The 231,779-nt window shown below is 39.6% G+C and overlaps 1 protein-coding gene and 1 long non-coding RNA gene across 6 annotated transcripts; both read left to right on the top strand.

Annotated features, from left to right (window-relative positions):
• Positions 1–70,565: 70,565 nt before the first annotated feature.
• Positions 70,566–74,745, top strand: LOC309500350. Its single transcript, XR_014206560.1, has 3 exons — positions 70,566–71,182; positions 72,740–72,829; positions 72,958–74,745. It is a non-coding gene; the product is annotated as an uncharacterized lncRNA (long non-coding RNA).
• An 11,359-nt stretch (positions 74,746–86,104) lies between these two features.
• On the top strand, positions 86,105–230,881 carry dpydb (dihydropyrimidine dehydrogenase b). Of its 5 annotated transcripts, XM_082172759.1 has the most exons (23): positions 86,121–86,435; positions 100,669–100,779; positions 110,749–110,831; positions 127,899–127,986; positions 128,203–128,364; positions 132,902–133,098; positions 134,599–134,680; positions 136,821–136,908; positions 153,388–153,495; positions 153,806–153,975; positions 161,997–162,207; positions 171,029–171,213; positions 172,395–172,610; positions 184,671–184,835; positions 188,549–188,617; positions 195,221–195,304; positions 204,167–204,287; positions 207,803–207,922; positions 215,254–215,396; positions 219,699–219,878; positions 227,433–227,582; positions 229,527–229,667; positions 230,077–230,881. In XM_082172759.1, the coding sequence occupies exons 1-23, from the start codon at positions 86,397–86,399 to the stop codon at positions 230,239–230,241; spliced, it is 3,078 nt and encodes a 1,025-aa protein (XP_082028885.1). In that variant the 5' UTR covers positions 86,121–86,396; the 3' UTR covers positions 230,242–230,881. The 5 variants fall into 5 exon arrangements, with proteins under 5 accessions (XP_082028887.1, XP_082028888.1, XP_082028889.1 ...); XM_082172760.1 differs by lacking the exons at positions 86,121–86,435; positions 100,669–100,779; positions 110,749–110,831 and adding an exon at positions 110,868–110,950; XM_082172762.1 differs by lacking the exons at positions 153,806–153,975; positions 161,997–162,207; positions 171,029–171,213; ... (9 more) ...; positions 229,527–229,667; positions 230,077–230,881 and adding an exon at positions 149,686–149,804 and having other exon boundaries at positions 86,112–86,435; positions 153,388–153,492.
• Positions 230,882–231,779: the final 898 nt, after the last annotated feature.

Below are 231,779 nucleotides of genomic sequence, written 5' to 3'. Positions count from 1 at the left end.
AGGACCCCCAAACTCCAGCATCCTTATGTTTGGACCAGCAGCTGATACGTGACCTGAGAACTGATGTCATACGGTGGCCGAGAGAGCTCAACGCGCTGCAACTGAAGAAAACACATGCAAATAGAAAAAACACCTGCAAATTAAGAAAACATCTTCATCAGTTTTACAACACATGTGTGCTCCAAATACTCACAACCCAACCAAATACAGAGACGCGCTGCAAAAGTTCACAACACAAACAAATACAGAAACGCGCTGCAAATAGGACAGAACACAACGGAAATGTTTCCGGGGAACCCAATAAGTGACGGACGTCGGACGGACGGCTGCATAGACATGCTATGGACGGCTGGACGTGCTTATTGCTCGTGAGTAGAGTTCTGCACTCCCGCGGGACCCGACGCAAAACAGAGCGGCGCGGGACAAATTTTGAAAGGTAATTGCGGGAGCGGGCGGGATGATGAAGGTGCACTTGCGGGTGCGGGCGGGGGGGATGATATGCTGCACTCCCGCAAATTAAATATGAGTGTAAAGTAAAATATATAAATGATTAAAGTAGCGTACATAATAATTTGTAGTTGTGAGGGAGATTCTGTTTGGCAGCAATAAAAACGTTTTAAGCAGCCTAAACTTGGATGTTGTCGTTTGGGGTAGGGCGGGGCCTAATCTCACGCACACTTGTTTAGAGACAATTCCTTCCCGCTGCTCCGTGTTCGAATTCGAAAGCTTCAAGTTCAAAATAGACAGCATGGACGAGGAAAAGAGCACCTAAGCGCTTCATATGTAAGCACTTCTCTAAAGAAAGGCACATTTACTACAAAAAAAAATATCACGAAACCTCAAATCAGACATTTGGCAGTCTTTTTCGGTTGTGCATGATGCGCCTGCTGCGATAAATGCCAAAAGGTGTTAACATACAACGGACACAAATCGCATTTTTTCCCAAGACCTTTCATGAGACAGAAAGTGAACATACATCTTGCCTGCCGTCTTGCGGCGGTTTATTACCGGGCGGGAGCGGGACATAATATCACAGATGCGGGCGGGAGCGGGACTAAAAATGACAAATCTTTGCGGGAGCGGGACTGAAAATTGTGTCCCGCGCAGGTCTCTACTCGTGAGATTTACGATGCCCTACTCTCTTAAAAGGGCAGACGGCAGAGCCCTTGAATTTGGCACTTTGGAGGGAGCGGGGCACTTGTGTGCCATTATGTTGATGAAGGGAGCAACGAAAGACAACGTAATATTTTCCTCATTATTTTCACCTGGGATGTTCCCATGACAACGCAGCTCGTGTCCATCAGCTGAATAGCTGTTCTTACCAGAAATATAGTATTATTGCTGTTAACATAATTGTTGCAAATAAATATACATTTTATACAACAAAGTTTTTAAAATATGCGTTATATCTGTGTGTGAGTGTCTCAACTTTAAAACTTGCTGTCTCATATTTGGACCCTAGCTGCATTCTAACATTTCTTATGAAACTTATTTAAACATAACATGACAAAATGTGTACAATGTAACTGATGAATAGATGAATGTCTTTCCCTCATGTTCTTTTTCTCTCTTTTTTTATTTATTTATTTTAGTCTTCAGCTCATTGTTCTTTTTAGTATTCTTATGACATTGAACATATTGTAAATACATTTTGTATATTGTATACAAAGTTGTATGTCATAAACGTGTCATCTCTGTATGTTTTGTATGTTTTGTATGACTCTGTATATCTGTATGTTTTGCAAAAAATTTAAATAATAATAAAAGTAGACAGCTGTAAGCACCATAGATATCATATAAAGGCTAGATGTCTCGTCCGCGCTGCTGGCCAATGGAGCTCGACATCCGCACACGGCGGCCATCTTAAAGGGGGTCGCACACCGGACGCGCAGCTCGGCGGCGCGCCACGTCTTTTAAATTCGAACACATTATTCTCTATGAGAGTACACACACCGGCGGCGCCTTTCGGCGTCTGTCCGCGGCGGCTCAGGACCGTGTTCAAAATCCTGCCGCGCCACAGAGCGTCATTTACATAGTTTTATATTAAATTTACATGTATGTGTCTCAAATCGTAGTTAATGTACGGACTTCACCCTGTGCTGCAATATACATTTAGTTTTATATTTATTTACAGAAATCAGAAAATTGCTGATGTTATCGGATTTTCAGGTGACAGTTGTCCTAGACGTGGCGCGGCGCTGAGCTGCGCGTCCGGTGTGCGGCTGCCTTTAAGACAGGGTGCTCGCTCACTCATAACATGGTGCATGTACTTTTAAATAACCATAACTTGCTCAATTTTCTACCGATTTTCAAACGGTTTGGTTTGTTATAAACGTCAGAGATGTAGCTATTATACTGCATACATATGAATAATTATGTTCAAAATGTTTAAGCATTCAGAATTATAGCCACGTTAATAACGTTTGTAAGAAACCAAACCGTTTGTAAATCCGTCCAGATTTCAGCGAGATAAGAGGATTTGTGTGCGTGCTGCTCACTCACCTTAATTCACAGAGCCCTGTCCTAAGATGGCCGCCGGTGATGCCGGAAGTGACTCCGCCTTAAGACATCTAGGCCGTTTCTCAATATGCGTTCTTGTCTGTACTTGTGTTCTTGTGAACTTGTGAAACGTCATCATTCGCTGCCCAAGTACTGTCCCAATACACAAGTTTGCATTTTGGCAAGAACGGTTAAAAATCCCGGAAGTGTTCTTGACACGCCCATTTTACAGAGGATGCATCGGTTGGTAACTTGTGTGAACTTGACGGCAGAAATATCCCAGCATTCATTTCGGCGTTCGAGGAAGGAGTTATGTTTGGGTTATTTAAACCCGTTATTTAACCCGTTTAAACCGTTATTTAAATCGCGTTATGTTTGGGTACTGCAGACGGCGTCTGTGCGAGGGTATTATTGCGCAATACCAGCAAGAACACATCGTCTCAAACTGTCAGCAGCGTTCTGTGTGCTCGTCACCTTGTGAGTTCATTCTTCCAAGAACAACTAGCAAGAGCGTTCTCCCCAAGAACACAAGTCCGTTCTTTGCATTCTTGGTTTTGAGAAACAGCCCTAGCCTTTATATGATATCTATGGTAAGCACGTCCCAGCCGGGTCCGTCACTTATTGGTTTCCCCGGAAACATTTCCGTTGTGTTCTGTTCTATTTGCAGCTCGTTTCTGTATTTGTTTGTGTTGTGAACTTTTGCAGCGCGTTTCTGTATTTGGTTGTGTTGTGAGTATTTGGAGCACACATGTGTTGTGAAACTGATGAAGATGTTTTCTTAATTTGCAGGTGTTTTTCTATTTGCATGTGTTTTCTTCAGTTGCAGCGCGTTGAGCTCTCTCGGCCACCGTAGATATAACCAGAAAAACACAGCACACATTTTCCTACATCTCTATTCATATGTGATGTGAATGATTGTGTGTTCGTTTGAGTTCAACCCATGACCTTGGTTGAGCTACAGAAATGCATCCTTTTTAAAAGTTTAGTAGAATTAAATGTGGAAACTTTGTAACTTGGGTATGTTTTTGGCAACTTTGAATTTTGAGTAAAAGTTTGACACTAGTTAAACTTTAACTTACTTTGTGAGCCCCTGTCATGGAGAACAATTTTTAAACTCGGGCCAAAACCAATTTACAGTACTTTTTACACATTTAATAATGTGGCTGGGAGAATATATGAGGGAAGATCTTTCTTGGCGATGACAGTATCATGACCCAGCATGACCTGCCGTATATTCAGCAGTGTCACTTTCACATTTCATATGACTTTATTGCTAGGATTCATTGCCAGAACATCCTCTATGGTGTTGAGCTGATCTCAGATCAGTTGTGTAGAAGTAGAATGAGTATGTTATGATTTCATCATGAGTAACTCACACCCTGACCTTGTGTCAGTTGGCTGCTCTTTCATCCTCGACTGTTCTCCATTCGTTCGCAGATCACATAGCAGAGAACAACACAGGCATACGTCTCTCATATCCTGTGTGTGAAGTTCACATCTGTGAGTAATGCAGAAGTTCAGTCCCTGTGACCATGGGCTGGGTTTTAAACTCTCAGAGGTGTAAAATATTTGAGTATGAGTATTATAATTAAGAGATATTTGAGGGAATCAGTATTACTTGAGCAGTACCAGTACTTTACGGATACTGTTTCATGTAGACTTAAAAGTACAAAGTAGGCCTATATCTAAAAAAATTGTTTCATCCTATTAAAAAACGGTAGTGAGTAAATTATGACAGAATGATAATTTTTGAGTGAACTATCCCTTTCAGACACAGACTCTGAGCTATTGTGTTATTTATGATAACCATCGTTGCAGATGGATGAGCTTGAGTTCATGGGTGAACACGGTTCATGATTAGTTTAAATTATTCATCACTATATTCTAATGTCGAAACACTGTAAAAATCATCCGTTGCTAATTTTAGGTTTCAGGAAACTGGTTTACCTTAACATCTTCTGTATTGTTCTGCAACATAGTAAGAACAATGAGAGAACAGTGATTTTTAACAGGTTTAAAAAAAAAGAGAACATCTCTACCGCCTCTATTTTATTTAAATCTAAAATTTTTATTTATTAAAAAGTGTTTAATTTTTTAACTTTTCAATTCTTAAGTACAAATAATTTTGGATACTTTTTGGGTAATTACTTAGACTTTTAATTGAGTCAAATGTTTGACATGGTAGAGTACTTTAACTTTAAACTTAAATACAATCTCTCAGTACTTTTTACAGCCATGTAAACACTTAACCCATCTAGGCCCACTGCTATCGATTCAGTGACAATCAAGTATGCTGCCATTACAGTATATCCATAATGTGATCATAACGGTAAAGACCTAGTTTTTATCATGTTGAGTTATGGGCTTAAATGTGATTTTTTTATTTTTATAATTGTAATATTTTTTCCAGTTATTTTTTTGTTTATTCTACCAATATTGAAGTCACTGTAAGTCACAGGTCTGGCCTTCGGGGCTTCAACAGCATGTTTATCATTTCCCTGTTATTTTAGTGGTAAAGGTCAGGATTAGGGTAAGGATATTGATCCAGAAACATGTCCTTCCTGGTTAAATCACAATGCATGGCACAATCATAACACGCTGCAGAGTGAGGTGAATAACAAACACACATCTGCCAATGACAGCTGTGCAAGGTCTCACAGCACCAGTGCTTCAGCAGCCATGTGGATGTACGCTTTCATTGGGGCGCAATAATTGGATGCTTTCCTTTGCTAAGACACAAACTCTGCATTGCATGAAGCTGCACTTGATTTGACATAAATCAAGACTCATTGCAATGCTTTATCTGACTGGGGACCTGAAAATGACCAAAAAATAATAAATTTAGAGCTGGTTCCTCTTGCGTTGTGTCTATTTCTTAAATCAGAGTCAGTGTAACAACTGTAGAGTATAGGTTAGAGTAAAATGGTAAAACAAAAGTGTTAAAAGAGACACATTATCTTCATCGTCATCACATTATCTTAAAAATTATTTTCTTTTAAAATGATATGCAGAAGTTTTATGGGGGCAAATGCCTTATGGGATTTATTACAGTGAATGTTTTAAATCGTTAAAAAAGTTTTGTTTTAATATTTTAAAGTTATTCTGAATGCTCTGATGGATAATTTCTTAAAGGGGTGGTTGATTATGATTTCACTTTTTTAACTTTAGTTAGTGTGTAATGTTGCTGTTTGAGCATAAACAACATCTGTAAAGTTACAACGCTCAAAGTTCAAAGCAAAGGGAGATATTTGCTTTTCCTCCCGGGTTAGTGACATTACCAACCCTAGAATTAGATAAACCCTGCCCCCTGAACACGATTTATATATTATCATGACAGAATATGCTAATAAATGACTAGCAGATAACCACATAAGCTACATAAATTCATCAACTAACCATTCAGAAATGTCCTGTTCTACATGTTGTAACTTCTTCTTGAGTCTCTCCATGATTGTCTGAATCCGGTTTGAACATAAAAGGCTAAAAGTTTGTGAAATTTTCAGTGCATGTCTGTGTGAGTGCAAGCTGTTGAAGCTCCGCCCTCTGTGCCATGGGCAGCAGCTTATTTGCATTTAAAGGAACAGACACAAAACGGGCTGTCTATGAAGTAAATGTTTTTAACGAAATATAGTAACACCTTTAAAGCTGTGGTGCAGGAGCTGTGCATCCCCTTTTCACAGACGTCAGTGGAAAGTTTAGTTCAGTCGGAGGTCAATGGCAAAGAAAGTAAAACGAGGCATGTAGCTTATTAACGTTAACTGACGAGAGAGAGAGAGAGAGAGAGACTTCTGTTGAATGCTCTTGATTGCTGATAGTTCACACAGCACGCGTTATTTGGATTAAAACTAAATTGTATATGTTATGGCGCTTTTCCACTGCATGGTACGGCTCGGCTCGGTACGGTTTGACTCGGCACGGAACGGTTCGGCTCGCTTCGCTTTTCCACTGCGTGGTACGACTCGGCTCGGTACGGCACGGTTCGGTTCGCTTTAGCTCGGTTGCTTTTCCACTGCAGTTAGTACCGCTTCAAAGTGGGTGTGACTGATCGTTATAGTTGCCGTCTCTATTGCCATGACATCATCAAATCATTAAATCATTAAATGCGAATTTTTCATTCCGGGTTTCCCCATCCGCTCCTCGGCAACCAACGAGAGGAACGTCTGCACCTCGTCCTCGTGCATTTCTTTTTTTTAAGTTTATACAATTTTTTTGAAGCAAATACTTTTAAAACAGGCGCTACAGCGTTGGCTGTTGTCTACTGGCTATTTAAATCTAGCGGGTTTAGTGTCTTGTGTTGTAAATACAATGACGCTGGTAGTGATGATTCTGTCTGACCAATCAGTGATCTGCAGTGTTTCCACGTCACATTTAGTATCGGTACGGTACGCTTGGAACCTCAACAGAGGTGGTACCATTTATTGCGAGCCGAAGCGAACCGTACCGTACCGTACCATGCAGTGGAAATGCGTCATAAGTGAGCCGTACTGAACCGAGCCGTACCGTACCATGCAGTGGAAAAGCGCCATAAGTAAAACATGAACTGTACCTGATTGATGTATAATGGGTGGTTGGTTCCCTACATTATTACAGGACGTGTCCACACATGTGCAGGTCAAGAAGTTCCATGAACGAAACATTTGAAGCGACTGCTCCGAAAACCAACGCCTTGATACATTTACATTTACATTTATGCATTTGGCAGACGCTTTTATCCAAAGCGACTTACATTGCATTTCAAGGTACACATTTAGCCTACATTCTTTTCAGTTCTCGATAGACAGCTCTCAAATACTGAATTGAATTGTCTTTCGCGTCTTGCGCTTGTAGCCTACGGACGAATTCACACACGTTTATGTAAAAACACCGATCTTGGCGAGTATCCCAGGAAACAAAGTCGGTTATATCCATAGACAGTAAAATAAATGGACACAAATCCCCATTGGATTCAACGGAGAAAAGTGAAGCCAATTAGAAGCATTCACTTCCTGATGGCTGAGCGTACTGCGCAGACTCAAACTGAGCTTGACGACGTAGATGTGACGTGAGCAACTGTGCCAAGAGAAATCTGAATCATTCCCTTCCGAAACTTGCAGAGACGGAGAGTGTGAGTAGGAGCTGTCCATGAGCTAGGAGCAGGAGCAACTTTTGCTAAGTATTCTGATTAATTATTTTGTCATTTTGCCTCCACTTCCCCCCGATTGCCTGCGAGCTTCTCCTCCTTTCCATACGGTAATTTCTCTACTGTGCGACAGAGAATCGCGTGGTTATGACGCAATCGTTAGCCTATTTTTACAAAAACTGCTTCTACGGGGCCATAACGTAAGATAGAAGGTAATGGAGCCTTTTATACATTTTCGTGTTTCTTTAGAAATAAATAATGGACAAATGGAGTCTTTAAACGCCTCAGATGTAAAGTTATTCGCTGTCAAAGTGACGCCAAAATGAATGGTAGTCAATGGAATGCTAACAGCAGGTGATGGTCTGCTAATCAATGGCGGCTCCCGGGGAAGCTTCAGTTTTTTCCGAAACATTGGCCCCCTGGTTATATCTCAAGTGAACGTAGACAGTGTATTAAAATGGGGTCCGTGCATTCGGTCTTAAAGGGGCAGCAGTTTAATAAACCTGCTGCTGTGTTTTAATGTTAATCAAACAATGGACAAATAAATTACTCCCTGCTCTTGACTAAATAGGCTACCCTTTTTAAGTTTACAAAAATATCCATCTATATTTAGTTTATACAGTAAAGAATATGCAATGTTTTTTTTCCACATTTGATTTCTTTATTCAAATTTCCGTACCTGTTAGATCTACCCAAAAAACAGTAAAAAGTGTTTATTTCATTTGTTGCCTTTCTTTGTTCTATTGTATTTCTTTGTGCTATATGTGTAATTTGATTATTTGTTCTTATTTTATTAGTACTTACTTGTCTTTAATAATGTTTTAAATTCACATTAATTAGGCTGGTAGTTTTTGTAGAATTTAAAATTGGAATAAAGAATTGATATGTCACTGGTGTCTAAACATTTGTACCACTCACCCAACCCTCAGCACCGAGCCCTGCTGGAGCTGCTCTAAATATGTGATGTGCTGTTAAATGAAAGATAAAATAAAGAGAGCAATAGAATGAACAGTGAAAGTGTTATGAAGTGTGGAGGAGATGAACCCATATGCAGACCGTATGCAATTGAACAACATTTATTGAAGACAAAAAGAGAAAACAAAACCCACAAGGGGGAAAAACATAGACAGGACAAAGACTGACTAAACTAGACTATGACTTGACAGATAACTAGACGATAAAAAAAAAACAGCAAATACAGAATCAGAACTTTCTCTAGGCAATACTCTTGACAGGATACTCAAAGGGATGATTACAAACACAAGGTTTCACAATGTATGATAATGAACCGGCACAGGACAGCAAACACAAGGGGATTAAATAGGGAGAAACTGATAATGACAGCAGGTGACAGATGAAACAATAATGACTAACGAGGAGAACAAGGGGGCGGGGTTAAGTAACGAGACAACACAAGCACATGGCCCAAACAAAAGGCCATGTGCTTGCACACAAAACATGGGTCTGTCATGATCCTGCCTCAAGACTAGAGAAAATCAAGGACAAGAAGGCAGAATCATGACAGAAAGTAACAGAAGCTCATACAATGCATTTTAGCAGGCTTAAGCATGAACATAACTGAAGGAAATATATATTTGATGAACAAATTAAGCTAACTAATATGATTTATATTCTTTTGGTTTATCTTCTAATACATTTAAAAGTTAGAAATGCAGTACCAAAAATGGGAGTATCGGTATCAGACTCATTCTGGAAAAAGTGGTATCGGTGCATCCCTAAATATCAATCATCAATCAACTTTTATTTATATCCTCCTGAGACCCAGAAAAAAAAAGTTTTTTGAATGTAGTTTTTTTCCATGTCATCACACTGTTTAGAGCACAATAAACAAATGGTAAAAAAACATTTTTGAAAAATAATATTTTATTCATACGTTATGTTATGTCCTCTGTAGTGGACGCCAGGACTAAGTTGTTTAAAAAATAAAATGACAAGAAATCATATGTATAGGCAAAAACAATGGGATTTTTTTTTCAATCACCAATACATTTTGGGGTTTCAGGATTTTTTCAACCAAAATTTGTATAAAGATTATTCTCAACTATGTTATGAAAGAAATAACGGAATGAATTGATACACCATTTTACTTTATGCAATATGTGGCTAAAATGGCCGTAAATTAATATTCCCATTCAATGCAATGTATCTATACACTGTATCTAATTTGCACATTAAAGTGTTCTTGGAGCAACATTTAATGAAAAAAGAAGTGTAATAATTGGAGTAATAATTGGCAACATTTAAATAATAATATCTAATATTTCATAGGAATATTGATGTATAATTTATTTCCATATTCACTTGTTGTGTCTCCTAAAATGCCTGATAAAGACGATTTAAGTCCTGGTGTCCTCTACAGTGGACACGTTTGAAATCAATGCCCTGTTCTGTAACAGAAAGTATTTTTTTTATTTGAAACACCTTAACATTTTCCTGAGATGTTGTTTTATGAAATACAATTTGAAAAGTAGTCCAATTTAAATGATAATTACAATATATTATCATATTTCCATAAGAATGCTACATTTGATCACTAAATTAATGTCAGACATTTTTAAAGACCAAGGAGAAGTTGTTTTCATGGTGAAACCTCCAAACATTTGGTATCTCTGAAAAGTCCTGAATGTGCTCTTTACAGGACACACAGGTTGTGTCATGTGACATGTATGATGTCAGAGAAATTCACTAAAATATAATGTCCACTACAGTGGACAAAAGTCTATTCTTGGGTCCCAGGAGGATATAGCACAATAAAAGCAACAGTAGTTGGCCATTGTGCTGTACAACAGGATAAATATCTTAAAAACAAAAACCGACCGCAAAACAAATGATAAAGGGAGTTTACATCGGAACCACCAATTTGACAATTCAACATTAAAATCAAGGACAATTGTAAGCCTGTGAAAACAGGTAGGTTTTTAACTTAGATTTAAAAACAGACTCTGTGGATATTAGTCTTAAAGATACAGGAAGACTATTCCACAGTTTTGGACCAACAACAGAAAATGCACGATCACCTCCCCAGCTGGCATTTTAACGTAGAGTCAGCGTTGAATCAACGTCAGGTGTCAGTGTTGGATAACCGTTGGATTTTGTCATGGTTGTAAAAATAATGTTGATTTGACGTACAACTCAAATTTTATTTATATTTCTATGTTGAATCCATAGTGAGTTAACAACACCATTTCAACCATTTGGTGTTCAACTTTGTTTTGACGTTGAATTAATGTTTTTTCATAAACTGACATTATTTCAACCACATTTAAACGTTTAAGGTCAGTCGAATGCCAGCTGGGTCTCGTCTTCAGTCTTGATCTTGGAACCATCAACAGTCTTTGTTGAGATGACCTCAATGATCTAGCACAGTCATTTAATTTCAATAGATCAGAGAGATAGTTTGGAGCTAATTCGTTCATGGCTTTAAAAACAAAAAGCAGAATTTTAAAATCAACTCTATAACAAACTGGCAGCCAGTGCAACGAACGCAGTATTGGGGAAACATGATCAAACTTCCTTGTGCCAGTCAAAAGTCTGGCTGCTGCATTCTGAACCATCTGAAGACGACTAATATTGGATTGACTCATTCCAATATAAAGAGAATTACAATAGTCAAGTCTAGATGAAATGAACGAATGAATCACTCTCTCAAACTCTGCAAAAGTTAAAAAACTCTTGCCTTAGATAATAGTCTTAATTGGAAGAAACTAGATTTAACTACAGCACTTATCTGTTTGTCAAATTTAAGAGCAGAATCAAAAATAACACCCAAGTTTGTCACAGAGTGTTTTACATAGGGGGCCAAATCTCCCAGGTCGCCATTAGGAGTAACAGAAACACCTGAGGTACCAAAAACGATAACATCAGTTTTGCTCTCGTTTAGATGCAGAAAATTTAAGGAAAACCAGGACTTAACATCAGACAAACACGCTGATAATAAGCTTAGGCCCTTTTCGTCATTTTTCTTTAGAGGCAGATAAATCTGGGTGTCATCAGCATAAAAATGGAATGACACCCCATGTTTAGAGAAAATAGTCCCCAAAGGAAGCAAATACAACGAGAACAGAGCTGGTGACAGAATGGAGCCCAGAGGGACTCCATAATCCAAAACAGAAACATAAATATATAATATAATATAATATAATATAATATAATATAATATAATATAATATAATATAATAATTACAAGTTGAATTCTAAACTAATTGAGACTACTAGATAACAAACTCAAATACATTTTTAGACCAAAAAGAAAGTTGCTGCAGGCAGGCTAGAACATACTAGAGTTGGTGTTTGCTTGAAGCATTTTATTATTTATTATCATTAATAATTAAGTCCAGATATTAGAGGCTGTGTCTGAAGGACTAAAATAAACATGATTTGTCTATCAGTTTCAGCATCAGCTAACCAAGTAGGCCTACACATAGCGCGTTTCTGCAAGACATGCCATGTACTTTATTTATGTGTCTAACATTTATTTGTGTATTGTCGAATCCTGAAGAACTTATACTACTGTAATTATTTGAAGGAAATATGATGTAAGCAGGGTGTAACTGACATTCTGTTGATTTGATATTGTTATGTTCCGATGTTTTGTTTTGTTTTCTCTTTTCTATTCCTGACTCTTCTCCACTCTAATGCTGCGTTCACGCCATGTCGTAATAATTACTGTAGTCTCAAGATGACAACAAGTGACATTCTATTCGGAGCTGTTCACATCCTTGGACTGGGAATTATGCGTTTATATGGGAACACTATCAACGCTTGAATGAATTTGCAGCGGTCACGTGGTACAAGTAACGGTTAGGAGCTCTCAGAAAATTTCCATGAATGAAATGCTTTTTACAAATGGTTACAAATGCTTTTTTACGTTCCTGTGTATTCCCTATGTGTTTAGTTATTGAATGTAATCGGCCTTGTTGTGTAGTACTTTACTCATTGCTCATTCGTCTCACCTCTCATTGCTGTGTTTTGTCGTAGGGGCGAAAAAAGGGGGGAGCTCCAACCTCTGCACTTTTCATTGTGGCAAGGAAGAGATTAGGGCGCCTGGCTGAGACACTTTAGATTTTTCTTCCTTCATTTTCTTTTGTTAGATATAGTGTAGAGGGAAACTTGCAAGTTAGCTTGGTTTTGGTTTTTATTATTTATTTGATTTGGAAGCCACCCACGTCCCTTCTCCAATACTCTCCCCCCATACAGTAATGTATACTTCTGTTGTTTACTTCTATCCCTACGGTGTAAATACATTGTGTGTTTGCAAAATATTAGTACTTGTTGTGTTTGCCTTGCCACCTCAGTTTGGTATGGTATGCATATGCGTTTTTTTTCTCCCAACTTTAATGTTATTCCCCTCAACCCCTTTATTCAATGCCACTAGGGGTCTAAACAGATGTCTTTTATTGAGAGCTATTTTACCTGTGATATGGTTCATTTGGGATAGTGAAGTGTCTTGCTTAGATTTGATGAATCTATGTCTCCAGTTTGCATTTAAAATGCTTAGCTTGTTCTGTTGCAATGTTTTCAGCTTGAGTTATACCCTACCTGTACTGTGATTCTGGTATGTTGTTAATATCTGTCTGGAATAATCATGCTGTATTGGTGTATGATGGTGATACAGTACTGTAGCTTGGCCACTGATTGTTTTTCAATATTTTGTGTTATTCAGCACTATTCCAATCCTGTTAAATTCACACCCATGTTTAGACACTTTTAAAGAGCCACAAGGACAGATAGTAGAGTTGTACAGAAGTCAAAGGTCTGATATGTAAAATGATATATTTAAAGTCCTCTGTGGTGAACATCAAGCTTTTAATGTTGTTTATATGTCTATGTGGTGATTTTAATATGCTTTAAGACAAACCATGAGCAGATTCATAAGTCAACACCATTGCTGAGTATTTTCTCTTTAAAACTGCAGGGAACCAAAGACAGTCTCAAAAATGCGGTTTGAAATCGTTGGTGTTTCTGACATCACAAACTACCTTGTAACCAATCAAATCAACATGTGATCATCAACCAGTGGATTTCTGAGCTGGTGTGAGTGAGTGGAGGCGGGTCTCATTTGCATATTCATAGAACCGCTTTTACTAAATGAGGCAAGGGTGTAGAGTTATATTCAAGCTATTGAAGAAGAAAAAACTTTTAAGGAAAAAACTTTTAAATATTTTGGTGATCAAAGATGAGTTTTAAAGGTACAATATGTACAATATGATCAGTATGTTATTCTAATGTTAATCTAGCTTACTGCTAGTCTCATATACCAAACAAACTAACACATAGAATAACATTATGACTTTCAACACACTCAAATACTGTTTAGTTTGATAGTGTAACATTAGACTAAATGAAACAGTGCTGCGTCACCTCACAAGTTTAATTCGCCGAAATTCGCCGAACCCCTAGTGACGAATTTTTTTTTAACATATTGTAGCTTTAAGGGATAAAATTATTTGTTATTGGTTATTTGTTTGTTTTAAACAGCAGACTTAATATTTATCAATTTTTGGTCATAATTTGGAGTCAATGAGCATATGAACTATTGTGCCGTGCTGCTGATATTTATCACGCAGTAAAAATGCCACTCCCTGTGCCCAAATCAAGACGTCTGTGGATAAGAATCTGAAAGAACAAGGAATGGTGGGACGTTGTCCTACTCCACTTCACAGACGCTGAGTGAAAGGATAGTTTTAGAATGATGGGACACATGACACTTTATTTAACAGGAAGCTTTCAGGCTTTCAGTCCAATTGAGCCGTCAATCAGATTACTAACAGATTATTTGGTTGCATGTAAACGTAGCCAATGTGAGGTCATAGCGAGCTAAAAGTGTAACCCCACAGTGCACTCACTGTGTGCTCATACTATGGTTACATTGGTCAGTGCACTCACTGTGTGCTCATACTGTGAGCTCACCATGTGAGACCACTGTGATATCATTGTGTTAAACTCTCATTCTGTTAGTTTAGTGTGAGTTCACTGTGATCTAAATTTCACTAATATTGGTCAGTTATATCACAAACATCATGTGGAAGTTCATATTTTATTTCCACCAACAAAGTATTTCAAAAAATCAGTTTCCTTGTTTATTTTGTATTCTTTTCAGCCTGGTGTTAGCATTTGACACAAATATGTCTATTTGACGGATGCATTCAGATTCTGGTGTTGTTTTGGTGACTCCTTTTTACTTCTGAACCTCCATTTCTTTTACCCATTGAAAAGACTTGACACATCCTGAAATACAGAGAGCAATATGTCAATGAAATTAGTTTGACTACTGGTGTGATTACTAAAGCTAGGTGATTCTACACCTGAGCCTGTAAGATGGCTGGTTCACATGTACCTGGCCATGTGCCAGTACTCTGCTAACACAGGGCCGGGCCACAATGCATATTGCCATTATAATATCTTATGAGCGTCTGTGAATAGAAATTAAAGAGACCACTTGCCATTTCTCCAGTGTAACAATTCCACACTGAGTCCAGAACTCAACTGTACAGCACAAACGGTTTGCTAACCGCTTCCTGAAGTATCCACGTTTTTCCAGTGTTGAGAAACAGAAACTATAATGTTCCCCCGGTGACCGACATGCAAACTGTTTTCTCAACCTGCTCAACATTTTTAATTCACAATGAGCTCACATATTACTTACACTGTGAGTATCACAGTATGAGAATCGTGTGATGTCACTGCTCAACATTTTGAATTCACAATGAGCTCACTTCACACTGTCACAGTATGAGAATCGTTTGAATTCACAATGAGCTCACTTATACTCACAATGTGAATTTTACAGTATGATAATCGTTTGAATTCACAATGAGTTCACGTATTACACTGTGAGTATCACAGAATGATAATCGTGTGATGTCACTGTGATCATCGCATGATCTCACGTGTTGACTGGGTAAATTTTATCCCTCAGTAAGCAGGCTGAGTGTGTCTCTTTAGCCTATATGCCACAGAGCTAGGGGATTTCAGAGTTTCAAAAGAGAGAGAGCGAGAGAGAGAGAAGAATGGTCATATGATGGGCTCCCTGCCTCTCTGTCTCATTGAATCAGGCGAATATCTCAGTGCCCCAAATGCATCCTCTCTTACAATGAAAGTTTTCACTGCAGAGATAAAACAGAAAGCTGAAAGAGCAGAGAGCTCCCGGGGCTTACACTTACTTGCATTACTTTCTCTATACACACTGGCCACTTGCACAGAGACATAATGGCATGCAATTTTTTTTTATCAACATCAGCTCATCTAGATTGTTTGGGGCAAGTTTAGTACAAAGGATATAATTTGTCCCATGGGTAAAAAATAAAAACACTTAAAAAACGAGAATTAGAAAAATCTAATTTAAATAATTAAATCTAACAAAACTCTTAATATCTTAATTTATTTAAGTTTAAGGATTTTTAAACAAAATTTAAATCAAAGAAATGCTATGGAATATATTACGGAATTGTTTACTACATTCCTGGTCACTAAATCAAGTAAATTAGCTGATCATGTACAGATGGTCAGATGTTCTTCCATTGAATCTCAAGATGCTCAAGGATTATATCAGTTCATGCTGGAGAACATAATCAACACAAACTTGTGGAGTTCATGCAGCTCAAGTTTTGTTGTCATTAAAACAAAAGTGAGACAAACCAAATATTAAGCAATTCAGAAGTTAATTTTACTTTTCACAAATCAACTTTTCACTCAAATGGTTATGATTATATTAAGTTATACTAAATTGTATTGAGATCTTGGGAATTTGGAGGCCAAGGCAACACTTTCACTTGAACTCTTCATAATGTTCCTCAAACCATTCCGGAACAATGTGTACATTGTAACAGGGTGCATTATCCCTCTGAAAGAGGCCACTTCCACCAGGTAAAACTGTTGTCATGAAGAGCTGTTCCTGGTCTGCAACAATGCACAGGTGTAGGTGGCAAGTAGTGGAAACAAGTAGGCTAGGTGGCATGTGTGGCAAATTTACGTCCACATGAATGGCAGGACCCAGGGTTTCCCAGCAGAACATTACCCAGAGCATCACACTGCCTCCACTGGCTTGTCGTCGTCCTACAGTGCATCCTAGCGCCATCACTTACCCAGCTAAACAGTGCACATGTGCACGGCCGTCCATGTGATGTAAAGGAAAAAGGGACTCGTCAGACCAGGCGAACTTCTTCCAGTTGCAGTTCCGATGCTCGCATTCGATGGTGGATGGGTCATCGTAAGCACTCTGATTGGTCTGTGACTATGAAGCCTCATACACAGCAGAGTGCGATGCACTGTATGTTGTGACGCATTCTTTCCATAACCATCATTAAAATTTTGTGTGACTTGTGCCACAATAGACCTTCTGTTGGCTCGGACCAGATGGGATGGCCTCCGTTGCCCAACACCCTGTCCCTGGTTTTGTGGTTTGTCCCTCCACGGACCACTGTTGGTAAGTTCTCACCGCTGTTGACCGGGAGCAACCCACAAGCCTTACCGTTTCAGAGGTACTCTGACCCAGTCACCTTGCCATAACTATTTGGCCGTTTTCATTTTTAAAGGATCTTTATTCCTGCCCATTTCTCCTGCATCCAACACAATGATTACAATAACTGTTTGTTTGCTTATCATCTAATCTACCCAGACCTTAATATATACATGGCTATACTATATATATATTTATACTACAGGGCCGTTGAATGCTTGAATCTGATTGGTTGACGAACGTTCTAAGGTGTGCATTATTTTCAGGGAAACGCACGGCTAAAGTAGTTCCAGGCAGGTCTTGACCGCATTACAGTTCCATATCACTTCGCGTAGTCAACTGTAATAACGGAAAATAGGATACAATTCATAACAAGAAAAAGCATTTCGCCCCATGCGCTTGATCTGCAATTTTCAATGTCTAGCTTCACAATCAATAGAAACATGCAGTTTAATTTGAATAAATAAACTATAAAGTCCTATCTATAATCAATAGAAAATTAAACTGAATATAGGCTAAATAAATGGATAGTCCTGCAGCACGGATTTTTATTGCAGATAATTTAACAAATAAATAATTATTGATAGGCCTACTTGTTAAAAGGGCTTTGGGTTTCATTTATTTGGCTAGTCTACTGTCATCTGTCAATAATAGAAAGAAAAAAAAGAATTAACGAATTAATTAAAACGAATTGAATTAATTAATAAATTATAATATTGACGCACATGCTTTTCTGTCTCATTATTGCAACATCTCTCTCTAATAACTGCATTAATAACTGCATAAAGCCGGGAACACACTTTAAGGCCGGTTATGAATGTAATTTGATACTTATGACTGATCATGCCCAAACGCGCGTGTTAAGCGCGTTCAGTCTGTGTTCAAAGTCGGTGTTTAAAATCTGCTGCAGTCGATGAAAACAGTCAGAGAATGTGTCAGCTGGTCGTGTGTCCCCAGCATAGTCTGCTATCAGCGGCTCAAACCTCCGTTGCTAACTCTGAAATGACGTTTTGGAATTAGCAACGGAGGCATGGGATTAGATGCGTAAGAAATTAGTCCTACATACAAGAGCGTTTTAATGACAAAAACTTTACAAACGTATTGAAATACATAATCTGAACAATGTTTCGAGGTGTGGTAACTGTAGTATAAGCGGAATAATTGACTTCAGGCCGTTGAATTATTAGAAAAATAATGCACACCCGAGGTGTAACAGCCACTCCGCTTCGCGTCGTGACCGCATTACCACCTCGGGTGTGCATTATTTTTCTAATAATTCAACGGCCTGTCGTCAATTATTCCTTACATATATAATACTTTGAAATGCACAGTTAGTAAGCTGTGATTGTCAAAAGACGAAATATGTTTGAAATATGTTTGCGGATAAGTGCAAACAGAACAGCTGGATATTTTTCCCTTCAAGTTTTGCACAGAGTACTCTCAATACCTTAAAATGATAATAAAATAATATAATTCTCAATTATCAGTAGTGTTTATTAGCTTAAAAAAAAAGAGCTTTATATTTAAAGTGAATGGTTTAGTCATGAACATTTTTTAAAATCTCATTCATACCATCTATATAAACCCAGGGATGTTCTCCATGAATAGTTGCATTAGTCTTATCCTGGCCTTAAAGCCTGCTTTGATTTGTTTAAGCTTTTGACAGACACATGGTTGACCGTTGCTCATGTTGTTCATTTGCATAACTTTTCTATTGAATCTGTCTGACCAGCATAGTTCCTCTGATGATGGTTGATCATGGAGGTCTCTAGTGGCTTCACCAGCATCCAGGTCTTAAGGAAATGCCTTGTGTAGAAAGCACAAGTGGCTCCCCTTGACTCGTTTCTCTTTGTTACTGTGAGGCGATGAGACGCTATTGGAGGTGCCACTCAGTCCTGTGTCCCTCTTTCTACATCACAGCTCCTGCTGATGTACTCTGACAGGCTGAGCAACATGCTGATATCACACCTGCCTTTGCTCTCTTATCAGCGAGGGAACTGAGAGTCAGCTGAGTGGATGGACGAGTGGGCAAAGCTATTGTTCTGACGATCTGAATGGCACAGACAAGCACAAAACTCTGATTAAGAACATGTTTCACAGTCTGTCACGGTTCTCTTTAATCAGATGTGCTCCGTATTTGTAAACATAGCTAATGAGTCATGGGCTTAAGAGTGTATTGCCTCACACACAAATTTTGATAAGGAATGAATACATGACTAGTGACAAATAAACAGGGTAACGATGAAGCCAAAGGGGTCAAGGTTTGGCTGTTAGCATGGTCCCTGCTGGTAGAGGCTGTACACTGAAGAAAACGATAAGTAAAATTTACTTAATTTTTATTTGGCAAGTTTTTGCACGAATATGTTTTAAGTAAATTCCACACGCATATTTTAAAGTAACTTTCACATATGGGATTAAGTAAACTCTACTTAACTAAGTTAAGTGAAGTAACAAAGAAAATAAGTAATTTTAACTTGGCTAGTAAAAGGTTGAGTAATATCTATTTAGTTGAAGTTTCCTTTGCCATACATTTCACTTAAACAATATAATATTGAATAAAACCACACTTTTAAAGTTTATGCTTTACTTAGAAATATCCAAGTAATTAATACAATAGCTATTGTGTGAGACACCATATCTACATATCATAAGTTATGCATTATGTGAACGCAGAGACCTCAATACTTGGTAGACAATACATAATGACAGTAACATTTGATGGATCGTTTTTGTGTTTGAATGTGTCATTTTGAGTAAAAAATGTCCAAATGTCTCAAAAATGGCAAGTTACTAATCCTAACAACAAAAGCAATGATAAAACAGTGTCAATACAGCTGGAAAACAGTGAAAAATCAACCTAATTAATTAATTAATCAAGGCCCAGTGCATGATGGGAACACCCATCAAGTTTTTCCTTGCTATTTGCTTTAAAAGTGTTTTTCTTTTGTTCAGCAAAGTTTTAAGATTTTCTTGGTTTTCTTGAGCATTTATACTTCTGCGAATGTCTGTGTTGCTCTGCAGTTACACCGCCGAAACGCTAGTTGGCGCGGGTGGGTTTTAATGTTCCACTGTGTTTACATTCCTCGCGGCTGTTTTGAGTTTAGGTTTCTACGAGCAATGGCGACTGAAGGAGTCATACAGATGGCTGTATTTCCGCACTTCTTCAAGCAATCTCTCGGTCACTTGGTCTATTTCCATGGCTCTTCACTGATCTTCGGAATTTAAAAATGGCGGGCGGGCGGTGCAGAGCATAGACATGTATAGAAAGGCTAGATGGCTCAAGGCGGAGTCAGCTGTGTCGTCACTTGGCGGCCATCTTAGGTCAGGAGACTGCGCTGCTGCTCCCTGCTGCTGTGGACGGAAGGTGAGTGACATACGCCAACTAAAATGCTCGTAACTTGCTGAATTCTTGACGGATTTACAAACGGTTTGGTTTATTACAAACCTTATTAACGTGGCTATGATTTGTGCTGATGCCGTTTGTGGCTATAATTTTTCACAAGTATGCAGTTAAATAGCCGCATCCCTGACGTTTATGACACACCAAGCCGTTTGAAAATCGGTTGAAAATTGAGCAAAATATAGTTATTTCAGCACTACATGCACAATAGACTTTAATGTTATAACTGGACGAGCGGTCCTGTCCTAAGATGGCCGCCGTGTGACGTCGTCGGGTCCCATTGGCTCTCAGCGCCGGTAAGCTATCTAGCCTTTCTATACATGTCTATGGTGCAGAGTGCAGAAGATCATTCCGGAAATGCGTAGGAGGAAACGCGATGCTATCCAGCCGACCAATCACAGATCTTGCGTCGCCGCGACGCGTAGTTACATTTTTGAGGAGGTGCGCGTCAGGGTACGGCGAAGGGTATGTAAATGTAAATGTAAATGTACACGTCAATGCGTATGCTACGCCGTACCTTCTACGCGCACCCGACGCAGAAGTATAAATTGGCCTTCAATTGTACTAATCTGTGTTTCAGACAGCAAATTTTAAGCCATGATTAACTATTCTAGATTAAGACCTACAACTGTTTTAAACTTTTAATTTAAACATTAAACCGCCCATTAGTGTTTAAGGCCAAGTCTGGTTGTTTCTGTTGAAATAAAGAAAAATACTTCACACTTCAAAAATACTTCACACACAACGACTTATAATCGTTGAATTTCTTCATGGAATCATTGAATTTCCTCCTTCTTTTTTTTAGAATATGCTTCTGAATCTAATATATGTTGGTGTCCTTCATATTGCAGTTTAACAGCAAGACTTCAAGAATGTTCTATTCTTGAAGACTTCAAGAATTATCTATGTACTTTAAAGGACATATTTGAGCAGTTCACTGATGGACTAATCATTCTGTGTGATAACAGTAATTCCCCTCTTTTTAATTTTCACTTCACCGGTCATCACAGATATAGTAATGTCGACATTTCAATGCCAACGGACCTCTGGCTTATAAAGGTTTTTTGATTTAATTTCTTCAGCAGCAAAAGGAATTCTTCTGTGTTTAAGGGTGATGTTCAAAGCTACAGTGTTTTAGTATCTTTACTGCCGGGAAGAAAAACACGTTTTTCTGATGTGAGCTGACTCTGTCTGAGCTTGCACGCACAATTGCACAAGTGCAGACCTTTGGACATGACACCTCACATGTGATTATTATAACCAACTTGATGCTGAGGCCTCTCCACTTTTAGATACTTAAAAGCAGTCTCAATCCAGCTGGTAGGAGAGTTTTCTTCATTATCAGCAGGTCAGACCAAACATGCTTTTGTATGACTGATAATGTTCAAGTTATAACCATAATCACTCTTATGAAAAGCTTCTATATTGAACATCAAATGGTTCTATCAAGTGTTTCATAAATAGAACCTTTATGGGCAGTGGATCTATGAAATCACCTCCTACCCTCATTCACTATTTCCAACATTATTCCACTAATATAGCCAGAAGGGCTGCGGACGAGATGCAGGAATTCATTCAGTGTGTCACTCACAATGCATAGGAATTCTGCAGTGGCTAGCTGTTCAGTTTACATTGGTTGTACATTTATCATTGAGGTGCACTTGTATTGAATGAGTGCTCTCGATAATGTCCACTATGGCTTCTGACACCAATACACACGGCTGTCCCCTTAAATAGTGCACTACATAAGGGTAAGGGGGCAAACGTGAAAATGTCGATGTCCCTACAATAACAGACCAGCGTGTAAAATTCTTGAATGTATTAAAAAAAATCTATATTGTGAACTTCACATTGAAAATCCAGTGTTCAGCGATCATGATATGGCTCATTGTCTCAGTTGTAAACACATTGGCTTTCTTCTTCCATGAGGGAGTTTGACATAACAAGTCACAAACGTGACACACACATCTCCCGGAAATCCTGTAGAATTCTACCAATCAGATGACGACTTTGAAAATCCTGAAGTGTTTTCAATTTTGTGTGCCAAATGAATCAGACGTACAGCCAACATGAGCATGACGTCTGGAGCTGAGACTAAATGTGTTGAAACTCACAGTTATAGTAAAGGGCTTGACATTTCTGAAACGCGCTCGAAGCGGTTGAACCATAACAACACACACTGGTCCAGCCGGCCAATCAGAGCACATTGCGCATTTCGGAAAGATGGACTTCATAAACAGAGTGTTGCAGACAGACAGGGAAAACTGCAACCAAAATATGTAAAAAAAAAAAATGTAAAAAAAAAAAATATTCTAGGAGGCCCCAAAAACAAAATTAAGACTTTGTTAAAAAGGCATAATATGGCATCTTTAAGTTTAGTTTACTAAAAGCAAAAAAGATTTTTACTTCTTGTTTATTGAACAGTTTTATAAAAGAAACCTATTTCTCGCAATTCCAGCAAAATGATGCTGTTTTATACATTCAAGCAAGATATTTTTCATCCATAGTTAGCATAATGAAGTTTCTTTGTTTGAGCACTATGATCCATCAGAGCATCTGTTTGATGTGTGCCTGCATCCAGGCCCTGCCTTAACACTGTCTTAGTATGGTGGCACTCGCCTGTGGTCTGGGCAGCCTCTGTAAAAGAGGACACAAAGAACTGATAGCTCCAACAGAAAGGTCTCTTCCAGATGACAGTCCCAGCACAATGGATTCTGCCTTCATCTAACCTTTAATAATCTATACATCTGAGATGGTCTGCTGTGTTGAAGGGGTAGAATTTTTTAGTACCATATGTGACTATTGTAACACTAATGTGCAAACCGAGTAAAGCATTATATTAAAAATGCAAAATAAACAATGTTATAAAGGAATTAACATTTAACAAAGTCTAGATTATCTCAGGGCAGTAAAGACTTCTAATACTTCATTACAGTTAACTGGAATGGAAGTTCTTTATTTTTGGCAGTGTTCATGTTGCCATGGTATCACCATAGCAATAACATTAGATGCATATGAAGTAAACTGATAAAAAATATAATCCACAGTGCTGTGAATAATAATTAATCATCTGAAGCCTTTCAGGCCAATGTGACAAAATGAGCAAAGATTAAAATGTGTCAAGCCATAAAAAGAGCAGAAGGTGAGACGTAATAATGAAATTAAAATGATAATATTTCATAATTAAGGTCCTGATAAGAATAATATGCCCGGGACCCTGAAATTCTGCATGGATATGAATATTTGTATTTACAAACCACATATGGCTCCTGGTGTACCCTTAAATGACTCTTTTACTAGATACTTTCCCAAAGCACTGAAGGATAAAACATGGCTTACAAAAGTCGGATTCATCAGGTAATTCGGAAACGCTTTATTTTAATGTGTCCTTGTTACACATGTTACATTACTATAGTAATAACTATAAATTAGGCATAATTACATGCAACTAACCCTAAACCAAACCCTAATCCTATAGTTAGTACATGTAGTTAATTAATATTACTCAGTACTTAAATGTATAGTTACACTGTAACAGTGTAATCGGTCATTCACTCATCTTTCTTATCAAATTTTCTACAGGTAACACATATATGTATATACCATGAAAATAATTCACCCTTCCTTATCCCCTTTTAATTGGATATTTCAACTGGATGGTTTCAAATAATAAAATGAAATGTCATATTAGACAAGAAAAATCTGAGAAGACCCAAAGCATTTTGCTATCGTTATTTAATTTATTTAAAAACATATTCATCACCCATATTTTCCAGTACATTCCGCATCTGGCTCATATTTGCGATCTCAAACATTCTCAAAACTATCATTTTCAACATCTTCAAAATCAATATTTTGATCGCTGACAGCTTCTTTGCCAGATCCACCATCAAGTGACAGTGACACTAATATTTGATTGCGTTCAGTACTTGCTCTGCAGTAAATCGCTGAGCCATTTCAAGTTCTGCTGATGATACTTCTTAATCTTTTGTTTTCGGCCTGCGGTAACTATGAGTGAAACTCACTTCACCGTTGTGTATCGGACATTGCCACCATGTGGAATAAAGGTGAATTGCACCTATTCAGTCATCAAAGATTCAATTATTAATGTGCAGAAAAATATATATTTACACTGTTACACATCTCGGGTCGTTAGCGACCCTATTCAATTTTTTTACAAAAAAATAAATGGGAAAACAGGCTTTCTTTTATATATTTTTTATAATTATTTTCTTGTTGTATTGTTAGTAATGAATTGATTGTGGAATACTAAGGTTGATGTCTTTAAGCTAAAAAAAAAATAAATAAAAAATGAATGAATGGGAAGGAGGGTAGTGAATGACGTCCCAGGTCTAAAGACCCGATGTATCCATTTAAGGGTTAAGTTAAATGGACGGATGTGAATATAAGTCTATCCCAACTGAAATACTTCAGTTTGGCAGCAAGTTAAGTTACTGTTTATGTTGGACCTTTTGAGTTTAAGTTTATTTCCCTGGAGATCTGTGTATCTGTTGTTAAGATACTCACCTGTTATCCCAGATCCAGTCTGCCAGATACTTATCCGTGTTACTCTCCTGTTGTCAACCTGTATCCAGCCTACTCTGCTCCTGTGTTATCAACTGTATACTCGTCTGCATATTTACCTGTCTGGTACCACTGCAGTTAATAAACTATCCTTTTATGCTATCCACCCTTTTAGTGTGTGTCTTACAGGCAGCCTTTACTGCAACCAGTCCTATTCAGTTTGAATTACTGTTCAAATGTTAGAATTTTTTTAATGTTTTTAAAATAAATTAATACTTTCATTTAAGGACACAATCAATTGATCAAAAGTGACAGTAACGCCATTTAATATTACAATTTAACATTGCTAAAAGTTTCTTGAGCACCAAAATTAGCATATTACAATGATTTCTGAAGGATTATGTGACACTGAAGACTGGAGTAATGATACTGAAAATTCAGCTTTTCCATCACAGGATTTAAAATATATTAAAATGAAAAACAGTTCTACGCACATTAAAGGATATTAGACGTTTTTCGGTTTGTAAAGGGTTACAAAGTAATTTCTAAAGTTCTTGAACCCCATTGAAACATTGTGAGATATTATCTCCAGATATAGTCTACATTCGAAATCGCATAGTTCCATATAGTACGTGAAAAACAGTATGTGACAAAAGAAGAATGTCTGAATTCACAGTAAAAACATAAAAATAGACAAAAAGTATCCGGATGACCTACTACTTACGGCAAGATTCTGAAGTGTGCATACAATGGAACGTGCATACAACTGAAATGTGCAACTGAAACATGGCAAATGTAGTACGTCCAGATTACACTCATACTACAGACATTCATACAGAGAGTTCTTATTCAAAATAAGTACCCACTCAAAAGAGTATGCGATTTCGGACGCAGCCAAATGATATATCCCTAAGAGAATCTCTGGACCAATCAAGCAAAGTCAACCACTTGAGTATGACTCATTTAGCACTGAACATACTCTAAAAGATAGAGCAGAGGATAGAAGGTTCTCGCTCTCTCGCTCTCTCATAGAAGGGTCTCGCTCTCTTTCTCTCTCTCTCTCACAAACATGTACACTGTGCAGTTACTCTGTGCAAGACCCCAGAATCAGAGCTAATTACCACACATTAGCAGTAATTCACACAGCTGTCGGTGAGGCTGCCGGGACATACATATTGAACTGTTAATACTCCTCCAGAATCCAGACAAGGGCAGTTATGCTAAATTTGGTTCCACTGTTGGTTTTATATGGAATGTGAGCTCAGAACACCACAGAACGCATAGCAAAGAAAATATATGACGGCTTTATAGGACTGAATGTCAGCTTATAAGAGAAAACCCATGAATGCATTTGGATGCGATTTGTCATGTGTTGAAGACCACACATAGGTTATGCAATATTTCTATAATTTATGAACCACCCTTAATCCATAAATGTGTATGTCAAATTTACATTTTCAAAAATAAGTATGTAGAATCAAAATCATGTTTTTGCTGTTGAGAAGTTTATAAAAAAGACAATACTTTTACTAAATCATTTCAGTAAAGCTGTGTTTTGGATCTCAGCCCATCTCTCCACAAGTCAATTAGCTGTTGATGAAAGAGCTTTGTAGAGAAGTTGTTTCTTTTTGGGGAGAGTGGGATATCTAAAGTGCTCTGAGATGCAGCTCCAGGAAGCACCATTTTTGTTGTCAGGCTCTGTGTAATAAAGAGCTCTTGTGTTGTTTTTCCAAGTCTTCACATCAGATTCTCTTCAGTGGTTTGGGATGCATATGTACCTCTACACTGGCAAAAAAAGATGGAGAGAATACTTGAAAGAAACACAACCGTGCTTTTGAATTCCAAACCTGACTGAAACCCTAAATATATTTCTTGTGCTGGTATATATTCAATGACTCAAGGGGCTTTTTTACTGCTTGATTTAACCACTTGATTAGCTTCAGTTCACAGGGCTCTTTTCCATAAGTGTTTTTATGTGTCTTTTCAATTTAATAAAGACAAACACCCAAAACTAACTTGACTCTTCTTTAATAAACTTGTGGGCCACTACACACATTTCACATGTGATTGCTCTCTGGTGTGTCCCTTTTCGGTCCCCACTCCAACAACATATACAACAATAGTTCCTATTGTTACATCCTTTCCTTTTCTTTTTTTTTTCTTCTTCTTTTTTTTTTTTTTAGGAATAAGAACTAACGTTCCAAACAAAACTCCTAATCAATTTCTGGCACAGTTAAGAACAATATACCATTTCCTTATAACATATTTCACATTTCCATCACAACAGTTTTACATTTCTTTCTATTCTTTTCTTTTTTTTCATGTGACAGTCTTGTAAGTGTCGAGGTTTCTTTACTAAACGTCCTGCTTTTGTGACAACAGGTTCTGGGATGTCTGGCTGGACAGTGCCAACAGTCTTTTTTTGGTTGGACTCTATAGGGCTCACTGAATGATCCGCTCGGAGATGTCTCCTATTTCTCCTTATAACACCTCCCGAATCCAGCTGGACACTGTATGATCTCAAGTTGATGGGCTTCACCACTGTGTCCTTTCTCCAGATCTTATGGGGCTCAAATGGTTGTATTCTCACTGATTCCCCCTGTTTAAGTGTGTCTAAGTCTTTGGCTGATCTGTTAAAGTATGTTTGTTGCCATTGTTGGTTTGCTGTCCATTCCCTAAAGAAAGTTTGAATCTTTGGTTGCAGGAGGCTGGTTTTTGTGGTTAGTAGTGTCTTAGTGTGATGGTTAAGCAGGCTCTGTGCTGGGCTGGTAGATACTCCATGTGTTGGTGTGTTTCTGTGGTCCAGTATTGCTAAATATGGATCCTGTCTGGATATTTGTGCTTTGAGCATCAGTCCCTTGGCAGTTTTGACTGCTGATTCCGCCTTGCCATTGCTCTGAGGATAGCCAGGTGATGAAGTCTTGTGTAGAAATTCTCGGTGATGTCCAGAATACCGTCACCGGTTTGGTGTCTGTTAGATAATCTATTTCCCAGAAGTTGGAATGGTAGTCTACTGTGATTAGATAGTCCTTGTTGTCAAAAGTAAACAGGTCCGTGCCTACCTCGGCCCAAGGTTTGTTCGGCATGTCATGTGGTCGCAGTGTCTCCTTTTGCTGGTTCCAGTCCAGTGAGCAGCAGGTGTCACATTGCTGTACATACGCTCTGATCTGCTCGTTCATTCCTTGCCAATACACACACTCTCTGGCCCTCCTCAGGTATCCTTCCACATCTAAATGAGAGGAGTGTATACGCTGAGTTATTTCCCTCCAGAGTTTCCAAGGGATAACAGCTCGTTCACCTCTAAAAACAATTCCATCCTGGTAACTCAGCTCCCCTTGAAACAGGTCATAATGTCCTATTTCTTGTGGTGTCTCTGCTTTGTTCTTTGGCCAACCCTGTTGTATGGTTTTAATCAGTGTTTGTAAAGTTTTGTCCTCTTTTGTTAGAACGGATTAGACTAAGTCTGTCCTCTGAGATTGGTAAGTGTTGCGCCATGTTGATTGTCTCTAGCTCTGCTTCCGCAGAACCAGTGGGTGCACCCTATGGTAGATATGCTCTGCTTAGAGAGTCTGCTAGCCACATCTCTGGCCCTGGAACATACACAACATCTACATCATATTTTTGAAGTCTCAGCATCATTCTTTGAAATCTTTTAGGCGCACTCAGCAGTGGCTTACGCTGGATGTTTTCAGTGGGTTTGTGATCACTTTGTGCTGTTACTTTCTGTCCGTATGTAATGGTGAAACTTTTCCATCCCGAAAAGTAGAGCTAATAACTCTTTCTCTATTTGTGCATAGCCATGTTCTGTTTGTGTCAGTGCTCTGCTTGTGAATGCTCCTGGCTTACCTCCTTGCATTAGTGCAGCACCGAGACCTCCGTCAGAGGCATCACCTTGAGTGGTAAGTTCTACATCAGGGTTGTAATACTTCAACACTGGAGCATTTGCAATTGTTTCTTATATTTAACAGAATGCCTCTTCATGCTGTATGGTCCATCTCCATTCGCAGTCCTTGTGCGTCAGCTGTCTCAGGGTCTCGCACTGATCTGAAAGATGTGCACAAAAGAGAGATTACCTTTGAGAGGTAATTTACCATCCCTAGCAGTCTCTGAACTCCTTTTACATCTGTTGATTTCGGCAAGTGCGTTATTGCACAAACTTTGTCTGGGTCGATTTTCAATCCATCAGACGTCAGGAGGTGTCCGATGTAAGAGACTTCTCTTTATCTCAATTTGAGCTTGTCAGCATTTAGCTTGATACCTTTCTCTCTGCATCGTGCAAGAAACGCTTTCAGCTTTTCATCATGGTCTCTCTCAGCTGCTTCTTGAGTCTCTCCTTGTCCTGTAATAAGCACATCATCAGCTATAATGTATATTCCTGGCAGGCCCTCTAATGCAAGTGTGAGCTTCCTCTGAAAGATCTCAGGGGCCGGACTTATGCCTAGGCATCCGCAGCCAACGATACCTTCCGAACAGGGAAGAGAATGTGGTGAGAAAGCTGGACTCTTCCTCCAGCTTGACATGCCAAAACCTACTTTTCACATCGCACACTGTAAACACTTTGGCTTTGGATAGGTCAGGGAGAATGCCATCGATAGTAGGTAGTGGGAAATGACTGCGCTTTAAAGCTTTGTTTAAAGGTTTCAGATCTATACAAACTCTGAGTCTGCCGCTGGGCTTCTGCACGACCACCACACTACTGATCCAATTCATATTCCTCTCTACTGGTGCAATGATTCCTTTTTTCTGAAGATCTTGCAGCTCTTCCTTCAAAGGTTTCATCATGGCTACTGGAACCCTTCTTTTTGGGAGTTGTACAGGTTTTACAGTGTCGTCAATCTCAATTCTGTTTTATCCCTCTAGGCAGCCATCACCCTCGAACACATGAGCATAATCTGCCATTATCTGTTGTAGTGACCACTGGCTGGTTGAAGGTTTTTCTGTGGTGACTATGCTGTCACGTATGTTCTCTTAATGCACTTTGATTAGTTTCATAGCTTCACTTGCTCCTTTACCTATTCACGAGTTCACACTTACAAATAAGTCAGATAGAATAACTGCGTATTTGGCGTGCTGTCTGAGGAGAGGGCTCCGGACTCGGAATTCGGCCCGAACCCAGAGTACTCCTCCCGTATTCCTGGCTGTGAAAGAACAAGCCAAGAGTGAGGAGTCGGGGTAGTGGAGGGATGCTGGAAATTGTCAAGGAATGTTAGGTGAGTTGACAGAGTGAATAATATATGCTTCCTCTCATGCTGATAAGGTAGACATGGTAATTGTTTGTTGATTGGATTGATTATTTGAACGTGCTCCTCCCGCACTTTGTTTATGAAACATCATTTAAAGGGACAGTACATTTGTTATCCACCACCTGAAACTCCAGCCTGTACAGTTTGTGGTTTCTTGGGTTTCTTACTTTCAGTTTGCACTTTCCTAGCGATGTCACTTTGCTTTGGTTGTACATTACTAGCACAGTCTTTGTATCCTCCAGTTTTATATCTGGGCTCAGTAGATTAACGGGAATTACATTACAGCTTGCCCCACAGTCAATCTAAAATTTCAAAAGGTCCTTTCCCCAAAACATTCCTGCGTACAACTGTGTTTTCTTTTCGTTGTCATTTTCTATTTTGTTTACAACTCACTCTGAGTTTGTTACACCAACAGTAAGAATATCCTCATACTCATCGCTGTCCTGTTCAGTCACCTTGTGTACTGATTTATGTTTTGTTTGTCTCATCTGGGCTCTACATTTAACTGCGAAGTGATTTGTAATTTTTTTCCAAAAGCTGGGCATTTCTATTTATTCAATTCATGCTCATTACCACAGAATTTGCATGTGATAATCCTGTCACGTTGATGTCGATCTTGATGCGCTCTTTGTCTGACAGCATGCTCTTCTCCTCTTCTACCGCTGCTCCCGCAATGGCTCTGCTGTGACAGCTCCGCTGCTCTGCATACATGTATGCACGTCTGCAGTGTTAAATCTTTCTGGCGAAACAGCCTCTCTCTCACTCCAGCTTGTTAATTCCGCAAACTATCTGAGTCTTTGATTTCTCCGAAGTTGCATGTTTTAGCAAACATTCTTGCTTTCTATAACTCCGTGACATAATTATCGATCGACTGGTCCGCTCCCTGGCTTTTTGTGAAGAATCTATAACGCTCTACCGTCTCGTTTATACTGGGATTACAGTGTTCATCAAACGTTGCAAAAATGTTTGTTACCGTTCTTGCATCCGTGACTCATCAGAGTTTTTTCAATTTAATAAAGACAAACACCCAAAACTAACTTGATTCTTCTTTAATAAACTTGTGGGCCACTACACACATTTCACATGTGATTGCTCTCTGGTGTGTCCCTTTTCGGTCCCCACTCCAACAACGTATACAACAATAGTTCCTATTGTTACAATAAGGATATCACGGGTGTGAGACCATTCACAATGTGGAAATGTATTATAGTGTATCAATTACTACAGGCCATTTCATCCATTTATATACAGAGATAATACCGTGCTGTGTTGATTGGATTTACTCATGCCACAAAATGTGATAAAGAGAGGCCAGGGCAAGGTGTCACACTGTAAGTCAATGAATATGTCTCAGAGTACATTTATTTTTGAAAGTCAGTTTGTGTATAGACACACCTTAAAGTTGGCATGAAACGGAAGTTGCGATAGTCTTTTCTTCCCTTTTGTAATGTATATCCGAGTGAAACAACTTTCATCAAGAAAAACTGTAGGGTGGGACTTGATTTTGTCCATTGTGAAATGATTGGATGGTTGTGGTTTGCTATTGGTTGATCAAATGTGAGTGACAGGTTGTCCCATCCTCACGCTAGTAAACGTCACCAGAGAAGAGATGAGATATCGCTGCAAGAGGGGGAGTTATTTTATTACATTATTAAAAAATAATGCAGTGCATGGATAAATCATTTATAATAAATACTGCAATATTACATAAAACAAATAAGAAAATTCCATTTGATTGCATGGTGACTTAAAAGTTTAATTAACTTTTAAAAAAAAAATTATTGAAGCTATATTTTAATAAAAAAATAAATAGTACTAAAAATAAATAGTTAATAATAACATTTATATAATTTGAATATTAAATTGTGTATATATATATATATCATGTGAAAACCAGCCCCTGACCTGACATTTATGAAAAATACCATAGTAGTGAGAACATAGTAGGATCTTTTGGTTTAAATCTATTTTCACTATAGTTGCTTATGGTTAAGTCTAATGCATGTACGTGTGAGTAAGAATACTAAACTGTGTTGAGTATGACTGCTGTGGTCTGTTGACTCCTCAGGCTGAAGTTCTTCACTCCACTGAGCACAGCTGAGATGATGACATCAGCGAGGCCCCAGGAGGGGATAGCAGGACCTTGCAGCTGATTTGCTGGGTTTCAGGTCTGTAATGTTGTCTGTTGTTGCCCATTGGCTAGTGTTTTGGGCAAGGGGGCAAGATCTTATGGTTGACTGGCTAGGCATGCTGATTGATTAGACACTGTTATGCTTTCCTTTCCAATCGAGACTTTGGTCAACTCATCATCCACAGTCAGTGAGTCTGCTGTCAGAAGCACAGCTTAACAGTGACACCTCCCTAAATGCATAATTACATGCATTTAGAACAGCTGAATTTTGATAAGAATGAGTAAATTCAAGCAATTATGCGGACTTAATTGCCCTGCTGTGCTCATGAAAAAAAAAAAAAAATGAAAAAAGTTTTATTTGGAACCTTTGCGGAAATCAATATGGGCAACTCTGAAATTAAATTTCAGCACAAAGAGAAGGAAATTAAGAGAAGGGAAATATAATGCTGTAAAGTTACCATTTAGAATTATAATTGTGTTTATATAAGACAGTGCATACATTTTCATTGTTACATAATCAGATTTAATGCCTAAATGATCTAACACTTTAGAAGAGATATCTGTGGAACCTCTTTATTTTTACTTGCTCTGTGCATTTGCCTCCATCTGTTGGATAGAAAATGTATTACAGTATTAAATGAAGAAAAAAAATCCTTTCTATCACAATAACTTTCCTTTGAAGTAAAAAATATATGTGCATATCAACAGAAGCAAAAATCATAAAAACGTAGAAACCTGAAATTTGCACAACAAGAACAATAAAAATAGGCGACAGATCTGATTCAGTAAATTATTCTACTCAGTTTATTATTAAACTAACAGTAAACATGTTTATCCCTTTAAATTATAACAGTTCACGCCTAAAATAGCACTTTGACGAAAAAAAAAAAAATCTTGCGAACTAAACATTATTAATGTTACAGGGTAAAACAGCTTTGGTTACAACAACTTTCTGTCAGTTGATGTTATATGTCACAACACAAAGGCTAGCTCTTGTGTGTGTGTGTGTGTGTGTGTGTGTGTGTGTGTGTGTGTGTGTGTGTGTGTGTGTGTGTGTGTGTGTGTGTGTGTGTGTGTGTGTGTGTGTGTGTGTGTGTGTGTGTGTGTGTGTGTGTGATATTGAAAAAAAAATGTGATATTGATATGTGTGTGTGTGTGTGTGTGTGTGAGTTGTGTGTAGTTCAGTTATTCCCTACCTTATGAGCAGAGGTGGACATTAACAAAGTACATTTACTGTACTTAAGTACGCTTTTTGAGTATCAGTACTTTACTTGAGTACTATTTTTTCTGGAAACTTTTTACTTTAACAGGGGATGATTTTGGTTGCAGGGGTAGCATTTTGGTTGGAAATTGACGTCAGAACCCGACGTCGGACAGACTGGATTTTGGTTGGAAATGAAAGTCGGATTGACGTAAGAACCCGACGTCGAACAGACTGGATTTTGTTTGGAAATGAAAGTCGGGTTAATGTCAGAACCCGACTGATGTTGGTTTCTGATGTCAATCTGATTTTCATTTTCAACCACAATACAACGTCTGTCCAATGTTGGAGATTAATGTCAATCTGACGTTGGATTATGACATCAACCTGATTTTCATTTTCAATGTTGGGTTTGGTCTTAAATGCGAATTTTGTCATTTTTATTTGGAGCACACTAGCTTATAGATTAGTCTAACATATTCATAATAAAAGCCTTTTTTTTAGGTAAAAATAGGGCACTATTTGAGGGAACGGCCATTTGTCTGAAACCATTGTGGACGTTTTTGAGTGCACTTATTCAATCTCACATTCAATCCCACTTCTGGAACTGTGTTCTGGAAAAAAATGTGATATTGATATGAGGGCAGGTAGGCAGGCACGAAGGCCTACCGTCAGTGTTGCCAAGTCCGAGGTTTTCCCGCGGAATTTCGATACTTTTAAGTTGTTACGTGGGTAAAAAAAATCCAGTTGATTTGAGCGGGTTGATTTCCACCCCCATAAGTACGATTTCTGTGCTCCAACACCCCCAAAACATCCCTCAGACTCACTAATCCAGTGGAGAATTCGCCCGCCCGATGGAGAAAAGCCGATGGGATTTTTGGGCTACTTTTGTTGCACAGTCATATAGCCCTGCCTACCGTCCTTCTTTCCCCGGGCTGTGAAGGATAACGAGGAACAGCAACAGCCAAGAGAAAATGAGACCTCGGGTGCTTCTCAATATCCCTCCTCGTCTCCTCACTCCTCCGTCCTCCATCCTATGACCCGGAAACCGATCGAGCTCAGCCATCTTGAAGGACATCTCATTTCTCTAATTGCTCCGCGAGGAGGCGAGGATCGAGGAGTGAGGAGGCTTCCTGAGGAGTTATGATCGAGGATACAGGTGTATCCTATGCGGAAGAGTTTTATTGACTAAACGTGACACACTTATAAATTCTCCTCCCCCTTCACATCGGTCACAATCATTTTAATTTATACTTTACCTTCGCAGTTTATATAAACCACACATCTCACATATTTCAACAGGGTATGCTTTATTATTATTTATTATGAATTTCTTAAATAACCAAACTAATACAACATAAGGGCAGATCCTGTGATGCTGTGAAGTGACGCTCGAGTGATCAAGTATTCCAATGTATAAAAAAGCTTTCATTCGATTCCTCTGTCCTCATTTTCTTTCCTTGCAGCCTTCCCTTGCATCCTACACGAGGTGGAGCTGAGACGCGAGGAAAGGAAGCGAGGAAAGGAAACGAGGATGCACAAATAAGAATTGAGAAGCACCCCGAGAGGATGAGCTGATCGAGATAATTAGGGAGGACATGAAGTTTCAAAGAGACAGAGGAGAGGAGATCACAGAGAATGGACAGATTTTTCTCTTCTTGACAGATTGGTAGAGAAATAAACTTTTGGTTATGTGAATTAAAATGCGTAAATGAAACAATCGTATAGGCTACGCTACATTATTTTTATGTATAATTTGTAAATGAAACAAAAAATTACTTCTGTGCATTGTTTATTTTTCTAATGCAAGTTATAACTTGTAAATGTAATGAATAAATTAATCTGTGCATTTATTTTTGTCATGTCAATTAATTTGTAAATGATACAAAATAAATTGTTCTATAATTTTTTTTCTTACAGTAGCCTACTTTTTTACAACTAAGATTTACAAAATAAAGGTTTAATTTAACAGTATACATAAAACAGATTGTAAGAAAAAAGAATTCTGTAGACTTTTATTGAGCTGAGTAGGAGATCCTGGACAGGGATGGGGTGCACAATATAGAGACCCTGCTAAGGGATGAATGCATATTTCCAATGTCCACCAACAGGTTTGTAGGGCTGATTCAGGCATGGGCTGCCAGTCACTGAGATGTTCTCTGAAAGAGGGAAGAATAAATGAAATGAACTTGCATACTAAATAAAAACCATAAAATATTTTACCATGCAAAACTGTCCTATGAGCTAACTCTGCAAGACAGCGGCCCTCCAGGACCAACGTTGCCTATCCCTGATCTAGAAGACATATTTTTAGTGTTTCTATTATATAATGTTCATTTTTTTTTTAAACAATATCTAATATCAAAATCTAATATCCATGTGTAAAAAGAGTTGAATAACAATCTAAAGAACTTCAAATGTATACTTAATTACAGAGTAAATGTATTTCGTTACATTCCACCACTGTTTTTGTTTTTGGAAAATTAAATTAACAAAATGTATTGTCACATTATAAGTTGTTGTAACATTTGTACTGGACGAAGTTAAATATAGTTATAACTGCCTAAAAACAAAACGAGGTTGAAATGTTCTAAGGATGTCTAAAAATGTACACCATGGTTAATTTAAGTGCATATACGTCTAAAGAGTATAAACTAGGCTAACCTATATCAAATCACATACTGGTAACATATAACTCAATATTTGAACCTTTATTGTATTTTTATCATTTTTATCATTACTTGATTAAATTGAAACCCAATACTTACATTTAAAAGTGTAATCTGGCAATTCCGTCTCCGGCGCGCAATGATTTATGGGGTAGGCAAGGCTGCAAAGGATCCTTCTGATGTATCCTGCATTCACGGGAAAAGAAGGACGCATTTGCAGGCCACATTTTGAAGGAGCCTTCGAAGGACCTCCGAATTGGGACAGCCTTCGTCACGCCGCGGTGACACAATCGGCTATACTTTCCCCTTTAAACAAGTCTCTGTGCATCCTCCGAAGGCCGCAGCCTTCAAAGGATGCAGCCCCTGAATTGGGACACAGCTATAAAGAAGGTGTCTCGGCTAGTAGGCTATATTGCGTGTGAGGATGTTGGAGATGGAGAAATAGCCTTTTCTCACAGCTTGATATAATTAAACTTATCAATTTAATGGCAGATCCAGAAAGGTTCAAACGACAATCACCAGTGACAATATAGCCTATCGACCTATAGCAAACCACAACCATCCAACAATCCAATCAAATTCAGATGGACAAAATCAAGTCCCGGTTTCAATCATTTATATACATCACAATAGGGAAGAAAAGACTATCGCAACTTCCATTTCATGCTAAATTTAAAGTGACTTTACCTGAGATTAAGTGCTTTGTTCTAGGCCAAAATAACAGAGTAGGGAGGGGAGGGAACTCAAACCTGTAACCTTTCAGTTATTAGTCCTCTTACCAAACTATTAGCTGCCAACTAAGACACAAAGTCAAGCCAGGGAAATGTCCTTATCTGGCCTATACGCAACCTCAAATACAGCCTAATGCATTATAGATGTTACACCATTTCCCATGAGTCAATATTATGACTTGTGACAGTAGACTCATCAGTGAGGAAAAAAATGGCAAATTGCTACTGAATGTGAACTACTAAATGAACTATGAACAGTGCAGAATATTGCAATTCTCATCCGTTACACTATTATACCAGAAGACGAATGCTAATTTTTGGAAAAACTTGTTTCATGCTTCAAGTTCAAGCTGAATTCAGTTTAGTTGACTTGATAATTATTTAAATCTGAAATTGAAAATGAGGTATAGGACACAATAAGAACCCAAGAGGGGGCAAGAGTTCCCAAATTTCTTGGAAAGGGAGCAATTTTTTTAAATATATTTTTTAAAACCAATTTTACCAATGACTGACTGTAATGAGATTGAAAATTGAAAGGCATTTGTGAGATGGCTGCTTTTTGAAAGTTCTGTCTATCTGTAACTCTCTTTGATCCAAAAGCAGCTCTTTTAAATAGACTCAAATGTGCTTGTTTTTTATGACTGCACTTCTAATTAGGTAGTAATAGGAGGAAAATTTGCTCAGTAATGTAGACTCGATGTGCTTCCCAAAATTCACACTGTAAAGAAATTATTTAAATGACATTCATCAATATCTCATCAATACCATAAATATAATTACTGAGACAGTTCTCAAAAAGTGACTTCTACTTAAAGTACAGTTTGAGCACATTATATATAGTGATGCAAAATATGATATATTTCAATCTGAATTAAACAAAAGTGGGTTAAATATGATACAGGCACACATATATGAATTCATGTTTCTCCACTCAAAAAAGTGCTCATGTCATGGGCATTCATTTGATGACCATAAATCGCTCATTTTAGATCAATTCAAATATTATACATTTATAAGCATATGTATTTTTGTTTTTTTTTGAAGAAATGTAAATTACCTTGGTTGTACATGTAATGAGAGTGAATTTACTTCTGAAATTTAAGTTTGTGGCCTGACCCCGCCTACTGCGCATGTCACTGAGAGCTGCGTGGACTGTGTCTGTTCGAGAACTTCGAGGAACTTTTTCTGCGGCCATGCGAGAACTTTCGATGGATCCTGCAAAAGTTGGGTGAGTAACATTATTCAAGACATTTCTAACAATAACGATGTAATTTCGTACCAAGTCACAGTTAAAATAAGTATTTTCCCCCTCTTTATGTACACTTTTGTTAGGCGAAGCTGTATTCTATGGTGAAAAAAACGTTTCCGTTGACATTTAAATCATTAGTTTTACCATTGTAAATACATTTACTATTAGCTTTAAGTTTGTAATATGTTACAATTGTCTGTAATTTTGAGGTGTTTTGTTTTGTGTATTGTTTAAAATAAGAGCCTCATTTTCTGGTGATACATAAGGAAGTTCTCCGCACTTTGCAACTGTCGTGATATGACGTCACATTCTGCGGCAACTTTTTTAAAAGCATAAATTCAGTGATGGGTCGTTCATTTTGAACGAATCTTTTAATGAGTCACCAGAGTGATTCGAGGTGCGTTCCAATCGACTGTAGTGGACGTAACAGAGGACATTCCGCCATCTTAAAGGGGTGGTTGAATATGATTTAAAATGTCTAACTTTAGTTAGTGTGTAATGTTGCTGTTTGAGCATAAACAACATCTGCAAAGTTACAACGCTCAAAGTTCAAAGCAAGGGGAGATATTTTCTTTTAAAGAAATTGCTTTTTAAGGACTACAACAAACGGCTGGTATGGACTACACGACATTCCTCCCGGGTTAGTGACATCACGAACCCTAACATTTACATAAACCCGCCCCCTGGGAACACCTTTTATAGATTATCATGACAGAATATGCTAATCAATGACTAGAAGATAACTACACATAAGCTACATAAATTCATCAACTAGGCCTACCATTCAGAAATGTTGTCTGCATGTCACTTCTTTTGAGTCTCTCCATCTTTCTGACTTCGGTTTGAACATAAAAGGCTTAAAGTTTTTGAAATTTTCAGTGCATGTCTGTGTGAGGTAAAAGGACACAAGCTGTTGAAGCTCTGCCCTCTGTCCCGGGAGCGGTGCGTTTTTGCTCACCCTCAAAAAGTGACAACTTTAACATGCTGTATAAAAATATCTGTGGGGTATTTTGAGCTAAAACTTAACATACACACTCTGGAGACATCAAAGACTTTTTTTTACATCTTGTGAAAAGGGCATGATACCACCCCTTTAAGTGAGATTGGAATCCGAAGGGAGCGAACATGTTCAGTTCGAAGGGCACTGCGAACCATACTGCGGCTGAGGCATAGACCAATTTCGAGCCGAGGTCACAGTTACGTCACGGTGTTAGCTGGTGGCAAAACAAAGGGAAAACTGGAGGCTGCCAATACAAACCAGCACATATTCGGCTACATAATAAGGAGCTTAAATTATTATTATTGTTATTAAATGTCATCTTGTTGTGTTGTTGGGTGCAAGAATCGACGGAGTACAGGCTCCAATTTGAAATTTTACCGCATAATGTTTTCTAAATGATTGTGATTATTTGTGAATCATCTATGATTTTATACATTGGTTTGATTGATTGTGACTATACTTTTTATACTTTTTGAAGAACCTGATAAGAAAGGGTAATCAAATACATAGTTACGAATTTTTATTTCTAGAAAATATTCACATCGTTAAAATTGCACCGTAATGTCACCCTTTACATTGTCGTCTTCTGTCTGGCCTTGGCGCTGGCTAGGCAGAACTGCGGATCGTAGGCTACCACACAAGTCTTGTACGTAACGTGACCATTTAGTACAGTTATAGGCATCTAAATATGTATATGCCCTCAGTTTCTCTTCACGCTCAGTTTCTCTATCAGGTAGGCGTAGAAGTCAGGCCACTCAACCGGAGGTAGCGTTAACGTTAATCCTGTCAGATCGTCCATTCATTGTCTGAGCGTGTACGGGTCAGCCAATCTGGGATGTCCGTTAAAATTAACTTTTGCAAATAACAATCGCGGTCCTGGACAGTGGTCTATAGGGAATAATGGAACATCGATAGAGAGGTAAACGTAGAGGGAAGATCACCCAACTGCCATTGCGCACCGAGTCACCATCAGTGGTGGACCTCTTTCATATTCATTCAGATGAGCTCAAGAGTGCAGAGTTATAATGAACAGTGAGACAACTCTCCTTCACTGACACTGACAATGAACAGTGAGACAGCTCTCCTCCACTGACACAGCTGTGGCCAGCTGTGCACACCTCTACCAGATGTAGCCGTCGGCCATGTTGTTGTTAAGGAAATGCTAGTATCTAAGCATTAAATAGCAAGGTCTTGCTATTTAACATTAGGTCAATGTAATTGTAATAATGTTTGTTACAAGTACATGTGTTTGTAATTGTAATAATTCAGATAGAAATAGTTTGATTACATCCGACAGACATGATTACAAACAGCTTTATTAATGTAATAATTTTATGTGGAAATTTGCCACATGATTAATATACATTTAACTGTATTTTTTTGAGTGTATTATGAATGTATGGAACATGAGTGTCACACCAGCAGGTGTCACTGTTGCCTGCTACATTGTACAGTAATCATGTGAGGAAATTTAAATAGAATCACAAAAACTTACATCCTGTTAGAGCATCTACATGAATCTCTGCTAAGTATTAATAGTGTGTCATAGATACAGATGGAGGGAGGGAGGGAGGGAGGGAGGGATAGATAGATTTTCTTCAAAGATTTTGCATATATACAAGTGAATAAAACAAAAAAAGTGGAATAAAACAGCAGTTTTAAAACACTTTTATTCTACATGGAGTGGGCAGCCATGTGATCTCAGTTGTAAGCAGTACAAATCGGACACCTCTGCTGGCAAGTTATAATAATAAAAAATAATCACATTTGTAATGATTGCTTGACAAACAAAAATGTCTGAGTGAGAAGAATGTCATCCTGATTAGTTTTTTTTGCCTAAATAGCAGTACGACTCCTATATCACTTTATATCACAAATAATTTCTGTACTTTGAATAACCTTTTGTTGATCTGTAATTGGACACAGGGAAAGATCCACACAGAAGGTCATTCCTTTGTTTAGACATTGCAGACCGCCTGCTCCTGATTTTCTTATTGATGGCCTGAGATTCCTCTGTTCTACTGTTACAAAGCGATCCAGTGAGTAACCTTCTGTTTCATATGCATTTATAAAGGGTAATCCTAGTGAACGTCCTGAAAGGTCACATCTTAAACTGACTAGATTACAGTTCTGTATGAAAAAGAGCACTAGAAAGGTCATCACAAGCCAGCCATAACTCTTAACACACTTTCAATAGATTTTCGCTTTGATTAATTTAACCATTATCTGTTTGCTACCGACAGCCGGTATGCATAAATATGCATTAACCCTGATGAATGCGCGGACGCAAGCACGAATGAAAGCCGTGACATAAATAAATTCACGTTTCTGTCATGACCTCTCATCACATTGATCCAAAACGTTATCTCGACGTAAATTGTTGGTGCGGAGGAAAGAAGTCAAACCCTGAGGGGGCTTAATGCGTTTACAATGGATGGAAGTCGTCTTGCTGGACGATTCAGGGACAAGATGTTACAAATGCTCAGGAGAGAAAATATTAAGATGAATGTTTCCTGGGACGCCACCTAGCAGATGCCAATAGCGAGAAGGAGAACCATGCATCCTGATCCCAATTGAGCCTGGTGGCACTGTCCCGTCCCTGGAGTGAGTCAGGGCTCCGTACTCGGCCCTGCTTCATCACTGCCAGTCTCTAATCAGATCAACACTAACCTCCCCCTCAACAACAGCCTCCATACATCAGTTCCTTTCACATGGCATTTCCGTCCATTTGCTTCATTAGTGTGGCCAGTGCAGACAGTCTCTGTTCGGAGCATTTCTGGCTGAACCACACTGAGGTGAATGGGTGCATTATGCCCTATTAGGTCCTGTGGTCTAGAAATCACCAACAGGCTTTTGCTGACTTGATTTTTGATGGAGTGCTATTGCTCATGTGTAGGCCTTGGCTGTACAAAGATGCTATGAGCAAACACTTCGAGGCAGTTTCAATAAACAGTATTTCAGCACAAATAAAAAAAAAGAAACCTACATTTATTCACTAGTCACCCGCAATCCGGTTTAAGCAGCAGCTAAATGTGCTGAAATAGTGAGTATCTACTGAATAATGAGTGTTCACGAAAAAGAAAAGGTTCTAGAACTAAAAATCTAGTTTAAAACACATTTTAACCTGCAAATTTTATAGTTTAAGGCAGGTGCACAGACCCAAAATAATAATAATAAAAAGTATTTTGTTTAGTCAGTTTCTCAACTACCCTCAAAGGGTATTAACATTTATGCATTTGGCAGATGCTTTTATTCAAAGAAATGTACACTGCGAAAATGTTAACATTTTCTTCGGTTCATGCATTGAACTGATTTTTGCTGCGAATTGAACCCATGGTCTTGGCATTGCTAGTGCGTGGTCTAGAGTTTGAGCTTCAGGAAAGCACACGAACTAAACAATAAAAAAGTATTAATGAGAACAGAAGTATTAATATCCAGTTAATTTTTGTGAATGTACATTTTTTTTCATAGTGATTATTTATTATTGAATTGTATTGAACCCAGTTATGTGTATTACCCAGAATTTGTACACATAGTTTTAATACATATAATATTTAACATAAAAAGGTTTTCTTTAAAGAATGCAATCTTATCTTTTAATGGGTATTTTTATTATGGTATAAAAATGTATAATCTATAACTCAGAAATTAAAAATATGCTCATGATAGAAAAGGCATATTCAAGTCATTGTATTAATGAACTGCATTTTAAAACACAAATAGGCTACCTGACACATAAATCCATGGATAAATCTGTTAATTTTAAGATGGCTGCTGGTGAAATCGACAGAGGCTACACATGTCATGAGCTCCAGAGATCAATGCTAAAGATAAGGCACAAAAGATGAAAAGATGATTGTCACTATGAATTGGGGTGGGGGTGGGGGGGGTGGGGGGTATTCTCTCCCAGAATCCTTTTCTTCTCATCTCCGTCCTCCCACCTCCCTCCACCAGCCATCTCTGTCTCTTTTCTCTCTCGCACAGATCTCTCAGTTCATTTCCTGTGAACACATTCTCCTAATCCTCTGTGCGCGCGGCTCCTGCATGCTATCAGACAGTTCACGGGAGTCACATTCGCTCCAACACACACCGGCCAGGCCTCCTCTCCTCTGCCTGCCGTTACTATAGCAACCTGGCCAGAGCTGCGTTACAGTGGCTCCACTGCCGCTGCCAGTGCACTAAATGACTCCAATGTAGGCTACAATTTGAAATTGATCGAGTTCCCTGGCACTTTGATTTGCCAGGTCTAAATTACAGGCCGTCTTTGGCGGTAGAACCACACAGGTTAAAGAGCCCAGGCCTTAGATTGTGCACGGCCACTCGCCATTTATATCAGCCATGTGCACGCATGCTGGCGGATCCAATCTAGATCGACAGATAGGCTATGCAGTGAGCGCTTACATCTATCAAGGGCATTTTAAGTAGGAGAATAGCTGATTTTGAGTTTTTAATATTCATTTACAAGTCCCTCAGGATGTCGGCCTATAGTATCTAAAGCAGTCTTCCATTAATAGCTCACACAGAGATTTTTCTAAACCAACTAATGCCTCAAGTAATTACTGGATGTGTTTTTCCCTGAGTTGTTGGAAATTCTTTTCAGTGCTAATTATGCTCTTTTAGTTGGCCGGTTAATTAAGGGATACATTGAATAGTGGTCAATTCTCATATAGAGGTGTCATCGCAATAATGAGTTATTATCCCCGTATAGATTTACCTTGCAAATAAATTAGTTCCAGTTGAAGAGAGTGGGCGTTTTACATACCAATAATACTCGCATCAAATTGGCTCTGACAGCAGAACAAAAAAAAGTTCTGATATTCTCCTGGCAGAACAATGAAAACAGCTTAGCCTCTTTTGAAAGGTGCCCAGGATTAATTAATTGGTGTAACGAGAGCGTGTGGCATGATGTTTTCAGATCCTAAAAATGTCTTGATCAGGTCAGTTTTGTAATGTGATATGCTGTGAAATTAAACTGCATAAACACATCTGTAATGTAAGTTTTACTAAGAAAGTTTAAGTTAATGTGTTATTCCAATAAACCACGAGCACAAGCAAAAGTAAAGCAAGAAATCCATCAAGCAATATGTTGCACACAGTGTCAACATACAATCCAACACTCTTAAAGTTGCTGCAAGCTATTTTTTTTTTTTTTTGGAAACAACACGCAAAAAGTCCCTACTTCCTTACAGATATAACTGAAATAGGTGTCCTGATAAATCACACCTGTCTCTATGGCAGCCCTGGGCTCAAAGAGAGAGAAAAAAGATTTTTTTTTGTTTTGTCGGAAACATTGTCTGCCTGTCAATCCTTGTATAAGTTTGTCTTTGCTGCCATGAGATTGGCTGACACTTTGTAGTTTTTTTTTTGCATTTTTTAGGAGGGTTTTATGTGATTGAAGGGATAGCAGTGTCATTCTTATTATGGGAAAATACCAAGCTCTGTGGCTCAACCATTGGAGAAAAAGCATAACGGTCAACTTGAATCACATGTGCCTACCAATCACATTATAGCCATGCTATCATTGAATCCTACATTTCGCAAAATGATCTGTGACTTCTCCTATAAAACAGCTTTTTAGCTTTTTTAACAATAGATCAATCCAAAATGGATGTTTTCTGACAAAAGCAGTTTATTCAGTGCATTAAAAAGCCTTCCGCCTCATATCAGAAGATTCTTCACTTTTGCTGCCTTTAAGTGAACCAGAGAAATGCATTTACCTCTGAATTGGGCATTTGTTATTACAACATGGCATGCATTTAAGTCTGAAACCTGGAAGTAGCCTAAACAAAATAATTATATTGTGAACAATAAACCCAAATATTCAAATTCAAAATGACTGAAATACAGCATGTAAAATAAAAGAACTTGCAAAATCACTGTTGGTGTTAGAGAATAAGACAGAAATATAGAATGCAAAAGTGGTGTGTTTTTAATAAATTTGGCCATAAATGAAAATGAAAACACTGTCATCATTTACTCACCTTCATGTTGTTCCGAACCTGTATGAATTTCTTTCTTTCTGCTGAACACAAAATAAGTTATTTTGAAGAATGTTTGTAAGCAAAAAACAAAACGTTTGCAATGAAAAAATCTAAATCTATGGAAGTCAATTGGGCCCATCAACTGTTTGGTTACAAAATACCTTCTTTTGTGTTCAGCAGAAGAAAGAAATTCATACATGTTCGGAACAACTTGAGGGTGCGTAAATGATGACAGTGTTTTCATTTTTGGGTGAACTATCCCTTTAAATTACTTTTGAATTTCACTTTTTACCAATTGTGTTCTGTTCCACCTTTTCCCCTGTCTGTCCTAAAAGAAAGTTAATTAGCACACCCTCTTCCTTTTACAGTTAATGCAAGGAACCGTGTGTGTGTGTGTGTGTGTGTGTGTGTGTGTGTGTGTGTGTGTGTGTGTGCGCGCGCAAATGAAGGAAAGAGAGAGTATTTAAAAAATTGGAGTGTGGCAGTTCACCCTTACAAACTCTCCCATTATTTTCTGACCCCTCACCAGATCCAACACCCACTCCTTCCTTTTCATCCATCTCTTCTCTCATCTGCTCTCTCATGCACTTTGTTTCCAGGTTGCTTTTATTATCGGCAGGCAAGAGAAATGTTTTCTGCCTTTGGAACATATGGGATCCCAGCTCAAGTCCAAATGTATGGATGACAGGAACTACATCGCTCTAAAAGCACACATGGCATGGGACCCGAAAACACAAATATCGGTGAGTGAGAAGGGATGGGAGGCTGGCGGGGGTGTTGAGTGGGAGGCATCATGGTAGCTCCACTCTTTAATGAGGCCTTTGTGAGCACACGGCAGTTTGGATGAATTTCATCACCTCCTTCCCTCAAAGGTATTGATTTAAACTCGGCCTGCAATTAGCATACACAAGGGAGCGATGCTAACAAAGACAGGCAGGATGTGAAAGCCAAAATAATGGTTGGCTACAAGCACACCAGTCATAATTTTTTACAGTCTATGCTTCTCTGCTTCGATCAGCTTGTTTGTACTGCTAAAAAGCTGATATATGTCTCTTACTAGCGCCACCTCTCAGTTTATGCTACATCATGTCGCACTGTAATTTGCTGATAGTTACACATCATTACTTGCGATGGTAAATGTTCTGCTGCAAAACTTCAGAGCGATGGTAGGAAATGATTTTTTTAAAAACATTTTAAGACATGTTTGTTGCATGTTCTGATAAAAATACTTTAAAAAAAGTTTTGTTTTTGTTAATTGGATGCATATTTGAAAAATAGATTACTGAAAGTCACTATAGCCTAAGTGTTTATATGTACAACAAAATGCTAGCTACTTAGTTCATCATATAAAAATTCAGTTCATTATAAATAAAAGGTCAACAAAAGATATCAGCTTACATGAAAATTTTGGAAATGCTATTGGTTTCAAAGTGGGGTTTTGGATGATATCAGCTTAAATCCTTTCTTGACAAAAATGCATTAAAGTAACTTGCAATTATGACTGAAGATTAGCAATAATTATTTTCTTTTTGATTACATAACAATGGCAATACATGTGTGCCCCTTTGACAGCTTTTGGATAAAACTGCTTTTTCAGGTTATTGGTGGTGGTTCAGCACATCTTTATAGCTGAAAATATGGTTTACATTTAAAAAAATAAATATTTTCATACACTCCCAGAAAAAAAGGGGAAAAGCTGTCACTGGGTGGTCTGGTACCCTTTCAAAAGGTCCCAATATGTATGTACCATTTAGGTACTAATATGTGCACTTTTGGTACCAATATGTACCTTTGGTTTACTAATATACCATACAATTTGTATATATAATATACAAAGGTGTACCTTTTGAAAGGGTACCGCCATAGTGACAGCTTTTGTACCTTTTTTCTGAGAGCATAGTTTGTGGTGTCCCTTTTCCATGCAAAGTAGGGGCAGGCTATCACCAAATTCTTATTTTACGAAATGCATAAGTATTTATATAGTGATTTGTATATTGCTTTGTAGAGTTTTTGCTAATTTCTTATTTTGATACTACTGATAACACTGCAAAAAATATATATAATAATACTGGACTATCTAATGTAAACACGTAAACAGTCAGTAAAAATGAATAACAAATAAGTGTATAATAAGCAACAGGACAAATAAATACAAAAACACAAATGAAATAGACAGTTTGTTAACTTTGTCAGGTAGGTCTATGTATTCATAAGAAATACTACAACAGTTGAATAAGGGAATTCAAATGTAAAATAAAATACTGCATAAACTTTCACTTTAAAGGGATAGTTCACTTTGAAATAAAATTTTGGTATGTTTTAGCTTACCTCAAGGGCATCCAAGATGTATGTGTCTTTTTTTCCGCAGTAGTTTCAATTTTGATATTTTTAGGTCAAACCGTTCTCGTCTGTCAGTCATATAATGCAGGTCGATGGTCACTGTCTCAAAGAGCATGCACAGAGTCCAAATTAAAACAATTCCCCATCGTCCAAATTAAACAATTCCCCATCGTAAGTACACATTGATGGCCCAAGACACGAAACGAGCCGTTTGTGTGAGAAAACGAACAGTATTTATATCGTTTTTACCTCTTGAACACAGCTGCGTCCAAATGATCTGAGAGCGCGGGCGGGTATAGATATATACAATAGAAGTCGCCTTGGCTACTGCAGTTCATTGGAACGAAACCGTAGCCAATTCGACATCTAGTGTATATATCTATACCCGCCCGCGCTCTCAGATCATTTGGACGCAGCTGTGTTCAAGAGGTAAAAACGATATAAATACTGTTCGTTTTCTCACACAAACCACTCGTTTCGTGTCTTGGGCCATCAATGTGTACTTACGATGGGGAATTGTTTAATTTGGACGATGGGGAATTGTTTTAATTTGGACTCTGTGCATGCTCTTTCAGGTGGTGACCACAGACCTGCATTATATGACTGACAGACAAGAACGGTTTGACCTAAAAATATCAAAATTGAAACTACTGCGGAAAAAAAGACACCTACATCTTGGATGCCCTTGAGGTAAGCTAAAACATACCAAAATTTAATTTCAAAGTGAACTATCCCTTTAAAACCTAATACATGGATCTAACATACATATTGCCACAATATCCAGTGTATTGACATTAAGCCCAGCCCTAATGCAAAGTCATTACAAAATTTGAGAAAAAAGTTATCAACAAAGATTATAATGCAGATAGTATTTTTCTTAAACCATTTATAACCTTTTTCTGATAAAATAACAGAAAAGAAAGTTAAGTTAAGAAAATTCGGTGTAATACATAATACAATACATGTCATACATAGGATCTAAATAATACATTATTTAGTCATTAATCAGACTTTGTGAGGCTTTTGTAGCAATAATTTGATTACTACAGGAATATACACACATAAATGAGTGCAGCTTTAAGATCACACAGCATTTTTTCGCTTACTTGTCAAACTTGTACTAGTTTACTCTGGTATAGCCGCCTATGTTTGGGCGCACAAACAAAATCAACCACAAAAACCTGCTTGCTGCTACAAGAACCCACATTAATCCTACAACACACACATTCCTTCGAAGAGCACTTGTATAATATTTTGTGTGCTGTTGCTAAACCAAAAAAAAAGAAAAGAAAGAGAGATAAAAATCATCAAAAGTCTTTAAGTAAACAAAGTCTGGGACGCTAAAACAGTGCAAAGGGAATATGAACAGCTAATATGTCATCTGGAGATGTGACAACGTTCAAAAATGTGCAGGGAAACACACTTTAGTCAGTCAGCAGCGGCGTGGATGAGTCACCTGAATGTAGTCAAGAGTTCTTATGCTCTCTCTTTATTTTGATGTGGAATTCCATTGTCTTCTCATGGGTACATGAGAACAAACAAATATTAATAAATAAATAAACCGCACACAATACAACAAACAACCCACAGCTATTTAGAAATGTGACAGAACAGCTGTGGCGCCTGCTTCGCCTGAGCGCCTCGGCCTGTTAATAAAATACGCCGGATAAATATTTAATCCCCAGTTGAAACGAAACAACCTGTGTTTTTTATTTGTCCTGCATCTGTGGATGAAATGCATGCCGGCGGAGTCAGAGGAGAACAGGTTTCACTGGGTGTTTGACAAAGAGTCTTCCCATGGGTAGGGAACAGCAAGGCTGATGTGCTTCCTTGAATTACACACTTCACAAGTCTCCGTCTCTCAATCAAGCCCTGTTATCTCCGGCTGCTCCGACACTGATCATGCCCTGGTTTTTACACCCCATCTGCGGTGTTGGGACTCTGCGATCTTTTACCCGACAAGAACTCTTCATGTTGATGTTCCACCAGGAGGTGTCATTGATTTGTCTGAGCGAACAGGCAGGGATCAGCAACACGTGGCGCTCGGAAAGAGAGTTGTAAAGTTTCGACGCGTCTCGGGTCAGCGGGTTAAAAAGAGTGAGGGCAGTCTTGCGGTGCTTAGGTTGGCATGTGGATCAGAGGCTGCTTGGAGTGTGGCGTCACTCATTAAAGCCGTTCCTCTAATGCAGTCCCCCATCCCAATTAACCACCGCCCCTGTTTAGAGCAATTAGCTAAGCTATTAGCACTCCGCTCGTGACTGCAAGCATGGAAATGAGATGAGCGCCGCTGCATTATTTATGAGGCGAGAGCAGGAAAAGTGCCTCTAACGGGCCTTTGGCTCGCTCGCTCCTCTTGGCCCTCTCAGCAGTTCAGCTCTTCCACCCCATTGCCTCTGCTGGAATTTGAACCTCTTTAGCAATTCCACTTCATGGAAGACGGCTCCAGTCTTTCCAAACCCCTCTCATGTTTAATGTATCGCTCCATGCCACAGGCGCACACTAAACAATAAAACTGTGATCTTTAGAATGTAGCCAAATTCAGATTGGAGGATGAATGTAAAAGTAAAAAAATCTGCTACCGAAAAACCCATATTGAATAAACACTTAGCTGAATAATGTGTACCTCTCAGTGTTACTCTAACAGGTCAGAGGCACTTTTCTACACAAATCACCTATATGAATGTCACATGATCCAAGGACATATAGGCAGGTACATGAAATTGGATTTTGGGGCCCATTTAGTTGTCACCCTCCTGGGAAAGCTGGAGTGCTATGTTAATGGTTGTGATTAAAATATACCGGTATATAATATTAATAAATAACATTAATAAGTAAATTGCATACACATTTATTTAAGCTGGAATTTTAAATAAAAAATCTTTCAAAAGATAATGACAAAAATGAAAAAATTAACGCAAAGTAATGCTAAAATGAAATACAACATATTCATTTATTTGGTGATTTGATTAACGAAATAAATGATTGTTATGTTTTATTGACTATTTAAGTATGTATTTAACTATTTATTTCATGATTAAATTTTGAGTAATTTGGCCCTCCATGTTTAGTCACTTGTATCATAGCAAAGTGTGATGCATTTAAATAAAAAATACATCCCACGTTCAATGTGCTCTCATACTTTTGAAATGAATGATTAAAGGGATACTTCAGGATTTAGCATTAAGCTTTGTATTAGTAGAAAACCTGTAGTATTTTCGAATTACCATGCTTTCCCCCCTCATATCCCCTTGATACAAGAGATTTATGTATTTTTTGTCTGGAAAAAATCCTCAGATGACGCAAAAATCGTCATTTTGCGTCATCGGAGGATTTTCTGGCCAGAGGCTAAAGACTACAGCCAGTAGATGGCGTTGTTCCGCATGTTTTCAGCCCGCCCATAGAGGGTTGGATCTCACTCACAGAATGTACACAGTGTCAGCCGTCTTTCTTTGGAAGCTAAGCTAGCAGGCTCTTGTGGAGAAAGCTGAATAGTAGGAGAAAGCTGAGTAAGTAGGGGTTACCATCCTCCTTTTCCCGGACTTGTCCGGCGGGCGAGATCGTTCAAAATGTCCGGGATTCAGCTTTTGCGTTCTGCGGTCGCCATTCATTGTTTACATGCACACCTTTTGTTTCAATCTAACTGAATTCATTCCGATGGTTCATTCCGATGGTGAATCTGAATGTAGTGTTTACATGAACGCTAAACAAGTGATCGGTTGATGTGCGTTTTACCATTGCTAAGAAAAATCCCGCTCCTCCGTGAGAGATGCGAGACCCGGCGCGCCTCAGTAATGACGCCACCGGCCTCGCGCCGTTCTCCCGCGGCCATCAGCCTCGTCCTGCTCGCCACAGTAAACATAATGAAAGAATGGCGACTGTAGAACGCAAAAGCCGAATCCCGGACATTTTGGGCGATCTCTAAATCCCTGGCAAACTCATCACGTAGGCTAGCCTTGTTGTTTGTTTTCAACTGCGCTGAGTGCGCTCCCTTACCGGTAGGCGTGGCCTCCTAAGGCAGCGAAGCAAGTGCATTCTGGGAGTTGTTGTCTTTCATCCACATAAGCCAAAAATTAATTTTCTGGCTTTTCTCAGTCTAGAAATCTCCAAATTCAAAAATTTCTTCACATTTCTTCTACATAAATGACCTATTTTAAATACACATTCATCTTCCCAGAGGTGAAGTATCCCTTTAAATGAATGAATGCATACATACATGCATACACATATTAAATGCATACATACTGTAAGAGATTTTCAATGCAAAGAGACTTTTGAACTAAACATTCTTACAAAATTGACTTACAAAAGTGTTCAACTCAATCACTTTTGTTGTATTAAAAATGGGTAGTTTAAGTTTAAGAGTGAGTTTTTGAAAAACTCATTACTAATTTAGGAATGAAGGAAAAGGCCCAGATATTTTTCTTTCTGCTTTTTATGTATCTATTTTTATTGTTGTGATTCAACCTCTTTTGGGGTCCCCCTATTGGTCAGGGGCCAATGTGTCTTGCATATACCCCAATATTTGCACCTCTGACTGTGATTGCACACTCAAAGTTGTGTTTTATTTATTTGTACTTTCACGGTAAGGCCATAGATCAGTGATTGTTGGACTTCAACTGCACGCTTGCTTACACTGCCAAGATATTTCAGAGCGATGCAACGGAGCAGACTTTATATTCTCACACCCGCACACATGAAACTGCCCACTCATCACTGGCTCCCTGGCAGAAAACTATCAGCGGAGAGGTTTTCCAATAACTGCTCCTCATTGCACAAAGAAGTAATCTCCGCAAACATTCTCTGATTTTCATCGTGTGCGTTTGAAAAACCCTTTTTCTCTTAAAAGCCAGAACCTGCTGCACCACTGGTGGTTTGTACTGTAGAGTTTAGAGTTTGTATTCTAAAGTCAAACGCAGAGCGCACATGGTCAGGAAGCTCATCATTTCTTTCCCCTCATGTCAATCCGGCTAACGATCCCGTTATTCGTGTGCCTTTCCAGCACCTCGCAACAGGGAGCGGTGGCGACTGTTTCTCGCCCTTGTGTTTGTTGAGTTTCCAAATATACCCATGCTGCCATGAAGGAGAGAAAGAGCGCAAAGAAAGAGAGAGAGAGAGCCTCCCCCGAAACATTTGGAGGTCCATCTGTGAGGAGAGTAAAAAAAAAAAAGAGAACAAAAGTGGTATGTACTCTCCGCTCGTCATTGGACCTATCAGAAATTTCCATTACAGAGAGCTGTATGACTTCCTTGACAGCTGGAGCCGTATCTAGCAAGCTCCATGTTTTTCCTCCCAACACACTTTTTCCCATCTTCCTCTCTTTCTCTTTCTTTCTCTTTTCCCGTACCCTCCCTTTTTACAGCTTCATAAGGGAAAGCTGACTTTTTGATGCTGGACTTTGATTCTCTTTCAATCTCTCTCTCTCTCTCTCTCTCTCTCTCTCTCTCTCTCTGCTGGTTTTATCTTGCTCCCTGCAGGCGATGCGTTCCAGTCCACCATGCTCGGCAGGGGCTGCTGGAGCGCTGGGGTATTTGGAGAACATTAATGATTCTAAACAGCCAGAGGAGCTGCCAGGAGAGCCCGATGCTTCGCAGTTCATGGGTAGAAACCAATATATATGTGTGTGTATAAAAATACATAAAACCGTCTTGACAAGTCATCTGCTGCCCGGCCACAGAGCAGAGCAACCAGCTGTGTGGAGCCATGGGCTTTAAAAACAGGCCCACTCGCTTAACTGACTCCATTTGCTCTGATCAAAATGGTTTTACTTGGATGGTCACGTCTTTAAAACGAACCACAGGGCTTAGCCTGCGAAAGAAAGGCGCAAGTGCGTCGAAACCCTGTGGACACTGGGGATGACTGGATATTAATGAGAGTGCTATGTTCAGTGTTGTATGTGTTAATGATTCAAATGTGTTGGAATACAGGCATCAGTTATTCACACAGGATGCCACGTCTGTAACTAAGGGATCGTGTGGGTTTGTTTCTGTTTTGGGTGGGTTTTTTTTGTGTCATTTAGTTTTGTGTTCTACTGTAGTTTTCAGTTTGTTGCTATGCTTTTTCATTGATTATATTGCACATCTCCTGATCATTTCATTTATTAGTTTGGTCAGTGTATTTAAAGGGTTCGTTAACCCAAAAATGAAAATGATCCCATAATTGACTCACCCTCAAGCCATTCTAGGTGTATACGACTTTCTTCTTTCAGCCAAACACAATCAGAGTTCCTGGATCTTCCAAGCTTTATAATGGGAGTGAATGGTAACTTAGATTTTGAAGCCCAAAAAAACACATCCATCCATCATTAAAGTAATCCATATGGCTCCAGGGGATTAATAAAGGACTTCTGAAATGAAGCGATGGGTTTTTGTAAGAAAAATATCCATATTTCTAACTTTATAAACTATGACTTGCTTCCTGGAACGGCCGTACGCGAGTTGAGTTACGGTCGAAGAGTGAACTTTGACTTGACGCATGACCTTTTGACGAACGCGGAAGCGCAGAAGATAGAGCAAAACAAAATATTGGTCACAAATTAGAAGTCTTGAGTTTGAGTTTGTTGCCCAGCTCTATTTGTTTGAACCGCGAGACACGTCTACTTTCACCTAAGCTTATGCTACTCCTACATCCTACGTCATATGTCGGGTCAGAGGTCGTACTTCGGCTGGAACTGGACTCGCATACACCTAGAATGGCATGAGGGTGAGTAAATTATAGTGGTGTCAACAATAATCGATTCGGCGATGCATCGCAATGCGGGGCATGCACGATTTAGCATCGATGCGGCAAAGTGCCATAATCGATTATGTCACTGTTTATTTTCTGGCCTTGAGTTGGACAATAAAGTTGTGAAGTTTCAATTACTTCCGGGGGCATAACAACAACAATCTAGATGGCTGAGGCGGAGGGAGATGACCGCGATAGACGGGTAATTAAAAACACACCCAAAGCTTGGGAAGCGGACATCTGGGCACATTTCGGATTCTACGAAGTTAATGGGAAACTAGACAAGACTTACGCGGTGTGTAAAACCTGCCACACTAAAATCAAGCACGTTGGCAATACAACTAACTTCACGAACCATGTTGATCGTTGGCATCCTGAGTTGGCTTCAACAACAACAACAACACAAAAAGTCGACACATCCCAGCCAAGAATACTGAAAGCAGTGATTTATGTTTTCTTTTTCAGGTTTGAAAATGGCATATCCAATACCCTGTACCATTCAATTTTATTTTATTTAATGACATTTATGTCAAAGATACAGGAGAGTGATAATACACACATAGCAGCCAATAAAATCTGTTGTTCAATATCTGACTGCTAGTATTGCCTCATGACTGATGAAAAAAATTGCCTTGTTGTGTGCAGTAGAATTTTGATGCATCGCAATGCATCGTAGAATCGAATTGAATCGAATCGTTACCTGGTGAATCGTAATCGAATCGAATTATGAGGGCAGTGCCAATGCACACCCCTAGTAAATTATGGGATAATTTAAAAATTTTGGTGAACTAACCCTTTAAACTGTGTTTCTTTTAGTTCAGGGTTTCTCAAACTCGGTCCTGGAGGGCCACTGTCCTGCACAGTTTAGCTCCAACCCTGATTAAACACATCTAGCTGTGAGTTTCTAGTGATCCTGAAGACACTGATTAGCTTGCTCAGGTGTGTTTGATCAGGGTTGGAGCTAAACTGTGCAGGACAGTGGCCCTCCAGAACCGAGTTTGAGAAACCCTGTTTTAGTTCATTGTCTGTTATCGTCACATTTACGTTGGTAGTTTCGTTTGTTTTCTGTATCCTGAGTCTGCTTGCGATTAGATCTTGTATTCATCTTTATTTGCACCCAACTGTGACAACGTCTGGGCAAGGATACAACTATTTTTTTATATTATATATTTCATGAGCATGCAGGGAAAGAATGCAATGAACAGCATGTGTCTAAACAGTTTTGTGAGGGAGATACTGAAGGGCATGCAGATCGCTGCAAAGTCTTGTCATGGAATACATTATCAGGCTTCAGACTACCCACACACAACTCTCACAAGAAACAAATTAGTCACCGAAAACTTTTCCCGAAATGAAAACTGATTCATGCGGTGAGATTTGCAGGCTAGATTGGACTTGGTAAACATTATGCAGTATGTTTGTTTTCTGCTCTTGCCTGATTACCCACGCTTGTCATAGTTTGCTTGTTAGCCTGTGATCGTTTTCTAAAAGTGACTAAATGCTTTGAGAAAATACTGCACAACAGATTATTTTCTGAGACCACTAGTGAAAATGCTTCTAATTTAGTAATTTTTTTAAATGACAAATTATATTATTGGTGAAAAGTACAATTGATTTTCATAATGTTATATTTGGTTTGTCCATCTTTTGCCAGCATTATTTGAGAATGATTCACAGAGCATTTTGAGCTTCATTGGAAGAACATCTGACCTTTTGTACAAAGATTCTACTATGGGTGTGAATACTGAAGAAATCTTATACATATTGTGGTATAAAAAAAGTATTATTTTCTTTTTGCCTCGTACCCCAGTACTGATTAAAAAAGATGTTACTAACCTAAAAATAGTGCAGAATCTGAAATATTGTTATAATATTAGAAAATATTTATAATATAAATATATTAATCACATTCTTAATATTACTATCATATTTTACATCATAATGTTTCTTTGTTTAAAGTTCTTTCAAAATTCTAAACTTAATTTACATGTTTAAATAAGCTTTTTATATCATAAATGTTCAATTCCTTTTGGATGCCAGTATTTTTAAAAGTTTACCGGTTAAAATTTACCCTGCAAAGCCTTCGTTGGCTACCACTTTGTTTCTCTGTCTATAAATAGCTATTGGACTTCCCTGGGACAGTCAGACAGAGCCATTAAAACACAAATCAGTGAGCATGGAGACGGCTAATGATCGACCCAGCAGATCTATGAGCAGCAGGGGAAAATTCCTCATTATAAGCTATATGCTGTCTAACTGCTCCAACCTGAAGGCAACATTCTCCATATCCTTTACCATTTTGCCATGCTCACTGACCACTTGCAGTATGTACAGATTCGGGTCTGATCAAAATGTTCTAAATTGTTCCCTCATTTAAAAAGATGGTTCACCCATAATAAATGTTCTGTCATTATTTATATGTCCTTCCAACTCCTTGTTCTGAAGCAATAGCTTTTTGTTTGACTAACAGTACAAAAATAAAGTTGTTCATTGATAATCTTCCCCTCCATTGAGCTGTTAACCGCTGCTAATGAGTCAATTGTGCATCAGTCCAAGGATTCATTCACGAAAAGGACATCACTACTACTTTAATGGACGTGCCAAGGAAGGATATCACAACTTTCTGAAATTTTCAATATTGAATGCTTTAAAGTATAACGCTTTATTTTACACTGTCAGTGTTGCGGTAGCGTACAAATAATCCAACAAGAGATGCGTAATGCAGATCAAACGAAGAAATTCTATTTTTATTAAACACAGAGAACAAAAGCATACACATAACAACATAACATTAACACAAGACAATGACTTGATCATAGAGCTTAAAGTCACCTTGTAGTCAAAAATGTTATCCCTTAAAACTCATCTTTGATCACCAAAATTACATATTTAAACATTATTTCCTTATTTTTTTCCCTTCATGCCTTAAAATAGCTTGAATGTAACTCTACACCCTGGCCTCATTTAGTATACACGGTTCTATGAATATGCAAATTAGCCCCGCCTCCACTCACTCACACCAGCTCAGTGATCCACTGGTTGACGATCACTCGTTGACGTGATTGGTTACAAGGTAGTAATACCAGTAATTTCAAACCGTGTTTTTGAGACTGTCTTTGGTTCCCTGCAGATTTAAAGAGAAAATACTCAGTCTCAGCAATGGTGCTGACTTATGAATTTGCACATGGTTTGTCTTAAAGAACAGCACTTAGACATATAAACAACATTAAAAGCTTGATTTTCACCACAGGGGGACTTTAGGTGTATTTAAGCCCACAGTTCTTTCAGTTGTGAGCAGTGTTCGGTCTCATCAATGTTTAAGTGTAGTAGCTTAGTTTGGTCACACTTTAGATTAGGGTCCAATTCTCACTATTAACTATTAACCACAACTTTGTCTCAATAAACTCCTTAATTCTGCTTATTAATAGTTAGTAAGGTAGTTGTTTAGTTTAAGTATTTGAATGAATTAAGGGATGTAGAATATGGTCATGAAGAATAAGGCATTAATATGTGCTTTATAATTACTAGTAAACAGCCAATATGCATGCTAGTAAGCAACTAGTTAATAGTGAGAATTTAACCCTAAACTAAAGTGTTACCCCGTAACGTGACAAATATTATTCAGCAAGAATTCTTTTCTGTTTTACTCTTTGACAAAGACTGTTTTTAAACACAGAAGAGAAACAGCATATCAGGGGCTTTGCAAAAAATGCCAAACTACGTTTTTAATGCATGACATCTTGTTTGTGTTTTCTATTGCATAGCTACAGGCTGAGAGTATATCAGCATGAGAGATAATTAAGAATTATAACTTGATGTGACAATAATTTGGTTTTGTATATAATTTAGTTCTTTAAAATGCTTTGGTTTTACAAAGGGATCACTCTCGGTGTGGATTCCCAAAAACTGAGGGATAATATCTGAAATAAAGCTGTTTTTTTATCATATAATACCTCTCACCAATGATTATCTAAAGAATGGCAGTAACATTCCTGGATGTTTCAGTTCTTTACACAGTAATGAAAGCCACTTTGAGAAAGACACTTCCCCTCACACCTCCCTACAGGTTCGCCGGATAAGCTTCATGCTGATTATCTTGTCGGATCCTGTTCCTGTGCTAGGCGGCTTGATGCCAGCGCAGTCAGACTAACCTGCTAACCTGCCCGACGACAGTACACACATGATGAATGGCGTGCGGGGGAGCTGCTCGCTATTAATTAAGTCAAATGGTCGAATGTCAAAGCGGCAAAGGTCAGCACTAATGTCTGCGACCTGTCTCTGCTGCTCCATGCCAGAGACTGTCTCATGGCTGACCATATCGACAGATACCTATTGCTTTATCTTTTGATTATGAGTCACCCTTTATTCTAACGCTACAGAATTGATTGTTTACAAGGCGTAATCTCCAGGGGAATAGGAAAGAGCAGAGAATAAAAATGAGCTTTGTAAAATATGGCTGTTCAGAACAGCTTGTGATGTAATCCAGAGTAATGTCTAACCACAAAGTGCCCTGACGTTTCCCTTTTTGCGACATAGTTTTGACACATTTTCATCATCATCTTTTACCCTTTTATTTATTTTTTACTCTTTTAGAAAATTCCTAGCACATCATTCTTAAAGGGATAGTTCACCCAAAAATGAAAAATCCTGCTATTATTTTCAATCATCCGTACGGAGCCCCTAAAGGGACCTTTGCAAAAATAAAAATATACAGACTTTCAACATGCTCACGAGAAAAGGATCTCGTGCTCACGAGAGAGATAGTTCACGTGAGCCCGTGAAAGTCTGTATATTTTTGCAACGGTCCCTTTAGGGGCTCCGTACATCCTCATGTCCTATCAAATGCGTTTGACTTTTATTTCTTCTAAGGGTCACAAAAGTAATTATGACTTCAATGGTGAAAAACGTCTCGGGTTCCTGAAGAGGGAAGACGCTGCGTCGAGACGCTGTGGCAACACCTCTGCGTGATTGCGTCATAAAGCACTTATGAAATCAGTCCAATGGCGTGACGGAACATCATGTGACGTCATCGACCAGGAAACTACAAAGCATCCCTGGAACAAACCGTCACTAGCTTCTGATAGGCTGAAGCAAGTCGCTCACAGGCATGCAGGGAGTATGGCAGGGCGATGCAGCGTCTTGTTCCCTCTTCAGGGAACCAGGGTTACAGTCGTAACCCGAGATTGGGGGAAATGTGTACAGATGTGGCCAAGGTATATTTGCATTTACATTTACATTTACATTTATTCATTTAGCTGACGCTTTTATCCAGAGCGACTTACAATTGCTATATATGTCAGAGGTCGCACGCCTCTGGAGCAACTAGGGGTTAAGTGTCTTGCTCAGGGACACATTGGTGTCTCACAGTGGATTCGAACCCGGGTCTCTCACACCAAAGGCATGTGTCTTATCCACTGCGCCACCACCACCCCCCATGTATTTGGCAGTAGCTTCCACGCTGCCAGAAAATCTACTAGTGAGACCAGTCTCTCGAGATAACGACTGTCCTCAGATCTGTCTTATCGCAAGACGACTACGCCTGAGATTACTAAAGGAACCAGCCTCTCGAGACTGGCCTCTGGTATTGGTCGAACAGCAACTTTGGTGCCCTGTAACAGCGAACCGGCAGGGAACAACTGAACTGACTGTTCTACGACCCTCCTCGGAGGATCGCTGAGAAATACAGGCACCTCCTCAGAGAGTCGCTTCCCAGAGGGCGCCGAGGAGAAACGGGCACCGTATTTTGATGAGGTGGAAACAGTTTCTCCCCGGAGGGGACTGCCCTCAGAAGTCTGACGGCCTCAGCGTCTGGACTACTTCTTAGTCGAAGCCTTCTTCGAGATATCGACTGTCCTCAGATCTGTCTTATCCCAAGACGACTACGACTGAGACTACTAAAGGAACCAACCTCTCGAGACTTGTCTCTAGTATAGCTTCAGAAGCCAATCCAGCATCCTGAAACGGATGACCGGCAGGAAACAACAGAACTGACCCCTCTTAAACCCTCCATCTGCGAGTCAGACACTGAGGCTAGAACTCGCTGGAGGGCACTGAAGGGAGAAGGGCACCATATAATGAGGTGTTATCCATTTCCCAACAGGAATTACCCATTTATTTCCTCAGAATTAAATGACTCCTCAAAGATCAGATGAGTATATATTTAATTTTCTCAAAAATCAAATACAGCCAAATATCAACCAGAAAAGTAAACACGGTCTTGATGAAATGCTGAATAGTATAAAAATACAGACATCTAAGTCCTCAAAGATAAGATGAGTATTTCATTTTCTCAAAAATTAAATGCAGCCAAATATCAACCAGACAAGTAAACACGGTCTGGATGAAAAAGCTGAGTAGTATATTAATACAGACATCTAACTCCTCAAAGATAAAATTAGTACATATTTAATTTTCTCTAAAATTAAATGCAGTCAAATATCAACCAGACAAGTAGAAACGGTCTTGGTGAAAGGCTGAATATAGTGTATTAATATAGACTTCAAATCAGAAGAGAATTTAACATTTAATTTCATCAAAATTAATTACAGAAAATGTAATTCATGGTTGGAATGACAGGCTGAATATTCTGAATATTCATATTATAATCTCAAACAAAAAGAACCGTAGCCTAAATAATAGTATGCAAACACTAGTTTGCACACAATCATAAGATCTGCATTTACATTGCGGACCCATTATCTATTCTACACGTTGCCTCGGCAAATGCGATATGAGTCACTAGATTCTTATTGAAGAGATGCAGACCCAAAAGATATGTAGACCCATAATCTACGTGCCTCTGCAGACGCAAGATCTGAGCCACTAGATTCTTATTGCAAACCCGTAATCTACACGCTGCCTCGGCACACGCAAGATCTGAGATCGAGTCACAGAGACTTTATTGCAGACCCGTAATCTACGCGCTGCCTCGGCAAACGCAAGATCCGAGCCAAAGAATCTTCAATGACTTCCTTCCCTCGAGAAGAAAGCCAACAGGAGCGCATATATTACACGTCGGGAAATTAATGAATGAACACTGTCAGCCCCGTTTTACTAGTGCTGACTGTGCATGCTCCACTCCCAAATAAACAACACATTCGTGTGTGTCCCCACTCGTTGACCAAACTCAAAATGTTGAACAAACAATGTGCACCAGGTGTATTTTTGCTTTTTAATGTTTTTTATTCAATTTATAAAGCTGTAAACCGAAAGTTTTATAGAGTGATCCCCACTCGATCCAAAAAGCTGTTTGCTTGCTATTTGCCAGATATATATTTATGCTTGTGGACAAACAACAAAACACGTTCCATCACGCCATTGGACTGATTTCATAAGTGCTTAATGACGTAATCACGCAGAGGCGTTCCCACAGCGTCTCGACGCAGCTCGAACTTGCATACACTTCCTGCTATAGATGGTAGGCTATTTCAGTGTCCTCAGTTGATTTTTAACAGTGGGCTATCAAAAATAAAGCATTCATTTCTGTGATTAATATTTTCTGTTTAATGCATTAAAAATATTTTAAGCAATTAACGATTAAAGCTGCGGTCACATAGACTTTGAGCATGCAAAATTTCTTCCGACACTGCAACGGTCGTAATATGTCATCACGCTTCGCATCATCTTGATTTATAAAAATGAATTCAACATAACAAATAGTAATACACTCAAAATGTAAAAAAATATACAATCTACTCGACTTTACTGCAAAATGATCATTCTATTAATTCAGCCAAGAGGTCACGCTATGACGTATCGATCTTCTACTGGTCACACGTCTTCACATGATGTGAATTCGCAGCTCAGAGTTCACTAAACTATGTATCAGTTAGATTGATAAGGTGAATTTTATACAAACGGTCAGATGTTCGTGCCTCCACTGAAGCACAAGATGTTCTGTGGATTCTTTTTTTAATTATCCTGGAGAACATGATCATCAGATTTTCAGATCATCAGTCCATTCAGCTGTTGTTGCCATTCTGAAACTCTGAAATTTCTCAAGGTTTCAGAAAGGTAAAACACTAAAACTTTTTAACACAAATTATTATGCTGACTATATAATTATTAATTATCAAGAATCTGTGATTTGCATTCTGCTTAACCTTTATATAACTGACAAAAGTACAAAGAAAAGATTTCCAATGTTTTCACTGACCAACTTAATTGTATATTGTAAATATAAACAAATTTAGATTGTAATGTTCTGTTTATTTAGTTCCTGTTCACATTGCCTTAAACTTTTAACACTGGCTCCAAGTGACCATACACAGCAGTAATTGCTCTTGCCAGAACCGGCAACAAATCAACAAGCAACCAGCAGCTGCTTCCAGGTCAATAATTTCCATTCAGGTCTAAATGAGCTTTTTCTTAACTTATCAGTATTCCTGTCCACCCAACCCCTCCTCACATCCTGGGGTCGATTGGCCAGTCAATCTCATGGGAAATCTGCATGTAATTGAGGGTTATGTAACATTTGCAGGACACCATAAAGCCTTATTTGATTCAGATCTTTTGGAGCTTTCTTTAAATGCCAGTGGGTGGCAGGGGCAGACACATGATGGCAGCGAGCTGGAGACGGGCAGAGCTGTTTGGTTCAGCTGCTTCATCACAGTCAAGTGCTATACAGCCTTGGCATATTGACAGTACTATTATGCATCAGTGTGGTAAAAGATTACATTGTAAACTCAATTTACATTGCAATTACACTGATAAATAAAGTAATAACCCACGAGAGGCTGTGCATTACAGTGATTTTACAAGACAAGATTGCAGCGAAAAGCAATGCAGAATAGGATTCTGATGTTTTCCAAAAGTCAAAAGAGTTAATTTAGTTTTTTCATATACTTTTGTACATGCCTGAATCATAGTCAGTAATAAATAATTACCATTACAAATTTAATTGGTAACATTTTACAGTAGGGTTCAGTTATGCATCTTTGGAAAATGTTGAAGTATTACATATTAGTGGTTTCCGCTGAGATTCCCAGTAACATACTAATGAGTGCTAATGATCATCTGTTAGACATTTACAATGCCTTATTCATTTGGTTCCGTAAAGCTTTATAAATGAAATCCCTGTCACAAGGTTTAATTCCAGCCTATACTGCACAGACCCCCACAGGGTAATTTTAAATTGCACTTGCATAAAACTAACTATTAATAGCATATTTGTTGTGAAAATCCCCAAACGAAGATCAACAACATAACAAAAAGTGGCTTTAGATGTCAATATATTGTTGGTTTTATTTCCATATCACTGAACAAAGCCCGGTAACACTTTCTATGAAGCCCATGCTTATAATAAATTAGCTCCATTTATACTTATTTATAAATAAGTTAGTATTACTATTCTATAAATATGTTTATAATGACTCATTAAGACCTACTGCATTTAAGAACAGTTATAGTTACATTTATATTATGTTTATAATTACTTAAAAGTCATGCATTTGCTTTTTCAATGCGCTTGCTCATAATCCATTATACACTGATTTATAAGTATTAATTAGACAGTTGATTTCTATCTCATCTGGTGTAAATAAGGTTTATAGCAGGTGTTAACAGTGATTAACAACCATTAATAATGAAGGACGGGGTGAAATGGGGATGCTATAAACCATTCATGCTTATTTGATTAAAGAGAATAATTACCCCGATCTGCTTTTGTCAATCACTGTGTCACACCCTCCACCACACAACACACCACAGCAGACCAATCATTTAAAAACTTTACACGCACCCCACAGGCACACCCACAGCCATCCCCAGCCCAGAACGGGGGCAAGTACTACCGACTTCACCCCAGGGGGTGTGCACGTCAAAACGGGAGCCAGCCCATGCTGGTCAGCAGGTAAAGTGGTTGAATTTGATCATCAAAGATCAGTAGCAAAGACATTTTGAGTTTGCATTTTACTGTTTTTATTCATTTTGAGGAATACTGAATTTGTTTTTGTGCAAGTAAGATGAGTAAATGCATGCTCACATTTAGTCTAGAACTACAATAACCATGGTGACACAGTGCACACAACACCTCTAAACTGAAAACCTCAGCATGTGGACTGGAGAGGGGGAAGTCAACAAATAGGAAAACAGAGTAACTTGCGTCACTTATTGAAAAACTAACTCAAAAGATCAAATAATGTGTTACTTTAGTTACTTCAAAAAAGTAATCTGATTACATAACTCGTCTCACATTACAGTACTTGTAATGCCCCCAACATGTCGGCATAATATTAAGACATCATGTAAGGTCAAATATTGAAAAGGTCTTTAATACATAATTTCTCTGCAATTTAATGGACTCTGCATTTGGTTTTATGCTTTTCACACCCTGGAGTTATGGAGGTACACATATTTAGCTATGAGTGGAGTTTATTTTTTATTATAGACACATTTTTTTTTTTTTACAATTATATATGAAGGTTGTAATGACCAAAACTAAATGATATCCGGGTAAAGCGTTGCAAGGTCACATTAAAATTGTCTTCTCATCATTTATTTTGCACCTTTTTAATTTTTGTTTTTATTGTTTTACCCTTGTCCCCCAAAAAATGTCAGATGTAAAGTATCCCAAAATATGAATAAGTACATGTTTACAAAGATGAGCTAAACAAAGAGTAAAATAATTAGCTGTTTCAGTATTGTTTGTGCATGATTTTTTATTTTATTTTTTAAATATCTTTTGGTTGTGATGTTACTGCACAACCGATTTTTGCCACCAATAGGTTTTGTCAAACATAAGCGCTCTACCAAGGAGACGACAGTGTCGGCGAAGAGCTTGAGATAAAAGACGAAACGTGAAAATGTGGCGTGACTTGAGGCAGACGAGACGTTCATAGCCAATCAGAAAATAGTTATCCGAACGCAAGCATCTTCTGGACACATTTTCATGACTTCTAAGTTGCTTCACTATGTTTTTATGTTTTTCCTTGGTGAAATTTGAGAGATTATGCCATGTATTATCCGTTTCCAAACTTCCTCAATCAGTCTCTCCTCATGTTTGATGATTATTGATTAATGCTACGTTCACCTGTTATCGGAAATTTCCTAGGCCTAATGTCGTGTAACTCAGGTTTTAAAATTATCTATGACTTGAGAGGGTGTTTATGTCAAATTCCTAACTCGTATTCATGATAATTCTGCACATGAAGGTAGCATTATTAGGCTAAGTTTCTTATTTACAAGTTGAGGAGTAGTAATTTGGTGTCAGGTGTTCAGATCACTTTTCTGGTGATGTACTTTTTCTACAAAAAAATAAATAAAAATAAAAAATAAAAAAATCAGAGAGACTCAATCACAAAATGTTGAACAAACAATGTGCACCAGGTGTATTTTTGCTTTTTAATGTTTTTTATTCAATTTATAAAGCTGTAAACGGAAAGTTTTATAGAGTGGTGCAGGTATGACACGTTGTAGGCCAACTGGCAGTTAGCATCACTCTGGTTACCTTAACAAAAATAGGCTTGTGTTAACCCCAGACCCTATTTTTGTAGTAAAATGCTAAAATGCTAACTCGTTTCCGCGTTTTGGCCTACAAAGTGATGTTATACCTGCACCACTCTTATGTCATAATTATACATATTTCGTACATGCAACTTTTAATGTAAAAAAGAAGAAGAAGAAGAAGAAAATAACAGTTTTATTCCAACATTGCATCCGCCATGTTTTCTCACTGACCCAACTTCCTAAGAAAATCCCAAGTTTCCCCATTTGTAATTCCGACTTTGTGGTGGCGTTCATGTGCATTTAAATTGTAAATACGATCTTTCCGACATGACTTGATTGCACAGTACTTACATCACAAGCTGTACTTTGGTCCAATGAGATGTCAGTGTAGGCAGTTTTATCTAACGCAATGCCACGGAAATATGAACTACATGGCAGACAAAATTCTAGGGTTGCTCTGATCAGGATTTTTTCAGCTGATACCAATTAAAGATTTTTTTGTCATCATGATCGGCCGATACCGTTCCCCATCATTCAAGCTTTATATAAGTGATAATTAAGCTCTCTGTTTAATGTCAGTGTTTTTTTTCCAGATCAGTAATATCGTAATGTTGTTTTAATTGAGAATCTTAATAAATAAGCACAACAAATATTCATTTTACAATGAACATTTTAATAGGCCTTTAAAAATAGGGCTTATGCAAAACTCTGGATACTCTGGCTTATTAAAAAGCCTACAAGACTTAATGTCAAACTGAACATAATTACAACCCATAAAGTGTAATTAAACATTGTCCTATACTGTATGTGAGTGAGGACAAAAACAAATAGAAACACTGCAACTCCTAAATGAACAAAGTGAGTAGTATGATTCAAAAATGATCAGGAATATTATTCAGCAATTGCTGAGTATTTGTGCCCTTCCTTCCTGCGTCATACTTAGGTATGTAAGGTAGTATTCTCTTTATAAATTTGAGCTTTTCTGCATTTTGCGGAGATAGTCTATTCCTCTTTTCATTCAAAAAATATACAGCTGTACTGAATAGTCGCTCACCATCAACACTTGAGCATTAAACATTAAGCACTAGAAATAGAAATACAACATGATTTGCATAAAGTAATAAAATGTAAAAAAAAAAAAGAAGTGCATAATCCTCGCAAAAGTGATTTAGTTAAGAGCAATGAGAGACTGTTTGATTTACATGAATGCAAGGATGGCAGCAGTTTTATTTTCCTGCTTTCACTTTAAACGGAATGCACTGTTTACGTTCACTTAAGACAGAAATAAGTGTGTGTAGTTGACCGTCCAATCCCAGTGAGTGAAGTACTCAATATGAGCAGCAGCTTTATGTGCGTGCGTTCCAGGTGTGGGACCCGTCTCTCAGACAGCGCGCACATATCCATTGAGCACTGTTTCGCTGCTTACTGTGTGTGAGCGGTTTCAAATCACTTGTTCTTAAATCGCGAGGCTTAAAAACGCATTATTTCTTGAGACCGCGTAATAACTCCACACTGGTGATGACATGACTGTGGCGCTAAAGTCTGACGTCATCAATTTGCAATCGGTTGGTAAGATCAACCTATTTTAGTGATTCCCAATGGAGTCATAGAATGTGATTATCGGCCCATACCAATCTGCGGTTGTTCGATCGGAGCATCCTACACGTTTGTGGTTGGTGAGGAAAAGGATAAAGGGATACAAATATGACGATTATGGATTCCTTTTGTTTTATCGTTACAAAATCTATGTAACGACTCGAGTTGCTCATTGCTTGTATAAAACGGCTGCAGTGGCACTATGGTAAAATAAGAATGTTCAATAAAGTGTTATATTAACTATTGCTAATTATAAAAATTCCTGTATTAAGTGTAAACTATTTTTCAAAGTAATATAGTCCATTATCCTTTTGGTACTATCCATTATATAAATGTAAACAATACACCAGACTGGTTTAAATGATCATAATTTTTCAGAAAAGGTGTTTTGTATGTTTTTTAATGACATTGTCATAATCAAACACTCCATGAGTTGTTGATAATATAATATAGTGTCTGAGTATGTGTGAGGTAAAGGAACTGCAGCCAGCCACTCGGGGCCAAAAGCAACATGATCCCAATGTAATGAGAATGTGTCAACATTCCGTCAGCCACGGTCCAACACACACATAGACACGCTTGCACATATACACACATAAAAAATACACTCACCACCGTGTGTGTATCTCATGCTGTAGTGGACGTCCAATCAAGAGCTCATATGTTTTGCATGATTTCATGCACAGTCCCCCTGTCAGGCAGGGATTCAACTGGAGTTGGCCTTCTCCGCTGCAAATCAAATGGCCTGTAAGACTGTTGACTGCTGAATGATGTGGAGATGTACTGCTGTGCTGTCATGCATGCTGAATGCCACTGTCTGATGCTGGCGGCGGCCTACCAGACACAATATCGAGATGAGAGATTTGCAAGATTACGGGGTCCTATTTGGTGAAAAGCCACTCAGTTCAGCATTACTGGATCAGATATAATTCAAACGTTTAGAATATGAGATCCAAATGTGTGAACTTTCATTTAATGGTGCGTTTTGCATGCAAAAATACTAATCACGGCTACATCAAAATGTCCTGATGAGTATTTTTATACAATACATCTACATCTAGTTAACTGCATTATATCAAGCCAGAACGACTTGCGCACATGCTTGAACCAGACCGGTCTTAGCAGATGCCACTCTGAGCACTCATAACTTGCAAACAATTTGCATAAGAGAGTAGCTAATTAGCATATTTGTGAGGGGGAGGGGTGGAGTGAAAGAGTTTCCTTCTGATTGCTTCTAATCTGACAGGATGGGCCAATCCCATGATCCGCTGGTGCGTGGGTGTATGTTTTGCATCTCGGGCCACTGGCAGGTTCAGCCGTCTTGGCGAACCCTTATACTGTACTGCATATTATTAAACTGCTGACACCATTTACATTTTATCAGTTGTCTACTTTTAGTCCAGGATGCGCAAAACTGCACTATTGGAGAAGAATGCTGTGGCTGTGAATACAGGTACGATTTCCAGGCAATCCATTTTCTCTTGCAGCACAATAAACGCTGAAGTTGGAAAACGTCGTTTTTAAAAATAGATACTGATACAATGTATATTCTCAGTTAAAGAAACCATGCCAAATCAAACCTCTGAAAGGAGCCAGGCGTTTAGGAACAGGGAGAATAAACATTCTCATTCATGTAGTATTGCACTATTGATTCAAAAGATTTACGTTTCCTTAAATGAGAGTGAGTGAATTATAGGAAACGCTCGCCATGACCAAAACCACTCAGGAGAGGCCTGTTTGCAAAGCACATTCAGTTGAGATTCATGGCTGGATGCGTAATGTTGTAAGAGAGTAAAGGTTGTGAGTGAGCAGCTTTATGCTTCCTTGACAGATACTTATCCTTTAATTCAGCTTGCCACCGATTAGCCTACTTGAAAAAGAGCGATTATTGATAGAGGTGTATTTGATTTACTAACTGATATCTTGACCCTCTGCAGTAAAAGACAGGGTCAATACAGAAGTGTGAAACACAGCAGCAGTATGTAATGCACATTAGCTGAGGAATTGTAAATCTGAGGTTCTGATGTTTTATAGCCTGAATGCAACTTTGCGAAAAGAAATGTTTATTCAGATTATTTTACTGTTTCTTATGGATTTTCACAGTTGATATGATTATGATTGTTGATTGCATCATTGGGTCAATAATTTAAATACAAAATAAGTAAAATTAATAAATAATACACAAATTATATATATATATATATATATAAAATATTTATAATTTTATATATATTAAAAATCATAAATATATGTATTCTTTATAATTGACTTTAGTATTGACAAATTTTTTCCGTTTAAGCATTGTCAAAATTGTCAGTATATTGTTATAGCGTATAGCATAACACAAAAGCAGTATATTTTAATATGATTTTCCTGTCAAGAAGCCAGAGAAACCACATATTCTGAGCATAATGGTAACGATGGCTACAGTAATAAAATCAACCCAAAGGAGTGGCTCTGAAATATGTGATCTACTGCTGGACAAACCAACAGAGGGCAGTATGTAGTTGCAAAATGGGGTCAATCACTTCTTTGCCTTTGTCTAAGCTAAAAGCAGGATGTGCTTCATTATCTGAAATGTGTTTTTTTCAATGAAGTGATGTATCTGGATTCTATTTAAGAAATATGCTAACTTTGATGTTAGGATATAATTTTCACATAAAATCTTTCCATTTTTTAAATGTGTCTTGAATGTGAGAAAAACACAAATATTGCACAAGATTTAATAACATTTAAATATGTATGGTGGTGTGGCCTAAATGGGCCCTTCATAAAAATGATTTTGGTCACTACGCTCATTCTGCTATAATTGAACTGATTCATGTTGTACATCTCTGGATTAAATAAGCAAATTACATATATCTTATGTTATTATTATTTAGTTGATAAACAGTCATGACGAACTGACATATATGTAAAATGATTTAGATCTTCAATTATATAACATTTGCAAGGTTTTTCAGTTGCTAATATGTAGTAAGTTTCATTAAAATATGAACACAAAAACGTTTAATATGACATCTTTCTCATTTTTGCTTCACGTCTCTCTCTACAGCGAATGACTCTCACAGTGAACTGAAGGGTTTGTGAGAAGCGGTGAAGTCATGCATACAGATGGCAGTGCCGGTGTTGGTGGAAATGATGCTTCCTGAACTGTTGTAACGGCAGTCCCAGAGGACTGAGCCACAGTCCAATAAGATGTCATGACGACTAGACCGAGAGGAGTGTGCATCAGATCTCCCTCAATTAATCCACCATTAGATGCCTGAGATTCATGGCTCACTGCCTTTGCTTACTGCGTTGGAGCTCAAATCTAATTAGACCCTCTCTCTCTCTTTCTCTCTCGGCTTCTCTTTCTCCGTGTCCATCCCTCCTTAGATCGAAAGATAGACGGATATTTCCTCACTGAGCGCTGTGGTTGGGTATTTTAGGTGTTCCTCCCTCTCTCACTCTCTCTCTCTCTCTCTCAGTATCTTATCCTTACAGCCACATACTCACTCTCAGTCTGTCCCTCTCTCTCTCCCACTCTTGCTTTCCCTCCCACTCTCTCTGTAACTCCTTCGCTCCTCTCATCCTCCTGTGACTTAGTTTGCTGTGCGCAACAACTGGCAGACCTCTCTCCTCTTCTCGGGCGAGGTGGCAAGCGTGTCCTCGGGCAGGCAGGGATTCGACTCCCTCAGGGGATCCTGCACGTTTAGGCACATGGTCTTACGGCGGCGACGGATCCACGGCACAACAACCTGAAAGAACGGAGGCACGGCAGCCTCAGCCTTCCCCGTCACTGCCGGCTCAAGGCAGCGGACGAATGGGCGGCTTTGTGCTCAGCGGGTGCCGCTCTGTAGAGATCTCTAGGGTAAGCCTGCTTCAGTGGAGTAAGGATTTGTGCCTGTTTTTTTTTTGTATTTTTTTTCTGCCACTACTTTGCCTTTTGTTCCTTTTGTGACTCGTCACAATATCGTGGGGGAAAGAAAGATTTGTTGCCATGGGTATTGTGTGAGCTGATTGTCACTGTGCTGCAGATTTGTGTAATCGCGCTACTATCGGGGCGGTGGATATTTTTCTGCTGGATTTGTCAACTGTGTTTGCCGTATTAACATATTCATGGGATTCCTGCTCCTTCAATTAAATGGCAATCACTGGCAGGCAGCAGGAGCCCTGTGTCAGTGAGCCTCTGTAATGATGTGTGAGTGGAATGAAGAGGAGCTTCACGAGAGAAAAAAAAAAGAAAAGCTTTTTTGTCCCCTTCTGTCCACGTTTTGTCTTCTCTTTTCTTTCGTTTGTCCTCTTTGTCCACCTCACGTCATGTTTCGTTGTTTTGTTGTTCTCAAAATCCCCAAAATGGAGGGAAAAGTCACAAAAGGATTGGGACAGTCACTGTGACTTCTCATTCGTGCACCTGCTGCAGGAAAACGCTTCTGGAGACGAGAGAGTGAAGACTATGTATTTTTGCTATTTAATTGTGCCTGGCCAGAGGAAGATGTTTTACCATGGGAACCTGGCTGTATGCATGCTTTGGGGGCACGGGAGGGTGGTCTTTTAGCTTTGACAGGGCTGTCCAAACAAGATAAGAAGAGAGTTTGTTTTTTGACAAGCCCGGTGTGCTGAACCAGTGGTTGTGCTGCTGTCACAATGTCTCCAATGTGTTGTTTCTCTACTACGTGTCTTGTTTTGTGTGAATTCTGAGCAAAATGTTGTAAGCATCAGTGGATGGGTGTGTCTGTGTGTTTCGAGCATGTTAAGATAGCCACGGTCCATGTTTACGCCATGTTTTTGAATGTATTATGTTGTGTTGTTGGCTTAACACTCCAATTGTCATGGTGAATCACCATTGTTCAGTGCTCATTCTCTTAATATTTGCATTTAAATGCTTTTTCCCCCTAATGGCCTGTGATAAATGTTTCATGAAAGCTGTTGTAAACACATATACATCCTCAATGATACCTAGCACAGAGAATCTTTGGATTTTTTCTTTGTTTGTGTTAATTTGTGGTTCCACGTGAGTCAGAAGTGTGAATGAATGAATTCCACAAAGCTGGAAAAATACATGTTCTGATGTCCATCTTTTCCCACTTCCATTTGGGAGCTGCTGCACCCCTCAGAAAATGAAAGCCATAATAACAGTCATTGTTCCCCGTTTCTGACAGCCATCATTGCATTCCCTTTTCCCCCCCCAAACGATCTGTAATTTGCTTCCCGCTGCTAATGGATTTTCTGTATGACTCCTCTTTCTCTCTCTCTCTCTTGCTCCCTCCCTGAATGTGTGTGATGAGCATGTGAGACTTTGAAGGTGACAGTGTTTGACTGTTAATGTGGTGTGCAATAGCAATGTTAAACCTACAGTGGAGAATATATCAAGCCTGTGCATGTATCAACTTTTGTTTAATTCCTACCTTTTTAACATCGTTCCCAGATTTATCCTGGATGTTTGCAAGCGTTTCCGCCCCCAGAGGCCGGGCTGGACCGAGGACAGGACGTGAGGTCCGTGAGCACCCTCTCCCAGGTAAGATGATCCCCCTCACCATCTGTCTCTCCACATAACTAGTTAAACCCAGGAAGGGAAGCATTTTTTACATGCAATATCCTCCCTCTCCTGCTACAAATGCAAAGTGTGTTCATTTCTGTCTGCAGATGCAACCTTTGACGGGGGCCTTGGCTTGTGGTAAAGGGCATCTTCAATCAATTTCCCTAGAGAGAAAACTCTGCTTTGGCCTATGCCACTGTGGATGGCTGAAAGTCAGGCGAAGCCCCCTTTTTCTAAGGCTCTCTTCGGTGACGGGTATTCTTGGGTGGATAATACGGCTCTCGTTGTTATTGCTTAAGAATACGCGTAGTTGAGGAGAGTCATTGTCGACTGTCTTCGGGGAGATAACCTCCACTGGTCCGAAAAAAACCTTCTGGCTTTGCACTGTGGCCGTTTATGTAGCAACTAGACAGCTAATCATTTTCACTGTGGTTTGTTTGATTTCTGCAACAGGAGACAGACAGCTCCTGCTCTCAGTGTAGTGTCTCCACCTACATTGGCAAATCGCCGCTTTATGTGCTATCCAACGAGCGGCGTTTTGCATTTCACACAACTTGTTTATTTTTTATCCTCTGAGTGTGCGTGCGAGGGGAGGTTCATGGGGAACGGCGTTTATTTCTGCTCTCTTCGGGGAGTGTTTTAGTGTACACATGCCTGCTTGCCTGGCTGATAGGAATGCATTTACTGCTCTTTATTGTTAGTCCTGAGCACCAGCGGGAGCCCCGGACTGCATGGGGTGTTCACACAGATTGATTTTGAGATGGCATTAGTCGTACAGTTTTCGCCATTCAGCTGACAGCGATGAGAGGCAAAATGTCCACGGAATTGAAACAGGCTCTCCTATAAAAGGGGATGGGCTTCAAGTCTAATTACAAAACACAGCTAAGTAGAAGCAGCATAACAGATTACATGATCGTGTCTGCTGGGCTCATAGCATCAGCTGGTTCTGATTTTAGCACAATTTCTCAGGACAAAAACAGATCGAATATCTTTTTTCTCCTTGATAAAGACACACATACACAAAATGTTCTTTTCCAAACCACTAATTACTTTTTAATGATGCGCTTAAATGTCTGAGCTAGCTTGTGCTGGGGAAAGCCAATGAGGTTCATGGCATATAAAGATGGTCAGTGTTTGTTAAAGCAGTCATATCTATATCCCAGATCTTATCATAGGAATATGTTGTTTGTTTAATATTTAACCAAACAGCTTTAATTTAACTGAATGCATTTAAGATGAATGTGAAATCTATTTTTAATGGCTTGTTTTTAAAAACATAGATTAAACTAAAAGACTGGCAATTTTAGATATTCTCTGCTCAGAATTGTTTTTGTTTTATTATTATTATTTATGAATAATATTGTGTGGGTTCATATTTAATTGATGTAACGAACTGTTAAGAAACACTTGTTTTTAAATGCATAGCTTGCTTCTTTCAGTCTCTACTGTATAAAGGCCTGGGAGATATAGAGGCAAAATGTAAATTGGCTGCTACTTTAGTTATATTAGCGACAGAGTTTGTGAAAATAACTAGAGGCTTATTAGAAATGCTCATGGAAATTCCCCAGCCCCAGAAACAAAACATATTACTTATCTTATTATGTAATCTACTGATGTATTACTATATTACATATCAAAGGGTTGAAATGTGAATGAACTACTTGCATACTCAAGGTATATTATATTATATTATATTATATTATATTATTATTGTCATGATTGGAATGTCATTCTTTGTTTAATGATGCACATTCAACATTGTTTTCAGAATTTGCATATTCACACAAAATTAAAATTTATTTAGTGATTTTACTCAACACTGAATGTGCATTTATCATTAAGTCATGGCAAATGTTGTATCCAATGACAATAAGAAGCCCTAAATAAACTCTCTATAAAACAGTCCGGAACATTGTTATGAATTTGTCATGGTTAGAGTGAGTTTATTCTTCCTTCCCCCTGTTTCCTCTCTCTGTGTTAATAGCTTTCATACACCTGTATCCGTGCAGGTGTTTTCCTCTTTATGATTACCTCTCCCACCCACAGAGCTAATTTCAGGCTTGAAAAAAAAAGAAGAAAAACACATGGAAATTTCACTAGTTTACTAAACGACTTTTTCTGGTGCTCTCTCTTTCTCTTGTGTAGACTGCCACATTAGTGGTGCTGTTTAAGAATTGTGTAGCAGGCAACCATTTCAAATCCATTTGAACTTAATTCAGCTTGAGACGTTTATCATGATGCATTCCCCTCTTATGCTGCTATCAACAACAGCCAGGTACCCTCTGTCTCCCTAAAATGACACTTTAAAAAACTAATCTATCTTTGGGTGTTTGTGACACACACCCTTAGTGAGAAAACTGGATCAAGCGCTCCATTTCACCAGCGTTTTGAGGAGAAAAGATTCTGCTATGGGGACCAAAAAAAACCAACCTGTTAAAATGCAACTCTTTGATCAAAATGCACGTTACAACTCATCCATATTTTTATGAGATGTATTGCCCACTTGATACTTGTGCTGGCAAATGCTGGTTTTCTTTAAAGCAATTGTTAGAAATAAGCTGACAGATATACTTGAATGCCAAATGCTACCCAGAATTCTGTATAGACAAACGTGATCTAGACTAAACAGACATTAGCCCACACTCCAAAGACTCTGCATACTTGGCTGAGCTTGAAGCTGCGCTATCAGCTCACCCATATGATACAAGAATGCTGTTCATGTGTGCATGTCTCTGCTGAAAAATCCAGCATAAACCATCATGAATTCCATGTTGGTCCAGGCTGTTTTTTGAGTAAGAGCTGGTACAGTGGTTGTCTAGCTGCTGGACCAGCATAGTCATGCTGTTCTCAAGCAAAACTGAGCTGGTATAGCTGGTCCACCAGTACTCCTGCTTCCCATACTGGGGACCAGCAAACCAGCAACCCATGCTGAATCCAGCATGCAAAACATACCTTATGCTGGTGACCAGCAATACTGGATTTCTCAGCAGGGGTGAGCGAGGGCTCTGTGTTTTTATCCCTTTTGAAGGCAGAAATGCTGAATTCCTTAAAAACTTGGGCGGTGCCGTCCCCAGACCTCTCTTCAGGAGACCCTTGGCTTTTAGCTAAGTATCAGATGGGTTGACGGATCAGCTGTAGTTCTAGTTAAAGGGTCAAAAGAGGAGCAACTATCTGAAGTTGAAAGGGGGGTCTTACGATTGTTTGCTCAAGGCTATTAGTGCAACAAATGTGTTGTGGCTACTGAAAGCCCTCGACGAGGCCATTGCAGGCCTCATGGTCAAGTGGCTGCACTTAAAACATTTGAATACTCTGAAAGGGCCTCGAAATTGTGTTTCGACCATCTCTAGCTCTCTGTCTTCGCCTCGCTCGCTCTCCCTTCCCCCTCCCTCTTCACTCTCGTATAAGCTCTGACCTTTTGATACATAATCATCTCCTGGGGGCTGCACGCAGAGCCTTTGTTTACTCCATCATCAGGACCACCTTCAGACAAGACCCCCCCTTCCTTTCGCAGCCCTCCTCTTCCCTCTCCATGCAGGTCATATCTTTAATTATTCTGTGATAATTAGTCCAGCAGGGCATTTTCATCTGCATTGATATATGTGCGGTTCAGGGTAGGACGCTCGCTTTGTGAGTTTAAGAGCGCACGGAGGTGATCGGTATGCATGCCATCTGCCCTCCAATTGCCTTCGACAATTTCGCTGAGGAATAAATGGAGGCCTATCGGCACAAAACAAAATAAGCAAATCAATTATCTGCACCGCTGCAGCTTTTTTACCGAGCACTACGCATTTCGCATGTAGCGTGGGCTCTCCGTGAGAAACAATCTGTCGGTTCCTCGCAAGATCAACTCAAATGTTTTTTTATAATGCAGCACAACAATCGCTTTTAGGAAGTTCACGCACTTATTTGCTAATTAAATAGCCATGCGTCCAGTCGTGGCAACTGGTTTAACCATGTCGTGTCAGGGAAAATTGCAATTGAAACATCAGACAGAATCAACTGCTATTTCAGAGGTAGATTTTGAGTACTCTGTGCCTGATAAGTCAAAGTATGAAATAAAACCGTCTTGGAGAGGCAGTTCAGTCAGCCAGTTTTGTTTCATCCTCGGAAAGATTGACACCGACGGGAATTCCAGATCAACAGTTGCCAGTTTTGTGTGCTTAGAGCTGACACATTGACACACATAGCAGTGCATCTTTCTGTTAAACAAATGGCTCGTTGAGCCGCGGCTGACTCTGAGATCAAATAAAAGCTTGCCTAAATCCTCTCAAGGAGGACAAACTCTGTTTCTGTCAGCAAGACGAGCGACTGTTGTATTCGCTGCTAATCAACTTTCACACTTCAAGCTCACTTCAAGAGCTAAGCGTGCAGCATGCACCCGAGCCCATCCATCGCTCTGAAAACCACAAGAGCACGTGTGTTGCTATCACAACATTTTCGGGCTGGGGCCTGGCCAGCTGTTGTGGGTCCAGATGTGCACGTCTTGCTCTTTTCTCACCTGTGCTTTATCACTCTGACTGCCAGTGAAGAAAGTTTCACAGATTGGTGTCGAACAGAACGCTACGGCTTGGCTTGTGCGTAGATCAGTTTTCATGATACATCTAACTCTCACAGGATTGGCCAGAACCCTGCAGAGAGAGTCTGTGCTGCTACAGCCATCTGGCATGCGTTGGGTCAGCAATGCCTTCCTGCCCTCTGTTTTGGCCTCTATCTCAATCCTGCCCAGAGTTGTTTAACAGATATTTACTGTCCGCTTGCCAATTGCTCATCTTCATCATTTTTTCCCCCTGTGCTATATAACAGGTTAGGACTGCTGGTTGCGCTTGGAAGACACTACGTTGTTTGAATTAGTTAGTTGATATAGCTAATTTGTCATTTAGCTGACATTTCTTTCCACTGCGATGTACAGTGTGCTTAAAACAGTCCCATTGGAGCAGCCAGGGGTTAAGTGTTTCGCTCGAAACTTTTCATGGAGTCTATGATGCAGGATTTGAACAGTAGCGTTTGGATTAAAAGCTTCAAATGTACTGTAAAAGTACAAATAGTAAACCTTTTAGTTGAATTACTTTTCTCAGTAGTGAGATGGTAGCATTGCTAGTTTTAAAATCATGTAGTTTGTCTGGCCAAATCATGTATTTCTTGTTGGATTCATCAGTGGTAAAAAGTAGTACGAAGTACACAAATGTCCTTGAGTTTAAGTACAGCAATCCTACTAAATTATTAGTCAAGTAAAAGTACTTATTTTACATAAGTACAATGATAAATAAGCGCCTTTGTACTACTAAAGTAACATATTTGAAGGAAAAATTTACGTTTGTAAAAAAGTAAAAACTAGCATTGTTCGTATATGAATCATTCTTTTGAGTCTATTCCTTTCAATGAATTGGCCAAACGGGTTGGCAAAATTAACTAAATCATTTCACAATTCAATCTGAATCATTCGCACAGTTCAGTAACGCACTGAATCTGCAACTTTCTAAATTCGTAAATTTGCAGTGGTTTGGTTTACTTTTAAAGACTATCAAGAGTACCAGTACACACAAACTTTAAAACCACATTGTTTCCATGTGCACGAATCCCTGTCAATTTAGCTTGGAAAATTTTTCTTTAAATTAGTTATTTTGCTAGGTTTTTTATTTATTTAAGTATCCTGCCTAACACTGAGATTTGACCATATAACCTTTCAATTAGACTTTTAATACTTCTTTAAGACAGATTTTCAACAAATAAGCAACACAAATGTTACACGTCACACCAGTTAATTAATATTTCCATTGCAGCAGATATTTCATATCACTTCTAGACTTCATAGTGGAACGTATCATGCTGTTCCTTGTCACATATACTTAAGCTGTTGCTCCAGCACTTGCTGATAGAAACCTGCAAGACCTCCAGTGAGTACGGGGATGAAGTGGAGAGGACTGCAAGGGCTGACGCTTTTCTTGTTAAAGTAACCCAAAGGTCATCCACAGCCCGATCCTTCCAATCCAGTTAGAGCTGCCGGCAAAGCTGTCCAACACCTTACTTTTTCTCAGTGCCCTGAAATCCTTGACTGGCAGTCAAAACAGCCCTGAGCAGAATCAGAGGTGTAGCTGACTGCCTCTCGTCTGCGCTTTGCAAACCATCCCTTCAAGTCGCCTTTAATCCTTTGCTAGCCCGGCTGGCCGTGGCACCTTTAATCCCGATGCGTGCTGACAGAACTGAGCCCAGGCCTGAAGTTTAGGCTTTGCTTGCTTGGGAGAAATAAGGTGATGGTGAGAAGCATTTCAGAGCTCAGCCAAAGTCTGGACGCATCCGATGACAAACAGACACGGCATGGATCTGCCTTATGGCTGACGGTTAGTGAGCCTGAACCTGCTCTGTTATCACTCAACACGCTTTTCTCTGCAGTCTTCCATCAGTGTCAGATGGAGGAAAGCAGAGATGACAACAAATAGTAGCTTCTAACCTCTGATGTTTAAAGAGATACAGCTGGTTAAAAATAGTACTTTGCCAAACATTTTTTTACATTTTCATATGAAAATATCTAAACATTATTAAAAACAAGATAATTTTACTGGAGACTGTGTGAGATAATAAGATAGAGAATATATCTTTATAGTTTAAAATATATCATAGTTATTATAGTTATAGTTATATTTATTCTTAAAAAAGAAAAAGATTGCCAATATGGAATGAAAAATAATCTTCATTCAAGATATTATCTGAAAACTTCAATTTACTTGAAGCAAAATAATGAAATATTATCTTGTTATATTTACATGTACTACCATTCAAATGTTTTTTTATTTATTTATTAATGTTTTTGTTCAGCAAGGATGCATTAAATTAATCAAGTCACAGTAAAGACATTTATAATGTTCCAAAAGATTTCTATTTCAAATAAATGCTGTTCTTTTGAACATTCTATTCATCAAAGAATCTTGAAAAAATGTATCACGGTTTCTAAAATTGTATTTCTTTTTTATAAAAAAATATATATATAAAAGCAGCAACAACGGTTTTCTACATTGAGAAATGTTTCTTGAGTAACAAATCAGTATATTAGAATGATTTCTAAAGGATCATGTGACAATGAAGACTGGAGTAATGCTGCTGAACATTCAGCTTTGATATCACAGTAATAAATAGCTTTTTAAATTATATTAAAATAGTATATTTTAAATTATGTTCAGTCATGACAACTCTGATATAACTCTTATAGAGTGGATAATTTCAACCAGCATTTATTGGCATAAGCTTGATTTTGGCGGACGAGATTTGCTACACTGCTGCAGAGCAAATACAAGAATTTGTTCAGCTTAGTTAAAATAACAAACAAAAAGGACAGGCTGCTGCAGAAAAATGGTAGAGCCCTGTAGCAGGTGGCGCTGGGGAGGAGGAGGGATAATCGCGTAGCAGGGAGATTGCAGGCTAGGGTACGACATATAGTATAAGTACTGATTGGCTGATGCCTCAGCGTTGGAAAAAAAACAAATCAGCGCTCGGTTAGAGTTTCATGCCTGAACTATGTATATATAGAATTTTTCAAAAAAATGCAGCTTTGGTGAGAATGATAGACTTCTTTCAAAAACAATTTTACCAAATTCAAACTTTTTAATGGTATTGTGGTTTTAATTAATTCAAATGTTTTTTTGTTTGTTTTTTTGCAGTGTGATTTTTGCATAATCCACACATTTCAGATTTGAAATTGACCGGTTATATATAATCTTGGTTGTGATAGTTTGTGCATAGCCGTGAATTGTGAAGTGACTGGCTGTCTTCTCAGGCCTCGATGTTTTCAAATGATGTTCTTTTTCATGTCTCCACCAAAGATGAGCTGCTGGATTCAGGCCTCTGTGGAACACTGAAGGGGAAATGAAAGACTGTAAATGTTTAATGCTCCACCAAAAACAGAGAATAGGAAGTTAATACAAAATGTCATGCATTTCGAACCTCGACGTTTCATTCGATCTGAATTTTCACAGACCTGTCATTTATATGAATTACTGTATCAATTAATTGAAATGACTGGGAAGCTGTGTGGTTCCTCCTGGAACAATATTGCAGTATATTTCTCTGTTGTTTCATCATATCAGAAATAGTTATGGTTTTCAATATTCTTTTTGTTCTGGATGTCTGCCAAGTTCTACACAGGCAGTGTTGCCAGACGGCAGGCATTTTCAATCCAGAATGCTAAGACCTACTGTGGTTGGCAGAGAAGAAAAACATTCGAAGCTCGACATTTGTTAATGCTTTGTCCTAATCCAAGGAAGACATAAATGTAGAACAAAGAAATTCAACCGAAATGAATAGGAATTTTCTAATTCCGCCGTAAAGAATGCAGGAACTGTTGAGTGTGCAGGTGGAGTGAAGGGAGAATCTCCTAAAATCACGGCAACAAAAGTCCAAGCTGAAAACTGATGAAAGAGCTGTAATTTTCCATGCATGCTGCAAATACGATATTTCCACGTTTTACTCTTTTGAGAAACATCAAATGTTTTTTTGTGACAAACATTATTTACAGAGGTTTTCTGCAGAGCCCAACAAGAAAAAATGAAAGGAAAAGGGGGAAAAAAGAGAAAGTGAGAAAAAAAGAGTCTCTTTTTTCTCTTCTCTGTCGCTGCCACTGTCACAGGAGGTAGCCTGTTAAACGCAGGGAACTGTTTGGTGTGTTTCTCTGTCTCTGACTGCCACACAACGCTGTTTGTCGTTCCCTTTTGAACCGTTGCCTACCGGATCAAAGCATGCATGAAAGTGTGCAGGTTAGTTAAAACCAGAGATGTGTTGAACCACATTCCATATGCATGCACACACACACGCACACACACACACACACACACACACACACACACACACACACACACACACACACACACACACACACACACACACACACACACACACACTCAGAGCTCAGTCACTAAGGATAGCTCCACTCTGATGATGAAGCAATGTGCTTGTGCTTGCAAATGAAAGGGACCTATTGATGCTGAAGAAATCAGCTATTTTTGAACCCCTGAAAAAATGGCTTAAATATTATAATAATTGATAGATCTTATTATTGATAGACAAATTGATCGGCTGCTATTTGGCTTTTTTGAGATTATCTGTAAAATGCTTGGTTGTTATTTGTGTCATGTAACATTTCCGAAATCCACTGACATTCTTGCCAATGGGAATAGACGGATATATGTTTTGTGTTCAAAATGTTAATTTGTTATCATTGTATTTTACACTACAGTTCAAAAGTTTAGGGTCAGTAAGATTTTTTTAATGGTTTTGATTATGCTCCCCAAAGCTGCATTTATTTAATGAAAAATACAGTAAAAACTGTTCGTTTAATATTGTGCAGAATTATTGCAATTTAAAATGCTGTTTTCTATTAATTTATTCCTGTGAGGGCAGAGCTGAATTACTCCAGTCTTCAGTGTCACATGGTCCTTCACATATCAATCCAATATGACGATTTGCTGCTCAAAAAACATTTATTATTATATCAATTTTGAAAATGTTCTGCTGATAAATATTTTTGTCAGGATTTTTTGATTAATAGAAAGTTCAAAAGGACAGAATTGATTGGAAATAGAAATATTTTGTAATATTATAAATATAATATAAATATAAAATAAAAAGTATTAATTTCTTTAAAAAAAAAAAATACTGACACCAAACTTTTAAACAGTAGGCTAGTAATTAAAACAATTATATAAATGAGTTTCTTATGATTGTATGCATTTTAAGTATATTTGTTTATATGCACACAAATATACACAATATATGCAATGAATGGACACTTTAAAAAATATCTATATATATTATATGTTCAAAATTCACAAATGTAGTTTAATGTCTTTGTTCGGTTGCACTTTATTTTAAGGTGTCGTTACAGTATAATTATATATTTAAAGCTGCAATCCATAGTTTTACCTCTTTGTCGCCATCTCTGTTCAAAATCTGCAATTGCAGTTAGTCGCGGTACAATCAACTTTATGTGGGTTGTGCCTCGGCATGGCACAGCGCGGATGAATCCAATGTTTTGAGGAGAATGTGCGGCTGTCAGTCACCGCGCCGGGTTGGATACTGTCATTTGGAATCACAGATTCTACTTTTTGGAAGTATTTTCACTGGAAAATGTCATCTGAACAAGTAAGTAACATCCACTTTTGTTCTGACCAACTAAGGGGGAAAAAAAACATTGCAGTAAATCGCGCCGATTAAATCTAACGATCGCTTATCATTATCAAACCGTGCAAATTACACTTTGTTCTCAAATTGTTAATGTTAACAACATTACGACTACACTTGACTACACTTAATACCCTTCCGATATTATCCTTGTTTTCGCATGGGCCCGGTTGCAGTCTCTTTTTTTTCTGTAGCCACTCCGAAGTCTTTTGCATTGGGTGAATCTCCAGTTGTCACTGGTGATTGTCGTTTGAACCTTTCTGGATCCGCCATCAAATTGATACGTTTAATTATATCAAGTGCTGTGAGAAAAGGCAGTAAATCTCCACCTCCAACATCCTCACTCGCAATATAGCCTACTAGCCGGGACTCCTTCTTTATGTGGACAGATGTGACGTAATGACGCAAAGACATGCTCGAATTTCCCGCGGAAATCCACCAGTACCACGGGAGTTAAAAACATTATTACAAGCTTACTGTTTTGAATCGAGCTAGTTATGGCTGGTTATGTACTTGCTCAAACATTTATTTAGTACTTTTTTTTTTTACCCCAAAAAGTTATGGACTGCAGCTTTAAGTACTGAGTAATATTAAGCAACTACATTTACTTACTATAGGGTTAGGGTAGGATTACGATTTGGTTGAGGGTTAGTTGCATGTAACTATGCATAATTTGCTGTTACACTAAGTACATGTAACATATGTAAGGACACTGTAAAATAAAGTGTTACCCTTTGTTCTTTCATTGGTCACCCTAAAGATTAGTAGCCAGGCCTGTATACCAGTCATCAAACAACTTATATCGGTCGACCCCTTATCCATAGTTTGATGATGTAACAGCAGAAGTCCTTTTTGTTCAGTACATAGAATGTATGATAACCTATACGTAACCTCTTCAAAACTGTTTAAAGGCTGTTAAATATACAGCCGGCTGTTTTGTTTTACAGCAGGGCAGTGAAATATCCCAGTGTACTGACAGCAGCTCCGTTCACAAACGACTAATCAAGCCGCCTTCCTTCGCTTTGAAAATGAAAAGACACTTATCTGATGTCAGGTTTGTTACTGCCCAAGGACGGAGATCATTTCTCTTTCAGCACACAAACGCTGGGTGACGAGAATCAATCAAACGCTGATTCACCGAATTGGCCAACATGGAGGAGAGGGAAAATTCACGGGAGCCAAGTGTGTCATCTGTTGCCAGAGTCTGTGTAAATGCGTGATGACAATACTGTGGATTCTGGTCCCTGATAGCCTATATGCTAGAACACTGGTCTGCTGTACTACTACAGATGCTTTATTATAATGATATTCTGACCCCTGCTGATTCTAGAGGATCCACAATCCCTCTGATCAGTAAGTTGCCTCAGGCTTATCAGCTCTCAGCATGAGGAGGCTGCTGTCCCGAACATAAATATTAGATTTGGAAAAAAATATATAGGGCGAATATGAATCTAAGCAAAAGCAAGTGCTGTTTGGGACCTTGGTTTTGTTTTTAAAGAGTATTTCTGTGTTATTTGTGTTGTAACATTTAAATGAAAGATTTGCACTGAAAATTGCATTCAAAGAGCACTAAACTCTGTATTTGTGTTCTGATGCTGTTATTAGGCTATAATGAGTGGCAAAAAAAATTATCGACTTGAGAGAATGACTAACATTGTGTTGAGGGATTAATGAGTGACAAAAATAATTGTCTTGCCATAAAGCAAAACATTTCGCTGAAGGCTACATAAATGCTGCAAAAAACACTTGAGGTGTGCAAACACGCAGCACGCATGCACGCACATACCCGGAGGCGCGCACACACACACACACACACACACACACACCACTGAGAAGCTCAGCTCAGCTCCAGAGTTACATATTTGAAAAATAAAGCTCCTCAGCAGTCGGCAGGTGTTTGAACATCAAGCCCTGCTCTGCTCACGTTTGGCCTGCTGCGCTGGGTTGGAGAGAAACCCGCTCTGACTGCAAAGACGAGAGATGCAAGCAGGCAGGAGGAATACACACTAGTGAATGGAAGGTGAAGTGACCTATTTCTACGTGTGATGGCAGAGGTGTCTACATAAAAACACGAAAACAAAGCTTCTTGTCTTAAGGCTCAAGGGAATTTCAAGTCATTCTGTATGTTCATTCTGAATGTACTCAGCACAAATATGATGAAAAATACATCTGCTGAAAATGTACTTTTTATAATAAAGTAGAAATCTGTAAATGGCTTTGTGTGATGATTTACTGTGTTCTGAAATTGTTTAGACACATATTCAGCTAAAGTTTGCACTGATAATTTATTTATTTTAAAAAACAGCATTTCCATTTTTATTTTCTATGGCTGTTGAAGCTAAAATTCGTGTTAAAAAAAATGACTCAACTATAACAAAATGAGAGTACTATACTTGAATATTGCATAATACCACAGCACAGCAGAGACATGGTAACTTGGAGTCATCAGACTTTGAACCTCATGGTTTACTGGGGAAAGAAAGAGGGGGAGGGGCCAGTGACGCAGATTGAATAAGCCACTCCCCTTACTGTGATACTGCGGCTCAAAATATTTAACCCCTTATTGCACTCTGAGACAGAAAAATGAAACTTCCCAACGTCAAGTTATTTCTCTTTGAGTGTTCTGACCCCATAGCGTATTTTCAAATACATTCCAAGCCACACGAAGAAGTAAATTTATATAAACTTGAAAATTACAACAAATTTCAGTTTAGATCTGAAAAAATAGCAATATAACACAATAAAAGAGAGGAGTGTGCACATATTCAATTTCAAATTTAAACATGTCAGTATACTGGTCTGATGACTATATATTTAAATATGTATGTAAGCTTCGTGGTTATTAATTGCATTAATATTCATAATTAAATTAACAATTCATATAAAATAATATAAAATGCATATGAATTCATAAAAAGTAATACAAATGTGAACATGAAAATATAAAACTATGCCAATATAAAATGGATTAATTATTATATATATACTGTACACATTGTGTATCGGTGTATCCGTGTGCACGTGCAGCCGAGCTTTCCCTTCAGTGTAAACTTTGACCCTTTAAACTCCGTCTGTAGACGGAATAAACCATTTCGCCTGGAACTATTAACACTTCCTGTTCGTGTCAATTAAAAATAATAATCGCTTGAAAAGAGTTAATAGATGTTAACACCGTTGGTTTGAGTATAGCACTTTATCATGTCTGCGTCAATACAAAAGGTTCACAGCTGCTGCTGATGTGAGATGTGTGCGGTGTCATAATGGACTAGTCGCGTGTTTTAAGCGCGCTCACTAAAGTTCTGAGCACTTAGATAGATCTACTCGTGTCAAGCGCTCGGATTGGAGATCGGATCATATAGGCTACTGCAAATCGGACATAATGGCTACAATGTTGAGCAAAGAATTACCGGATATCGAGGTAAAGCGACACGCAGAGTGTTACTGAGCTTTGTATTTGTATTTTTCGGTAAGACGTTTTTACACACTTTGTTGCTAGCTGCATGGGCACGTGTCCATGTTTGAAAGTCAGGCAAGGTGATTTGTGTGGGAGACTGCGAAACAAAACTTTGAAAGTTGCACTGTTTGTGCAAAACACAGGCACATCGAGGATGAATTATAATAAATAAAAACATTGCTCACTTGATTTTAATCAAATAAAAATATGCACTTATTATGCACTTATATTATAGCCTACTTGTTCAGCATGGGTAATTTCAACCTAAAAATAAGGTGATTTCAAAGCAGCATATTGATGGTAATTGTGGTATTATTATTATAAATTATGATTTTGTTTATTTTTAATTTCTGCACTTAATTTGCAGTTCTAAGTTACATGGAAAAAGCTACATATGAGGATTTTCGTCTCCAGTCTTTAATAAAAATTGAAGGACGGTTATCCCCCTAAATGTTTATTAAAAGGTGGAGATGAAAAAAGGCTCAATTGATTATAATTTTTTTTTTTTAATTTTTACATGTCCTTGTGTGCTGCTAGGAAGAGGTTTCAGGACCTTGGACAGGACCCACTCAGTAGCTGAGATCACAGTTAGCTGTTCAACACTGATGGAGCCGTAATTAGTAGCTTAATGAAAATGTACAGTTCCAATTTAAGAATCATTTCCTCCAGATAAACAAGTGTACAGCCACATATGTTACACATTTTCTTCTGATATGCAATGCACTTTAGAGACAACAAGCCCTTTGATTTGTGAGCGGTGCATGATGGCCTACATTGTATATGACTAGGATTATTTTTCCAAAGCAAGTTTACAGACATGTCAGGTGCTTTTCATTCCTTTCTTTTTATATAAGAAACGTCTATTAAAACATGTTTTGTTTCTATCAAGTGCACTTAAGCAAGCAGGTTGCTAATTTAGTGGTTAAATTAGTCTAGAAAAACAGAGGCATTAAATGTTCTTTTTTTAAAAAGACTTCATGTCCCTGAATTAAAACCAATTAACTTAATCAAAACGTAATTGAATGTTTTAATTTTGTGCCTCTGAAATGGTGGAGTATTTTAATTTAGGCCCGACAGACCTTTACTCAACGTCAGTGCCTCTGGGTGCATCTCAATCAGCTCCTTGCTTCGAGCTCATGAATCAGTATATCATGGACACAAATCCTTGCACTGGTAAAGACCCTGGCTCACTACACATTGGGACAGGTATTACTCCATTTCCTGCGACATGACTACGTACAACGTCAACATACAATGTTATAGAATATCACCGCTAGTATTAATCAAACACAGACAGGACCTATCTTTTTATTTATGCTGTTCAAACACATTGTTCTGTTACATATCCTTAGAACATTTCAGCCAACTTATCAATTATAAATGTTAACTAGATGCGTTTTCTGCCTGTCTAGTGATAGGCTGACACATAATACAAAAACAGTTTGTCTTTTCAAATCTTCTATCGTGTGTCATTATATATTTATTGAATTGACTCTTCGTGATTCAGAAATGTGGCATAATTTACATTAAGGGAGCAGTGGCCATCGATGCTCACTGGTTTTTGCGGTGCATTGTGGGATTTTTCAGGGAGCGAACGTTCCAGTGCACTGAAAGTATTTTACGATTGAACCAGCCCTTAAAATGGCAGACTCTGATCAGTGCCCTGACTACTGAACTAAGGAGCTGATTGAGACGCATCCTCTGTATTTCCAATATTAGTTCCAGCTGTCCGTAGCATTTGCCATGTTTGATCTAGCATTAGCACATCTGATTTACATGAATCCTATCTGTTAGCGGTGAGCCTAAGAGAGCGTCTTGGTATGCACAGCACACGCCAGATGACATCTCTGCTCAGGTGAGATAAAGCTTTCTCTTTTAAGTTGAGCAGATATGGGCATTGACTTTCATAGAGAAAATAGAACTGTTACTGACGACTCTCATTAGCATTTCTATTCATGAGTGTTATGACTATGGCAACGTGACCTTGGCGTGCAGAGTGCACTTAAAACGTGCTCTAAACGACTCCTGTCTGCCACTGAAAATACCTCACTAAATGTCATAATAATGGCTGTCCATGGGGCAATTAAATTGGCCATTCATTTTGGCAGTGCTGTCAGACGTCTCATTTTAATATCCTGCTTTTTCGAGAGCGCTAAACGTGTGCCTTTGTGTGTGCTCACGGATTCATTAAAAAATCCTCCGGGATGGCCATCAGTGTTCGTTAAAAACCAGATTAATGTGGCCGCTTACACAAAGGGCTACGGCTTTTTATGGAAGGCCCCGAACCACGACAATGACCACTTCCTGATAACGAGTCAAGTACCATGATAGAAAATTGTCGACTTAAAAGCCAAAATTGCAATATGAATGTTATGAAAGCCCCATTAGCTGACAGACATCCATATCATGGATGTCAAAGTCATATGCTGTACCTGCTGGAGCTTTTAGTCACGCCTTAAAAGAGAAGTCTTGGGAAAATTTGGGAGTATTTATAATCCAGTAATAGTCTGCGATTACATGTGGTGCTTACCAAGATGTTGACCTCATGACATATGCTACTGATGCAAATGCTTATATAAATGGTTACAAAGTAGAGGGTTAAATCGTAGTTGATCGTTGTTGATCCGGGATCCATACGGACCAGGGCCCATGATTCAGCGGATTAATTGCAAAGTTTAACTGTCATAGATTGAAAGTTTATAATTTGCACGTGTTTTGTCTTGTCAATTCACACATTCACAAATTCAAGTTTAAAGGGATAGTTCACCCCAAAATAAACATTTTGTCATTACTTACTGACACTAAAGTTGTTCCAGACCTGTATGATTTTTTTTTCTTCTGTTGAACACAAAGATATTTTAAAGAATGTTGGTAACCAGACCAGTTAACAGTAGCCTTTGACTTCCATAGAATAAATAATATAATATGAGGGTGAAGAACAACATGAGGTCTATTTTGAGAAACCTTTCCTTTAAAAGGGTCATATGATGCAATTTCTTGTTTTCCTTTTCTTTAGTGTGTTATGTAGCTGATTGTGCATGTATAAGTTCTGCAGAGTTACAAAGCTCAAAGTTTCAAACCCAAAGAGATATTGTTTGTAAAAGTTAACGCTCAGCCACGCCTTCCTAAAACACTTCATTCAAACATGCCCCCACAAATCTACGTCAGTATGTGGGGGCAGAGGGTCAAAACACCGCCCAAATGTATACGCAAAGAAAGAAGGCCTAACTTTTGTTCTCGCTGTATTATTGTTGCCGCCATGTCGTGGAGACGCTGTGTTTTTTCTAAGAATTTGCTACTGACTATTCAAACGGCAGTTTTGAGCAGTATAGAGGAGCGCTTGTTTGACGTTTCTACGAACACAAATGCAGACATGGTTTTATGTTGACATAGTGTTCTCCCCCGTAGCGTGGCGCGACGCGTAAAAAGACAGTTTAAGTCATTATAATCAGTAATTATATCCCCAATAAAATAAAACCTTACCAATCTGATACGTTCTGGTCCAGTCGCGCTGGCAAAGTTGATCAATCGGCTTGGACATCTGCATTTTCTAGATCAGATTCAGGTTTGAATTGATAAGGTAGTACCCGACATTATCACCTGTCATTATTGCTTTGGGAGCTGATGTTCCAAATATGGTAAGGGGCGTGACATTTCCATCACAGGCTTAAGGTATTCGGGCCAATCACAATGCACTGAATCGCTGGCTTTTCAGAACGACGAGCTTTGTAAAAATCTACGCGTTTCAGATTGGCGGGGCATAGATGAGCAACAATAATGTACGTTATGTGTAAAATAATGCCTTTTTTTAACCTAAAACCGTGTAAACACATTGCATTAAACCAAAGACACAAAATAAAGTTATTTTTAGAACTGTCTGTCATATGACCCCTTTAAACTTTTGCACCACAAGAAGATGCAATAGAGAATTCAATTCACTCATGCGCTGCACAGCCGCACACAAAGAGAGGAGGTTTCAGATACTGCTTGAACACAGAATTGATTCCTTTTTCGCATATTCTTGTGCTTGAAAGGACACATACACACAATATTATGTCAAAATACCCCCCTCGGCAAGTATTCTCGTGAACACAGTCGGTTTTATAAGTGAATATAAATAGTTGAGAAAGAAATCGGATGTGTATCATTATATTGGATCCTTGCATTCGGTCTTAAAGTGACAGCAGCCTATAAATACCTGCTTCTGTCTATGTCATAAATGTTAATCAAACAATAAAACACAGTTTTAACAAAGATTAATCTATTTAATTTAGACAGTGAACACTTTAGTGTTACATTTAGGCCTAATTATTATATTTATGTACCTGAATACTACAGTTAGAGTTAGACCTTACTTTATTTGTAACTTTGTTAGATTGTATTTATCCATGCTTGTAATTAGTGTACTTGTTCTTATTTTATTTTACTGACTGTACACTTGTCTTTAAAACAATGATTGAACTTTATTAGTTAGGCTAGTAGTGACACTGTGACAATGGTCCGTTCCGTGACTCAAAAACATTAAAATCGTGAGTTTTGTGATCTGTTGAATAATACACATGCAGTGTGATTGCACAAGGGAGATATACCACTCTCTGTGAGCAAAACAAAATATTTTTTATCATTTTATGATATAATTTTTATAAAGTTTTAGCAGAATCCTTTTGTAGATCTGAAGATACCAGAATACAACAAAATAAAAATATTAGTCTTTTATTTTTTAAATTTTATTTTATGCTGTTGCATAAAAAAAAATTAAGTGTTTGAAAGGACATTGATGAGCCAGCAACCCTTCAGCTTGGGTTATCATACTGTCATCCACTCAGCTGGTTCATGACCCTAAGTCAATGATTATCCTAGGCACTAGTGAGAGGTATTAAGAAATCTGTTCACAAACACCCTGTTCAGACCCTTTGGACAGCATGGCTGGCCTCTCCTCTGGAACGCCCTGTTACCTTTCCATTAGTTTGAAATGACAAACATTAATACATAGATTTTCTCAGTTTGGTCCTAGTCTAGTCCAATACCGTCTCTTAAGAATTAGTCTAACTAGCACTTAGCCAACCAGTCTTATATTTCAGACCAATATTACTGACTGTAGGTATAATGACTAACTTTTAAGGCTAGTCTAATCAGTTTATGCAACCGTTTAAGGGCTTTAAAGGGACAGTTCACCCAAAAATTTAAATTCTGTCGTTATTTTTTCACCCTCATGTCGTTCCAAATCTGTATGACTTTTTTCCCCTCTGTGGAACACACTTTTTTTTTTTTTTTTTCTGTCATATAATAATTGTCAATGGGGTCCAGTGTTGTCTTGGACCCCATTGACTTTCTGTCACGGTAGGGATGAGTGCAAAAAGGTGCGAGGACTCAAGTGCAGGAGAATGGTTTATTTACAAAAAGAAAAACAAACACAAAACAAAACCCACGAGGGGGGAAAACATAACTAGCAAATATAAAACAAAACCAGAACATGAAACCAACTGCAGGATCACGGGGAACAGGAAACATTAGACAATACAACGATCCGACAAAGACTGCAAACACAAAGGAACTTATAAAAGGGACAAATCAGGCAGATAATGAGGGAACAGGTGGGACAAATGAAACCAATAATGAGATAACAAGGAGGGTGGGGTCAAAACCACATGTGCGACACGAGACAGGACAGGCATGTGACATTACCCCCTCCTTAAGGAGCGGCTACCAGATGCTCCACTAGGGACGGGAGGAACAGACCAGGGAGGGACGGGAGGGACAGACCAGGGAGGGACGGGAGGGACAGACCAGGGAGGGACGGGAGGGACAGACCAGGGAGGGACAGACCAGGGAGGGACGGGAGGGACAGACCAGGGAGGGACAGACAGTCCATCTGGCGGCCAGGGCGGAGACGACCCCCTCGGGCGGCCACGGCGGAGACGACCCCCTCGGGCGGCCACGGCGGAGACGACCCCCTCGGGCGGCCACGGCGGCCACGACCCCCTCGGGCGGCCACGACCCCCTCGGGCGGCCACGACCCCCTCGGGCGGCCACGGCGGAGACGACCCCTCGGGCGGCTCAGGAACAGACACCACCGGCTCAGGAACAGACACCACCGGCTCAGGAACAGACACCACCGGCTCGGCGGCGGCCATCTTGTCCGAAGACACAGGCTCGGCAGACGTGACGTGAAAAGGCTCGGCGTCGGCCAACTTGTCCGAAGATACAGGCTCGGCAGACGTGACGTGAACAGGCTCGGCGGCGGCCATCTTGTCCGAAGACCCAGGCTCGGCAGGCGTGATGTGAAAAGGCTCGGCGTCGGCCAACTTGTCCGAAGATACAGGCTCGGCAGACGTGACGTGAACAGGCTCGGTGGCGGCCATCTTGTCCGAAGACCCAGGCTCGGCAGGCGTGACGTGAACACTCTCGGCGGCGGCCATCTTGTCCGAAGACACAGGCTCGGCAGGCGTGACGTGAACAGGCTCGGCGGCGGCCATCTTGTCCGAAGACACAGGCTCGGCAGGCGTGACGTGAACAGGCTCGGCGGCGGCCATCTTGTCCGAAGACACAGGCTCAGGAATAGTCTCTGGATCGGCAGACGTCCTGTGCTTCCTCCACGCCTGCAGTACCGCCATTGCATAAAAAAGGAAGACCACTCTCTTGGCCGTGGCAGGACTGATGGTGGGCGACTCCGAGACGATCTCAGGGATGACAGCGGGCTGCTCGAAGGGGACGGCCTCCGGGACGACAGCGGGCTGCTCGGAGGGGACGGCCTCCGGGTCATTGGGGAGGCAGGAAGTCTTCCTCCTCCTCTGCCTCCGGACCACCGGACTCGGGACCACCGGAACTGGGACCACCGGACTCGGGACCACCAGACTCGGGACCACCGGAACTGTCACGGAGGAGGTCTTCCTTCTCCTCCTCCGTCTCAGGACCACCAGAGTCGGGTCCTCTGTCGCCCCTTCCTCCACCTCAGGATAGGTGGCAGATGGGCTGGAGCATTTCTTCCTCCTCCCTCTCCCCGAAGGGGTCATCGGAGGACTGGGGACTTGGGAGTTTGTGAGGTAAATGGGAGGTGGGCCAAGGGGCGGAAGACCACCCTCCCCTCCACGATGGTAAACATACCCCACAAACTGCCAGAATGACAATATCCCCAGCATTCCCATCTCCCAGGCAGGCACAGGCATATTAAGGCTGGTGTTAAAAATGTCCTTGAGCTCTGCGTCGCTGATGTTGAGCCCCTCCGCTACAACCACAAACTGGTGAGCAAACTCCTTTACGCTGGCATTGCCTTGTTGAAGCAAAAGGAGTTTGCTACACTGATCCACTTGTTGAGCGGAGGGGCAGGGAGATGGGAAAAGGAAGATGCCCATTTCTTCTGCTGAGTCCTCAGATGGTCGGTACGTTCTGTCACGGTAGGGATGAGTGCAAAAAGGTGCGAGGACTCAAGTGCAGGAGAATGGTTTATTTACAAAAAGAAAAACAAAACAAAACCCACGAGGGGGGAAAACATAACTAGCAAATATAAAACAAAACCAGAACATGAAACCAACTGCAGGATCACGGGGAACAGGAAACATTAGACAATACAACGATCCGACAAAGACTGTAAACACAAAGGAACTTATAAAAGGGACAAATCAGGCAGATAATGAGGGAACAACAGGTGGGACAAATGAAACCAATAATGAGATAACAAGGAGGGTGGGGTCAAAACAGAGACAGGAACACAAACACCACATGTGTTACACGAGACAGGACAGGCATGTGACACTTTCGTTGTATGGACAAAAATATTCTTTAGTATGTCTTTAATGAATGTTTAATACCTTTTTAATCAAAATAATGCGAAGCATGTGTGAACATGGTTGGTCAAAAGAATATTAGCAGGCCTCTCATAGATGCCTAGCCAATGATCAGTCGTGCTTTTCTGCGTGAATAAACCCCCCTTTCAGTCTTTACATTGTCTGAAAATTGAATAGAAGCTTCAGGAGACCTTTAGCTGAGCAAGATGATGTTGATGCCAAATGATCCGTATTGCTCTCTATAATTATGTTACAGGACTAAATGATATTCTGGGCTTGTGCTGAACATTGCTGGGCTGCTGGAGTGCTGTGGCTTCATTGCAGCTATGGAGGATCAATTCCTGTATTGATTTCAGGCAAAAAGACTAGGCAAGAATCTCTGTAGATTGTGTTTAACTATTCCGCCTTAGGGAGGGAGGGGGTTGTGTTATGAAAGATGAAGTGTGCTTTGGAAAGGGGTCAAGTTGCCTACATTGAGATCATTGCATAAATGCTTTTAGTTATGAATTTGCATCCCTTTCTGCATCTGGATGATGTTTCATTAGTATTAATTGTAGTGGAGAACACACAAACTCATTTAGACAGAGACAAAAGCTTGCTTTTAGTGGACTCTATGTTCTGGGTTGCTGTGATTTTTAAATTTAACATTTAAAAGTGCCATTTAAAAGTTCAACATTGAAACTCACATTGGGGATCAAAATCGAATTTAAAACTTTACATAAACAAGGTTTTAGGGCTTTAAAAAATGTAAAACAAAGAAATGTTATTAAATAAATAAGAATGAATAAAATAATATATATTTCAGATATCTAAGAGTAACAATAAAAAGCAAATTTGTGACCATGCAAATCTTTGAACAGATGGTCATTATATATATATATATATATATATATATATATATATATATATATATATATATATATATATGACTGACATCAGATGACATCATTCCCTGTCATTTGATCATATTCACTGTTCTTTTTCTGGATAGGGAGCAGATTTTGCTTACTTTGGCAGGAAAAAGCCAGTATTGATTTGTTGTCTCAGTGGATCTCTATGACCAGCAGAGAGTGATAAAGCCAGTCTCCAGAGCTCTCCCTGTGGAAATGAAACACAGCACATCACATGCAGCTCAAAATGCATTCTCTTTCTAGCCAAAGCCTGGCATGTTTTAATGAAATGTATGCACTTGCTCTTCAGTATGCGATTCTGCTGTGATTTCATTCTGTTGAATTTTTCAGCTTTTTTTTTTTTTTAACTCAATGCTGTGGTATTTTGAGAGGAGATGCCTACCTCACAGATGAAACTCGAACCTTGCTGACATTTTAAAACAGGCTTTATTTCAAGCGACAAAGCGATATAGCCTCTTGTGAACAGAGTTCAATCTCATGAAGGCTTACTGTATATATGGTAAAAGAAACCCATAAAATCTCACAATTACCTTACAACCTTTACAAGTGAATACACAAAAAGCAATAACTACGCATAGTAACCCTCTTTTTGGTCATAAACGTGGGCCCACACTTTCATTTCCATCTTTGTTCCACTAAAAGCCTATTTTGGCATGAAATAGACTGATTTCCATCTAGAGCTTGTTCAACTGTCACAGAGGGACTTTAGAAGAGATATTGATCTCTTCTTATATAGATTTTTTCTTCTTATAGATGTGTTTCCCCTTACACAATATTGATCTAATTGGCAAAGGTAAACAATGTTTTTCATTGCTTACAAGACACAGCCGTCACTCCAAAAACATTGCCATCCTGAACATTCAAGGCATATTTCTGTACTGGCCTTTATTAAGTGTTCTTTATTTATAATTTAAACGTGTTTGTTTATCCCTTTCGGCTCTGTATGGACTGTGTGCCACTTGCCGTCCATTTTCAAATCTGTTCATCTGCAACTGGTCAAACAAGGCTTAACTCGCACATTATTACTTCTGCTTCTCATACTGAGCCTATTATAGCAAATAAACAGTAGCTTGACTGACTCAGTTATCAGCAGTCCCAGCAAGGGAACAATACTGTGCAATCCTCATGTTTTTGTCATGTCTCTGAAATGAATGAAAACAAAGAATTTCCTTTAAACAATACTATTTAAGATTATAAATTCCATCTAGTTCAAGCTGTGCTAAAAATAGCCAAACTAATTGCTAACAAAGTCCCTTTCAAGGAAATTTTGTTCACTCGGCGGCCATATTTGCAACACCTCCAGGCAGCTATTTTGGGCATAGACCAAGTCCTATCTATTTGAATAGGGTAATCCTGGAATCTCAAAAACTGCTTGCCGAGCTAACAATTAAATAACATAATTTCAAATCGGCAACAACATCTGACATTATCTGACATCATAAATGTCATATTCATCATAGTGTTAAAAAAGCGTATTTTACAGACTAGTCGAGCCAATGCGCATGTGCAGTCCTAAGCACGAATCTCAGGTTTCTATGGGAACTGGCGCTTCTAGAGGCAGCTGCGGTGGGATGCATTCCGCCATATGCGTTGCAGTTTCTCCCATTCATAAGTAATAGGAATGCACTGTCTGTGTATATCTATATTCCCAGCTAACAGGGAACATTTTCAGTACTTTGGCTAGCGTTTTGGCAAAGTTCTCTCATAATTAGGAGAAAACATTCGTCCAGTAACATTAATAGATTGTTTTAAAGTTATATGATCTTTAATAATTTTCTCAAAACGATAGCACAAAAGCATTCAAATCTGGACGTTTTGAACATTCAAAGGAAATTCAGAAATAACGTTTATGTTAGCTGGGTACAGACTATCCTCTCCGAGCAAGTTTTTCTTTTGAAAGTGAAACTGATTTGTCAAACGCATTATTCAACGGTTCAGTATTTCTTAAGTATTCGCCGTTTTGCAAATACAGGACTTCTGTATTAATATTATTGTAATATGGTTACAGTGTTCGTCTTGTTGCCAGGCCAGTTGTTTCGTACATTGTTACAGGTACGGTCACATACACTTCTCGTCTGGTGTGCAACTGGCTTAACAAAATGCAGTAAACGCTAAACTATTTTGTGCTACAATGTGTTCATGATGACATAATATGATAGCAAATACTAGTTTGCATCATCAAGCAGCATAAATTAACAAAAACTACTGAAATGAACTAAAATAACGAGGCAACACCGGAAACATTACACATTCAAGTTCAAAATGGCCGCCCTACTCTTGCGTTAAAACAAAAAAAGGAAAGAATACTACAAATTAAAAACGGAATAAATTCCGCGGGTGTAGTCTTTGCACTTCTTTGTTTTAGGAATTAGGTCTCCTCTGATGGAGTAGAATGGACTACACTGGATGCAAGCGACGCAACACGACTGAAGACAGTAGAAACCATCATAATTAGTGATGCTGTCTACACTGGATGTAGCCTTGTTTATACTTTCGCCTGGCCAGCGCGAGTCTCCGCAGACTACGCGCGCACCTCCCCAAACGGGCGAGGCGTTTATACTTGACGCGCTTGCCGTTGTACTATTCTTTGAAACGATAGGGGGCGACTCAAGTAATTGTCCTCTAAATCATCAGGAATCAGCGGTTAGAAGAAGAAGCTATACACACGTGACACTGTTTATTTTAGTACACGCGCCACCAATACCATTGTGTAAAACCCAGTAAACCCTGAGATTATTACTAGTGACAATAAAACAAAATATATGGATATGAGAATGTGTATACAATATAAATAAATGAACAATCTCTTATATTTTCTAATTTCACTAAACATTTCATTAAGTTTCGTGAACATTTTTATTAAACATGGACCTTTATGTTCATTAAAAATACTTTTTATGCTATTGTATGCTCATTTGTTAAATGTAAGCAACTAATTTAGACGTGCAAACTGGGTGCCGGTGTGGTGAGAAGTTCGAGCTCGGCCAGATTCGGCTCGAAGTCGTTCATCTTCGGATGCGGCGCCGCGCGCGTTGTTACAAAAAATGTCCCAACTTGCGAACCCAACGCGCACGACCGCCCACACCGCAATGACGTCATTTTTGCCGCGTGCACCTTCGCGCTCGTGCGGACGCGTCGAGTATAAACAAGGCTTGTGGCCTTTTATTACACCTTTATTAAAATGACTATCTTTTATTTGCAGACATATTATTCAGGTAAGATTATAAAATAATGTTAACTTAAGTCAATATTAGATGTCCATGATTTTATTTATTCGAGTAGCCGTGTAATACGCATTAGTCAGCCATTCATCATCCAGCATTGGTGTTTTGCCGTGGTTTATTTTGCGATAATGGCCGGCTCAATGTTCATATTATTTCTGCTGCATGCTTGCCATAGTTGTTGCCCTATGTTTTGAGGTTTGAAAACAAATGTAGAAATACTTTCATGATCGATCATTGCTGTCATTTTCAAGTACTTGTGTGTCTTTGCTCATCCCTACTTGTAGAATAGAATTATAATAAAAAAATAAAAATATGAAAGTTTCATGCAAGACCTACCTTTCCAGCTCAGTGCTCTATACCCCCAACAAAACCAAGAAGGATTTACACATGCTACATATTAATAGTGTTATCAATAATTTATCTCTCCATGCTTCTAAGAGTGAATGGAAACAGCCTTGAAGGACTGTTTCCACCTTCTCACTATATTTGTTGTCAAACATGTTTCTTCACAAGTCATTCGGAAAGTTTTGTAGCGTAAAATGGCAAAAACAACATTGAGATTTGTTTAGGGAATGAATGGTGCATGACTGTAAACTGAATTAATTGGACAAATATTCACACAGATAACGCACAGTCACCACAGCGTCCAAGTGTCATGTCAGTGTCCTCTTTTTGGGTGAAGGTTTTTCTGACACCTGGCTTACGGGCTAGAATGCCAAAGTAGCTTATTTCAATTTGCTCCTGGCCTCCTGTTCTGGCCTTTGTCAGATAGTGTTTCAGCACAGTGAAATGACTGTGGACATGGTATTCTTTTACACTACGAAGAGCATGAAATTGGTATTAGTGTGATGGTAATGGTTGCTTTTCCCTCACTTGTTCTCCTCTCTCTCTGTAAACTGCCTGTTAATTGTGTTTGCCATTAAAAGATCCCACACTGGTGCCTGCCTTCAGCTCCTCGAGTGTGGTGGGGTGATTTGACTGGCAGGCGTGAAGGTGCCGTGCGGTGCGTATTTGAAAGGAAGGTTGCTCCTGAATCAAATGATGATAGTCCCCATCATGGCTCTCATTTCACACTTTACTGTTTCAGTCGGACCCCTCTTTATTGGCCCCGCTGCACTGGCGTTCTAATCAGTGTTGTCACAGACGGCTTTGAAGGACCTTGGCTTGAATATGCTTGCTTTGTAGTTCATATCAATGATTTAAAATGCTGTCATGTTTGTGGAACACAACTGCATGATTATCTTAGCTTTTTCTTCATTCATGCTGTAAAACTAGTCATATTATTCAGTGTTGGAGAATGTTTCTTTAATATGTAATTTGTTGCAATATTGAGTTAATCTGGGGGAAAAGAAACGTGTTTTAAAGAGTAATGTATTACAGTAAGTTACTTTTCCATTACATCTAAATGAATGAGAGTGGAGTTGCTTTGGAGATGTTCAGCTTGCAGGCATTTTTTATACTGGAAGTGCTTTTTTTGCAGTGTTTATCCCCAAAAATCATTTGCATACCATGATATATTGGGTATGTCACGTGTGTATATATATATTTCTTTTTTTTTTACAGTCTATGATATATATATATATATATATATATATATATATATATTTTTTTTACATAACTATAACTATATTTACACAGAACTCATATGGAACAATGTACAATGTCGCTATCTAAGGACAACTTTGATTCCAACATCAGGAGGGGGAAAAATTAATGTGCACTTTAATTTGTGAAAAATAACTGGGCTATTATGATGTAAATTCTAGTTACTTTACTAATAATATTCTGATCAATAATCGGTAACACTTTATTTTACAATGTCCCTGATACACATTTTACATGTACAGTAGTTACTATAGTAATAACAGTCAATTATGCATAGTTACATGCAACTAAACCAAACCTTAACCCTAACCCTAATTAGATAGTAAGTACATATAGTTAATTATTATTACTTAGTACTTAATTGTATAATTGCACTGCAACAAGGACACCTTAAAATAAAATGTAATCCAATAATCTAATGAAAATAATGATCTGATTTTAACATGCATCAATTGTAATAGCATAATACCATAGAATGGTGCAATATTAATTGCATTCCAGAGACAGCAACTTAGTGTGTAGAACCATTACAGCAGTCATATGTTTACTTTAGCCTAAAGTTTATTTGTTCTGCATTCATTGAATTTCTTTTTACACATCATACCATAATGATCTTGCATTGATTGGTCCTTTGAACTTTTAACACATTTCTTTATTTATAACTTTACTTCAGAGTATCCTCGCCTTGAACCCACGGGTGAAGACTTATGCAAATCTCCATTCCACTGCCTCTAAGAAGAATGAGAAGAAGCACTGGAAGAGAAACCCAGAGAGGAGCTGTGATGTGAGTATTGTTAAAATAAATACAATTAATTAAAAGACAATCTCTTCTCATGGGTTGTCTGAAATAACTCACTTTTCCAAAACTCACATATATTGCTGCCTTTGAGTTTTACATTAAATATAAACAGCCAATGGGAAGAAAAGCCCTTGTCATGGCATTCCAAACTTGCATGTCTTTCATTGTTTGTGAAATGTTTACATGATGTTTGTCAGTGCGTTATGGTTATAAAGTACTTCTGAAAATTAGAGGTAAAAGAAAAATAACTATAAGCCATCGATATGTTAGGGCAGGTTCTCTGAATCTCCTGGAAGCTGTAGCCCTCATATCCTCTTCTGTGAGCAAACTTCGTCCCAGTTTACTGATGATAATGAGTACTCTGTGATGTAGTTTATGGTGTGGTGATTCAATGATTATGTCGGTGATGGCTGTGATGATATTACTCTGATGAGCAGTAATAGGGCCGAAGATTATAATTCTATAATTAGTTCCAGCAGCCTAGTTTGTCCAATTATTGTAGAGATTCAAATTTTTACTCTTTTTGCCCTTTTGCTTACAATTTGTCAGTGAGTAATTCTTTAGCACTCATCAGAAAACTGCAGCAAAAGCCTAAAGGAGACATTATGAAAATGCATCATAAGCAGATGCCCCCCTCCCCCCCAAATCCCCCAAGTGGATTAAAAATTCCAAATTTCCTCTCAATTATTATCATATCCTGTGAGTCCTGTGAGTCGAGGCTCATAAGCATATTCAAATGTTCATTTTAAATGCTTTTTCACCATGTGGCGACTGTGTTGATGAAATACCAAATCTTGTTTCCAGAGCTTGCATATTAATTAGCTGTTAAATTATACTACCAATTCCCAGCACTAAGCATTTTGTCTAATTAATAATAATAAAGCCCCCAAGATGTTGGATTAGACTAATCCTTTGCAGGGGAAAATGCTACACATAATTTCAAGAGAAAATGTCAATGGTTATCCCAGTCCCAACAATGCCTCAGTGTAATTGGAAATGTAATTATGTTTCATTTTACCACACAGATGAGTTTTAATACCACACAGAAGCTTTGAGATTAGTCTCCTGTGACACAGGTTTGACCAAGGTCAAGTATTTTTGCATTTGAAATGACAACACAAAAAACACCATGCTGAAGTTTCTGACAACAGATACTTCTCATTCTTCATCATACTAATATGATGATATGGTTGTTTGATCTGTTGACTAGATTTCACATCTAAGAGGAGACAGTTACATGTATCTTTACATATTATTTCCATATATGAGAGGAACAATTTATATTTTTCTCTACGCATCTTTTTTTTTTGTCTTCTATGTCCATCCTCTCTATTGTTATTTTTCATTGAACATTTTATATTTTAATCTTTCTAATGATGGTTTAAAAATTCCACGTTTCTTTGCTAATAGTCTGTTATTCTGTGAATTATTGTTAACTATTGATGGGTGATATACTGTTTTTATATCAAGGTAAATATCATCAATATTGTTATCGATAACAGTACTGATACCTCTATTAAATCGACAGTTTTGATACTTGATCTGAAAAACTGCAAAAAGTACTTGAAGATTGATCCACCCATCTCTATTGCTGACATGCAGTTGTATTATGGGCTGTTAACATATGTTATGCTCGTGATGGAGCAGTGTCGGATCGATCGTGAAGGGAGTGAAAACATGCTTCTACTTTAAAAAAACACGCACCTCTCTCCAGGCAAAACCACGCAACTATGCCTCTCCACACCGCTCAAATATTCTGATATCAAGTCAAAATTATACATAGTCAGATGTTTGAATGTGGTGAGGTTATTCTGTGAAATTTTTTGAGTGGTATCAATAATACCAGCAAATCCTTCTCGTGGCAATCAAGGCACACATTGAGGCACCGTTTGAAAAATGTAAAATGTGCAATGTAAAACAGACTGTATTCTGGATTTATCTCTTCTGAATCTGTATCTTGGCAGAGGTTTCTGCAACACAAGGTTGCCAGTGGAAGAAACAAATCCAGTGGAGGTTGAGGTTGAGGTTCATAAAAGAACTATATCAGAAACAGAATATCAGATGGCTCACTGGATTGGTTTCTTATTCACCACCCATCTGTGTTATAATAAAATGTAGTAACTCTCTCTCATGGCATAAATTAACTTAGTCTGTGAAATCGGGTTAGCCTCAATCTCAATCGTGTTGTGATTTTATTTTCTTGGCGCCTCAGCCGTATATATGTGCGGTGGAATTTTCTGGCTGCTCATCCCTTTGAATTTCATTAAATAGCTTAAGTCAGTTGTCACAATGGCTTCTGTGAAACTGTATTAGCTTATGGAATAAAGAAAACGTACTCGGTTACTAACGTAACCTCGGTTCTCTCTAGAAGAGGGAACGAGTACTGCGTAAGATATCTTACGCTAGGGGAAAATCCTTTTCCGCGAGATATTGAAGCCAAAAATTATCCTTAATTTTGTAATAATGCAAAACGCGTTGCAGCAGCAATGCAGACATAGGCGAGACAGCTCGCGCGCCTATTGGCTGCTCTGCGGCAACTGCAGCAGCCTATCGAGCGAGGCCTGGCGTGACGCCAGACCCAATCAGGGCACTTCGCGCCCGCTGCGTCACGTCCCGCCGAAATGGGCGTGGTCTAGGCCTATAAATATCGCTCGCAGGCAGCTATTATCTGGTTTTTCATCATCGAAGCAACCAGAGCGTGTGCATGCACGGCAAGATACGCAGTACTCGTTCCCTCTTCTAGAGAGAACCGAGGTTACGTTAGTAACCGAGTACGTTCTCTTACGAGAGGTCTCTCGTACTGCGTAAGATATCTTACGCTAGGGGACCCAATGTAAAACGCCGTGCATGCTGAGATCTGACACCAAAGACCCAAGGGCGAAAGCCCGGGGTACATATAGTGCACAATCACTCAGTGAACTCACAGAGAGTCCGGGAAGAAGGAGGGGTGCAGCCTCACTTTTCCACATAAAGTAGCGTCGAAGGGACGCGAATTTCATCATACAGACAGGGCGGGGTACGGCCTGAACTGATGGGAAAAAATGTGGGTCTTACACAGTTTGCCCAGCTTTAAACTGTCGAACATCGAGCTGTGCTCAGCAAACGCAGCATTCTGAGCTGAACGCATCAGGTCAGATAATACTGGTAGTTTAGACCGACAGCAGCCTGGCCTGCAGGGCGGGAACCTCTAGGTTATAAAACCTTATAAATGTAGACGGGGAGGCCCAGCCTGCCGCCATACAAATATCTTGCAAGGCAATCCCACTTGACCAGGCCCACGAAGAGGCCATGCCTCTCGTGGAATGCGCTCTGACACCCAAAGGGCACTGCATGCCCTTGGAGGCGTATGCCAGCGCTATAGCATCAACTATCCATCTGGATAGGCTCTGTTTCGACGCGGCTAGTCCCTTAGAACGTCCGCTAAACGAAACAAAGAGCTGTTCCGTCTGTCTGAAAACAGACGAGCGAGACACATAAGCTCGTAATGCCCTGACTGGGCAAAGGAGGCTCGCGTCTCTTTCCTCATCAGGGACCGGTAGGGCTGACAGAGAGATAATCTGCGCCCTAAACGGTGTGTTGAGGGATTTTGGAACATAACCGTGCTTAGGTTTGAGTATAACTTTTGAGTCATTGGGCCCAAACTCCATGCACGCCGCGCTCACAGAGAGCGCGTGCAGATCCCCTATGCGCTTCACTGAAGCGAGAGCCAGCAAAAACACTGTTTTGAAAGACAGGTGTTTTAAATCGATTGACTGCAAAGGCTCAAATGGCGCACCTTTCATGGCTTCCAGAACCGTAGAAAGGTCCCATACGGGGACTGAGGGAGGTCTGGGAGGATTCAGTCTCTTAGCTCCTCTAAGGAAGCGGATGACTAAATCGTTCCTTCCTATTGACTGACCAAGCGTTGTTTCTGAGAACGCTGCTATAGCCGCCACATAAACTTTGAGCGTGGAGGGGGCCCTGCCCCCATCCAACAGCTCTTGTAGGAAGGAAAGCACCTCCGTCACATCACAGTTTGTGGGTGACACACCACGGGCTGTGCACCAGCCCGAAAACACTGACCATTTCGAAGAATAGAGTCGTCTTGTAGACGGAGCTCTAGCCTGCGTGATCGTGTTTAATACTCCTTTAGGGAGTCCAACATGTACCCGTTGATGGCCCAGACATGAAGGGACCATAGTTCCGGGTGAGGATGCCAGATCGAGCCGCGGGCCTGTGAGAGGAGATCTCTCCTCACTGGTACCGGCCACGGGGCAGTACTTGCTAACTGCATCACGGCTGGGAACCAAGGTTGGTTTTTCCAGAACGGTGCTACCAGCAGTACTGAGCATCCTTCTTCCCTGATCCGTTCTATCACCTGAGGCAGGAGAGAGACGGGGGGAAAAGCATAGAGCGGGCGGCGGGGCCACACATGGGACAGCGCGCTCCTGCTCTTGGAGAAAAATTCTTGACAGTGAGCGTTTTCTTGAGACGCAAACAGGTCCACTTTCGCTCTGCCGAATTTCTTCCACAGCAGTTGGACTGTCTGTGGGTGTAGGGACCATTCGCCTGCCGGAACATTGTTCCTGGACAGTCTGTCTGGTCCTATATTCATGATCCCTGGCACGTGCGCTGCTCTGAGCGAGCGCAGGTTGCACTGAGCCCATACTAGGAGGCGTTCTGCCAGCCTGTACAGTTTCTCGGATCTGATGCCGCCCTGGCGATTTATGTAGGACACCACAGACATGTTGTCCGAACGGACCAAGACGTGGTGACCTTTTATTTGGGGACAAAAACGCGTCAGCGCGTTGTCTACTGCCAGCATTTCGAGGCAGTTTATGTGCAGGAGCTTCTCCCGTTCTGACCACTGGCCGAAGAACGGTCTGCCCTCGAGCAGCGCTCCCCATCCCGAGGTGGACGCGTCCGTGGACACCACTTTCACCCTCGAGGAAGTCCCCAGGCTTACACCTGATTGGTACCAGTCGTTCGCTTTCCAGGGTTTCAGAGCTGTAACGCATTTCTGATTGACCCTGAGGCGAAGCAAACCGGGTGCCCACGCTTCGCGTGGGACTCGCGCTTTCAGCCAAAACTGCAGCGGGCGCATGCGTAGCAGACCCAGCTGGAGCACTGACGATGCTGAGGCCATGAGACCTAGCATCTTCTGAAATCTTTTGAGCGGGACAGACGCGCCGCAGCGAAAAGAGTTCGCTGTGCGTCGAATGTCTACCGCGCGCTGTTGTGATAGTCGCGCTATCATGGATAGTGAGTCCAGTTCTGTGCCCAGGAAAGATATTTTCTGACTGGGTGACAGGGAGCTCTTCGCCCAATTGACACTCAGACCCAAATCCTCGAGGTGATCGAGTAAAATGGTCGTGTGTTCTATGAGCACTGCGCGAGATTGCGCTAGAATCAGCCAATCGTCCAAATAGTTCAGCACTCGCATGCCTCTCATTCTGAGGGGTGCGAGCGCCGCGTCCATGCACTTCGTAAATGTACGGGGTGCTAGGGACAAACCGAACGGCAGGACTGTGTACTGATATGCCTGGCCCTCGAAGGCGAATCTCAAATATCGCCTGTGACGTGACGCTATCTGTATTTGAAAATACGCGTCTTTCAGATCTATTGACACAAACCAATCTCCTTGGCGAATCTGCACAAGGATTTGCCTGGTCGTGAGCATCCTGAACTGTCGCTTCACAAGCACTTTGTTCAGCTGCCTTAGATCTAGTATGGGTCTGAGACCCCCGTCTTTTTTCGGTACCAGGAAGTATCTGCTGTATAGCCCTCCCTCGCTCTGATCTTGAGAGAGAGGTTCTATGGCCCCTTTGCTCAATAGTTTCGTCACTTCGGCTCGAAGTAGATGTGCTACTTCTGTTTTTACCGTGGTCTCGACGCGCGCCACATAGCGGCGAGGGCGTCGGCGAAACTGCAGCGAATAGCCTCTTTCTATAATGTTCAGCACCCATTTCGAAACCCCGGGTAGCTTTGCCCATGCGTCTGCATGGATAGCTAGGGGTCGAATACGAAGCGCGCTCCGCTCGCTCAGCGATGGAGAAGCTTCGGTGTGCTGTAACACAAGCGTGTCGCTCGTGACATTTGAGGCATGGGGCGCGCTGATGACAGCGGGCAGATTGCCCGCGCTCGACTCCTCTACGGTGGTTAACCGCGAGGGGGAGGGCTGGGCGGTTCCCGTGGGAACTGTCATGTCTATGTGTGGATGTGGGCGCGGGACAGCGGGCACATTTATCACACTGAAAGCATCGTTCGCTTGCGTGAAGCGAGTGCACTTTGGTTTCGTTTTTACAGAAACCGTGAGACATGCATAACGTGGTGTTAGTGGGCACTGGGTAGTGGGCACGTTCACCATGTTTGAAGCGCAACCGATCTGAGTCGGTTTTATGTGCGCGAGCCCTGTGTGACAGGCTGTGCTTATGTGTAGGGATGGGCACTGGGCAGTGGGCATTCTTACTACACACGAAACACCATCGGCCGTGGCCGGGACACCAGAAAACACACTCTTTTGGGGATTTATCTGGGTAGCCGTGAAAACGGCATTTGTGTGCAGGCAAGCGGGTGACAGAACCGACTTGTTGGCTGCAGAAAACACTGGAACAGTCACATTTTCTGGAACTGGACGAGCGAATAGCTTTGGTGTGAGTCCGGCCGCAGCGGGACTGGAACACCGTCGTTTTCCTAGCTGTGCTAGGACGACTTCGGGGCCTCGGGCTTCACCGTGATCCTAGGTCGCGAGCCGCGTCCTGCGGGGCGGCGACCGGATGAGCGGGAGCGCGGTCTCGCGCTTCTGGCCTGGCGGCGCTGTGAAGTGGAGGCAGTGGACGGTGGCTGTGGCTGTGAGCTCTGAGCAGACGGTTTCGCACGGCCTGCTGCAGAGCTGGAGCGCTTCGGGAGGAAGTGCTTCATGGCCTGAGACGCTTTCTGTACCTCTGCGAATCTCTCCGCGAAATCTTTGACGGAGGATCCAAAGAGGCCTGTGGCGGAAAGCGGGGCGTCGAGGAACGCGGTGCGTTCAGACTCGGCCATTTCCGAGAGCGTCAGCCAGAGATGTCTCTCAGACACGGTGAGAGAAGCCATAGTCCGTCCAATGGCTTGCGCTGCGGACTTAGTAGCACGAAGAGCGAGGTCCGTGGCACTCCTTAAGTCCGGCACACAGATCGCGTCAGGTCCTTCCTCATCCAGCTTACGGAGGAGATCGGCCTGGAAGATCTGGAGCGTTGCCATGGTGTGCAACGCTGACGCAGCTTGCCCGGCGGCGGAGAAAGCGCGGTGGAGCAAGCTCGACGTCGTGCGGCAAGCTTTAGAGGGCAGGGCCGGCTTAGCGCGCCGTCCAGCGGAGGGCGGGCATAAGTGGGCCGCTATCGCCTCTTCAACCGGCGGCAGCGAGAGGTATCCTCTGTTCTTGGCACCGTCAACGGCGGAGAATGCCAAAGAAACAGCAGGACGCACTCTAGCAGAATAGGGGGCGCTCCAGGACTTGGCGACTTCTTCGTGTAACTCAGGAAGAAAAGGCGCCGGTCTGGACACAGGCGAAGCGCGCTCCCCAGGCAGGAAAAATCCATCCAGCCGGTTGTGAGCGGGCTGCTCAGGCGAAGACCACTCGAGGCCGAGGCTCGCCGCGGCCTGTGCGAGTACTCGCATGAGTTCCGTCTCAATAGAAGCTCTCTTGCCTGACGAAGTGCGGGCAGGGGGTGCGGGGTCCTCAGAGCCCGCCCAATCCTCACTGCCTGACGCCAGGATAGAGCAGGAATCATCCTCTCCCAGCAGGGCTTCCTCATCCGCGATATCAACGGAAGCGGCGGCAGACGGCGGCCGCTGTCCGTCAGGAAGCGAAACAGAAGAAGCCGGGGAAGCAAGCGGGCGAACCGGCGAGCTTTGGCGGCTGAGGGAGGGTTCCGGGGCCCGCTGGGCACGGCGCTTTTTACGGCGCGACGCCGCGGCGGGCGGGGGAGCAGTCTCGGTGAAGACGGCTAGGCGAGTCCTCAGAGTCGCCATTGCCATCAGCTCGCAGTGAGGGCATCCGCCGTCAGCGAGCGCGAGAGCTGCATGTTCCTCACCCAGGCAGGAAACGCAGATCACGTGGCGGTCCCCGTCGCTGAGTGTGGCTCTGCACGAGCCGCAGGAAGGCATCTTTAAAAAGACGCTAGCTCTTTTAGAAATGTGTGTCGCGGCGGCGACACACACACACAGAAATACAGTGCAAATAAAAGAGAAGGATATAAGCGCCGGAAAGCGCAGCAGGAAGGCAGGAAGGCGGCGCGGCCAGCGACTTCAGTGACTCGTCCCGCTGAAGGTGCTCTCTCTCGACGGCGCGGCTTCTAATCCAGCTCCAGCGATGCGTGTGCTTCGCTTGAAGGATGAAAAATCAGATAATAGCTGCCTGCGAGCGATATTTATAGGCCTAGACCACGCCCATTTCGGCGGGACGTGACGCAGCGGGCGCGAAGTGCCCTGATTGGGTCTGGCGTCACGCCAGGCCTCGCTCGATAGGCTGCTGCAGTTGCCGCAGAGCAGCCAATAGGCGCGCGAGCTGTCTCGCCTATGTCTGCATTGCTGCTGCAACGCGTTTTGCATTATTACAAAATTAAGGATAATTTTTGGCTTCAATATCTCGCGGAAAAGGATTTTCCCCTAGCGTAAGATATCTTACGCAGTACGAGAGACCTCTCGTAAGAGAACAGCTTAAGCAGCTTGAACTTTGCTTCCTAAAAAGGGAGGGGTGGGGGAATCCTCTTTAATGTTTCACTGATAATGTCAGCCATGTCATGTTATAGTGTTAAATGGCACCAATTAATCCTTCCGTTTTAAAGTAGAAACTCATAAATCTTTAAAAGCAGGATAATCTCTGAACAGTCTACTCGACGGCGTAATCCTACAGTGTGGTCATATTTAAATCTACAGCATACAGAATCTTTGTGATTTAAGGATAGTTATATTTCTCCCCTTATAACAGCAGTGGTCAATATAATCAGAATATTTGGCATGTTTCATAAGTAATAATTCAGGGTGCAAATTACAATGAGATTTTGGTCTAGCCCTTTATTTTATGAAGTCAAAACAAAAGGTTGATCTTAAAACGCTAGGCAGTTTTAATTCTTCATATTATATTAGAGACATTTCAGAGCCAGAATGCTTATTTTAAACTGCCGCAAAACGGATAGAAGCTTGTGTGCTTTCCCAAAATATTATATAGGCCTATGTTATTATGGTAACACTTTATAATAAAGTTTCATTTGTTAAAATAAGTTAACTACATTATTATAATGAACTGCCCACCTGGAAGGTGGAGGGTTTCAGAGGAATTCTGAAAGTGCTCTGCAAACTGCTATAGCAAACTCTAACCAGCTATTTAAATGTTGAGCAGCAAGCTCATTGGCTGCAGATGCGACATGAACCAATCAGCTTTCGCCATGTAGTAAAAGATCTAGAGCCATCTAGAGTTTCATGATATAACTATTTTACCCAAAAATGAAAATTCTGTCATCATTTGCTCACCCTCATATCGTTCCAAGTTCCAAAACGGTATGATTTTCTTTCTTCTGTGGAACATAGAAGATTTCTGAGTGTTTTTTTTCCACTGGTCTCCAAAACTGTCTGGTTTCTTCAGCATTCTTCAAAATACCTTCTATTGTGTTCCTCAGAAGAAAGTAAGTCTTACAGGTGTTGTAATGATGAACATTTTAATTTATGATAACCTAAACAAAGAGTAAAACAATCATAAATCGTTTCGTATTTATTGTATGAAAAGTGTTTATTCGCAGATGTCCCTCATTCTTAAAATGAAATTAGCCTTAGCATTACAAAAGTGCTCTTGAAAAGTACATATAGAGTTACTTTAATAGTGTCAACCTCAATGTAATAAATCCACTGTATGATTGACACACTGACATAAATGTAGACATTTTCATGTTCAAAACACTTTGTCCCAACAATGTCTCTGTGTGTTTTTCACTCCCACAGTCTTGTGTGAATTTGGAGAACAACTTCGATGACATCAAGCACACGACTTTGAGCGAGCGTGGGGCACTTCGGGAAGCGCTGAGGTAAGCAGGTCTCCATGGCAACAGTCACAGTCAATGCAAAGAGAAGTTTCGGGTGGGCAGCCGAAGGAACGTGTGTGCATGTGTGTGCCGTTTCGTGGGGTGAGGACGAGTATAGCGTCGTAAGTCATTCTTCATTATTGAGGGAATAGAGGGGTGTACATGCAGCACTTGGCTCTGCTTTTCTCAGGGATTAATTTGTCGGAGGGAAGCCTCCCTCTGGGCTCTGCCTTGACTCTTCAACCCTGCAGTAGATGCTAAGGCTCAGTGCACAGTGAAAAATGTAAATGTAAATTTGTTAGTTGACCTCTGGTGTAGCTCTCAGATTGCAGTCTTAAAAACAATGCAAATGAAAAAGATTTAAGCCTTATAAATAATCTTGATCTAAAATATATTAAGTATGACATACATTTTTGCACCCATGTTAACAGGTTGCAGCAAAATAGCATGTAGCATGTTGTGTGGCAGAAGTGTCGTGCTGCAAGTAGTGTTTAGGCACTGAGCCTATTTTTTGCTCTAGATATCTGTTTGTCAATATAAAGAATGAACTATTCATTCATTATTTAAAACGGACATATTTTGGGTTTGTTACGAATACATTTCAATGATTAAGTTATATATAATCTACAATTTGGCCTTGGGTTTCATTCTGTGTAAATGAATTACTGTGTAATGTGATCTCCTGTAATTAGATTTCATGATGGTATAGTTTGTAATAATTCTTTAAAGCTCACTCCCAACAAACGTTTTATAAATTATGGCTGATATTAAAGGAAACATATAAAGGAAACACTGAATGTGACAACCCATATCACTTTATTTTCTGCATAGAGCCTAGGTCTGAGTGATATAACGAATATTTACAATTCGGATTCAGATTCAACTTTATTGTCATTGTGCAGAGTAAAAGTACAGAGCCAATGAAACACAGTTAGCATCTGACCAGAAGTGCAAACAGTAAATATATATATATATATATATATATATATATATATATATATATATATATATATAATTAATAAATCTAAATCTAAACATATATATATATATATATATATATAAAACATATTATAGGAGAGCAAAATATAGGATACAGGTGCAGAGACCAGCTCAATGCAGTTGTGCAAGTGCAATATATTACATAATGCAGTACAAGGTGCAAATGTAAAGTACAGTATAAACACAGAAAGTGCGTTATTGAGAATGAGGCATGTGTATACGTAAATGGCCAGTGACCACATCTGTGCAAAATGGCATCATGAGGTAGAAAGAAAAGTGCAAAAGTAAGAGGCATAATAGGAAACATTTGTAAGGTTGCAGTATGGAGACATGTTAATGTACAATGCAGACTTTTTATATGCTTTTTATATTATGAATATAATATATATGTCATGATTTTAAAGACAATATCAAATTTAGCAAGTGCTTTTTATTTGTCATTAGATTACTTATGCAACCCTTCCTTGTCTTGCAACTCTCATTTAACTATATTTGTGTCATTAAAAAAGCTTCACAAAGCATTTAATGTTTTTATTATATTAACTAGTTTCTGAAAAAAAATATGTAGATAAATATTGCTCTTTAGTATGTTATTGCGTATAAATGAAAATGATTAGATATTGTCTGTTTTATTACTCATTTCATGGTTTTTACTGTGGTTTAGTAATGAATTTTCTTTGAATCTTTAATTGAAAAACACCTTTTTTAAACCACAACAAATACAAAAATATTGGGATCTTCTGTTTATTTAATATTTTACATTTAGGATATACACTACAGTTCAAAAGTTTGGGGTCAGTAGCATTTTTGATAAGTCTCTTATACTCACCAAGGCTGCATTTATTTGTTTAAAAATACAGTAAAACCAGTAATATTATTGCAATGTAAAATTACTGTTTTCTATTTGAATATATTTTAAAATGTAAATTATTCTTGTGATGGCAAAGGTGACTTTTCAGCAATCATTACTCCAGTTACATTACAACATTTCTTATTATTAAATAATGTTGAAAACATTATTAAAACTGCTTAATATTTTTAGTATGAATCATGATACATTTTCTTTCAAGGATTCTTTGATAAATAGAAAGTTCAAAAGAAAAGCGTTTTTTGCAACAATTTACTTTACTGTCACCTGTGATCAATTCAATGCATCCTTGCTGAATAAATGTATTAATTTCTTCATTTCATCTTACTCATCCTAAACCTTTGAACAGTAGAGTTAGTGTATTTTGATAGAGCCCCCAATAGAGCCACAGTTCGATTAGATGTGAAACACGAGTCTGCTGTTGCAGTTATGCTGATGTGACAATTATGTACTGGTTATGCGTGTGGTGTAAAACAGGACTTAGTTCAGAAACGTAGTTGTTTTTATTAAAAATGATAGTGATAAAAGCAGAATGTGTTGACTTTAGATGAGCCTTTCTCAGTCAACCAAAGGATACTAGCACTGACGACACAACTGGTAAAGACAGTCAGATCATTTACCTTGTATCAGTTGTGATCACATCTGTTTGTTGGACATATGTCTTCCCAACATAACGACCTATTCAAAACTATACTGAAATAGCACCACATAATGACTTCATTTGAATAATATGTCTTAATTCTGCATGCCATCGAATATGCATGAGCGCAGCATTACATCTGCTGATCACGAATAAAAAACAAAACCCAAAACGACAGCGAAAACCCAGAGTTGGGAGAAGAAAGAAAGCTAGAGCGAAATTGGAGACATTAATACACACTTTTGTCCTGCAGAGGTTTGATTTTAATCCTTCTCTAAATGAGACACCCCTGCAGTGACTGTCTGCAGATTTGATGAAAGATTTAGGTTTTATAACTGCTAATAATGCTGGACATGAAAGTCTGAGCGGCACGCACTGTTCTGGTGCTCATCACAGGAGGCGGCTGGCTTATTTGGCCTGTTTGTTGGGCGCGGAGGATGCCCCAGGTCTGGATCCCCAGTGTCATGAAACAGCCAGGAAGTTGGCTCCTCATTAACGACCACAGATTGGTTCACATAGTGAGGCGAAAGTTACTGAAATACTACTTTCATACCTCAACTCTTATCAAAGATGCTGCATTTTAGCTCAAATAACTGTATTTTGATGAGTTATCTTCATGCCAGTGAAATCGAGCACTCCAAGCACTCGCAGCATGATTTCACTTTGATTTCAGAATAAATCAGATAATGACTAAGGAAAATTGTGACGTTTCATCCAGAGGTATTTCTTGATAATTATGTGGTAAGACAGTTTAGTTGTCATGTTGAATTGTCTATAGGGCCTATTTTAATATGGTAAGACATTTCTATTAAAACTCTTTTAAAAAGCTAGTTCCTGACACGTTCCTGACATATTCAGTTAATGGAGACAGGTGGATCTTTGGATATTTATTTTGTTCTCACTTATAAAATAATTATCACTTCTTATTTGACTCGCATGAGGCAGTTGTTTTTTAGGTAATCAAACACATACAGCTTACGACTGTGAGACTTAACTATGAGTAAGTACACTTTTGTTCATATAACTACATGTAGTTAAAGATACACATTATGTGTTTTGTCAGAGATATTTTATAAAAATTACTTAAATACACCACCATTTCAAAAGATGGTAAGATTTGGGGTTGGTAAGATTCTTTTAAGATTTTGAAGGAAGTCTCTTCTTACCAAGGATGCATTTATTTGATTAAAAAATATAATAAAAACTAATATTGTGAAATATTATCGTAATTTAAAATAACAGCTGCTGATGGAATAGCGACGGCATTCTGGCGTTCCATGGCTCATGCGCGACATTAACTGCTACTTCATGACTTTCTACTGTAACCGTCTACTACGGGAGGGCAGCTGATTTGCCGTAGTCGTTAATACGTGACAGATTAGATAAGTAATTATTTTCATGTCCGTTTTGTTTATTTAGTTGGTTTGTTTTTATGTAAAATAAAATTGAGATAAGTAATTTTTTAAACAAGTAAATATTTTATGGTTGTGACATTTTAATTGTATCTGTATAAAATTTGATTCCAAAAGCAACACTTCTCTTGCTTAAACCCTTCTCTCTTTTTAAATGATTTTAAATGATAAATTAAAATCATAAATGAAAATTTGTTAAATGATTCAATGATCCATAATGCCATCCTCTTTATTGTTGCGGTTTACTTCCAGTGGCCGTTGCCGTTCCATCAGCTGCTGTTGCATAAAGTCACTATTATCAATGTGGAAAACGGTTACTTAATACATTTTTAGAAACTATGACACTTTTTCAGGATTCTATGATGAATAGAATGCTTAAAAGAACAGCATTTATTTGAAACAACTTTTAAAACTTATTGTCAGTTTTGATCAATTTAATACATACTTGCTAAATAAAAGTATTAGAGCCAGATTTACTAAACAGGGCAAATTAGCGTGAAGGCACAATCCCATAAAAGCCTCAATAAGAGTGGAAAGTTCTGCACGTGATCTACTGACGACGCGCAAATTAAAGAACACAGATGCAGCTAGATCATTTCCATAATCACCAATGCAATCTTTGAAGAGCAGCGCAAATTATGGTCTGGTTTAAGACTTTTTTTGGCCTGTAAAATAATTATGCAAATACCAGTAAATTGACGAGCGCAAAACTTAGTAAATCACTTTGGTGAGTAAGTCCCAATTCGCATACTATCCATCCTAAATAGTATTCAAAAATATAATTAGTGTGTCCGAAATCGTAGTATGTTTAAATATTGAAGTATTCCAAAGATACCCGGATGATATACTTTTTCCGGTGCAGATCCGTGCACACTCTAATATTGACCACAACCCATTGCGCGTTGGACAAGGATTCAGTTAGAATTATGAACACAATTAAAACGTAAATGCAATAACACGTAAAAAAAAAAAAAATACAAATATGCCAGATGCGCGAGACTGATGGTTAAGTGAGAGGTTTAGATAAAGGGGTTTGAATGATACATAATCAGTATCTAACCTGACAAAAATATATTTATGCAATGGTATCAACATTATATTTCATTTGCAATAGCATTGTGGACTAAAGATACGTTTGGTCATTAACCTTTAAATGCATCATTATGCAAACACTTGAGGAGAGTCTCCGCATGAAAGACCCACGACTGGCAGCTCAACGTGCTACTACATTTCTCTCTGATACAGTAGGAAATTAAATTAAATTGAATGTGGACGATTTTAACTGTGAGAAGATGATTGACAGGGTACTTCATACAGTGACATGATGCACACAACTAAGCGACTGAGCGCTCCGTTAAAGACGTAATTATGACGAAGTAGTATGTTCCAAAGCTTGCCTATTATTCTGCTACACACTCAAAAGTATGGACTTTTTCTTCACAAAACAGTACATACTTTTAGGGAATAGTATAAGTAGGCAAATTGGGACGCAGCACTTACATGATTCATTTAAATATTCTCCACTCATACATTTTGCGTCCGAAAGGAAAACTTCTACAAATGCATATGCAATAAGGTCAGCTGCAAAAATAACTATCCACACCTTTTCAGCACAGATTTTTCACTGCGTGTCTTTAGTAAATCCTGACAGTAGTTTTTTAACGCCAAAAGTGGGTTTGCGCTGGCACAAGCTGTTAGTAAATCCTGCCCTTAAAATCTTACTCACCTCATACTTTTGAACGGTACTGTAAGAATTGTTTTTATTTAAGTTAAAAGTATCTTTATTAATGAAATTACATTAGAAATGTATTTATTATTTAAATTATCTCATCATTTGGCAACGGAATTGCATTTCTTTTCATTAATATTTATTCCTTAAAAGAACTTTTACGTTTTGTTAGGGAACTGGAACAGAATCACTAAATTCTTAATGATTTTCATCCCTAGTTATAAGAGTTTTCTCTAGACTTGTACTAATGGTCTGATAGGTGAATTTGGCTTTATATGATACATTCCTGCACGAAAGCGAGGATCTCAAAGCCGACAGCTGCCTTTAGTGTCTGTTGTCAAACCGATTTCACAGATGTCAGATGAAGGAAGTCAAGTAACATGTTGCGTTGTTAAAATGATGAGCTCTAATGAGGAATAACTCCTCTTATTATTCTCTGCTCCACCACACCCCTGACAGAAGCCCTTTTTCTTTTCCTTTTCCTGTATATTCTTTGACACAGGAGCCACAGTATATAAAGGTGGATTGATCATTAAAACCGTTCTCTCATCCCTGCTGTCCCACCACCTAGTCTGAAAGGAGGCCCCTTTGATTCAGAGCCAGGCTTAATTGGTCGTATCTAAAATGGTTTAAGTAATTAAGATGACAGAGCCGGTCTGCGAGAGGACACTTTCCTCATGTCCTATTGGAGATGTCTGGCACCTCTCTAGGGTCCTCATTATGATTAGGTCCCCACAAGTTACATGTCCTCACGAGTGAGGATTTTGATGGGTATCTCTCCAAGTTGACCTCCCACACACACATGATAAATTCTTCATCTCTATAGAAGAGTGTTTGGGATTAAGTTGGTAGTAGTGGGAGGCAGGAGGTGATTTGACAGTGTTCGCTAATGCCCACGTTGGTTTTGAAATGAGCTAACATTGTATCATGTTTTGTTGCACTGAGTAATGCTTGAGCAAGTGTGCTAGAGAGAGACCACAATGAAAACCTTGGTTTTAAAATCTAATTTAATCCTCAATTTACAAAACCTCAAAACTAATGTTATTCATATTAATTAAATCCAAATTAATAAGAACTATTTCAGATTCTGCGCTTTTAGGTCACTAATCAAGTAAATTTGTGGCATTGCTCATAGATGGATGTTCTTCCAAGATGCTCTTTGGATCATTTTTAAATCATACTGGAGATTCAGGTCTTCATCAGGTTTTAAAAGGGTCATAACATTATTTTTAATATGTTCCTTGAGGATCACTTTAATACAGTTCAGTCATGACAGCTCTGTGGATAGGTGGTAAAACATTGTATTAATGTAAATGGATAATGGAATGTAAATAGGTTTGGTTTTGGCGAACTAGACCTGCTGGTGCTGCTGCTACTTGAGCTTTGGTTTCTGCTGCTGCTGTAGACCAAGTACCTCTTGAATCTGCTAAATGCTCAGAACATGAAATTAAAAGAAAAAATGCTGCTGTTGCTGCTAGAGAGAGGGAGACCCTAACCCCCTAATCCTAACCTCCAACCTGCCCCAGTGTAGCAGGTGGTGCTGGGGGAGGTGGAGGGCTAGCAAAATAATTTGCATAGCAAACAGAGATAGTGTATTCGTGTGGATGTGTCATGGTTATATAGGGAAATGGCACTGAATATGGGAAATTGATTGAGAACATTACATTGAACAATCCAATCAGAACGTGAAAATGAGTTCAGAATTACAATATGAGTTTAATGACTGAACTTTTAATTTTTTTGCACACACACACAAAAAGAAACGTATGCAGAATTTTTTTTTTCATCCTTATTCTGAGACTGTCTGAAATTATCCATTTTTTAAGGGTCGGCTCAATGTCAATATGAAATCAAAATTTTATTTTTAATGGAATAGTATTTATTGTAAATGATTTATGCGTGACCATCATGTCTTATAATGAGGAGGACGTTTTGAGTTATGAAACTTGCAGGATGTTTTAATGGTACAAGGACCTCTTATATGTCAAAGGATCAAGGAAACTGTAAATGAAACATATCATATCAACAATCATATCATATCATATCATATCATATCATATCATATCATATCAGAATCATACTAAATTAGAAAATAGCTTACAGTAATAGAAGTATTTTCATTAGTGTTCCCGTGGACTATATTTCATCTGTGGAATTTTATAGGATTTGTGGTTCAACTGTACCACAAGAACTCACTTGTTGTTGTTATGAAATTTGTTGTGTTCTGTTGATTCACAGTTTATTCCACAATTGAAATGAGTGAGAAATATATGTGTGTGTGCTGCTGAATCTATAATGGATGTGTAAGCTGTTGGCACCGCAATGAATCGGTTGTCAGTGTATTTCGCTGAAAAGCTTCCCATATCACCCCCCATCCTTTCAAATAAAATGTTTTACAATAACCATGTTTTTGTAATGAATTTTATATATGCATATTTTCCCCAGCTGGTCAGGTTTTTTATCATCCCTCAGGCAAATCCTGAGGGCTTCCCTGTGAAGGATGACTGTACAAGTAAAAGAGAATGCAAACTGAAATGTTACAGGAAGCCCTCTGTTTCTGTAGTAAGAGGGAAGAGTAGAGTAGGTCAGGCTTATGGGGTTGAAAGATAGCCTTTGTTTGCATGCAGTTACAGACATAGGCAGTGACCAGATTTCTGAAATGAAAACTGGAGACATTTATACTTCATCCATTATTATAGTATTGAAAATTGTAATGTTACAGTATTAATTATAAAGGAGGACAGTTCAGGTTTTGTGTATTTTGACCTTTATAAATGTAATACTGTGATGAACTATGGTCATCGTTTTTACATTTAAATTCAACACAAACTTGAACATGAAAGACTGGATCTAAATTGGATCTCAATGGATCTAAATTAAATAGAAATTGTAAATTGCTCAGTTTAATTGCCGTCTGTTCAGTGAGTTTATTATTTTTTAACCTTAAAAAAAAATTATTCACCACTGTATTTATTTATTAATAAAACATTTTTCTCAAGCATATGCAATAACTAGCACTTAATTATGGTTTTATTTCAGGAGTTATTTAGGATGTTTTTAATCTAAAAACAGACATTTCTGACAACTACACTGTCTTGGTCAGAGATATCTGAAATAAAAACAGTCCCTTGTCATTTTATGTATTTTGTATATTCCTTCCAGCTGTGCTAACTGCAGACAACTCTACTTAATCAGGTTCATTAGGATTATTGATGGGATTCTCTGTTGAGGATAATTAACAGCAAGAGATTCCCAAGTGCACTTCACTCCACATGAGCGGATGCCTAGAACATATATTTCCTCAACATCAGTCACATATGACCTCTGTCAAATGAAATGAGTGTACAACGCTTTGACACTGTAGTGACATGAGGTATTACCGCTGACACAGTGCTGGAGCGGAGTGCATATTCCAGAGGTCATGTTTAGTCTGACCTCCCATTGCGGCTCATTTACCGGCTGGTGCTAAGACCAGGCAACACACGCAAATAAATAATGGAACAAGGTGCTGAATTTAAGAGTGCAGGGGTCAGAGCTTAGCGCTTCTACTGCGTTCACACAACAGAAAAAATTCTAATTTCCATTGAAAAAAATGTGAATGTGCCTCCAGCGCAGCACTGTGTGCAATGCTAAAGATGTATGTACTGTAAATTAGCCAAGAAAACGGAATTGTGGCATTATTAGACACAAGCAAATATTTTAAGGCATAAATGTTGTGAGATAATGTCATAACTGATATAATTGAGAATCCCAGCGGCCTCCATTCTTAAATAATGGAAAACTCCCAGTAGCAACAACGCGCAGCATCCATCAGAGATCTCAGTCACAGCCCACAGGGAGAGCTGACTCCGTTAATGATCATACTGGAATTATTCTGCCCTTGAAAGCGAACTTCAAATGCATATTTATTTGACTGAATTACATTTAAGGCCTAAGCTTTTCATTTCTCAAGCAGTACAGCATTGACTCTATGTTTGCCCTTGAAGTCCCATGCTACAGAATATGATAAAATGTATTGCTTTAAGTTTATTCCATGTTTTCGTTATGTCAATTAAGTATGATTTTGTGAGACATGAGACTTTGGAAATGTGCTTTTCTGTCTGGTAAATATAGTTGGCAGCCGAGAAAAAACAATTATTTTTAGAGAATCCAAAATACAGTGCAACTAGTGTAATTCCTAAAACAAAATTACTCTAACGCCCGTTTCACATATACTCCGTTTGCGGTGCGTTTGCGGTGCGTAATTTTTTCTGTACCCATGTTAACAGGTTAGAGCTTTCACACTGCACGCAGATCCGGAGCGGTGCGAGTCTATTTTTGCTGTGCTGCACACGCTGAATTAAAGTGACAGCGCATGGTTCGTGGTCAAAATCAACACAGATTGACATGAAAATATAATAATTTCACCATAAATGCATTTAATTAAATAAAATGTAGTAATCTCACCATAAATGTATTTAATTTAATACTACTATTTTTCACAGTCATCTTTTTTACTTTAAGACCGGGGTAAAGCAAAGAAAACGTACTCGGTTACCTAACGTAACCTCGGTTCTCTCTAGAAGAGGGAACGAGTATTGCGTAAGTTGCTTACGCTACGGGTAAAGTTGTCTTTTCTCGAGATCTGAAGCCAAAAATTATCCTTAATTTTGTATTTATTGTCAACGCAGTGCGGCAGACAGCAGACCATGGCAGGCTGTATGAGCGTGCTCATTGGCTGTCCTGCGGCAACTGCAGCAGCCTACCAGTGAGCCCTGCGTGACGTCGCGCCCTCCACGCGCCTGGCCCGCCAGAATGGGTGTGGCTAGCGTGTATAAAAGAGGGGCTCACAGGCTGGAATTCTGGTTTTCATAGACTGAAGCGAATAAGCTCGTGGCGCGACACGGCAGGTTACGCAATACTCGTTCCCTCTTCTAGAGAGAACCGAGGTTACGTTAGGTAACCGAGTACGTTCTCTTACGAGAGGTTCTCAGATCTCGCAATAACATGCGAGAACAGGCGGCCAGCAACATGTCATAAGCACTTCATAAGGGTACAGAGCAGTACTGCCGGTCTGTGTATAAACCCGAGGTGAGTGCGGCCAGCAACGCGGGCCAGCACAGTACACAAGCACATCACAGGGAAAATATATAGAGCGGCCTCGCCGGTCCATGTATGAAAAGTGTAAGCCCTAGCGCCACAAGTGAAGACTAGGCGGCCAGCAACGCGGGCCCGCACTAATACATCAGCGCATGATGGGGAAAAATACAGAGCGGAACCACCGGTCTGTATAAAGAGACTTTTATCCCTAGTGCAGCTTACCAGAAAAGCTAGTAATATAGGAGTAGTCTGCGCATAATAGATGGGCAGAACATACATCCCGCTTAGACTGATAACAGTTTAGCCTGCAAGGCGGGGACTTCCAGATTATAAAATCTCACGAATGTGGAGGGGGAGGCCCAGCCTGCCGCCATACATATGTCGTGAATAGAAATCCCGCTAGACCAAGCCCACGAAGAGGCCACGCCTCTGGTGGAATGGGCTCTGATGCCCATAGGGCACTGCAGGTGTTTGGACGCATATGCAGCTGCGATTGAGTCCACTATCCATCTGGACATACTCTGTTTCGAGGCGGCGAGACCCTTGGTGCGCCCACCAAACGAAACGAAAATCTGCTCGGAAACGCCAGAAGGCGGCGGAGCGTGTGATGTACACTCTCAGCGCCCTGACGGGGCATAGGAGGTTATCACTATCATCACTGTCAGATGCAGGCAGAGCCGACAGGGAGATGATCTGCGCCCTAAAGGGAGTGCCAATCGCTTTTGGGACGTAACCATGTCTCGGTTTGAGGATGACTTTAGTGTCATTAGGTCCGAACTCGAGACACGCAGGGCTGACAGACAGCGCGTGTAAATCCCCCACGCGTTTTACTGATGCCAGAGCTATCAGAAAAACGGTTTTAAGCGAAAGGTATTTCAAATCCACGGAATCTAATGGTTCAAAGGGAAAAGCTTTCAGGGCCTCCAAGACCAAAGAAAGATCCCAGATAGGAACCGAGGGGGGCCGCGGGGGGTTCATCCTCCTGGCTCCCCTAAGGAAGCGGATAATGAGCTCATTTCTTCCTATTGCATGGCTGCGCGTCGCCTCAGCGAACGCTGCGATAGCCGCAACATATACTTTGAGCGTGGAGGGGGACCTGCCCTTGTCCAACAGCTCTTGTAGGAAGGAGAGCACCCGCGAGACCCCGCATGTGCGTGGATCCATGCTCCTAGTGGCGCACCATTTAGTGAACACTGACCATTTAGACGCGTAGAGTCTTCTCGTGGAAGGAGCTCTAGACTGTGTGATCGTGTTTATGACCCCTTCTAACAATTCAACGGGTATCCGTTGATTACCCACGCGTGCAGAGACCAGCGCTCTGGGTGGGGATGCCATATCGATCCGCCGGCTTGAGAAAGGAGATCTCTCTTGACCGGGATCGGCCAGGGGGGTTAGTGCGACAGCCTCACTAGCTCTGGGTACCAAATTGGTTCCCCCATCGCGGGGCTATGAGGAGCACTGAGTGGCGTGTTTTCCCTGACCCTCTTTATTACCTGTAGTAACAGAGAGATCGGAGGGAAAGCATACAGCGGGCGGCTGGGCCAGGTTTGGGCCAACGCATCCTCGCTTTTGAGAAAAACCTTGGGGAATGAGCGTTGTCTTTTGACGCACATAGGTCGACTTCCGCCCTGCCGAACAGGCGCCACAGCAGCTGGACTGTCTGAGGGTGCAGGGACCATCCTCCCGGGGGAATGTTATACCTGTACAGTCCGTCTGGACCGACATTCAGGTGGCCAGGCACGTGCGCGGCTCTCAGCGAGCGCAACGAGTGGTGAGCCCACACTAGAAGGCGCTTCGTCAGATTGCAGAGATTTCTGGATCTGACACCGCCCTGTCGGTTCACATAGGACACCACAGACATGTTGTCCGAACGGACTAGTACGTGGGGATCCCGTATATGTGGGAGGAAATGCTTGAGCGCGTTTTCGACCGCTATCATCTCCAAACAGTTTATATGGAGGCATTTTTCCTGGTCTGACCACAGGCCAAAGACTGGTTTGCCCTCGAACAGAGCGCCCCAACCTAAGTTGGATGCATCCGTTGAGATAACTTGCGGCGTGAAACGGCTCCCATTCTCACTCCCTGCTGGTACCAATCGGCCGCTAACCAGGGTCTCAGCGCTGAAACGCAGCTCTGAGTCACTCTGATTCGTATGCCGCCGGCCGCCCAAGCTCGGCGAGGCATACTGGCGTTCAACCAGCGTTGTAGGGGGCGCATATGTAATAGACCCAGCTGAAGCACTGCTGCAGCTGACGCCATATAACCCAGCATCCTCTGAAACGTTTTCAGGGGTGCGGCGCTGTCCAGCTGGAAAGACGCGGCCAGGCGCTTGATACGGCGCGCTATATCGACAGCCGGGCCGTCATTGCCACAGAGTCCAGTTCCAAGCCCAGAAAAGGGGTTGACTGACTGGGCAGTAATGAGCTCTTGGTCAGTTGACCGTGAGACCCAAGCTTTCCAGGTGGCTGAGAAGCACAGTTCTGTGGGAGATCAGTTCTTCCTCTGACTGTGCTAGAATCAGCCAATCGTCCAGATAGTTCAAGATTCGCATACCCTGACCTCTCAGCATTACTGAGATGTGCAAAGGCATGCGATGTGCAAAATACACATCTGCAGTCGCCTTTTAGGGGACTGACAGAGCAAAATGCTTTAATGGCTCAGGAGACCTCCTGAGAAAACCAGGTTGCTGCTGGAAGAGGTGTTAGTGAGGCCAGCAGGGGGTGCTCACCCTGTGGTCTGTGTGGGTCCTAACACCCCAGTGTAGTGATGGGGACACTATACTGCCAAAAGAGCACCGTCCTTCGGATGAGACGTTAAACCGAGGTCCTGACTCTCTGTGGTCATTAAAAATCAGGAGTAGGGGTGTAACCCCGGCATCCTGGCCAAATTTGCCCCTTGGCCTCTGTCCATCATGGCCTCCTAATCATCCTCATATACTGATTGGCTTCATCACTGTCTCCTCTCCACCAGTAAGCTGGTGTGTGGTGGGCGTTCTGGCGCAATATGGCTGCCGTCGCATCATCCAAGTGGATGCTGCACATTGGTGGTGGTTGAGGAGATTCCCCCATTCCATGTAAAAGCGCTTTGAGTGCCGAGAAAAGCGCTATATAAATGTAATGAATTATTATTATTATTATTATTATTATTATATGCTCATAAAAAACATTATTTTTATTTGCTGTCAGAGCCCGGATTCGAACACGGGTCTCTGGCGCGATAGCCAAGTGTTCTGCCACTGAGCCACAGGGGAAGAACACAGAAGTGCCCTCATTGGGCGTGACGTCACGCAGGGCTCACTGGTAGGCTGCTGCAGTTGCCGCAGGACAGCCAATGAGCATGCTCATACAGCCTGCCATGGTCTGTTGTCTGCCGCACTGCGTTGACAATAAATACAAAATTAAGGATAATTTTTGGCTACAGATCTCGAGAAAAGACAACTTTACCCGTAGCGTAAGCAACTTACGCAATACGAGAGAACCTCTCGTAAGAGAACTACAATTTACCTCAACAAGGTGATATAATGAACAACACTTGTCTCATTCATGGAGGTGGAAAAACAAGTTCTTTGTGACATGCAAGATTTATTGTATTAAAATTTAAATGCAAAAGAAAAGACATGAGAGTCGGCTGTTTTTGTCAATTTTAAGTTTCAATTTTAATAGAAGTAGGCTACATGGTTAAATATTTTACCACTTGCTTGAGCAACTTAATATATAAATCTATATAGAAGTAGTATTGAATAATACGTTTTTTAAATTGTGTTGAAACGTCTATTAAAGAGTGTATATGTGTACAAAAAGAATCGCAATGCTGACAAAACTTTTTTTTTAAAATAAAAGTTGCTGATAACTTCTGGATTTGAAATACAAATAGTGAGTAAATGTGTTTGTGGTACAGCCGCGGATCAGTTACGCACTGCAAACGCAGTATATGTGAAAGCACTATAGCGTGTGCTGCTCCTGCACCGCAGCACGCACCGCATACGCACTTCAAAAAGAGTATGGGCCCTATCTTGCACCCAGCGCAATTGACTTTGTACACCGACGCATGTATCATTCCTATTTTGCACCCGCGCACAGCGGACTTTTCCCTCCACAGACATACGTCGGTAAACTAGCAAATGCATTTAAGCTCCCGGGGGCGGTTCAGCGCAAAGAGGAGGCGTGTTCCGGCGCAAACGTTCCCTGATGCTATTTTGCAGGTTTAGAAAACAATTCCGCCACTGACCAGGAAAAACCTAGTTTAAAGTCAGTGGCGCGTTGCGCATGTTATTCATATGCTATTTTAAGGGCGCATGCTTGGCCATAATCAATGTAGCGTGTGCACAACGCGCATACAACTTTGATTCTCTCATCTACACAGAAGCAGCAGTTTTCATTTTTGCAAATCATACATTATTACAATAGATAGATAGACAATTTATTATAAAAGCATACATCTAGCTTACACATTTACCCAAATTATCAAACGCCTGTTTAACCGAAGTTAATTTGGGTGGGTTTCTCCATCCCCAATGTAACTTCTCTGTCTTTTACGGCCCTGACGAGAGCGTTGCTCTCCTCGGCAGTGAACCGCTCCTGGCGCGCGCCTGGCAAATCCGCGTTACAATAGCAATCCGCCATGGAAAAAGCACATCTGCTCTTAAAGGGAATGTGAGATGTCGCTCTGATTGGTTTATTTCACATTACGCCCAAACCACACCTAAGAATAATGAAGCTACTTCAGACCAACCCATTTTAGATTTGCGTCGGGCGCAAGAGTCGTTTATCCCGCCGGTATAATAGCAACAGCGCCCACAAAGTTACTTGCGTTTTGCGCTTGATACTTGCGTTTCAGATTGTTAAAATAGGGCCCTATGTGTGAAACGGGCGTAAGAACAGATTATATTTGAGAGTCAAAAGCAGCCAGTTTAGTTAATTTCCTAAATTTATGAATCTAATGAGTCAACCGTTTTTAGTAAATTAAAAATGAATAGTTTAGCCATGAATTAGTGTTCTGATTGGTTGTTTCAATGTAACTTCTACAGCCAATAAATTTCACATATCCATTAATATTTTCCTTCATAACCACGATGCATCCAAACAAATACACTAACTCTGTGCTCCATGCAAATAATTTATTCTAGCCCTCCGCCTCCCCAGCACCACCTGCCTAGATTTGTTATGGGGGGTCTCCCTCTCTCTAGCAGCAGCAGCATGTTTCAATTGATTTTATGTTCTGAGTATTTAACAGAAGCAAGTCGTACTTGCTCTGCAGCAGCCATAGCTTAAGTAGCAGCAGATATAGTCTGCCAAGACCAAACCTATGTAGTATGTACTGAAATATAGAAAATGGATGAGACTTAAATCAGTGTAGTTACTGACTGGTTGTTCATATGACAAAATTGAGTGTTGTCAGTAGTACAGAATTTTATGAAAAAATTAATATGTTGTTAAGGCCAATTATTAGATCGGATTTATGCCACTTTTACAAATACTGCATTTCTTTTAGTTCTTGCAAGGAATACATATTTGGAAAAAGAATGGTAAATGGAAGCATGAGCTGGAATCAGTAAAATAAATCTTTTCAAAATTATTAACAATTCCCATCCCTTCGCTTAATCCACATTGATTGTCCGCAGATTTTAGCCAGAATTTTTATGTGGTCCTTTTATTATGGATGTATGCAGCCCCTCTATCTCCCGCTGACATTTGCCCGAATGTGTTTGCTCTCAATCAATCAGAAATGCAAAAAAAAAGTGGCAGGTTACCATGAGCCAAAACATTTTAAAAGATTTATGTGAAACTGACCAAAAATCAGGTAACTGAACTATGACCATCGCACCCTTGTTGTATGTCTTGTCTAAACCATGATATTTTAGCTTTAGGTTTCAACTGGAATTTCACGCTCACAGGGACCTAGTCGAGCCTTACCTATATCCAGAGCCGTTCCACTCTTTCTCTCCGATGGAATGTGCTGCATGCATTTTGTTCCTCCTTGAATATTTAATTGGCTAGAGCCAAATTATCCCATGTATAATTTAAAGCAGGCATGTTGTTGTCTACCAAAATGGAGTTCCCTGGTCATTATGAAGTCAGCAGTATTTATAAGAGGTATCAGTCTTCACCACAGTCGGTGCAGAGACATGTCTAAGATTAAACAAGCATCAGCCATTTGTTCTCAGCTCTCCTTTTTCGAACCACACAAAGGGCAAACCATTATCTACTGCTGCAAACCATCAGCAGTGCCAGTAGCTTATTTGACTTAAGGTTTTCTTGCTGTACCTATTTTGTGTTTGTGTATAAATGTTTTTTGTTTTTTTTACTGTGAAGATTTCAAAATATAAATGTATTGTTTTTCATAGATGCTTGAAATGTGCAGATGCTCCTTGTCAGAAAAGCTGCCCCACCAATTTGGATATCAAGTCTTTCATCACCAGCATTTCCAACAAGGTAACACCTATTACAACGCTTGAACTTGCTCGCTCAGCAGCTACGCCAAACAGAATTTATTGATGGTGGCTTAAGTGATAATCTTATAATCCTTTGCGTATTATATTTCTCAGTTAGTTAAGCATAAGCACTTACATGGCTTTATTCGGCCAGGTAAAATCTCCAAAGCTCTGCTTGAGTCCATGTTTATCGTTGGCTCTTTTGTGTGTCTTCTAGAACTACTATGGTGCTGCTAAGGCAATACTGTCCGATAACCCTCTGGGTTTGACCTGTGGCATGGTGTGTCCCACCTCTGATCTGTGTGTGGGGGGCTGTAACCTCTATGCCTCTGAGGAAGGCCCCATCAATATTGGTGGGCTGCAGCAGTTTGCTACTGAGGTAAGGAGCTCTTCTAGTGCAACAGCTAAAACTGCAGATTTTTTGCTGTTAAGTCAAAGGTCTGTTGTGGACTATGAGGGTGCAAATAATGTTCAGATAATCGTTCAACTGAACTCAAAGCTAAGAAAGTAATGCAGAAAAAATATTGTCTGGAAGTCCAAATCTTATTGTTTAGACTTTAATGGTGATTTAATGTAATTATTCCTTCAGTGCTCTCCTCTTTTCTTTCTGCTGTCTTGTACTAAGTCTTGTACTTTCACTTCCTCACTCACATCCCTATAACAATCGCCAGGCTCTTTTTAGTTCCTTTGAGAAAAGTCAGTGGAAAAGTCTTTTTCTCTGATGGAATGGACTTTTTTTTCAAAGGTATAAATCAAGAACAAGCTCTGGGAGAAAGAGAAAGTTAGCCTTTGCTCTCTTGTTTTTTCTTTAGTTCTTAATCTTTTTGAGGAAAAGTAGAACACAAGGACTTTAGAATTGAGATTTTTTTTTTTTATGTTGCCTGCCTAGTATCCCACTACTTTGCACTGTCCTGTTTATTTAGCTTATATGGGCTTATTTGTTGGTAAATACTTATTGTATTTATTGTCTCTGCTATGATTGACTTAGCTGGGTCGTTATAAACACTGATTTTAAACATTCTATTAGACAAATAATGCATTTCAGACAGTATATACATATTTCAATGCATGTTATTGAATATACCAATGTTAATGTATTTGGTTTTGGTGGACTAGCTTATATCAAACAATGAACCAGACTATTTAAATGTTGAGCAGGCAATCTCATTGGCTGTAGGATCTGCAGAGGCTTGTGCCGTGCGGTAACGATGTGATTGCTTGCAGATTTTATGTAAAGTACCTATCATCCTGCGCCCTCTAGAGTTTCATGACATTAGTCAAAATTTTGGGGTCTGTACGATTTTTTTTTTCATGTTTTTGAAAGAAGTCACTTATGCTCACCAAAGCTGCATTTTATATGATCAAAAATACTGAAAAAACAGTAATATTGTTAAATATTATTAACATTTAAAAACAATTTTATATGTTAATATATTTTAAAGTGTAATTTATTAATGGGGATTAATTTCAATAGCCATTACTCCAGTCTTTTTTTGCTGCTCACGTAACATTTCCTATTAATTATTATAAATGTTAAAAGCATTTGTGCTGCTTAATATTTTTGTGGAAACCATGACACTTTTTTCAGGATTCTGTGATAAATAGAAAGTTCAAAATAACAGCATGTAATTTATAGCATAAAGGTATTTACTGTGACTTTTTATCAATTAAATGCATTCTTGCTGAATTTTTATTATTATTAATTTCTTAAAATCTTGCTGACCCCAAACTTTTAACGGTTACTTTGTCATGATCTATGGGGCTGCTGTTAGCGTTGGTTGCAGAAGAGATGAAACAGGATCTAAGTGCAGCAGTCTTTATTTAGAAATAAACTCAAATCACAGGAACAGAACAACCAATGTAGTAATGACATAGAACTGATAATGAACTGAAAGAAACACAGGGCTTAAATAGACAGCAAACAAGAGAAGCTAATTAACTAAACACACCTGAACAAGACTGAACTAATTAACAACCTAGAAAAACCAACCTAGAGAAACAGACATGAACAGAACAGAACAGAACAGATAAAAAACAAACAAATAAACTTAAAGCGTGACAGCTGCATCCGAAACTGCATACTTCCCTACTGTATAGTAGGCGAAAAACAGTTTGTGACAAAAGAAGTATGTCCAAATTTTTACTTGCCCTGCCAAAATTTTCTCTGGCCCCACCAATAAATGAATAAAATAAAATAGGCCTAGTTATTGTTTAAGTTGTTTTTGATCCATGTAACCTTAATAAACAAGGTTATGACACCAAAAACTACTAGCCTAACTCATATAAATGTTAAATATTGTTAAAATCAGTAATAAAATAAGAACAAATAATCAAATTATGAGCTATGCTACAAATAAATACACCAGAACAGACATATGCAAATGAAATAAACAGTTCTTTTCAGGTTTTTCATGTAGGTCTAACTAGATATTCAGGTTTTCTGTAATATATCTGTTATTGCGTGTATGAGATATTCAGGTACAGAAATCAACTGTAAAATATCACTGCATAGTCTTCACTGTATAAATATAGATGAACCCGTATTAAAGTTATTCAGTCAAGAGCGGTGAGCAATTTTTTCTGTCTTTAATTTGATTAACGTATAGAAACAGACAGCGGCAGGACTGCTGTCACTATTCAAAATAAGTACCTAATCAACAATGTTGTTTTCGTCAACGATGACGATAACGAAATGATTTCGTTGACGCATCTTTTTTTTTATGACGATAACGCGACGATGACTTGCTAAAAATGACTCTAAGGTGACTAAAACATGACGAGACGTTTTCGAGTTTTCGTTGACGAGACGAGACGGAACGAAAATGATTTTAAGTCTGACGTTCACAATGCATGTCATATCTGCCTATTTTGCGTGAAATGTGTCTGTTTTGACCTAAAAAAGTATCAGCAATGCTGCCGCTTCCTATCCTTGTTTTGGGTACGCCCACCACCCGGCTGCCGCCATGCCGCGCACCAGATTCCACACAACAACAACACACCTGTGGCTGCGGCTAGTCACTCGCCACACATCTTCGATATGAGGCGCCGGACTGGACAAAAGCGAAACGAACTGCGCGAGCGACAGTGACCGAGTGTGTCTGCGCGCGAGAGAGACCGAGAGTACGCGAGAGAGACCGAGTGTGTCCGAGCATTAGTTTAGTAGGCTAATTGGTACAAAGTAATATATAATTATTATATAACTTAGATTATAACATAAATTATTATTTAACTAATTATATAATAAAGCCACAATTGCCAAAGTAAGAATGTTTTTATTCCTGGCTTTTTTGGAGTAAAACAGTGATTCCACTGTTACCACTTTATCTGTGTGTAATGTTGTAGTAGCTCAAATTGAATTGAGTTACAACACTCGAATTGCAACACTTGCTACAACCTGTCAAACCTAAGCCCATTTCCAATACTTTTTAACCTGGGGGTGGTGGTGGCGCAATGGATAAGACACATGCCTTTGGTGTGAGAGACCCGGGTTCGAATCCACTGTGAGACACCAATTTGTCCCTGAGCAAGACACTTAACCCCTAGTTGCTCCAGAGGCGTGCGACCTCTGACATATATAGCAATTGTAAGTCGCTTTGTATAAAAGCGTCAGCTAAATGAATAAATGTAAATGTAAATGTAAACCTAAATTAATTTGTTAAAGACTACTTTTTTTTTTTTTTTACTAAAATTGACTAAAACTTGACTAAAACCTTTTTGTGTTTTCGTCGACTAAAACTTGACTAAAACTATCAAGTTTATAAATGACTAAAATGTGACTAAAACTAAAAAGCATTTTCGTCCAAAAGACTAAGACTAAAACTAAAAGGGCTGCCAAAAACAACACTGCTACTCAAGAGTGCGCGATTTCGGACGCAGCCTGTGTTTGTCTTGGGACTTTTGTGTCACTTCCTGTCTCATGTGCCATGGTTGACGTATTATAGTTTTTTCACCTTGATTTGTTCCTTGATTGTTTCCACAGGTGTTTCGATTATACGGCATGCTGTGTTTTCATCAAAATGTGGATATATTTGCTAATACAGCAAGAAAAAAATAATGCAGACAGGCCAATTAAGCATATTTTTTGTAAGATAAATATAAATAATTTGAATACAACTTAACATTCTATTTGTATAATAAAATAAATTAACCAATTTTTTCCCCATATGGTTAATGCTAGCATTCTTGCCCATAAAAGTTATGTCCACATATGGACGCTTTTCTGTAGAACGACCCAGTCTTATCTTCTCTTCAACTGACCTTAGCAAATCCCTCCATTTTCACATCCCCCCTCTTTGAAAAAAATCATCCATAAGAGGTCCAGAGAGTCCTGCAGGAGAACGCCAACTGAACCATCCCGTCAGCTGCTCCTCTGTCACCTCTTACCGTAGATATGACAGCTTCTCTCTTCTCAAATGTGAAAGGCCAGGTTTTTTTTATCAGCCTGTTGATTAGATAAGCCCAAGACAGGGCCATCAGCGACCGTTCGCCTTCCCTCCTCTCCTCAGTAAGAGCTCGCCGACATACACAGACCAGTGCCTGCATTAGCGTAAAGCAGGAACTGTACAGTACATCACATACAGTAAATCACATTATACTGTATGCCCAGGGCGGCTTCTGGTAAACAGTCAGTTGAGATGAGATGATGCAAACTGGGCCTGAAAGGCTTTCTGGAGCTAAATAAGAGAGGAAAGGGAATAAGGTAATCACGGCGTAATGTTGTTTCATTGGGCTAGAGCGGATCCGTGCTTTTACTGTAAAAAGCTCTAGGCTAGGTCAACTTTGAACTGTAATTTGCAGACTGATTAGAGTTTACAGTGCCTGGGAAATGTATGTGTAAATGTGTATTTTGCTCCAGTAGGAGAAAGAGCCAGAATAAAGGCGAGGTTTGTTTTAGGAGTTTCCTGTGCTCTCCTCAGGTGTTCAGCAATATGGGCATCCCTCAGATCAGGAATCCAGAGCTTCCCCCGGCGAAGGAAATGCCAGAGAGCTACCACACAAGGATCGCTCTCATTGGCTGCGGCCCTGCCAGCATCAGCTGCGCCTCCTTCCTTGCTCGGCTAGGCTACGACAACATCACCATCTTCGAGAAACAGAAATACATCGGTGGGCTCAGGTAAAGTGAATGCTTCTGAATTTACATCTGCTAAACTAAAGGTTATGACGCACTACTACAAATATGAAGTTATGGATCCTCTTATCTACATTCTGAAAAGATCATGCTGGTCTTAGCTGGTGGAGAACTGCAGTCTTGCAGAATAAAACATAATCAATGTCCTGTCATAGTTATCTTGTATGTAGAAACAGCTGTCTAGGTTTTTGTTTACAAAAATACAGTAGGTCATTTAATTGTCAATCAAATAAACAAGCACAAAAATAAACAAGTAGATTCAGATCAACCTATTGAACTTATTTGTATAACTAGTATGTTACTAGTATTAGGATATTATTTATATTATTAATAGTATATTAAGGATAGGCAAACCGGTTGTAAATACTACACATATGTAATTAAATGTAATAGTTTTGTTTATAATTAGTTTTATTTATTTGTTTGTTATTATTCAGGCTTATTCATCTTGTTTCTCAATATGAGATATTTGCACGAGCATTCAAAAGTTTGGGGTCAGAAAGATTCAAAAGAAATTAAAACATTTATTCAGTAAGAATTCAATTAATCAAAAGTGACAGTAAAACTTTTTTCATTTCAAATAAATTCTGTTCTTTTGAATGTTCTATTCATCATAGAATCCTGAAAAATATAATATTTTCTACAAACATATTAAGCGGCAGAATTTTTTTCAACATTGATAGTTCCTTGAGCAGCAAATCAGCATATTAGAATGATTTCTGAAGGATCATGTGACACTGAAGACTGGAGTAATGATGCTGAAAATTCAGCTTTGCCAACTTTGGAATATATTACATTTTAAAATATATTAAAATAAAAAACAGTTGTTTTAAATCACAATATTTCTGTTTTACTGTATTTTTTATCAAATAAATGCAGCCTTGGTGAGCTTAAGAGACCGACACCATCATTTTTGAACAGTAGTGTATATCAACATACAACACCGGACATTATTATTAGTATTATTATTATATTTATAAATAACCTGTCTTTTCTTTTTGCGTGTGTGTGTGTTTTGGTAATATTACGTTCCTCCTGGAGCTTTAATGAGGGGAACACACACTTGAGTGCAGAGAGATCACATGTGTGGTTTGAACAGGTTCCTTTTTCTCCTAAAGGTTATTTACTGAAGAAGTCTGAATTATACACCACCTTGTAATCCCCGTTATTACTATTTTACTCACGCACGATAGAGACTGAAATGCTGCCGAGCTTGTCATATTCGCCATACCTCTCACATGCATCATGGGGTGTTCATGTGGACATCGATTTGCACAGTGCCAAAGCAACTGGACATTATTCATTTTCAAAGAGATTTGGCACAAACATGATATAGAAAGACTGCTGTCAATTCGACAAAGTAAAACAGAGCTTAGTAGACTGATTGATCAGAGCATCCTTAGTGACTAAATAAATATAATGCCACAAAGAATCAATTGTAAATATTAAAATATGTTTTGTGTGTCTCCCTGTTTTTGATCACAGCACTGCTGAAATTCCTCAGTTCCGTTTGCCCTACGAGGTGGTGCAGTTTGAGATTGATCTGATGAAGGATCTTGGCGTAAAGGTACCAGTGAGAGAGACATGGCAGGATGTCAAATCCTTCCAACCCATCAACAGCCAAATGTCACTGACATTAATAACCATGCAGGGACAAAACCAAGCTAACAAAACACAATTAAAAGCCACATTAGTGAGGCAAGTAGCAAAGACATCCATCTGTCCATTGCCTGAGAGCTGTGATGGTGAGAAATGGCAATCGATAGTCCTCATCCAGATCACCTGACCATGATTAATTTGATTTTAGTCTTGAGAGAGCTGGAGAGAGAGGGAGGGTGAGGGAAAGGGTTTCTCAAACTCAATGAAGGTTGGTCAAGGCTAGGTAAGGAGTAGTACACTGACTCCCATGAGCTGACGTTTACATCAACACTTATATCTTCATTGCCTCAATCAATCATTCAGCCTCTGATGAGGATTCCACCATATTCCACTATATACAAAACTTTAAATTCTTCAGTTCCCTTGCCACTAAACAGACTTATAATCACATACTACCCAATAAATACCTCCAAGTTCACAACCCACAAGTCATCTTTACAATCGAGCACTGAAATGTACTAATATTACTATTAACTGCATAGGCTTAACAATATGCTACAATTATTGTGTATTTGATTTAGGGATGCATGACAAGTCACTACCATATCAGTTGATATTGGATATACCAACCCGATCTCACGGCAATTCGTACGTATTTTACGAGGTGGCTAATTCATATGAATTTGTGCGAATGACCTACCCCTGACCCCGCCCCTAAACCTAGCCGTCACTGGGGTTTAGACAAATCGTACAAATTCGTAAGAGTGAGGTCGTACGAATTTGTATGAATTAGCCACCTCGTACTTACTTGTACAAATTCGTACGAATTGGTTGTGAGATAGTGTTGGATATACACTACTGTTCAAAAGTTTGGGGTCAGTAAGAATTTGTTTTTCTTTCAAAGAAATGAATACTTTTATTTAGCAAGGATGCATTCAGATGATCAAAAGTGACAGTAAAGACCATGCTTTATGTTATTTCTGTTTCAGATAAATGTTGTTCTTTTGAACTTTTTATTCATTAAAAAATCATGGTAAAAAATTTTTTTATCACAGTTCTACGCCAAAATATTAAGTAACACAACTGTTTCTTTAACAGTGATAATTAATAAGAAATGTTTATTGAGCAGTAATTCAACATGAAGGATCATGTGACACTGAAGACTGGAGAAATGATGCTGAAAATCAGCTCTGCCATCACAGGAATAAATTACATTTTAAAATATGTTAAAATAAAAAAAGTTATTTTAAACTAATAATATTTCACAATATTACTGTTTTTACTGTATTTTTTTATCAAATAAATGCAGCCTTTTTGAGAATGAGACTTCTTTCAAAAACATTACAAAAATCTTACCGACCTCAACTTTTTTTTTGTGTATTTCTGCCAATATTGGAAATGTAATTGTGCTGCTCATGTTTAGCTTTTACATGTAAATTACCTTTACCTACCTAATGCTCAAAATGAATATCCATTTTTTTTTTCTTTTTTTTTTTATATTTGCACATGAAACTATTGACTATTGGCTTATTAGAATGGAAAATTATGTATTGCTATATTCCTTTTCCTTTACCTTGCATAGCTTATATGACTAGCTTCTACCAAGTTACAGATGAATATGCTGTACAATACTGTACAATCTGATTGGACTGTGCCTTTGATGTCAACAACAAAATATAGGGAAGTGTTATATCCGGTTCGATAAACCCAAGTGGATAAACCTGTATATTTTGCTTTCCTAACTATACATGATTATATTGTTAGCTACGTTTTAGTTTTTGCATTCAGCATTATTTTCCTCTGCAGTCTGTGACCCTTTAAGAATAGACCTGAGACCCACAGCTTGTGAATCATGGGTCTATTTGTCATTTGTACCCCAACACATAGCGGCACATATGACCATAGAATCACTCTGTTTGCACTAATGTATCATAACTATACTGGTCTGTATACTGCTGTCACAAAGGTTGTGGGATGATTGATGTAATTATGTCCTGGAATTCACAGCAGCGTAGAATAATTGACGCTAACATCCTCTTTATGTGAATAATACAGACAGATGGAGACAGCTGAGACAGATGCAGTTTTTTTTTTTTTTTTTTTGACAGGTTGTTCTTGATAAGGGGCTGGGGCAGAACGGGATGACTCTGACCTCGCTGAAGGAGGAGGGCTTCCAAGTGATCTTCGTTGGCATTGGTCAGTCCTTCTCTAGAGTTACTTTTGCCTCTTTTGTGTGTGCTTTTTCCTTTATTTTAACAAAACTATGCATCCATTTGTTATGTGCTTGCTGACACCCTGTGTTGATTAACTAATTAGTCTCTGCATAAAAAAAAATGGTGATCTCCTTCAGTGAAGGCCATTGAGGGAAGTTAAACTCATTTTCCCCCCTCAAGGGACACCCATAACCCCTGTCCTCATTTCCCTTGATATCTAACTGGCTTGTCTGTGTAATGCTCCCTGTTTCATTGTCTCTTTTTTCTGTCGGTCTTCTGTGTGTTGTGTTCTGTCTTTCTCTCCGTCTCCCCATCTGTTCTGTGTCCTTCACTCTGTCTTTCCCTCTGAACACACACACATCTGCCCTCCTTGTTAAATGCCACATTCATTTTTCCATCCAGACTTGATGTCCGTATTGAACCTTAAAGAGATCATTAAAAAATGAAAGAAGTGGTTCATAGTTTACCAAAAATATAACAATTCCGTTATTTACTTACCTTCACGTTGTCAAAACAGTGTAAGTTTGAGTTTCTTTCAACAGTTGAACGCGCATTAAATGGAAATTCATCTATTTTCTACGTTTTTTTTTATAGATCTTACTGTGAACGATTCATGAATAAAACCTCATTTTGACAACTTGATCTTCCTGTGACGCATCAAACTCCTCTCTGGTGACACACAGTATGCAGGACATCATTTCATTAATTGAAACCCTGCCCCTTCGTTGCAATCTACTGTAATCTTGCATTTAGATCTGCCTACATCCAATCAACAGCCAGTTGATTGAACCAAGTCCCCGCTTTAATTTTTTTCTTTTCAATTATTCGTTTCACTTAAATGTACATCACAATACGTAAGAAAAGATCTGTCGCTACTTCGATTACATTGCCACATTAAGAATGTCCAAGCCACCAATATAATGAAAATGAATTAAAATGCCAAAAACGCACACACACACACACACACGCACACACACACACACACACACACACACACACACACACACACACACACACACACACACACACACACACACACACACACACACACACACACACACACACACACACAGACAAAAATGCTTCATAATTTGTCTAGATATGAAGCTGTTAGGATTGGAACAGATGTAAGTTTTGTACGTTTTTGTAAGTTTTGACATCCACCCTAGAGCTCTTTGGAGTTCATGTGAGAAGTAACAAAATTTGATTCATAAGGAATCGTTCTTTTCAGTCAGATCCACTTCACGAATCAAGTCGCACTGAAGGGAAGGTCATCCACAAATAACTACTTAAATTTCAGTTTTTTCATCTCATAAATCTTTTGTGTGACAGAAGGCTTGGAATATATAGCATGAGTTGTGTCAACCACTTTTATGGTCATTTTCGAAAACTCCAGTCTAAATTTACTGCAACTGCATGTAAAAGATTGCATTTGTGTTCCACAGAAGAATACAGGTCATATACAGTAGGTTTGTAATCGACATGAGTAAACGATGACGGAATTTCAACTTTTTTTAAAACTAATCTTTAAATGCTTGCCAACATGTGGCATTTGTGGTTTCTTTATGCAGAAAGAAATGTGTCTGTTGATTCATTTTGCCTTCTATTTTTATTAAAGTAAGGAAATATTGTGTGTGTTGATTTGATTTGAGAATTCAAACATTCCTCGAGGGTGACTGTGTACTTTGTGCTTCTTTCTTCTCCTTATAATTAAAAGGAATACATATAATTTTTTATGTTTGAATAAGGGCTACTTTTTGGTAGCTAAGCTTCATTGTTATTGAGACGGGGAAGTCTCAGAACTGCTCTGGGATTTCTTTTTCTCATAAAGCAACAGCAATAAGCTGGGAATCATAAAGGAAATGATTACATTTGCGCCTCTGTGATATTTTTTCACCACTTCTCTCATGTTGTCTCAAAGTCAGCCTCTACAATGATTGACATGCAAATGTGTACCTTTGGCTTTGAGAGAGAGAAATGGTTGAAAAACACAGATAAGGATGTTTCTTTTTGGCCTGTAAAAATAACCGACATGTTCCACGCACACTGTTTTTTTGTTGTTGTCATTTTATCATGTGATTGCTATGTCGTACGCTTTCTGTCTCAGTAATGGCTATCATCAAAATATACATTTTTGGACCGTCGCCTTGAAAATATTGTTTTCTGTATACACCCATCACAAAATCATTCACAATGGAGGAAATTAAGCCCGGAATGCTTTAAGGTTAGTAGCAGTCATGTGGGTTTATCTGAAGCAGTGAAAAAGATGAATGCAGCATCTAAACTAGACCATATGGGTAGGCAGATTGGTCTAGATGTTCGGTTCTAATGAATATGACTCTGAGGAGGTCTTACTAAGGTCAGTGTGTATATCATATTGTCACATTAGTTGAGTTTCTTAAAAAAAGCTTCTGAAATGCAAGAGTTGCCTAATAAATGTAATATTTCTTAGATTATAAAAAATGTTGCAGAGGGGTTTTAATCTTTAAAGACTCAGGAACCCCCTCATCCAGACTGTCAGCCAACCCTCAAAATAAAAAGACAGATTTTCTCAGTAACACTTTATAATGACTTAATTGTAACTAACAATACTACCTTACGTAATGCTTAAAAGATAATTATTTTGACAGCTAGAAATAAGTTCATAGTTAGAAATGCTATGTACTGTACATGTACAAATGCTATATTTTTTAGGTACATATATTCTCTGTGGACTTCCTGGAGTGCCTTCGGGGACTCCTGGGGGAAAACTTTGGATTTAAAGCAATCACTGTCTGTGAAGGATAAAACTGTCTTTTTAACTGCTTTGCATCGTTTTACTGCATGTGTTATTTAAGCTGTTGAAGAAAGTGGTCCAAGAACTACTTTTCAACTAAAGTTGAACTGCAGATAGTATATTGGAGATCAATATGTTGTGCTTTACATTTATAGCAGTACTCCAAAAATTGAGCTGGTTACTTTTTATTGTAGTATATTACTTCTCAGTGTTGCTGTTAGTCACTGCCAGTTCAAACTACAACACACACTTCGATTTATGTGCTTGCACTGATCCAAGAACAGTACAATCCAAAAAACATCGCAAATCATTACTTAAAAACTCAAAGCTTTTTTTCATTGGTCATTCTGTTAGTAGAGTTAGAAGAAGATCCCCCCAAAAAACACTGAACAGAACAGTGCTAACTTTACCTTATTTACAGATTTAAATTAGTTCCCTTTCGAGAATGGTTCACTTGTATTGCGTAGCTATACGCTATGGGAAAACGCCTCGGTTACGACTGTAACCTCGGTTCCCTGAAGAGGGAACGAGCGTTGCGTCGAAACTGACGCTATGGGGAACGCTTTGCGTGATGACGTCTTGAAGCACATGTAAAATCAGTCCAATGGTGTGGCGGAACGTCAGAGGCGGGTGACGTCACGTACCAGGAAGCTATAAAAGCCGGCCCGAAACAGAAAACGAAAGCTTCGTAAAGTCTGAAGTCGCGCTGACAGGCATGAAGGAGATATGGCAAGGCGACGCAATGCTCGTTCCCTCTTCAGGGAACCGAGGTTACAGTCGTAACCGAGGCGTTCCCTTTCAAGGGAACTCGCGTTGCGTCGAAACTGACGCTATGGGGAACGTCTGTACCAACGCCTCCATAGCTACAAATGTCTGTCCTGTGTGTAATCATGTGAGCAGCACTAAGAAGACAAAACATGAGACCCTGGAGCAGAGTCTAAATCCAGAGAGTAGAACCTGACGAAGGTGTGCGGTGAGGACCAGCCTGCCGCATCACAGACGTCCTGTAACGATACTCCTGATATAAGGGCCTTAGAGGCCGCCATACTCCTAGTAGAGTGCGACCGGACAGCCAAAGGAGAAGGCTGTCCAGCCGCCTCATAAGCAAGTGAGATAGCCTCAACCACCCACTTGCTCCTCCTTTGCTTAGACACCGGACCTCCCTTGTTAGGAGACCCAATGCACACAAATAATTGATCACTTTTACGCCACAGGGCAGCTCTGTGGACATAAGCGTCTAACGCCCGAACTGGGCAAAGCAAATTATTAGCCTCCTGGTCCGCATTCTGAAAGGGAGGAGGACAGAAGGCCTGCAGAACAATAGGTCTAGCCACATTAGTGGGGACCTTGGGGATATAGCCCGGTCTAGGGTGAAGAAAAGCTTTGACCATACCCGGAGCAAACTCCAAGCATGACGGAGCAACCGACAATGCCTGGAGATCCCCTATTCTTTTAAGAGAAGAGATGGCGAGAAGAAACAGAGCTTTCAGAGTTAGAAACTTCTCAGGAACCTCCTCAATGGGCTCAAAGGGGGCCATGGAAAGGCCTTGCAGCGCAACGGACAAATCCCATGGTGGCACCCTTGAGCGAACTGCAGGCCTCAGCCTCCAAGTGCCACGAAGGAAACGAGATACCAGAGGGTCTTTCCCCACAGACATTCCACCCAAAGGAATGTGGTAAGCACCTATGGCCGCCACATAAACCTTTAAAGTGGACGGGGTCAGACCTGCAGTGAACCGGTCCTGCAGGAACTCCTGAACTGTACCAATTGGGCAGTTGACTGGATCCAACCGACGGTCACTACACCAATAAGTGAATACTCTCCACTTCAGGGCATAAAGTTTCCTCGTGGAGGGAGCTCTGGACTGTAGAATGGTCTCAACAACCTCAGTTGAGAGACCTTACTCTATGAGCTGGGCCCCCTCAGAGGCCAAGCCCACAGGTTCCACAGTTCTGGGCGGGGGTGAAATATTGAGCCCCCTGCTTGGGACAGAAGGTCCCTCCTGACAGGAAGCTCCAGAGGATGCCCGTCGAGGAGGGACACAAGATCGGGAAACCATACTCTGCCCGGCCAGCGCGGGGCTATAAGAAGTAGATGGACCCGGTCCCTGCGAACTCTTTCCAGAACTCCCGGGAGCAGAGCCACTGGGGGAAAAGCGTACAGACGTAGCCTCGGCCACGTCTGTACCATAGCATCCAGTCCCAGAGGAGCTGGATGCGTGAGGGAGAACCAAAGTGGACAGTGAGACGTCTCTCGAGACGCAAACAGATCCACTTGTGCTTGGCCAAACTCCCTCCATATCAGCTCCACCACCTCGGGGTGGAGCCTCCATTCCCCGGGCCTCGGCCCCTGTCTCGACAGAGTGTCTGCTCCTATATTCTGTACCCCGGGGATGTAGGCTGCCCTGAGTGACAGCAACTTCCCCTGGGACCACAAGAGGATATGGCGTGCCAGATTGGATAATGGGCGCGAGCGCAAACCCCCTTGGTGGTTGATATAGGCGACTACCGACGTGTTGTCCGTATGCACTAACACATGGTGTCCCCTGAGATCTGTGATAAAGCTCCTCAGAGCCCGGAAGACAGCTAACATCTCTAGGCGATTGATATGCCAGGAACGATGATGGTCTTCCCACAGACCTTGAGATGAGCGACCCTCTAGGATCGCTCCCCAGCCCGTGAGGGAAGCATCCGTCATTAGCAGTTTGCGACGACAAGGAGCTCCCAGCACTGGGCCCTGGGACAGGAACCAGGGTTTCTTCCACATAACCAAGGCACGTAGGCATCGCCGCGTGACCTTGATTGTGCGAAATGGGTTGCCCCTTGGGGAAAACCCTCTGGTCCTGAGCCACCACTGCAGGGGCCTCATGTGCAGTAGTCCAAAAGGTATCACGTTGGAAGCTGCTGCCATGAGACCCAACAGTCTCTGGAACTGTTTGACAGTGAGTAGCTGGCCTAGCTTTACACTTTTCACAGCTGCAAGGATGGAATCTACACGTGGCGGTGACAGGCGCGCCTGCAGCGACACTGAATCCCAAACCACGCCTAAAAAAGTGGTCCTCTGAAGTGGAGAAAGCACACTCTTCTTGGCGTTCAGCCGTAACCCCAGCTCTTTCATGTGGGCAAGAACAACATCTCGATGTTGAACCGCCAACTGATGCGACTGAGCTAAAATCAACCAATCGTCGATGTAGTTCATGATGCGAATACCCTGGAGGCGCAGAGGCGCCAGAGCTGCATCCACGCATTTGGTGAAAGTGCGGGGTGATAAAGCCAGGCCGAATGGAAGAACTCGATATTGGTATGCTTTGCCCCCGAAAGCAAACCTCAGGAACTTCCAATGACACGGACGGATGGAAATATGGAAATATGCGTCCTTGAGATCTATCGTGACAAACCAGTCCTCGGACCTGATCTGTGGCACGATTTGTCTCAAAGTTAACATTTTGAACTTGAGCTGCATGACTGACTCGTTCAGAACTCGAAGATCTAAAATGGGACGCAATCCCCCGTCCTTTTTTGGAACTATGAAGTACCGGCTGTAAAACCCGGTTTCCCTGTTGGAGGGAGGTACATATTCTATGGCCCCTTTCTCTAACAGAGTGTTTACTTCCTGTTCCATAACCAGAACCTGCTCGGGGCCCACCACTGTGGGCAGGACCCCCATAAACCGAGGTGGGCGTTTCTTGAATTGTATCTGATACCCTTTTTCCAAAAACGAGAAACATTTGACAGTAGCTTCCACGCTGTCAAAGATTCTACTAGAGGTACCAGCCTCTCGAGACTGGTTTCTGGATTTTGTTGCTGTTGAGTAGTCGGTTCGTCGCCCTGTAACGGCGCACCGGCACTGAACGACCGAACAGACTGCTCTAGCACCCTCCTCAGAGGGGGCGGGCATCCCGAGGCCACTACGTTTCCGTGTGGACCTTGAGATATGTGCTCGCCGGAGACCGCTGCGCCCTGTAACACCGGAGGCGGCAGGGTTGGCAGAACGGTCCCCTGAGGGCACCGAAGAGAGACGGGCACCGTGAAAAGAGGTGTTAACCGCTCTGCTTCGGGGGGAACTACCCTCATTTGTCCTGAGCCCTCGGACGTCAGGACTTTTTCCCAGCAGCCTTCTTGGCGGTAATAACGGTCCGCAGATCCGTTCTACCCCTCGAAGGCTGCTGGGTTTGAGAGCGCCCTCCGTGTCCCCGAGATTTTTGTGGGGGAGCACGAGAGGACACACTCTGTTTTTGAGTGGCACGATGTTCAGCGCTCTTTTTAGAGGAGTGAGGCTGCTCCCGCTCAGCAGCCTCAATGAAAGAACGGCGGGGGAGAAGTTTTTGCAGTGCAGCTGCCTGTTTAGAAGCTTCTTGAGATTTAGCTACCGCACTGTTAACTGCATCACCAAAAAAACCAACAGTGGAGACCGGAGCATCTAAGAGAACGTGTTTCTCTTTATCCTTTATATCACTCAGATTGAGCCACAGATGCCTCTCAGTGGCCACCAGGGCTGCCATAGACCGCCCGATTGATTTAGCGGTCTCCTTGGTGGCCCTGAGAGACAGATCTGTGGCTCTGCGTAGTTCGGCCACCGTGTCAGGACCAATTCCCCCGCCCTCCTCTAAATCCCCCAATAATTCTGCCTGATATGCTTGCATAATGGACATCGTATGCAGACACGCTGCAGCTTGACCAGCGGCTGCATACGATTTATGAACCAGTGCTGATGTGAATTTCACTGGCTTAGAGGGAAGTGAAGGAGCCTTCAAGGAAGATGCCGTTGCTGGAGAGAGATAGCTCGCAAGCGTCTCCTCCACCTTCGGCATCTCCCCATAACCATATTCTTTATATTTATAAATGGAAGAATAGTGAGATGCTTGTGGTGTGTATACTCTGTACAACACTGGTTTTCCCCACGATCTCGACACCTCGGTGTGGAGATCGGGGAAAAACGGAAGGCTTCTTCGCTGAGGCTGTGTACGAGATGGCAGGAAGCGTTCGTCGAGCTTACTTTTCGAACGAACGTCCTGCCTATCCTCTGGCCACTCAATAGATAATCTCTGAACTGCTCTTGTGACAACATCGAGCAATTCCTCAAAAGCGTGAGACTGAGGTGGCGAATCCTCAGACTCAGCTTCAATACTAACAACGTCCAACTCCTCAGAGCTGGACAATTGCAGTATTGGTGCCTCCATCGGGGGGGGGAAGAAACCGCAGCGCGTGCTTCCACACCCTGATGAGAGGCACTGGATCTATCAGAAGGATGTTGAGATAAGGCAGAGCCCGTCTCAACATCCACTGATAAATCCATTTGTGAACCCCAGGTCTGAGATCGACGCCGTGCCTCGGCAGCGGCGGGACCCAAGCCCTGGGGAACGTGGTCGGGATTGAACCGAGCCAAGCGGGATCGGAGCGTACGCAATGGAAGCGCCTCGCAATGCACACAGTCACCACCCTCGAGTGCTGACTGGGCATGCTCCTCACCCAAACAAACAACACAAAGAGTGTGAGTATCACCTCCCGTTAAATAACGCGGGCAGGGATGGACACACACTCTAAACTGCTGCTTGCTCGCCATACTGAATATATATATATATAATATAGACAGACAACACCAAATAACAAGGACAGATTCAACACAGAGCGCAACTGAAGACTCAGAAAGCTTTCTTTTTTCTGTTTCGGGCCGGCTTTTATAGCTTCCTGGTACGTGACGTCACCCGCCTCTGACGTTCCGCCACACCATTGGACTGATTTTACATGTGCTTCAAGACGTCATCACGCAAAGCGTTCCCCATAGCGTCAGTTTCGACGCAACGCGAGTTCCCTTGAAAGGGAACTCCTATATACTGAAGGCTTTATTTTAAAACGAGCACAATGTAGGCTGTCTAAGCGCGCTGATTGGCTGGGCTGCTGCAACTGCATGAGCCTATAGCGAAGCAGCGAGGACACGCAAACCTATCAGGGCGTTTCCCGCCTTGCACGTGCCAGAATGGGCGTAGCTGCTGAGTATATAAGCGGCCCATTTCGCTATAGATTTAATCTCCTTAAGCGAACGACGCATCTCTAATTTGACTTCTCCAGACAAGAAGCCTCTCTCGTCGTTGAACAGCCCAGAAGCGGAGCGCAGCGACCTGCAGCAGCAACTCAGCGACTGGCGTCCTCCTGCTCAGCTCCCTAAACTCGACGCCGTCAACGCTGTTCGTGGTTTCCCTGTGGCCATCCGGCAGAGTATCCTTTCTAAAAAGCCTTTTCACAAAAAGAGCACGGCGTTGTTTCAAATGCCCAGTCTGCGTTTCGCAGAAAGACTGAACACGCCGAAGCTGCACTCACTCAGGGCGGCTGTTCTCACTGCTCTGCGCTTGCGGCTAGCTCTCTGTACGTCAGGGAGCGACCCCGCCCCTTGCGCCCTCCCGTTTCCAGCCCTCCTCGAGCCTCGGAGGAAGAAACGGCGGGGTCAGAGGATGAATGAGTGCTCGGAGGCGAGCGGCCGGCCTCGTCTCGTTCGGCGGATCGGTGGAGGACATTGATGACAGTTTGTCTGTAAGCCATGTTTGCCAACAGGCCCCTTGTCAGCGGCCAGCTCCATTTCCCCCCGAGGTCCAAGAGGAGCTCACGGAGTCATGGTGTGCGCCCTACTCGGCCCGCCTTCGTACTTCAACCTCAGCAGCGCTCTCAACACTTGACGGCGCAGAGGAAAAGGGGTATGAGAAACTGCCCCCTCTGGAGGAAGCGGTGGCTGCACATCTTTGCCCTCCCACTGCCGTTGGATGGAGGTGTAAGACGGCACATCCTTCTAAGCCGTGCAGAATGAATTCAGATCTCGCCGGCCGAGTCTATGCTTCCGCTGGTCAAGCTGCTTCAGCCCTGCACACTATGGCGGTCCTTTAAGTTTTCCTGGCTAAACTCCTCCGCTCCTTGGACGAGTCTGCACCAGAAAACGAGACCTTCAAGGATTTGCGCAGCGCCACCGACCTGGCACTGCACGTCACCAAGACCACCACCCAGGCCATTGGATAGAGCATGGCCAGCCTGGTGGTGTTAGAGCGCCACCTGTGGCTTAACCTCACGGAGATTAAAGACGCAGACAGAACTGCTTTCCTGGACTCCCCGGTCTCCACCTCTGGTCTCTTCGGCCCACCGGTAAAGGGTTTTGCTGAACGCTTCACTGAAGCACAAAAGTCTTTGCAGGCCATGCAACACTTCCTTCCCAAGAGCTCGGCTTCAGGTCGCCCCAAGAACGTGCCGACCCAACAGCCAGTCAAACCAGCACCGCCGTTCTCTCAGCCCCGCCCAGTGACTGAAACCATCCAGCGCTTTAAACCAGCCAAGCGCTTCCCCTGTCCAAAGCACAGTTCCTGGCCTAAACTTATGCTGGACCCGGAGCCTCGGAAGCCGCCCTAATCCAGCAGAGAGGAAGAGAAAGGGGCCAGGTCTCGCTGTGGCCGGACCACCCGAAAAAATAGCTTGTGTGCTTCTTCCAGCCCCTTCTTCAGTTCAAGCGGATGGAGATGTTCTGATTGCAAACAATGGACCCGTTTCAATTTACACACCCCTGCAAACAAACGCTGTTTTAACAGTGACCCACATAAAGCACAAAAAGAGCAAATTTACTCTTCCCAAACACCTGGGTGGCCGGGTCCCTGATACACGGCAGCCCGCCCCCAGACATCATTCAACCCACTCAGGCCAAGGCCTGGGAAGCCATCCCCGGCGTGTCAAAATGGGTATTGAGCACAATAAAACGAGGTTACTAGCTCCAATTCGCTGTGGTCGAGACATCGGTAAGGAGCTACATGGCTCACATCTTCCACACCGAAGTGTCAAATTTACTAGCGAAAGGGGCTGTCGAAACAGTTCCCCGATCACTGAGCGAGTCAGACTTTTACAGCCGTTATTTCCTCGTTCCGAAAAAGGATGGCGGCCTCAGACCTATTTTAGGTCTCAGACACCTGAACAAGGCCCTCATGGAACGGCCGTTCAGGATGCTGATGACCAACGAAATCTGAAAGGGATTGGTTTTTCTCAGTGGATCTGAAAGATGCTTACTTTCACATCCAAATAGCCCCCCATCACAGGCCATTCTTGAGATTCGCCTTCGAGGGGCCGGCCTATCAATACACAGTCCTGCCATTCGTACTGTCACTGGCACCCCGTACGTTTACGAAATGCATGGATGCGGCTCTGTCCCCCCTATCTACGGTCCTCAGTGCTCTCAAGGGACCCCCTTTCAAGCCACTTCAGTCGGCTGACTCAAAGCCACTTTCGCTCAAGACCACACTCCTGCTAGCCCTATCATCATTCAAGCGAGTAGGCGATTTACATGAACTCCATGAACGCTTCCTGCCTTGAGTTTGGGCCCAACGACTCCAGAGTCGTCCTCAAACTGAGACATGGTTATGTACCCAAGGTGCTCTCGACTCTTCCCCCGACGGGAGACGATAGAGACTTGAATCTACTCTGCCCTGTCAGGGCTCTCTTAAATTAAAACCGCACCAAAGGGTCTCTGGTCATGAAGCAAAGATTATCACGATGTATAGGAGATGCTATCTCTTTAGCCTACGTTTCAATGGGCCTTCAATGCCCCATAGGTGTCAGGGCTCATTCCACAAGGGGCATGGCCTCTTCATGGGCATGGTCCAGTGGTGTACTAATTGATGACATTTGTGCGGCGGCCAGCTGGTCTTCGCCGTCCACATTTGTACGATTTTACAACTTGGAAGGGCATTTCAGCTCCAGGCGGTAGTCAGAGCAAAGTCATCAGCTAATAGCACGGCATTTTAAAATGGGTTCCCATAGCGTATAGCTACGCAATACGAGTGAACCGTTCTCGAAAGGGAATGTACTCGGTTACTAACGTAAGCTTGGTTCCCTGAGAGATAAGGGAACGAGTATTGTGTAGCCGGCCGTGCTATTACGCTGCACGTCTAGGTGCTGTCACTTCAGTCGATTTGACCTGATTCCTATGGTGAAATGGGCCATTTATATAGTCAGCAGGCACGCCCATTCTGGCGCGTTTCGCCACGCGCGGGGCGGGAAGCGCCCTGATAGGTTTGCACATCCTTGTTGCTTCGCCATAGGGTCGTGCAGTTGTCGCAGCCCAGTCAATCAGCGCGCTTAGACAGCCTGCACTGTGCTTGCTGTGCAGTTGCACTGCGTTTTAAAATAAAGGCTTCAATATTCTCGAGAAAAGGTGTTTTCCCATAGCTTATAGCTACGCAATACTCGTTCCCTTATCTCTTAGGGAACCAAGGTTACGTTAGTAACCGAGATTTTGATTCCCAGATATATCAAATTTAAAGCTGGAAATAAACAAAGGAACATTATGACTTCAAATGAAGCAGAAATATTTCAAATATTTCAGTTTAATGGTCACTACTCAAATAACCAAATTTATGTGTGAACTTTATAAACTTTGTACTGATCTTTTGTTTTTCAACTGAAGATGCTCATTAGATCATTCTCAAATAATGCTTGTGAAGATAAATGTAGGTGTTATCAGATTTGAATAGAGATCAATGAGATTTAGACACCTTCAGGGTATGATTTCATTTATAGAACCATGTCTACTTCTGTACTAACCTTTGCTATAAAACCATTACCAGTCTGTTTATCACAATATTTCTCTTCAGCTACTGCTTGCAGTTGCCTAATGCATTACAGTCATACAGGAACAGACTATTTAATTTCTACATTGATTTGATCTAAAATATGTCAAATGCTGCTACGAAACAACTGCTCTTAGCAAAAATAAATTTTTAGACATATTTTAGCTGCACAACTTTGTGTATTTAACCGTTATCCTTATGTTACCTTGTATGAAGCACTGATGTTGTTCAGAACAGACTTTAAATAGCCTATAATGATTGCAGAGAAGTACAGGCAACAGTATGTTTGTACCTGGAGCATCTGTTAACTTACAGTTACCTCCTGCAGTTTGTACATGTTAATCTGTTCTTTGATGCTTCGCTGTACAAAGTTTTCATCTGATGCTTGAAGGCACAGAATGGCTTTTCCTTCCCATCACATACGAGGCCTTGGTGTTCATCGCTCAAACCGTGATGATGGGCATAATGAGATAGAGATTGATAGCCTCCATCATGCAGTACATCCTTGGGGTGAGTGCCAGCTTAATAGACAGATTTGAAATGACAGGGGGTTAAGTATCCCTTAGAACCATTTCTGTTTGCCCTTTGTCTTATCAACATGTTTCTTAAGGAAGCTGTCTGCCATTCCTCTAGTTCATTATTTAACCTTAAATGTCTGAGGAGGACATAATTCCAAACAAACTCTATTAGATCATTAATTTATATGTAGTTCCTGAAGTGTGATTACGCTCAATAGTTACAGTCACTCGTTATTGTTTGTTGTCACAATGTTGATATAAACTGAACAAATCATGACTCTGCTGAATTTTTAACATGGGTCGTTTGCCCTACTACAATATGCCAGATGCTCTATGAATATTAGTGCTCATGGTTTTTTGTATTTTTTTTTGTATAGCATGTAAGAGTACTAATATAATATAATATAATATAATATAATATAATATAATATAATATAATATATAATGTATTACTATAATGGACTGGTATGAGAATCTGGGATAGGCTCAAGCATCCCTTCAACCCTACAGTGGACAAAATGGTTTGGAGAATAGATGGATGGAATTATTTACTGTAATATAACTGTAATATGTGGAAGAGTGTTGCTATTGTGTGACAATATTGTATCACAATAGGTAGCACTCCAAAGTTACTACCGAATCAAAACTAGTTAACACATCATTTATAATTGAAAGGGTTTAATACCAGTATTTGGTTATGGTTACACTTGAAATAGTTACAAAACAGATGAATGAGATGATAAAAACATATACTATTACGATTACTATTACTATTAATCAGAAGATTACAACTTCCCCCACCATACTAAAGGTGTGACAATTAATAGAACCCTGATATATCTTGGCCTACAGGCCTTGATCACTATCAACACCTTTTTGCCTTTAGGAATTCCAAATGGTCGTTGGAGGGGGTTGAAACAGTAAAGCAATGGTCTGTTGATTTTTATCCTTACACAGGGGAAAATGTAAACACATACCAGATAAATTAACAAAATGAACTTAGGGCTTAAATACAAAAGGAGCAGTAATCAAGGTAAAACAGAACAGGTGAGGGATAATTGGCGACATCTGACAAAGCGGAGCCGGAGGGACAAGGGAGCTGGGTGAAGCCGTAAGGACAATGGTCCCAGGTGGAGCCGAGGGAGGGAGGAGCCAAGGTGGAGCCCACAGGTCAATGAGCCAAGGTGGAGAGATGGGCTCGGCAGCTGGAGGCAGAGCCAGGGGATCCACTTGACTAGGCGGAGCTGGAGACCAGAAGACCAAAGGCAATTCCACACAGCATAGTGGAGTAAAACTAGAGAGGAGCTGACGGGAACCAGCGAAGGCGGGGCCGACAGGCTGGCTGGCTTTGGGTTGGGATCTCTGGAGACAGAAGAAACTTAGAGCTGGTTGGAACCAGTGGAGACACCGGAGACTTGAAGCTGGGCGGGACCAGTGGGGATGGGAGAACCCAGGAAACATCCTCTTCCAATTCCTCAAAATAATATGCAAAGGCCAGCTGCAGCTCACTCTCAGCGAGTGGAGTGTGGGTGGGGCTTTCCTCCGTGCCCTCAAACTCCACGAGCAGTCCCATGGCAATGCACGGTGTTGCCGGCTCACGCACCTAGTCAGACTTTCTGTGGGGCTCAGGCTCCGGGGCAATGGTTGGCTCAGTCCTCTTGTCTGGCTTGTTCATCACGGCAGGCTCAGGCTCTCCGTCTGCGATGGGCTCTGTTGTTTGCGCCGTGTGTGGCGTGGGAGGCGGCTGGTTTGGCTCTGGGTCCAGAGTTGGGTTGATGATGTCCTCCGCTGAGAAAATGGTGTAAGCCGATCTGTTGTTCAGCAGCACCCACTTCACAATCTCGAGGACCAACACCGGCTAGCCGTGCCTTACACTGTTCATTTAGGTTTGTTTGAAAAAATACACTCAGGTGTGGTCAGGGAAGGTAGTAAGGCATGCCAGGTCTAGAATGTCACTGGTGCGGTCCTCTATATTATTACCTTGCTCTAAACAGAGCAGCTGTACGACCTGTAAACTATTTGTATAATACTCAATTTGAGGGTCCAGTATTCTGTCACAAAGTGGCTGTAGAAATGCACACGAAGACTCCACAAATCCACAAGAGAAAAAACTTGCAGGGGAAAATATAAACACATACTGGACAAATGAACAAATTTAACCAAGAGCTTAAGTAAAAGGGGTAGTAATCAGAACAGGTGAGGGATTAATTAGCAACCAAGGAAACTAATTATAAACACAGGCAACTGGGAATGGAGCAAACAGTGAAAACGAAACCAAAACATAACAAAAAAGAATATACATTACAGAGAGCAGGTAATAACCATGCATTTTAAATTCGGATAATAGCTCATTTTGTCGAGTTAAAAGTGACGTGAGGGTAGGTAGATTATGATAAATTCGATTTAAAGGGATAGTTCACTTTGAAATACATTTTTGGTATGTTTTAGCTTACCTCAAGGGCATCCAAGATGTATGTGTCTTTTTTTCCGCAGTAGTTTCAATTTTGATATTTTTAGGTCAAACCGTTCTTGTCTGTCAGTCATATAATGCAGGTCTATGGTCATTATCTCAAAACACAAGCACAGAGTCCAAATTAAAACAATTTCCCGTCGTCCAAATTAAACAATTCCCCATCGTAAGTACACATTGATGGCCTAAGACACGAAACAAGCGGTTTGTGTGAGAAAACGAACAGTATTTATATCGTTTTTACCTCTTATACGCAGCCATGTCGAAAGTGATCTGATCTGACGTGTACGCAGACTGGTGCATAGATATATACACTAGATGTCGCCTTAAAGACATTCGTTCCAATGAACTGCCGTAGACAAGGCGACATCTAGTGTGTATATTTCTATGCACCAGTCTGCGCACACGTCGGATCAGATCACTTGGACATGGCTGTGTATAAGTGGTAAAAACGATATAAATACTGTTCGTTTTCTCACACAAACCACTCGTTTCGTGTCTTAGGCCATCAATGTGTACTTACGATGGGGAATTGTTTAATTTGGACGACGGGGAATTGTTTTAATTTGGACTCTGTGCTTGTGTTTTGAGATAATGACCATAGACCTGCATTATATGACTGACAGACAAGAACGGTTTGACCTAAAAATATCAAAATTGAAACTACTGCGGAAAAAAAGACACCTACATCTTGGATGCCCTTGAGGTAAGCTAAAACATACCAAAAATTAATTTCAAAGTGAACTATCCCTTTAAAGCAAATAATCTGCAGAAATGAAATTTAGACATGTTTAGAATAGACAAATTAGGCCACCCAATTATATATATGTATGTATGTATATATATATATATATATATATATATATATATATATAATTTTTAAAACAAAATGTTATATGTATCTTTAATGAAGCATTAAAGCAAATGCAAACCTAATAGTGGTGCAAGTTTGGGGAAAAATACTTTGTAAGGATAAATATAACTGCAGACTTATAAGTTTATTATTAGCAGTGTTTCAGCAACAAGTTTTTGTCACACATTGCCTCCAAATGTATTCATCTTAACACACAATTTATTCATTTGTCTCTTTTTTCATGATGCACAGGTCTTCCACAAGCAAACAGGGACAAGATCTTTGAAGACTTGACCATAGAACAGGGATTCTACACATCAAAGGATTTCCTTCCTTTGGTTGCAAAGGCCAGTAAAATAGGTACCAGAAGAGAAAATCATTTTTTAACATGAAAATGATGTGAAATTACTGTATATTGGCTACCCGTTGCCATCCTTTCACAGTAATTTTACTTATTTCCTGTGTTCTCTTTTAACAATATTACACTTACTGGGAGAAAATAAATGTGTTTATTACATGACTCCCCTGAATAATTTTCATTTGTGGGATTCAGTGGTCAAACTGTTAGTGTCATCTGGTATTTGATATTGGTTAAGTCTCTGTGCACTGAATTTTACTTGCAATTTGTGTTATTTGTTGTGTCTTTTTCTGTGGCACGTGTTTTTTGCAGGCATGTGTAATTGCCGTTCGCAGCTGCCAAGGCTACATGGGAATGTGATAGTCCTAGGCGCAGGAGACACAGCGTTTGACTGCGCCACCTCTGCTCTCCGATGTGGAGCTCGACGAGTCTTTGTGGTCTTTAGAAAGGGCTTTACCAACATTCGCGCTGTTCCAGAAGAGGTAAAAAAATCAGTTCAGCAGCACCTGCAGCCAGTGATAAATTCCTATTGAAGGAACATCTGTATACCCCACGTCCTTAAGAAGACATTTTCTCTTTTTGTCTTCTTAAATTACATTTTTTGTGGATTTTGACATGTTCTGACATGGGGGGTTCACTAGAATTTTGGCAAACTCTCTCTCCATCTCTACTGCTGACTGAGATGACAAGTAAATTGATGACAGTTTACTGTGTACCTCTACAGAAAGAGATATCTGTTTTTTTTTTTAAATTATTATTTGCTTGTATTTTTATTACTTGTATTAAAATTTTCCTATTTTTTTCCCTCAATTTATTTTGGTTTGGAGAAGAAAAATAACACAGTTCACCTTCAAAATTATCTTGTGCTGCACCTGACAGACTGTTGCATAAAACCCTACAAAAAATATTCCCAAATGGATGTGATGTATTCAAGGGATTTTCACTTAAAAAATGAGTGAATTTATATTCATTATCCACATTTCTCCTAGAACTCAATTGAGAACATAGCCCAGTTTCGAAAGCCATCGTCTCATTATTACTGATATTTTGCAAAATTCTGTCTGTAATGTGGAATAGTTACATTAAATATCAATCATTTCAAATAGAACCATATCAAAGTTAACACCGCTAGCTGTAGATTACACAACAGACGGTCAGAATAAAAGCGATAAAAGTCAGCAGAGAAAAATTGAATGGCCTTACTTAATGGAATAAGCTGACAGTAAAAAGATTCAGAATTAAATATCTTTGAGAACTGAACTGAAATCTAGTGTAAAATCTGGAATGGTCTAAGCTGGAGTTAAACGTGGATCTTTGTCTGTGAATGAGAGGTCTGAGATAAAAATAAACATGTGAAACCATGGTTGGATAGCACACAGGTCTATGTTAAAGACACCTCCCAGCAAACACATTTACATTGTGGCAACGTCTGTGGCACGTTGCATTTCTGCTATGGCAACGTCACTGTCTATGTGCTCGCAACATTGTAACAACGTAGAATTGTAAGACATGACAGGGCTGTAGCAACGTTGTTGCGCAACATTCAGCAACTGAGAGACGACGTTCTGACAATTTTTTTGTTTGTTTTTCTGCTAGAAAGGCCTATAGATATCCCCCATTTAGCATTTTATGTTTTGAGGTTAATTTTTAATTAGTCAGATGTTAGATAATTCTATACTTTTTAAATATTGTTTATCCTTATTATTAGTTAATGGGGCTATCAGTAAATTAGCCTAATTATAATCAACACCTGCAAGTGTACACATTGAAGAGTAAAAATGACAGAAGGTTACGTTAATTCAACTTTAAGCCAGCAGCCATATCACCCTGTAGCCCAAGACTGGTTGCCCACTGAAGCTAAGCAGGGCTGAGCCTGGTTAGTACCTGGATGGGAGACCTCCTGAGAAAACCAGGTTGCTGCTGGAAGAGGTGTTAGTGAGGCCAGCAGGGGGCGCTCACCCTGTGGTCTGTGTGGGTCCTAATGCCCCAGTATAGTGACGGGGACACTATACTGCCAAAAGAGCACCGTCCTTCGGATGAGACGTTAAACCGAGGTCCTGACTCTCTGTGGTCATTAAAAATCCCAGGATGTCCTTCGAAAAAGAGTAAGGGTGTAACCCCGGCATCCTGGCCAAATTTGCCCAGTGGCCTCTGTCCATCATGGCCTCCTAATCATCCCCATATACTGATTGGCTTCATCACCGTCTCCTCTCCACCAGTAAGCTGGTGTGTGGTGGGCGTTCTGGCGCAATATGGCTGCCGTCGCATCATCCAAGTGGATGCTGCACATTGGTGGTGGTTGAGGAGATTCCCCCCTTCTATGTAAAGCGCTTTGAGGTCTCAGAAAAAGCGCTATATAAATGTAACAAATTATTATTATTATTATTTATTAAAACTGCATATGGTAACCAAATTGCACTTCCAAAAGGCATACATTTGTGAAAAAAAAGAAAAAAAAAAGTAATAAACGAATATGCAAATTTATTTTAAGTATAATAAATAAAACCTAAAAAGCAAAGGCAGATCAGAACATTTAATGAACAAAACGTATCGGTTATTAACGTAACCTCGGTTCCCTGAGATGAGGGAACGAGTATTGCGTAATGCCAAATCTTTAAAACGCAGTGCAGCTGCACAGCATACAAAGATGAGCGGCGAGCGCGGTCATTGGCTGTGCTGTGGCAACTGCACGAACCTATGGCGAGGCGGCTCAGACGCGCGAACCAATCAGGGCACTTCACGCCCTGGCACGTCAGAGCCCGCCAGAATGGGCGTGGCTTATGGCTATAAGCACCCATTCCTCGCCTAGGAACTCCAGGTTTAATCGACTGAAGTGATCACCTGATCACAGCACAGTAGCACGGCGGGTTACGCAATACTCGTTTCCTCATCTCAGGGAACCGAGGTTACGTTAGTAACCGAGACGTTCCCTTTCGAGAGGTCTCTCGTATTGCGTAAGGCTAGCTTACGCTATGGGAACCCCCTTAAAAACGTTGTGCGTGCTTAACTTCGCTCCATACAGTAGCCCGAGGCAAGATGCCTGAGGCTAAGAAAGAGTAAAGTATGAACCCAATAAAGCCAGTCCGTGATGGGCTTCATATAGGGAAAAAACAAGGAATGAGCCTAACAAGGGCCAAATGTATATGTATTGTAATGTATATATAATGTATATATATTGGAACCGTAGTTTGAGTTTAACCAGGACCATATATGTATCTGGCCCAAGGTTTAGGGGGTTTGTGCTTACACATTTTGTATTGAAAGAACCCTTGCTTGCAAAGCGGGAACTTCCAGGTGAGGCCCAGCCGGCTGCCGCACAGATATCTTCAATGGGTATTCCACTTGACTAAGCCCAAGACGAGGCCCTGCCTCTCGTGGAATGAGCTCTGACGCCTAAGGGGCAATGAAGGCCCTTAGACTCATAAGCTAGCGCGATAGCATCAACTATCCAGCACGATAATCTCTGCTTTGAAATGGAGAATCACCCTTCAATGCTTCCAGGACCGTGGAGAGGTCCCAGATAGGCACAGAGGGGTGTCGATGGGCACAGAGTTTTTTTTTTTAGTACCCTATCCAGGAGACACCCGGGTACCCGTTGAGGGGCCATACATGAAGGGCCCACAAGTCGGGACGAGGATGCCAGATTTTCCCATTCACCTCCGTGAGGACATCTCTCCTCAGCGGAATTGGCCATGGGGCTGTTTCCAGCAGTTGTGTCATCTCAAAGAACCATAACTGGGTCTTCCAGAGAGGGGCTATTAGTAGCACTGCACACTTGCTTTCCCTGATCCGTTTGATGACCTGTGGTAGCATCGTGACCGGAGGAAATGCATATAGCGGACGGCTCGGCCAGTCATGGGCAAGCGCGTCCTTGCTCTTTGAGAAAAATGTTCGGCAACGAGCATTGTCTTCTGAGGCGAAGAGGTCGACCTCTGCCTCGCCGAAGATGTTCCATATCAGCTGAACCGTCTGAGGGTGAGGAGTATTGTCTCTGGATAGCATATCCGCACCCTGGTTCAGAATGCCTGGCACATGCGCCGCCCTCAGCAAGCGTAGGTTGTGCTGAGCCCATTGAATGAGACTCTTGGCCATGGCGTGCAGGTTGTTTGACCTGAGACCGCCCTGGCGATTTATGCAAGACACCACTGCCATGTTGTCCGTTCGGACCAGGACATGGTGGCCTTTTAGATATGGTAGAAAAGCTTTCAGAGATAGAGCGACCGCTCTCATCTCTAGACAGTTTATATGTAGGCGCTTCTCCGGGCTTGACCATAGACCAGAGATGGGCCTGCCCTCGTAAAGGGCCCCCCAACCCAGGTTGGAGGCATCTGTCGAGATAATTTTCTCTTTGAAACCACACCCATACTCACACCAGACTGATACCAGTCGGCCGCTTTCCAGGGAATCAGGGCTTTGATGCAGCCGTGGCTCGCTCTACACAGGGTTTTAGCCAGCACTGAAGAGGACGCATGTGCAGTAGTCCTAGCTGGAGTACTGATGATGCTGAGGCCATGAGATCCAACATCCTCTAAAATCTTTTGAGAGGCGTGCGGGCGCCCGCTTTGAAAGATGCCGCAAGGCGTTGAATGGTGAGCGCATCTTCTGGTGTAAGGCGCACTTTCATTCGTATAGAGTCTATCACTGTACCCAGGAAAGAAATACTCTGGCTGGGAGACAGTGTGCTCTTGGAAGCGTTAAACATGAGACCCAGGCATTCTAGATGGCTGAGGAGCCAGGATCTGTGAGTTATCAACTGCGCCTCCGATTGAGCTATAATCAGGCAATCGTCGAGGTTGTTTAACACTTGCACTCTCCACTGTCTCAGGGGGTTATACTGATGTGGAAACAGTTTTTATGTGTAAGGGTGCATACTTTACAGTGGGCACACAATCTACATTTATTGTCTCTCCCGCGTTGGCAGTGTTTATGTGTAGGGGTGCGTATTTAATAGTGGGCACACGCACTATATTCATTACACTTCCAGCGTGAGCTGGGGGGAAGCTTGATACTGTGGGAACAGTGCTTATGTGCAGGGGTGCGTACTTTATAGTGGGCACACAACCTACATTTATTACACTTCCAGCACTGTGGCTAGGAAGGTTTTAGAGGCTTGGGGTCCAACACAATTTTGGGATGGGGTCCCCATTTCATATGCAGGGGTGCACACTTGTAGTGGGCACACCGCCTATATTTAGAACACCTCCAGCGTGGGCTGAATGAAATCCGGGGCCAGACCGCTTCATGATAGGGACCTGGCCGCCCAGCTGCTTTCATGCTCGTGTGCTATTGGCACTGTGCTTGTGTGCAGGGGTGCATACTTTATAGTGGGCACACAGCCTACATTTAGAACAGCTCCAGCGTGAGCCAGAGGGGGTAAATGGTGGAAAGCGCTCTTTCTTCATTAGAGTCGCTGTTGGAACAGTGTATGTTTACAGGGGAGCGTACATTACAAGTGGACTCTCTGGCAGGAAAGCCTTCTGGCGGGCTCTGACGTGCCAGGGCGCGAAGTGCCCTGATTGGTTTGCGCGTCTGAGCCGCCTCGCCATAGGTTCGTGCAGCTGCACTGCGTTTTAAAGATTTGGCTTCAATATTCTCGAGAAAAGGAGTTTTCCCATAGCGTAAGCTAGCCTTAAGCAATAGGAGAGACCTCTCGAAAGGGAACCAGGTTCTGTACATGGCAGACAGGGGAGTGTAGTCGAAAGCCGGGCGATAAAGTTCGGTAACCGGAATCAGTCCAGGAAACATCCACAAATCCAGACGAGTAAAGAAACGAATGAAACTAAATGGCAGAGAAATCAAATGAAAAACTAAACAGTGCAAGCGAGGCTACGTTAGTCACATTAGAAAATTATTCTCATTCCACGAGAGGCATTAGAAAATCACAACCTATGGCGCTGAACGGTGGTTTAATGTCAATATTGTGACAACGCTGTAACAACCTTCACCACACAATGTAGTTATAGCAACCTTTTGGCCATGTTGTTAAAACGTTGTTAGAAGGTCGGGTACGTTGTGCCAACGTTCTGTGTTTGCTGGGCTTGTCTTTATTAACATATAGAAGGCTACCATTTTTTTTAAACATTTATCACATTACATGAAAAAAATGTATAATAATTCAGGTACAAACAACTAAAATTATATACAATAAACATATGTTCAGAATGGTTATACCTTAAAAAATAAAACTGAATGTACATCATGGTGTATTATAAGGCATATAAATGCACTGTAATGCATTCAATGTACTTTTATGCAGTTGGATATGTATAAAGTATTATGTAAATGTAATGAACTACTATTGTAGTTAAATGGTGGTAGAAAAATGTGTGTGCAGCGAAAAATTCTCGATACGTGTGTGCATTGTCATGACTTGAACAGAGGTAATTCTGTGGGTTCAGATGCAATATCGTCTTTCACTTTATTCTAAACAGTTTATGAATAGTATTTTAAAGTCTCACCTTTCTCCAGTTTATATTGTATACAATGTATATGTATATACTGTACCTGTTGTCTAGGTTAGGTAGTGTCAAACACAATAGGCTAGAGGATGAGGTATTTTTTATTGGTATTACCATTGGAAATACTTTCCGATCTTAGGTAAAAAGCAGAGTTGAAAAAGAAAAAGTAAAAGAGAAAAAGTGAGAGAAGTTTCTGTAAAGGTGACCATGTTGAGCTGTTATAATGGGCAGCAGTTTATATAATAAGATTTATTTTTCTGTGGAGCTTTTTTACAAAGTAATTAAGACATATTCTTTTCTCAATGACAACTGTTGCAATGCTGCCATGGCAACAGTGTCAAGAAAGTTAAACTTAGAAATGTGTAACTACAGAAACTATTAGCTCTGCCTTTGCTGTGCGAACGTTCAAATAGGGGTGTGCTAAAGCACCGTGGCCGTAAATTATAATGGAGGAATTTTTATCAAAGGGGGTAGTTTTACTTCTACTCTCAGTTCTTGTACATTTAAGGAATTTAGCAGATGCTTTTATCTAGAAGTATGGTACCATTGGGATCAACAGATGGTAGGCATGCAGTTTAGAACTTTATCTGCTAGGGAAAAAATTGTTTGTGTACACATACAAATGCTTACTGGTACAAATAAAGCTAATATAGATACAATAAAACCTAGTGCAAATAAACAAGCCAATGCAAGGTTTCTTTTCAAAATAATACTAATCAGTTTGCAATGGAGTGAATTGCAGAATGGGGTTGATGGGGGGTTGACTTGCACGCAATGTACAAATGACAAGGTCTTGGCAAGGGTAGTTTTTATATGGGATACACAGAAGCTTGTTTTTGATAAATATAACTTCAGAAGACAGCTGTTCATATAGGTAGAAATGTTTTCCAGACATGAGTTCTTTTGTGAGGTACTTTGTTATCAGAGGATGGCAAAGTGAGAAACAATTGAATATCAGCTCAATAAGAATGACAGATAAAGACAGGAGAGGTGATGTTAAATACAAAACCATTTGGTGTACAGGGAGAACAGAATTGGTCTGAGTACAAAACCCTGTGGAACTCCAATGGGTGTGGAGATGAAGTTGATCCTTTCCATTATATCTTGTAGGTTCTTTTCTGAAGGTATGATGAAAACAATGTGAGGGCAGACCCTGTAATTCAATCACTGTGATTAGGGCTGTTTTTGCTGAGTGTGCCATTTTAACTAATTTTCATCAATGAAGTTGTTCTTGCAGGTGTAGCCTGAGATACACTTTAACAGAGCGCACTCCATGTGGTTCTTCAATGGTTTCGCTACAGTGCTTTATTTTATTCATTTTATTTTTTCCCAGTGCTGTTCATTATCCTATCAGAACAGACTTGTTACAAATTTTTGGGTCACTACCCATCAGTTGAGAACCACTGCTATTCACTGCTGAGGAAGGGCAGTAAAGATCCCCATAACCTGCCAGATGTCCATGGGCTACAAGCCAGTGTGAAGATGACCTGAAGTTGGGGAGGTCAGGTCAAGGTGGAGGTGGAGGTGATGAACAGGAGTGTTAAGATGAAGCAGGTTCGAAGACGGGATCGAAAGTGCATGTGGAAGGGTTGTTATACTCTAAACGCTTGTGAACCTGGCAAATGGTTTATACTGGAGTGTTTTATTGGAGTAGATTCTTAAGGCTAAATAAATTATGCACTGGTACAGATACCAGGAGATAGACTGGAAGGAGTAGGAGAAGCTAGTGGGTGATGTAGTAAGTGGAAGATACAGAAATGCTTTGTAGACGCTTTTAGACTATTTTCCCTAGGAGGTTTGGGTCTCCAAAAAGTAAATGGCACAGTACAGTAAAATGGGTAATGCTGTCTGTAAGCAGGCTTAGGAAGATGTTCAGGTCTTCTGTGAAGTTTTCTAGGAGTCCTGTTTATAGCCAATACTTCAACTTCAATGTCATGACCACATTCTAAAGATAAATGCGTAAAGTTCTCTTCACTCTGTTTTAAAGCATTTCCATGTTAGCAATTAGGATTACATGCTTCTCATTCGATTTCTGTTTTTTTAAGATGGAGGTGGCCAAAGAGGAAAAGTGTGAGTTCCTGCCATTCCTGTCCCCTTGTGAGGTAATCAAGAAAGATGGGCATGTCGTAGGCCTGCGGTTCTGCCGCACAGAGCAGCGGGATGATGGCACCTGGATTGTGGATGAGGAGCAAATTGTCCACCTGAAAGCAGACTTCATCATCAGTGCCTTTGGCTCCATACTGAACGATCCAGCAGGTGAGCTTCAGAAAGGACAATTGCTGTAGTTGGTTTTAGTGAGCTTACATTTATTTGGGTTTTATTATTGTTTTCAACTCCTTTTTGAAGCTAAATATGTTGTATGTAGTAAGAAATAATAGTTTTATTTGTTTACCAGACAAAGGCATTATTTAAAGGCATAAAGGCAAAGGTTTTATTTGTTTACCAGAAAAAATTCATATTATTTTGTGCTGCACACTGGGCCAGTTAGAAACAGTTTTTCATGTTCAAAAGAGCACATGTTGGTGTACCTGTGTTCCATGTATAAGATTTCCCCAGTGAGCCATCACAAAATCCAGACTGTTCTCTCGTCAATAAGCATTCAGCACCGCCCCACTTATCTTTCCTTAGCAGATTTTAGTAGTCACAGTGTGATAACCATCACTCTGAGGGAGAGGCAGGAGATAAGACCCTCAAAATGAGAGCCTTGTTTCATTATGGGAATCCTTTATCAATCCACCATCGCAAATACAACCTTATTTCAGTAGATTAGCCAAAAATTCACATTCACATTTTATGTCTGGATCACAAATGTTGTGCTTTTTGACTATATATTTAATTTTATATATTTTTTCACAAGGTCTTATCTTTATCATTACCTATTTTATTTGTATTTTATTTATTTAATATTTATTATATCATTTAAAAAAAAATACTATTATAACATACATATCGGTTTTTTTTTACAGTTGTTTCTTTTTTACAGTTGTTGTTTCTATAGTTTCTTTATAAATGATATAACATATATATAACATAATTTGAGCGAAAAGTTTAATTGAAAATTGACCATAAATTTCAGAATGTCTTAGTATCTGGTTTGTCCGCCTTTTGCTTTACTGATCCAGAGACACATTATCAGTGTCACAAATTTTCTTATTTGATGAGTGATCTATAAATAGTGCAGAATCTTAAGCATTTAATGTTAATTTGCTTTATGTTTTTTAAGATCCTAAAACTGTTTATTTCCAGGTTTAAATTGGTTTTTAATCCCAGATGTGGCCTCTGACTTTTGTACCCCGCTGTATATCATTGTGTTTATTTTTCGGCACACATTCATCCAGCTATTTTTCACCTCCTCATGTTTTTTTTTCTTCTTTACTTAGCGTTTTGTTGTCCCAATGTTGTTGCTCTCTGGCGAACCTGTCATCCATCCTAAACACTGTAATGTCTCTGAGCGGAGAGTCGTTTCATCACCGGCTCGAAGCTCAGAGATAGCGAGCTTATAAATGCCACTCACTCCCTGCACCTTGCCCAAGATATGAATTACTTATCCACTTCAATGGCCGGTGGAGCCGACAGAAGAGGTTTGCATTGCAGCATTAGAGAAAAGCTGAGATAGCAAGAAATTCACCCCCTGCAATCTTGGGTGGGCAAGCTGGTCTGTGATTAGGTCACCACTGGCCAGCGGGATGAGCAGCTGACTGGCTACTTTTACCACTGTGGACCCCATGAAGCATGATGTTGTTTGTATTCAGGCCTCTAGGTCTCAGAGCAAACCTTTATGATGTTGTGGAACTCAAAAGGTGAATTTTTGAAGAATCAAGACCAGTGTTGTTATCGTTAATTAAAGCTAATATTATTAAATGTGTGGGTTTTTTTCTTTGTTAATTGAAATAAAATGAAACACAAATATTTTATGAATGTTTTTTACTTAGACAAGCGAAAATTGGAAATGTTGCCTTTGCAACTAACATAAATAAAACAAGTTTAAGTTCAGGTACTAAAATTACTAAAACTAAAACTGAAATAAATTAAAGCTAAATAGAAATATAAAAAGCATATTTTAAACTTACTAAAACTTAAAATAAAATATTAAAATAAAAGCTCATTCAAAATATTAACAAATGGTATATAAATAATACTAAAAAAAAACAGGCACATTCTGAAATTTCAGTCATTGTTCATTTATTATTTTTCCCCTCCAGTGAACTGTTAACTCAACTCAGGTTGTTGCATATGAGACCGCTAGCCAGTATTGGCTACAGACTCGAGTCCCGAGATGGGCATGGTGTAGCAGCACACATTGCATGATCATCAAGCCGATTTGTCGTCGCTTGTTGAGCCCTTGAACAGACCTTGCGTTTCTACGGGAAGGGGTTCCCTTAGAAAAAATGTCCACGCGTGTTGTTGTCCAAGACTGGCTGGGTTGCCTTGTGCAATGGTTACGCAGCGTTGGGCTCCTGGATAGGACCTCAACTGCAGTGGAACATCAACTGCCTCGAGTTGCTGGCGATATTGCTGGCCCTGTGGAGGTTTTGACTATTGATCCAGGTCAAGCATATGTTGGTCTGGACGAACTACACTGACAGCGGCATTCTGAAGTGGCTGCGGGCCACTCACATCCCAGGCGAACTCAATAGCGCAGCAGACGAACTCTCACAACAAGCGGTCCAGCTGATTTGGAGTAAATTCAGCGAAGCTCAGGTAGACCTGTTCGCTTTCCAGGAACAATTGCCTGCTGTGGTATTCCCTGACCAAGGCCCCCTCTGCATGGACGTGCTGGCACACAGCTGGCCCTGGGGCCTACGCAAATATGCGGTTCCCCCAGTGAGCCTGATTGCACAGACGTTGTGGAAAGTCAGGGAGGACGGAGAATCTTGTTGGTTGCACCTTACCTCGCGGACTTGGTTCTCGGAGCTCATGCTCCTTACGAAAGTCGCTCCTTGGTGAAATCCCCTGAAGAAGGACCTCCTTTTTCAGGATGTGGCACAATTTGACAACTACACCCACCCTCTTGAACCTCCACGTCTGGCCTTGGACAGGACGTGGTAGACCTGGCATATCACCAGCGGTGATAGATACTATCACTCAAGCCAGAGCCAGGAGTGCTGGGCTACGAGACGGCTATATGCTTTTAAGTGTAGTCTGTTCACAAACTGACAGAGAACCCACAGAGATTCGCACTTTGGTCAGTGCTTTCCTTCCTACCCTTCTACCTTGCAAGTGTATGTGGCTGCCGTACTGGCACATCATGAATCAGATTTTCTCAGATGTTGAAATCCTTCTAACCCATTGCTTATTCCTTCATTGGATCTCTTTCTGGTCTTACTAGTCTTACTTCCCCTAGGCAGAGTGCCTTCTCTACCGCCAGTTAATGTGCTTGTAGAAGTTCCTCCCTCTTCAGGTAGGACTTACCACAGAGACTTATTTCCATGTGTGGTAGGTCGGTCACCTCTGTTCCTTCTGACCCACTAATTGAGACTATTGGATAACACTGGGAAAGCATGCCTTTTCCAAGCAGAAAGGAGCGCTACAGAGACCACATCCTACCCGTAGAGAGGTGTCATGTGGAAGTCACACATATGGACCGGCCATTAGGGCAGTGCTACTTATGGAAGGTCTCTGGGGTAGCTTCGGCCTAGTTAGGGGGGAGTCAATGCTGGCAGAGGTGGCTCTGCCAAGGGAAAGACAGGAGCTCGCCGACAGGGAAGATGGAAGTACTGTGGAAGAATACCCATATGGGATCGCTGTAGGGATCACAGCATATGGGCACCTAGCCTAGCACAGGGATCAACCACTGGTGTTCTTACGAGTGTTAGGCCTGGTGTCAGACATCTCCTCCACGTCTGTCTGCCGCAGGGTACAGGAAGAACCCCAACAGGGTTCGCTAGTTAGGGGACTCACCTGAGGAGCGAGATAGGTGCTCGCATCCGGTCTTACAATCTACACGAAGATTGTAAAATCTAGCAAACGTGTTGGGTGTCGCCTAGCCCGCAGCTCTAAATTTATAAGCCAGCGAGGAGGAAGCAACACTCCTGTTAGAGTGAGCTCTCACCCCCAGGGGGCACGACTCGCCCTGGGTTTGGTACGCCAAGATGATGGCATCCACTATCCAGTGGGCCAACCTCTGCTTAGAGACAGCCTTTCCCTTCTGCTGGCCTCCATAACAGACAAAGAGCTGGTCTGAGGTCCTGAAGCTCTTTGTTCGGTTCACATATAGGTGCAAAGTGTGAACGGGACAGAGCAAAGCAAGGACTGAGTCTGCCTCCTCCGAGGGCAGCACTTGCAGGTTCACCACCTGGTCCCTGAAAGGAGTGGTGGGAACCTTGGGCAAGTATCCGGGCCTGGGTCTCAGGATAATGTGAGAGTTGGCCGGTCTGAATTCCAGGCACGATTTGTAGACCGAGAATGCCTGCAGGTCCCCTACCCTCTTCACAGAAGCCAGCGCGGTCAGGAGATATTACAAGATATTAACCCTCTGGGGTTGGAGGTGTTTTCTGGGCCCTGGAGGTATTTTGACATGCCCTGACATTTGTGCTTATTTATGTCACTTGTAACATTTCCATGACTTAAGTCTGATTACACTGTATTCAGCACAAACTCTGCTACAATAATATGTGAGCAGCATGTATGTAAAAGTATGTAGTTGAAAATGACGTTTATCCGTGGTTTGTGGATTTTTTTTTTTTTTAGTCACTGAAATAAGGCCATAAAACCCATAATGAATATTTGTTCACGAAACTTTTGAAAATTGTATCATGTAGCCTACAATTTTTGCTTCAAAACGATGTGAAAATCTTCTTGCCCACTCTTTCACATAAAACAATATATTGATTTAAAATTTGTAAGACATGTTTTGTGTAAGAAAGCTTGTACGCAGGGAGGGCGTGAATCATCATGTATATTGATGTGTTTCATACCTGGGAAGACAAATACCCCTCCCCTAATGGCCCTATCATGTGAATGGGACTGTGAGGGAACTAAAACAAAGAGTGTGAAGAGATTAAAAGAATGGCTTTTTGATTGTTTGGATTTATTTACAACACAACAAAAACCAAAGATACATAACGGTATTTATTATAATATATCAATTATTTTTGTCCATAATTAAGGACAAAAAGGCACATTATTGAGCACACTGATCTTAACAGAAAGACTTGAACAGTCACACACCTTTGTGCCATTCCTGAAACAGTTCCAGTTCAACATACCTGTCATTTCCAAGCTGTTTGCTTTTTCAGTTTACCATGTTCATTTGCAGAGACTCGTGTGAATGTTTAAGTCAGTAGGACTCATCAGTGGCATCTGGTCCCTGTAAAAAAAAAACAAAAAAAAAACTGTGAACAAGCTGATATCAAAAGCAACTAGGACTGCACGATTTGGGAAAAAAACTTACATTTTTGGGGTGGGGAGCAAGGCAGACGACCTATAACTATAAATCATTAAAAAGGAACACTTCAGTACTCTACACTAGAGAAAAATATATGGATTATCATATGTTAACTTCAAAGAACTGAAACTTGCTACTGCCAATACATTCACATTGCTGTGAGCATGTAAGATATGCTGCTGCTGCACATGTAACATACATGAAATTAACCCCCCAACAATGCAGGAGTCAAGACATGATAAAAGTGCAGAACTCTCTCCCACACAAACATCTTTTTGCCAATGTTTCACATTATTTTTTAGCAACAATAAATGAAAGTGGGCATAAAATGGAAGTTACAATTGTATTTTCTTCCCTATTGTGACGTATATGCGAGTGAAACGGCTTCTCGAACAAGAAATGTAGGGTGGGACTTGTCCATCAGGAATTGATTGGATGGTTGTGGTTTGCTATTGCTCTGATGTCATGTGAGTAACAGGTTGTCCCTCGTGTCAGTAAACACATCATCAGAGAAGAGAAGAGATGTTGCTTTAAGAGGGAGGAAAAGTTATTTTGATTAAAGATTACCAGGGCACATGAATTAAAAAAAAATTATATATAATGATGTGCACAGATAAATCATTTATAATAAGCACTAATATTACATACAAAAATAAGAATTGTCAATGTGGATTTCCTGGTGACTTTAATTCATATGTGTGCATTTTCAGTAATGCATCCCCCCCTTTCATCCATCCAAAGTGGCTTTGTGTCCTCTAAGCTGTTGCATTTCTTTCTGTCAGCGTCTCTCCTGCCTATGTTTCACACAGCATTCCATCTTCTAATGGAGCTTAGCAATGAGCAGTTGTATGAGAAGTTTCTCTGGAGAGTACTACTGGATTCTGAGAGGAGGCCATTTCATTTAAAGGGAAGATCTCAGGAGTCTCTTAGATTTGTCACACTCCACAGCCCGCGCGTGTGTGCATGAGACAGAGGGGGATGGGGGAGGAGGGAAACAAACAGGAGGGTGTGAGGATGTTTTTTTTTTTTTTTTTGAAAGTGATGAGGCCGGCAGTCTTCATGATCACTGGAGCGTCAGGCGAGGAGAGCTGACGGAGGGACTAGGGGATTGGTCTTGAAAAAAATAAAAGGGAAAATATACTCAACAATAACAGCCACAGCAAAGCATCAACAGGGCCGTCAGGGTTACAAATTCCTCTGCTTGTCTCATGCAGGAATCCAGAGGGACTGTCATTTCTTCCTCCATCAAAGACATGTCTTCATTTTTCAGCTTAAACAATATCCAGCACTCACTAAGTGAACAGTTATGTGTCCTCAGTGGCACCAAAAAGTATTTGGATACTTATAGAGCCCAAACAATCAAAATCAAAGTTTTGTGGCTTTGAATCGACGTCTACTAGCTTTGAAAACATGGATATGCTTGTATGCAGAGTTCTTTTCTTGGAAATAGACCAACATATTGATGACTCATCCTGCACAGATTTTTGTCCAGTCAAATAATTTTTAGAATGAGAATGTCCCTCTCCCTAATATAGTGCAACAGTGACAGTCACCTTTTTCAGTGACCTTGGTTCCGGAAGTATTTTTCCCATTCATTTTGACCGTCGGGTTTTTAAAATAAGTCTTTAATAAAGCATTGAATCAAACCAACCAGCTACAAGGTGAATCACAACATGTCAAATTAAGAAATTAAGTAATTTAAAATCAAACAAAAACACAAAGGTACAAGACAGCCCAGCTAACATTTCCATGTGGTACCCATTTGGGGTTTTGATGGACTGTTTTTGATGGGCCCTCCATGGGCAACCCAAATGGGGCCTAAAAAAATGTCCATCGCTTCCACATAGGCCCCAAATATGTTAGCCCATAACCCTATGGCGTTGGGTCCATAGTGGGCTCTAAGTGGGGCCCAGTTAGATGTTCATTATATGGGCCCACTTGGGTCCCAAATGGGTGCTAATAGGGGCTTTTGCATATATAATTAAAACTTATCAATTTGATAGCGGATCCAGAAAGGTTCAAACGACAATCACCAGTGACAACTGGAGATTCACCCGTTGTAAAATGCAAAATACAAAATACTTCGGAGTGGCTACAGAAAAAAAAAGAGACTGCAACCGGGCCCAATTGAAAATAAGGATATATATCGGAAGGCATTAAATGTAGTCACGCAATGCTGATGTTGTTAACATTAACAATTTGAGAACAAAGTATAATTTGCATGGTTTGATAATGATAAGCGATCGTTAGATTTAATCAGCACGATTTACTGCAATGCTTTTTTCCCTTAGTTGGTCAAAACAAAAGTGGATGTTACATACTTGTTCAGATGACATTTTCCGGTGAAAATTCTTATGTTGGTCATACTTCCAAAAAGAAGAGTCTGTGATTCCGAATGACAGTATCCAAACCGGTGTGATGACTGACATTCCGCACATTCTGTCCGTGTAGTGCCGAGGCACAACCTACGTAAAGTTGATAATTCCGTGAATAAATGCAATTGCAGATTTCGAACAGAGGTGGCGACAAAGAGGTAAAACTGCGGACTGCAGCTTTAAAGTTGTTGATTGTGTATATAAACAATACGTTTATTGTAAAAATATGCATATATGTACAATATTTAAGTAGTTTTAGAGCGTAGGTATTACTGTACATCATTCACAGTGCTTCATGGGAGTGGGTGGGCACTAAAGTGTTCTTTTGACGCAATTTGTTAAAATTTTTCCGATTGGTGGAACTTTCTCTGTTGAGTCATGGATAATGTTTTTTCACCAGGATTTCTGCTGTCAAAAAAAACAAAAAACTCACAGCTTACATTAGGTTTGTCTTTAAAGGTTTATAAATTACCATTCAAATCCCCCTGTGGAGAAAATTAATTGGATTTTATACTTCCGAAACTCGACTGTTGCACTCTACTACCTACAGCTGACTAGCGAATAGCAAATCATGGTTCATGCATGCATGCAACTAGCCTATTGACTATAAAAAAATTTAATAAAATATAAGGAATTATCAATATGAAATATGTCTACAAATAAATAAAATGCATTTGATATAAAATATTAGAACAAATGGCATTTATTTGAAAGACAACAGTTAAATTTTTTTAGCAAATCACTTAAAAAATAAGTTTGCTATGTTTTTATTTTAATGGTTAAATTAAACTAAAAGTATTATGACAGTTTATGGTTGTTAAACATAACTTAGTGGAACTTGGCACATATGAACTACAGTACATGTTTACTCTGCAAGATCACCTGTGTGACTGTGAAGAAAAATAACTACATACATCCATTGAAAAGACCTTGGATGTATCTGAAAGCTGAAATACATTGAACATAGGTTGGAAAGCAACAGCGCATCGTTTGAGTGCTGTATTTGTGTAACATTCAGTCTACCAAAGTGCCATCATCTGCTTCTTTTGTGAAGGCAGCAAAACAATACATCATTTGTTGCCTGTGATATAGGCTATATAAATGTCTATAAATGTCCTTGCTGAATGAAAGTAATGATTACTTTCAAAAATAATACAATCCTATTGACTAAACTTTTGAACTGTTGAGAATTAAGTAATTAATTTTAAATACCTAGTGTGCCTTTCCTTGAAATTTTATATGAAAACTCAATGAAAATGTATAGTTTACAACTCTCTAACCACTCTGATCTTTGCAACATTGTGTGCTGGAACAGTGAAGAAGGCCCTGGAACCAGTTAAGCTGAACGGATGGGGGACACCTAAGGTGAACTGCGAAACCATGCAGACCAGTGAACCCTGGGTGTTTGCCGGCGGAGACATCGCCGGCTTGGCCAACACCACCGTGGAGTCTGTCAACGATGGCAAACAAGCTTCCTGGCACATCCACAAGTACATCCAGGTGGGCTCTCCACTCAATAAGCCAATCCATCTCATTCTGCATTTGGACGTCTTACACAACATACTTAGTGTTTGGCCACAGTTGTGTAGCTCTGAGAGCCTGCTTCACATTATGTGTCAGTGCCAGCAATTTTCAGTATTAGCGTAGCACTCAGAGTTTTACGCTCACTGTTTTTATAGCGAGGGCATTATTCCATGGGGACTTTTTTTTTCTCAGAGTGCTTTTTGGCTTCAACACTCAAACAGTAGAAGTTTCTTCCTTCGTTTTCCTAGAAGACTATTTTCTGCGATTTTGCACACAGACCTAAGTAGCAGCATAAAGAGAAGGTTCATGCAGAGGTTAATCACTAATGTAACTGTGGCCAGAGGAAGTCACGCTGAAGTGTTTGTTCGGCAAATCCCCTCCCCCTCTCCAAAACCATTCTGTAATTTTGGACTACAGAGAAAGAGCTGTTCAAATATTTGCTAATGGGTTCAGCGGTTCAAGATCACGTAAATCATTGGAAGATGAGATCACATTTTGTTGTGGGTGTTTTTGGTTTTAGGGCTTTGTATATGGATCGTCAGTGGAATGAGATGTTCTCTCGCGCAGTGTACTTGTTTGTCTGGGTTTTTAGCTGTGGAGTTTTGTTTTTTTTGCTAGTAGGTAATACCGGAGGCAGTTGTAACACAATAAATTTCCTGTCACAAACAAACTGGAGTGATGACACTCAGTACAGGCTCAGCAAGTCTCTCTGCCTTAGTGACGACTTACTTAGTGACAATTGTCAACAACAACAAAAAATGTGGTGTGAAAGTTGAAATTGTTATTAATAATAAAAAAATATATATTATTTGATATTACTATTATTATTATTATTAATAATGATAATAATAATAATAAATGTGTGTTATTGAATGTGTGTTATTGACTCATTGCTGTATACCTGTATATAAACAGAAGCATGCATTTCAACTCAAATATAATTTTAATTTAGAACATTCCTTTAAACACATACATTCTAAAATAACCATATCAATGGGGAAACTGTTCAGTAGTATTACTAATTATTAAAGATGTGCTATTATTCCTTTAGGATGACGATTTTTTTTTTTTTTTTTTTTTTTGTAATGCATGTGTTGATTTTTTGTGTGTGACAAGCACAAAAAGTAATGGTTTAAATGTGTGTGTTTTCTCTGCAGTCCCTTCATGGTAACACAGTAAGCACCACTCCTAAACTGCCCTTGTTCCACTGCGAGATCGATTCCGTGGACATCAGCGTGGAGATGTGCGGGATTAAGTTTCCTAACCCGTTTGGGCTGGCCAGCGCTCCACCCACAACCAGTGCAGCCATGATCCGCAGGGCCTTCGAGCAGGGCTGGGGCTTTGCCCTCACCAAGACCTTTGGCCTGGACAAGGTATATTTACAGAAAACAGAAAATCAACATGGAGAATGCCATAGGCTCCACATTCACTCGTGATAAGATTTGGGTGGTATGTTTGTGTGGGAAGCGCACACTGCATTGCAAAGTATCAGCAGAGCAGAGTCTTTTGTACAACATCATAGAAACTGAAACTTTGGCAAAAATCCCTGAAAGGTCATAAGCATATGAAAGTACCAGCACTGGGCACTGCTAACAATAATGCAAGTCTTTCCAGCTTGTGAAACAGCTCACTGACACACACTCATACACATATGCACACACTAACACCAGCCATAATGAGCCACATTCTGGTGGCTTTAAAAAAAAAACACTGGAAAACCAACAACCCTCCCATTAGGCAGCCATGCATCTGCCTTGTTAGCAGTGTAACATTTGTTCTTGACAGGAGGTAAAAAAAAAAAAAATGAATCAGGCATGAGTTGTTTATTGAACTCCGGCAGAAAATCTTTTTGTTTTAATTTACTTTCTAATTCAAGTGATGGAAAAATTAATCGGTAACATCTGTTTGTTCTGGGCTTACTGGCATTCCTTGATTAGTGGAGCTAGAAATGGAAATAGAATTAAAAAAGAAAAAAGAAAGAAGAGAGGCAGAGTACAGGGTTTGAGTCCTATCAGACGTCACCATGGCAACGGCGAGGCGTCTGCGCAGCTCTTCGAACAGAGCGTCAATTTCAAAAGCAAATGAAAGCAAATGATAAAAATAATTTGTTACATTTATATAGCGCTTTTTTTGCCACTCAAAGCATTTTACATATGGAAGGGGAGAATCTCCTCAACCACCACTTATGTGCTGCATCTACCTGGATGATGTGACGGCAGCCATATTGCGCCAGAATGTCTACCACACACTAGCTTATTGGTGGACAGGAGACTGAAGGTGTGTCCCAATTCACGTACTTATGCACTATTCTGTGTTTTTTAGTATAAATGGTGCAAGTAGTGTGTTCACACAGACAATTCCTAATAGAAAAAGTAAACTTTAAATGAACGATGATGCACTTAATTAACCTGAAAAAAACGAAGTGTGGAATGTTGGGTACTTCATGTACTCAACTGTCACAGCTTTAATTACGCAACGGAAGGGGAGGGGCTATCAGACTCCGACGGTGAATGACAAAATAACCTAATAAAATTCATACATTACACGGATAAACATAGTGCATAAGTACATAGTGTATAGTGTGTCATTTGGGACGCAACTAGAGTGATGAAGCCAATCAGTATATATGGGGATGATTAGGGGGCCATGATGATGGACAAAGGCCAATGGACAAATTTGTCCAGGATACCGGAGTTATACCCCCTTCTCTTTTTCAAAGGACATGGAATTTTTAATGACAACAGAGAGTCAGGAACTCAGTTTAACGTCTCATCCGAAGGACATACTTTTTTTGACAGTGTGGTGTCCCAATCACTACTGGGGCGTTAGGACCCACACAGACCACAGGGTGAGCACCCCCTGCTGGCTTCACTAGCACCTCTTCCAGCAGTTTTCCCAGGAGGTCTCCCATGATTTGCCATTTATGATTTTAAAGTCTCTGAACAAAGCAAATAAAATGGAATGATTTTTTAAAAAGTATTATGTTGGGTTGAATACCGTAAAGTTAATAAAGATTTAATATTTCATTCTATTGTATGTAGCCTTCGCGTTATTACAATCTGTGAACTGTTTTCTTAGAGAATCAATAAACAAATAGACATAAAAGCATAGGTGGATTGTCTTGAACAAAAACTACTAAATAATTCTATATTGTTCAAAATTCACCCACTATTGGCTGGTATATCAAATGTACTGATCACCAAAACCCGCATTTTTGCCATGCTACTCTAAATTAAAACTCTTCCCAGTCTATTATAAAATCAGTACTTATGCTCTTCCTGGAATATGATCATTCTAGTTCAGCTGTTTTTCTGCAGAGGACTGAGAGTCATGTTACATCTAACACACCTCACTAGATACTGTGCCCATGTCAACAGCGAACCCTAGCTAATAATTCTTGGAATCTTACACTGCTGCGGCGAGATGAGGCCATATTTCAGTAAATAGAACTCATATTGCTCTCCACGTGTTGGAATGACTGCACAGAAACACTCTCTCTCTTTCATTCTCTCTCGCAGTCAGGATAAAGAAAACCCTTCAGTGTCAACATGTTCTCCGTGTCTCCGCGCAGTGCTGTCATTAGAACATAGGGGACTTTTTTTTAATATCCTGTTCTCCTGAGCCACTCTAAGATGCGACGTCCGTCGAGGCCGCGCTGCATCAATAGCATCCGGACAACCCAGCCATTGTCACGATAGATATGAAAATAGCCGCCTGTGTATATGTGCGCCGAATAGCTAATTTACCTAGTGCTAACAGGAGCACTGAGCAAGCAGGCAGCACTTTCATTTAATTATAATTAATGAGATGCATTGCATATGTAAATGTTTTATTTTTCCCTTCTGTCTCAAGATGCGACTCCCTTGGGAATTGTCACCACAATGACTTGGAATGAGCCTCAGGAATGGCTTTGCATGACAGTTAGTGGCACTTCTCTCTTATTCCTCGTCTCTGATGATCTAAGAGTCCAGTGGTCCTCAGATCCATACAAGAAGGTCACGTGGTCAGATCGTAGCCATCAAATGGCAAACGAGACTTGTAGAGCTGATGGGTGTTGGGATCTCTGATGTATCAGAACCTCCAGGCCCAATTAGCCTTTTATGTCATTTCTGTGTGAGAAACTTCGCACAGTGTCACGCTCTTCCTCCATGGTGCCATAGCAGGCAGGCAGCCAGGAAGTGGCATGTCAGAGTGCCGGAGGGCAAAGGGGCCATCACTCAGTCAGCGCTATGCTAATTGTACATGAGAATGAATGATGGCTGCTATTGTTCTTTTATGCGAGGTTGATTGCCTATTACTCGTGTTCTTGAGCTCACATGAGTGGTATCCTGAGCCGTCGGATCAGCTGGTTGGAGATGATGTTAATGCCGGCTGATTTTTTGATGGAGTTCATTATGCCCCTGCAGAGTCATGATGAATTTTAAAGTTAGCGAGAAAGGAGGTGAGCCAGATTTCCGTGTGCGGAAAAATACATCTCCCTCTCGCTGACACATTCATCATAACACTGTCTGGGCTGCTCCTGACAAAGCTCCGCAGCTATACCCACTTTCCCCACTACTGATTTAGCCGGTTGGTTATGGATCGGAGTGAAGTGCAGAGACAGAACTTGCTCGCTTCCTGCATGAGAAATAAGCCCATCCCCTGCTGTTTAAAACACATTCAATCATTGTCGTAGCTCAGACAGGAGCTTATCATACCTAAGCTTTAAAATACACCACTCCAGGCTACGAGACTTAATATCTGCAGCATAAAACTGGGATCGTAGAGCAGATGAGATCCACATCTCCTAATTAGCCTCTAATTACATAGTGCTTTGTCCAATTAAGTTAGCGTTTATAACGGTGGGTGTGAACACATTGTGTTCTTTTTAGTCTGGTCTGATCCTCTTGGCAGATATTCTCATGTAAGGTTTCAGAAAACTCAGTGGAATAAACTGTGTGAATACAGTATATTCACACAATCAGTGTTTGATATTGACAGCTGTATTTATCTACTGGTTTGACCAAAACAAATTGCATTCATCGATGATGAATACTGATAAGAGTAATTACTAACAGGTTTGACTCAAAAGCTGTGTTCATACATTCAGTGTTTGGAATTGACAACCGTATTTACTTACCAGTTTCACTCTCAAAAGCTAAATTCTCACAATGTTGGGGATTGACAATCATATTTACTAACAGGTTTTACTCCCAAAATCTGCTTTCACGCAGTGTTGGGGATTGGCAACCGTATTTATCAACCAGTTTTAGTCCCCCACCCCCAGCCAAAATCTACCTTTATGCAGTGTTTGGGATTGACAAACGTATTTACTAACAGTTTTGACTCTTTAATAGTCCTTTTCATACAACAGTTTACAATAGTGTCTTAAATAATGCCTGTATGAGCAAATAACCGAAATGAATCTACTCTTCTATTCTAACAATAGCCATAGATGGCAACTTTGATCAAATCAGAAGGTCTGATCACAGTTGACACAATGTTGTTTAATATACTTAATTTAATATACTTATTATACTTAGTGGGTATAGCAATTTTATTTAGACTGTCAGTATTCTTATAGAATGCTTTTATCAGTCTCTTTCATAACCAAACCTTGAACCTAACAATACATAGCACTCCAACGAGGACTGACAACCATGTTCTGTTGATGTGTGAACATAGATATTATGACATAGACTACTTTGACATATGGCTATTATTGATGTCAGGTACTGAGTCTGACATTGGATGATGGGTTGATGGTGTCTGGCTCACTGTTCCAATTTCTCTCAAAGGTGTTTAGTAGGGTTCAACTATGGGCTTTGAACAGGTTTGTCCATTTATTTATTTATTTTTTATAAAAGTCAATAAAATATTTCTTTATGGCATGGCTGTAACCAAACAGAAAGCTCACATTTCTCTAGAATTGTATGGTGCGCTCTTTAAGAGTTATAGGGCCCTATCTTACACCCAGCGCAATGCAGCACCAAGCGCAGTCCAACGCAGTTATCTTTTTCACGTCCTGCGCCACATTGTTTAAATAGCAAATGCATTTGTGCCCATTTGTGCGCCCATGGGTGTGCTGGTCTGAAAACGAGGTGTGTTCTGGCGCATTGTTGGCATGTTGCTATTTTGAGGCAACAGATATAGTCAATGGCACAATATATTTTTTTGTTATTTAAAGAGCGCGTTTATAATGTGCGCCTATAGGCGGGTCCACAACGTGCATAGATTCTGCTTATTAAACACACAGGGACGCACAGCAGCACACAAACATGCCAAATATTTAAAATAAAAGGATTACAATGTAAAGTATTATTATTGTGCACATAAAGATATGGTGGAATCCGGCTTGTCCCGTAGATGGTCTGCTTGCGCACTTTTACCTCGCGCACGAGCAGTTCCGTTTGCGCTCTGGAGATGGCTTCGGTCTTTCCACTATCAAATTCTGTCATGTACTGTAAATAGCGAATCTGCCATGGCGCGAGCGCAACTGGCATTTAAAGGGAATGGGAGATGAGACTCTGATTGGTTTAATGCCTGAAATCCCAAAACACACCCATTACTCAAGAGAATAGGGACAACCCTTTTAGACCATTTTTCCCATCATTAAACTAGCAAAAGTGGATTCAGACACGCCCTAAGTGAACTTGCGCCCTGCGCTTTAGACCATGCGCTTAGATCGTTAAAATAGGGCCCATACTCTCTTATAGTTAGTAGAGTCTGAATAGAATACAGTATTCCCAACGCATTAAAAACGTTCTTGACAGGCTGTAACCCCTACAGGAGCTCCAGGTATTGTTGCACAGTTAGGTTTGAAAGTCTTTGCTCTCTCTTCCTCTTCCTCTCTGCTAAGACCCTTAAAAAAACACAGGCAGCCTACTCAGTCCCTCATGCCCATGTGGGCCAGCCGGAGCAGGCAGGAAATCAATGGTGGCTGGGGACAGACGGCTGCCGTCCCGCAATTAATGCCAATTTGTTATGTGCACGTATCTCTGCAGGGAGACATGGTGTGGGCGGAACTTTCCCGCACTGATTCAGGCACCTTGAGTACACAACTCCAGAGAAAGAGCTAGATAAAGAGTCTGTTCCCAGAGGTGAATTTAGAATGGCTTTACATTGGTAAATGCTTGCATGAATATGAATGATTGTAATGAATTATTCAGATGTTTTGGCATGTTTTGTGCTGTTATTAACATACACTGAACCATTTTCAAAGGATTGTAAGGGAATATAGATCTTGCTAACGTCCTACATCTGACTAAGTGGCATTTTCAAAACTGGATGATGGAAATGTTTAAAACTTAAAATATATATTATTTCAGTGCATGCATTCCCCAGGATCTGAACCCATTATCTTGCTGTTTTAGCTACAGGAATGCCTAAATATTGAATATTATAACATATATATCGAATTTGCAAACAAAAGATGAACTCCTTCATTTGAAGATGTGCACGTGCTCCTAAGGTGGCACTTATGCAAGTTCAAATCGGGCTTGTGTCATTTCCTATTCCCACCCTCTTATTTTACCTATTGTTACCTGTCATTTCTTTGAATGTCACTATCTAAAGGCAAAAAGCCCATAAATAAAAAATCCTTCACACTAGTCTGTAATATTTGTTGGTGAAAACAAAAATCGCATGACATAAAACAAAGGGTTGAAAGTAGCTGTAGGTTTCTTTTGTTTCATTCGTTAATGCAGTACATGTATATCAATAAGCACTGTCCTCCTTAACATACTGCTGTTGTGTCCTTGAGTCTGCTCGTTAATTCACTATCGCCTCAGGTATGATAGCTGTTCAGCCTATATCGTGTGCTTCAGATGCTGGAACGGTGTTCAACAGTGCTGGATTGGTGTAACAGTGCCAAGGCCTTCATTAATTTACATACAGCATGGACAGTAAAACATTTTCTTAAAAACTTTACACTGAGATGGCAGGTGTGTGCAAGAGCAAAACCTGCGTGGGGATGTTAACATGTTGCGGTTAATTTTATGTTTGTTAAATGCAGGTGTCGTGTGTGGGAAGTTTGAGTTTCTTGACAGAAGAGAAAGCTTTGTAGTGACTTTTTAATCAGTGTGTGTGAAGAGTGGGAGTTTTAAGCCTTAACTTTTCATTCCATACTTTGTTGCAAAGATATTTTTATAAGATGTAAATCACGTACACTCACTGTGTTATTAACAGATTAAAAAAACAGAGAAATAAAAAAAAGTTGAAAGTTATAAATTCATGTTTAATTGTAAAAAATAAAATTAAAATACATTTGAAGCACGAAAGGTTTTCACTTTATTGCAAAAAAGAAAAAGAAAAAGAAAGTTCAGTCAGAGTTTACTCACCCTAATGTAATTTCTAACTTGTGTGATTTCCTTTCTTCCGTGTAACACTAAAGTTTTGAATGATAGTTTTGTGTGCGGAACAGACTGAAATTTAATTCACTGAGAATTTTACCTTGAAAATCTTTCTTGACAGTCGTAGTCACTATTCACTTTCATTTTACAGGGTTTAGCTATGAGGTTTATCTATGAATTCTGCGTGTCAACTTTAATTATTGGCTAACATAGATGAAACTGAAAGAATGACTCTTGATAGTATTTGTAGCATCAGTTAGAAAGGGCTGAAAATTATAAACAAATCAGTACAGTTTTACCATCATTTTCCGCAAAGTGTTTATGAATCTTTGGCTATATTGGGCTTTCATGTATAATTAGAATAACTGTATCATTTCCAGCTATTATTGCTAGTTTTCTTTGTATTTATTTTATTTTATTATAAATATATGTGAGTGAAAAATGTATATGGCATAATATTTTAATAATATTAAATGATATATTAAATTGTATATTTTTGTTACATTTAATATCTAAATTATTGATGTAAATATAAAATATATATTAAAATAATGTGTTGGTGCCAGTAATTTTTATTTTATTTTTTATTTTATTTTTTTATCTGTTGTATGGAACAAAGGAGCTTGAACATTCAGCTAAATAATTTCAGTTGTGTTTTCCTAAATAGAAAGAAGCTATGCTTTTCTAAAGACATGAGGGTAGGTAAAAGAAGATTTTCATTTTTGGGTGAAGTATTACGCTAATAATAATAGCACAAATATTTATAAGTCCTTAGTGAAGTCAAGAGCTAAGTCTACAAAACACCTTTGCACTGCTTTTCTCTGCTAAATGTTGGTTTATTAATATAGACCTTGGAAAATATTTCAGACAAGCAGCATTCATCATTTTCTTAGAGGCTTTTAATGGCTGAGATCTTTGCTCGTTGTTGTACCTTCTCATTATTGTGTCCTTAGTGCTGTTCAATGACTTCCTACATTAATGACACTCAGTTATACCATTGAAATCTGCTCTGAAACGTGTACTGAGTGTATATCTTTTCATTAGCGAGATGTGACACGCCATCTGTGATGTTCAAAAACCTACTGCCTGTACACCTTGCACAAAGCAATTCATATTCGTGGAACCTCATGTGATTTTCTGCTAGTATATGAAGCGAAACCAATGTAATGCTTCTTGTATATGCACAATATAACATGTATAGATTTGTGTAACAGTACGTAAGATGAGGGTCTGATTATAAAATCCGTAAACATCAAGAATTTGAGTGTGGCCATCATTTTTCAGCTTTTGTAACAGCTCCTTTGAATCCAGAAGGCATCGTCTATACGTGTCGATGTGAAGTTTCACAGGGACATTTATCCTCACCAAACAAGCTCAGATTCCCTTCACTTTACAGAACTGAAAGACCAGACTGCTGAACTCAGTGAAAAGCAGAGAGGAAACGCTCTGTAAAATGTGAATGTATCAATATTAGTAAAGTGGCTATGACTGCTGAAAGTTTTGAAACATGGTGATTTAAGGCCACAGCCAATATACTGCACATATGGATTTTTCCAATAGAAAAAGGTATAGACTTAAAAGTAAAGTCCTTTCAGAACATCTACGCTATATGAATGGTTAGATTTATGAAAACCTGCTTCGAATAACCACAAAAAAGTAAATAACAAAGGCGAACAGGAAATTTAAAGCTTTATTTTGCCCCAGTCATTGGCATTAAGGTCTGAAAACATGCACTGTGCTAGCAGATGGAAAAACAGTTATGTATGTCATCTCCATCAAGGCCATTTAGCTGTTTAGCTATACATCTAATCTGCAGTCAACAACCACGGTCTCCAACATGTACTTCCAAGAATTCGTTTACATAAACCTGCAGCCAATGGTTTTGTAAAGTGTAATTGTTTTGCAATCTCCAGTCACGGCCACTCGTCCCTTCATCATGCGGGCCCTATAGCGCAAACGCAAGGACACAGCAAAATAGCAGCGGGAACAGATTCCGTACCCTCTCTTGCAGCTCGTTCTGTGTCAACATAATAACGGCTATAGTCATAGAGATAATTGTGGCCAAACGCTTTCCTGTGTCAGCTTAAAACATAGCTGAACTGTTTAAATGGCAGACAGACTAATATTTAACCGGAGATTGTCTCTGAGGAGAGCGGGAAAGAGGAAGTGGGGGTTTGCAGCTCGTCGGGACAGCGTAACCGCGGCGTCTGTAATTACCCTGGATGTGCCTCCGGGCCGGCCTATCAGAGGGCTTCCTCCGACACTCGAGTGTGGCGCATGGCATGACATTTGATCACTCTCTTATCATGCGTGTTCCTTTCGGGAGAGGTGCTGGCTTGAAAGGGGGGATTACTGGGCTGTGCCGGTGTGATAAACCCCTTCAGTTTGCTGAACGCCACACACGAGGCCATGGCTAACCACTGACCTCATCTCATGCTAAAGAAGTGTGTGAATTCAACCCAGGCTAATGTTTGGCAGGTTAACGCATGCTAATGGGCTCAGAAAACCAGAGATTATTTACTTACCAGTGGATATTCTTCACACACATTACCTTAAAGAGAGTACTCGGCTGACAGTGTAAATGAAGTTGGAAATGTGGGTAATGTGAGTATATGTATTTGGTAATCTCAGTGTTTTCTACTCTCTCATTATCTCAAATACCTCCAGACAATTTGTCCACGTCTCCTTCATTCGCAATAACGATTACGCTGAGTTTCTGACCTAAGAAACGTATACCATTCTGTGGAGACACTCTTGGCATTAGCGTTGAAGGCAGATGTGGTGTTGAAACGGAAGCAAAACCAAAGGCAACAAAATCACTGGCAGGTTTAACACTCTCACATTTGGAGGCATTTCATGAAGGCGTTGGTGATCGGAAGATGCTCTAGTTTCACAAAAAATCACATGTGGTTCATTGTAATAATAGTTTTTCTCTTGCGATCTTTCAAAAGGAAAACTGACATATGCCTGCTGTACTCTAAATACGGTAACAGATTGTTCTGTTGTTATTTTTAGTAGCTCACATGGAGACAGATTTTTTTTAATGAATTTTCTATTTTGTAGGTAAAAAACAGAAATCAATTTACACCCAGTCAATTACAGGGGTCAACAGAAAATTTACAGGGGGGGAAAAAGATTTTATTATTTTATTGAATTGAAATATTTAGTTCTTAACATTCACTTGCAAGTTTAAAATATTTTAGCAGGCGTGAATTAAGGCGACTGTTATTTTAGAATGTACCACCTTATTATTCCCATGCTTGTCACGTGACACACCGATGCCACAATAGACAATATGACTGATGTATCTTTTTTTATTTCACTTTTCCTTTTCATTCAAAATTTTCTCTGACTAAATCGTAAAATATCTGATATTTCCGGATCAAAACACGGATAAAAAAGTAGCAGAAACAAGAGCTAAAAGCATTGCTATGGAAACTTGTTTCCGACACGGAATAAAACCAATTAAAAGATAATTGCGACTTTTTGTCTCACAATTCCGAGTTTACATCTCGCAGTTCTGACTTTTTCTCAGAATTGTGAGATATAAACTGACAATTATGAGTTATAAAGTCACAATTGTGAGATAAAAATTTGCAATTACCTTTTTAATTTTTTATTCAGTGGAGGAGACAAGCTTAATTGTTTATGCACGTTGTAGTCTTTGAAAAAGTCTTTGAGTTTTGCTTTTTTTAATGAAAATTACATTAAAGTGTTGATGAAATTTTTCAATTTTTTGTTTGTTTGTTTAAAAGCAGAGGGTCTGTTCTTTCTTTTGATATGTTGCATGTTCAGATATTCATACAGCAATATATTCCTGTGGCCATGACATTTTTGTAAAAATGATCAAAAACGCTAGCATTAACCACCTTTATAATGATCATGTTAAATGACCGCCACCATGTTAGTTTGCGCTGCAATGCTGAAAATCAAAGAGCTTGTCATTCCAAATTCTTGGGCCATCAAATTTGTGACCATAGTAGAATTTGCAGAATTCGATAGGTCACAGAATTTGGTGTTACACTGGAATTAAAATGCGTATATTCCTCCACTTTTCCCAAAATACATGAAAGTAAGTGGATGGTGAACTGGGAGAAGAATAGAGTAAACTTTACGGTTACCCACACAATGTGTATCTGATCCAAATTAAACACGTTGTCAAATTATGTTTGAAAGGATTATTTTTGCCGCTTCCATTGACACATGTGTACAGTATATTACTAACTGCACATGAGATGACCAAACTCTCAATGAGATCACAACAACAGCAAACCACAATGTTTTTTGTGTATTGTAGAGGTTTATACATCTTACATGAATGAGTAGAAATAAAGTAAACTTAATACAAAATATTTTAAATATTTTTTAATAATGTTATAAAATAATATAAAAATATTATCTAATTAAATATTAGCTTTAGTACAAGAATAAAGACCATTATTTAATTCAGGGGAAAAAAATCTTAATAATATCATGTTTGATATTTATAACACAGTGGGTCATTATACATAAAAAAAAATATATAGCTGCCTTTTATATTTTTCTCTTTTTGTAAAGCACCTTGAAAAGCCACCTTTAAGTGTGCTACAGTATATACAAATAAAGTCTATTATACTGTTATTATTATCATCATATTTGAGGTCATGGGCATTGAAGTAGTTGAGTGAATTTTATTTTCTTTGCTCATGTGTTATCTTGCCTCTGGTGCCCCCTCAAAAATAAAAATAAGATAATAATGCATGACGCCCCTAGTTATCTTAATTGTTTAAAATTGTGTGGCTCCTAATTAACACATGCAAATGAATTCTAATTGCTCTTACTAATGGGCCATGCTCTTATTAGTTCATTTATCATAGTTTTCTCTTAATGGTGAAAAAAGGCTGAAATGTGTTTGATTGATGCTTGTATCATGAATATATAGCAAGCATTTGTGGAGTCTGACATTATGATGAAGAAAGTACAGATGTGTGTGTAAAGGTTTCAAAGGAAAAATGCATTCATGCTCCAAGTTTGATCACTTTCAGCCTAGCGAATGCAGTTTGTGTGCTCTCTCACTGCTAATTGCAGTTTAGTGAACAGTGACAAAGTTTCTCTCTCTTGCAGGATTTGGTGACCAATGTGTCACCTCGAATCGTGCGTGGGACCACCTCAGGCCACCTTTTCGGTCCTGGCCAGGGCTCGTTCCTCAACATCGAGCTCATTAGTGAAAAAACAGCCGCCTACTGGTGCAAGAGCGTGGCTGAACTCAAAGCTGACTTCCCCCAAAATGTGAGTTCACTTTCAGCTCAGCGTTTGACTTATCTTGTCTTTATCTCTTATTTCTCTTTCTCCTTTACTCTTATTCCTGCAGAGTTTTTTTTTTCTTCCATAATGTGATTCATTACTTTGTTTCTCACTTTGTGAGTCTGGGGAGCCTGTCAGTGTTTTATCAACAGCCATAATTCTCTATAATAGAGGTGCCATCTTTTTCCCTCGTTTTCGGTCCCTCAGTAACTCGAGTCGCTTTTGCTCTGTGCATGTTAACTGCTTCACGAGTAATTGTGTAATAGAATCTCACTAATAGAAGATTTTCCAAAGCCTTCATTCTCTTCTTCTCCCTCCTCTGTCGCTCCGCAGGCAGATGACAATGGCTTTTTGTAGTGTTCTTTTCATCGCAATCAGCCATCTCTTTTCTCTCTAATCATTTGCAATGAGACAGCCCGTTTGAGCACAAAATAACTTCCTCAACTTTTGTTGTCTGCCTGCTTCACTCAAGGGTGAGATTAATTTTGAATTACAGGGTGTAATTATGAGGCACAATGTCACTTTTCACACTAACCCCATGAATTCCTCCTTCACACAGATGTGTCCCTGTTTTTTTGTTGTTGTTTTTTTCAGACTGGCTTTTACCTCGCTGTCTACATAGGAAGCTTATCTTCTTAGGCAACATCCAATCCTAAATTGAATTTTTAATTAGTGCTTTTTTTAGAGTTTGAAGTTAGCATGTTGTTGAAGTTAGCATTTTGTAGCATGTTACATGGAAAAACCTAGTAAACAAAAATGTGTAGCACATAATTATATTTGGTCAAATAATTAGTTTTAGTCACATATGTTTTGGTATTGAATGAAATTTCATATAAACTGTGTGATTGATTGATTTGCCGACATTTACCGCAATAACGAGATTCAGACTTGCAAAAAGCACTCACATCCTAGTTACAACTTAATTTGCATTACAACTCAGAATTTTCCGCAACATTAATATGCGGAAACGCTCAAAACACCAGTGGCAGAGGATTCAGCAGTAAAATGTAGTTATAATATTTCTGTTTAATAATGTTATTGTAAACTATTGTTAATGCAAGATTAATCTGAAAATAAATGAGGGACATACAATACAATTTAATGTAAGTAGCTAGCACAAAGTTATATAACTAACATCTAATGTCTGACTAAATTAGCATGTTGCTAGGCTAACAACGTTTACTCTGGTAAACATTGCTACAATACTTGGCTTTCACAAATATTGTACTGCACAGCTTTCACCTTTAAGGAGTTATACTTTATCTAACCCCCCAACAAATATTTTTGTTATTTGGTATAATCTAATAAAGTAAAGTTTTTTCAGTCATAATAAAATATTTGTGACAATATTGCCAAACCAGTTAATTTAGAAGGAGCCACATGAAGCAGTCTTTTTACAGTGTGGGTAAATTATTCAGTTGTATACTTAACTAGTTTGTAAATGAAATGTACATTTATTTATGGTCAACATTACCCATCATCTTGGATTTGTGTTTTCACTTCTCGCCACAGTGCTTCCCAAGATTGCCTTCTCCACAAAGGATATATTAGAATTTGGCCAAAAAAAGGCATCTTAGGAGGAATCAATATTAAAATGTCTACATTTAGCTATGCTTCCTTAAAATGCTTCCACTGTAGGAGGCCCACTAGGTTTTGGAAAAGAGCCTGTCACACATCTAGCGAGATAAACATAATATGCACACTGAATTGTTTAGTAAGACTCTCATTGATAATGCTCATTGATTTTGGGCAGATATCAGCTATTCAACATGCCCATTATCTCCATTTACTATTTACAATTTCCATTTTTCCCCAACGCTCCTCGCCACCACGTCGTGACCCACGCGGGCCAGCACCGAACACACTCTAGGGGAATGTTGAAGTGTTGTGTTCAGCGGAGCTCATCACAGCGTGTGACTGGTTCGTGGTCAGGGGTGATGGGCGCATGCCGCTGGATGAAATGAATACTCAGAGAAGCGTAATGAATAACAAAAACACCGCAATAATGTCAAATTATACTGGCTCACATATTTCAGCCCCACAAACACACTCTCTGTGAGCCCGCGAGGCTCGCGAGAGTCCTGTAACTGAAGAACAGACGTGGCTCGTAGAAAAAGATGCGACCCCGCCCCCTTCTCTTTTTTTAATTTCCTCACATCATCGCGTGATTGACAGTTTCCACAGCAATGGGGGTCCCTAGAGGGCCAGTGTTGCTAGTGTTGGCGGACGGGCTCGGTTACCTCAGCACAGTGTTATTAAAGCGATAACAGGGTGATTCCTGTGCTTCTCAGAGACGCAGCCTGTCTTGCTCACTCTCTCTCTCTTTCGTTTTTTCCTCTGTCTGATTAGAAAGGAGTAGTGTATGGAAGCTTATTTCCGCCACAGAATAAAAAAAATTAAAAAGGTAATTGCAAGGTTTTATCTCTCAATTCTTGACTTTTTTCCCCCAATTCTTTAGTTAATGCAGTATTTCATAATTCTGACTCTTTTTTTAATTCTTTGAATTGCAAGATATAAACTCAGAATTGCGAGTTGAGAAGAAAAGTCTGAACTGTGAGATATAAATTTGCAAAAAGTCAGAATTGTGATAAAAAGTCGCAGTTACCTGTTTTTTTTTTTGTTTTTTTTTGTTTTTTTACATGAAGTCAGAACTGTAATATGTAATCTCAGAATTCCAAGGAAAAAAGAAAAAATTTCAAGATGTAAACTCAGAATTACGTGAAAAAAGTAAAAATTTCAAGATGTAAACTCAGAATTCCGTGAAAAAAGTAAAAATTTCAAGATGTAAACTCTGAATTCCGAGTTTTTTTTAAGAACTATGAGATGTAAACTTGCTATTATGATTATACGATTTTATATTAACTCTCAATTGTGAGAAAAAAGTCAGAATTGTGAGATAAAAAGTCTTGACTTTTTTTGGCAAAAACAAGCTTCCATAGTAGAACAATGCCCTGCATGTACATTCACAGGCTTATTTCTTCTCAAGCTCGAGTTTCTGCTAAATGCAAGACAGCAAAAAGAGCCGACTTGATGTTATATCACAGATATACATGTATGGAGACCCGGCCCTCAGTTATCCTCCTGACACCAATAAAACATCGACGCTGCTTTTCTAGCCGTGGTCAGTATGTGCGGTTGAGCGGAGCTCCCAGGGGTGAGCGGATGAGAGGAGGTGGGGTTAAAGCCGCTACAGGTCCCCCAGGTCCCAGCAAGATCCAGGATGGATGGACTCATAAACTTCAACACATGCTTTGGCCGCCAAGCATTCCTCCCAGCACCCTCTGTGCCGATTTGTTTCCCTTAAAAGCGCCCGGCGAGGATGAGACACGTGGCGTATATCTCTCCGCTTTATGGTGCGATTACAGTGTCTCCGCATACAGAGAGAGTAATACAGCTAAATCCTGCCTTGCCACAGAGGAGCTGAATAATGCTGTCAGCGTGATGTTTTTATTGTTTTAATAATACGTGCATGCCACTGGGCATCTGCAAACGCACTGAATTATAAAGCTGCACAGTTTAAGGCAGGGTAATAGCTTTTGCTGTGAGCTGGGCTGTTAAAAAATGAAATGAATAAATGCGGATTAGAAAAACTGGTGGATTTTGTGCCAGCGCGTCAGGTGAAATCACACTTCATCAGTCATTTTCATTCTCCCTACGTTTTTTTTTCTCTTCCTCACACTCTTTTCTTCTCTGTCTAGATTATCATTGCCAGTATTATGTGCAGTTACAACCAAGCTGACTGGACTGAGCTGGCAAAGATGGCTGAGGTAAGCCGCCATTCTCTTTGCGTGTGTTTGTCAAGTTTGCTCTGTTTGCTCCTTACACATCTCCCAACTTCTGAGAGTAATCAGGCTTATTGGAAGCATGAAAAGTAAATGTAACATGAATCCGTGAAATTAGTTAATGTTCTGAAGATCTTGTTCCTCAAGATATCCATTCCATTTACATGTTTGAAAGTCTGTTAATGTGAATTTTTTGTGAAGTCTGAATTTTTGTTTTTTTTTGCTCAGCATATCACAAAAAGAAGCATTTGTTTATCACACGTATTCTCAACACAGTGACAAACACAGTCGCATCCATATTCATAGTGTAAAGCCTCATTGGTTCTGTGGAAAGAGGCTTTTACATTAAATTTGCATTAGATACTGTATCATTGGATTTCAGCCTTTCGGGTGACAGAAGCCAACTGTGCTCACAAACTGTGAATGAGAAGTTGTAAAACTTTATAAAATGTATGTTTGCCATAGCTGGAACAAACCTGATTCCTCTATCATAACCAGACTGACCTTGACAGAGTAAGTGTGCTTTTATTCATCTAGTGGCTAAACAAAGGCTTGACTTAAAGGCATAGCTCAACCAAATATGAACATTTGTCATCATTTTCTCAGCTCATCTTGGCATGTCTTCCTTCTGTGAAACACAAAATGAGAAATGTTGAAGATTGTACTTTCATAAAAGTGATCCATACAGACATGACATGACATGTTTGGGCTCAGTATGACTCCAGTCTTCAGTGTCACATGATCCTTCAGAAATCATTCAAATATGCTGATTTGGTGCTCAAGAAACATTTATTATTATTATTATCAATGTTGAAAATGGATTTGCTGCTTAATATTTTTTGTAGAAACCATGATACATTGTCTTTACTGTCATTTTTGATAAATGTAATGCATTATTTCAAAACAAATCGTACATAGAATAGAATAGAATAGAATAGAATAGAATAGAATAGAATAGAATAGAATAGAATAGAATAGAATAGAATAGATGGCAACATTTTACAATAAGGTTCCAATAGGTGACATTAGTTAATTAATGCATAAACTGACAATGTGAAATATATTTGGTACAGTATTTATTCATCTTTTTTTTTATTTGTTATATTAACAGAAACAACTTTTCATTTTTAATAATGTGTTAGTAAATTATGAAATTAACATTAACTAAGATTAGTGGGTTTTTTCCATTGTTACTTAATGTTATCTGATGTTTACAAAAGCAACCATATTGTTAACCATATTATATTAAGGCCCTTTCATGCCAAGAACCATAACTATAAAGATAACGATAAAGATATAGTTCTAAAAGTTGTTCTTAATGTAAAAGAATAGCAGAGTTCACACCACAGCTATAACAATAACAGCACAGAGAAATCAGAGCTTTTTTTTTTTCAGCTGATGAAAGATAAAAACATTGACAGCCAATCAGAATCCATCCTGCTTTAAAGAGCTTGAGAATTTAAAGTGACAGACAACAAAACTGCAGCACGCTTAGAATAAACAGAACATACTGTCCGCTTGAGTGGATGCAAATATAGTTATCATTATAGTTATCTTTATAGTTAGCGTTCTTGGTGTGAACGGGCCTTTACCAAAAATTTGTTATAATGATTATTATTTACCCTGTTTCTTTCACTGCTGTCTGCAATTTCCAGTTTAGATCACTAGTATAAACCACTTTTATGATACTTTATAGCATTTTTTTCCCCTTAACTTTAGTTTTCCACAGATAAAGAGAAATTATATAGGTTTTAAATGAGATGAGTAAATGATAAACCTATTTATATATATATATATATATATATATATATATATGAGTGAACTATCCCTTTAAACCTAACAGGTTTTGACAATCTGTTTCCTAACAAGACAAGAGTGAAGCATCAACAGGGAACCAAGAGTTTCTTGTTCGACATATACTTGAGGGTTTCTGTAGACTGGCGTTATTGCAGCCGACGTATGTGTGTGTCCTCGCTGGAGCTGTTTCCTTCTGGATGTAAACGGACAGGACCCTGCCATCACTAACACTTACTGCTGCTGCTGCTGCTCTAATTGAGGTGTTGTACGCTCTTGTACCTTCCAGTTTAACTCCTCGACGCCCTCACACACACACACACACACACACATACAAATACGCTCAACGATCCCACACACATGTGCGTTTACATTGAGAAAAACCCAGGAGAAAATTTGGCTCGTGCAAAGAGGAGGTTGGCGTGACGGTGAGCTTCAAGACGAATAAGGAAGACGTTTGTGAGGGAGTTTAGTGGGAAGTTTCATGTACAATCATGTAAGTCATTCTCTACTGTTGTATCATTATGACAATCTTCTTCCTCCTCAACAGTCCTGTGATATAATACACATTACAAAACAACCCACACATTGGCCCTATTTACACATAGTATTATGATCTGTCTTGAATGTGATGTTATAAAAATACAGAATTCCACAAATTAAAATGGTACAAACATCTTTCTTCTTAAAAGGCAAAAGACTCTAATGAACCGATTCTATTAAGTGAGTCAAGGATATACAGTGCGACCAGCGTTGTCTGATTCCCGAAATGAATGTCTGTTATGAACTGATTCTTTTCAATGAATTAAAAACATACTCTACACAGCACAGCCGGTATAGTCTCGTTGCCGAAATGAACGCCTCTCTTATGAACCAGTTCTTTGAATGAAAAGCCATAACAGTAAAGATTTTTACATTGTTCAGAAAATATTCTATTTCACATAAATGCTGTTCCTTTGAACTCTCTATTTTCTATCTTTCAACATTGAGAATAGAGACTTGAGCAGCAAATCAGCATGATTTCGGAAGGATCATGTGTCACTGAAGACTGGAGTTACGATGCTGAAAAATCAGCTTTGACATGACTGGAATAAATTACATTTTAATATATATTAAAATAAAATATAATCTTACTGACACTAAACTTTTGAACGGTAGTGTACATCACTTACTACATCAGATACTTTGTGTCATTGGACCATCTGTACTGACCCCTTGTGACCACCAGAAACTGATCTTAAAACCAGGAGTAAACAGTGTATTTTGCTCTGATTTTCACTGAACTTTGGCTGTTTGGAATTAGGATCAGGATTTTGATGTGTCATTCTCGCCTTTACTAAACACGCTGTGCTTTTATGAAACTTTCAAAGACACAGAAGATATGAGAGCTGCCTTTTTCTGTGGCGACGAAGCCTAACTTTAGCTGAGAGAAGAGTTCGAGAAATGTCTTAATGCTGGTCTTTAATTCATTCATTAAAGAAGTGCACTGTGTTAAAGGGCCCAACAGAATTGTCTATCAAAGGTGCCTTGATGTAGCTATGAGCTGGATTGGGCCGGGCAGCACGGCTTTGATCACACTGGAGTGGTTAGTTCTTGTCAAAGTTAGTGTCAGGTCTGATCAGTGTTTGTGTTGAGGCCTCTGGCTGTCTAATGGAGCGTATCCAGACACCCTCCACTCACTCTCTCTCTCACACACACACACACACGCACACAAACAACATTTTTCAGAGTCCTGCAGGTAAGCCACAGCTTAAAGCCTGGTCCGTACGTGAAGACTGAAATCATCTGAGCTTACAAATAGAAACCTATAATAGATGCAAGCACTTATCTTCGTCTCGACGAGCGCAACAGTTGGCTTTTGTTTCCCGTTTAAGTTGGGAGCTTTGATGTGATGTACTTTTGACTATTTCTGGATAGTAGAAATCAGCTTTGAAGTTTTCTGTTGAATGTGGTACACAAAAGATCTTTCTCATTACACACATGCTCTTGTTTCTGACCATGGCATTGTTAGGATTCACAAATAGAATTACTTGAAATCTGTCCAAGGATGCAATCTTTCCCACAAAGTCGCAGGTGGAAAATGCAAAAAGGGGCCGTTGAATGTTAAGGTGCATTGTGTGTAAATATCATCTGTCCTTGGTTGTGAATCTCCTCGTTGAGTCCGCCAGCCACTGGAAACACAGAACTGCACAAGAACTGTTCATCAGGGGCTTTATAAATTTGGTTTCTGTGGTCATGCAGCTGCATACAAATCTAAGATCAGCACGAGCAACGGCAAGCATCAGCTGGAGTGGCGAAGAGCTCAGGAGCGGTGGAAATGCATTCTTTGATTAATCACTCACTCTTCACCATCTGGCAGTCTGACAAACAGATCTCGGACTGACTGAGAGGGCGACTCACATTCCCAACCTTCCACACATGCATGTTGCCAGCTGTAAAGTTTGACAGAAGAGGAATAAGAATAGTCTAGGGCTGTTTTTTCGTGGTTTAGGTTAGCTTTTTTCCTTCAGGGATGTTATATAGACATATATAAATGTGTGTTTTTTGTGCACATATGCACATACTGCATTAATTGCATTAAACTGATCAAAAAGGACAGTATTGATCATCAACTGTGTATTCATCAAAGAATCCTGATTTATTTATTTTTTTCTATTAAACAACTGTATTCAACATTGATAAAAAAAAATAAAAAAAAATTCTTGATTTCTGAAGGATCATGAAAATTCAACATTTAACTTGAACTTTTATATATTGCTGTATGGACCACTTTTATGAAGTATATATGGTGCTTTTGTGTAATTTTGTAAATTCAGCTTTGCCATCACAATAATAATATATTTTAAAATATAAAAACTTAAATTGTAATATTAGTTTTTACTGTTAGTTTTTACTGTACTTTTGGGTTTTTCCAGCCTTGGTGAGAAGACTTTCAGAAACATTAATAAATTCTCAAATGTTTGAATATTAGAATGTATGTATACTGTGTATATACAAGAGTCTACAGTTATTGACCGCAAACGTATAGTTAATTTTTTTTATTTTTTTACTTATATTATTAATCAAAATTCAATATTCGCTCAACATCAGTACTGACGACAGTTATGCTCATGTGGATGCAGGAAGGAAACAGCCACTGAAAAATGTCAGCATTGACTGGAAACCCTTTCCAGAGAAGTGTTTTATTGCAGTACGGACCAACATCATATTATTCTCCATCATTTGTGGAATGAAATGTTCACAAAGCAGATGTCCTCTTTTTTTTTTTTTGGCCATATAATATAATTATGCAGCTTATATCTGCACACCTTGGAGTAGATTTGCACAATTCTGTCTTCTGCCTGTCTTGTCTGTCATTTTGTGTCTCTCAAACCCAGCCAAATCGCTCGCTCGCTCTCACTTACTATCCCTCTCTCTCTCTCTCTCTCTCTCTCTCTCTCTCTCTCTCTCTCTCTCTCTCTCTCTCCTCTCTAATGGCTGTCAGGCTTTCGGAAAGCCAAGGCTGTGTGTCTGAAGCAGCAGGTTTGTAGGGTGTGTAGAGGAGAAATGGTTCTGGCTCTCCCCATTTCAGTGCGGTTCAGAACGGCCGCCAGAGCGTAATTGCCTGTTGAATGCTTTCCCACTTCCAGCACCCTCGCTCACTCACCCGCTCCCCATCCACCTGTGCTGCCTTTTTTCTGCTTTCCTTTTTATAAGACGACTCTGTGGCAGCTTTGACATGTCAAAGAGTTATTCTGGGTCTATTTTAAGAACACCATTTTATGCTTTTTGAATGCTGGGAAGTGCTCAAGGTGTCTCTTTCTTTTTGTTATAGATTTGTCTCTTTTTCTTTGTGCAGCTTCTAGGAGGCTCCTGCTGTTTTACATACAGCTGCCCCAAAAAGTATTTGGACACTTTATATAGTATAGTATATATATTAAAAATGTTTTTATGATCATTTTATTTTTGTTAAAGAAGTGCCCAGATGCTTTTTACGTCTTTATTTTGATCAATAGATATATTTTATCATTTTAAAATGGAAGAAACGTTTTTTTGAAACATTTTGGTAGTGTTGTGCTGACTTTAAAGTAAATGTAATTTGGTTTGTTAACAAAGGACATTCATACACTGTATGTCATTTGTGACCTTATTATTGAAAGGTCTGTTAAAACATAATATAATGTGTCTTGATTGATTGGATTCCACTTACATTTACACTTGGCCACATAAATACAAAATGGATATAAATTCCATATCCTGAGCTATATAGAAATATACCAAAGCTCTCTTCACACACTATGGCAGTTAGTGTTTGCGTTTTGTGATTGCTGCATCCATGTGTCGCATCCACGATTGCATGAGTCTCATCCTGTAAGTGTCTTAACCCACCTCCCTGCTTGTTTGAGTGGTCGGATTGCTATCAGTCTCAAATGCATCTTGGAAGGGCATTTACAACTGGGCTGCGTCCAAAATCGCATACTCTCTTGAGTAGGTACTTATTTTGAATAAGTAACTTCTTCATAACCGCTATGTTCTATATAGTATGAATGTGTGTAGTATGAATGTAATTCGGATGTACTACATTCACCATGCTTTCATTATCATGTGACCAGCATCAGTTACGTCGCTTCATGAATCCTCTCCCGTAGCCTCATGGGATAGTAAAGTGTCCATCTGTAGAAATCCATGAAGCAATATTGTTTCCTTTGCATGAAATTGTGTCAGATTTCAGCTTTGGTCCAATTTAATTTTGCAGTGCAATGATTCTTATACTTATTTCATTGGTGTTTTCCTTGATTCTTCTGTACTCAACAGGACTCTAATGCAGATGCTCTGGAGCTCAACCTGTCCTGTCCTCATGGCATGGGAGAGAGAGGTATGGGACTGGCCTGTGGACAGGTAAGATTACACATACATAGCATAGCACCTCATTTCAGAAACTTCAGTTTTTATTAACTCATGTTGTTCCAAACCTGTGTGATTTGCCTTCCTCTGGAAAACTCATTTGTGACCCTGGATCACAAAACCATTCACAAGTCGCACGGGTATATTTGTGGAAAAAGCCAACAATACATTGTATGGGTCAAAATGATCGATTTTTCTTTTATGCCAAAAATCATTAGAATATTAAGTAAAGATCATGTTCCATGAAGATATTTTGTAAATTTCTGTGTGAGTGCAGCACAATCGCGAACATAAATGGACAACTTTAAAGGCTATTTTCTTAATGTTTCGATTTGTTTGCACCCTCAGATTTCAGATGTTCAAATAGTTGTATCCTGGCCAAATATTGTCCTATATCCTAATAAACCATACATCAATGGAAAGCTTATTTATCCAGCTTTCAGATGACCTATAAGTCTCAAATTTTGAAAATAAATTACTCATGTGACTGGTTTTGTGGTCCAGGGTCACATTTATAGACGATATGATATATTTGTGTGACTGAAACAGACAGAAATTCAAGTCCTTATTCTCTTAATATCTGAATATGTTACCTGCCATAGATCTCTTTCATGAGAAAAGTAGGAGTGTCCTGTTTGTGAATGAACCCATTAAAATCAGATCTTTCAAATTAATCAGTTGATATTAGGGCTACATGATTTGGGATAATATTAATAATTATTATTATTTTATATTATAAAATATATTTATATTATCATAAACAATATTAAACTACATAAGAAATATTGCTAGTGTGTGTGTGTGTGTGTGTGTGTGTGTGTGTGTGTGTGTGTGTGTGTGTGTGTGTGTGTGTGTGTGTGTGTGTGTGTGTGTGTGTGCTGCGTACAGTATGTATATATATTTAAATGATATATATATATAATATATATACATACACACATCATAATGTGTGTATGTAGATATATAATTTAAATGACAGCCTTTGCAATTTGTGAATCGCACTGTATCGCAATATACATTTTCTTATGATTTATCGTTCTGCCCTAATAGATTTGGTTCATAAAATTGGCCTGAATGATTAGCTCATGACTCGAAATGATAAAGTTCTTCCACTGTAAAAAAAAAAAGATGTAAATAAAACAAAGATGACTAGAGTTCGTTTTACAAGAAAATACAATTTTAGACTTTCTACTTCAAAATATCACATTTATTTCAGTGTTACTTGGCATTTCTTGTGAAATTATTTGTGAAATTTACAAGCAATTTGTAAAGAGTAATTTTTTTTTCCAATGTAAATCCTCCACCTTTTTCTGTGTAAGGTCATTTTTTTCAGTTGATATGGTAAATGGTCAATGGGGGTCAGTGAATTACAAATTTAAGTTTGTACCTCACCAAAATTGTTTGACTTGGTATACAGCAGAAGATTCATAGGAACCACTTTTATGATGCTTTTGCGTCCTCTTTGAGGTCTAAAAGCTTAATTTTCCCACTCATTAGAACTGCATGAACGTGAAAAACTTTTGTGTTCTAAGCAAGCGAGAAAAGTCATATTCAGTAAAGACAACGCTGGTAATTTATTCAGAGCTTTTATCACTTCTCCTGCGAAAACATTAGCGAGGTGATGAATCTGGAAATGGCACGAGTTTGACTCTATCTCAGGTGACCTGCAGAAGAGCCACTTCGCATTGGTGATGGAGCATGTGTGCACCACATCTCCGCTCCCAAGCTGTGTGTTTTTCAGCGGGGAGATCCTATAAGCCTCACAAGACATTCAAATGCAGAAGAAATGGACAGAGCGGGTCATAAGGAGGCATCTAATGGCACCTCATTCCTCTCCATCTCCCTTCAGTTTCGTTATGGTTGTGAGGAGAGCAAGAGCTGTTTCTCCCCTCAAACAGGACACAAAGCCATTGTGCTCCTGCAGAGACTCTAAACGAGCCCTGCGCTACCTCACACACACACACACACACACACACACACACACACATATATGAAGCTAATCACAGCCTGCTGCCTCCTGGCAGCTAACCTCTGTGTGAACTAACGCAAGGCAATATCATTTAATCACACTGTTTGCCACACGCTCTCTCTCTCGTGCTCTCTCTATTGCTGGCTTTTTTCCGTCTGTCTGTCTCTCTCTGTCTTTGCTTCCTATTTATTTTTCCCTCTCTTGATCACCCCCATCTGTATGTTTCTGTCTCTCCTGCTTCTGCTGTGGGGAACAGGAGGAGGTCTCGTTGATTGTATGAGAATAAGTGGGAAATTGTGCACCGGTACAAAAATGTATGATTGCAGCCCCATACTGTTGGGTATTTAATCAGGGAGCATGGCCCTCTCTTTGAACCCTGGAGCGTACGGCACACTGGGCTAATGCAGCTCTATCTGGACACAGCACTGTCGGAGGGGAAACTCATTTACATTTTACAAAGACAGAAATCAACTCGCAAAGATGTAAATATGCTAATGCTAAACAGTTTCTCTCTCCGAACGCGGATGCTGGAGAACTTCAGGAATCTGAAGCGATGCATTGTTTCGGTTGAGGCGTATTTGGATTTCTCTTTTTATCTGAACTACGTATTGTTCTGTACTAGAGTCTGTTTATGATTTATGGCAAATGTTTGTGCTACAGCTTTGAGTTACTGTGGTCATCATGTGTTTATCACTGATTCTTCAGACACAGAACAAAATATGTTCAAATTTACCTGTTATTAGTTTTAAAAATGGTAACATTTCCACTGTGTGATTAATCATAGATGATCACTAGAATGTTTTAACACAGATGTACCATTTTATTTTAATTTGATTATATTTGATCAAAATTATGATAAAATATTAGTACATTATGACTCACATCCTCTAAAACCATATATTATATTATATTAATTTGATCTTTTAATAAGGTTACTTTATTCTGACAGAAGGAAGAGTTTAATGTAAAAGATTACTAATTTAATAATATATATTTTATTATATAAGAGAAAAAGCGCCAACATGGATCTGGGAATCTGAAGGATCTGGAGAGATTCTGTATGGAGGAATGGTCTCTGATCTCTTGTCAGGTGTTCTCCAAACTCATCAGGCATTATAGGAGAAGACTCAGAGCTGTTATCTTGGAAAAAGGAGGTTGCAAAAAGTATTTAATAAAAGGGGGAAAATAATTGTTCCCAACGTGTTTTGGAGAAAAACATTTATTTCATAATGTGATTTTCCCCCCACTTTCAGATTATTTTACTTCAATGAAAGGTTAGATTTTTTTTTTTTTTTTTTTTTTTTTATATGAAAAGGATTAACAATGCAGATTTTTTTTTTACAGCCATCTTTGATCATATTTACCAAGGGGGCAAATAATTCTGACAAGCACTGTAGATATAGAGCTGGTAAGTCCCGCATATCCGTAAAACCCCAAGTGGACCTCTAAGTTGAAAAATCGTCAATGCAAGTGAATGTGAGAAAATAATTATTTTCTGGTCCCGTTTGAATTGTGCCATGAATGTGAACAAATGTTGTCTGTGAATTTTTTATATAATTTTTCATGTTACGAGTTTGACAGTATATTGTATGATTCTTTGGCTAGCAGTTGTGGAAAAGACATAACGAGAAAGACTACATGTCGCCTATGTGACGTCACCCCATAACACATTTTCCCTCCACTTGTCAAATCACGGTGCTAATGCTGCGATAATCTATGGAGACAGATCGAGATGCTTGTGTGTTTTGTACCCAAATGTCACCATTCAAACCAAATGGGCTGTTCTTTCTTCAGATTCCCGTCTGATGTAAAAACTAGGTTGTAGTCCACAAAGTGCTCTCACACAAAGTCTAACCGTATCAAACTTCTACCCGCTAAATTGTTGCATTCTTCACACGAAAAATTATATTAAAAATTCACAGACAACATGGTTCACAACATGGCAAAATTCAAACGGGACCAGAAAATTATTATTTTCTCGCATTCACTTGCATTGACGATTTTTCAACCTAGAGGTCCAGTGGGGTTAGCGGAAGGGGCGGGACTTACCAGCTCTATATAGAAGGATAGCCAGGCAGGCAGACAGACAGACAGACAGACAGACAGACAGACAGATTGATTTTTTGATTGTGGTGATAGTTGAAAACATCCTGTAGTTTCAATTCATTCAAGAGGTGAATGCTTGACTTGCCAATATTTATAATAAATAATTGTCACTTTATTGCTTCTAACGGTGTTAACAATGTTGAGGTTATAGGCAAGGCAAAAACACATTTTTATGAATCCAAAATAATTATTTTGATACACATACTTCCATTTCTTTAGTTTTGTAGCAGTGCTCAAGAATCAGTGATTTGACAATCACCACAGCTGAAGGAGCTGTCAGTGGTGCTGAAAACAGTCATACAATCTGCAGGACAAAGTACTTTCCCTTCCTGCTTGATTTATATTTATAGATCCACCTTACATGTAATATTGTCAATTAATATTGCGTCTGTGCCTTACTCTACACTGCCTGTGCCGTGTTTCAGATGTGTTTGAGTCCCGAGCTTCATATATTACCTCCGCAACATATTCATTCATCTTCCACTGCAACTTCAGTCATACCATGTGTGTTTGCCCATGTTTTAGAATCGGGTGTGTGTGCGCGCAGTGAGTGATCCCAGGCTAGGATTCAATGCCCTCTCCGTGAGATTGATGCGTCTCATAAGTGTCCCGATCCTCACCGGAACTAGTTCTTCCCGGATTTCGAGAAAAAGGGTTTCAGACACGTCTAGCCAGAGGTGCCTCTCTTCCTGCATTCAAAGCACCAGCGAAGCGCGAGCCCTGAGCTCGGAGCCTTGAAAGCCAAGCTTACAAACACTTGTCAGCCAGAGGCCTTTAATAAGCTGTCATAGGCCTTCCCAGCGCCGCTGAGCACCCCTCTGCGAGGACATTAAGTTCTTACAAGCAGCATCTGTTTCAGGGCCAGGCACCTGCCTCTGGCCCTAGCGCTCCGCTAATGCTTTTCTACCTTCCCTTGACCATGCTCCCTGCTGTTAGCCACTATGTTTTAGCCCCGCCACCAGTGACCTATGCACAGATGGACACGCACACACACTTGTTCTCGCAGACATCTGCTGGCCAGCCTCCATTATGCTTCTGGAAATCTTAATGTGCTCTCAATCTCCTCTGCGAGCCCGAAGGTGCTGTTTTTTCTCCTCGCTCAAGCATTTCATTCCTCAGGGCGCTCGGGTCCCTGGCGCTGCCATCCCTGATCACCCTGTCTCCGCACAGTTCTCTTTCCCTCTCTTTTTGGGTTTTTCTGTCTTCTCTCTGTGGACCGTAGAACATTCTGGTTGCTACCCTCTGACAAGATTTAGTGTGTATGTGTGTGTGTGTGTGTGTGTGTGTGCGTGCATGTATGTGTGTGTGGTTTGCCAGCCTTGTTATAAATGCTTGCTGCCCACATCCCTCCCACGGCCCATACTGGTGGCTATTTTCCTCCAATGCACCACATATCATCCCCTCATGTTCCTCGGCACACTTGTTCAGATTAGGCCTGCACAATATATCGAAATAAAATGGCTATCGTGATATGGCTTAGTGCAGACTGTGATTTAATTAAATATATATATGTGCTACTGACAGTTATGCTGTTATTATTGAGAGATACCAGGGTCTGTGGTTCAACCATTGGAGAAAGCATAACAGCCAACCTGGATCGCGCATGCTTTGATAACCAATCACATTACAGCCTTGCCGTTCATTTCTTTTTAGAGTTGTACGACAGTCAATCACTGTTTGCGGATACCATCAAAATGAATGAGAAACGCCGTAAACTGGATCCTACCTGCCGCAAAATTGTATGCGACTTCTCTTAAAAAACAGCACATTTTTTGGAGTAAACTCTAAAAATAGATCAATCCAAAATGTATGTTTAATGGAAAACATGCTGAAGATTAGCCGATAGGCTGTCGATTCATTAAATGATAAGCTGTTTTCCCACGAAAGCAGTTGTGCAGTGTAGTGAAGCCTCTCTCCATTGGCATCCATTCAATAAATAAAAAATAAAAACAGCCTCTGGTCTCCTTCCTTGGGTACTGAAGCGTTACTTTTTTTTTCTTTTCTTTTTTTGCTAACCTTGGAGGCCTGCCTTAAAGCAGCTTTGCTACTGACTCTAGATTGGCATTGCTCATCCAAAGCATGCATCCATTTGTAACCTGACAAAATAAAAGTTCGATGGTTTAATGTTTGAAAGAACTTGGAATTAAGATGGAAATATAAGTCATATTTAATTAGTACGATATAATGATTTTTATTAAACACTCAATTTTTTATTTGAAAAATAAACATTCGTGTATTTCTTTATATCGCAATAGATATTGCGTAAAAAGTAAATATCGCATTGTGAGTTTTTTCCAATATCATTCAAGCGTTGTTCGCTTCTCACGCCATGTCAGCGTCCCCCATCGGCTTTGTCGTGTTCAGGCCGCAACATCTTGAGTCAGAAACTATAGCTGGAGGGTAAGATCCACAATAAAGTTTCTTGTGCAGAGCGCGGCACAGAGGCTGCGTTTCAATCAAACGTGATGGGCTACAACAAGTAAGACAATAGGGCTTTTCCTCAAAAGCGCCTCATTTCTATCTCTTTGTTTGCTGCTTTGTGCTCATCCCTTTCCTTTCACTCACTCTGACACTTTTCCGCCAAAAAAGGAAAGAAAAAAAACATAAGAAAGAGATGTTTTATGGGCCCACACATGCTATGAACAAACACGCTCATATTCAGAGGAAAACAGAAATGCCCCGAAGCATCGCATTTCCAACAGATGTCTGAGGAGCCCGGAGCCTGGTACGACAGAGGCACATCACATTTCCATTTGGCACATCTCAGCCGTATCTCTGAGTTATGACAGTTTGCGCTACTCTCAAGATGCGCGCCATTCAAATCTCATTCATTATGAATGCCGGTGATTTGGAGGACTGCCATCACGTTGCTCTCCAGAACCACAGCACTAACAGAGGAGGAGATGCGGCTTCACTATAAAACACACTTTATTCTGCTCCAGATGTTGCTGGAGATGGGTTATTTTCCTTCGTTTAAAAGTCCTGAGGGACTCAAGCTGTATCCGATTCAGTGTTTTATTTCTGTATTTCTCGTTACTTTAACAAGTGACTAAAATGCAGGACATTTTAGCTAAATTTGACTTGTTGCACTTACAGTCTTGTCGCATAAAGGAGAACCAGTGTTCAAATTACAAGCGGTTTAGAGGAGGCCAAGACCCCCTATTTTCATTCATAATCACACCTAGTTATCTCTACAATCAGGGTGGGGGGTGGCAACCCAACCGCACCTCGAAGTGTCATATAAATTTGTTTTTACAGCTGGTCGTAACCTCCAAAACGTCAGATTGAAATTGATTTAAAAGAGATATTAGAAACGTCAAAAATAACGTCAATGACAATAGCAAGGTGCAGTGCTATATATTTAGTATAGCATGGGGTAAAACTGATTCTGGTTACACTTTTATTTCTGTGTTCACTACCAGGCTTAGTAAGATTTAAAAAAAAAAAAAAAAAAAAAAAAAAAAATTTTTTTTACAGCAAGGATGCATTAAATTGATCAAGAATGACAGTAAAGACATTTATAATGATACAAAATATTTCTAATTCAAATAAATGCTGTTCTTTTGAACTTTCTTTTCAAAGAATCCTCAAAAAATGTATTTAAAGTTTGCTCAAAATTACTATGCAGCATAATATCAACATTGATAATAATAAGAAATGTTTCTTGAACAGTAAATCTATTAGAATGATTTCTGAAGGATCATGTGACACTGAAGACTGGAGTAATGATGCTGAAAATTCAGGTTTACATCACAGGAATAACATTATATACTATAAAAATATATTAAAATAGAAATCAGTTATTTTAAATTGTAAGAATATTCCACAATATTACTGTTTTTACAGTATTTTTAAACAAATAAATGCACATTTTTGTTGAGCATAAGAGATTTCTTTAAAAAATGTAAAAGAACTGACCGACTTTAAACTTTTGAATGATGGTGTGCATACTGGATATAAAAGAATATAAGATTTAGGGGTGATCGGGGTTACTTGTCTATTAAATGTTTGTAACAATAGTAGAAGGTTATGTTACATTTATTCTAATTTAAGTTTTGTTTCAAACAAACATACAAAATCACTGCTAGAGACACATTTGTGTAACTGGACTTGACTTCAATTCTATCAGAAAGGTGCACACGCAATATGCTTTGTTTTAATCTAAATATTATATCTCTATATGTTATTTTGTTGCTGGCTGAATGACAAGGACATGAGAGAGCTGTTCTGAGAGAAGGCTGGGGAAAGGGAGCGGGAAAAGGCAGCCGCATAAGTAAAAAAGCAACATGAAGGCAGCGATGTGTTTCAGACGACATGCTCAGACACAACAGCGTTTTCCTCCCTGGCCACATCTGAGAGAGTTTGTGAGGGGATCGCTAAACCATTTGGAGTCCTTGGTGTGTGTGTGTGTGTGTGTGTGTGGGCGGGCAGCAGAAAGAGGGAGACTGAATGTGAGTGAGGAAAAAAGAGAGATTGAGAGAAAACACATTTTGAACATTGCCTCTGTGCTCTGTGGCCAGTGTTCGGTGAATATTTAGGGCAGCCTTGCTGTTTTAAAATGGACCAGCAGATGAATGTGAATGAATGAGATATGCACCTCAAATGTCCTAGTTTGTGCTCTTTGTCGTTTTGGGTTTGACAAGTCTCTGAGTCCCTGAATTAACAGCAGGAAGTTCCTGAATGTCCAGAATGAATGCCAAAACAAGTCTTAAATAGCATTTTCTTTCTGTGATCTACAGAAGCCTGTAATGAAATTTGACTCTTCATCCCCATCACTCTAGGACACCGAGCTGGTGAGGAACATCTGTCGCTGGGTCCGAAGGGCCACCACCATCCCCTTCTTCGCCAAGCTCACACCAAACGTCACCAACATTGTTGACATCGCCAGAGCTGCATATGAGGGTATGAGCAGCCTCACCTACACACACACACTACAGTGCCCTCCACAATTATTGAACCCCCTGGTAAATATGATCAAAATTGGCTGTAAAAAATAAATCTGCATCGATTATCCTTGTGATCTTTCATTCAAAAAATGTGCAAAATTCTAACCTTTCATTGAAGTAAAAGAATTGAAAGTGGGGGGAAATCACATTATGAAATAAATGTTTTTCTCCAAAACATGTTGGCCACAATTATTGAAACCCCTAGAATTTTTTACGAGTAAAATATCTCTGAAGTATATTCCCATTAATATTTACCTTTTTTAGTACACCAGGGTGACTAGGAACATGAAACTGTCCAGCTATGACTTCGTGTTTCACAGAAGTTTAAATATGAGGAAACACAAAGGCCAAATCCCCTTAATCATCCATCACAATGAGTAAAACCACAGAATATAGTTCTGATGCGTAGCAAAAGATTGTTGAGCATCACAAACTAGAAAGTGGCTGTAAGACAATAGCTAAAGAATTGAAAATCCCCATTTTGACCATCAGGGCAATAATTAAGAAGTTATAACCAACTAAAGATGTTATGAATCTGCCAGGAAAAGGACGTGTGTCTATACTGTCTTAATGCACGGCGAGTATGAAAGTTTGACTGGCCAAAGACTCTCCAAGGATCACAGATGGAGAATTGCAGAGATTAGTTGAGTCTTAGGGTCAGAAAGCCTAAAAAAAAAAATTATCAAACAACCCCTACATCCCCACATGTTGTTTGGGAGGGTTTAAAAAAAAACCTCCTCGCTCATCCAAAAACAAATTCCAGCAAATTTAATTGTCAGACACGACTGGATCTTCAAACAACACAGGGTTCTGTGGTCAGATGAGACTAAAACAGAGCTTTTTGGCAGCAAACACACTAGATGGGTTTGGTGAACACAAGGATAAAAAGTACCACATGTGTACAATTTAATATACCATTGGATCTTTAATGTTGTGGGCATATTTTTCTGCTGGAGGTCCTGGACTTCTTGTTCAGATACATGGCATTGTGGATTCTATCAAATATCAACAGATAAAAAATCTAAACCTGACGCCTTCTGCTAGAAATCTTATAATATGCCGTGGTTGGATCTTCCATCAGGACAACGATCCAAAACAAACATCAAAATCAAAACAAAAATTTGTTGTGGAGCACAAAATGAAGCTTCTGCCATGACCGTCCCAGTCCCCTGACCTGATGAGTGGGCTGAACTGAAGAGGAGAAGCACCAACATGGATCCGGGAATCTGAAGGATCTGGAGAGATTCTGTATGGAGGAATGGTCTCTGATCTCTTGTCAGTTATTCTCCAAACTCATCAGGCATTATAGAAGAAGACTCAGAGCTGTTATCTTGGCAAAAGGAGATTGCAAAAAGTATTTAATAAAAGGGTTTCAATAATTGTGGCCAACGTGTTTTGGAGAAAAACATTTATTTCATAATGTGATTTCCCCCCACTTTCAATTCTTTTACTTCAATGAAAGGTTAGAATTTTTCACATTTTTTGAATGAAAGATCACAAGGATAATCGATGCAGATTTATTTTTTACAGCCAATTTTGATCATATTTACCAGGGGGTTCAATAATTGTGGAGGGCACTGTATATATATATATTTATACACACTACCGATCAAAAGTTTGGGGTCTGACTTTTTTTAAGAAATATTTTATGCTCACCAAGGCTATATTTATTTGATCAAAAATACAGTAAAAACAGTAATATTGTGTAATTGCAGTTTAAAATAACGTAAACTTCTATTTGAATATATTTTAAAATGTCATTTAAAATCATTTATTTTTGTGATGGCTTCAGTGTCACATGATCCCTCAGAAATCATTCTAAAATGCTGATTTGATACTCAATAAACATTTCTTATTATTATCAATGTTGAAAACGGTTGTATTTTTTATGATAAAGTTTTTTCAGGATTCTTTGATGAATAAAAAGTTCTAAAGAACAGCATTTATTTGAAATAGAAGTATTTACTGTTACTTTTGATCATCCATCCTTGCTTAATACATTTTTTTGGGGGGGGGGGGGGGGGGGGGGGGGATTTGAGATGCACCGATATGAAAATTTTGGCCGATACTGATAACCGATAACCTTTTGTATTTGAAAGCCGATAACTGTTATATTCGCCGATAAATCTAAATCCTATTTTTTTTTAATCATTTTTAAGAGTCTGATAAAAAAAAAAAAAAGTCTCACCATTAAAAGCCATGACTCAAGCACACAATTATAATGTTCTCATTATAATTTTTATGTAGCCTATATGACATACTTGCACTGCACTTAACCTTATTTTCCTTTTTGAAGGGATTTCAGTCATATTTTAAGCAATTCAAAACCATCATGGTGAACAGTACGCATCTGAACTGTCTCAGCTGAAGGAAATAATCCGTTATTTATCGGCTTTAATATATCGGCCAAATTTGCTCACCGAGCATATAACGATAACATTGAAAATGAATATATATCGGCTGATACCGATATGGTGGCCGATACCGATATGGTGGCCGATATATATTGTGCATCCCTAATTTATAGTATGGCCATAAAATGTAAAAAAAAACAACAACAAAAAAAACATCTATTTGAAATAGAACTGTCACTTTTGAGCAATTTAATGCACCCTTACTGAATAAGTGTTAATTTCTTTGAAAAACAAATGACTGACCCCAAAACTTTGAACAGTAGTGTACATTCAACAAGTCAAGTCACCTTCATTTATATAGCACTTTATACAATACCGATTGTTTCAAAGCAACTTTACACTGAAGTAAATTCAGTGTTGATTCAGTTTTGTTGTAGAGATCCTCAATTATTAAATTAGTTCATTTCATCTATAAAGCAGTTGTGCAAAAATATGTCATAGTCTAGCTCAGTTCAGTTCTCATACAACAACGTCAGTGCAGTCAGATAAATAATATTGTTGAATATTAAGAAAAATGACCTAAAATGACCTAATCAGTCATTGTTTATATATTCCATAGAATGTACAACGGTTGTATCTGTGTGTACAGACCTAAGTGGTAATCAGCATATTCTGAGTAAACGAAGACGTTATCCCTGATATTCACTTCTGCTAACTCATGCTGTTTATTACACTGCAATTAAAGTCATTTAACCCCATCATTCATTCTCATTCATGTCCTTTACAATAGAAGAATGAGAGGATGAAGTGGACATTGTACAGTGTAGGCCAGTAACCTTTTTAAATATAAGATTTTCTGTGTATTGATTTACATTCAATTTGTTCTTTTATAAATCTTGATTTGTTCCTGCGTAACATGGGATAAAATCCATACAAATTAGCATCAAAATCGAATCATCCATGCATTTATAAATGAGACCCTGGTGAGGTGATGCTGATGTTTTTGACAGGGTTACCAAGAGCAGTGTATTCATATGTTGCTACATTACTGAAACAGCTTCTTCAACACAGTGCGGCTGGTTCAGGCTTTTGTAAAAACCTCTGTGGTTGTTTGTAGGTGGGGCAGATGGAGTCACAGCCACCAACACCGTATCTGGACTGATGGCTCTCAAAGCCGACGCCACACCCTGGCCTGGGATTGGCAGAGGCGCGAGAACTACTTACGGTGGCGTTTCTGGTAAGATAGCGAGATGGAGAGTGTGTGTGTGTGTGTGTGTGTGTGTGTGTGTGTGTGTGTGTGTGTTGGCTGCAGAGATGTCTGGGCTTGCTCTGGTCAGGTCCTGCCTGCACAGACAGATGGACTAGATCAGGTGTGAAAGTACTGGGCATGCTCTCTGCTCTATAGAAATGGATCTACAGTGTGGGAGGCTTATAGTAAAAATGACTGGAATTCAGCTTGAAGTACACTGCAATAAAATCATTTTGTTAATCAGTATTTTTAGCTTATTTTGCCAGTAAAAATATTTTTTAAAGACATCTTTAAAACAAGGTAGATTTACTTGAGAAGCATAATTACATATTATTCAATAAATTACATATTTATCAATTAAATATGAAATAATTTAATTTATTTTTAAAAAATTAAAAAAATTATACATTACTGGTACATATTTTTTTCTTGTTTTAAGCATAATTTCAACAAAATTGTGTGCGGCTTATGCTTAAAGCAAGAAACATCTAAACAGTTTACCAATGGGGTAAGAAACATAGCTAAACTTATTTCAAGAGTCAAATTAGTCTTAATTCAAAACATGCTTTAATATGCCAATCGCTATTTTTGAATTTAATTTAATTTAATTAAAAAAAGTATGAAAAATTCATTTAAAAACTACAAATAATGCTGTTTTAATTAATAATAATATATTTTATACATTACTGGTAAATAGTTTTTTTCTTGTTTAAGCATAAATCCAACAAAATTTTGTGAGACAAAATAAAATAATAATTACCAGTGGGGTAAGGAAAATAAACTTAATTTAAGATTCAATCAGGATTTTGTTTTTCCAGTAAAAATATCTTACTTAAATATCCTTAATTTGTATCCTTGATTTATTTGAGAAGCAACATTCAATTAATCCTATCATAATCAATAATGAAATTATTTTTCATACATTATTGGTACGGTACATTTTTTTTTCTTGTTTTTTCTTTCTTTCTTGTTTTAAGCATAAATCAAACTAAATTTAGTGAGGCTTAATAAAACATGTTTTAATATCTTAACACAAGTAAATTGATCTTTTAAGAATGTTTAGATATTTTTACTGATAAACAAGTTTTTTTTTTGCGCAATAGTGTAATATTATTGTACATATATCACTGCAAATGTGTGTACACTACAGTCAAGGTTATACAAACAATGTATGCATTTACAAATGGCTTTTATTAGTGTTCGGAAAGAACATTAAGGTCATTATGCATCTGTGCACTTATTACCACTAATAAAGACAATCTCTGTTGTCACACATATAAAACAACATTTAACAGATTAAACGGCAGATGATTCACACACATTATGTGCTTTATAGTTTCAGCTGTGTAGAGTTCAGTGTGCTTAAGCTTCACCTCAGCACACCTCTCCCTTCTCCCTTCAGCTGAGCTGCCACAATGTCTGCAGAGGCAAGGACAGGGTCAGAAACACGGCCTGCATTAAAAATTAATACTCATACTATTGAGGCTCTATTTTATGCAAGCAAAACTGGATGGCTGTCATATTTTTCACTTTTAAAGTCTTATGGACCTCACCGTGCAGCTCTCCCATGGGACCCAGCCTTGCAGCAATGGTCTAAGACGCTGCCCGAGACCAACCTATTGATCAGCGGGGCCCTAAAGGGCCCATGCGGCCCCACATATTTGATCTACTCCCAGTACAGTAGCTATCCTCAGACTTTTTGTTTCAGAAGCCCATATCCAGAGCACATAAAAGCATGTGCAGAGCATCCAGGGGCACATAAATGTGTGCCGCCCCGAGCTCTCGGTGGAACTGGCTTGATTCTCTAATGTATTCAGTAATTTAATGTTTAACTCGGCAGCAGTGGCCACTTTTTTTCACAACTTTTTATGCAAGATTTTTGCATTTGCCACTAATTTTTTGTATAGAGACAGAGGGGGTAATTATAACCATTAGTTGATTAATAAATATTTGTTTAGTGCTGTTAGTTCCCCACCCACAATTGTTTTTATTCTCAGATTGGTTCAGATCTTTCAGTTCAGGTTTTTCCATTTATTCAATAATCAAAAGGTTTCCTCACATGCAAAGGTACCAAACAAAACTTAAGCAGTTTCATTCTCATGTCGTTCCAATCCCATAAGACATTTGTTCATCTTCATAGTGTAATACACAATGCCTACACAACTACCACTTTCAAGCCCCAGAAAGGTAGTAAAAACATAATTTAAAGTAATCCATGTGACTCCAGTGGTTTAACCTCAATTTGATGAAGTTACACAAGTGCTTTGTTTGCACAAAAGAAAAAAACATAATTTTCCACTTTATTTATGTGCTTTCACACAACAATGTCTGCTCTGGCTTCAACACAACACACGTGTGTTGTGGTGCTCTTGTGAACGCATTGGAGATTAATATTTTGTAAATAAAGTGGTACATTATGTTTTGGAGTGTCAGTGGAGGAACAGAAAGCTCTCAGATTTCATTAAAAATATCTTAATTTGTGTTCTGGGTAATTAATGACAGAATTAAACATTTTGAGTGAACTATGCCTTTAATTTTGTGGCAACGTTCAATTATGGTGTGAACAATATGTGTTTTCCTTTCACATTTTTCTTACTTCAAATTATTTTTAAGTTAGTATACAAATCTAATAATATGGCACTGGTTCAAGACGAGAAGGAGATGACAACATTTCACCAGATTCAGAATCAGAAACATATTAAAGGAAAAATTCTGTTATTATTTATTTAACCTGGTGTTGTTCCAAACCCAAGATTACTGTCCCTCCATTGAAAGTCCATTACGCTTTCAAGCTGCTCAATCGTACATGCAAGAACAAAGGACACTGGTTCTTGTGCGTTAAGCAAGCACTTTTGAGCTCCTGTTTACCATATTTGATGAGCTCTATCTATGTGCATTGTTAAATATTCATATGTGAATAAAAGCCGAAATTAAATCAGTTTAGCATATAAAACAAAGAAAATTTTTCTTTTCTTTTTTGATCTTTTTTTTCTTTTATGATCTCTTTACACCAAATCTTTGATGCATCTAAAAGTTTATAAAGGGCTTTTAAGTCTCACGTTTCAATCTGTATTTGTGTTTTAAAGATGAACAAAAGTCCTATGTGTTGAGGGTGAGTAAATGATGACAGAATTTTCATTTTTGGTTGAAATATCCCTTTACAAATCTGTTGTTAACAACATAAAGAAACTTAAATGGCTTTCTTCAGTTCTCCTTCTACTGTTTCTTAAAAAAGTTTTCCTGCCATTGTGTTTTTTATATTTACATTATACATTTGTTGCTGTCATAGTAACATATTATATAGTCTGTGATGGTAGTCTGTGTACATTGCTTCAGATGCAGCTATGTTTATGATTAAATGTAATGTATCTGCCAATACGGGGTACAGATCCAGGCCGCAGTTCCGGTAATTGCTGACCTCTATTCTAGATCATATGGTCACTTTATTTTTCCTCTGGTTGTGCCTCCCACTGTGATTTCATTTAGCTGGCAGCGTGCTCCTCATTTGATGTGTGTTTTAATGATTGGTCATGCCGACCGACTAGTCTGCTGTCACAGATATATTATTGCATCTCTTTCATTGTGCATGGAAAACCATGTTCCCCAGACGCCCTGGCAGCATCGGCAGGCGTAATTAACAGAGAGCTGCACCGTCATCCCCGTCTCTTATTTGCTTTTGTTATCTGGCTGGGTGTTATATTCGGATGAAGATAGAAATCGTAGAGGATGCTAAGACCCCACGCTCTGTCTCGCACTGTGTTTGGAATTATTAATCAGAGAGTCTGGCACTGGGAGCGGACGCCTCGCACTAACAGATGCCACCGATGGCCTCACTGAGCTGTCAATCACCTCAGCACGGGACCAGACTGAGGATGGCACTCGTCCGGAGCTGTGTTCGCTCACGTTGGAAGCTGTGATAGGACACTGCTTAGAGTAATGAGGTATTGATGAAAGATACAGAGCGCCACCGAGTCCAGGACAGTCTCTGTTCTAAGCACAGACTGTGCTCTCCATAAAGCACGAGTGTGATACCGCTGACACTAGCAGCAAACAGAAAAGAAAAGGCCTCAGTAACCGTGAGTACTTTCACAGAGCTAGCGTGTAAGAAGTGTTGAGAAATTTTGCAAAGTTGTAAGTATGGGTATTGTATCAATTCCAAATTTAAAGAAAAGTGAATTTTTCACATTTAATTGCACTTGGGATACTTCACAAATCTTTCACCCTCACGCAAACTACACGCTAGAGTGCAGATAGCTATGGAAATTACTAGATTTTGATATATACGCTTTCCTTTTGAAGTCACTATGATATTTGATTGTTTAGTGAATGAAACTTGAATATAGTTTATAATCTGACCACTCTCAGGTCAAGTTTTTCTTCAACATGGTTACGATCAGGGCTTGACATTTACTTTTTTTGCTTAAAACATAACTGACTGTGTTTACGTGAATACTCACCAAGACTGGCATGTTGACATTATTTTGTGTGTATTTGACTGTTTAAGTGCAATAAGCAAAAAAATTAATAAAAATTGTGCTGAGAGGAGGCTTTATGTGCGCGCACTTTGGGTATGACCACAAAATCTGCGGAACAAATTAAACGAGTGAGTGATGGGAGGCGGGTTTGTGCGTCAACTCTGTGTCAGAGAGATAAGAGAGCGAGAAGCTGGTATTCAGCAGAAAATTAGTATTGGAAGAATTTCAGAAATTTCAGTATTGATTTTATGTATCGAAAAATCTATATTTTTGACAACACTACATTGCACTTATTATTTCAGGTGCCTTTTTAAAGACTACAAGTGAAAAATGTCTATATTATATATATATTGGCAGGTGTTGATGTCAGCCCTGGATACGATCATAAAAATGAAAATCGTATGCATTTCATTTATAGTTTAAGTAAAACTCACAGGAAAATGAGATTTGACTTGTTAGTTCAGTAAGACAAAAATGTAATTTAGAGTATAAATTTATGCCATGATGACCATTGAAATTGTACTCGAGGGTTTAAATAAAATGATGCCGGCAACTTCACCGCAGGTACTGGTGACAAACAGGCGTGAGCGACCCTGTTTGACAAGGACATGTTGGGGTTGTCAGAGCAACAGGAGCTGTCAGCGCGGCTGGCGTGAAAAACAAGAACAAAGCGCAGGGAAGGACAGAGCCAGTGCCACAATAACATCACAACAATATCACAGGACTGAAGCTTTTCTTGAGTGGAAGTGTGCTGCCTGACAACATTATCGGTGTCGGCTGCCATAGGATGACAAGTGCTTTGATGGCTCTCAACCTATGTTGCACAAGTCGTGTCCATATTAATGTGATTGTGACATCACTCAAAGTACAATAGCCCATCGCCGGATGAGCTGTAGCGTTTGGAACCAGATGTCTTACTGGGACATTATTACCTCGAAACATATTTGACTCGCACTGACATTAAGGAATGATGTGTTCAGAGCTCCAGCCTCTCGACTTAAGCTGCAGTGAGCCAAACCCCCATCTCTAAATCACACCCAAATGGCTTTCGTTGCGAGCCGAGTAATGTCTTCTTATGATATTAGGTTGTCAGAACAGAGCAGAGATGACAAATTCTACCTGACGTGTCATCCATTCAGCCAACAGGTGGGAGAGCAGGAAAAAAAAGTGAGGGCGGCAGGAAATGCCAGAGGCTTAGGGAAGCGCCCATATGTACATAATTAACCATGCGGCATGGGGATGCAAAAAAACATGTGCCGTGATTGAATTTATCTACCCAATCTGGGAATAGTGTGGATGATGAGGATCGTTTAGCACGCCAGAGTGGGGCTAAAAAAGAAAGCTGTCTCGAGCCATCAAACGGTGGAAGTGGAGTTCTGAGCCGCGCCGACGAAATGAATGTGGACAAACGTGCGGCTGTGATCAATGAATGGGAAAATGAGGTTAAATGTAATGTGATAAACACTTCCATCTGTCTGGCTGATCAGAAAGCTGCTCGGCTTTTATTAGGGAATCCTGCCATCCTCAGAGATGAAGACAGAAAGGCACGGGGAGGGGAAGGTTGTGCTGCTGCATTGGTGAACTCGGACACCTGTAGACACAGTCGCTCTGATCCAAAACCTCACAAAAAAGCCTCACTGTCTACCCTAAATGATGTGAAACCTCTTAAGTGACTGTTATGAAATACTCTACATAGGCAGCAACTCTGCCACACAAACTCTGGAGACTTGACTCACAATATGGTGCTGCAGGAATGAGTCTTAAAACCTAGAAACAAGCATTTTTGCACGTGGGTTTTTGGTTAAATGCCTGAAATAAAGTCTGTGGTTAAAATACACCAGTAATCCCATACTCGTGATTTTGAGTTTTTAATATTTTTTTTACTACAGAGGTTGTCAGGGACATTACATGTCATCATCTTGAACAGGTGAACTCATCTACTCGCTAATCTTCACAGACCCTAAGGGGCATTGTGATAGATTTTACCTGCAATCTCGTTTTTTCTTTTTTCTTCTTCTTCTCCTTCCCCATCACCATGTCCCCTTAGGGGCTCCTTACTAATCCACTTTTACAGCCTTGTTGTGTTCATACTCACACTTGTGCAAAATATTCTAACTGGGTTTGTTTACACGACAACCATGCACTAAAAAAAGAATCATTTTTAGATGCATTCTGGGATCATAGAGATTTGAATATAATTTGACTAAAACGAGGTGTCTTAGAAGACAGCGTAATAATTAAGATGCTTACCTTCTGAACAGCCTTTGCATTAGGAGTGCACTTATGATTTTAAATTACGGTCTTAAAATGCTGCCTACATAGGAAATTCACTAGGTTTTGAAACAGAGCAAGAATTTGTCTATTGGTTAAGTTTTTAGTAAGTAGGATTTTTGTGTTTGAAGCAATACTGATATGTACATTAATTCAAAAATGTGGCGTCAGAAAGATTTTATTCTGGGCAAAGCTGCATTTATTTGATCAAAAATACAATAAAACAGTAAGATTGTGAAATGTTTATTACAATTTAAAATAACCGTTTTGTCAAATTTGAAAGTTTAACATAATTTTATTCCTGTGATGGCAAAGCTGAATTCACATGGTCATGTGATCTTTCAGAAATCATTCTAATTTATTTAATGTAAAAGTATATCATTTTAATGTGTCCTTGCTAAATAAAAGTGTGAATTTCTTTCAAAATAATGATCTTAATGACCCTGAACTTTTGAATGGTAGTGAATGCATGAGACGTGCTCTGATCACGTTGAATTTGTAATATGTTTGAACTGATTTGATCGAATTATTGTTTTACAATTAAAAATGTTTTTCTCTCCTTAATTTGGATAGGCAATGCAATTCGCCCCATAGCTCTGCGCGCGGTGTCAGCTATAGCAAGAGCACTTCCTGGCTTCCCAATCTTGGCTACCGGTGGCATTGACTCAGCAGAGTCTGGATTACAGTTTCTTCATAGTGGAGCATCTGTCCTGCAGGTAACCACTTACATTCATCACCAACTACCATCAACTCCATTAGTGATTGTAAGACTGGAGCCGACAACCTTTTATTTATCAGACTTTAAACCACCAGGCTCACATGCCTCAGCCTGATAATGTCCTCATTTGTAGAACCGTTGCTTGGGTAAAAACACATTATTTTTGTTTTATACGATATGCACGCTTAACGCCTGAGTTTAAACATGTGCATTAAGTAGTCTGTTCTAATCAATCCTTAATAAGGAGTCTAGAAATGGCTACGCTCACACAGAGCTGCTACAGCCGAGGAGCAACAACAATCTCAAAGCAAATTGCAATTTACAACATGGCTCTGAACAAGTTGTTAGTGCAAATAAACCCATTATCTCAACATGATGCCACAGCCTCCGAAATCTCTTTTTAAATAAATAAATCAAAACACTCATTATGTGCTGAAATAACGTTTCACGAGTGCCTGGGAGTTCTGGGGGGGAAAAGACTGGAATTAAAACATTTTAATCACACCCACATGTAATAGCAGAGTGCTGGCTCGTAGTAACAGGAGTTGTAAACTAGCCAAGTCCTCACTACACTACAGTTGAATCGGTGTCACCAGCGGGTTACAGCAACACATCGTAGCTCCATTTCCTGCAGGGGTTAGATTAGTCCAGTGAGCTGCCCTGGTGACCAACGTTAAATTCTCTTGGACTCAAGAGGATCCGCATATATTTCTCCATGGTACTCATGATGATCAAGCTTTTTCTCATTCATTTTTTTTTTCTTCATAAAATATCCAGTTCACAATTTGATGATATTTGAAGATATACATCATATATAATGTTCCAATGTGGCATGAATAATTCATGTAAGTTACTACTTCCGTTTTTAATCTGTCTCTCGTTTTTGTACATAATTTGCTCTGGTGTTGTCAGGTTTGGTGTTCTGTTTGAATTATAAGTTGTGTTGATAACTTGGAGTGCATCTCTTCCCATTATGCTGTGGTTTTGAGTGTCACCATCATTGTGTTTTGTGTGTGTAATGCACACGTATTGATATAATAATTGTAGTTCATCTATAAATATATTACTATAAACATAAATATATACTATATAACTGAGGTAATTATCTATAAGGATCTCATAAACATTGCTGCAATTCTATTTGTTGTGGCATTGTTCGTACTTTATCAATAATATTAAAGAATATTCAACCTACTAAAGATGCAGCAAATATTCAGATTCAGAAGTAATGTACAGTAATGTTTTTAATATGGCAATTTGAGGAGCACTTCAGCATGCTAGGGTTTATCTGCCTATTAACAACTGAAGAGAGAGTTGTTTTATGAACATTGCTTTCATCTGAAAGCCATTTTTTATCTAATTTATCTCAAAGCCACTTTGCTGTTTTTTTATCATTCAAAAAAAAAAGTACATCAAAAAAAAAGACAAAATCAAAAAGCATCTGGCCTAAAAACAGCATATTAGTGTATTTAAAAGCCCCGTAAAGTGCAGTTTGTTGCATTTTTGTCTGAATAGCAAGAGTGTACACTACCGTTCAAAAGTTGGGGTCAGTAAGATTTTCTTTTAAAGGAAATTAATCATTTTGTTCAGCAAGGAGGCATTAAATTAACAGTGAAGTGACAATAAAGACATGTAAATTGTTTTCTTTTTTAACTTTCTATTCATCAGAGAATACTGAAAAAAATGCATGGTTTCCACAAAAATATGAATCAGTACAGCTGTTTTCAACATTATTAATAATAAAAAAAAAATCTTTAGCAGCAAATCATCATATTAGAATGATTTCTGAAGAATCGTGTGACACTAAAGGCTGGAGTAATGATGCTGAAAATTCAGCTTTACCATCACAGGAATAAATTACATTTTAAAATATATTAAAATATTAGTTTAAACGGTAATATTATTACCGTTTTTACTTTATTTATAATCAAATACATTTTAATCAAACTTTTGAACAGTAGTGTACATATAAACACATTCACATACATATAAATGAAAGGAAACAGAGAACATGGACTGGGCAGACAGAAATAAAAGAAAAGAAAATGCAAACAAGAAGAGAAGAGAAACATAAACTTGTTAAAACTGCATGTAGGATGTCAGGTTTTCAGCTTGCTTGTATGTAGGGGAAACACCATAAAGACATTTCAACATTAAAAGGATCTTGAAATCAACACAAGTAACAGTAAAGAGATTTAATCACTGGAGTAATGTGATTCCTCAGTCTAGTAAGAGTCAGCGTTCGTACAGCTGCTTTCTGAACTCTTTGTAAATGTTTGTTGGAGCTTTTATGGGCCAGCCAAAACACTATTGCAATGGTGAAGTTTTGATGTGACAAAAGCGTGAATGAGAATGATGAAAGAGATGTGGTGAAAGTGCTGTGAAAGTGATAATATGTTGTTTTACAAACATTGCTGTCACGATTCCTCTTTTTCTTTTTACTTTAGAGACAATTAGTGTAGATATGGCACAGCACAGTAAAAACTATATTTAATTTGAAAGAGTCTTTAGATTCAGAAAGGGCTCATCTTCACTTATAACTTTTAAAGTATCTTTCTGTATGCAGTTCAGCAGTGTGTTAATTGTTTTGTGGACATCTGGTGCAAGTAAAAAAATTAAATAAAAGTTGTAATCATCTGCAGACTGATGAAGGATATCGATTCATTACACCAGCTAATGGGTGCATATAATGTTTAAATAATAAAGGACTTAGAACTGAGCCATGGGGAACACCACAACATATCTGAAGGTGTCTGTGCACCCAGTGCAACATAGTTTTCCCTGTCACTTAAATAGGATAGTGTTGGACTGAACAATCTTATGAACCAAAGTTTTAAAGATGCACTGAGATCTTAAAGATCTAGGATTGACATATAGACCTTATTACTTGCAGATCTGTTAAAAGCAATTTTAGGTAATGGTAAGGCCAGACTAGAATGTCTCATTAGGATTAAATTATGTGGAAAAATCCTTGCTGGAGGAACTGATTAACAATGTTCAGGATGTCCAGTAATTAGGAGTTTAAAACTGTTTTTAGCAAGTTAGCATGTAATGGGTAAAAAAAAAAAGAAAAAAAGAAAAAAAAAGAGACCCTTAAAGAATTCATAAGTGATGTGACCTGGTTAGTATTAGTTTATTAAGGCTGATGAGTGGAAAAATGGACATTTTACTTTTTACAACAGGAAATGGAGAGTTAGAAACCACTCCAAAAGGACTAGTGCCAGCTATGGTTTGTCTGATGGCCTTGGATTTTATCAGTGAAGAACGATGCAAACTACTTTTCTGTTGGGAGACGTTTAGATGATATTTGAGGTGAGGGGTTAAACAGCCTCTCTATGGTGGAGAATATGAATCTTGGATAGTCTCTGTGTCTGTTTAACTTGAGACTGTCTGGCAGACTTTATCTCATTATTGAAGAGGTCATATCATGGGGAATAAAATTTTCCTTGATCTTTTGAGAAAGAGAAAAAATGGATTATGAACTTTCAAAATTATACGACTCATTCTTCCACAACTTCCTGATGTCAGACAGACATATACACTACAGTTAAAACGTTTGGCGTCAGTGAGAATTTCTAATGTTTTTGAAAGGAATCTCTTATGTTTGTCAAGGCTATTCTAAAATACAGTAACAACAGTAATATTGTAAAATATTATGACAAAGCTGAATTTTCAGCATCATTACTCCAGTCTTCAGTGTCACATGATCCTTCATAAATCATTCTAATACGATGGTTTTATGCTTAAGAAAGATTTCTTATTATTACAACAGTTGTGCTGCTTAATATTTTTGTGGAAACCATTATTGAAAAAAATCTGGATTCTCTGATGAATAGAAAGTTCAAAAGAAATACAAATCTTTTGTGGATTCTCTCACTGAATAAAAGTATTAACTTCTTTAAAAGATATCGGACCCCAAACTTTTCAATGCCTATTCAATGTTCAGAAACAGTGAACAGAATAGGTGCTATTATTCTTAAACGGTAGAATTAAATAGAGTTTGAGCTGTTTCTGGCTGTGTGTAGCTCAAAGGCTTGGCCATTTTTTGAATGTGAACGTGAATGAGATTTCAGAGCTTCAGCAGAGAGGAAGATTATCAGTAAATAACTTAAATTAAATGAAATTCCGTCCTATTGCTCTGAAACCACACAATCAGCTTTCTTTCTGTTTATGTTGCATTGAGCCATTGAATACACTCTGCTTTTAAGAAGACACACTAAAAGATGATGTGGATAGCGTAATCACTGGTCTTTCACTAAGTCTTGGCCCTGAGGTCTGTTTATCTGTGCATATTTAACAGGTGTGCAGTGCTGTGCAGAACCAGGACTTCACAGTGATTGAGGACTACTGTTTAGGCCTGAAGGCGCTGCTGTATCTAAAAAGCATAGAGGAGCTGCACGATTGGGATGGCCAGTCTCCTCCCACCATACGCCACCAGAAGGGCAAACCCGTCCCCCGCGTGGAGGAGCTCGTCGGAAAGGTGAGCATCTCTGTGGCTGGTCGCCTAAGGCTCGTTTTAGAAAACAAAACTCTTTTTTCTGGTTAACCATTAGTGATTAAACAGGCAAAATCCACCTGGTGTGGAGATAATGCTTTATTGAGTCATGAAGGATGTTTAAGGTTGTGGGTGTTAGTAACATAGCCATGAGGGTGATGCTAAAAGGATTGAGTGTAATTTACTTTCCTCTGCTTGGCGTGAAAGAAGCCCCAGGCTTCCTCGGGCCAGTTAGTGACCCCGTGACCGTTTGACCAATGGTGGCCCTCAGCTATGCTGTGCTGTCAAATGTGGTGTGAAACCCATCTACTTTTGCACAAATTTAACAAATACTTCTGTGATCGATATCAACGAGGAGAGTTTGTATTTTATTTTGGGCTTTAGTTGTGAATTACATTACACACAGAGAGTATAACAATGTGAGGGTGTTGAAATGTTAGATAATCAAAGCTGGTGTGTTTTTCGACTGGAATTACCATATATTTATTTTTAATGTCACTAAATTATTCGAATTGTGATTATGTTTGCCTCTCTCTCTTGGTCTCAGCCAAACTCAGCCCTCCATTGAAATTTCATAGTTGCACAAAAAGATATTTTCCCCATCACTACACCGCATTCACTCAGCATAAAAACGAAAGCACACAAACATATGCAAATGTTTCTCTCTCCATAAACAGCTTTGTGCTTCTGTTAAAAGTGATGGAGGGGGGAAAACACTATGAACTGATAAGTGCTATTCTTCGACTACGACATGATTTTAAAAAAACATGAGGGGTGAAATATCTCTCGTTCCAACAGGGTGTCTGTAGAGCTCTGTCCAGAAACACAGAGTTTGAGCGAGAGAAAACAAGCACACAGTTTTGGGAGACAAGGAGTAGGAGGAGGGTGTTTAGACACTTTTATTTGCCTTTATTTAAAAACATTGAAAGATCATAATTTTGTCAATAAATGCAAATACTCTGCAAAAAACGATTTGTTAAATCATAATTTTTTTGTCTTGTTGTCCAGTAAAAATGCCTAAATATTCTTAAAGATAAGGATGATAAACCTTGTAATTGTGAAAAATAGATGACGTAGCTACAGTAGAAGATAATGATCTATTACATAATTTATGCAAAATATTATATTATATTATATATTTCGATTTTAGACATTAAAGCATTTTATTTATTCTGATCTAATATATATATATATATATATATACATACTTTGTTTTGGCAGTTTGGTTTAAGTATATTTATCTTTTTTTAATGATGTTTAGATATTCTTAGCTGCATTTATAACCCAAGTACTGAGAGAGAGCATGAAATGGAAAAATTCTACTCATTTCTTATGAATTGGTGTGTATGTGTTTTGTGTGATTTATAGTCATTTTTGTGAGATACTTCTGTCTTTTTTATGGTCCAAATCATGCTGGTCACACAAGGTCTGATTTGCTTTAGAGAAGTGTTACATGTTTAATTTGAAGGAACTCTGTATTCCTTAAGATAAAAACCCCAGCAGTAAAGCAGATTCCACAAAATCGCACGGCTATCTGAATGTTTGCTGTTGTTCAGAAATGGAGTGAGGACACTGGCAAAAGGTTTCCATTATCTGTACACCCTAATGAGAGGAGACACAAAAAGAGATGTGTGGTCTTGACTAATACATTATTACTTTCTGTGCCAAACGAAAGCAAATTCACTGCCTGAAGCCAATTAAAGTGCAGAGATCAATGCCCACCATGATACCAGCACTGAGCTCCTTACATTAAATTGAGTTTGGGGGATTAATGTTTTGTTTTTTTATTCAGTATTATTTAGTGCCATTACATAAGAGGATCCTGTCAATTGAAAACGCGCTATAAAAAAATAAATTAAAAAAAGGCAAACTTTAAATAATGAAGTTACACTGATTATAAGCTACTTTGTTTGGTGTTTAAAAAAATTGCTTTGAGTTTTGTAAGAGCTTTTACCCTCATCGTCTATGAAGTTTCAAACTTATAAAGCCTGACATGTGAAATAATAGTCAGAAAAAATGGAATTAAATGGAACAGTTTATTGAACATTTAAAGGGATACTCCACTTTTTTTGGAAATAGGCTCATTTTACAACTCCCCCAGAGTTAAACAGTTGAGTTTTACCGTTTTCGAATCCATTCAGCCGATCTCCGGGTCTGGTGGTACCACTTTTAGCATAGGGACTGGGGACTATTTTCAGGCGCTGTGTGCGGCAGCAAAGGAATGAGAGTATAGTTCCTAGCCATATCAGCCTAGAAAATCGCAACTTTTCATTTTCCGTCGGTCTTAGTACACGATGTAACTACAGAATAGTCAAGTTTTAAATAGGAAAAATATCGAAACTCTTTGGTCATTTTTTTTTTAGAGAGATGCTAATGGTCTTGTCCGATTCAATGATCTATGCTAAGCTATGCTAAAAGTGGTACCGCCAGACCCGGAGATCGGCTGAATGTATTTGAAAACGGTAAAACTCAACTGTTTAACACTGGGGGAGTTGTAAAATGAGTATCCCTTTAAGACAAAATATATATATATATAAAAAAGTTTGCATATGTGTTGTTTGTTGAGTATCATATTTGATACATCAGGCTTTCATGGCTCATAAATTGTGATGTAGGAGAATATGGAGCTCATGCTAAGAAAATACACCTCGATTTCATTCAGAGGCCTAAAATGTGGAGCAGTTTCTGATATTTATATGGCCAAAAACAAAGATCTGATAGCTTGTAATGTAAATCAGTGAGATCATTATAACAGTATGTATAGCAGAGTACTTACATAAAACTTTTATAAAAATGAGTTGTCACTCTATATTTCCCAGTTTGTCTTAGTAAGATGATATTTAAATGCTTCGTTGTATTATCAAAGGTGTTTAGTTTAATTGTAGGGGGCAAAAAAGGCGTGTCCCACGACCTGATGGGGGACGTTTTTACGATTATACTAAAAATACTTTAAATTTTACTAAAAATAACTTTGACTAAAAATGTATAAACTATCAATCAGAAAACTGAAGGCATGCAGTAGACTGTGTGCAACAGATTCTTCGCAAAGGTTTGATCATATTGATCATTTAGAGGCCTTTGAAATTTACATACCAAATATGATACAGTAGGATTTATAAGTGTAAGCATTAGGGAGTCACATCTAGACAACAATAACGATTCAACTGATGTCCTACTGAAATATGCTTTCCGTAGCATAGGTCTGTTTAGCTCTTAAAGTGTGATTAGCGGCCATTACAAGGCAAGGATAAAGCTTAACGCTTCTCTCGCTGAATCCCTCGGCAATCGGCGTAATGCTACAGAACATAGGAGGCCGGGCTTCCATTCTAATTCTCATATAATTTAAATCACTCAGCCCACACTGACATAATGTGCGCTCCTTCCTCCACTGCACTCTTGATTTATAATCCAGAGGGGAGATGGGAGAATTGACAAGCCCTGTGTTTTGGAAAGCTCTGCATCTAATTAGCAGAGGCTTTCTGGTTGCCCGGGACATGAGATTTGGCAGTGCGTGTAGCTCCTCTCATTAAAACAGCACTCCTCGTGGAGTGGACCTGCAAAAAAAAAAAAAAAAAAAAAAAAACATCTCAATAGAAAGAAAGAAAAAGGCAAGATTCCTTTTCCACCAACATGTTTGAATAACTGTTATTTAGTGCGCTCGCTTTTATATGCAAGTATTCAACCTGTCTGTTTAGCAGACGCCCAAAGCAAATGGCATTTTCTTTTTCTTTCAGTGTTTCTTTGTGAAAGGAAAAACATTCTTTGTGAAAACTCCTATCATTATATTTCTTTTTCATTGTTAAGTGTATTGCTTTGTAGACTCTCCTTTGAATCCTTTGAATGATCTAAGAGTGAATTAGCATAAAGCAGATACGCCGTGACTCGTCGCTAAACAGAAAACACAGAGAAAGAGAGAGCGAGAGAGGAAGAGCTCATCTAATAGGACTGAATGGGTTGCTGTGAGTCGGGCAGACTGCAGTTTGTGTCTGGAAGACATGAAGTTATAATAGGCGTAGGGGATTTCAGCTGGTTTCCATTTAAATACCCGCTACTTACTCACAAGACTGCCGGAGGCAAAATGGTGGTCAGTTGCTTTGTGTGTGGTTTTGGTGAGATTTGAGAAGGACGTGTAAGCCAGTGAGGCGTGATCGAGTGTTGTTGGTTCTGTTTCATGGCACTTGTGTCTGTGTGGGCTGTGTATTAGAATAGATGTTTGTCCTGTTGAAAGTTCTTGTGTCGTTTTGGAACAGCAGATTTGCTTTTTGTTTTTAGGCTAAAAAGATAACTGAAATTGAGTATTTTATATAGTGTCATTGAAGAAATGGTGTTTAAAGCTGAATGGACAGCATCTGTGGCATGTTGATTAGTAGCAACGGAAAATAATTTCAACTCAAGTTTGTAAAAGCATGTGAAAAACACTTTGACAGAAATACTCTTTGTAAATCTGTGGGGACATTTTTTATACGTTTAACTCATGGACTTCCAACACGAGCTCAAATTTAGCCGATAAGCAAACATTTTTAATTGGCTATTCAATGTTAACCGACAAGCCTTAAATCATACGAGACCACCATTTTTTTTTTTAGCTCCACGCTTCATACTTTTCCGATCAGTCAGATTGAGTGGACGACAGTGGTTTCTGTGTTATAGCGCCCACTTTGTAACTGAACAAAAGTTAATGAACAATTCATGAATATTAATGAATACTTTTCATGTCTGATGACCTTTTAAATGGCCGATATCAAATGAAAAAAATACAAATAAAACAAATCAATTGTTATAAATGCTACAAGTAAATTTAGGCATCACAACATTATAATTTTTACAGTATAAAAATTATAGTATAAATTATTATACAGTATAAATTATTATTGGCGTTACCATAGTGTAATTTAAAAAAACTTTAGGATTTAAAGGGGTCATATGATTATTTTGTTTAATGGGTGCAATAGAATAGGTTAACATGCTTTAAATGTCCAATAAACATTTTGTTCACAAACTGTACAGTACATTATTGCAGTACCTCTATTCCCAGTCTGTCTGAAACGTGCCAGCGGGTTCAAGAAGCTGTCCTCTGTAAAATGCGCTGTGCACAAGCAAACTTTTGGGTTGTACTACTCAGAAACAACTTTATAAATAAATCTTAACCTCTTAACTCCTAATTTGATCAGTTTTCAGAGGGCCAAACAAAGCGGTTTTGCTTTCGCATCCAAACACACAGCGCTTCCACGACGCGGTGACGACACCACAATTCACTGAAGCCTCGCTTTCTTTATTTGCTAATGCCTTTGGGCGGGCATTATGCTAACATTTTACATTGTGACGTAGAATTTGAGAATGTAATATCTGGACTTCGATCGAAGCGTTTTAGGCAGGTCTGGATCAGTGTTCCCTGTTAGATGGAATAAATCACTTTGTGGGAGACTATGAGCTCTGCAACTTTGCAGATCGTATACATCCACAAACGGATACATTACACACTAAACATTAAAAAGCATCATATGACCCCTTTAAAGGAAATCTAAAAGTAAAAATAGGGTATATGCTCATGCACAATTAAAAAACCTGTAACGGCTGAAACAGATAAATGTAAAAACTCTTTAATATCGGCCGATAATCAATATGGTACCTATATGTTGCACTTTTAATGTAATATTATTTCATTATGTGACTTAGTGGTTGAGCTGTGGTGATCATTCAAGTTCAGCTTGTGTTCGTGATCTCCCCCATCATTTCCTGTCTGCTCTTGACTATCACTGTCAAAAAAAGCCAAAAAATACCTAAAATAATACATATTATTATGCCACACCCGTAGGTTGTTTATTTGAATAGTTAACTTTCTCCACGTAAAAAATAAAGTAGTGTTCAAAGTTGCCATGTAATCAAGGTCTCACAAGCGAGCCAGTCATCTCTCTGTTTATTTTGACTAATGCACTGTTAATGACATATCTCTGTCTAGCCTGTGTGTTTTTGCGTGCATGAGAATAGGTATGTGTGTGTAGTCAGTGTGTGTACGTTTATCTCCCCAGCCGCGACGGGTTCCTCAGACTGTCTGCTGCAGGGCTGGAGCGCTTGATTCATTAGACTGTCAGCCTGTGCCTGAGAGAGTAATGCTTTTATGCAGGATTAGAACAGGGCCACCAGTGTTAGCTCTACAGGGAAATAAATACATGGAGGATGAGCCTCCACCCCCCCCACCCCAAGCTGGCCATTAGTCCTGCAGTCAACACCGCCACCGTAGATTTGTTTCTCTGATAGGTCCTGCTTTAGCAAAGGCCTTCGCTCTATTTCGGGCAGCTACCTTAAAAAAAAAAAAAAAAACGAAAAACAAGAGAGACTTGTGAGAAGTTTGACGCGGGCATCTAATAAGTGATCCTTTCCTGTCGTGTTTTGATTCTTTTGCTTTGCAGCGGACACACTTCCATCTGGCCATGGTGGAAATGAAGGGTTGTGGATGACAGCTTTGTGGAGATTGTGTGACTGGGAAAATGCTAGACCAATTTAAATGTCCTCTCGTTGGGACGAATGGATTTGTGGCAGGCGTTGTAAGGAATACTTGTTGCGGGAAAGGTGTAATAGGGTATCGTTAAAATGCTTGAATAACCGAACCGTTCTTTTACAGAGAGGTCATGAAGAGAGATGCAAAACGAAACTGTCATTACGACAATTCAGTGTTTGCTCGAACGTTTCAAATTATAAATATGATAATTAGCCCCTTCAAAAAAACTCCAAAAAAGACTTCTTCATGAAAGAGCATTTATAAAACTGAAAATATCAGTTATTGGAAGCGGTGCCCATCAGCAACCCATAAGTCCATTTCCCTCAAATTACCATTCATTACCATTTTAGTGTCAAACCATTAGTTTGACCAGCTAATCCGTGCAATTACCGGTAGTATTATACGATTTCCTAACAATTCATTGCAGATTCTCTTTATGGCTCCATTAAAAGGATGGCTAATTTTGTGGCAAACTTGATTTCTCGTCAGTGGAGCCGGCGTTTCCTGTCGAATGGCCTTTGTAGAAACGAAGCCTCAAGGCACTTTTATGGCCACCTCTCAGGCTCGGTGCATCGGTATGAGAGTGTGACTGTGAATACGAATCGCCTCTTTAGCCCTGCTACTCTGGAGGGTCAGGCATGTGTGCAAGACTCAGAGGCAAAGATAGCACTACAACCACTTTTGTTCTAAATGGATGTGGGAAGTGATAGCAAGGATGTTTTAGCACACTTTCCATTAGATTGGTGTAAAAAGCTGAGGTTTATTTAAATATGGATATGAATTCACATGACGTCCATCTCAATCTTGTCTTGGTCTAATTTTCGAATAACTTTAATTAAAACGTCATTAGCATACATTATAGAATGCTGAACAGATCAGTAGTTCATGTACATCTATAGACAAATATAGAATTGAACAAATCAAAGTTGAATGATCTTTCAAACTACCTGAAAGTACATTAACTACTGATCTCTCAAATACTTTAAGACTTCCTTTGATTAAATTGAACTTATTTCAACTGTCATCCTTCTCTCCAAAAGAGTCTGCCTAGCTTTGGACCATACTTACAGACGAAGACTCAAGCCTTGGTGAAGTACAAGAAAAGCCTAAAAGACGCCAGTGGCAATGTGATCATAGACACCAGTGATGCTAGAGTTAACATCCCCAAAACACTCGTCCCCAGCGTGAAAGTAAGTATCATATCACCATTTGCTATTTGAGGCATTACATTTTTCCAGTGATACATGGATAGTAGGGCTGTCAGTCAATTGCAAGTTGTATTCAAATGAATTGCATGAAATGCTGATTATTCTATATATACACAAATATATTACTATTGATTACTGTTGTATGTATACACTGACATTTAAAAGAAGCATTTAATTGATCAAAAGTGACAGTAAAGACATTTCTAAATGTTACAATAAATTTCAGTTTCAAATTGTGAACTTATTCATCAAAAAATAAATAAAAAAACTGTTACCGTATCCACAAAAATATTAAGCAGCACAAATGTTTTCAAAATCGATAATACTAATAAATGTTTCTTGAGCATATTAGCATATTTAATTTCTGAAGGATCATGTGACACTGAAGACTGGAGTAATAAAGACAGGAATAAATTACATTTTACAATATATGAAAATATAAAACAGTTACTTTAAATTGAATTTTTTTTTTACATTATTTCACAATAATACTGTTTTTAGGGCTGCACGATAAATTGAAATTATAGAAATATCGCAAATGAACTTATTTTTACATTTGATTATTCAGTTTAGTTGGTATTTAAATATAGCTTTTTAGTTTTTTTTACATTGATGTTAAAATGACATTGTCAGATTTGTGACATTACTTTTTATGTAATGCTAAAACACTACTGATCACTTTCAGAAGTTGTAGTGATGCTTTCTTTTCCCAGAAGGAACGTGAAACATATATATTTGTTTATATCATTTTCAGTTTTTAATATTTAATATTATTTAAAAATAAAATATAAGTTGAATATAAAAATTTTCTTTAATATCATGCTGCCTTAGAGAACATAAGAGACTTTTCTCAAAAACATCTTACCGACCCATAACTTTTGAACAGTAGTGTACATATATGAATTAGTTTCAGTGATTATTAAAGGTGCTCTAAGTGATGTTGGGTGACGTCACTTCTTGTTGACGTTTAAAGTATTGTCAAACAAAACGGAGGCTAGCTAGACCCTCCCTCCTCCTCATCCGCGCACTAACCCCTCAAACCCCAGCCCAAATCCTTCTTGTCGGTTATTGGCTGGAACAGTTTGTTATGTTTCGTGGTGCGGGTTAGCCCAGTTTGTTTTTCTTGCCGTTTGTGGAGCCTGGGGTGTCTACAGAGACCGCGTTTTTTTACAGTGTGTTCAGGGGACAGGCAGCTAGCGGATGGTGAGGTGTTTGCTCTATGTGAAAACGCGTGACATTGCTTAGAGCACCTTTAATTCTTTATTTTTGTATTACTTAATTGTTGTCATAAGTACACATGCATATGCCATATGACTGCTGCATCATGTCCTGCTGTTTTTTCAGTATCAGCGCCACATTTTGTAACACATGTCATGTTTAAATTAAAAATGATGTACAGGTCAGGGGATATGGTTAATTGCATTCTTTTTTTTCAATCACCTTTTTAATAATTAATCACCCTACATTAACACGCTGATTTGACAGCTCTAATACATACAATACGTAAACGTACACAAATGCACATACCCAAAAACCCTGTCATTATTTACTCAACCTCATGTTATTCCAAACATGTGGATCATAAAGAAGATATTTTGAATAATGCTGGGAACCAAACAGTTTTGGTTACCATAGACTTCCAGCAGCCTGTCCTCCTGTAATCTGACGCTGTCTTTTGTAGCACACGCAGTGATGCTGCTCATAACATTAAAAGGCTTTATTCCTCGAGGTGATTATGCTGTGAGGGATCTCTTGGAGGAAAGGAGATCACAAACTACCAGTCAGACATTAAAACCAATCCGCTCCTTCCAGCGCAGATTAAATTAAGCTAACTTAAGCACGGAATGCTGCCATTCAAACTGTTTCTTTGAGACGCTACAGCTGTTTTTCTTGCCGTTTTAATCCCTTCCTCTCCTCCCTGTAAAGGACGTGATTGCCAGGGCGCTGAAGCATATTGGCGCCTACCAGGAGCTGGACAACACAGAACAAGTGCAGGCCCTCATCGATCCAGAGATGTGTATCAACTGTGGCAAGTGCTACATGACCTGCAATGACTCGGGCTACCAGGTACAGACGCACAGATCAGATAATTACTCATTATGGCACATGCTATTTACGGGAAAGCAATTACTACTGGATTTCATTTGCTGAAATATGGTAAGCTAGCAAATGTTTTCAGATTAAATGTTGTCTTTGGAGGTCACTCGATTGGAGAGTTCATTCACCGCCGTTGGCCCCGCATTTGGAAAACATAAAGAGCCAAATGCAGTCTGAAATTAATAAAGCCGGTGCGCAATGAAGGAGCCCAGCTAGTTCCCTTGAAGAACGGCACTGTTGTGCTCGTTGCTGTCATTGCTGATGCTTTTTTTACCTCCATGAAAAGCTCTCCCAAGAGTGGGGAAATCCTCCTATGGAGAGTCGATAATTGCTCTAATGTAATAGCTTTTTTTTCCCTCCCCTTCCTCTTCTTTTGCAGGCTATTAAGTTTGACCCTGAGACCCATCTTCCTGTAATCATGGACAGCTGCACCGGCTGCACTCTCTGCCTGAGCGTGTGCCCCATCATCGACTGCATCAAAATGGTTACCAGGACAACGCCGTACGTGCCTAAGAGGGGCCTGCCTGTTAATCCCATTTACTAAAGCACACTGTCGCTTCACCTGACCGGAGAGAAAGAAAACCAAAGAGCGACATCTCATTCAAAGCATCGATTCCACTTATAATTGCTGTGTGAAAAATTACCTTTATTATGAAAACGAATAATTAGCCAGCAGAAATAATTGCTTTATATTCCCAAGCCAGTTATGCTAGAATAATTGTGCTGGCACAAAAGAGTTGCATAATTTCGAAACAACACAGTGCGTTTTTTTTTGTCCCTTTCCCATAAGATACAACAATCAAAAGTGAAAGGGGGGGATTGACTGAGAAAGATGGTTAAGTGCTTTTGTTATCTCTGATATAAATGACAATGAATAAATAAATGAATACTAAAGCAAGAGCATTAATAATTGACAGTATTGAAGTCTCATTTTCACAATAAACATTTTGAAACTCGGGACAAATTAATTATGTGACTGCTAACTGTGATTAATAATAATGAAACATCTAATAATTATTTATAAAGCAGATTTGCTGTTTAATATTTGTTAGTAATTAAATCACAAGATGTATTTATGTATAAATAGATTTCTAACGATCAGCTAATTATCTCCAAAAACATGCTTTTTAAATCATTTTCAAGTGTGAGCAATAATTAATTTGAATAAAGTTTAAACAGCTTCATTTGCAGTTTGTCAGATTGTTTTGGCTTCTTGAAGAGCAGCTTTAGGTTTAAACACAGACAGAACAAATCGTTCTAATGATGTTTAGAACGGTTCCTCTAATGTCCCAATCGATTTGTTTTGCGAAACAAAGCATTCATTGGAGCTGATATAAACCGTCTGAAAGATTTATGCTCAGTCTCTGTTGTGTTAATATGATCTTCCTATAATTGTTACATCTGCGAACAAGCATCCGATTGGGTGCAGTGGACAAGGCTGTAGACGGAGTTAATTAAAATGCTATCGTTTTCATCTCCGTGATGCAGACCGCTCCTTCTCTGAGTGGTTTGGCGTTTGAAATGCAGGAAAACGCTGCTTTTGAAAAACAGCAGCCAGACATGTCAGAGTTATTTCATCATTTGTTATTGCCGCACAATAACAAGGGATTAGAAAGAAAAGCGGGCCTCCATAAATCTAAAGCTCCATTAATTTGGCTGAGACTTAACTTGCTTTGTAAAAATGTTTGCCTTTGAAAAATTAGCAACCGTGCCAAGCACAATGAGAAGGTTCAGCAAATTTACTGAAGTCCCTTAAGCGCACTCATTATTAGCTACCAGAACAGCATTTAAAAAAATAAAAAATAAATCACAGATACTTTTTAAAGAACTTTAAGTTATTTGCACTGCTCTTGCATTTCATTGCCTGATATAAAATTGTAATTTTTTTTTAAATATAGAGACAAAATCCTTTATATACGCACAGAATCAGGGTCGATAACAAGTCAAAGTGATCGTTTTTTTCAGGAAGTTGTGTGCTGGAGAAGCAGCAGCTCTTCCTCTGCCTGTCATTCATACATCACCGTGCATCAACCTACTTCCTCCTCTGATTGCAATTAAGAAATTATGTGTCTGGACCATGGC

This window comes from Leuciscus leuciscus, assembly GCF_965113295.1.
Source record: "Leuciscus leuciscus genome assembly, chromosome: 6".
NCBI lineage: Eukaryota > Metazoa > Chordata > Actinopteri > Cypriniformes > Leuciscidae > Leuciscus > Leuciscus leuciscus.
This window is presented reverse-complemented; position numbering and strand designations above follow the sequence as displayed.

Bases quoted from the DNA above. Each gene is read 5' to 3' on its own strand.
- dpydb (XM_082172759.1), top strand. From the start codon at position 86,397: ATGGCTACAATGTTGAGCAAAGAATTACCGGATATCGAG. The intron at 134,681-136,820 runs GTACCAGTGAGA...TTTTTTTGACAG, and splicing joins TGAAGGATCTTGGCGTAAAG to GTTGTTCTTGATAAGGGGCT. The intron at 153,976-161,996 runs GTAAAAAAATCA...TGTTTTTTTAAG, and splicing joins TTCGCGCTGTTCCAGAAGAG to ATGGAGGTGGCCAAAGAGGA.